A 262594-nucleotide genomic window follows, 5' to 3' on the forward strand; every position below is an offset into this window, starting at 1 on the left:
TGATTCATGCACTGTATATACATGTGTGTATGTAAGAACAATGTGTATAAATGTTATTTTTATGCATTTATTTATGTATTTATTAACTTTTATATTTGTTCATTCTTTTCTTTCCATATGTGCAATTTTATTTCCTCCCTCTTATGCTGAGGATTTCACCTCTGAAGTCATAAATCATGAATCCTGTTGTCCAGAAATCTTAATGTTGCTGATTGAATGAAAATATGCTGAGATATGGAGAGGCTGAGGGTTAACAAAAGTTCAGTCAGGACATGCCATCTGAGTCTCAAACATTTTTCCCACTATTTGCCCCACTGAGCCAATCACTCATATGCTGTCACTGTCTGCTGTCGCTCCAGCACTGTGATGTCTCATGATCTGCCTCTCCTTACAGTGCTACACTTACAGTGCTGCATCCTCTCTGCTGCTCAAAGCATGCTGGAGGATTTCAATCCAGCAGGTGAGCTCCAAGTACAAGCAGCTCAGGTTTCCAAGGGTCAGTGCAAAAACACCTGCATGGCTTCCATTAGTTTATCTCTAGCTCGGATAGAGTATGAATACATAGATTCCAGTTAAGGGTCCAAGGCATTTCTCCAGGCCCACGGCTCCAGCTGTCTCAGCTCCATGAGCTGGTGTTTCCACTTCCCCCTGAAGAGACCCATTGTGCTGTAAACGCACAAGGGGATCTGCCGTTCCTCAACTTGGGCAAAAGGCAGTCATATTCCTCAAGGCCTTCTACTTCTTCCACATGGGCTGCAGCTCCTCCAGTGCCTGCCACTCAAGCTGCTCTAGCTCCAGCTCCACTCCTGCTGTACCAGCCGTGCCTGCCACTCCAGCAAACACCTTCCAGACGCTTGTCAGTGCATCAGCTCCATCTCTGGTCTCTGCTATTCCCGTGCCTCTGCAAGGTAGGCCTTACAGTCCCTCGGCAGCAATGTCACTTTGGCTAAGATCCAGAATCCTGCAAGGCAAAGACATCAGTCTAGTCAGTCTCATTCTCCCATACCCGGAATGTGATAATGACAAATTTCCACCACTGAGAACATCACAGGCATCATTAAATCTGCTGACCCCTGTTGATCAAGGAACCTGTCAAGTTTCTGGTGGATCTACACAGGCGTGATCTGTTCTGTTTATCCAATAGAACAGTAGAATTAGATGCCTTCCTGCCACTGATTGGCTGTGTGAATCTTAGATACAGCAGGAACAGCTTCTCTCAGTACCACAGAGCTTTTCCAATATAGCAGCACTCTACATTTCTCAGACAAACAAATTGAAAATTGGTCAATTCTGGATACAGAAATTCTCGTTGGCGGTTCCCAAGCAGTCTCCTATTCAAACTGTCATAATCTCGGTCACTCTGTCTACCTCTGCCCTCAGTTGCCTGTCCAGTCTTTCAGCAAACGTTTAACTAGGAAGTAGCTCTGTATCATAAGTGATTTGGTCAGTTAGTCTAATGATTCAGTACACTGAGTCAAACTGAGTGTTCAGGGTTAGTGCTAGTTTTAGTTAGCATTAGTTAGAATTAGTAGAAGCAAACCTGTTAACAAGCATTTTGATCTTCACAAGTTAATGTCTAGACTTGATAAAAATTGATTGAATTGACTGCTGCTCAAAGGCTACCAATGTCTTCTTGCATGTTACTCAATATGTGTGTTGATGGCATTGAATCAGTCAACACACTTTAAGTATAAATAGGACAACTATTTGACAGCCAGTGATGATTGGATATTCAAGCACCTCCAAAAAGCAACTCAACTCTGAAGAGCTTCACAGAAGATTATAATTAAAAGTAGGAGTTGAAGACACCTCAGTCAGAGATAAATGTTTGAATGACATGTTGTGTCAAATGATCTGCCATCTCACATGAGAATATTATGTAATGTAATATTATGTATAACCTTATTACTGTGGAATCCCAGTATAATTCCTCTGATCTGACTAAAAAAAAAAAAAAAAAAAAAAAAAAAAAACAGTATATACAGTAAAATGTGTGTTGATAGGATTATGGATTCAGCTTTTGAGCGAATGAAAGCCAGATGGACAGAGGAGGGCCAGAGTGTAGAAAAATACAACGTAAACATCACACCAGGCAATCCTGTCGACTTTTCTGTCTTCACAAGTACTCTGCCATTTATTGTGGTAGCACAATACAAATCAACACAGCATGAAGACCTATTAATATGTGATATTTGTCTCTTTAAAATAAGCAGGGAAGAAAATTGCTTTGATTTTGGCTTTGTTACATTATGGTCTTTGAAAGTGCATACTGTATTGTGTGCTTTATACATCATATATGAAAAAGTGATGAAAACACTTGAGATTCTGAGAAGAATCTGAGTGGGTTGAAAGTCAGTTGACTGGAGGGTAATGGCATGATTTTATCAGTGTCTGAGTCATTTTACTCTGAATGTAAAAGGTGTCTTGGTGATGCTGGTACACGTGCAGATTAACAACTCATACACTGATACGCTGTTTAATATAGGCTGGCACACAGAGACCTTGTTCTGTGGAGACAGGAAGATAGCAAACTCTATTATAGTAATACTTCGCCTATAGAATATTAATGTTGCAGTCTACAACTTCTTACCTTGACTCAGAGCAGCATTAGTCTTACGACCGCCAGCCTCAGGTGGCATAAACTGATGGCATAAAGTTTTTTTTTTTCTTTCTTTTTTTTTTCTAGACAGCTTAGATAACACCTACATTTTTTAAAGATGATATCAGAGGAAAATCCTGGTAGGTATCACTGAAAGGGAAGAAACCAACAGTTACAATAAAATACTACACACTGGTAAAAATTAATGGAAACTATATTTTTTTAACTCATTAATGGTGGTATCAAGTTAAAATCAAATGCTTTACCAGAGACTATGGATGGTAAATCCCAATGATCACATATCCATTTTTCACAAAGACTGATGAAAGAAACACGCCATGAAAGACTGCAACGACTAACACAAGCTGGTGAAACAGTGACTAGACAGGAAGTGATGACTTCGGTTTACAATAGACAAAACACTTAAGGTTATTACAATATCTAAAATTTGCTAACATGAGAATTATCAGCCAGGTTAAACCAGACCAAATAAGGCTGTAGCAGTAAAACCTGTGAGTGTTCTGAATTGAACAAGGGTATATTTTATAGTTATATTAATTTTTTTCACTAAATGAGTATGTGAATAGTGTATAATTTGTTTTCCCTAAAGTTACACAGCCTCCTAGAAAGGACACTCGTCACACAGTCACACTCATGGCTGGAGATATGCTGTATGTTTTGGGGGTCAGAAATTATTTATCTAAGACTAGACAGTGTGTATGTTATCTCAGAATCCTCAAAGTTTAAACAAGTTGTCCTGTAAGTGGGTAAAGTGACATCCATTAAATCTCATAACACGTCTCCCCTTTCTGCACTGCACCTCTACAGTATAGCATAAATGATCTGGCAGGTCGATCAAATATAAGATACATACTGTTGCTTATCAACCATCCCTCAGAGGTTAATCATTCTTTTTCAGCCATGAAATAATTACACTGTATAGAGAGTGTACAAACACAGGTCTGAAATTTTTGTCTATATGCTATTGGAGAGAGGGACATCCTGCTCCTAGTGTCAAGTGACCCTGCAGGCCTGTAATCATTTTCAAGTTAAGATAACACAAGATTAACGTCATTGATTTCCAAGCTGAAATTGGGCTGTGTAGCAACAAATGATAAGACAAAAGTCCCAACACAATGAACAGCTGAAATGTTGAAGATTACAGGGTGTTTATAGCAACTTTTCTGAACAAGTCAGTGGTCAGTAGTAATATGACATTGTGGAGTCTCCAGGATCATCCCCTGGGAGCAGTGAAAATGCTGGAGTCTGGGAGACTAGTGAGACTGTCAGCAGAGCTGCCACTGACGCAGTGGTGGGCAGATTGCAGGCCTGGAGGTTGGAGGCTTATTGACAGTGTTGAGACGTTGACAGCAAACACTTACTGCAGGGCAGGTTCATGAGCCACTGGCCAGCAAGAGACAGTGTGCTGAGATGTCAGAGCAAATCAGGGGCAAGTGACGAGTCAGGACTGGTCACATGCAGCTACCAACTCTGGTCTGGTAGTGGTACTGAAAGATCTCAACAACTATTGGATGGAATGGCATTAAATTTGGTAAATGTACCCATGATGCCCACAGGATGTGTTGTAATGACTTTGGTGGTCCATCTGACTTTTCATCTTACAGGTATGTGTATGAACTTTGTCTGTCTATCTATGGCATGGCATCTCATTCTGTTTGATAGTACAAAATTTCATGGTTCAAGATTCAAGATTCAAGAAACTTTATTTATCCCGAGGGAAACTGCTGTGCACCAGTTGCAATACAGAGGTGGAAAAGCAATACAGTGTGAAGAGAGAGTAGGAATAAAGCTATTATAAGGAATATATAGGAATAAAGCTAATAAAATAAAGGCTAACATAAAATAAATAAACAAGTAGCTAAATGCAACAAATGCCACAAAGATTACAGTAACATAGGTATATACAATATACAACAATACGACCTGTAATTCAGTAGCATAGTTGGAATAAAATAAGTACAAGAATGAGAAGTAAAGTGATAAAGTGAAATGGCATATAAAGTGGTGAGTGGCATTATGGCCTCACGACACAGTGTCTCCACTGTCCCTCTCACGACCAGAGGTAGATGAATTAAATGGTCTGATGGCCACAGGAAGAAAGGACTTCCTCTGGCGTTCCGTGTTACACTGGGGGAGAATGAGTCTGTTGCTGAAGGTGCTTCTGTTCGAGGTTCCCAGAAAGGTATGTCCTCATGTTGGTGATCCCCTAACCTAACCCTCCATGAGGTTCAGGTGAAAATTTCTCCACAGCCATCAAAGTGCATTGTGGTGAATTCTGGTTCCAGTTCCCAGAGGATGAATCCCACTGACTTTGGTGATCCCCTGTCTTTTCCTGTAGTTTCACCATCAGGTCTGCTTTCACTTTTCATATGTAATATTTCAACATCCAAGAGACGGATTGCTGAAAATTTCAGACAAACATTCATGGTCCACCAGGGATCCCCTGGGTTTTCCTCTAACCACACCATGAGGTTAACATCTGTATTTTTTTTTTTGTGAACTGCCTTTAATACTGTTGGATGAATTGTTATGAAATTTGGTCCATAAATTCATATTCCCCTTTGGATGAATTCTTACAACTGTGGTGAACTTTTCATCTAGCACCACCATCTAGCACCACTGTTAATGACCAAATACCTTCAACTGTTAGCTTCAGTTGTACTTTGTGTTTAGCACTAGTTAGCTAATGTTACCCTGCTAACATGCTAGTGTATGGTGATTTATTTGTGTGTTCTTGCTTGTTTTCTTATTTTTCCAACTTTTTAGCTTTCCTCTTTTGTACTTGTTGAAGTGGTGCTACCCTGGTCACACTACCATTTAGGAGTGTTTCTGCAGCCCAGACATTGAACTGTTGAAGCTGAACTGGCTGGCTACATCCATACTACATACCCAGGGAGGGACTCAGATGTCATCTTGTTTTCATGTTTATTCTATATATTTAGCTGACACACTCAACCAAAACTATTTACATTAATGTGATCCGTGATCTACAATCTATCTCTTTCAAAAAGAGACTAAATAAAGTTTGTAGTTTGCTCATTGATAGAGAATTACAGCCAATTGCAGAAGTGATTTCTATGCATTTTCTGTGACTTACAGAAGTAATTATCCTACTTTATTATAATTATCATTATAGGCATAATAATAAGTTAAGGGGGTAGAGGTGGGGGCTGTACTCACACCAGTCCTGATTATAGTTACTGTATATGTATATATTCACGATCTTGAAAATACATCACTAACAAAGTGCCTAGATTTTTCTTCTTTTCTTTTAGAACAAGTAGCCCACACGTCCTTCCAGGCTTTAACATAATTACCAAATAACCCATGTAAACTGTACTTGTTGGGAAAATCAGTTTAATGTGAAGCATGTAAATACTTTATTCTCTTACATTAATCTGGTTAGGCAGGTTTAGCTTCTTGCCAAAGAACTCTTAAGACAAATTACTCTTAATGGACACTGCTCGGTGCAGCCTCGTATCTTTCATACAGAGGACTGTTGCACTAGCCAGCAGGCTTCCCTCATACCTGGGGAAGTATTACAAAACCATATACACACACATACTGTTAAACTTTGAAGCAGCAAAAGCTATTTAAAGTGAAATGCTAATCAGTAAATCAGTGATTCCCAATCTGTAAATGTTGCATTAGAATAGTAAACACGTTGATGTTTCAAACAGGTGTAACATGTGACATTATTAATTGCTGCACTGAACTACAATAATTGCTGGGTCAGATCCATCATCAATGTTGTTTTATTTAGTTTGCATTTGCACAGCAGAAAATAATGAAAAACATTCATGAAAAGAAATGTGCAGTTCATGGTCTGGATAATGACATTTAAATTGTTGGGGGGGGGGCGGCTGGTGGAGCAGCGGTTAGCACTGTCACCTCACAGCAAGAGGGTTTCAGGTTCAAGCCTGGGGCTTTTCTGTGTGGAGTTTGCATGTTCTCCCTGTGTCTGTGTGGGTTCTCTCTAGGTACTCCAGCTTCCTCCCACAGTCCAAAGACAAGCAGCTTCGGTTAATTGGTGACTCTAAATTGGCCATAGGTGTGAATGTGAGTGTGAATGGTTGTGACAGCTGGAATAGGCTCCAGCTCCCCGTGACCCCGTGGTATAGATAATGGATGGATGGAGGGATGTCACCAAAATCAATTAGTAGTCATAAACATTTGCATGTAATAATACGTGGATGGATGAATTAATGAATGATATTTATTGTTATACATAATGAATGATGAACAATTACCATATCTGACCATATACATACCATATACACCAAACTGCATTTAGCTATAGACTCTTGGTTGTCAGTGGGCAATTTTTTGTTTCACACACTGAAGCTGAACATTTCACACTGCCTGTAAACAAGAGAAAAAAGGAGTCTTTTCTTCACTATTGAAGGGGAACTCCAGTGATTTAATAGTCGACTTAATCAAGTTGGAGGTTGGATGGAGCAAAGGCCAAAAATGTCCATAGTATGGGTCAAGCTGGATCACTGCATCTCCCATAATGCAGCTCAACAGGATCTTTTCTTCATCTTCCATGTCTGGTAATTCTACTTTCACACTCCATATCTCTTGGCTTTCATGGGCTTTTTAAAAATCTGTAGCCTTCATGCCAAAACTCACAGGTGGAGTGGTACCCCACAGAACAAGTTAACCCACTTTGATGAGTAAAATTGGTAGACCAAATAAGGAACACATAAAGAATGAAAAACAATCCAGACAAACTCATAAGGGATTTCCACTGCTGTCTACCTCTAGTTTCAGCCTGCACCACATCACCAAAATATGATTAGAGAAGTGCCAGACACACACAGGGGATTAACAAATGAAGTTGAACTGATTTTCTTGAAAATTTGGATCAAAATACCAAAGCTTCTCTATCTCCTAACTGAAAAAAATAGATCAGGTAGTTTACTGATCAGTTGCACCTGAATCCATTGTGAACTATTTCCACTTGAATATCCGACTTACGTTTGTTGTATGGACACAAACACAACTCCAAATGTATGCTAACATTTACAAACAGCCAGCTGTTTGCTGTCATGTTAAATTCAATGAAACCACAAATGCTGTGTTCCTTTAAACAATGCTGATTATTGGGTTGTTATTATGGAGTTTAATTAAAATAAAGTATTTGTGTTCCCTTTAATTTTTTTTAAATTTGGTTAAATCTGCTTGTTTAATGATATATTTTTTTTTAAATAAAAAACATGATCAAGTTTTAATGCTACTGAGATAGTCAAGTCATGAGTAATTCTTTGTAGATGGGCGCTCTGACTTTTCTTATTGACAACTGTTAAACTTGATAATATAAACATTGTATTTCTTTCAGTACAGAGCAATATTCAAAATGCTCATCGTTACATACCAACTTTACATAAGCTCATTATGATGACATACAGTCTGTGAGGTATTATGACTTAAGTATACTGCATTAAAGTCTATGGAAGCCCATTCATCCCCATTGCACACTACAGACTGTGCTCAGATTTTACAGCAACATAGTGATCATTGCACTCATTATCATAACATGTACAGTCTATGGGTTACTTAAAGTAAAGTATTAAAGTCTAATGCTCAATTGTTTCAAAACTCCCATTCACTCATTCAATATTTATATGAATATTTTGATAACTTTTGGCAGCTATTAACTGATAAACCATTGCATGTACAGAATCCCGTACAGAGTGGAATCAATCTTTTCAACTAACTCTCAGAAACAAAGCAAATAAGAGTATTTCCACTGATAAAATTCCATTTGTCTTCACTTAACAAAATTTGTGACACTCATTTTCTCTCTCATTCTTATTTTCCACCACCTTGAGTGGATTGCTCAAGATTCAGGTGTACTCCAGGGTAACAATACAAGGACTGAGTGTGGTTAATGAAATATTTTCAGTGTAGTCCATTCTTGACTTAGTGCCTGCTCACTTTTTTTATCTTGTGGGTGGCCCATTCTTACCCAGGTCCAGCTGCCAACTTCATCTTACACCTCTGATGTGCAGTGCCAACATTTTCTGCATATGGACCTGGCCGGTTCTATTTATACAAGGTGTTTATCTTCGCCAGGCTCTTAGCTTTGTTCCTACATGAAATTAGTTGCCAGGTTTGAAATGGTTCACCTTCTAATTTTGCAACTGCTTCTGGCAAGAGGAAAGGGGAGAAAAAGAATCACAAGGTGATCCATTTTAACATGACCTCTGAGTGAATAATGGGGTCCTTCAAACTGGCATTCTCATACACCATACGATGCAGATTTAACATGGCTTAGCTCTCAGCAGGTCTTCTGGCAAACAGCAGTGTGATGCTTCTGGGCACCAAGCATTGGTTTAGCACACTGTAAATGTGGGTGGTATGTTCTCACTGAATATAAAAAGAGAATTTGAAGTATCTTCCAACAAGCACAGAAAATAGGAAATAACAATCTGTATGGTGTATCAATCTGTCATTTGTTCTTCTGACCATGGAAACTTGAGGGGGCTTTTATTCCTTATAAAATAATGAACAGACTGTATCTTCACTCATTCCAGCGTTCTTTGACAGAATGTCACCTTTAATTAAAAAATTGGAGGTTATAAAGATTGAAAACCTCCAGCAAAATAACAGTGCTGGTTTTTGTTCAAATACCTAAAATGATCATGATCATCTCATAATGACTGCTCTACCAATTGTCATTGAGAGTCTTGTATCCACATGAAAATCACAGTGGACCCTCTCTAGTCCAGGTTGTAGTGGCCCTAGCACTGTTTGGTTACTGTCAAAAAAAAACTGGAAAAATAAGATCCACTGCAGAAAAAAACTAGTTTAGTGTGTTAGAAAGCTAATGTGAAATATTTGCTAAAGAGCTGAGGCTGATGAGAATGTCATTAGTTCTGTGGGTATTTGGTCACAAACTAAAGTATTTCTTAGATTGAAAAAATGAATGGATGGTGCTGAAATGAAAGGTCAAAGCGGATCAACGTTTAAAACAGTTCATCCAGAGGAGGACATGAGTGTCTGAACTCATGACATTCGATCCGGTATTTACCTAGACATCTCAATATCAACCAAAATGTCACAAGAGCCAACCTGCTCTCACTGGAAGAAAAGCCAGAGGACGGCCAGTCAACAAAATTTATCCTCTAGGCACTATCAGTATCCCCAGTGAACCACAATGTCACCATGAGGATGGTGCCAGAGGAAAAGTTGAGTGTTTACCAGAATCAGAAAGATTCATTCTCTGCAGAGCGTCTTGGCCAAGACAGGCAGCAGCACAAGAAACAGAGCTTCAGACGTACATCTAACAATTTTCAATGAATATAAAGAATAAATCACTGAAGCATAAAACATCAAAACTATTCATCAAATATTTGTCACAAGTCATCACCATCAGTATGAATCAAACAAAACAACTACATCCAGATGTGGCTGTGGCTCCAAGGTGTTTAAGATGACTTCAAATGCATCCAGTGAGACCAGCTCTGTGGGGTTCATGGTAGTCATCGTCAGACCCTGCTCCTTGCGGGGGCAGAAACCGAATGAATAAAATGAAAAAATGTAACAAAAAGATTTTGTAGATATTTGTTAGCTTGTCAGCTGATGTCTCTTTGATCCACTGGAACAAAGAGACATCAGCTTATCGTTGAGTGGAAAAAGTTAAGCCGACCATTCATCTCCCATCAGTTAGCAGTTAGCTGTCTAGGTGGCAGGGCCGCTGGCACTCCACTCACCAGCCCACTGATCCTCTTGATTGACTTTGTGTTAGGACCTTAATTCTAGCCAACGCCACAGAGCTCCATTTCATGGAGATTAATTGTGCTTGGCATTCAAGGCAGTAGACTAAAGGCTCACAAGCCTGGAATATTCTGAGCAGGCTGCTTTAAATCCCTTTTGAGCGAGGCGCTGACTTTAATTCAATTTGAAAAACTGATAAAAGGCTGAGATTGATGAAGGCTGGATAGAATTCACTTTATTGCCATAAATTATAGGTATTACGATGGCTGAAGACCACATCTATCAGTCATGTATAGGCTTTTAATAATATTTTAGTGGCCGAGTCTTTGGAGACGTAGGATGAATACAGCAGTAGATATTGTTAAATTTAGTCAGAGGGGGGAGAAATCAGTGCCACAGATCTTTGGATCTTATCACTGCACCTGTTATGTGAACATCACTCTCAGAGGGGCTTTGGATAATAGAAGATTTAGCATTGTATAATTGATTTCAGCTTCTTCGCCTGAACCGTTTCATTTAAAGCTATGAAACGTTAAAACACTGTTTGACAGAAATAAACCCACCTTTGAGAAAAGTTCCAAGTCAATTCCCACATCACCCTTCCTTCTCTCACCCTCTCTTTTTTAAGATTTACATCCTATTTGTTTATTTCTCTCCCTTAAGTCTAAAGAGGGAAAAAAAAACTCATCTCTAAAGTGTGGAAAAGAGTAGAAAGGACAGTGTTGGCGACAGCCTCCCGTTGGGTTTGTGACAGGGGACTTTGTAGCACACCAGGGATGTGGAACAGTTTACAGCCACTGGCATCATCTCCTGACAAGCCTTGCATTTTAAAATAAAGAGCCAATCAGTTCTCATTGAGCTGCAGCTTATAGGTCATAAAGAGGTCTGACGCATTTCATTTCAGCCAAACATCACCGCTGCTGTTTGGGTTTTTACTCCTGCAAAACATAAGCATATATTCACATAAACAACAGTCATCATCACTCTCTATTTAAAGTTGAGTCTGACAGTTTATACATGTGGTGTTGCAGCTGTGGATTTGTTTAAAGGGGAAAGAGGTTTATTTGCTTTCTCTCCAAGAGTTACATGACATTTTGTAATCTGTTACTAACGTCTTATACCCCGATAAGAATCCATGCGTCAGCAGGTCAGAGCTGTTTGGTGGCACATACAGGACCAACACCATGTTAGGCAGAGGTAGCCATTTCTGTACTGCTAATTCTCTTCTTTTGCTCACTCAGGGTAAAACTCATCATGTCCTGCAGATGCGTCACATTAAACGTCTTACATGGAAAGGGTGGATTTACAGTATAGTTTGTCCTTGAAGCCTTGAGAATATCCATGTTAAATGTCTTTTCAGGAAGTGTTCAGTTTCATTTATGGTAGCTTACCATCGGGTGGAACAATGGCAGACTAGAACAGACTGTTAGTTATCATTGTTAGTTATGATCAGTTACTGTAATAAATAAATAAAAATATACTTTTTAAACAGCAACCCCCAGGTCAAGTATATTATCACACCACTAATTCTGTAAGTACAACAACAAAGCCAGGAAATTCACTACTACACATTTTAATAGACACACAGTTTACATTTACTTAGTACTTCTAATAGCTTCTACATTGTGCTTTTTCTTTTCAACACTCCATGCAGAAGTTTCAAATTAAATGTCAAATAAGAAAGGAACAGATCATGCCCTTCCCTTTGAGTCACTGGAAGTCTATTAAAGGATGAATGGCGATACATTCATATTTTTCTTCCCATGGAAAGAGCAAAATCAACAATTATGTATTAAAAGTAATACATGTGTATCCAAAGCCTGATATAGCTTATTCTTCACAGAGCTCAGCTGTTGTCCTGAAACTAATAAAAACACATCAGCGAGCAACATAGTTGCACTGGGTGACATATCATTTCTTTACTTGCACAGACACACACACACACACATGCACACACTTGCACACACACACAGACTGTAGTTTATTTTGACTCAGTCCCACATACACAGTCCTCCTGCTGGAGGTACTCAACTAGAACACTGAATGTGGATTAATCTACAGCTGAAAACACTCCCCAGCAGCAAACTACAGCGGCCAGCTGTTTTATGACACACACTGTATGTTAATGGCTATAGTTTTGAAAGATTCACATTTTCAATAGGAGCCAATGGGCTTTGGTTCATTTTTGGTTTTGGTCTTTTCATAATATGTGTTGACCACAGGAACATTTCACCCTAATGCCAGCCTCGTACTTTTTTGTGAAGGAAATGTTGGCTTTCATTTACAGTAGCTTAACAACAAACAAGCAACAGACCAGCTGGAATTATACATTATCTTGAGAAGTTTAGAATTTACATTAGTAGCAAACATCATCAACCATCTAATAAGACTGGAGCTGATCAGAAAATACACATATGATAGAATTAATAACCCAAATGGCCCTAATCTTCAAACTGTTTCCTTGAGATTACACAAGATTTGAGATTTGGCTAAACTCCCAGAGCCACAGATCAGACCAAAACAAATCTGGAAAAAGTATTGATTCAGCTGTCAAAAATGGACCTATACAGAATGTCTTCCTCTAAACTCCTGTGTTTATGGCTTGTGTGCATTGGTGTATCATGTATCCCAGACCTTGACATGGACCACACCACCCTGTGTTTTTGTGTTAGACACACTAATGGATGTTATTTTAGACAGTAAGAACAAAAGCTTTTATTTAAGAAGTAACTGTAATATTCTCTTATTTGGGAAAATGAGTGTTGCTGTGTGTAATATGCCAGTCATGCACAATCTCCCTATTTTGAAGCCAGGCTCTTCCTAAACTTTCACACATCGAAAACCTCGCAGTGAAGTGTGTTCATGTCAAGGACAGCCTATTTGCCTATTTTATTACTGTACTTTTGCCTTGGTGCTCTGAGCTCTTCTAGTCAGGCTTTCTGTGGAGAGCAGGCTGCCCTCTCTCCCTCTTGATCTGCCCTACGTGTTTGTCATGCTATTTAGAGGCTGATTCAACTTGGGGATTAAAAAGATTAGTCACTTTATACAAAGGTAACTCTGGATGAGATTCTGCTCTCTAACATGGGTCTCCTCATGAACTGCACATCTCAAGTAGCACTTAAGCATAAGTGAAGGAAATGATAAACTGCTGTTGTCTGGTATGCATCTGTGAAAAGGTGCAAAGCATCAGGCTGAGGTGTGCACCGCCTAGTTGCAAGTATGAGTGTTAGTAAAATGTTAAAGGGCTGTGCTTACTTTGCATAAACACACAAGCTTGAGAACAATACACAGATTTCAATACTTGCCAAACTTATTAAAGTTCAACTGAAAATTTATATTGCACTGTTTGTTTAGTTTTTTTTATGGTGTTCTTATGCTCCTCTTGTGTAAAGCATTTGAATTGCCTTTGTTTAAAATGTGTCATATAAATAAATCTACCTTGTTTTGCCTTGCCTATGAGCAGCTTGCTGAGCAGAGTTACCTGCTGCATGGTGCTCCCACAGCTTTTCTATAAACTGTCTTGCATGTGATAATTAATTAATTATTGTCAGTCATTAAGGAAACAAATATCACTGGTTGTAGGAGAACCCTGTGTCTGGGAGACCTGTTACCTTGACGTAGCAGTGGAGGCTAATGGACTGCATGCTTGCATTTGTGTGGTAAGACTTATTGAATTCCAACTAAATCACTGAATCATTCTTGTAGGGGTCATTAGGATTTTGGAAGTCATCAACAATGTTTTCCTGCCCATAGGACGTCATATCAGAAAACACTCAAGTGGGCCATTGTGGAAAACAATGACAACATATATTTTGTTGTTCAGTTTGGAGGACAGGGTAGTTTATAATGAGCTCATAAGTATTACCACACTGATTTAGAGTGACATGCCAGATGGTGTGGACCCAATACTTTCTGAAAACTAACTTAGATAGCTTTTTACATGCTGGCAGGTGTCATACTCCTGCTGGCTCAGCTGGTAATCAGAAAAAATACAAAGGCCATCCACTATCCATGCCACTTATTCGTAAGGGTCGCAGGGGGGGCTGCTGATATAGATATATAGATATATATATATATATATATATATGTGTGTGTGTGTGTGTGTGTGTACTGTATATGCCACCCCATTCAGAAACTTAGAGGCTGAATGAGAATTTACAGTGTCTCTATTAATTTCGTTAATACAAAGATAAACACAATATATCCTTAAGTTCTGTTTATTATGATCATTGACTGAACATTGAGATGACTTTTGTGACTTTAAATTATATGTAAGAGAAATAGAGCAGTGAAAAAAAGTGAATATATCTCAAAGAGGAGGTGTTGATGGTTTGTTTTCCTCAGACACTCATTTACACAGTTAGAGAAACCACAGGCATCCACTGACTTATTCACTCTCACTGCACTTGCACTGATGATATACAAGTATATAGGGTAGCAACACATGAACAGTGGTATCCATGACTGTCTGCAGTAGTTGCTAATTAGGGCAGCGCATCCAAAGGCTGTGTGTCACATTAGACATTTGCACCAAAGATTTGAAATTGATTACAAATAATGCTGAATAAATAATAAATGTGGCTAAATCTCACCATAAGATGTTTGAAAACTTAAGAACATTTCAGTAATTATGATATAAAGCCATTAATGCTATGAATAAAAGAGGATTTTTAAGATATTTGCTAAACACATGCAAACAGCTATGAATTAACATAAGCACTAAGCACTAAAAATCCAAGGCCAAGTGCTCACATTTGATGGTGTAATGTTGTGCTGCTTTTATTCACAGTGTCTGGTTGCATCTGTTGTGAGAATGACACAGCGTGAGATGGAAATGCTTTCAGATGTTTACAAATTGATATGTCTGGGAGAGAAATTCTGACAGCCTAATCAGGAGGGATGTCTGGACGCAAAAGGAAGGGAAAAAAAATTCGAAGTTTGGCACGAAGGACAGTCCTCAGAGGAACCATCATAATCTCTTTTTCTGCCTTCCCAACCCCTGAAAGAGATTCTATAAATATATGATGGGAGTGAGAGGCGGAAGGAGGGGAAAATCGAACATCTCCTCACTCTGAAAGTCAGAAGTTGAAAACGCTTGTAGCCGTAAAGGAGTGAGGGGTGTAATGCATATAAGTAAATTTATGTCCATTGCAACAGCAGTAATCTTCATTTCTTATCTCTTGATTATGGATTGAGACATGCAGCACCTGGAGATTCTGGCTGCTGCTGCTGGAAGCCTCAACCCACAGAGGAATCTGAAACCTTTCATTTCACTCGCAGATTCAGCCCCAGTCATTTTCGGGAATCAATTAGAACTGGTGCCGGCACTGTCCCATGTGTTAAGGGGATTAGTCGGTCACTCGTTCAGCTGTATTCAGCACCGCCTGTTCTTGCAGCTTTACATGCTGAAACAGGCTTACTTTACACAGAGGCAATATTAGGCACATACAACAGATGGTAAGTAGAGATGGCTAAAATTGAGCCCACTCATCTTCCCTCCACCATAAACTGAAATTCACAGAAATTATGTCTTTCTGAAATGGAGATTAGCTTGGCTGTCTTTGTAGCAGAAGCTGGAACGAGGCTGTACCTGTTTTTCAGCAGTGTGCATTTTTTATTATGATAAATTCTTGTTGAAAAAGGATTAGGGGATTACAGAGCAGTGACACTTGTCTCCAAGACATAAGGGGTCAGAAGTTCAGCACTACCCAGGAGTGTTGGGAGGTGAAGCTCTATCCAAAATGGAGGCTGTGATGCTGTGCCAGTGCAACTGGGCTGCCCAACAGCCAGCCACAGTGAAGAGCTCAGTGCATGGCAGGAGATAAAGACACCCTGCTGCTGGTCGATAATAAGAGAGGATTGCGGACCAGAATGACTGTCCAGATCACCAAACATACACACTGGTCAACCAAAACACACACCGCCCAAATGGTCAAGAGAGCAGTCAGGCTGTTTGATTCTCCTCGATAAGAGCAACAACTCAACAGCTGTTGTCCAACAGCAAGTTTGACAATGAAATTATCAAAGAGTGAGCAGAACTCACAAAGTTATTAGACAGACCAGCATACATAAATAATGAAGCTCCCTTAGCTTAAAGGAAATGTCCACTGAAAGTCTTCATGAAGGACAGCAGCTGTAGATAGCTTCATTTAATAGCAGTTACAATTGATTCCAAAGGTGACCTGGAGTCACAGCAAAAAAAAAAAAAAAAAAAAAAAAAAAAATCAAGGGAAACTTGTCAAGCCACATAATCCACTTTTCCAAAACTTATCTGTGTGCTTATAATATAGCTAGCACATGCACAAGCATGAAGTGTAAAGTGTAAGAGTACATGAGGTATTCATAAACAGCATAAGACAATAAACTAATATGGTTTTATATGGTGTTAGTCCTTGTATTAATAGATCTGTCCATCAGGGGTGTGGTGGTATTTGTTTAAGTTACAGAACCTACTGTAATAATGTAATGTTATGTTATCGTCATCAGTGGTAGTTTTAATTAGCATTAGTTAGCATCATTTGAAGCTAACTCGTACATTTTTATTGTTGTTTAACTACATCATCATATACTTGTTGTGAAAGGATGTTTTGAAGACTTTTCATCATAACTAGTTAAAGTATAGACTAGTAATAGTAGTAAGCAGTAATAATTGAATTGACGTTATGGTGTGTACATGAGGGTTTGAATCCCATTCTCATTGCCACCGAAGTGGAAAATAGCTGTGGGCTGTATATACTGTACTCATTCAGACTGTGACCCTGGTATTTGAAGGAGCAGGTGAAGATGAAGAGATGTTTGCCATTATGCTCCATGAGATGCTCAGAGATGTACCAAAAATGACTGGACTGACTTTCGTCCTGAGGGGTTAGGTGTTGGACATAACCCTTCTGCAGTAACTTCTCTATCTCAGGACTATAGATGACAGCCCGATTCCAGGTAACAGGGTAACTCCCCCTTACTGTGGCAGAGAGCGCTATCACTGCTGACTTGGGGGCTTGTAAGACAGGGGCTGTGCTGAGCTGAGGTAGAGGACTTGTGTATCTGTTGACACCAGCCACCTTGACATGTGTAGTCTTGGACTCGAGCTGAGCCAGAGAATCAAGGTCCTGTTTAAAGCCTCTCAGGTGTTTGAAGCTGTGGAAGATCTGGGCTGGATAATTCTGCTCAGCCAAGTCAAGATGGGTGGATGTGAATGCTTCATTGATGAGGAATTTCCTCAAAGGGTTAGAAAAGGATGAGATGTTAAGGTCACCTTTCTTACCTTCCAGGGTTTCAGTGCCTTGACAGACAGTTGGTAGTACAAGAGACTGCCACTCCATCAAAGCCCAGCAGCACTTATTGGTTTGAATCCAATTCTTAATATTATCAGGAGTTAGCTGATAGAATTCAGGGCATACAGGTGGTGGTCTTTGATGCCACAGCATGGACAGGTGAGTTTTTGTTATTTAACTGTGAAATGGCAGGATCAATCAGAGGGTGCTCATGCACTCCTTGCACCATGTAATATGTACCTGGATTGAGTTGATGGTGCTCTTTCCCTTGAATATTGCTGGCTCTGTTTCCATCCATTGATTTGGACTTGTGATGTCACCATCTGACACTCCAGCTTCCAGCCAGGTTGCAAAGTCAACAAGGTTGTAGGAGGTTCCAGGATTGCTAGAATGTGCACAGCAGGCATAGTTTGCTGCATGCTTAGGGGGCAGCTTAGCCAGAAGGGTTTGCTTATGGGAATCACAGCCTAACTCTGCTCATCCTGCTGCACAACCCCAAGACTACAGCATGCCTATCAATGCTTGAACCCTGCGGACAAAGTCACTGAAGCCTTTAGAGTCATCAGCACATAGTGATGTAAATGTTGAAACTTCTTACTTGGCATATGTCAATGTGCAGTATCCTGGTTTTTCTTGTGTATTTTGGCACTTTCACATCCATTCATTTATGATCTTTTGTTGTTTTGTTTTTTTACTGATCCCAACTGAAAGTTTTAATTTCCACAATGCGTCTGAGACCACATTTTCCCTGATATTCATTTCTCAAATTACACTTATGATTGCATAATCATAAATGAAATAATTTGTTAGTAATTAGCTTTCTTGCAAAAAGGATTAAAATAACATCCCATAATGAGTGTTTTTGGATATCTCATTTTGGGTTAGTGCCCTAAAGAGGCAAATAAAGTTCAGCTGAGCAGAATGCACCAAGAAAGATCTGATAAAGCAGCTCCCACTGCAGATGTCAGAGAGGTTTTATAGTGTGTAGTATTTGTAGTGAGGGTCCAACAGCTTTTCATTCTGTCTGTCAGTTTGTACCAGATGAATATAGGTTCCAGCTTGTTGAAGCTTACATTAGGGATTTATCCTCATTTTCAACCAAATGGATGATTGCTTTTCAATGAGTCAGAGGAGGACTGTGTTATGTAACAACTCAGCACTTCTGTTGAGGAAATACACTGAATTTTAATGGTCATTTTCAAAGCCATGGCCTGTTAAGGAGGTTCAGTGATGCCTGCTGAAGGACAGAGCGAGATTCTGTGAGCTGTGGACACCATTACCATGATACCAATAGGTTTTTCCATCTCAACTGATATTGACTGTTTTCCATTTGCTACCAGGGGAACAACAGCAGACGGGATGTGTACCATGCAACCAGCATGAGACTGACCTCCTGGAGAGAGATACGCTAACAAACAATGCCAGCTGAATCAAAATCTATGTCACACGCACACACACACACACACACACACACACACACTACCCATGACCTCCAGCAATACTATGTTCTGTGTGTCCTACATGATCTCATGAGACTGTGTTGTTGATGACTGTGTTCAGGGAGATTTTGTGTGTCATGGTGATGCATTTTAAGCTTTTTGTGTTTCATTGAACAACATGGTTAGGGTTAGGGGAGGTGTTAGGGGTTAGTCAGTACAGAAATGACATGGCATGAAATGACACACAAAAAGCAAAAAATCCATAATAATATCACAAAAAATGTTAGATGGACACCAGCATGCTATCACCTACCGGGATTCAGCTAGATGAGGATCTTCTTTATGATGGCCACAAACACAAAGTCAGTTTATTTTCTTCCTGTGCAGTTAGTGAAATATTCAATTTTAAACTCTCCCTCATTTTGCATGGAAATCTCTTATGGTCCCTGGACAATAGTAAGTGTAACAATAAGTGAGACAACACAACTATGAAAATGAACAGCCATTATAGACTTATTATCTGCATGATGTATTAACACTGTGTGCACATCATTGTTGATAACAAATGTAGTTTGCTCACTGATTGAATAGTTTACAAGCCTTGAGCTGTCATTGTGTGATTGGCAGTCATGTGCATGGTTGTAAAGAGTGTTCTGATCAAAATAACATTCCATTGTTTTCTGTCACTTTGTTGAGAAATATTCTCAACAGCTGGATATCAGCTTGGCATAATTGGATTTCACAGATTATTTTTTTGATTCATTTTGTTTGTTTGTTTGACAGTGCAGATTGAAAAGGAAATATTGTGTGGAGAGAAAGGGATGATATGCAGCAATTTCTCCAGGCAGGTTTGAGCCCAGGTACCAGTGTGACAAGGAATATGATTAAGGAAGTCCACCTGAGATAATCTGGTGGGGTTTACGTGTGTTGTCACAAAATAGGTCAAGTAACAAGCCTAGGGACACAGTTTTGCAGGGCTTCTTGGTAAATTGTCCCTACTAGCTCACTGCTAACACACTAGCCTGGAACTGTAGCAACTAGGTAGTCCTAGTCGGTCACAATGACTCTCCAAGCAAGCTGGATTGCACTCTGTTAATTAGCAAACACTGTAGTGGACAGCCTCAGTAAGAATCTATGGTAGCTTTCTCTACTCTCCAGCTCTCTGTTCTCCCAAAGGTCAGGGCTGTCAAGATCCTCTGCTACAAGTCAGTGACCCAAAGTGTGTTTGCCAAAGTTGAATTTTATTTTAACTCCATTAGTAAATTCAATTGCTACAAAATGTTGTTGTTTTTAAGACTGATATGGGCCAGGATTTTATGTATCCGTGAAATTTAAGGGGTTAATAGATGCCAAAACATTGCACTGAGATTTATAATACTGTGAGACTGTCTTGGTTATCTCAACAGTAATCGTGTCATTCTCTGTCACAAAAGTCAAGTTTCCATCTGAATGTAGAACAGATTTGAACTGAATTTTCAAAGAAATCAGCACAAGAATTCAATATTAGGAGATAGGTGCATTGTGATATAATTCTCCATTTGGGTAACATTAAACCACTACAGGAGAAGAGGACACAACAAGATGATGTAACTAACAGAGGCAAACTTAGTTAAACAAAAACCATGTGGAAAATATCATTTTTATAACATCATTTTTATGTTCCTCATCAGTCCACATAGATGACACAGATTCTGTCTGCCACCAGTTTTTAAGTCACATGCTTTTTGATATGTTTGCTTACGTTTTGTTTTTATTTGTACACCAGTTTTCCAGATGAACAAAGCATATAAACAATGTTGCAACATTATGCCTATTATTATTACTATTTCATTTTATTTATTTCTTTATTTCAGGATTTTCCACCTATGGATTTTTGTACACAAAGTGGAAGTAAAACAGATGGATTAGAGTCTGGGTCTTGCGCTACTTACCAGAAACCTGGAGATCCACTGATATTTAGAACTTAGAAGAACTGAGCCAGTTTTAATGCTTTTTGTCAGATTTTTTTCCTGCAGCATCAGGGGGTTATGTTTTTTCATGAAATGCTTATATGTAGTTACCCTGAGTAATCCTCAGCAGTTCTGAATTCTGTAATCACGTTAACTTTCGAAGTATTTGCGGACGACAGACTCAGTCCTCTTCTGGCTCTTGTGATTAATCCAGCAGAAGTCAGTGGATGTTAACTTGACAGTTTGACAGCTGGTGTCAAATGAGGAGGACACTTTCCCTCCCAGAGTCGTTAACTCATGTTAGGATTCAAACTGGCAACTTTCTGGTCACAAACCTAAATATCCAGACTCTGAGTCACTATCCTCTTTGGTCCTGACTGAAAGAGAACTGAAGAAGCACTTAATTACAAGGCAGCAAGTTGTTTCACCAAGTTGTTAAGAGGTGACATGGTCAATCCTGTCTCCCCTGACACCTACAACAAAGCACTGGAAAACCAGCAGCAGTTCAGTCTTTTTTCCCATTTGCATCAATCACAGTCTGCTTGAACGTACCGAATACTGTTTTCTGACATACTCTGTGTTTTTTGTTTTGTTTTATTTTTGGAGCCAGATAATATCATCTTAGTTAATTGCTAATTGCTTATAGCACCACAGCTCCTCTCACTCATCATTTCATCAAATGCTGCTTCCTCTCAACAGGAGAAGCTGCCACCTGCTAGCCATTATTACCCCCCAGGCAACCTTGACCGTTCGTTCAAAATCCAAGCTACCAGTGAGGAGGTGTCTGCACACAGCGAGTCTAAATACAATGCAGGGATCAGGCTTGTAACATTAGACCTACAAAGTAAATGCTAAGTGGTGCAGTATCTGATTATCTACCTGCTGCTGCTTCACACTGAGCAGTAGCACTGCCTTAATCCACTTACATCCATGGGGAAAAGTCTCAGATGCACAATGAGAGCAAATTAAAGTCTTTCCCATCATCCCACAGCAGGAGCGGTTGGTGCTCTGTCTGTATCCATAGAGACTGCTCTAACTGGAACTACAAACACATGCCTGCAGACTGCAGGGCTCTTTTCCACCTCCTCCACCTACGCTGCTTCACATGTCATATCACTGATCTTCATTTAGTCGACATTGGGCAGCCTGGTAAATTTCAACCACCTGTGACTGATGACATATGGAAAGCTGACTCCTCATCATCAATAGAGAAAAATAAAAACAACACTAGATTTCTGTTCAGCACTGTAGCCATACTGACAGAGTCACAGCTCTAGATCATTTCAGTGATTGTTTCAAAGCGCAAGAGGCATTAAACATACAGCATTTTTTGAAGTGGCAGGAAACTGGCATAAACACATTTAAAATAAATTGCACACTTAAAGGTTCAGGGCCAAGATTCAAACAAAGGGACCTTGCTGTGTTTCCCACTCAGACATTATTCTGCCTGTGGTAACAGCTAGCAAATGTTGGTTTTGTTCAGCATCAGCTTGTCAGCATCACCACAATTCAACCAACTGATGTTGGTTCTACTTAGTGATAGAGATAGTGGTGCTATTCACATACATTGGCATAGCTCTAGGGATGGCAATGTCTGTCAGTCAGTTTGTCCAATAATTTGGCCCAGACTTATTGAATCTCTGCCCTAGAACACTGAGGCTGTGCTGATGGCAAGTGGTAATCCAATAACAAGACTACTGAGACTCTTTATGTTTTCCTTTAATTTGTCCCCCATCTGTATCTACAGTAATTTACATCTGCTCCAAGGCTACCATCTAAAATCTGCTAACAGAGTTTAGCTGCACTCTTACCATAAATATCATTATAATAACTGTTAAACCAAAAAATGAACAACTGTACATGTTCTAGCGTGACTCTGATCCAAAATTTGGGAGAAATTAATCAAATCAGCAACCAAAATTAGAGGTTTCCCTTTAGTCTTCCACAGGTAAAAACTGCCATTTATATCCATTACATACTGTTTGGTTAGTATTTATGCATAAACTCTATAAAATGTACAGAGACCAGTTAAGTATTAGCTGTGAGAACATACAAAGGTAGCATGTTAGCAGTAGTGTTAGCATTCCCAAAACACAGTGTGTAATGTAAACACTGATGGTAATTGTTGGTATGTCGGTGGAAGATATATGTAATATGACAAGTAATTATCTCTGGTAAAAATACACCTGATAAATACACAAAAGTAGTCAAAGTAGTGTAGTAGGTCCTGCAGCCATTGTTCCCATGTATTATCCTGACTTAGTTACTATTGTAACTGTAATAACAGACAGTTGTTACTGATGTTTACACTTTAAAATGTTTGTCAATGCAGATTATACGTGTAAGCTATTTTTATTGACTTGCCTGTTAATGAAATGCTCTCTAGTAAGCAGTTACACAGTTTAAGGCTAGGGCTTTTGATTTGAAAGGTAATAATGTAAAGAGTGTTGTGTGAGTGTTGCATGTGCTCTCCCAATGATGACTGTGTGAGAAGCAGTAAAAGTGTTGGCCCTCTGATTGAAATTATGACCCTCTGTGTTATTATTTTATAAACTTCATAAGTATAGACGCAGCTCACAACCCTGGACTACATTTGCATGATTCAATTTCATACATACCATACCATACATAATAATTTTTACACAATACTTAATGTAGTTGACTCTCTACAGTCATTGTTTACAATGAGCACAGTCTGGATCATGTCCTATATTGGCATTAAGTTTTCAGCTCTCAGGGCAGAAAGTCAGAGTGGCCACCTTGACATGTTTTCCTGTGGATACTGTGAGACCCTCCTGATACTGCTGGCCGCTGTGTTGTCTTCAGAGGGTTTTTAAAACTGGGAATAAGGAGGACATGAAGAGGGTGCAGAAGGAGCTGAGGAAGGAGATAAGGACAAGGACAGCTACAGGAGGAAGCTGGAGGAGCGCCTTCAGGGGAACAACACCAGAGAGGTCTGGAGAGGCCTAAAAACCATCTCTGGACACAGCAAGGACAGTGGACGAGGCCCAGAGTCTGGTGACAGAGAATGGGCAAACGAACTGAAATTGTTTTTTTACCAGATTTGACTGTGTCCCTGTCTCCTCCCCCACCCACCCGATCCCAGACCTAATGGCACCTCTAGTTCATACCCCCCCCTCCTTCATCACCTTCAACACCCCACTCCACTCCCCTTCACTCTCCACCAGGGTGATCCACACACCTGCCTCTCCATCACATCTGACCAGGTAAGGAGGGAGTTGAGGATGATTAAGGCGAGGCATGATGATGGCATCAGTGCCAGGCTGCTCAAGGACTGTTCAGATCAGCTCTGTGGGGTTTTCCTGCACATCTTTAACTTGAGCCTCCGCTCCTGTGGAAAACATCCTGCGTGGTCCCAGTCCCAAAGTCTGCGCATCCCAGCGAGCCGAAACACTTCAGGCCAGTAGTCCTAACCTCTCACCTGATGAAGACAATGGAGAGGATCGTCCATTGATGCGATGGATCCCCTGCAGTTTGCCTAGAGACCTGGCATTGGTGTGGAAGACGCTGTCATTTACCAGCTGCACAGATGCCTTTCACACCTGAAGAACACTGCGAGCACTGTGAGGCTGCTTGGAGCACCAACTACCTCACCAACAGACCGCAGTATGTGAGGCTTCACAACTGTGTGTCTGATGTGGTGGTCTGCAGCACAGGGGCCGCACAGGATACAGTACTGTCCCCCTTCCTCTTCACCCTGTACACATCGGACTTCAGACACAACACTGGCAGTTGTCATCTTCAGAAGTTCTCAGACGACACAACCATTGTTGGGTGTGTCTCTCCCACCCCCTGTATGAGACTTTGGGAGACCTGAGTAGCTCCTTCAGCAACAGACTGCTGCATCCACAGTGCAAGAAGGAGCACTACAGGTCATTTATACCAGCAGCCATCAGACTGTACAACACCAGTCTGACCCAACAATAAACCTGCACTCTGGACTCCACTTTCTGGTCATTTTATTTGCACATACTTTTTCATCTACCTCACTGATTATCATTATTAGTATTTTCTATATTACAAACTGCACATTTATGTTTATTACAGAGTTTTTTTAATGCTGATTGCTGCACTTTAATTTTTTTACTCTTCTGTGTCTTTTTATATTATATTTTTATCTTTAATTTTTCTATTTTTGTCACTCTTGTTTCTTGCTGCTGTAACATGTAAATTCTACAAGTGGGATAAATACAGTCTATCTTATCTTATCTTATCTTATCTTATCTTATCTTATCTTATCTTCTGTCACTTGACTAAAGCACGATACCCACCCAGTGATAACCTACTCCTCTGATGTTCTCCCATACAGTCAGGAGAGTCTGGTGGGTCCAGAACACCTCCTCTAACACAAGGTTCATTAGGTCACTCAGATAACTTAAAAAAAAACATGGCAGATTTGGTGTTATTTGGAAATAACAGTGTAATAAGGGCCATTTAGGTACAAGTGCAGAACAAAATGGTCTTGAATAAGAAGAAATCAAAATGACAGGATCATTTTTTTATGAAAACTGAAACAATCTGCCTGATACAGGTGATTAAAAAGTTGAAGAGGTTTTTGTAGTATGTTTATTTTAGTATTTGTCGTAATTCTGGTGTTAGCATTATTAGCATTATTTTGAGCACTGAAAATACTTTCATTATATAATCCATCTTTCAGAAAACATAAACTGTACCTTTTGTAGATCACATATTTGCATATTAACTGATATTTCACAACACACTATCAGACATTATTAACAAATGTATACCACTCACATGTTACTCCTGTGTTTCCATGGACAACCATGTAACTACAGATGCTGTTGGTGGAAGGTCTGTCTTACATCTTACATGCACAGGGATCCTACATTCACCTCCTTGCATCTTCCTTTGGCAGATGCTTTTATCCAAAGTGACTTAAAAGTGAGGAACAACATTAAAGCTTCAGTGAAGCAGGAAACCTTAAAGTAAGTACCATGTACTTACTCTGTTGAATAAGGCAAAGTGCAAGGAGATCAGTTAAAGAAGTGCATTGCAAGTGCTACTTTGGCATGTTAGGATGCTATGTGTTAGCAGAGGAGGAGAAATTAGTTTTCAAAAGATTCTTGAAGATAGAGAGGGATGCTGTTGCTCTGCTGGCAGTTAGGAGCTGGTTCCACCATTAGGGAACCACAGACAAGAACAGTCTGGACTGTGAATGCCTTGAGTGCAGGGATGGTGCTTGATTTGGGCAGCCACGGGCGGAAGTAAATATGCAGCGGAGTGACACGGCCTTTTAGGCTGATCATTTCTTATCCAATTTTGGATGGACCATTTACAAGTGTTTCACTGTACGTGAATGGAGGTCTGTCAGAAGGGCATTGCAGTGATCAAAGTGCGGGACAACCATGGCCTGTACCATGAGTTGAATGGTGTACTGAATCAGGAAAGGCCTGATATTTCTTATCTCAGATGCAGCACAGTCAGAGAAGGATAGCTGATCATCACACATGACACAAAGGTTTCTCACGGACTTGGTTTGGCTGAGAGGTAAAGAGGCCACTTTGATGTTGATAGGTTTAGGAAATAGAAACCTGACTAGTTTCACAAGCTGTGGCATCATCTCAAAAAAAAAAAGGTCTTGCCAACATAACAATCACATCATTTAAACACACATCCATAAGTTTTGCAACTTTTGCATCCAACATCAGAATAGAGAAATTCACAAAATAAAATTGTTCACTTTTTAAACTCAACATTTATAATGTGTGTGTGTGTGTGTGTGTGTGTTTGTGTGTGTGTGTGCGTGCATGTACGCATGTGAGTGTGTGTGTGTGCGTGTGTGTGTGTGTGTGTAAAATTGCGTGCATGTGTATTTAAATGAATGAATGCATGTGCAAGTCTGAGCATTTTATCTGTGTAAATAAATTGAATGGCCTTGTGAGTTATTAAAAGGCTGGCTGCCCACATCAGTCTGGGAGTGTCTGTAATCTCCTGACACCACGCACAGCAAACAGATTCATGCTCTGACAAATCAGCTTCCGGAAATGGTTGTGTCGCTACAATCTGATTGCTCCAAATTCAGCAGCCAAACAGCTTCTCGAGTGGCTGATATCAGCTAATGGAAGTGAGTTGCTGTTACTGTTCATATGCTGTCACATGCATCTCAGATTCTGCTCACATTATAGGGATATTTGTGACTGTGTGCCTGGATAACAATCCTCAACTGACATGCTGCCACACCATGGAGCAGTACCAGAGATCACTCTGGGTCAGCTACTGGCTGCAGGTACAGTGCTTCTTTAAAGGTTTTAACCAAGTGGCCACCGTCATGGTTGACAGCTCAGCTGAAACATGACTGCCCTAAGATGCAGTGTCCCTGTCGTCTGGCACTTAACTCCATGTGAAGTCAAACTCCCAGCTGTGGAGGGCACTCTGCATTAAGGTAGAAGGTATAAATAAGCATGTAAACTCTGGGACACACTCAACCTTGAGGAGAAAACAGACTTCATGGATACTGATAAGTGACTTGCACAGTCATCATTCTGGATTTATGTGATGGCTTCTCTGTGCAATGTGATTATAATCCTACCATAAAAACTCAGTGTTTGGAAATTGTTGCTAAAGCTTTGTGTGTATGACCACAATAACAGTGACAAGACATTGTACCATGCTGCGTGTTGTCCTACTACCATGAGCACAACACACAATCCAAAAAGTGTTCCAGAAAAGAGCAATGGTTTGCAGACTCTTACAAGACAAGAGTTGATGGTGCAGTACATCTTTGAAAAAATGAATAATTTTAAACTTATTGTTAGCAACCTAGCTAAGCTAACAAGTCAGTATAATGGTTCACTGTTCAGTGTCTATAGCTCTTGTGTTTCAGGCTGCATCTCGCTCAATGTGACTGGTCTTCCCATAGCAGAATGCTGAGGTTGCAAAGTGATCTGATGGGATGATGTGTAAATTATGTGCCACTTTTATGGACATTTTTTGTGTAATGTCTACACATTTTAAGCTTTTCTTGTGTCATTTAATGCTGTTTAGCCCCCACTGTTGAGAAATCATGTGTCATTTACTGACAACGCCACCTGTTGAAACGAAAATCACCATCAGGTACGGAGTAAGCCAAAGAAGGAGGTAGAGCAGCCGCCCACCAATCAGAAGGTCGGTGGTTCGATTCCCAGCTCCTCCAGTCCACATGCCGAAGTATCCTTGGGCAAGATACTGAACCCCAAATTGCCTCTGATGCATGTCATCTGTGTACGTGTATGTGTGTGTCTGTGCTAGAAAGCACTATTGTATAGAACAAGTGCTGTATGAATGTGTGTGTGAATGGGGTGAATGTGATCTGTAGTGTGAAGCGCTTTGAGTGGTTGAAAAAGGCAACATATTTCTGCCTTCATGGGATTCTAGAGAATTGGCTAACTGCTGCCACTCTTGTCTTCCCACCTACAGTGCCAATCAAAGGTTTGTTTTTTTATTATATTTGAAATGCAGCACTGTAACATAATTTCCTGTGAGGGATTGAAATATTTCTCATTCAGATTCAGATTCAGAAAATCACAAATTGATGATGTTGAAAGGGAGAGATTAGAATCACTCATTGGGGATTTTTTTTTTTTTTTTATTTATTTTTTTTATTTTTTTTAATTTTAGAATGAATATCATTTAACAGCAATGCTGGTCTCTGCTGCTTCCAAGGATATTGAACCAAGGAAAACTTTCCAGAGGAGAGAGTTGCTGGAGCTTAAACAACCAGAGGCTTCTCAGAGGGAGTAAATTAATAAAATTACAGGACCAGTCAAAAGTTGGACACATTATCTCATTCAATATTTTATTTTGTCTTTGTTTTCATTATTTTCTACATTGTAGATGAATATTGAAGAAGGTGACTACCTCATCAATCAAAGCTGTCAGAAAAGCAAAAGTTGCTTCTTTGAAGATTCTAAAACATAAAACATATTTTGGTTTATTTATCACTTTTTTGTTCACTACATGATTCTATATCTATGATGGATATGATGGATGCTGTTGATGGGCTGGAGACACAGGTGAGAGATGCACAGATTTCAAGGCATTGAACTGCAGTGCGCTAATCCTGCTGACAGGATGACATCTGTGGTGAGGTGCGATCTATATTGGAAGGAAGCCTCTACAGAACAAATTATGAAGTCTATGATCAAGCATGGAAGGCTTTGAATGCTCCATATGAATAGCCCTTTCATAATACAGTGTGCATTTAGAGAAAAATTTAATAACTGCCAAACATTGGCTCGAGAGAGTCAGTCAAACTGAGATAGTTCAGTAATTTATCACAAATGTGAAGCGTCAGAAAAATCAAGCACCTTCTCGTTGCCCTGGATGAGAAATCAGCAAAGCGGAGGGGAATCCTCTTGCTTGTTTGACCCACTAGGTTTCCTGGCTCCCCTCCTCCTACTTGGAGAGAAAGTACTACAGGAAATGTGCCAAAAGGACATCAAATGAGGTGAACCATTGCAGAAAGAAAGACACAATGGGAGAGCTGGCTGAATGATCTAAGGAATCTGCAAAAGCTTCAGATTCCAAGATGCTTTGTTCATGAGAACCCAGGGAAGGTCCAGAGAATCAAACTGCATCACTTCTTTACAGCTACCCATGGGTATAGTCAGCACTCATATGTTCGAGTGCTCAGTCAAGACAATGTGCATGACTCCTTAGCCATGGATAAGTCAAGGGGTGCACCCACAATGGTTGCTAAAGGAGGAGTTGGAGCTCAAAACTGATCAAGAGTATTTTTACACAGATTCCCAGGGAGTCTGATGTGGCAAACCACACGTGTTACGAGCAGTAAAGCTTGCAGGCTAACAGAAATGCGAAGATGGCAGATCTACCTGCTAACCATGTTGATGCCTCACCACCATTCTCTTAGTGTGGGATGGATTGTTTTGGACCATTTCACGCAATGCAAGGTCAAAAAGGGTACAGGAGACGTGGTCTTAGATTCACCTGTCTATCCTCAAGGGCAATCTACATTGAAATAGTGGAAAATCTATCAACTGATGCCTTCATAAATGCTTTAAAGTGTTTTATAGCTATCTGTGTTTGGGAACAGTAGATCAGCATCCTAAGCTGGGTGCTCTCACAGTGCAGTTTAAAATTAGAGGATGCTTCTTTGAGAACATTTTTCTGTGAGGCTATGTCAATTGTAAATAGCTGTCCACTCACCACTGACAGCATCAGTGATCCGACCAGTCTGGAGCCACTTCCCCAAACCAATTTCTTACCATGAAAACATCTGTCTGGCTGTCTCCACAAGGAAAAATTTGCGGCAGAAGATCAGTATACCAGGAAAAGATGACACTGAGTGCAATATCTGACAGAGCAATTATCTAACAAACATCACCATAGACAATGCTGGCACTAGTCACGGCAAAATGTGAAGATTGGAGATATCATCCTAAAAGAGGAAGGGATTCCTTAAACCTTGGAAGAGTGTTAGATGTTTGTGAGGATAGACTGGTTCAAAGAGCCACAATACAATTAGGAAATAGAAAGCTAGGGAAAGAAGGTCAGTGACTTATTAATCCATCCGTTCTTGAACGTCCTACTCATGAATTATTTGTCTGTGTAGCAAACAACTATAGTGTGTTTCAGTGAAACTAATACGTAAACACCTGTGTGGAGAGTTTAAAGTGACAGTCTTGACCTCAAGAGTTTGTTACAGATACCCACTGTTTGGATGTGGAAATTACAAGATTTATTCTAGTAATTTGTATAGACGTGTAACTTTCTAAAAAAGACAGTTTCATTGAGATGTTATATGTTTATATGATGGTTAAAACTGCAATCTGTGTGTAACCGGGTCACATGACCAGAGCTTAGTGAGAGACTGACTGTGGCATTATGGGTCAGAACCAGAGCAAAGACGATACAGCCCAAAATAACCCTATTCTGCATGTGGTCCAAGAGGTGCACATGGTAATCGAAATTTTAGTACATATTGTGTGTAATGATGTTGATGGACTTCACATGGACAGTGAGGTACATGATTTTATTTGATTTCAGAACATTGTGTTCTGTTGTGTTTGGGCCTGTTATTGATTGAGAGATGTATGTTTTAAAACTTCTAAATGTCTTTATTTTCTCATAGTTTTCACTGTGTCAACCAAAAATAATTCTTCAAAGACATTTGTATGATGTATGGCCAATATTTAATTGGACCGGTATAGCTGCAGTAGTTCTGGGAGTTATTCTTCCATTGCTTCCATTGCACCCAGACGATATGGATGTCTTTACAAAGTGTTAACAAAACCAACAAAAACAAAACTGTAAACATTTGTGTACTCACTCTGGCTGCTTTTATTGCCTCCTGCAGCATCTTCTCTTGTCTTGCAGTTGTCAAATTAAAGAAATTTGAAAATTGCCTTGAAATTTCTGTTTTTATACTCCCCTAGAAAAAATTTAAAAATAAAAAATAAAGACATGTCATATTGTCAGCTACTTGATCACAGCACAGACTCACTCTCCCCCCACTGCCACTTTGCTTCAAGTACAGCCCAGCTATAAAAACAAAAGAATTGATTTTTTCCACCAGCTTTCCTCAAAATGACCACGAGCAAAGACACCCAGACAGGATCCCCAGCACACTAAAGTGAATATTAAGTCAAATAATTGGATTTGCTTCCTAAGCTGTCTCCAACGAAGAACTGACAATAAGGGAGAGTAATGGAGGATCTCTGTATCTCTGGCCTCAGTGGGATTAAAAAAGGAGAAATTAATTGAATTCAAATTATATGTGTGTTAATCTTACTCCAAGAAAGGCTGCAACCTTGAATGCAAAAATCATCTGTGAGTACTTCACAATGAAGTGTGAATTGCACTAAATGATAATCTGCCAAGTCTAATATGGATCTAGTGATAGAAGTAGGGTTCCCTATTGATGGAATGAGTGGAGTGAGTGTCTGAAATGTCAATCTGATCGTCAGTATGATTATCTCATTAGAGCAAAGCTCCCTGGGATAGTCTCGGGTAAGTGAGCAGCAGGGCTTGCATAATGCTGAGAGAGATTACTGCAGAAATTGAAACCAAAGATAGTTCAGTGTGGGTGTGTGTTACTTGCAGGGATGTGAAACTGACTGGGAATATTAGCCGTATGGTGTCACAGCAGGTATAGCTTCATCGACATAGAGATTATTCTAAGTCTATGCATGCTAACATGATAGCCATAGAGACCAGAGATGTTGAGATGACCCTCAGAACAGGTCAGCTATGAACAGGTCCTCAATTTGTTTCTACACAAGTATACATTTGTGTATTTGTGACACCTTAATTATTCATATCATGCTTACAATTTTTATTATTATATGGAGTTGCACACAGGTCCTTTGCTTAGCTCTTTTACAGTTGTGAGGCAAAAAAATGTCACGTTTGTCCTAAGGTTGGCACCATGGGGTCATTTAAATCAAAGGGTTCTTCCCCTTGTGAGAACAAATGTACTCTGCAAAGATCCATGGCAATCTGTCTGTTAGACTGTACTACTCTCACTGAGGAACACCATACTACTGTTTCATCCATTTGCTCTCAAAACAGCTTCAGTTCCTTGTGGCATGGCCTCAGATTTCTGTTCTTGGTTGACAGGAGTGGAACCTGACATGGTCTTTTGCTGTTATACCTCATCCACCTCAAGGTTCAAAATGTTCATTCTGAGATATTTTTCTTCTCAACACGCATTCTGATGTTTGCTGTGAACATTAGCTGAACCTCCTGACCTTGCAGGATTTTATTGATTGCATTGTAGACACATAATTGGCTGATGATAATTACATGAATGAGTTGGTGTGCTCAGTGAGTGTATACTACTCCAAGAATACATTTTGAATACAAAGTTGTCTTCTTTTTACAGTGTTTAATGAGAGCGACAGTTCTGGATGACATGTGAATGTGTTTGGTCATTTTCATGATGTTAGAGATGAATGGTTAGACGTCACAAAAAACACAGTGGAATTCCTGGCAACCATAAATACCCATAGCAAGGTTCAAGATAATCTGTAAATGTACTTACCTTTTGAGATACCTTGGCAGTCGCCAAAGTGTTTATCTATTGGTGGTTCAATAAAAAAGATGTGAGGGTCACCATATTTAGAAATCTTCCTCCAAGGATAACAAATATTCATACCATATTTCAGGGTGATCTGGCCACTAGCTGTTTAAAGATACAGTATTTATCTCTGAACCAAAGTGCCAGACACACTGAACAACACTGCCATCTTTTGACCACGTTATAAGCTATTGCGTCAGGTTGACAGCATTGTGATTTCAAAAGTTGATTTTTCTAAGCCAGCACAGTCAGTGTGGAGCTGCATCCTGGAAGAAGGAGGAAAATTGAGAAGCACCATCTTCCTCCCCTACCTCAATTCTCATTAATGTCAATTTCATAGTGCTGGTCCCGGGGCGACGCTCTCCTAAAATGTGTGTCAAGAATATAGTCTGAATTCTGAATACACTTCCAGACATCAAAAGACTTCTTAGATAAGGCTGTTTTTATAAACTTTTCACCGTGTTGATTTGATGAACTTCTACCCTCATGCCCTTTTGACCTTAACCATGTGCCAATCTCAAGATGGCAGAGCTTGAATGTTTGTTAAATAGGAATGAGGGATTCCTGTCGTATCTGACAGATATGTCAGGAATTTTCTAGGAAAACAACACGATGAATGGAAATTTTGCAGATGAGGAAAAAGTTGCTTTGTAACTTTTTAAACCACTGCTATGAGTCACTTCAGTAGGCATGTATGGATTTGTCACAGAAGGAATAATTCAGCAATAGGAATAATTCAACGAGGGGTGAAATTCAGGTCACCGGTAGTGTGTTTGTGTGCATAAGTGTGTAAGTGTGTTCATCACCCCCCACACACTTTGGCTGTGGAATGAAAGAAGTCCTCAGCTGCATTATCCCAAGACTTTTCCCACTCAGTGTTGTTCTCTCTCTGCCTGTCCTCTTCCAGTCCACATTTTGACAGCAAACCCTGCAGTGCTCTCTCTAACTTGGTTGCCATGGTCACACTGAAGTTGTGGTTTTTGCTTGTTGCTTTTTGGAGCTGCCATTTATCCTGTCAAAAAGGGATATGACTAACTTGTGGTGGGCTTTTTCTCTGGTATAGCAGCTTGGCGAGGGATGAGCTTTGTTGATGGGCGAGCCCCCTCAGAGTAGCACCCATCCAGCAGACAAAACAGATTTACACCCAGCAGAATCCAGAATCAAGCAGATTGCAGCTTTAAGGGCTTTTTAGACAAGACACGACAGCCGCCTGGTAATCATTCATTTTCAATGAGAGGCGGGCAGGGAGGCACAGCACGCAGGAGCCGGCAATCTGGCAGACGAAGCAGCAAGTAGGCTCAATCCCTGTCGGCCTGCCTGCACAGCCAGAGCTGAATCATATTGAACTTTGTGACACTGTGACATGGAGATTAACTATACCATTAACCATTTAGTTGAAGACAGCTTGACTGAACAAGGAAATTGGTGTTCTGTCAACACAGAGTTTGAAAAATAGAGGAAGAGTTAATTATGGTCTTTAAACTCTATATCAGTGAGGGCAGGGCTGAAGTAACTCTTTTTGAGGCCATGGGGCTAAAATTAGATGTGGGCACCTAGTCACCCCCAAATTTTCTCATTCTCTGAGTGATGTGTATGTATAAGTAGGTAATTATAACAGATTTTGTCTGGGAACATGCACCATGTAAACAAAACAACAATTAGTAACTTTGGAGTATATTTTTTGGTTGAAATATACTTCAAATCGTCACATGGAGATGTGCTGTCAAAGGCCTCTGACCAGACTCATTGAACAGCTTAGTAGCAGTGCAGATATACTTCACTTTAATGTTTTTATGTCAGCCACAAACCTTCTAACCAATGGAAGGTGGCACTAGACAGGGGTAGGAGGGGCAGAGTGGTTTGTATTGATTTCTAGAACTTACATATTTCAACTTTAAAGCCTTAATGAATAGAAGCTGCAACCTGACCCACAGTATTTTCCCTATCTGAGAGATGTAGCTGGATATGGATCATAATTCAGCCTGTCAGCAGCCACTCTTCTTCACTGGTGGACTTGACAAAGTAGCTCTATGGACAGAAGGTGCACTGACATATTTCCAAGATGAACTGGACCTTGTCACTCTACATGACAGCACAGGGCAGTGATATCACTCTTTTCAACTGTCATCATTCTTCCCCTGTAATTGAACTGATTTAATTGGACTATAGTGAAATCATTTCAGGGCTAACAGTGTGATCATCACAGGTCAGCTATTCACATTCTTTGTCCCCATTCTTTGTGCTGTCTGTTTTAGTTTATTGTGTGTGTGCACTCCTGTGGTTATAATGTTGTGTCTCACTGATGTCCTTTACTGCACACATGATCTAATGTTGCTGTGCTCTTCAAGCAGGTGTTGTGATGTTTCACTCAGTTTCTTTGCTGTCATGCCTGAAACACAACAGTTTCTGGCTGTGCTGCTGCTGTGAGCCCATCTCCCATGCTTTCACTTCTTATCTATAAACTACAGTTAGACTAAAATGTAAAAATCTGTTAGTGGACCAAGATGCTGCAGGTTAATCAGATAGGCTCAGCTACAGGTTAGAACTCTTCAAGGCTAGTGTGCTTTGCTGTAACTGATTTGAAGTGTAGTATATCAACAGGCAGGATTATATGATATCAAAACTTGCATGTTGGTGATGATAGTTGGGACTGATGCATGATGTTGCTAAAATGCTGTTCATGGCTATGTATTTACACCTATGGTGGAGCATGGCAAGTATTTTATCACCCACCTCCCAATGTCATGCAGTTATAATATTCAGATCACTATTAATGACTACATGAATATATTATATATCATATAATATTAATAAATACAGTGATATTACAAAGTGGAACAGTGGAACTGAATCTGTAGCTCTGTATTTTACTGAGAACTGAATTGAGCCTGAGTGGGCCCCTTACACAAACAGCTGGCACAATGGTCAACAGATCACACTGTGGTTGGAATGGACCGCAGGTAATTAACTGTGTGTAGCTGCTTTTAAGAAGAGTTTGAAGATGTTGCCTTAAATATTTTCATGTCTATATGAAAGCTCTACTGTTCATACTATGTGGACATTTAGAGTTCTACTGTGACATACACTGATGTGTGAAGCAAAAAATATTAAATCAGTCTTTAATTTGAAGTAAACTAAAAACTAAAAAAAAAGGAAAGTAGTATTTCTCAGTAATTGGACCTTTGTGTACAGATTATTTTGTTGCATATTATATCTCATGTGGAAATACAAATTTCACAAACTGAGTAGTGCCAATTTATTTATTTGATGTAACAAGAGAAATCACACAGCTGTGTCCTTGATTGTAAAGGTGTCACATCTTGATGAAAAGCTGTTAACCAGGGCCAAGTAGGGCCTCCTACTTGTAAATGTTCACATTTTCATTTTCAACAGTGTTGTGGTGTTGTGTGATTCATAATGAAGCACTGTGTCAGTCAGTATTAAACTGATCACAGTGCTTCAGGTTACCTCAGCATTTGACAGTTTATTATGCTCGGATACTTTCCTCTATTACGCTGAAATATGACCATAAAACTCTCTGATTCTTACATATTTACCCAGGCTGTGTCTTGTGACAGTGCAGTGTGAAAGGAGCTGATGCAGTGTTGTAATGCTCAGCATAATTTCACATTTGATTTATTTCTTACAAGGTGAAAAACTCATTCCAACAGGATGTGTGGAATATTGTAGCCCATTTCCAAGGTTTTCAAGTGTTGTTTTTTTTTTTTTTTTTTTTTTTTTTACTTTTTCTTTTCTTTTTTTTCTTCTTTTTTTCCATCATGACATATTGGAAGGGAAGTTCTTTAGAACAGGTTCCAAGGCATGTAATGATAATTATTGCTGTCTGCATGTTGCACAGGATAAATAATGGAACAGAGAACATAGACGTATGCTGATTGTGGGCTTGAACAAACATATATTTCTGTCTGTAGCTCCGCTTTATGTCTGTTAAGCCACAGTTTCACTGCTTGTGCTACAACACAAATACATGTCTCTGTTAAGTACAGACAGACACTGATGAAGCTAACGAGGTAAACTAGGCTGCAGACACAGATACAGACAGGCTCGAAGGGAAAGCATTGCCTCTGTATGTTGTAAGATTGAACTGACTGAATAGTGACAAGCTGCTCATTTCTCTTCCAGTCAGTGAGTGATTTATTTTGGGGATTCACGGTCTGGTGCAACTCACGCACCACCGATCAGAACTGGAGAAATGTTCTGCAGGGCTTAATGTAAAGAAGCTGGACTTGGCAGGTAACAGTAAAAAATAACAACATAGTAATACATTTTGAACATGAAGTTTGTTTGATAAATACGTAGACTAAACACCATGTGACCCCACTTCACTAAATGTTATCTGTTTCATTTAAGAGGTTTCATCCCCCCATCTAGGACCATCATACTTCATATGTCTAAGATACATGGCATTCATCCTCCCAGTCAGGGGTGGAGCGGGGATACATATCAGCCTGGGCCACCATCTGGGGGTATCCAGGACCATGATTGGCAATATGACTGTCCTGGATCAATACCAGGATTGGAGGAGATTCTTCTACCTTGTAATCTCCAAATGATATGCCAAAGTGTCATATATATATTTGTTTTTCTTCTCTTGATGGTTGAAAGTTGTCTGAAAGTCTGTATCCTAGAGTTGGATGTCCTCTATACTGTATCCAGTCTTTGCTTTGCTGAATCTCAACCATAAAGACGATCAGAGGAGTAAAACCAGAATCTCTGATTTGCCAAATCAGAAACTGGTGGAATTCAAAATGTACATGGCTAACATATGCAGGGTAAATATAAGTAACCCTTTACATAAACTACCTGATGGACTTCCTCACTTAATGCAACATTACTGGCATAAGACAGTCTTATGGCTTCAACACAAAATGACATGTAAGACAGGGATTTGTTTTATACTAACAAGTTTTCATCTAGAAATATCATGTTTTTCTTTGTGGTACCTGTTACACTGTACACTGTTAACTATCTCTGGTATTCCTCAGAGAGGGGCCTTTGAAAAGCATCTTGGATTGAGAGATCTCCAGAATTTATACTTCAGCGCCTCCTCTGTGAGCCCCCTTCGGAATTCTTGACATTTCCTGACCCTGATTTCTGAGTTTGTAGCTATGATTAGGGTTCCCAGTGGAATAGCTTCAGATGCGGAGGGCTGCAGTTGGCCAACAAGGCTCTCTGGTTTTCAGTGCTCCTCAGAGCCAGCCGATCTCCTTTGGATGTGGAAATAGAAATCTCAATCTGCTTCTAATTGTAGCTGCTCAAAGGCCTGCCCATGCCATGAGCATGCAGGCAGAGAATCAGCGGAGCTATCCAAAGCTCTGGCAAACCTTACTGATTAAAAAATAATTACTGTGTGACTGCAATATTTTTACATTATCCCATAAATAGGATGACTGTCAGACTTACTAGCTTCTGTAATTCAAAAACCATTACTTTCAAATCCAGTTTCTAACACTACACACACAAGTGTGTGTTAAGCTGTATGATCACTGAGCAGAGATGGCTGTATTGTGCATGAGAATGACAATTAAAGATTTGCATACATTATTATCATACATTATTAGCATCTTACCTTCACAATGAAAGATAACATCACCACTCACAGCTTGTAACAATACAGTAGCTAGTTTACTTTAATTAAAAGTAAAAAATACTGTCAAATGTGTGGGATCTTCCAAAAGACCCACTATGCACTCTCTGCCTAGCACCACATAGCAAACAAAGTTAGCTGCTAGCTAATGAACTTGTTGGACCATCCAGGAGCTGCCTACCAAAGACAGAATTATGTTTCTCAGGTTTGTCAAGTTGAATTTAGAGATAAAGGAGCTTGAATATTACACCTAAATTTATGAGGTGATCAGAAACACAACTCAAAATGTATGCTAATGTTCCTTTGTTTCTGCAGACAACATGTTAGCCATATCAACTTCATACCATAATATCACATCGATCATATCATATCATATCATATCATATCATAATCAATAACAACATTTCAGTGTTTTACTTTCTACTCCATATTTCACACTTACTGCAAACTAATATTTTAAATACAAAACTTGAGATAACTAAGAGACTAAGATATGATTAGCTCCAGCCCCCCCGTGACCCTTACAGGTAAGTGGTATAATGGATGGATTGATGGAAGAACTTAAGATAACTATAAATATGACCAAAGATTGTTATCATATGCCAGCTATGACACATTATTAACCTGTAAAATCTATTATAATGAATGTATTATTTTACATTTATGTCAAAATAATCTCATTGTAGTTGGAGAGCAGTAGGATTCACAAGTGAAATGTGTAACTATGCTGCATTCATGTGCTGGTTCTGAAATCTGAGAATCATGAACATTGGCTGCAAAATAGAGTTCTACTGATAAGCTGTGTTGTGGGAGAATCAAACCCAGCAGACACACACCACACATGTGGACATGATGAAGATGAGAATGTGATTTTGAATGTTTTTAATATAACAGAGATCAGAGTATTTTCAACAGTCCATCAAACTGCACAAACATCTTATTTGGAGTCCATCTTGTACCAACAGATACTGTATCCATCCAAGTATAGACATTGCTTTCAGAAAGTATTAAGGCCCTTTCACTTTTTTCACATTGTTATATGTACATATGTTAGCATATGTATATATATCATCAGTCTACACTCAATAAACCACAATTACGACACAAAAATTGAATTTTGCCATGTCCCATAAATGTAATTTTATCACAATTACTAAAGTTCCATTTTTGTTGTTGTTCACTTTGTGAATGCACTGCGTGGCTAGTAGAAAAGTGAAAAGTTCATTCATCAGCTCACCATAGTCGTGTGGCATGGTCTAACCTGTGGTTCATTTTGTGATGAAATGTGGAACATATATAGCTTAATATATTTAGGGGACTTGTGGATTGTATGGATCACCAGAGCTCTCTGCCAACCCTCAATGAAAAATATGTTTTATAACAATGTAAGGCAGCAATAGCGAGTACAATTACATTTAAGTTGAAGGACCTGCCAGCCAAACAGCTCCTTGTTGTATTCAAAGCACTGGTGGCTAAGCACAAGGCAAGGCTTAAACTTGCTAAGGAATTGGTGAAAACTATCCACTTTCTCCTGATGACATACAATGAATTCAAAGACGTTCAGTTTCTCATGTGACCTGATCACAGCCTGGTCCAATTTCACCGCAGAGTCAGTGCTGCATCATCCCTGCTAAAAGAGAGTCTGGTCTTGATTGGAGGTGACCAGATCTCCAAAGGACCTCTGTTGCCACATTTCAGCAGAGAGCTCTGGTTTGGGAATTCCCTGAGGAACCATATAGGGATAAAATGGCTGCAGCGACCCGATGGCCAAATAACATAAACATATACCACATGGGCACATGTTCAACTCCCAGCCTACTCTCTCCCCCATATTTCCTGTCTACCTCTTCATTGTTAACTGTCTAATCAAGGCAAAAATGCGAGAGAGCCAGTGAGGTTCGGTTCATGAGGTGGCAGTACTCAAGGACACCACTACATCAATAGGTATGACCCTTGCTAAAGCAGCTGGAGGAGAGCCTGGTTGAAATGTGGTTGGTTATGCTAAATGGAAAGATACATGCCATCAGTGGATGTTGTGACCCTGAGTATATTGATAGTCCAGAATGATATTGATTTATTTTTCAAATCAAAATATGTTATATATTTGTTAAGATCAGACACAGTGGCAAAATTGAATTTATCGAGAAATCCATTGTTGTCAATGAGAAGAGAAGAAAGGGAAGGATACTTAATGCCAACTTAATAAGTTACAGAACCCTGGCCTGAAAAAGATGTTTATAACCTACATATATTCTTACAGTGATCTTTTATTTGCTTTTAAACTCATTATGTCCAGCCATAATTTTCACAGAGAGTATTTATACTCTGTTAAACACCACAGGAAGCGGACAATTAAACCACAGACCCCCCCAACTAAAAGAGACTTGGGGGAAAATGTCCTTCACTTGGATTTGATGAATGGCTACCCAGCATTTCTCATTTCACACTGAAGGTCAATTATTTTCTGTGATATTATAGGCATAAATTAAAGCCTTGTTCATTTCCACACACATAAAAGACAGAAAGCAACTATCCTCTGGATATTAAAACTTATAACAGGTTGATCTAAATCCACTGAACAAAGACAGTGTTATTATCTGCTGTAAATATGATAAGAGGAAAGTTTTTGGGGGAGATAGTCTGCCTTCTTAACACCTTGAGATATCAATAGCAGGCTAAGCCAGTGTCCATTCTGTACAAGACTAGAAAAATGACTAGAAAATGTTTATCATGCAGTAATTAGTTAAGTCATTAGCAGTGACACACAGCTCTTGGTGCATCAATGCCTGTGTTACTGGCCGGGCACTTGACTGCCTGTAGCCGAAGCAGCTGTGAGGGGGAAAAAAGCCAACAGAAATCAATACTATATTACCTCAATTAAACTCACATAACCACTGCCCCATGCTCAAGGGGCACACCCCATAGTGCTGCACACTGAGCCCAAGGTGAACACAGTTCAGAACAGGATAGAGAAAAAAAAAAATCTGTACAGCCTGAGAGATGAGAAAGCTTTTTTTATCCTGGGACCCAGATTAAAATTCATTGTGCTCTCATAAATATAGGATTGAAGACTGTTGTAACTAAATTAGGAAACTATCAATTCAAAAACAATAAGAATTTTATAGAGCTTAAGTGAATCCATTATCTGTGTGAGACTCTGAGTAAAAATGCATTCTGCTCTGTGGACATTAAAATACCTCTGGGGGGAAAACAGCGATGCCAGCAGAACACACTGACATTAATATAAGTCAATAAGTTGTCGGCAACATAAAACAAACTTCATGCATTAAACAGGACATCAAGACTACAACTGCACACATTCAACGACTGCATGGCAGCTTCAGGCATGACTGTCGGATCAGAGGTACTAATCCAAGTGTTCTTAGGTCAAGCAGCTGCAGTGTGAACACACAGCTTTATTCCAGAATTTTGACAGGATAGTGTTGTCTCAAATCAAACGCTACCGTTTTTCAATTAAACTTCATGATATTTAAAATCAAACACAGAATCACAGAAAAAATGCAGAAACAATTAACGAGTAATTTCCTCTAACGTTTCTAGCAATAAGGAAAATGAGTTAGCATCACACAGAAAAATACAGCTCTCTCTTTAAAGTTAATTGCAGCTGATTAATCAGTGTGATTAATGACCAAACAGCCATTGGGAGTGTAATAATATTCATCTAAACCCCATGCATTTTTCTAAATATATGTTCATTAGTAATGGCTTCAGTCTAACTTCACTCCTTACCTGATTTTTTTTGTCGATTTGACAATACTGTTCAACCTACAACAGTGCATGATGAATGGGCAATCTGCAGTAATGATACATGCTAGAGATTGCTTTGCCCAGAAACACAGCAGAAGTATTACTTTTTAATTTGATTTATTGCGCTTTACTCTGAGCATATGTGTGGACTAAAAGAATCCACACCCACACAGTGGAACACCTGCTACACACCATTTTTTCTCTTATAATTACACACACACACATACCACAAAGATGTACAAATAAATTGGTAAACAAAACAAGCAGGATTATGCCCCCTGTGGTAGTCAAACAGTGTCAGTCATTTTACTGAATGTGTTCTAAATGACTCGCTAGCTGCTGTTGTGCGTGGTACAAGACACCAGCGAGCTGGTTGGTCTGTCCCGCCTGCCTCCTCATACAGGCAGAAGTGCCATGACAGCAGTTTTTCCTCCATAGTGTAGACTGAGCAGCTCCTCCTTTATGGGGAAACATCTTCCTCAACACGTCCACTGTCATGCTCACTTCAGCTATTGCTTGTCAGCATGATATCCTCCTGGGAGATAAGGGAGGGATGCCCTATAGAATGACAGTCTGTCAGGCCTGCAGGCAGGAGAACAGTCAGGCTGACCAGTGGAAAAAAAAGAGAGAAAGAGAGATAGAGAGCTCTCCGGTTCTCTCCTTGCCTCCATCTGCCTTTGATAGAGGCAGTGATGGAGCTTGTAACAAGCCGCATTTGAATATTTTAAAGAGGGCATCCATGACTTTTGATGTACAGACCTTCATGCAAATGAAGTAGAAGATACAGGTCCCAGCAGGGACTGCATCCCTTTATTCTTCACACTGGATTTTTTTTTCTTTTTAATAAATCGAAATGAACTCTTCACACTCCCTTTGAGATCCAACCCCCACCCCACTCCCAACCCCAAACTGCAGTGAACTGAGTGTGGAGTCAAACTCCTCTACCTCCCACATATGAGTGAGTGTGTGGGCCTGGGCATGTGTGCAGATTGATTTATCTGAGTGTGTATGTGGTCCAAATATACCCACAAGAAAAAAACAAGAGAAATCACAGAGTTAATTGTGCACGTTGTCTGAGGGTTAACAATGAAGAGCGGCAGAATTAGGCTCAGGTTACAGGTAATTTCAGGGTTTGGTAGTGAGTAAAACAGTCGCAGTTAGAGGTGAATAAAGAGCAACAAGCATTTTTCGGAGGCGAAGCTGCTCGAGGGGGCAGAATTCATCTCTGCTGCATAAGAATCGGAAATCAAAATTCTGCTCTTGGTCATGATAACACTCCGTGGAGTTTTACACTGTTACTCACACATTGACTTGTTAAATAACATTAGCTTTTCATGCAATAACTCAAGCTAGCAAATATATTGTAACGTTAGCAAACTAAGTCATAAAAATATTCAAAGCAATATCCAAAGCTATTCATTTGAACTAAAAAACAGAACAATCACTCTCACACATTTGCACTCTACACTTTATATTCATGTTAATTGTAAATATAGTACTTGCTTTTTGCTTTTTACTTTTTTATCTCTCTTAGTTTATTATCACTGTTTTGGGCATCAATATTCCAAGACAAATTTCCTGTATGTGTAAATTTACTTTGTAATAACGTCTGATTCTGATTCTGCTAAGAATTGGCATTCAATTGTTTGAATGCCCCATGAAAAAAAAGCAAGCTGGTTGCCATGAACCCAGTGCAGATCTAGATGGAAAATTGACATATAAAGTATTGACATGAGTTGTAAAGATTTCTTCAGAGTGAGAGAACTTGAAGCAAATTTTAGACAATTCATGACGTCATACCAAGATGTGATTGGGCACAATTAGACACAAGTTCACCTTCAGTGGACGTGAACGTATTTTATTAACCTACTTACCCTTGGTGCTTCGACTCCTTTCACATTACACATCATCTGATACATTATTAACACAAAAGAAATATTGATTAATGCAGCTTAAAAGTGGGTCATGGTAAGCTTCTCCAAAGCCTTAGGAAGAGCTATTTTTGTCCAGTGTTTATGAAGACTGTGTTAACAAACATCTAGCAGACACGGCTGAACATTAGCATTCATTTTCATGTTTGCATTTTTAGCCATGTTTCTGTCCACCACTGGAAATGTGACAAATGACTCTACTTTTAGCTGCTTTACATCCATCAACCTCTAAATGTTGTGAGAATGTGTGTGTATATATGGCGAGAGGATTAGCCATATATGATCTGTATGTGCCAGAGAAGCTCTTTACAAACTTTCTACTGAGCATGAAACATAGATTAAGCAGCTGGTTACATTCTGCTACTCAGAAAATGAATGCATAACTCTCCAGATACTATCCACTTCATTTCCATAATCGTCCACCTCGCATAATCCTAACACTGAAGACACTGACTATGAATAAGCCAGTATTCAGTATTTCACAATAAATGGCAGATCCAGGCCCCTGATGTAACAAGTATAAAAAATAGATTCAGGCTGAGTGGATGACCAAAAATAATGGGTTTAATGTGAATCAGGTGTACTGGCAAGACATTTAGCTCGACATTCTTTTTGGGTTCACCGATTTCCACCAGTACTCCACACAGGACGACCAAGAGTCTATTTACAGACACTTGAACCGCAAGCTTTTCTCGCCATGCAAAAAAGATCTTAGCTAAGGCCCAGTCATGCATAAACATGAAGCCTGAAAGTATTGCCACATTTTTATGTATTGATATAAGGATTGTGGAGAGACAAAGTGCTTCTGAGAGCTCACCCTTCCATTTCTGATAGTTAGCCTGCAGCTCCACATGTCAAATATATCATAAGGCAGCCTGCGGAGCCAGCTTGATGTCAGGGTGTTGTTTTTCCCAGATCTTGAGGGGCAAGGGTCTAATCACTCATTCTGAACTTGACTCTATATTCACATTTACATATTGTGTGTATAAGTTCACATGTCACAACTTCACAGGGGAAATAATATTACGGCTGTTTCAAAATAATACTGAAATTAGGAATTTGACTCTAGTTTATTGAAGGTTCTGAAATGCTGCACATTCCTGTCTGTATTTCATTACCAATCCCACATGGTGCAAAACAAAAGCTTGAAAGGACTCAGAAATGGTTCCCTCTGAGTGCAGGGCTAAAAGTCAAAAGCAGCAGAGCCAGCCTAATTACAGGTATTGATTCACGGCTCCAATTATATTAGGGAAAATTTGACCTACGCAGACTATGCTAGTTTTGTATTCCCTCTCACTGTTTTCTTTTCCTGAATGCAAATGATTCATGAAGTAATTATGTAGTGTGAGCACCTTATTTTTATCCTCTATTTTTACTGGATATTAGAAGAGAGTCTGGTTTTCAAAATGAGAACTCTAAGACACGGGTAAGATTATGAGACAATGGGAGCAAGACACCCAGACTGAAAGAGACAAGTCATTTGTTGTCATTTTCATCTCTTTATGGGTTTTCCGTGTGTCTGTGGTGGTTTTGCATCTCTTTGTAGTCGTATTGTGCCTCTTCGTGGTTGTGTTGCGTCTCTCTGTTGTTGTTTCACATCTCTTTGTATTTGATTTGTGTCTCCCTAAGGTCACCGTGGCTCCGAAGGTGAATCCATCTATGCTCTCACACCAGGGATCCATATGACTGATGCACTGTGAGGCTCACTCTGGTTTAACCCGAGTGTGTGCGCTGCCGCTTTAACAGGGGGATGGGATGTGGGTAGAGTCTTTCTAGCCATCCACATGGTCAGAGAAGACAATCCTTCAGCAGGTAGCTAAGGAACAGCAGTGACATGCTGAGACAGAGGCAGCAGTGGCATCGTCAGGGATGCCAGTAGAAAATCTGAAAGGTCTTGTTCTCAGTAAATTGCCAGGAAAACTGGAATCCTGTTGCTGTGGTTCATGGTGCATATCTGTTCAGACAGTATGCTACACAAAAGCTGGGGAAGCTTTTCCTAAAAGCTTCAGGCTCTAAAACCATTAGTTAAATGCTGTATCTTGTAAGAAACTCACACTGGTCTTGATCAGGTTAGACTGCTCATGGAATTCTGAATTTGATGGAGCTTTCAAGACAATTTCTTTGGGTCTACCTAGTTCTATAAAGGTTGAACAAACTGAAAAATGTAAACAATCTGGGGACTTTAAAAGAGGTTGGGAGCAGCCTGCTCAGGCATGTGACTGATGAGCCTCTCAAACTCATTCCCAGTCACACAGTTATCTGTGCACCTAAAAAAAAAAAAAGTGTGTGCCTATAGCCAACTATCAGACCAGCTGTCCTCCAGAGCCTTAGGAGTTTGTGAGGGATGAAACCTCAGAGTGTGGGTGTTTTTCTCTGCTGTCAGTCTATGAAAGGATAACCAGCATCTCAGAGTCTCTGCTATGTGGTTAATACAACCTTAGTTTAAGTTAATGATCCGCTTTCCCCAAAGACAGAGTGACAGCTCACTCACCTAGAGGTGGTGAACAAATTAATTAGTGTGTGCTGGACTGGTGAAAAATCACGTATTTTTATTGTAAGATAAAACATGGCATGTTATTACAGAGCCACAGAAATACTGGGAAGCCTGTCACTAAGTGATTTAAGGGGATAGTTAATAGATGAATTAATAGTTTGAAATATATTCAGGTTTTCAGCTTTTGAGGAGGAAAAAAACAATTTAGAATCATTTATATCTCAAATGGCTTTTAATTTTTCAGTTAATTCATGGAAGTGTGTCATGCTATTGCTATTTGTTAAATTCTATGATGTTATTACATATTAAAAACTTATTCAGCTGTGGATATGATCCATTAAGCCCCTCTTAATGTATTATTAACTGAAAAACCAAGGTCAATTTAAGGCACAAATTAGGGTTAAGGGTTATTTTATACATTTTTATGGTATCTCACACCCATTCAGTATCAGTTATATGATAATTACAAATTTCTCCATAAATTCCCTCCACACCATGGGTAAACCTATAAATACCTAAATAATAAATGAATCTCTCTACCTTTCTTGATAGTAAATATAACTTATCTAGATTCAATCCCAAACTATCATCAGCAGTCAGATACAGACGTGTTCAAATCAACAGCTTAGCTTTAGTGTGCTGAATCACAGTACAGGATGGCTGTCAAACCTCTTGATGAATCTGTATGGGGCTTCTTCTACCCATCACTAATATAAAACAGATTTGAGTCCTTGGGAAGGTAAAATGTCAGTTTTGAATTTTTCAGTAAATATAGCACATTTCTTAAGGATTTAATGATCATCTCCCACTCAGCTCAGACATGGTTATGGTTTTGAATGTGATCTAATATAACAGCTTGGTGGTCAGTAGAGGATGTCCCTTAATTTTGGGGCTGGTTTGTCACCACTGATTTTTATGTAGATCATTTAGATATTCAGTTTGCTGTTATCCAGGCTGTCTTTGAATAGCTGTGTCACTGTGATCTTGGCTTGCTTTCCAGCGGGCCTTATGTGCAACAGAATAATATGTACATCCAAGGTCCCTTACCCACAACAGTACCATGACATCTGCTGATGGAATTTGTCTCTTGCCCAGTATGACAGATCCAAGCAATCTGGAGCCCAAGGACACGGGACACAGACCTTGCCAAAGGAGGATGACAGACTCATCCTCTCATGAACTAGGACTGAACCGGCAAATCACAGTCAAAACATTTTCTTTTTTCTTTTCTTTTCTTTTCTTTTTTTCTGTTTCCCCTATATTTCCTATATATATTTCTTTCAATTATCTTGCTTTTCTTTCTCTTTCCATACCTTCCCTTTCCTTTATTTCCCTTTATTGTCCTTTCCTTTTTCATCTCTTTACTGTCTTTTCCATGCCTTCTTTTTCATTTCCTCTCATTCCCTTTGTTTTTCTTTGCCCTTCTCTTTTCCTTTTATTTTTTCTTTTCATTTCCCTTCCATTCCTTCCCTTTGAGTAGTGATGAGAGGAAAGAAAGACTCTACAAAAAGCTACAGATACAAGAATCAGTCTTCAAGAGGGTAAAAACACATCGTATCTCTGCAATGAAGGGAAATGGAAGAAAGCAAAAAAAAATTCCAACCTATAATAATCTATGTGTGTGTTCAGTGTCTTATGTCTAGGTAGAGGACCACAAAAATGCAGTGTGAAGCTCCAAACTCTCCCACAGAAATGTTCTCCTCACTCTTCCCCAAAACTTGTTCACATAGGTCAGGTTTCTGAGCTGAGATGACATCAGCAGCTTGTTGGCGAGATAACCGACAGCTGTTTCTTTAGAGGTTTCTTCGGATGAACTGGTATTTTTAGTCAGTTGTGCTAAATGACCTTGTACGAAGCATTTGAGTTTTGTGTTATGAGGTCGCAGAGCTTTCCCAAAGAGGAGAAAGTTTAGTGAAAATATTGGAGGCTGTGTGTGTGCGTGTGTGTGTGTGTGTGTGTGTGGCTAGGCACTTGGCAGCAGTGTGTACAGCCATAACCTCTCCAGCTATAGCAGGGACTTGGACGGCAGATGCATTCTCCCTATTCCTCTCTCTCTCAGATTGTCTGCCTCATTCCCACTTGCTGCTTCTCTTGCCAGCTACCGCCGCCACTCTGTCTGATTCGGCAGATACGACACAGACTGAAATACTGTTAAATTAGTTAAGTATACAGTAAAACTTCTTCACTAGAAGAGTTCTGTTTGTACATCCTGCGACTTCAACGCACTTTTTTACATTACAATCAGTAAAACTGGCCTTAGGCTAAAGGCACTCTGATGCTTTTTCTTTTTTCTTTTTTTTAAACTCTGACCTAGCTTAGCCGTGGGGTAGCAAACATTTTACACTGCTGTCTTTTGAAGTGGGTATGAAAGGGCCTAAATTTAACTTGGGTAAGAGCTCAGTCTTTCATGAAAACCTACTTTGAAAGGAACTCTCCAGAATGTGTTTTTTACTTGTTTGTTTCTGCACAGTTTTTGGAAACATTTTATTTTATTTTTTCAGCAAGAGGCTGAATAAAAATGGCCTGAATAAATAAGTTCCACCTACATGTAGCCACTACCACCAAGCACTATAATCACTGTCAGAGATCTACCACCACCTACTTCCACCTCGAGGACTCAGAGAGAGATGAGAACTGGTATGTCAACACTGGTGGAAGGCAGGGAAAGTCAGAGAATCCACCTGGTGTCAGTATCAGGCCTCATGCTAACTCTGCTTCTGTATTTTTAGCCTGTAAACACTGGATGCAACATCCAATCAGATTTGGATTGCCTGAACATTCACGATAAACAAGAGGACATCATGAAATCAGTGTTTATCCTGCACTTAAAGGAAAAGAAAAACTTTATTACAACTTAGGGTTTTATTTTTCTGGACTCCATTGGATCAGACTGAAAAACTGATCCAACAGGGCAAGAAACATGAGCAGTCAAATGAAGGAGCACAGTGAAAGTTATAGTGGAGCATGTCAACAGTTTCATGTTGATGCATCTAGGAGACACAGAGCAACAGTGATTACATTCATTCTCTTTTAGCTCTGTGTGCTGACCTGGCCTCCAACCTCCCCAGATCCCAATCTGATTCAGAACCAGTGGGACCTTCCTAATATTGCATAGGTTCACTAAATACTGGGGGACCTATTGAAAACAGTTCAGACCTGTTGGAGCTTGAACATGGGAACTCTGAAGATCTCCTGTAGTGTCTGGCACTGGGACATTGGCAGCAGATCCACAAACAGAGCATTACAGAAAACTAAAGTCAACTCAACTATATTTCTCCTGGAAAATGTTCAGTTCTTGTGTATGCATCATGTTTCTAATCACTTTTTTTTTCATGTGCACATGAACCACAAAGACCTCAGACAGGGGATCTGTCTCTGTGACAGCAGTGTGGCAGGATGAAAAGAAAGATCATTAGCAATGCATCCTTCAAACTTAGACCAAAACGTCGAAATCGTCTGGGATCCCCTCCCACTACACCAATCTAATGTGGAATTGATGTGGCAGAAGCAAACACCACACACACTTCACACAGTCATCGGTCCAAGGTGCAGAGGTGAGAAAGGAAGCAGGATTTGATCTTGAGAGACCAAGCTCTTTTTTTTTCTTTTTTTTTTTCCCAAAATGTACTTCTTTACAAGTGCAATACTATGCCTGCAAGATCTGATCACAGAGCTGTTGCATATATACATGGATTGCATAGTAATCATGTTATTATACTGAATATAAATGTGTATTTCCTGCATATCCTGAATTTTCCAAGCAGCCTGATTTCTTGTGTGTATGTAAACCAATGTACCACTTTTCACATGCATTTAAGAAAACAAAAAGGATTAATATTAACAAGCATCTGGCGTTTTGTTCAGTGACATCTTCAAAGCAAATTTCCTACACAATCAGCAGTGCAGAATCTTAAGTTCAGCTGTTTGAAGTCGCAGGAGGGAAGTGTTCGCCGCTGCTCAGACAAACGTGTTTACTAACGGACCTCAACTTGATTACAATTCAAAGAGGCAGTCCCACAATGCTTATTCACTGTGGAAATATGACCCTAAATTTTTGTCAGGGAAGCCATGCTTTGAAGTTTGAAATTAGACTGGGGAACTTTTATTCTTCCTTTTAGAGGAAGAAGGCTTATCAAACAAATTTTAATTCTTAATATCAAAGCTTTTGAGGACTCAATTAGCCACATCACCACATCACGGCCTTGTCATAAAGCTACTTTAGACTTAGATTTAATATAGGGTCATGGAGAGCAGAATGGTCGATGGGCCTGTCACATAAACAGGCTGTTAGAGTTGTTTCAGGGCGTCTCTCTCGCAGGATACACAGCAGCATATTTCAGAAATAGAGCATGTTGTAAAGCATTACGGCTCTGCAAATGACATCATTCAGGATTCCCGGGCCACATAACAAGCAACATAAAACACGGAGCATCTGGTTGTTGGGTGTGTGCATGAATCCAATCTGACCCCAATCTAGTGAAGAGAACACTGTGGTTACAGTGCTGCAAACCAGCATGACAGAGACAGATACAGGGTTTATGTGGCACATAAGAAAGAAATCCAGGGGAAAAAAGCCTTTGTTAAAGTAGTCAGACATATTATCTGTGCAAATAATGAATTTAGCAATCTGTAGATCTCTTTACAAAATCTAAGAATAATAGAGATTAAATGAAATGTGATGGCTAGGACTAAAAATATATCCTATAATCATGAGTATGAGGCCTCACCATGAGCAAACTCAGTTTCTGCCAAGGCCTCTGTTCAGTTTGTATTTGTTTAAGTCAGTGATCTCAACACAGTAATGTTAAAGACTCATTGTGGTCCTCACTGGGAGGGAAGAATGGCATAATAGCACTTAAAGTCAGGCAAGATGAGGTACAAGTACATTAACTCAGTGATGTATTTAAGTACCACTTAGGAACTTGTGCTTAACGATTTCCATGTTAGGCTGATTATTATACTTTTATACTAATTATAGTACTTCCAGTTCTACTAGACTTATTTGATAGGAATAGTTACTAAGATTTTACAAAGCATTTGATCAGCTTGTATGTGATTTCTTCTTGTAGTAAAATGCTCACACATAATGCATCATAATGATAATAACCAAATGACATAATATATGATACTGGAACATTTACAGGAGCTATTTTTCTGTATGTATGTTAATTTTGACACTGTAATATCTTGTACTGAATGAAATTTTAAACACAACAGACATTTTGTATTTCTGCTTTTACTAAAGGACTTGTACATTCTTCACCATTCTTACAGTCATTTCAATTCTTTTTAATTTAATTTTTCTGCACATTTGTTATATTTTTATTATTATATTATATTATTATCTCAGAGAACTGTTCCAGAGAGCTGCAGTGACTGAGTATAAACTGTATTGGTACTCAAACTATGTCTGGATGCACAATTACAGGAATATTAATTCACAGTTTCCTCAAAATTTAATGGGGGCCCCCAAAAAGCTTGACTTGTTTTAGGTAGTAGTTTTCATTTTTGCCTTTACATTACTATAAAACTTCTATTCTACATTCACCCTGAACAACCTGATACAAACCTGAGAGAATTTACTAGCAGAACCAACCACTCAGCCACAAACATATGATGATGGTATACACCAGAGCAAACCTCTATACACACCAGCACTATGATGATTATTAACTGAATTCTGTCATCCTTCCTCAGTTAGGTGAAGAAAAGACCAGGTTTATATGTGTTGGCTGCACTGAGGCTCTGGAAGGAGATGTTTCATTAGTACTGTCCGCACTGGGCCCAACACATTCAAACCAGTTTGGCAAATTCCATTAAAAAGCCCTTACAGAAAGGAATTTTATAGTGGCTCTCCTTTTTGCTTTTTACGAATGATCTAATATTCAAATGGGTTGGAGTAGAACATTCCCGTGATCCATTTTCTCCATTCCCAGCGAAGGTGTATCCCACCCACACACTCCATTAGAACCAGCCAAAACCTCATCCATAACACACTTTAATCTCATAATTTTCCTTTACCTTGAGTGGTCATTTAAATCAGAGCTTGAAGGCAGATATTATGTGGAGAGAGAATCATGTAATACATCCTAAAGTTTGAACAAATCTACTTACAACTTTTCTCCTGATTCTAAAACTTAGCTTGAGGCTACTGATTAGTTTTTTCTTTACTCTCACAGAAAGTGTGTATTTCATCAAACTGGCAGACGAGGCTATAGCAGCGCTGTATACTGATACAGAAGCTGGTTATGGAGAGGTTATTTCAAGACGTTCCTAATCACAGCAGGCTATTAGAGCATACATGGCTGTGAGACATAGTTCACAGAGGGACAGTTTTCTCATTGAGATTGTGCTTTTTAAAAAATTAACTTGCAATTAATTACATATAAGCCTGCAGTGAATATGCATCTGACATATAATTACAGTATTTCACTCCTACCAGGTCTTTGCTGGCATGATGGAGTACTTCATACAATACAGCACCATCTGTTAACCTCCTTGGAAAGAATTTAATGGCTTGTAGTATACTGCTCCCTAGAGTTTAAAGATTTGCACTGCAACTTGTGTTTGTTCCAAACTTTATTATTTTATTTTCATTCATCAGTTTTGTTTATAAGCTCTGATTAGTGCAGAATATAGGTGGTACAGTGGGTTAATGTTAGGGTCAACTCACTCAAAATACAAAAGAAAAAAAAAAAACAAAAAACAAACAAACTAGATAGATAGATAGATAGATAGATAGATAGATAGATAGATAGATAGATAGAGTATAATTTTCATCAAATAATACGCAGTTAGGGTTATAATGTATTTTTTCTTTGTTTAAACATGGTCTCCAGCTCCAGTCTGCCTGTACTGTCCTATTGTGGATTCTGGTACTGAGTTTAATGAGTCAGTTCGAATCAGCCCGTGAAACGTTGGGAGGAGATTTGGTACTTGAGGCTCGCCGTTCTACGTCACTGTATGTTGACGTGTGGCTAAGCAGAGGGCTACAGTTCACATAGCCAGCTATCACTAGCTAATACTTTTTGATAGTGAATGTGCTACGAAAAATATTGACAACTGACTGTTACAAACGTATAAAGTTTTAATTATGGCGGCTGACTGGGAGGAAATTCGTCGGCTTGCCGCTGACTTCCAGAGAGCACAGTTTGCTGACACTGTGCAAAGGTAACTGTACTGACGCTACAGGCAGCTGTTAGCAGCAAAGCTAATGTTGGCTAACATTAAACGTTAATTTTAAAGCAATTCTAACCCTGTAAGTTGTAAATGGTCTCTTTGCTGTTGACAGCTGCCGTTAGCAATAACAAGGAAAAAACATATGCCTATATCTAGCACGGTAACGCCTCTAATGACACTTCTGTGAACCTTCCCACAGACTATCGGAGAGGAATTGCATTGAAATCATTGCAAAACTAGTACAAGACAAGAAGCTGGATGTGGTGCACACACTTGATGGAAAGGAGTACATCACCCCAGCACAGATCAGCAGGGAGATTCGAGATGAGCTCTACGTCCATGGAGGTCAGTGTAACAGCCAAACACGTCAAACGCAGGATCCGGAAATGTAACTGTCATCTACTAAATAGGTTGATAAGGATCTTTTACATTACCGTTAGAACAATGTATACCTGACATATACCTTCTATGCTTCTTTGCTATGCACTGGTGTCAGCCTTATTTAACATGTGTAGTAATAACTAATGTCAGCTTGAGCATGGTCAACCATTGTATATTCAAAAGTCAACATGAAAACAGTGAATCAGTCCTGTCATTTTCTTTCTCAGGGCGAATCAACATTGTGGACCTACAGCAGGTGTGTATTAACAAGTTTAAATATTGATTTGAAACCTGTGTGTTACTGGCTTTGTCCTGTGCCATATGACAATAGCAAACTGAATACAGAATTCATGTGATCAATAATCCATTATTACCACATCCAAGTAATGTTGTTATGATTTTCTTCCTTTCAGATTATCAATGTGGACTGGGTCCATGTTGAAAATAGAGCAAGTGATATTGCAAAGTCTGATAAAGGGGTTCAGCTCGTGTTGGGACAACTTATTGATGAGTGAGTATGACACTATTACCACAGTAATGCTGGACTTCATGTGTTTGACCACAGAACAGGGTCCAGGCTGCCCTAAAGTATTCTGTATGATTACACTGATATTTGCCATATCAATGTTCAGTCTTGCTATTAAAAGACATTTGGTCTGTTTCTTGCCTAAACAAAAAATTAGGGCTATCCATCAAAAACCATTATTAATTATATTAGTCATACCTCCATCAGACAACTAATATTTACTGGTCTTAGCCAATTAAAATGCACAGATTCAAGTTTGACTTTGTTTTAGTAATAAAATAGACTCTAAATAACAGACTAAGGCTCGACACAGGACCAGTATAGCAGACAGACAGAACAGCAAGTGTTATGGGCACAGTTAGTTCAATTCATCATATTAACCCTTTTTCTAAATTCAATGTCCAACCTAGTGGCCATCAGATCTGTAGTGACATAAAAAGGCATGAAAATAATGAACTCATGGTTCTTGGCATTGACAAAAGTAATTTCAGTCGTCAACAAAAATAACAAATTAAAATGTAAGTATTTGAAATTAATTCCATATTATTATACTCTCCTATATTCTTTTGGAGTATACAACTGAAGAGATTAGCAATATTATCATAAGCCATTAGTAACCGTATGCACTACCCCGGAAGTGCCTCCAGATGAACCTCTGAACCCATATGGGTGTTACATTATGAGATGTTTGACATGATTAACAAACAGCACGTGTGCCTTGGGTTTCAACAAAGACTCTTTGGAGAATATCAGCCCTAATTGACCCTAAATTCACTGTAAAATAAATACTAACATAGACTACTAACTGCTATTATGGCTGCTGGGAGAAGCAAAATCCATTATCATGTCATTAATATTTTGCATAGGTTAAATTTAAACTGAAGTGGGAATTTTGATGATGTTGTTTTGTCTGCAGTACGTACCTGGACCGGCTAGCTGAGGAGGTGAATGACAAACTGCAGGAAGCTGGTCTGATCAGTATTGCAGAGCTGTGCAAAAGCTATGACCTCCCAGGAGATTTTTTAACTGAGGTGAGACACACTGCAGCCAGTCATTATCTGCATGTGTTTCTAAGCATAAACAGAAACATATGACAAGTGTGTGCTTTCTATTATATTTCAGGAGTTGTCGAAGCGTCTTGGGAAACTCATCCAAGGTGAGATGGACCAGTACAACAGGGGAGTCATATTTACTCCAGCTTTTGTTGCTCGACACAAAGCCAGAATACAAGGACTTTTCAGTGCCATCACAAGGTAAACATTGCTAAGATACTTCATACATTTGCCCCCATGCAAGAACTACGTCTATAATTTAAACTTGTGGCATGCATAAGTAATATAAAGCCACTTGTCACAGTCTCCAATTTTGTTCTTATTTCATGTAGGAACAAAATGAATAATTGGTCCAAGCCTGTCATACCAGCCATGTAATGGACTTGGTAAATGGACTTGTACTTATATAGCGCTTTTGTAATGTAGGGGTGTCAGTTCTGCTAATCACCACATCTAACAAATGAGCAATTAGTCAGGAACAGGTGGCATTTATCCAGTTGAAACAAGCAACATTATGACACATTTGTGCAGTTTGGTGAATTTGACTTTGAAAACTAAGATATAAAATGTGAAATATAAAGTGCTTATGCTTGAGACCCACTGTCTTTCTTAATTGCTGTTTTTCTTCATTCTGTAGGCCAACACCTGTCAGCAGCATGATTGGAGCATTTGGATTTCAAGAACATCTTCTGTATTGTAAGGAGAGACTTCTCTGATGTTTGATAGTTATTTACTTGGCTGCTTATTCCACAGTGTGTTTCAATCAGATGGGTTTTGTTGTTGCCAGCTGTCTTGGAAGAGTTGGTGAATACTGGGCGCCTGAAAGGAAGCGTGGTCGGGGGGCGACAGGACAAAGCTGTGTATATCCCTGATATCTATGCTAAAACACAGAATGCCTGGGTGGACTCTTTCCTCCAGCAGAATGGATATTTAGGTATGTTTTGTTGTTGTTGATTTATGCTGTGTCCAGTTTCTTTCTCTCAGTTCAGTCCCCCTTTGGCTGTAGTAATCACTAAAACCCTGTACTGCTTCACTGCTACAGCATACACAGGCACAGATTATTAGTTTGACTGGAGATAGCCTCTTATCAGTGGTTATTTTCTCCGACTGTCACTACAATGATGCACAACAAAGTCACTTATTTTATAGATGATCAGTGTCTTTCCACACATCATTTCGATGTCCCAATACCTTGTCAAAGTGAACTCATTTTCTTAGCTACAGGCAGAATTTCAAGTCTAAAATCAGGAGAGGAGGTGCCAGGTGTTACAGAGGTGCCATTCACAGTGAATGGCAGCTTGGTGCACCGGTGCCATTTGAGTTTTTATGTGTCAGTGAGTGGGTAGATACAGCAGCTGGTGGTACTCTAGTAGACTCCAAGAACTGCGATTGGTCACCGTGGGTTACTTGTGTCTCCCCCTCCTGATGGTGGCTCAGAATGTTAAGAATGAGGATGAGATGGATCAAGTTGAAAAAAGGCTCAGTTATCTTCTCCTTTTGAGTGACACATCTAACACACCACTTTTCCTCCTGTATTTACTAACATTTATTTTATTTTTATACTTCACTATAGAAGTAGTCTAATTGTAGTCTGGTTATTTATTGTATATCTGTCTAACAAAGCCAAATCCAAGCAAACTGTTGCTCACTTTGATCACTGCTCTCTACCACAGTGAATGTCATCAATCACTGCAAGGAATACACTGATCAGCCGCAACATTAAAACCACTTGACAGGTGCAGTGAATAACACTGATCATTTTGTTACAATACAGTGTTCTGCTAGGAAACCTTGGGTCCTGACATTGATCTGGATGTCAGTTTGACATGTACTACAAACTTAAACATTGCTGCAGACCAACATCCAGCATTTGTGTTATGATCCAGAACAAATCAGATCCATGGAGGCCCCACCCCACAACCAACAGGACCCAAACGACCCTCTGCAAATGTCCTGGTGCCAGACACCCCTCAGACATCTTGTGTCCATGCCCCAATGGGTCAGAGCTGTTTTGGTGGCACAAGGGGGACCTACACAATATTAGGCAGGTCCCACATATTCTGGATCAGATTGGGATCTGGGGAGATTGGAAGCCCAGTCAACACCTTGGGCTCTTTGTTGTGTTCCTCCAGATATTTCTGAGCATTTTTTGCAGTGTGGTGTGATGCACCGTCCTGCTGGGGGAGGCCCCTGCCACTGGAGAGTGTTGTTGCCAGGGCGGGGGGGGCTGCTTGGTCTACAACAATGTTTAGGTGTGTGGTATGTGTATGTATGTGTAACATCCAGATGAATGTCAGGACCAACAGTTTCCCAGCAGAACATTGTATTGTGACAAAATGATCAGTGTTATTCACTGCACCTGTCAGTGGTTTTAATGTACTGTCAGTGTACATACATACAGTAATGAAACAAGTTGCTCATATCACAAAGTTTACACCCAGTGTAGCAGTGGTGTGTTCAATGAGTGAGATCAGACTCTAAATCAAAGCCTTGGCTAACAGTATCTGTGAATCCAGTTATACAGTAGCAGTATGAGGTGTGTGCAGTAATGTAAGTGTAGCTGATGAAGTCCTCCTCCTGCAGAGTTTGATGCCTTGGTCAGATTGGGGATCCCTGACCCCTCCAGTTACATCAAGAAACGCTACAAGTCCAACAAGCTGCTGTTCCTCAGAGCAGCCTGCGTGGGTAAGGCTCTGGTCGATCAGGTGGAGGCCTCTGTGGAGGAAGCTGTCAACTCTGCCACATGGACTGATATACAGGTGACCACGCAGTGCTGGAGTTTACATTATGATGTTATTATTGAAAAAAAAAAAAACTAGTTTCTTAAATTTCTCGCTCTCATTCTGACTCTGGTTTAGCCGATTCTGCCCAGTTGCCTGTCCATGGAGGACATTGGGAATGTTGATCAACCAGGCTATGAGGAACGCTGATGTGCACTCCTCTGCCAGAGTGCTGGGAGGCACAGTTGTCGTCAGTGAGAAGTTCATCAGCAACTGTCTCTCTTTATTTGATGAGGCCATGCAGCAGAAAGCTCAGAAGGTCTGTCACTGTTTCACATCTTTCTAACAATCCAGAAGTGCGTAGCAGAAAAAAAAAACACTTTTTACAGCTCTGAAAGTACAGTGTCTTTGCTTTTTTGTGATGTGATCTCAGGAAGTCAAGAACAATCCAGTATTTCTGATAACTGAAGATGATCTGAAGCAAGCATCCATTCTGACTGAGAGCTCAGCACCTTCTAAAAAGGAAAAGAGAGAAGCTGAGCGCAGGAAGAAGGCTACAGGTTTGTTAAAACAACCCCCTCCCCACACACACACACACATACACAGAATGTGTGTGTATCTATCTTGGATCATTAACATCATCTGTTAACTGTCTTGTCTCTCAGAGGGCAGTGGCAGTGTGAAAGCAGGCGGAGGAGGCAATGCCAGAGAAATCCGGATTCGTAAAACCAAGAAGAAAGGCAGGAGGGACGAGGACAGTGATGAGGAAACTGGACCTTCACAGCAAAGTACACTAAAGGCTGCAAAGCTGCTTTATCTTCACAGGGACATAATGTCTTTATATGCACATTCACCCTATTCAATGAGGCATTTTACTGTAACAAGTGCGTAATGGCTGGTTGGCTAGAAACCTCTCTCCTGGGTTGTTAGGTTTTTTCTTTTCAACATGGAAGACAGAGTTAAATGTAGTATTCTTCTGAGACTAATTAGCTCGTGTATCACCTTTGCCAAGATCGCAGCAAACAGACCGAAACCCCCTTTATGGCCCAGGAGGAGATTGTAGCTGTTTTGGAGGAGAGAGTCAGTGACTGCCCTGAAGAAATCCTCTCTGAACTGGCAGAGCATTTAGTGAGGTAATGCACAGGTTTCTGTCTGAAGTTAGTTTTCTCTGATAGAACTTCTCTAAAGGGAACGTTAAGTCCATCCTCTTACTGTTAACGTCTCTGCAGGCCTCTGACTAAAGCTTACCAGGAGGTGCTGCGGACAGTGTTCATGTCCTCCACCAGCTCTCCATCAGGGGCCTGACAAGAAGAAGAGCATGAAGGATCTACAGGAGGAGATCACCAACCTGTACAACAACATCCGACTCTTTGAAAAAGGGACCAAGTTCTTCTCTGGTAAATCACTGAAGTGACATACCCAAATGACACCATTATCAAACAAGTCAATCATCAAAAGTCACAAGAAAACAAAGAATCCAGCACACAGTTCTTCACTTGTACTCACCTATTAAACATTTTAGCCATCACACTTTTTAATCCTCAATTCAGTCAAATCAGAACATGTGTTGTATATATAATGAGGAAATAATCAGTAGGAGTAATGTTATCTCCACTGTCCACCAAGAATAAACATTGATACTGTTCCACTCAGAAATCATACATGGCTATGAAGTAATGATAATAATCTAATAATAATGATGATAATAATATCCTTGATTTCTGTACTACTCTTCAAAAACAAGTTTACAAAGTGCTTTATTGACATAAATAGAAAATACAATGCAGTTACAGAGAATAAGCATGGAATAAATACACTGCAATCAAGAACTGGAATGAAAAGTATTTTTAAAAAAGCAGAACAAGCAGAAAAAAAAGTTCTGTCTCAAATAAGTTTAAATAAGGAAAACTCTCAAATCCTGAGAAGTCTCAGGAAAGGAAAAAATCACAGTGGATCTAACTCCCCTCTGTCCCTTATACATATAAAAACATATACATGTACAGGTATTTATTCTGACTGTGGACATACCAGAAAAACTCTAATTTCAAACTGCGAAAATGGCACAGTCCAGTAGAACCACTTTCATGCCATTTGATGGTATTTCTGACTAACCTATAGATACACTGTGCAACGACAGTGCTCTTACAGATCCTTGATAAAATCTTGGTTGCAGATGGTGTCAGACTGTGAGATGATAGTGTGTTGTTTGGATGTGTGCTACCATCATTTTTGAAAAACAGTTTTTGACCGTGAGGCTGGCTCTACATGATCCTGGAGATAACAACACACTGCAGAAACAGCCCAGGGTTCAATGCGTAACTGACATATTTTGTTCATGCAGATGAGACCCAGATCAACGTTGCCAAGCATGTCCTGAAGACTGTGTGCACAGACGTCACCAACATCCTGGTTAACTTCCTGGCTGCTGACCTGATGATGTCTGTGGAGAACCCCAGCTCCATCACCAACGAGGTCAGAAAAAGCTCCTGATGGTTCTTATAATGGTTTCTTTGGATGCTCCCGTGTTTGATATTAAGAAGGCTTAATGTACTGTATTCCACAAAGAGATCAGTCAGAGAGCCTGAGATCAGATCTGTTGGGTCTCTCTCTGTAAATACCTATTTTAAAGAGTATGGTCTAGACCTGCTCTATATGAAAAGTACCATGAGATGACTTTTGTTGTGATATGGCGCTATATAAATAAATTGAATTGAATTGAATAGATCAGATCTGTGTGTCCAGTACTTACCCTGCTATTGTACAGGCTGACAGGCCAGCATTTTTTTTTTATGCCAAATATCCATTAATCAATCAATAATCATTTGTTTGGGAGCTGCTGGGCACTGCTGTTCTGAAACGGGAGTCAACCTTGGTGTCGTTGCCTGGGAAACTGACATGATGCCGGTACCACTGCTCTCAGACTTCCTTTTAATTACTGTGGAGCATGAGGATGCAGAGCAGCTTGAGCATTACGCTGCCTGACAGACAACCAGATATGTCAGCGTTTTTTCAGACGTCCAGAGTAATGGACAGATACAGATGAGGGGCAGGTGAGAGAGAAGTGAGAGGGGAAGTTAGGGAAAGTTAGTTCAAGCATGAACATCACTGGTGCTAGTCCAACTGAAGGTAGGTGCGTTCAACTTTATGCAGCGCTGTGCAGCGCTGACTTGACGTGATGCATGCTGGGTTTAAAACAATGCGTGACAGACATTTTGACTTTCGCCTGTGCTGCACAATGTCTGCAGTTTTCCGCTCAGTTTTCTGCCGCTGCTTTTCTCCGGCTGCACCGCCTTGGAGCCACCTCTGTGACGACCTCTCTTTGTCCTGATTGGCTCAAACCTTCACTGACTTAATTTCCAGATAAAAGCTGTTCATCAGTTTAGATCAGTTTGTTGTTGTAAAAGAAGTAAAGCCCTTATAGGTCAGATTCTCCTTGGTGATTAACTTTTTATTTTTCTGCTTCATACTTTTCTGGCCTTAAATGTTTAGAACAACATATCGTTGGTTGAGTAACAGTGTGTATGTAGCTTTACAAAACAGTCTGACATCATATTTCTGTCATGTCATATTTCTAAATCAAAAAAGCACAGAACAGCTGAGCAGGTTTTCTACAATGAGGTCGATTTTTGATGAATGAAAAGAAATGTAAAAGTCAAACGCCGTCTCGCTGCAGGAAGTGTGTCTGCATTGACTGCAGTCATTTCCCAGCAGTCAGTGGCAGTTCACATTTGACCATCTAGTGAGGCGCAGCCAGCCGCAGTTGATCTCGAACGCACCTACTATTTGAAATGCACTGTGGGACCTGTTAGTTTGTACTGATTCATCTTGACTTGTCTGATGTGCTGCCTCAGGTCAGAGTGAAGATTTTGGGCAAACTGTCAGAGGAGACCAAAGGGCCACTCATGAAGCTGCACAACTGCCTGAATGGCAAAGTAAGTATGTCTCCTGTCAGGTACACATCAGGTGCAGGATAAATGTAAATACAGTGTTGAGAAACTAACTTCACCCTGTGTTCATCACAGACCATTGAAGACTTTCTGACCAACTTAGAGATCTGTGCTGAAGTGTGTGGATTCATGCTGAAGAAAGGAGACAAGAAAAAGGAGAGGTAGTCAAAACTTGGATTTGTCATTTTGGTTTTTGACCTCTTTCTTACCGACTTGTGAAAGTACGTGTTTATGTGTCATTTGCAGACAAGCCCTCTTCCTGCACCGTCAAGCTCTCACTGAGCAACTCAAGGAGACGGAGGACCCGGCTCTGGTTCTCCACCTGACCAGTGTACTGCTGTTTCAGGCCAGCACCCACTGCATGCTGCACGCCCCGGGACGCTGTGTGCCTCAGATCATCGGCACACTCACTGGCCGAATACCTACAGTATGTCTGACACTCACTGACCGCTCACTGTGACTAAAGACGCTACCAGTAATGTCAGAGTTTCTGACTGCACCAATAAAACTGACTAAACTAAAACTAACAAACTCAAGAAGGTAATAAATAATAACCGACTCCCCCAGAGTCATTTATCGAGCACACAACAAGTAAAAGATAAAAATAAATAAATAAATAAAAAAAATAATCTACATAGTCTAAATAACATATTGTAAAATGTGTGTGTGTAGGATGATTGTGGTGTGTGATTAACAGTAAAAACAGCAAATAAAGATAAAAAAAGAAATTAGAATAAAACAGAAAAAAAAAAAAAATGTAGTAAAAAAAGTATAAGGTATCATGAGGTGTGTGGTGTGTGTGTGTGTGTGTGTGTGTGTGTGTGAGTGAGTGTTTTCAGAGACTCATATCATGCATAACCAACAGGGTCAGCTGAATCATTGGTATTGATCATTGATCACCAACATTCAACCCATCAAAGGAGAATTTATACATGTTTTGTTTTTCAGGCTTTGTGCTTCAGCACATTCAATTTGAAATAGAACAATGGATACTACATTAAAACTGACATAGTTTATATCAGTACAGAAAGACCTGTGTGGGAGACATGGCCTTTTAAAGACACAGTTTAGGGGTTCAGAAGTAACTGAACAGATGTACATGAAGTCAAACATTCATCCTGTTTAATGTTTAGTGGAGGATCTCTTGCAGTGAACGACTGCCCGAAGTCTTTGACCCAGATACTTTGTAAGTACCCTGATGAAGCTCTCCCAGGTCATCACTGCCGCCATCTTAAGATATCACTTGAGAGAGTGAGAGAGACCTGCCTGGGTAGAAAAAATCACTCAGCTGAATCTCACAGTAGAACACTGTGTTTCATTCTTTTCAGTCTACTTCCTGGCCACACACCTGCCTGAGTTGTGTGCGTTGCAGTAACTGAGAGGAGACTTAAAACTTGTCTGTGTACAGCTGCTGAGACATCAACCATCATAAAACTCGTGCTCCCAGTTTATCAGGTCATTTGCCATTTTCTACTTTTCCTCTGCACAACTACTTCAGTAAAATGCCCAACTGATTTTGGCAAACCAACTGTTCTTGATATCTTCCTTGATAGATTTTAGTTTTGTTTGAGCCTCAGGATTATCTTAACTTGCATGGTCAGCTGTTTAGTGCTCACGTTAACAGACAACTGAATGGCAACTGTCAATCAACTCTGAGCGCAGTATGAGCTCTTTTGTGCCTGACATAACTCTGAAATGACAAACAGCTGCCTAAGAAACGTTTAGTAGCAAAGTATCCAGTTACTTTTGAACCTTTGTAACATGGGAACTATGTGTTTAAAAGGCTATATCTACACTTGAATGTAGTAGAATGTGCTGAAGCACAGAGCCTGAAGAACAGAAGATACTGATGGCCTGGACTGCATGGTCAAAGAGTTGTTGGTTGCTGTAATTATTCCTCCATCCATATTGACTGTGAATACTTCACTTTTCTGATGCAACTCCACTGAGTCCTTGTTCTCTGTGAAAATACATTCTGAAGTTCAGCTGAAGCTTGTATGAGACTTGACCAGTCTGAACTAGACAGATCAAGCAAGTATCTTTACCCTGGTTGTTGTATGTCATTTTATCACCATTTTTTCTCCAACAACAAGTCTATGCAATTATCCAGGGTGTATTCCTTTGCTGTAGCTCAGTAAGGAAACACTGTCTGAAACACAAAGAGGAGTTTGTACTGAAAAACAATTCAAACACACTGCTGAAGTTTCATGTTGGCTTTGGCTAAATTCTGGAATGTATTTTTCCACAGAACAGGGACTGTTTATTTGTGATGTAGAGCTAGGTGTTTCAGTGTGGTCTAAATGTGTCGGCAAATGTTGGCAACACACCTGTTTCATCTTCAGATTGTTTTCAGACGCAGCAGCTGTCGGTAATGTCCTTCTGTTGCAGCATCAGTGTAATAGAGCTTCTGTTTGGTGCGTTAAAGCGTTGAAATGTTCGCTCGTGTCCATGTGTTGCTGCAGGAGCAGCAGCAGCTGCTGTCTGCCTACCAGAGCCTGGTGGTGAAGCAGCTGGTGAGCCAGAGCCAGGGCAGGAAGCAGGAGGAGGCTGAGGGCGAGGCTGGCAAGACAGAGGAGCAGGATGAGGAGGCCAGGAGCGTCCGCACACAGCTCATGGCCCTGACACCTCAGGTGAAGGAGCTGGTGCTGTCCCAGAAGAAGACATCTGTCACTGAAGACTGAAAACTTCAAAGGTTAGAGAAGTGAATGTTGGGACTGATTTAAATATGAGTCTTTTAATGGTCTAACATGTTCAGATAAATACTTTAAAGACTGCTACATCAGCTGTTAATATTGTATTTTTGTGATTTATCCATGTGGACATAATTCTGGATTATTAAAGTAAATTCCTGTGTGGGATTTCTCATTGTAAACCCAATTAACATGAACATCCTCAATGAGGTCCTGATTTTCATGCATTCATTAAAGGCCCACCTCTTCACATGGTCCTGCAAGTTATTCACTGACAAAGGATGTAGAGATATTCAGTTCTCTAGCAGCACTCATGTTTCTACACAGACCTGGAGAACTGAGATGGACAGTTCATTCTTAAACTTTGGAAACACTCCAATTTGAATAAGTGGTCCTTGAATTGAGATTAAATTGTCAAATGCAACTTTTAAGTAGATCTTTAAGTCTGAGAGGATACTGTAGAGTTCAACGGCTACAGTCCTTTAATGTACATATTCAGCTGATGGGGCTTAAAGTTCAAAAATAAGGGACTGTTTTACTGAAGGGGGAAAAGTACTTTGACCTCTCATAGGAAAAACTTAATTATCAAAATCAATACGTATTTAATGTTAGGAACATGCTGCAGTTTCAGACGCGGTCACAGTTGTGAGGAATAACTGGAATTCATGTCTCATGACCACAGTGTTTCTGTGAGAGCAAAGAACAGGACTGTTAATAGTTTGTCTCCCTCTTGTGGCAGCTCATGTGCCTTCATAGACTAAAAGCTAAAGGTTTGAATTTCTATATGTAAGTTCTCCTTTGAAACACTGGGGGGCAACAACAACTAAAGTATCAGAGCAGCACACTGAGACATGTTTATCCAGTTGTGGAAGACTGGAAAAGAAGCTGAGCCTGACATTTGTTTACATCAGAACTCCAGACCAGGAAGAGTGCTTGTTTCAAATTTGATCAAGTTCTCTCCTCCATTTCCTTCCAGCAATTACAGAGGCTGCTCTGCCTCGACACAATCGAATCTCTGAGCTCTGCAGACAGTTCCTTCTTCTTCATGGCCTCATGGCTTGGCTTTTGCTCTGATATACACTGCCAGCTGTCTTTGCCAAATCATATCCAATCAGCTGAATTTACCACAGGTGTACAGCACTCAAACATCTTAGAGATTCATTCAATTCAATTCAGTTTTATTCAATTTTATTTATATCAGCGCCATATCACAACAAAAGTCATCTCAAGGCACTTTTCACATAGAGCAGGTCTAGACTGTACTCTTTAAAATACATATAGGATGAAGAGAAGAGAGAAATTGCTGCTTCCTTTTTGAAGAAACGTGTATCTTCATCAATGGAAAAGCAGCCATCTCCCATGAGTTAGGGTTTGTTCCAGTGCTTTAACTCTCTGTTAACACAGAAATGTACTGTAAATACACCACAAAGCCCAATACTATCATGATGATAATAATAAAGTACATCAGCTAGCTTCTTAACTGGCAAGTGTAGCACAGAGAGCTAACATCATAGCCACTGATCTCTGAACTAGCTAGCATGCTAGCGTTACGTACTTCTCCTCCTTTGGTTTCACTGGTCTGACAGACTACCAACATGAAAGGTGCATGCCACCGCCTGCTGTATCACTAACAACATGACTTTATAAAGAATACTATAAAAGAATACTAGATATGAAACTCACCCACTTTCACTCACTGTTTAACTTTGCGAGACATGATGTAATGTTATATTTCAATTGTGTACGTTTAATTAGATAAATATTCCAAGGTACATTTAATCAATTTCTTAGTTAATGTTATGCAAATTTATTTGATTGTGCTGTAATTTACTTCATGTAAATGTTTGAGTTTAATTTTTCTCACTGGAAGTAAAACCTTTGTTTTTATTTGCATGCTGAGATCAATATTAATATCATGTATCAATATCCTCAGTAACTGGTAAAGTTGAGCCGGTGACACATTATGAAGACAAAGTCCTTAAAAGCAGATCCTGACATGTGACTGCACCATGTGCTGTGTGGAGGCAGACACACTGTCTGCATCCTGGCAGAAGAAGAGGCTGGCGAGGAGGATGTGCATGCTTGAGGTCACCATACACACAAGCACATGCTCCAGATCGCCATGGAAACAGGCATCTCCTCACGGAGGCCAGATTCTTTTTCTTTCTTTTTGCTTTCTGTTTTCCACAGAGCCCTCCTGGGTTTGGCAAGTGAGAGATGTCAAATAAGGAATTTCATTCTAAAATGAGAGATTTGAAAACAGAGCCTCCTACTCTTAGAACATGATTCATACCAATACAAAGCTAAAATTAAAGCCACACTAATCTCTTCAGACTACAGGAAGGCAGATTTATGGATAACACACATCTCTAGCAATCAGTAATTTCAGATAGAAAATCACTCCAGATGATCAGTAAATGAATAGTGTTACTCCAATTCCAATTGCATTTCATATCCACTAAAGTTCTGCTGTGTATCACCTGCACCGGCTGTAATGTTGGTTTCATGGACAGACACAAGACGGCCAAAGACTGCTATGAAGTTTCATCACATCACATGAAACTTCCTGATGACCTTCAGTCAGCTGTGTGGTCATTTTGGAGGTTGTCATTTGTTGTGCTGTTGAACTGTGTTGTATAATACAAAGAGGTTTGTCTGTTATTTAGCCTTCATTGATATGAATGAATGAAGTGGACACATCTGCCAACATAACACAGTTCAACGCCACGTGTTCCTAATAAACTGACCACTGAGTGGCCTGTGATGTCATCAGCCTAATGCAAATGAGCAACCAGCGGTTACTCAGCAACTCCTTCATGGACCCCTGGTACAATGGAAGTGAATTGAGATTTGTTCATGAGGTGTACATTTAGATGACATTTAGAGAATGACCAGTGTCCTCATTACTGTAATCCACAGAGCAACTATCAGATATCAACTAATCAGTTCTGCCGTTCTTCAGTTCTGTTGTCTCTGTTTATCATAACATATAAAGTACCAGTCGCTCACAACTGTTCTGTAGTGCACTATTTTACTTTTTAGTGAAAACATGTTAGAAAACCATGAACAGATCCATATTTAGCACATTTGGCCTCAGTGAGAATAAAGCATTAATGGCAGCAGGCAGTCCTATACACACTGAAATTATACAGGGCTGTGTAAGTGGCTCATACAGTCAACATAATCCATGTTTATTCAGTCACTGATTGATGTTGTTTATGTAAAACCCTAAAAGCCCCTTATAAATTCACCTTTGCGCACCACGTACTGATGATCATAGGGACACTGTGTTACTCGTTCCCTTGGCAACGCTATGTATAAAAGTATTTCTAAAAATCCGGTGTTAACCTGAGCAATCACAGAGTTTCTATTGATCCAGGGGCTAATAGACCATTGTTCAGTCCAATCCTACATTTTCTCGACCTTTTAATTCTGCCTTCACAATAATTAGATAACGTGAGTACTACATGACTGTCACTACGGGCAACAAGATGATGATCCTCTCTCAACTGAAAATATATTCCAGCGCGTCCTGGACAAACGCTCACAGAGGATTTAAGATTCTCAGAAGATATGCTCAGGGTTACCCAGAAATCCCAGCACTTGTTCCTGTTAGGATTCTTAGAACATCAGTTTCACAACATGGCAGGTGTGAATGCAAAAATCTGCTCTTTTTAGTGAAACATCACAGCCTCAGGAGAGTGCAGCTCTGTCTCATGTTAAAGGCTGTGAGATGAGAGGAAAAAGAAACTAAATTTCTAATGCAGTGCAGTGTGCTGTGTGCCAACATCAGTTACCCACTCGGTTTAATTTCAATGTCATGAATTCACTTTGAATCTGCTGTCATTTATCGCTAAAAAAAACCCCTAACACCTAATGTTCTGAAGGGTGATCAATATGCGAACAATACTGATCAATATGCGAACAATACTGACAGCATTTTATTCCATTTTCAAAGTCATCATGTTAAAGAAAACGCACCAAAATACAGATCCTACATTCTCCATAAGTGAACTCAGTTGTTTTTTTTTTTTTCTGTAACACACAAACATTCCACCTGAATTTATAGCTTCCAAATAAAAATATCTAGTTTCAAAAACAACCTCACGACAACATCAGTTCCTTTCAAATTCCTCAGATGTCTACATCCCTGTCTCTCAAAGTCTCACCACTTTTTATTGAGCTACTGTTTTCTCCAACCAGGGAGCAAAGAATTACTTCATGAACCTGTGATGGTGAAAATCAAACGGCACATCAATAGTTCAACAGTTTGGGGGGGGGAACTATATCTTTATTTTGTGTCAGAACACAGAACTGGCATCTGTAACATCTATCACTAACATCCTGTCTGCGCTGCAGCTCCATGACTGATGATGGACCATGACCAAACTAAAATGATACAGTTACAGTGATAGAGTGGAGAGCACAGTAATGGAACCACAGGAGCCTCTTTGACTTTATCTTATCTCGTTATTTGAACATCACTTCATCCACCATCACCATGCATCCTCCTGAGACATCTGCAAGTTCCTGTTGCTTGGTAATAGTCTTCAGTGCAATGATTAAAGTGAGCTTCAAAGCTCTGAGCACACTCATTACTCACTGCCGGCTGCATAATGAATCCCAGGGAGGAGCCTGATTAAGAACACCATCTTTTATAACCAGTGTGGATAAAATCAAACTCGACTTGAGTCAGTGCTCACTTGAAGTACCTGCATCTAACCCACCTGCCGCAGGTTGCTGAGGTCACTGGAGGTGTAGCCGGTCTGATATCTCACTTAGAAAAACAACCTGCTGACCTTTACTGGACGGCCAGTATTTTCCAAATGATGCTACGAGCTGCCAGCAACCTCATTTACTCTGCTTTCATGTCTCACAGTCCACACAGATTAACTTCTCTTTGATGTGTCTTTGGGGCTGACATAAAGGTGGACAGCTTTAAAAGGCACGCTATTTCAAATTAAATACTGACTTACAATCATATTCATTGCACATGCAACATAACATGGGAGGGTAGTTGTGCCAGCAGCTGTCATTTTAGACTAAATGTAATTCAATTCAATTCAGTTCAATTTTATTTATATAGCGCCATATCACAACAAAAGTCATCTGAGGCACTTTTCATATAGAGCAGGTCTAGACCGTACTCTTTAAAATAGGTATTTACAGAGAGAGACCAACAAATCCACCATGAGCAGCACTAGGCGACAGTGGCCAGACTGGGAAAAGGTTCCACAGTAGAGGAGAGTATTTATACTATGGATGCACTGAGCTTCTCTCTCTCTCTCTCTCTCATCAGTCTCTCAGCATGGATTCATATCCCATGTTACATGTTACTAACTCAGTATCTCCCCTTTCCTGTAGTATTGTGCTCTTCCATCTCTCTCTCCTCTTCTGTCTCTTTCTGCAGGTATTTCTGCCTCTGGAGCTGTAGAGTCTGATCCTACAACCTCACTTGCTGCTATACTTCCATTACTATTATTACCTCTTTTGTATTGTATTATTTTGTATTATTGATACCACTTTACATTTTTACATACATCTGTTGTGATTCGGCACTATATAAATGAATATAAACTGAATTGAACTGAATACTATAAATGAAGTATTGAAATGTAATTTCTTTTTTTTTTTTTGGAAATAATAAGCATGTGTCACTTGCCACTGATTGCCTAGGTTAAAAGATAACAACCTGACAACCTGACAAGCAGTGGAAGAACATGAACGCAGTGTACAGTTAACGACGTGAAATTATGAGGCAATTCAGTTAATCAGACTATCTTTGTTTTGGTGAATAGCCATGCTTCTTTTGTTGTTTTCTGGACACGAAAGAATGTGTATCGCATCGCCACACACACATACTGTGTGTATAGGTTTAGGCTCAGGTTTCTTAATATTTCCACACATGCATGACATGCAGACCTCTGTGCAACACAGAACGGACATTAAGTGTGAGTGCAAAGCAAACATATGTCCAAAAAAAACTAAATAATTGTAGGCTAAAGCTAAAGCATGCGTTATGTGCTAATGATGCAGATTTTTTTCTCATTTATTCCAATTAGACTGTGGTTTAATTTCCACAAAGAGACTCTGGTGGTGGCAGTTACTCCAGAGGCTTTTTTTTTTTTAAATGTCCAAGGTTAACCACATGTTCCAGAGTCAGACTAGATGTACTGAACAGTCACCAGTGCAGGGTGTGGAGCTGAAATGGACCGAGTCTGTGGATCATGCCCACAGCTGATCCACACACAGTCGCATTGTTTCTGGAAATACGTGTTTATTGAATTTCAAACACCATTTGCAGTGAGTCCCATTCACCTCCATTGTACTGAGGGTGTAACTTTCTTTGGATTTTCCAAAGAAAATTACATTACATGGTCCCACGCTTCTTTCACATTAGTCTGTTTAACACAAAATAAACAGTATTAACTATGTAGGCACAATATCCACAAACTACCAGAAATGAATTGCCACAAAGCAGTTGAGCTTGGGGCTTTTGGAGGTCTGGGGCCTGTGGGCAGGTGCCAACTTTATCCAGCTGGTAATCCAGCAGAGATCTGAGCTAACACTCCCTGCACAAAAAACAAAACTGCGAGACTGCAAACAGACATGAGGCTGGTTCTCGGGCACGGCAGCTAACACAGCTCCCTGCATTTCCATTATCAGCTGCATTGCACAACGTGCTGTTGACTCAGCTGAAGAGTATGACTGGCAAGCCTGGTCAAAGTAAAAGCAGACACTGGGGAAAATTGGCGTAGGGGGGGGAGAGTAATGCATAAATGCACAGCAGGCGTATGTCGCTGTTGCAAAAGCATTCAGCAGAGACGATGACAGGAAGTGGAGTCCCTGAGTGGAAAGAGGAGACACAGGTGACGCACTGGGAGCACGATAATTAACGCAGAGCTTGCACAGAGGCATCGCATAAACACTGGGCTCCCAAACGTGACGCCTCACGATGTTTTTACATTCGCAGAGTGTTCCATATGCTGTTATATAGCCAAAAACCTAAAGAAATCAAACATTAGATTTGCAGGTGATGATTTACGTTGGGTACATGTGAATTTAGTCTCAAACATGGGAACTCATCATAATGAGAAATATAAGAGTATGCGATTCCAACAGGAAATATTCTGTGGTGTTGTGTCATACTGCAATAACACCTTTCTGCTTCTAATTAAAGTTGAAAACAGACTTATACATCACCAACAGCATGAAGAGTTTCCATGCCTCCATCACCCACCTTCCAGAGGTACATATTCAGCTCCAGATTACACTGACATTAATGTTCACATAAACATTCAGTGTTGTCTGGAGGATACAACGGAGGACACACAAGAGAATAAACACTTGCCTTTAACATGGGACTACATTTCACACATTATATTAGCTGTAAGTCAACAGTCTTTGTCCTACCTGTATTATTCACCTGAGAATCCAACACTTCATTTAAAAGAAGGTACAAAATATCTCTTTAGAAACAAGGGGTGAGAATCCTTCTATCAGAACTGTATAAAAAATATCTGTCGTGAAAACAATGAACATGTAATAGTAAAGCCCTGAAACATTAAGATGGAACCAACAGGAAAGGTTTTTTTCAGAGGCAGATGAAAGAACCTCAGTGAGAGCTTGCACTGAATGACAGAAGATAGAAGGGACTGATGGATCCACAACAAATCCAAACAAAAACCCCACTGAAGACAGGTTACCAAGGTAAGAAATGTCTATTTCTTTATTACATTCAACAGTACAGTACACTGAAATTGCACATTTTCACCAGATATAGCAGCATTCTGACTGGCAAATGGACTAATCAATAGGCACATCCAAAACATTTAAATTGAAACACACACACGTTCAAATGTGTCATGACCGCTGTCTGACCACATTCAAATTCCATTTAAGCCATTAATTTACATGCCCTATAAAACAACTTCTACGCAGCTAAAACAAACTGTCCTTTCCCCACAACCTGACTCCAGTGGCATGAAAAGACATATGGGTCAGGTCAAACCCAACAGCGCCTGGCTTCTTAGCACAATATTAAAGGAAAAAATTCACCCCTGGATACTCTCACAAGGCATGTGCCAATGCCATTCAGTGCATTCTAGCAGGTATAAAGTGTTTAAATGGATTTCTATGATTTCCTTCAGCTGACAACTTCACTTAAAGGTTTCTTTTATGACCAAGAATGGCACTGTGTCACCCTCAGAGAACAAGTGTGTACTGTGGGTTGAGTAGGTGGAATAAGAACCATAGCTGAGAGCATAAGAGCAAGAGAGCACGTTTATCCATGATTGTATTCTTGGCATTAAATGTGGAGTTGCTGCACTGCATTCTGGTCTACTGAGCAGGGCTGGGTGTCCACTTTAAATACCCTCTGTACCAAAACAAATATGCTGGTTGAATCAAGTATTAAAAACAGTCAAGTACTCAATAATCTATAATATAATTATCTTGACTCACTCCATGACCAGATAGTTCCTCATGTCAGTAATAATTTTGGTAATTCTAGACTTCATTGCAGCAAACATCTTGTATGGCTGCTATTTAACATTTGAGAACTTACAACTGAAAAATTCTGCTATTGGTACCAAGACTCAAATACCCAGCCCTGTTACTAAAGATTAGTTGAAGATTCCTGATGCTGTTGGTGGAAATAAGTGTCTCTGCCTCTTCTGCACTGCATTTTCCCTGCACAGTTGTATCTACAAGTACTAAATCAAAGACAAATGTACTTGTTGTTTGGTCTGCTATTTCAGACCAAAACTAAACAGCCAGCACAGTTGCTTTTGAGTTGCTACCTCTTCATATACAATGACCTGACTGAGAATCTTCACAGACTTTGAAGGCAACTGGACTTTCAGTGTGGTCTAGTAGACAAGTTCAATATTTGCAACGACAATCTGTTGGATCCAGTCCAGGGCACCTTCTGAATATTATGGAAAATGTAGCTTGATTCTGCAACTACTTTCAGTACAGCCAACATGTACTAAACCTCACTAGACCACAATGAGAGAAATAAAAATTGTAGGTTTGGTGATTTGATTGGATGCAAAAAATTATCTTCCATGCAGTGAGTCCAGTTGCCGTTTACCTGTTGGATATTTCATGTGCGCCCTGACAGTTTCTGAACCTCAGTGCAAAATGTAAAGTCAGACTAAGCTTAGCACTGCATTCAACACTGTGGGGGTTTCTCTGCTGAAGGTTCCAGAAAAAAATGAGGGTCCAGAAAAAAAGGTTGACCCTGACTCAACTTCTGCCACAATACCACGTCATCTGGCAGTGCTGTCGACCGTACTCCAAAGCCTGAGTGGAGACAGGGTCACCCCCGCCATACACAACTATTACAACCATCTATCACATGATATTGAGTGGTTATCATGTGAAGTTCCATCCTTAGGTCAAATTACTGCACCTGAGTAGTCCATTCACTGAAGATGGCCATGAGATACACCAAAAGCCCCCAGAAAATGCAACTAAGCCTTGAGTTTAGAATATTTTATCGCAGACAGACAGTTCCTCATTTAGATTTAACATTTGCTGATATTTTGGCTTCTTTAGTTAAATTCAAAAAAGGCTTTTGTAGAAAAATTTGTATTCTCTCCAAATATAGTATCAGAAAGTTCAGTTTGAGTCAAACATCCATGAAATTTAAGACTTATCAGATGCCACAACAGTGGTTTGAAGCTCCCCATCTACAAGCCAGGATTCTACAACTTTGAAATAGGGCTGGACACTAGTTCTGTTATAATACCTGAGTTTCTCTTCCAATACCAAAACATTACTTTTTTTGGATTGTATTTCATCTTCTCCTGGTCCCTGTAGCAACACACCCACATCAACACCTCCCCTTGCCTTTTCTAATGCAGTGCTACTTTCAGTCTGAACACCTGCTAAGAGAAGTATACCACCAAACAGCGAAACAGGCCCACAACTGCAAAGTACATTAAGTGAAGAAGTGTGTGTTTTTTTTTTTTTAAACCAGTGTTTAAGTGTTTGAAGGATGGATTTTTCCTTTAAACCACAGAACGATGCTCTCCACACACATAAACTGCGCTCGGCTGTATGCGTCTCTTCGTGTTTCCTGGCAGCTGAGGAAGAAACTTGAAGTACTTGGGCATCAGGTCAAGGCAGGCATCGCGGAACTTCTTGATCCGCCAGTAGTAAATGAGAGGGTTGAGGGCTGACTTGAGGTAGCACAACCACAGGACCCATGTGCTGATTTGAAAAAAGCTGTCTTTATGGTAGAACCCATCACTAAAGGTAGTTACCAGACTGTAGGCAGTGAAAGGTGCCCAGCACACTGTAAACACAGAGAAGAGGATGAGGATGGTGGTGAAGGCACGGGTCTTGAAGCTCATGTCTATGTTCATTTGGAAGGGCCTCTGGAGGCTCAGCAGACCCAGTTTGCTGGCCTGGCTTAGACAGATGCTGTCTGGGTGGCTATGGATGCGGATGGCGTTGTGGCGGATGGTGTTCAGGATCCCCATGAATGTATACAGCATGACCATGAAAGGCATGAAGAAGAAGACTAGCATTAGGATCAATACGTAGGCATGGTAGCCAGGCTCAATGCTGTAGCCAAATACACACTGAGGGGCTCTTGGAGGGACAGGTAGAGGAGGGGACCCAACGGCCAGGGGGAAAGAGAAAATGAAAGACAGCCCCCATGTGACCACTATAAGCACTTTAGCTCTCTGTGGGCTCAGCTTATCTTGCTTCTGGACAATAATAAGAAAACGATCTATGCTTATTATGAGGAGTACAGCCACGCCTTCCATCACAAAGAACCAAAAGAGCATGGCTGACACTCGACAGAAAAGGTCTCCGAAAATCCAGTTGGTGGTCACCACAGTAACCAGAGCAAAGGGCATGTTCAGGATGGCCAGCATCATGTCTGCGAATGCCAGGCTTGCCAGAAGGATGTTGATGGCTGAGCGCATGGCAGATCTCTGGTACACCATCAGGCACACCACCACGTTCCCCAACAGGGCCACCAGCAGGATGGCAGCCATGACGAAGCAGAAGAAGACCTGCAGAGGTAGGCCGACACCCTGCAGACTCTGCGAGGCCTCTGCAGTTGGTGTGACGGGCTCCGGAGGCGAATAGGAGCCCAGGGAAATGTTCGCCATGGAGATGTCCTCCATCGCGGGGCTCTCAGAAAGCTTCAGCAGCCCCGTAAAGGAGGCAGCAGAGACTAGCGTTAGTGTCCCTTGTCTCTTGAAGGGGAACAGTAGTGGAGTGAACGGTTCTTCCCCAGGGTGAGCAGGCATTGTTGCTGGTGAGCTCACTCTCGACATGATGCCGTGCACACAGGTATTACCAGTTGAATGCAACGTGGTGGCTTCTTCATGGCGTCAAAACCCTACGACATACACAAAAATGCAGTGAATGCAGAGAAAATAAAGAAAGGTATGTAAAAGGGCTCTGAGAAAACAGATTAAACCAGCATTATTTCCATCAAAATTCCCCTTAGGAGTTGTAATGACAGTCAGCTGTATTCCACTGAAGGTTATGTGCCTTCATCTCCCCAAATAATTCACAGCACCATGATCTCTCTCAAACCTGCAGTCTGCCAGAATGAGATGCTAAAGGTTGTTTCAGTGTTTTAACTTGCATTACAGCAGTTTCCAATAGATTTACACGCCCTACCTTAAACAGAAGCTAATAATAATTTGTTCAATTTACAGTGAAAATTTAGTATTCAAAAACATAATAACTTCAAAGAACAGTGTTATGATTGGAGATCAAATGAAGTGTGGAACCTGCACAACAACAGACATCTCTACACCGCAATCCCTAAGAAAACCCTGATCATCTAAAACTCAAAATAAACTTGAATCGCTACACAAATTCAGTCAGTTGGGCTAAAGGAATAGTTCAGCATTTACTTCACTTTCTTTCTGAGAGAGAGATGAAAATATCAATACCAGTCTTGTTTGTAATGCATTAAAGGCCTATTCCTGGTTTCTGTTTCCGCGGGGCCCCCCTGTGCAAGAGTCTGTGTGGACCCTGGGCAGACATCTGCATGCAGCCCAAACTCTGAGTGTGTGCAGACTGTCCGCAATGTAAGCATGCCGACATGTACATCTGCCAGACGAGTAAACTGGACGCTCGTTTTGTGCATACGTGTACTGTTTATTTCTTATACACGGTCCTGTTCTCTTTGAGCGGTCTTACACACAAACACACACTTTTTTGCGGCACTTTTTCATTTGTTCAGGAGGTCAGCATTATGTTTTCTAGCATGTATTTGTGTACTCATTTACACCTACCCCCAACTGTACTATGAACAGATGTGGATGTCCGCAAACCAAAAACTACAAACAGGAGGAGACAATTTGCCTGACAGTTCACAGATACACAGATACAGCTACCCACTTCTATAAAGCTGATTCATAAACACTTCATCACTCATTTCTTTAATCCATAAACAAACAGAAAGGTAAAAACCCACTATCTGTAATTTAGAAGGAGCTGCACACTGGTACTACTGCTCTTTTCTACAGGACACACAGATATGACACTGCTATTTATCTTTTCATTTTCACTCAAAAAGAAAGAGAATAAGTGCTGCTTTCCTAAAATGTTTCAAGAGAATATAAACCAAAGTCGAATATTAAACCAAAAAATTAATCCTGAAATGTTTAAGTGTTTTTTTCCCTTGCTGCCAGTAACCAACAGCTAGTGTTCAACTGGGGACAAGTCAAATACTGCAATAAAACCCCTTATCAGCTGTATAAACATGGGACACTGTTTATTTCAGACTACCTGGTATCATTTACAATGGACAGTAAATGCCAAATAATAAATGTGCTGTAGAAAAGAGTCTCTTTGCAAGGCCTTAAAAAATGAAATTCCACATAAATTAAATGGTTTCATTAATTCATTAAAAAAAACAAGCAAATACAACACAGGCTGGCTGTTGCTCTGATACCTGGATATGCAGCTATTCTACAGATAGTGTTATCACATGTCACCAAGACAGTGGAGAGAGAAAAGCTGTAGTAAGGAGATAAACAGGCTGGCAGCAACCAAGCTTATTCATATGGTCATGAAAAATGTTTTATCTGCTGCATTTAGCCACTGCTTCATCACAATGAAGACCTGCTGAATGAGAGCAAATAAGAAGCTGTTTTAATTTTGGCCTACTTCCTGCTCCATTTACTTCACACATACGCAGCTCATTTTCTAAGGACATGGGCTATGAACATATTGTGCAGCACTCTGCCATGGAAGGGGAAGTAATGCTGCATCTCTTTCCTCTCCTTTAAGGGTGACATGACCTAAAAAGTTAAAATAGCCACTTAAGCCTCCAAGCAATCAAGTAAACCTGCAATAAAAAACAGATGATCAGGGACTTGGCGCTCTGAAAGACTGGGAATTGCTCAAATAGTCTATATGGCAACGCAATTATGCACCTGAGAATTGCAGTGAGAATGGGTTGAGAGCATTTCAGCCACATCTGGTAACCTTGAATTGCTAGGAAGAATATTTAGGGGACAATAAGTTCCTGCCCAGCATGTCACTGATGGTGTATACTGACAGAATGACTAGTTTATGGCAAATACAACCTGTCTGAGTGTCATTTGTTTATTTGAGGTGGCACTGATAAACACTGTTGATGTGTCTGTGAGAAAAATAAATACCTGTCTCTCTAATTTCTACATATTAAACACTGTAAGATTTGATGAAGGTGAATAATTGCATCATATTCTATAACATAGTATCTGTGGGGGGGGAAAAATGCATTTGTAACATTTAATACAGTGCTGATTAAACCTGCTGTAGCACATTTACAGGCATGGGTTGAGTTTAATCCGGGGATTGGGGCCATACAAATTAAGACTCATGATTTTCAAAGTAAAACATGCACAACTCCAGTGGTATTTTAATATCAACATTTAATATTCAGTGGTGATTATTCCATAGTTAGATATCCAGCTGCTAACAGCATGACTTTGTATGTGTAACGCATTTCTTTCTCTGTGTAGGATGTCTTACTTTGTGTTGCCTGGCTGGCCTAGATACTGCTCAGTTTTTCTATTATGTTTGGTACGTGTTGTTACACATAGAAATCAGTGCAGTTTTCCTGATCATACTCTGTATGGTTTAATAAGCTGGGGGCCATATGTTAGACACATGATGATGGTGTCGAAAGAGAGTTTCAGACTTCATTCTATTCAGAAGGTAAATAACATCCGAGCATTTCAACGGCTGACTAATAAATCTGTGGGGTAAGTTGTGGAAATTGACCCAGATGTTTGGAAAAAATCAATGGCAAATAGAATTACACCTCATTCAGACAAGGCCCTCACTTCATCAACCCCCAACTAAGAACAGCTGGAGTCAACCCTGGCAGCTCACTGTTATATCTAACTGGAACGATTCACTAAACTGTTCAGCCTCGACTGCTCCGTTGTCTCACCACCAAAATGGTTGAGACGACAAACGGTGTTCATGGAGAGTTTACATCTCCGCGGACGACGAGGGCAGCGGGTGTTTTACAACCAAGAGCCCGTTATCGTGGTTTCATGTTAGGATTTAGCATTGATTTATGCAGAGCTAACATTTGACTGGTGTTGTCGGTCGCTCCTGTTTGTGTTCAGACGGTTTCCAGTGATGTTACCTGTCTCATTCTCCCATGTTTGAGGCTCAGGAGCGGGCGGTGTGCTGAGGCTCAGTCCTCCAAGCGGAACATCTCGACAACAGTCTTCTCCTCCCCGGTGTGGTCAACACATGAAGAAGTCGCTCCCACCACAGAAGAAGGCCAGTAATGTTTTTTTTTTTTCAAAATGTGGGCCTGTGACTGTCTTTTACCAACAGTGCGACAGTCGGTGATGCCACCTACACAAATGAAGCCGTAGAAAGAGTGAAATCCGCATTTGGTCAGTCTCGCTTTGTCTCCAAAGGAGCCCGGGAAAGACGGCTCTGACTGTCCTCGTTTTTATGGGGTGAATGAATATTTAGCTCATGTTTTCCGCTTTTCTTTTCCCTCTGCTTCATTCAGATGTTAGATGTGAGCGGCACATCCTCCAACACCAGATGTATCGACCTATGTACTGCAAGTGGCCCGAATAATCACTACACTGTTGCAAACTGCTCTCACTGTCGGCTACCTGCGGATACTAACAAATACCACTTCCTATCTGGACTTTCAAAATAATTGTACTAAAATGTTTTTGTGGTTGTTCGAAAAACGCACACGAGACTGCTGCCTAAACGGGCATTGTAGAATATAAAAAATTGGCCAGCCGTGTCCCTTCTGTTCAGGGTAAACTCAAGATGAATCAACAAATTGCTTAATTTGGATGAAACTGGGCTGCTCAGTAAATACACTCAAACATCTATAATTGTGAATAGCATAAGAGCACCATTACGCGCCAGTGCACTAAGATTGTAACAAACAGCATGCGCAGGCTACTTGCTTTAATAAAGGCTGAAGGCTGCATCACGCTTCGGTTTACTTATATAAAACATTACTTTATTCTGAAAGCGAAACAGTGCAGTTTCCGGTGACATCCGTGTTCTCTCTTGCTAGTTTGACGCAGGTTTGCATTGAGTGATAACTGACACCCAGGGTCCGCCCCGTTTCAGCGTCGACCAATTGACGGAGTGGGCAAAATAGGCGTGGCTTGGTTGGAGGAAGTACTTTTTTGGGCACGTGTCTCTGTTGTAGGTGGTAAAAATGGCAATATTTTTGCTGTGTGGCTGAGATATGACAATAATTTAAATATGATTTTCAACAAATCACTGTTGACGCTGGATTCAGAGCGTAGATGTTCATCTATGGGACTCTTGATTGACTCAACAAAACATGAAATAATAAGTAAAATCATTTTATTTTCAAAAGGTGTGCGTATATGCAGCGTACTGGTTCAAGTGTCACAAGGTCATGCTTATCATTTATACCTTTACTTCATGTTGTTTAGAGACACTGCTTCCTTTTTAAGTTTACTTTAAAAACTCCAGCTATGCCAACACTGTCAAAATTCACCGGCTGCTTCCTAAACCATATTAATAAATGCATTTCCCAACTTCCACATTAATGGCATTAAAACATTAACTGGGCTTCTTTTCTATCTGTCAGCTGTTTGAAAACAGTTTCCCAATATAAAGAAAAATAAAGAAAACAATATTTAAATTCAAACCTAAAAGATCATAAGCTGTGTGATCACAGGTTCCTGTATTCTTGTTTTGTAAAGTTGGAGGTCTACTGTATGAGCTATGGGCTATATAAGATTCAATGTTCATTGATTAACATCTCAATTGTCTTGTTTTTTCCCAGACGACCTTTAGACTAATCAGACTCATCATGTAAAGGTTTTGGTGTAATCTATGAGAGTGAAAACTTTGATCAGGGGGCTGGGGGTATGAATTTGGCCCATTATTTGCTAACCACTGTAATATGTACTCATTACTTAGAAATCAGTCTGTGTTTACTGCAGCATGTAACAGTCTTCTACACAGTAAAGGAACAGTTTAACAATTGAGGGGGATTAATCATATTAACATCTGATTTGACTTAATGGATGGATGGATGATCAGACTTCCATATACACTCAAACTCTTAATGTGCAAAGTTAAATACAGAGGACTAGAAATACTGAGTAGCATAAAATGGACATACATGGACTCAGTTACTTTGAATCAATGAGTGTAGTTAGCTGAAATGAGGGAAAGAGATGTTATGTGTTGGAACTATTTCTTGGCCATCAACAGTGTGTCCATCCACACAAATCACTTTGTGTTCTGTTTTAATCATCATACAGGAGTCTCCAGGCTTTATAAAGAAACAAAGCTATATTTTAACATAGTCATTTCTTCATTTTATTATTTTCATTTTTCTACTTTATTTCACAGTTATAAATAAATAAACCTTGGAAATCTCCCATGTTCCCATCTACATATCAAGAAACCTTAGACCTGGTCCAAACCCCCAGCTTCCAATCACGTCACTCTCCCAATACCAATATACCGAGGTACAAATCTGGTTATATTTTGTTTCTTATTCACCAACAATCCAGTCCTAAGAAGCCTTTATTTGCTTGGCCATTTTCAGTCTTGGGCGGTATGATCTGAACCTGGAAGGGAATGAAGAACTCCAGAAGAGCCTTTGTGTCTTTTAAGTCAAGCGAATATTCCTGGGCGATCTTTTCAGGCGTCCACGTCTGAGGCTGACGCTGGTGGCTGCTGAGGGCCTTCAGAGCTTCAGTGATGGTCAGTTTGCCTTTAGGAACGTCGGTGAGCTCCACCAGGCCGTATGGGTCCCCTGGTAAACTGAACTTGAGCGGCCGGCGCTCTGCTTCCTTGCTCTGTGCCAGTTCCTGTGATGTCTGTGGGAGGATGAGGAAACGAGTGTAGAAAGAAGAGATTTCACTGTGACTTAGTTTTGTTTTTATCTCAACAATTAACAGCTGGGCATCCATACTATTTGCTGTGGATGTTTGTGGATCTCAGTGACTCACATTCTTTCTTCTTTTAGCAACACCTGACCTGACCATGTATTATGGTGAAAGCTGTCGCCTGTACTGAGAGAATTATCACCCAACTCTACAGTTGCCCTCAGCTCTAAGAAGGGTTTTAGCCTCTTTCAGGTCATCAGTTTGATGTGGCCCACAGCTTCACTCTCACCACTTTGCTTTTCAGCAGAAGCAGGCAGACACTTACCCACCCAGTTCCACAGACATAGTGAGTTTAGTGGTGCATTTAGCAGCTAAATTTCCAGATATTTTTTCTGAGGAGAAGGTGCAGACCAAAATATAGCTACAAAAAAAAGGTTGGGTCAGGTGGACTGAAACATGACTCCAAGTGTGGCTGGTAACGGTTACTACCTATTGTCAGTTCAAATGTGTTTGACATCTTTGCTTTTTGTGTGGATCTGCTCTCAAGTGTCCAAATGGTTCCTGGTTATTGCTTTCAGTAACACTGTACAATACTGGTCACTGTGTTTTGAAGTGACCATCTAGAGTTTAGCATATAAGTGAACTGGGAATGTAGCTTCTCAACATGAGGTATAGAGAATCTCCCGTACCACACTGCTCATGTTGTAGCTTTGGAAAGGAATGAGTCAAGACACTGGAGATGACTGGAAATGTTCACACAGTCTTTGTAGCCCAATACTAGTCATATCATCACTATCAAAGCCATGACTTCAAACGGACACAGTCAGTGTCCCGGTCTGACCTCTGCTGCCGCTGCTGCTGCTGGATCTGTCGACTCCACATACACGGACCTGAGGTGGTTCAGCAGAGGGTGGTTCTTCTGGTTGACCGAATCCACAGCTGAAACACACACAACATACGCTCGTCAAAAGTCAAACTCGGGTTTCATTGGAAAACAAATTTAAATGCGTCTCAAGAATGAACCCGGCATGACCCCTGAGGAGACAGTTACACAAGTTAGCGAAGGTTTTCACACACTCACCTTTAGAGGCGTCGGCGGAGGGCGGGACACTAACCGCGTGTCGCGGAGCTGCCCGCGGCTTCTCCTTGGAGATTTCACGGAATACCCGGTTTTCTAGGTTGAAATTTCGGAACATACGCACAACGCGTGCCCCCATGTTAGACCTGAAACCGAGGACCACTGACAATAAAGCTTATTCAAACTGTCGACGGCGAGCGAGAAGGTTCATCTAACACAAAAGGCGAACACAGAACTCAGCAGCGACACCACGCGGTTAGACTGGATGTCGTTTAAAACACCGCGTGCTATTTAATACACACAGAGAAAACCCTCTCCTGTGGGCTGCTACTACTAGCACCTAGAGGATAATACAATTCTAAAACAGACAAGGAACAGAAAAAAAATGGTCCAGTGTTTTATGGCACATACTGTAACCTACCATATAACTGCAACAGTGCTGGGTAAACTCCAGACAGAGACCTTTGTTGCATGTCATACCCCTCTTTGTCCCACTAAATTTAAGATGGAAATGTCTCTTTGGTGGAGCTGCAAACAAAGGGTTTAATGCATTATAGTTTTTAGAAGCTTCTAATACTTTTAATGTAAAATCTTAATTTGAACGTCAGAAAAATGTAGAGCAGTAAAGAGCACATCTTCCCTCTGAAATGTGGTGTAGAAGTAAAAAGCAGCAGAAAATGAAGACACTCAAGTAAAGTAAAAACACCTTAAAATAGTTTTTGGGTAAATCTACATAGTTATTTTCTTCCACTGTAAATACACCAGGGATAAATAGGCAAATAAAACAGCATGTTTGCGTATTAAATTCTTGCCAGTGATCAAAAATCAAACTCTCATTTGATTTTTCTGTCCTGCAATGATAATCTACTTAAATCATCTGGAATTTTACTTTGATTCACTTTACATTTACTTTGAGTAGGTAATGGGAAATAGAGAAGAAATGCTTCAAAATAGTATAACATGGTCACAGGAAAGTTCTGTTCCACCACAAGCTGCCAGCACAGCTCCAGTGCACCTTGACATTGAATCATGTCTCTGATCTCTGCTGAAGGGATGGAACACTGTTCCTCTGAGAGCTATTTCCTCAGTTGGTATTTTGATGGTGATGGAGATCTGGGTTGAAATCTGGTGACTGCAAAGGTCATAGCATATGATTCACATCATCTTCATGCTTGTACTACTAGTTGTTGATCTTTGTAATAACAGATCATTCTTCTTTTCAGTGTAAAACATGTAGTCTTACTACAGTCTTTAGTATCCCTAAGGTTGTATTCATACGAATAAAACAAGCTGAGCAGTTCCATGTCCAGCAGATGGCAGTGTTTCATAACTGAACACATTCAAAGAGGCAAAAAAAAAAAAAAAAAAAATGTCTGGCCTCTTTCTTTCTGGGGTTCATGTTTTATCTGTGCAGGTTTCAAACACAAACTGGGCCTCTGCCTGTTTCTCACAGTGAAGTTTCATTTCTTTGTGAAACACAGTAAATAAATCAGCAATCCCTTCCACCATCAACTGTTTAGACCAGGCCAGAGCTAACATTTCATCATAAAGGAAGCAGTATAGAGCACATCTGGAAGTGATTATCTGCTCAATCATAACAAAACAACCCACAGCATTTTTTGTGAGGAGAGGAATGGAAAGATATTCTTTTCATTTCACTCTAGAGTTAGACACTGATGAAAGTCACAGAGTCAAATAAAGGCCAGAGGTTCTCAACCACTGATGCTTTGTTACATCAGAGCTCTGCACACAGCCTGTTCTCTCACTCAGGAAGCTGATGAATAACACAGACTCTTTGTTTCAGATCAAAAATGATAATGACTATAATAATTATTAAAAACTAAACTGAATGTATTCTGTTGGTGAAAATACAGTACTGATCTCTGACTGTCTCTTTGCATGGGAACAGTTTTGATTACTGTTTATTATTTCTATCCAGTGTTTTTATTCACTGTGTGGAGCCTGTGGAATCAGCAACACTCAACTACGATGGCTCTGAGGAACGCTGATGGATGTGAGGCCAGGAGGGTGAGGAGTCAGCTGTCTACACTGTGTTGACTTGACTCTCAACATTGTCAATTAAAGTTAAACCTTCCATTTCAGAAATTTGTCACTCGTGACAACTCAAACTCTCTCACTCTTACTCTTAAAATCTGTGCCTCTGCTGCAGAGTTTACTCACATAGACAACAGATTTTATGATTTTCAATACAACAAATACTTCAGAACCACCATGACTGTGCTGAGCTTACAACCATTTTATTTTACTGTAGCGTAGCTTTACACATTATATGGTGTGCAAGAGAGCTCAAAGCACTACATATTACAACATATGCAATGCTAGCCAACAATACACAACACTGAAAGCATAGTGGGTGGATCCATAGTCGAAGATATATCTTACTCCCTGGTTGTCCCACACACAACACTGGGCTGCAGTAAATACAGTAAATGTAATAATCCCAAACAAATGTAATATTTTCTCCTCCTAATTTTGGCAAAATTCTAATGAAATAGTATACTATGTACTATATACTATGTATAATAGTATATTTTTATGGATCTATGTCTCCAGTTGGAACCTATGGGCTTGGGGCTGAGAGCCACAAATCAGAAAACACTGAAAGAGACACTAACACATTGTTGGTTTTGGTGAGTTCATCAGATTTCTTGGCACACAGTGAAAGTAAAGTCATCACTTGGACAGCACATGTAGCATTCAGAAATAAATGCTGCAGACACACAACTCATAATCACAACTGTTAAACTTGGACTTTCCAGTAGGCTCTGATTTTTACTTCATAATACAGAAGTACCCTAGCAGCCATACAACAGCCTTGTGTTTTCTGCATTCAAAGTGGTACACATCTTCATTTGTCATTTTAGCTACAGCTGGAGTGCTCTCTCAGCCACTGTATTATCCCTATATTTTACCTCCAGTTTTTAGTTCACACATTCACCAGACACAACACACAATGAATGCACATCTATGCATGTGGTAATTTTATTCACAAATGGTAAAAAAGAGACCATAAAAATATATCTTGTTTTCACATATATACATTTAAATGTATTTCTATGAACTATGAAGACAGGACAAATCTCAAGTACAGCTGTGTCGACTGCATTATAGTGGCTAACCTTGAGATCTTTGGGTACACGACAGGACCTCTGAACACTACAAAGAACAAACTTCACACGCACTTAATTCTAAAGCTCCACAGAAGCTTATTACATCAGAGGTGATCTGGTTTCATCTCGGCAATTCATCAATTCCTATTTGGAATCAGTTGTTTTTTCCTGAACACCCATTAGGTAGATCTTACAAGCATTAGGACCAGTGTTTGAAAAAGAAAGGCTGAGATTTCAAGAATAAAATCGTAACATTTTGGATGATGCTATGGATTGTAAGTTCTAGAAAAAAGTCATGATATTATGACAATAGAAGTCATAATGCTATGAGAAGTCACAAGTTGTCATTTTTAGATTACTATCCCTAAGCCCCCCTGAGGCAAATTTGTGATTTTGGGCAACATAAATAAAACTGACTTGACTGAAAAGCGTCATAATATCATAGTATTACAAGATTATATACTGAGAATGAAAGTTATTATAATTATTATGAGTGTAAAGTCATAATGTTACACACAAAAAGTCAAAATGAAGAATTAAAAGGCAATAAAATTACAATGCAAAAGTCATAAAATTAAGAGAAAAAATCATAATATTGTGAGAATAAGTTGATATGAAAATAAAATTTATAATAATATAAGTCACTATTCTGGGGGGAAAGTCATAATATGATTAGGGATTAAGATTGTAATTTTATGAGAAAAACATCCTGTCACCTGACATAACTGCTTTTTATAGATGAAACCTATGACTTTAGGTCCTTTACATCCCTCATTTGACATGAAAAAGCTGAGAAGCATGGACTTCACTGACATAAAATTACATCTTTATTCCTTTAACATTACAACTTGTTCTGCCAAAATCTTTCAATGTTTCTTTTTCTTTGAAATCTCAGCTTTTTTTTCTAGTACTGACCCAAATATTCTGTCATAAGATCTGGCTCAGACTGAGGTGTGGGGGTGCTTTTAGTTCACCATCAACAACAGGTCATTTGATCTGTAGCTGGACGACCCCCACACCCACTCATGATGTTAACACTGTGTGTGAGAGCAGGAGGAATAGAGGTACAGTAAGATGATGCAGTCGATCAGAAGGATGGTGTAGAAACACCTCTGTGTGTGCAAGCTTCGACCCCTCTGAAAGCGAGTCAGTAACACAGCCAGCAGTAAAAAGAAGGTAGCAGTGTTCAGAAGGAGGAAGAGTCTTATATAGGAGGCTGTGCTGGGGAGACCCTCACTCCCTGCTGTGGCCACCATGTGAACCTCTTTGAATTTGCGGCCCTTGACAAAGCCGCCCTTTCTGTTTTTGCGAGTGTCTGTATAATCTATAAAGGCCCGTGATTCTGCATCTCCCTCCTCTGGACTGTCCTCATATGTACGCTTTGAAGTTTTCTGTCTCTCCCTCTTCTCATTCACTTCAATCTGTGCAAAAATGTCAGGTAGACTCTCAGAAAGTTTCTCCCCAAGGTTCACTTTCTTCCCCCCTTTACCCTTGCCCTGCTTCTTGGACATGGCGAACATCTTCTCAATGACCTCCTCCGTCTTCTTTTTGTCAGAGAACTGGAGGAGGCGCTCTGCAGTCTTACGGAAGCTGGCAGTGTTGAGAACCCGTCCTAGGATGTGTCTCTCCATCTGCTGGAAGACGGGTTTGACGTGCTGGAGGTTGTCCTCCATCACATTGACATACTCCTCTACTTCCTCCAGAGAGGTGTCCGCTGGAACTGCTGCCTTCTCGAATACGATCTTCTTGTGGTCCAGCAGAACCATGGAGAACAGAGGCTTGCTGGTGACCTCTCCCGTCAGCAGGTAGATGGTGTAGGTGTGATCCTTGGTGGCCAGGTAAATATCCACTCTCTGGTCGTCACCACGCAGGCTGAAGCTCTGTACATCCACCCCTGGTCCAAAAAAAATGTAGGCCACCCTTGTGTGAGGATACCTCAGTGGCATTGTGACGTTCACATAGTTAGAGCCATTGTACGGGTACCCTCGAGGGTAGTTCCAGTAACCTATCACTCCTTTGTTACTGTAGCCAGTGTCATCCATCCAGAACATTTTATACTTGTCCTCACCATGTGATATAAATGCTCCATGTACGCCATCTATTTTGGTGCCCTGGAATGGCAGCTCTGTGTTGTGAAAGAAGGCACTCATGGCCCTGGTTGGGCTGTCAGGATCCAGGTGGAGGTGGTCCACCAGGAGTAAGAGCTGTGGGTGAAGGAGGAGCAGGTTCCGCTGAAAATTCCTGATCTTCAGCTCTGGATTATACGCAGAACGTCCCTCACCGCGGATGAAGACCACTCCCTGTCTCTCCATAGCAGCTTCTACTCTGCCCTGGGCATCAGCCGCAAGACCCACTTTGTACTTCAACCACTTCGAGTCGCAGGCTTCCGTAACCTGTCCAGCCCATGGCTTAAAGCAACTCCCTGAGACAGCTGAGCCAAACAACACGGCATTGTTCAACAAAGTGTACTTGGGTCCATACAGTGCCTCTGTGATGAATGGGACACCGTTGGGTGCAAAGGTGAAGGTGTTCTGATCTGGGTGCTCGTGGCCAGCGTTAAAGTTCCTCCACCCTTTGATCCACTCTTTGTACTTGTTCCTATGAACAATGTCAAAGATTGCACGTCCTCCCAGCTTCCCTGACTTAAAGGAGACAAAGGTGTGGTTGGTGTCTGCAGGTAAAGCACTGCCGTACGTGACCACACCCCAGTCCTCAAAGTAGTGGAGTTGGGATGTTCCAAAATCTGACGGTGGCTTGGGGATTAGGTTTGGGTCATACCTGCAGAATACAATGAGAAGATCTGCATCAGATGAATAAAATACTTGTATGTGCTTATTATTCAAAGGCAAAAACCACTGACAGATATTCTCATAATTCTGAAAGTATTCTAGATGCTAGGTTGTGATAACATGTTGCTGCTTCCTGTTTTTGTGTACCCACGTATCATCAGTCTCATCCACCAATGCCCTCAATACCCACAACCGTCAGCTGTGAAGCTGTTCCCCTCAGGGAGTGGATAAAGTGGGAATTCAAGCATGAATGAAACAAGTAGTCAATTAATGGACTATCTGGGTTAAGGCAAGAATTTTAATTAACCATTCACTTATCAAGGACAAATGACGAGCATTCAAATGATTTACAGTGTTTTACAGGATTGTAAGTTGAACTGAGACATTTGAACAGTTGGTCAGAGACATTTGAAAACATCATTTTGGGAAATACAGATGGCTATAAGGTGTGAGTATTCTCTAAACATATCATTCATATCCCTATGTTACATGTTACTAACTCAGTATCTCCCCTTTCCTGTAGTATTGTGCTCTTCCTGTCTCTCTCTCCTCTTCTGTCTCTTTCTGCAGGGTATTTCTGCCTCTGGAGCTGTAGAGTCTGATCTGTGATGACAAGTCTCCTGCTGCTCCTACAACTCCACTCAACACCTGCTGCTAGAATTACAAATTACTTGTACTGCTATTAGTTTTAGTGCTATGTTGGCAGCTAATACTTTAATTATTATTATCATTACTACTGCTGTATTACTGGCATCACCTTACATTTTTACATGGAACCTGTGTTATGCTATGTTCTTCTCTCGCAAAAAATCTAAACATCCACACACAAAGCCTGCTGTCACAGAGACGAGTAGAGTAGAGCCGATCAGCAGTCTAAATGGGGATAACGCTGCGCGCTTTAGGGCAATCGTTCTGTCAAAACATTGAGAGTGTTTCACACTTTTGAACATATGAAAATTGATGAGTCAAAGGAACTGGTACATATGGGTTAGTATGAAAGCTGTCTATCACTGTACACCAAATAACCTATTATAGTAAAATTGGGATCATAAATATATGATTTTAGCATGAATTTCTAAGCATAACGTTGTTTCAAATCCATCTGGTGATCTGGGGAATTGTTCAAGGAAGCGATCACCATAATGGGGCTTCTGAATATGAATAAAATGCATTTAAGAGGTGAGTAGCTTGTTGTTCATGTCAGAGGTTTAATCTTCCCTTGTGCATCCATGCAGTGTTGATGACACCAAAATCGCTCAAGTTTTACCTCATCGTGGTGAGTTAGCATTGAGTCACTGTAAACACTGAATGCACCAGAACTAAAAGGATAACAATGTATCATTTTTTCCTCTGTCTGGAGCAACTGAACAAATCCCTGGATTAAAATATTTGGATCTTGCATTTAAGACATGTTTATCCTGGGCAATAAATACAGACATGCATGGTACATCATAAATAGATGAATTATGTTTTTTTGGTTGGATTTCCCTTTAAATAATAATTCAATGTAGAAAACTGAGAGAGACAGAGAGATTTCCAATTATTAAGCTAAATTTAGCATCTTACCAGATGAACTCTGTGTGGAGAGTACACCATCGCTGGCCCTTTCCAGCCTGCCCTGGCCCTTCAATCACCCTGTTTTGATGAATCAGATCTGCCAGCCAGTTTCCACTGCCATTACGCAACACATAGCGATCCAAGAAGACCAGCTGGCTTTCCTGGCCCATAGAACCAGTTGTAGTTGGAATCTGCAATGGCTACAGTCCGCTGAAATCCTGGGGGGATAGAGAAAACACAGAGCAGACAACTTCACTGGAGGCTGGTCACAGTGTTGTCAGGCAAATATGATATTATATCATAAATAACTGATGTACTGAACGATTTTGAGGTAGTTCTCCAAAAATGCACAAAAATATAACTTATACAATATGTGGATTCCAACGCAGTACCATGCAGCGCTCAGTACCAAATATTTGGCCTGTGGACACCTTCCACCCCCTGTTGTTGTTGCCTGTAATTATGTAAGGAAAACCTTGCACTCTGGTGGTGAGAGGGTTCTTAGAAACAATAGTAGTAAAGAAAAACCACAACAGACACACTCTAAGTTAAGTCTCTGAACCATTCCTGTGAACTTGGCTGAAGAATGAATAAATTCTTCATGATATTTATTGCAGGATTTGATGAAATGCTACTACAGGTTAAGCGAGTCAGAGCTAGCAGTGTTGCTTACATTCAATACTGGTTTGGAGCTATGGTGTTAGCTGCACATGTAGCATTTGCTTCTGGTGAACTGTACATAAACACACAATCATCCACCTGACACCTGACACTTAAGCAGTTGAACTCGAACTTCCATTTCAAACTCCCTCTACTGACAGATGCTTCCAGCACTTGCACTTCCTCTAACACTTCCAACTCCTTTTCATCACTTGTACATCGACTAACATTTCGGCTCCTTTCAGTGCTCTTCGATTATGATGCCACCACTGTTATTACCATTTACTTTCTGTCATATGTTTGGCAAAACACAAACACATTCACACAGACATCTTTCAGTTTGCTTTTTTTCCCCTCTTTGTGCTTACACCTTGCACTTGGCTTTGACACTCTTTCAGCTCTGTCATTTCATCACACATCACAGTCAGTGAGGGGACAGCAATCATCCAGGCTGCTGAGGGGGCAGTTGAGGATAATCTGGCCTTGTCTTCCAGTCTGCTGGAGGGAGAAGGCTGCTATTGTGGCTCTGGCTCTGAGGCTCTCCTGGCTGGTGTAATTAGAGGAGCTGTCTGACAGTGCCGTTCAGACATAATACAGAAACTGTTGGCAGGGGGGGGCTGCGAAATGTCCGAGCCTGACCTAGGGGCCCCTCCTTTGCTGCTGCCCTCCTCCTGACCTTCAGATGAAACTTCCAGGACGCCACAGATCTCTGCAGGTCTCTGCTCAGATTTGAAAGGCGTCCAGGAAGGTAATAACTACACACATGCATACCCCATATCAGCTGAGAGGAGAAGCTACTCTCCAATGTGCCAGTCATTTTCATGCCTAATCTAATATATCCAACTTTTGGCATAGAACATGTAGTTATGCTAGTAGGGACAAGCTGGATGTGTTTGCCATTCATAGCTAAGTAACCATTTACTCTGACTCTTACTCTGATTGACTTGTTCTTTGGCAGTGTCAACCTATCCATTTATGTATCACATACATTTCTTCAGCTTTTTCAAAAGTAAACAAATGTGCTGGTGACAGCAGGTGATGTGCCAGTTACCAGGCAGGATGGTCCTGTAGAGGAAGGCAAAGTGCTTGAGGAGCCAGGGGTGGTCGAAGTGGCTGATGGCAAAGTGGCGCTGTACCAGGAACATGTACTGGAACAGAGAGCGGGTGGTGTAGGTCCCATAGGCCACTCCTTCATACAGGGAGCCGTCCGTCACGTCCTGCAGAAGGACCATGGACTTCTCCATAATGGACAGGACCTGCTTGGTCCACAGGTAGGCCTCCTGAAGGTAACCTGGAACACAGGAAGTTGGGATGGTGTCACAGGTTCTACAGTCAGAGATACCTAGTCCTTCCAGTGTTTTAGCCCATTTGTATTGTGTTTTAGTTGGAATTAGTTTGTTTTGAAAGTCAGAGAGTGGAAACCTACTTGAAATAAATAGTCTATATCAGTGAACATCAGGTCTACTTTTATTTTTTTGTCAGTTTTTTGACAATTTCACAACAGAAAAACACTCCTATCAGGTCTTTGTAAGTTGGTTCACACTGATTTACACAGGCAAATGTCTCTCTGGAAGGTGAAAGATAACCAAGAGGAGCTATTCTTGTGTGATAACTGCCTTCAGCTTCTGCTCAAAGCATCAATGTTGACCTCAAGATCACTGGCATCTGCAAAGTATGAACAGATGAATATGGTCAAATAGAAGAGTTAACATCTGTAAACTGTCACTAGACATCCAATTTTTTCCAAAAATATGCTTCAATTGCAACTGCAGTAACCATCAAATCTTTTATTTATTATTATTTCCTTCCATCAGATTTGGTGGGAACTGCAGGAGAAGAGATGATAAGCCTCTATGAGTGAGAGGCTAACATAGCTAGTTATCTCACTTGTGAATGTGAGAAGCAGATATGACTCCTGTGGCATGTACAATCACTGAGATACTGTCAGACCTTTCTGCTAATCCCCATTAAAAAGCTGCAGACATGTATTAAATAACATATATGGCCAATAATACATTTCTACTCTTTTGGAGAACAGGAGTAATCCTCTTTGCACGCAGGGACCTTGAAAGTGCTTAGATTATTGAGAATATGTTCACAGCCAGACTTGAAGTGAGAGGCCATGCATTACAAAATGAGCAGGGCCTCATGTTACAGAGTTTACTGTGTGAGTGTATGTTGTATAACAACCAACAGCATTACAGCAGACAACGTCTTCTTAGTCTGTTACCTAAAGACACCTTCCACACACAACATTTAGCTGTGGACATGGAAAGCATGACACCACTATGGCACAATACACCATGTATACCCTCTCTCAAACACACCGGATCACACACATAGAGTTTACTATGAGAACAAGCGACCACATAAACACTCCAACCACAGCTCTTTGAGGAATGCCGGGGCCATCGGCAGTAACTGGTTGGGTGGGTGCGGGCCCGGGTCCACCCACTGGAGCCGTGCCCGACAGTGTTTGGTTTGGGCTTGGGGACCGCTGGCCTACACAGAGCAGGTATTTACCATCAAACAGAACTCTTTGGTGCACACAAAGACCACATTTACACAAACAGGGCTTTACTGGTGCTCACACAGTCCAGGGCCACACTTCAGAGCAGCTAGAGCGAGACGCTTTTTTTCACTTTTCTCAAAAGTAAGAACATAATATGAACATTTAAACAGATTTAGTCCAGTTTTTATGACAATTTAAAGCTCCACTAATTATGTTTTTTGGCCACTTAGGAGCAGAAGAGCAAGTTTAAGCAAGTGTATTGTTTGCCTCCACATTACACGGCCTAGTGCTCATGTACATTAGTGTTGCCCCCATGGCAATGCCCACATGTTCCTGCTCGGCCCACAGACCTTACATTTTCATGACATCACAGAAATAAAACTCACTTTTCTTGGCTTTAGGAAGACTTATCACACATAATACCTTTGGATTAAAAATGTATAGAAGAGAGAACGGCAGTTGGAGGTGTCCTGTCTACAGTGGTGTAGCTGTACACTCAGTTTACCTATGTCCAACATTTTTATCTAAGCAGCACCTCCAGCATAAGATAAACATCCTATGTTATAACAGTGACATATAAGACTAGTCTTGCATATGTAGTTCACCCACAAAATTGACAAGTAGTTTTTGCACTTCAGGAAGTAATCATAAGATAGAGATAATCATAAAGCTAACATTAGCCACAGAAGAAATGCAGATTCTGCATCACCGCTTTTTCCTTACTTCTTCTTCTTTCACATGAAAATTGGACAGCTATTCTCTCACCTTGCAGGTAGCCTATGGGTCAGCAGTCTCTCTTGTAAACTGTCTCTTAGAACAGCTGATTAGTAACAGATAGGATGGGCCAGATTATGTCACCATAATAAAACTAACATGAGTGTTAAAAGTGTTGAACGCTCTATCCTCATAGGATCAGTGGTGAGTTGTTCCAGCTGGTGATATTATTCTTCCCAGGATGACAAAGTGGGGACATGCTAATATTCTTACCCTAACCAATCATCACTCCTCAAGCCTAAACCTAACCAACCCAAACAACAAAAGCAGTGAGCACCAATCAGAAGCAGAAGAGGGCGGGTCGTACCTCCACCATCCAAGGAAATAGTATTTGGCTTGCAGCACACAGTACTGAGTGATGTGCATCAGAGGGGATTTAGAAGTGGGTACACGCAATGCCAACTGATGAATGAAGTATTACTCCACTGCCTGTCCACAGTTTTACAATCATCTTTATTATGGTAGTCTATGAGGAAAATGCTTTTTTTTGCTTCCATAACATGAGTGGCTCAGCAAGACTGAGTGATGTGTGAATACATCTGTAAGTACAGTGCAGTGATTCTGGTCTCAGCTCTGATTTCCTCTGTTTTGCTAGAGTCTAATAATGTGGCCAGTTTCTCTAATGACTACCAGAGGGGATAATGCTGCTGTCAAGCTAAGGGGTTTAGGTATGACTGTCTCCCATGCTGGTTCTGGACACACAGATCCCTCCTTCAGCCTCTGAGCTTAAAGCGCTGGGAACCAAGACTATCAGTTACGTCTTCAATAATAATTCTCTTTAACTCGAACTTCAGAACTTTTTTAATATTGGTTTAACTCTGAAAGCAAGTTTATTTAACTTCATTTTAACAGCAGCAATTATGGGAGGATGGTTAATTCTAAAATGTAATGAGGAGTCATAGTTTGTGAGCTGACTCAGCAGGATCTGTCTAAAGTTTGCTAACCTCAGCCACCATGAGCTACTTGGTCACACCAGACCATATAAAGGCAGCTGTTCAGTGACAGCCTCACCTCTGTGTAACTTTGACTTTTCAAATAAAAATAATGAATATGACTACAATTACCATGTTGTGCTTGTACATCCCCACCAACCAATCTCCACCTCTGCTCCTGATGTATGGATAATGGATAATGGTCAAAAAACAACATAATGATGTCACAGTGAAGCTGATCTCTGACTGGTTGGATATAAATTGTCATCACTTCATTTTATCCTATTATTATACATCTGTGTTAAATGTTAGAGTATGAATTCATCAGTTATGGCCAATGAGTTTTGTGAGGTCACAATGACCTTTGACCTTTGACCACCAAAATCTAAGAAGTTCATGTTTGACTGAGGTGAATATTTGTGCCAGATTTGAAGAAATTCCCTCGAGGTGTTACTGACATATCACGTTCATGAGAATGGTACAGATGGACAGATGGACAGATGGGTGGACAATACAGACACATAATGGCTGTCGTGTGATGTGTGTTGTGTGTTGTGCAGAGACATAAAACTGGGAAGAATCTCTTGAGTAAGGTAAAATATATCTGGTATCTCTTATAATTACCATCTTACGATTAGTTACAGAACCACTGGTACCAATATCACAGGCACAGTTTCAGAGCTTCTTTATTACAAACACAAACTCTTTGTTGTGCTGAAGAAAACACTGAATCTTATTCAAATATGCGGTGAAAAAAAAAAGCAACATAATATTTTTTTCAACCCTTCTGAGCTTTTGCATCAGGAATAAAGGCATCAACCAATCACACAGAGGCTGTTCTTGGTCAAAGGATCCCAGTGGGAGGTCCTCCGCCTCCTCAGATGTGGTGCTAGCCTCCCCATCAGGACCTCAAACTGTCCCACCACATCTCAACACATGTCCAGAGGAGGCCCTGGCAAAGCTTTAGCTGCTGTGTGTTCACAGCATAGTATTTCAAGTTGTTTATTTGTCATGGCTGTGGCGTGTAAAGGCAGCTTATGCATTACTTTGGAGGACATTACAGTGTGGGGGGTCAGTATGAAGAATGTGACATTACAGATGAACTGTATTTAAACTGCGCACTGGTGCTTCAAGGCATCAACAAGCAGTCACTTGAATGTGGAATGCACGTCTCCTCTAAGCTATAGCTGCATTCTTATCTGGTTATCTAAACGACACAAGTCCATCAGAGCTTTAGAAGAGACTGTTCAATGAAGCAGCTGAAAGAAGAGTTCTTTTTTATCATTGCAAATACATCATGAGTTAGCAATCTATTAAGAAGCTATTTTCTCACCCCTGCTAAGTATGAAACTATCATCTCTGCATGAGGCCTCCATGTAAAGTACACATTAAGAAATAAACAAAGCACCCAAGCAGCGGCTTAACAGAATCCTTCCTCCAGGTAACAGAACTGGAGCAGATTCACTTTTTTTTGGGCTCAACACAAAAGCAAAAAGAGGTCAGGCTATAAATCTCCAGAGTGCAGTGTTTGCCTTTTGTTGCCCTACACAGAAAAGCCTCAGATAAAACCACTGTGACCACAGTGGTTCTCAGTAAGAGAGCTGTCATTTGGTTCACATCAGGACCGGATTTTCTGTACCAGAAATCAAATCCCTGTATGCAAAACAAGCTGCACTGAATGAGTTCACCTTCTGATGGCCTATCTCTGCAGCTACATAAAGCATTTAGTGCAGGACACTGAGGCAAAAAGAATGAATAAACACAGGCTCAGCTCCCACAAAGGAAATGCTGGAGAGAATGAGGACCAAATCTTGAGAATGAAACAGATGTGTGGAGAACCTCATCTGGAGAACAATTACTAAGGATTAAGAGCAGCTATAGCAGATAACATCTGACTAACAGCTGAAGTTCTGGTCAGTTTCTCTCATAAGTGAACTGAAGCTGACAATAACTAAAAAAAGTCGGTCATTATGAGACAAAACTTCACTAAAATAAAGGAACAAAATGAACAAATATTCAGTGGGATTAAAAAAACTGAACTAGATGTCTAGAGTCAACACAATTTCTAACTTGTAAAAATATTCCTTCTACCACTGAATGGCACACCCAGCAAATAATGTACCAACCCTAACCTGGAAATCAGTCTCACACTTAGCAGTAGGATTTTTTTTGTTTTTGTTATCGTGCCAGGTCCCAGTCTGAGTGGTTCAACATCAGGTACCTACATGTGTCTGAGACAAGCTGAAGATACTTAATCTGACACAGGCTACTTGATCCAAATATTAAATAATCAGAGTCAGAAATGATATGTTCAGAAGCTTAAATTATTGATTTGATCACTCGGTTGATCACTCAGTCACAGTCGTCTCGAGGTTGTACAGTGGTGTCACAGAGCGATGCTTCTTTCCTCACAAATGATCTTTGATGACACACGGTTTCATTTTCATAGTTTCGAGTTACTCACAGAATTAGCTTGAATTAGTGACAGCTGCTATGACCCAGTGACGTTTGTCATTTAAACCACTGAAAGTGACCGTCAGTAACAGATGTCTGAACATCAGAGCTCAGACATTACTAGCTGCTTTGCAATTCCTTGAACTGAGTATAATATCCATGGGTACTACTTACAAAAGAAAACTGAGCAAACTCCATGATAGATGCGGAAACATGGTTAACTGGTTGAAATGATGTTTTAAAAACAGTTTAAGTGAACCCACATTAACTCTTCAACTGGCTTCATTCTTCAAACTGATATCCATCTAAATCCACCTGTAATTTCACAAACCTTTTATGTTTCTGTGTAGGCTGTTGTTTTGACTGTGGACTTACCTATATCTTATTATCTAACTATTTGAAATTATTAAAAAATATTTTGCACTGCAATTAACCATGTGATAAGAAAACTCTTCCATGTAAGATAGTAAATCCAAGGGAACACAATAAAATCAAGTTAAATCATCAAACTAAGTGGTTAAGAATTGAGCCAATTCTCAGAGCAGTTCTGCCAACTCTCTGTCAGCGTGGTCCAAACAGCTGCTCCATCTGTCACCAGACCTTTTTAAAAAGCTGCTGAAGGAGTCTGCTGAAGGATTTGTGAAATCTGGATTTGTGAAATCTGTAAAATCTTTCTTAAAATCTGGCATTCACTGAAAACATCATCCCCTGGAACCAAGATTACCATGATTACCATGATCTACCTAATCTCTTGGAACTCAACTGATTGTTTGCTAAACATCCTTCGGCCCTGCAGTGAGAGCAAACACAAGACCGCATGATACAAACATGAATCACCAACCTTGGGTCATGTAAACCAGGCTTCCTGTTAGCAGAGCCACGCAGTTGGTGGGCTGGTGGTTGTGCAGGTACTGGAACCCCCAGCCTCGGACGTAGGACTTCTCGATACATCAGGCGTGACGCATTTCCGATCACCTGGAGGAAACGCTCCTGCTGGCCTTTGTTCAAGTACTCATACAGGAAGTCGTAAGCGGTGGCGAACCCAACCAAAGAGTGCGCCAAAGGAACTTCATCCCAGGGAGCGTCTTTGACCAGCCTGCAACACACACCATAACACACGACTGAAGGTGAGGCAGACACATGTGGATCTTTAAAAAAAAAAAAAAAGTGCAATAGTAAGCAGGTGTGAAATTTTCACTCTTAAAACCTAATGCTATGTCACGAACAAGAGACCTTTCCTGTACAAAGCCTTTTAATTAGCCTTAACACAGCTGTAAAACGTCTATTCACTTTGAAAGCAAAAATAAAAATGCTAAGTACGCCACAAATACAGCTGCACCAATAAACAGATGTATAAAGAGACATAAAAAGGGTAGAATGTGCAAATTCTCTCCTGGTTAACAGACACTAGGATTTAAGAATGCTGACTTCTGTCAGTTTTAAAAGTGCAAAGTGTTAGTGTTAGTTAAAAGCAGAAGGTATTCTCTAATCATTGTGGTTGCTTTAATTAAAAAGAAATTAACATCAGCTGTGGTGAAACTGAGCACTGTATTTTAAACGGCCAGGATTTCATGCTGACATATGCACATTCTGTTACAATCCAACAGAACAACAGTCATCATGTCATCGCTCTCCCTGCTGTTCAATGAGGCTTTCTGTCAGAGGAGTTTATGAAAAAGTGAAACACGATCTTGTGGTTTACTCTCTGTGCTGTCAGTTGAATTAGTATCTGTTAGAGCACTTGATATTGGCGGAAGCTGAAATCTTCTTGATGGTGACAAAGTTAAGCAATGATTAATTAATCAACAACTCCCAAGACAATTATGGTGTATTTCAACTGTGCCACTGTGGCTCTATGGGTCGTGCTAACTTTGCACTCAGCAGCTCTGTTGTAGTGATGAAACAAAGAGCCACTGTCAACAACAGCAGCATCCGACAGCTTCACAAATAAATGTGATTTATACATGAATAATTTCAAAGATCGTCTCTGAATCTGACCTAATATGAGCACAGATCCTGGAACAGTCATTGCTGGCTGACCTAACCACCACGCCATTCTCATCCGCGTACACCAGTTTTTCATGTGTGAGACTGACTTTGGTTTTACTGTCCTTGTAAGGAAACTTACAACACTCTCTCTTAATATCATCTTTCCAGCTGTTGAGCTATGATCTCTGCTGCCTAAAAAAACTGCCTGTATAGCTGCTGACTTTACTCTAGACCCACAATGCCATGGGGCTTGTGGTAAATGGTATTTGTTAAAGGCCACTACAAAGATAAATAATATATCATCTAAAATATATATCTAATATATTACATTGTTTTACCTTCCCTCTCTAGATTACTGAATAGAACATATGTTTAATGTACTGTATATTTAAGGGATATCAGTAATAATACAAATTGTATAACATGTAAAGAGGTCAAATCTGAGGCTCATCAACTTATTTGTCCATGACTTGACAACAGGACAGAATTCAGCATCTATAGCAGACCTTAGTAATTTAAAAGCTCATGTGATGGAGCTAAGAGACATCCCTTTCACTCAACAGGCACACCACACATTACTACTACTGTCATTATCAGTATTATCACTATTGCTACACACTTATCTTATATTTCTTTGAGCCTGTGAAAAAATTCTTCAGTCATCGCTATAAAGACAGTATCTAACTTAGCTGATTATAATTAGCAGAACATAGTTTATCTTGTTGTACTCTTGTTTTGAGTTCTTGTAGAGTATTTGCATATTTCTATCCACAGTAGTAGTGGTATGTTTTCACACAGTGTGCACATGACAATGTGCCATGGATGTATTATAGAATGTGCCATGAGACATTTGCTCTATTGGACTGTACCAGGAGGACTGACCTGCTTTGAACTTGGTTTGATTTAGTTCCTTTAGTGCTTAGTTTACACTTGTTGTTGTTGTATTATTGATTATTGAGTAATATTGATATTACTTATTGATATTTACATCTAGCAGAACACTATAACAGCCATCCTAGGGGAAACCCTGGATACTGATACTGCTCTTTCTCCACACTGTTTGAGGTGTGATCAATAAGCTCAGAGACTCCACCTACACCAAGCAAAAACTCTGATCGAACCCTAATCCTGATTTAAATTTGGTCACCTTCACCTTCAGAGTGGTCCCCTTGTGCAGTGATACACTGCTCCCAGCACTCCTGCCACACTTGGAACACTGGAAGTGATAGTGGGTGGGGAGGTGGGGGGGTTAGTGGCAGGCACCAGTATGCCACAAAGTGTAAGTTCCCCATTGGAACATGGTTCGCGGAGTTGTTGTGGACATAATTGAAGGTCATGAATACCACAGCTGACTGGTTCCTGGAGCCTCTCTGCAGAAGCCCTCAGAGGTTCAGTGACCATAATACAAGTACAGCCAAGGAGAAAAAACTCAGTGTGTTCTAAAGATGTGAAAACACATGCTCAGCGGCTTCTAGTTTCTGCACTGTGGCACACATACGGATACTGTGAAAAATGTATAATACTGCACCGTCTAAAACCCCCAGAAAATCCCCTTCCCTCTGTTCAATGGCTGGAGGGAACACGGCAGCCATGCAGCAAAATGAGAGGGATTAAGCTGCTAGACTCCCCTCCCACTCCACATGAAGGAGGAGGGGGGTGTACCTGTGAGGGGGGGGCTGTCCCATAGTTCAGACAAAAACAGAGTTCACTTGGTAACTGACACTAAGGTCAAAATGAACACATTTATCTGTCCTACTCTTTCACATAATATAACACAGAATCTGACTCAGGGGTTGATTAGAGAAAAGGAAAACTGTGTTGTCATACTGTAAGCAACACAACAGCTTAGTCTATGCAGACTAAGGTGCAGCAAATTACTTTTCATATTTTCTTTTTTTAGTAGTGAAATGAAAAATAAACTGAATCAACAAACCAAAAAGTCTCGTAATCAGGACTATGGAGAAAGAATACTACAGACTGATAAATTCATGATGGTGTAAATTAAAATATGTTTTGACAGATCACTGGTTATTAATAAAGATATCAAAAGCCACAAGTGACAATTACAGGAAAATGCTAAAATGTAGCAAAACAGCACAAAGAGCTATGATTCATCATAATGGATGTAATTAGAGTTAAAGGTGGTCTTTGAAGTTTTCTTGTTATCAGAATTTCTCATCAAAACTGGTGTATCTGTGAGGCCTGACGTGTTGAGCGCACTTCCTTCCTGATGAAACGTGTAAATCTGTCACCCTCCCTGCCTTCGTTGGCGATTTGCCACATTTCTTAATGCGCTGCTGCCAACAGCTGTTAATCAGCGGAGTAAAGGGAAACTGTGGAGAAAACTGTACTACATCAGCCACAATCTGCTATCAAAATAACAATCCTTTCTTTACTTTACGGTTTTATTCACCTCAACCTGCTGGCGCTGCACTGCTGCTCTGCTCTCTGACAGGTTCTACAGTGCAGACTCTGAGTTCTAGAGTATCTCTGACCCTAGCCCTCTCTTTCTCAGTAGTAAACAGCAGGGCCCAAACTGTTCAGCTAGCCTCTTCTGATCATGTCCTCTCATTTTCAGGTTTCTCACACTCACAGTTTTACTTTTATTCATATTGAATCTAGAATTTCAGCTGATCAACTTAATGGTTTTGACCCAGGACTCAAGTAGATCCTGAATAAGGTGTGTGTAGTGTTATTGTTATGTGTCAGATATATATGTCATGGTATCAGGAGCAGAACTTAGTCAGACTGTTAAGGAAATACATAAGCTCTGTTAACGGCTGATGCTAGCCTAAGTTCAGCCATGATTCTGAAAAGGCTAATGTTTGTCCTAATGCTTGCTGAATGCACAGGGTCAGGTGACTTGTTGATTGTGTTTCTCATGGTGGAAAAGTAGAGTTAAGGCTCTTTTTGTAGAGAGAGCGAGCAAGAATCACGCAGCTACATGCTCTCAGCCCACATGAAGGGATGGAGCCACAAACAAATGACGGTGACAACAACATATTTTCTCACTTACTGGTAGTGCTGTCTAGCCATGCCAAGCTATCGGTCTGTGAGATTTAAGTCCCCAACTCAATCAAGAGCAATGTTTTTTTTTTTGAGAAATGGGGTTAAGTAGTGTTACTGTGCCTCAGTGTGAGCAGTCTGCTTTGGAACTTCTCTCTACCAAAGGAGAAATTACTGAATTGGAGTGGCAATTACAAAATGCAGGTATACATAACATTAAAATCACAAACTTGCACGGGATGATTTGGTCGTGTATGTTGATAATGACGACATAATGGAAACACATTCCTCCAGATGAGAGTAGAGATCATACTTGATTACTGGCTGTCCCTGGTCCCAAAACCCCTGGACCCCCAAAGGTCTCATGTTCACCGCAGGGCAGTTGGTTCGTGGTAAAAATGATTAGCTGTAAAGTTGTTTGAAAATATACAAAGCTAAAGTATAATACTAACTGACATGAGTGTAAAAAGGGAAATCTCTTTGCTTTTCTTTTAAATCACTGATCATTTCAGCTCTGTGTGCCTCTAAAACTATTCAAATAACTAAGATTCAGCCTGAGAGGGAAAACATTTCTTTGGCTCACTGTTCCCAACCTGCAAACATCTGAAACCTGTGAGCAGGGGGAGCAAATAGGTTTGGAGAGGGGGTCCAACATTTTAGCCCCAGGGCTCCATAACAGCTTAATATGGCTCTATACATTGCTACCTAATGACCGAAGCATACACCATTTAGTGTATTAAGGGATATAATATTGTCAAAAACAACTATCAGTTCTAATCTCCATTTAAACTCTGCAATTTACAGATGCTTCCAGATGAATAATTATGAAAAGTAAGACTGTTGAGTGAACTGAAGGAACATTGGCTGAGGTAATTCTAACAATTAGAGAAAAGTGGATTCATTCCTGTCTGGTATTCAGATCACATCTGAACTTTTCATTTCCTTTCGTCGGGGGTGCATGTTCAGCAGACAGCTGCTAAACATATTTCCTTGACCACAGACTTAACGGACCACAATGCATCTTTACCAGAGCTCTGCCCGCAGAGAGAAATGAGAACACTCTGGGAATGGGAATGTTTAGAAAGCCTGTGAGGGGGAGGCTTTAGGATTAATACCCAGCTGATGTACACACAGGGATGGAAAGAGATATCAGGTACCATCTGTAAACTCCACTCACTGGATATCTATTTTTCTTTGTATAAAGAAAAACAGAGGTTCAGCTTTCTTTTGTTGAACTTCCCCTAACAAGCAGCCAGTTGAACATGGCCTCACGTCTCATTGTTAGAATGAAATAGATGAAATAATAAAAAGACAGAAAATCTACCAACTAGGCTGAGCCGCCATCCTCTCCATGTAGTCCTTGGCCAGGTCGAGGGCCCCGGCCCTGTGAGGGTACAGCAGGCAGAACATGGACAGCACACCCAGGTTGTTTCCGTACACCTCGTTCCAGCGGGCGCTGAACTCGGCTGGGCTCCAGGGGGGCAGGTACTCCTCCGGGTGCTCCAGCATGGTTTCCCCGGCCTCACGGATCCTCCTCGCCATCTCCCGATGAGTCCCTGCAGCCGCATACTGCAGCGCCTCCACGTCCCCCCGACTGAAGTACAGCATGGGATGCCCATCGTAGTTGCCTCCCATGAAGGGGATTCCTGCGCTGGGGTCCACTTCCGTTGCCGGCGCTGCCACCACCACTGGGGTGAGCAGGGGCCACAGCAGACTTAAGAAGAAGACTGTGGGGGCCCCACGGGTGTAGGTTCTCATCGTCTCATCAGAGAGGAGACTGTGGCATTGCCGAAGGAGCTCAGCTGAGAGGGAACAGTGGGGGAAGAAAAGGATTTGAGAAAGCCTGCCCATATTCTGCTCAGCCTTCTTACAAAAGCCCTGCATTCCTAGAATAATTAGATACAGCTGTAGTTCTGATGATGCAGGCTTTCCATACTGATGTAGGCCATTACTGAGCAGCACAGTTAAAAAGTAATCACAGTCCTGTCAGATAAAGTAAGAGTCATTCATGCTAAAACATAGACAAGTTTACATTTCCTTAAAATTAGAATTCCTTTATTATTTCCAGGAATTCAGTGGTGACCATTCGCATGTTACAAATCTGGAGCTTGTGTTACACCTCTGCACACTTTGTCACCTAATATGCACTTCCCGAGATTTATTTCTGAGTTGCTGTTGCGAGACAAGTCCCTGGCACACACGCCCAGATGTCCAGACGAGGCCTGGAGGTCATAAACGGCCCATTACTGCAGCAACATTACTCTGCTCGTCTGAAACGAGCTCGAAACCAAACTGCTGTGCTTCACAGAAACACAAGAGTTGCTCTGAACATGAGGGTAAATTCCATGACCTTAGTGGAGCTTTTGGCAAAAGCCTGGTGGAAAACCATTTGGTAGTGATCTAAACGACGTCTAGACTGGAGTCCATTCTAATAGGTGTGCGCTGTCCCGGGCTGTGCATTTAACTTGTGTTGCGTCTGATAAACGTGGTGCGTAAACATGGTTCCTCTCCTGAAGTTAATCTTGACATATGATCTCACATTCCTCTGTGGTGAACATGAGGACGGTCGACTTGTAGCCAAGACAAAACTGTCAAGACAATTGTGGACTAAATTATCACAGGGAAGCTGTAACTGTGTCTATTTTTCCAGTAATTAGACTGATCTAAAATTAACTTGCTTTATGGTATTTGACCAAATTAATGGATAATATTTAGGTGGGGACTCATAGTAGGTATGAGCTGAGTTCATATTGTCTTTATTCAATCAACCTTTATATATCAAGTCATTTCATTAATAAACAAAATTATAAAATAGGTGAATTTGCAGGTTAAAGCCTCTCATATGTGAGGATTAGCTGATTATTGATTATCATTATAAATGTCTAAAATACCACCTTGAGCTCTGGGAAGTTGTGATGGTATTCTTCCATATTTTGTGACAATTCATGGACTAAGCAATTAGTTAATTTATCTGAAACATAGTAAATAATTTAGTGGATAATGGAAATAACTGCTGGTTGGTGGCCCTAAAATCACATGTCTCAAAATAAACATCTCAATGTTTTCTCAAAGCCATCTCCATAATGAAGGAAGCTCTTCTTTATAGGCTGATGAGTACTGATGAGTACTGAACCTGTCCTGTATCAGATGGTATTGTATGTTTGGTCAGAGTCATAGTCTTGGCTACTAAATTTATGATCAGAGGTTTCCTGACATATTTGGTGGAAAAGCAAACTATGTTTACATAAGTATATTGAGTACATGGAAATATAGATGAATCATCCTGTAAAATAATAAGCTGCTGTTAATTCTGGTTCCCAGAAAAAACACAGAACCACCTCAGAGTCCTTAATGTTAGCTATGGTCCTGTTTAAAATGTGTCTGTGCTTCTCACTCACAGACTCTATCACCTTAATGCCCTGCAGTCATAGCGTGTCAGACTTATAATGCTGCTGTAGGGCCCTCTGATTTTCTCCTTCTAATTTTGATTGGGGATTTTTATAGTAAAACAGCAAAGAGACAATGAATTAAACTGTGTTGTCTTTGTAAAAAAAAATAATGAGTCAAAGGCAAATCTGAAACTAGATTTGCACCTTCCCCCTGGGCCTCAACTGTTTCCATGTCTAACTTCCTGTGCTTCAGAGAAGTGAAATTCAGTTATGAGTGATGGCTGTGACTGATTTAAGAAGGTTCAGCAGCACAGGTCTCACTGTCAACCAACAGATATCGTTATGGTTATTCCCATAAAAGATCCTACATTTACTGTTTCTAACTTTAAGCTGAGTTTTCCTTCATATCACTCTCTCAGTTTCATTAAGAAGCCTCTTTTACTTTCATGAATCGCTCTACGCCAAAGGTTTTTTTTTAAAGCAGTGATATGAGTTTATCGATGGTATTGATCCAAATCTGCGCACAAAAGTGCCCTTGTTCCTGCCGAGCACGAAAAGACGTGAGAGCAGTGAAGAGAAAAGGCGTTTAGTTACCTGTCAGAAGCGCTGCTCACAAACCCGTGTCCCCGTCCCTATCACAGTCATGTCCTCCCGTCACAGCAGAGCCTTCAGAAAGTTTATCAATACGGTTGAAAAGTTTTTTTTCTTGTTTTTTTTTTTTTTTTTTAGAGACGAAGTAAAGTTAGAGAGCGGAGGGAAAGAATGTGTGAGTGAGGAGGGAGCGTCATGCTGGCGAATGAGGAGGGGCAGCAGGGGGAGAGAGGCTTAAAGGAGACCTAATGAATTAAGTGGGCGCCCTCCTCCCACTCTGCTGGGTGAACAGATACAGAGGGGAAAAAAACAAGCTAATACTGACAGGAAATACAGAGTGAGTCTGCTTTTTACACAAGTTAAATGTCTCCAGACTTGTGTTGGTTATTTCTGTCAGACTGCATCATAAATCTCCAGCATCAACATCAGACTACAGAGGCTGTGGAGGTTGAGTCTGTTAAGCTTGTACTTCGGGGCTAATCAGTGTTTTTCATATCTGAATGCGTTGCATTGATGATTGCAGTGACGGGCCGTGCATTTCACCTGAACTAACCCACCTCTGAGTAGCGCTATAGGCTATAGAAACCATCAACAACATACAGAAACACAGTGTAACAGAACTTTACATCACAGACAGACATGTCATGTAGCCAGAATAAATGTCATTACTGAAGCAATGCTATAAAAACCCAATGAACACAATTCAATAGGTCTCCAAACACTGCAGCTACAGCTGCTCCACACACATCACATCCAGCAGAAGCATCAGTATTAACTCATAAAATGACAAAAACATAAACAATAAAATATAGGTAAAATACATTTTACTCACTGAAACTGCTGATTATTTGTAGACGAAGAAAAAAACTGCTGTCGAGCGGACGTTCTCAGCTCTGAAGTGAATTAAAACTTATGCAAGAGATAAGACTGAGCAGACTCGACTTTGGTGATAGAAAAGAATCAGACACAGATAAGCTCTCAGACAGCGTCATTGAACTCTTCCTTCTTCAGCTGCTGTGGGTTGAAAAAACAGCTGTCAAATCTACAACTAACATGTTTTAGCTTGTGCTAGTAGCTATAGATGAGGTTTGCTAGCTCTGACCAGTACGCTCTCTGACCATCCAATCAAATGGCATGAAAATGTTAGCGAAGGCCTGTTAGATGGCCCTGGCATTACCAAATCGAAATCTGATTGGTTAAAAGATCCGCGAGGCGACAGTTTCATTGCCATTCATTTTAAATTACAGTGGCCTGCACTGTTAACTTGGCAACACAGGGTTGAAATCTGATTAGATAAAAGCTCTGATATAAACAGACTGTACTGGAAGCAGCGTAACCAAGAGGAAAGCTATGAGATGAAGAGAATAGACTACTGGGAACAATTGAATACATATAGTATTAATGGAAAATACATATCTAAAAATATCATTCAGTGACTGACAGCCTTGCTGGCCCTGACAGCCCACCAATGGATGATTGTAGTAACACGGAATAAGAAGAAATTAAAGTTGATGACAGTTGATAACACTTCTGTTTTCTACAGATTTCTAAAATCCTAGAACCAAGACTGTGAACACATACTTCCTCTTTCAGATGGAAACATGTATTCATAGGAAATAAAACACACCCTTTCCCAACTCAGTACACTCAGAGGTTTTGCTGCTACAGCCTGTGCCTTATATTATGGCAACTTAGTGTGCTTCTGGAGAGAAAATACCTTTTGGAACAAGCCTCTGAGAACTAAACATAGCATATGTGGTGTCAACCTTGTAGTCATTAAGAAGGCTCTCAGTGGAGACACACTGATAAAACATGAGGCGGTCATGAATCAGTGTGCTCAATCCTGAGAACAAGCAAACAGACCTCAGTGGTGGAACACTCCAATTTCATGATTAATTCACGCAGATATTTCAGTTTCATGTCCTCACTCAGTGGCAATAGTATTTCCATCAAACACACTGTTGGTGTTTTTTTTTTTATTGTTTTCCAATGAAAATGAGCAGTTTGTGATGGAAGGCTGGCTGGATTTAGGAAACGTCTTCCACAAACCACCTGCCCTTTTTGCAGTGGATCTGAGTTGTTGTTTTTCTTCAGCAAACTACAATTACAAAAGAGGCTCTGACAGGTGTGAAAGGTCAATGGGAAGACATTCATGATTGTTCATATTCAGACAGCAAATAGGTCTGCTCTACAACCCTCAAAAGCAATAAATACATCTCCGGTCAACTAGATAGCCAAAAGACGAATGATATATTAAGTGAAAGCCAGCTGGAGAGAAGCCACTGCTAGCCCTAGCTAATGCTAAATTCATTTTCTCCTGAACTGATGTTGTAGTTGACAGACATCAAAGTTGATGAACAAGCATCTCAGTTATCAGTTTGTAAACCTACATAACTAATGGGGCAGTAGCTAAAGCTAAATATCTGTTGACAAACCTGAAAACTCTAAAGCCTCTTTTCTCATGTTGGCTGTTTGTATAGTTACTGCTCTCTGTCTTTGTAGGGCAGCAGCTGAACCCTAATGGAGGACTGGACTGAGACAGGGCTTTGACTCTGCATGGTCTGCTCTCCCCTACAGCAAAACTGTTCAGTGGTGTTATGTGTTACAAAAAAAGGAGACAGGACGGGAAGGTCTTTGTTTGCTGAAGTTTGCAAGGAAAACTCAGAAACACAAAGTGTTTAGAAAATTGTAGAACATTTTATTTCATTGACAGTACTTCAACACTTGAACACACAGAATTGAACTTTCCCTGTGTTTTTACTTATTAAGACCACAAATTAATCCAACCTAAGGCAAATGTGCATGTCAAATTTTCCAGGTCAGATGAGAAAAGAAGAGTACAATCACTACAGCTATATGCATAAAACACTTGCACACACACAAGTAATAATCCACTTTGGATGACAAATCTCACATACATGCTGACAGCTGTATGCTGCTAATGACAAAATATTCTCTCTTCATTTGTGAGACGATGGTCATCTTAAACGAACACTTTGACATTTGGGAAATCCTCTCATTTATTTATTTACTCAGAGCCACATGAAAAGACTGAACTCAGTATCACCTCTGCACTTAACATAGAGCAAGGTCATGGATGTTCAGCCCAGCTCAGCACAAAGACTGGCTAGCTAGCAGCTAGCCAAAAACCTGCTCTGGCCGTGTCAAAAATACCAATCCAGTTTTATTAACATGTTGAAATAATTGTGGTTTTGTTAGTTAAGAATCAGCTCATTTGTGACCTACAGCAGTTAGGTGCAGTGACTGTGTGCAGCAGGGATGAAATTCATGCAACAACTCAAAAATAAGTATTCAGTTGTAACCATCTCTCTGAAGCTAAAATTCACAGTGTGTAAGTACAACAGTAATCTTATGCTTTGGAGGGGTTTTAGTGTAACACATGGTCACTCTGTTCTGTTGCCTGCCCCTGAGCAAACTAAGCTGTTGTAGTTTCCTTTGCTAATGCAAAAACAGGCTAACTGTGCTGCACAGATGACACCAAACCATCTGAGATGGAACGGGGGAAGAATTCTGGATGTGACACTTTAGTTTCAAACGTCATGGGCGGTGGTAAAACAGTGGCTTTGATAAAATAATTCAAAATAATTATTTGTTGGTTACCATTTGTTGTGCATTCCAGGTTTACAAAGATTTTGGATCCAAATCAAAACAGAACTAAAGAAAATCTAACCTTTAAATCTGAACTTGACTCGTGTATAAATTAGACCCAAACTGAACTGTCAGATTTTTTTTAGACTTGATCTGAGTAGATGTAGGGATCGGCCTAACAACAGCTACAATAGCTAATACACTTGGATCAATTCAGGTATTAGCAATGTGGACATGCAGACCTATGACTGGAATGGGACCAAGGGACCAAGTGGATCAATGAAGACCTCTAGCCTGCACACAGTCCTAACTCTGTTGTCACATAAATCCCAGGTAACTTGTGGAAGTGACTCTTGAATTAGTGAAAAAACTTGCTAGCTATCAAGACAAAATATTATGGTATCTTCTGCCACAAACTGTATTTTTGTACTTTGGGATGAGGTTGACAGCTTAGCCCTGCTTCCAGTCTTCTTGCTTATGTTATGCTAAACACTTCCTGCACGCACAGAGACAACATGTCAATCTCCTGTGACAGAAACAAGTGAACTTCCACAGATTTGTCCCAAAGTGGGTGTTCCTTAAATATTATGGCACAACTTGTCAATGCACACCGACATAATAACCATTCAGAAGTCGGTTAAAGCATATCTCAATCTGGTACTGCATATAAATGAAGCACAAGTAGTCCACATTTTTATACAATCACTCAAAGACCACATGTCACTGTTGCACCAAAAATAATACAGAGAACATCTAGCATAGTCTTTATCATCCATTGTTATTATTGTTTCCCAAAGTTGTGTTTTTTGAAACAGCCAACACAAAGGACAGCATTGTGCCAGGTCTTTAGCAACAATGACCTGAAGATTAACACCTTCCACAAAACTGACACGAGGGGGAAACATTAAACCTTAAACCTCATTGTAAGGTTACTAAAATGCATACAGTGAAACTATATTTCCAAAAAGAAGACTTCACAATAACAGTGTTATACAGAAATACTGTCACAATGATTGCAAAGGATTTTTTTTTTAGGGACAAACACGCTGTGACCATCTGGGTTCTGCTTACAGTAGATAACATTCTTGAGGTAATCACGTTAGGGATTCAATTTATTTCGGAAAAGTTTGAAGAATTCGGATGTTAATACAATCTACCATAGAAAATAATATAGGGCTTCACACGTTAAACGATAAAAACACTACATCCCTTATTATTACTGTATGCAGACACACACGCACACTTATTTTGTCATATTTCCGTGTATACGGTACACTAAACCACGAAACGACGTTCAAATGTAGGCGTCATTACAGAGAGATACTGTGGCTTACATTCACATGGTTTCTCTGAATGGGTGAGGAGTGTATGCTTCCTGTGCTCCACAGATGGCGGTGGGGGTCAGGTGGGAAACTACAGGCAAAAATGGAGGCACATTCCTCTCCTGAGGCAGAGGGGTGAGGAAGGATTTTTTTTTTTTCCTTTTTTTTTTTTTTTTTTTTCCCTTTTTCCTTTTTTTTATGACAGACTCTCGCACCTCTTCAGCAAAGAATCTGGAGGCCTGGGGTAGTAGCCAGTGGTGCAGGGCTTGTCAGGAGAAAACCTGGGGAACTTGTAATCCAGAGGGAGATCTAGAAAGTATGAGATCAAACAGGAAAGTCAGCTGCAACTTATGCGGTACAAGTGCAGGCTGTCTGTATGTTTACTGCACTATTGCTGATGAACAGCAAATGCTCAAGAGTAATGATTTATTATCAGGTGGAAAAGCACTCTTTGTTCTTAACAGCAGGTAGCAAACACTCAGTCCAGAGAATGTTGGACTCGTTGGACTCCAGGCCTGCAAACTCAAGTAGGTTGAAAAAGTTGCAACACATTCCTTGTAAATCCAAGACATCACAACTGAGAGTCCCTGGCTACTGATGAAAACACTTCCACTTTCATGAAAGAAGGACTAGTAAACAGATTGCAACAACAGCAGACAAATGCAAAAGCAGACCAAACAAAGTTAGATGGAACTGGGGCAATTTCACTAAGTGTGATCCAAGTGTGAAAACAGCCATAAGCTCAGCATAATATGGGAGACTGGCACCATTTTCCCAGGAACTGCTCAGCAACAGCGGTGGTTGGAGCTAATTCTAACTTTGGTTCCACATCTGTGTCTGGTTCAGACCCTGTTTTGACTCTTGTGAGTGTGTCTGTGTTGAAATGGAAAGATGAAGAGAATGTTTGATGTGGGATTAGAGATTTTTTTAACCACTGAAAGTTTAACATCAGATTGTTTTTTTTCCTGTTTTTACACCATGAATTTGATTCTCATGCATGCTCTGTGTACCATATGGGTGTATTTCAAAGAATACACTGCCAAACATTTCGTCTGTGCCTTATTGGAGAAATGTGACTTTTTGTTTTCTGCCACATTGCTAATAAGCAAGGAGCAGTAAGTGTGTCATAAAATATACTTTATTTATCTGAACTGCCTAACAAAGTGGCCATTTATTAGAAACAGGCCAGTGTTAGACTGTTTTCTTTTTTGTGTGTGTTTGATAACCCTGATCTATCAAAATGTTGAAATTAAAACTTTATGATTCCTGACACAAACTCAAAATGTTCTAAATTATTTACCTATTAAGTTATTTACTTACTTAGTTATTTTGATTAATTCAATACAATGTACATTTCTATGACATTATTTCAATCAACAGAATCATGCCGTACTCATCTCTCTGTTCTAGTTTCTCTCGTTAGCAAAAGTACTGTTTCACCTGGTTGACCGTTCTTTTATATTATGAGTATAAAAGGCTCTCCCTGCTGGATAAATGACTGAAGAGAAAAGCAAGAGTGAAGTGATTTCACTGGGAAAAAATTCCAGTGCAGCATTTTACGTAAGCCTCAGCTGGTTCTCTGTCTAGAAAAACAGAATGTTTCTGTAAACAGTTATGTCTCTAGATTGGCCAAAACCAGTTAGGAGAACCTGAGGGTACATTTTGAGCCATCAAACATATATTTTATTTTCCCTATATGCTACCTGTGGACCTTATTATTGTCATGTCATCTCATGTCATTTTTTCGTGGATGACACACAGCTTTACCTTCTTATAAAGTTGTGACGAGACAGATCTTATCATTGATCATCAGTATATTTCTGCAAAGGAACAACCTAATGTAGGATTTAGGGATCTTGCAACATTAAACCTGTAACTAAGAGTCTGTTGAAGTCAACTGCAGCCTCAGTTTTAAACGTGTCACTATGCTCAGTCCTATTTGATCAACTTAAGAACACTGTAGATTTGAAGATTTGACAGGTGCTTCATTTTAAAGGCAGTGAAACTACATGTATACGCTTTCATTACTGCAAATACTCTTTTTATAGGCGTCAATCAAAAAGCCTTAGACAGGCTACAGACTGCACAAAACATATTTAACTAGGACAAAGAGATGGGATGTCTTGGCTGTGGCTTCTTTACACACATTGCTGGACTGTTTGGTCCATATGAGCCTTTAAATAACCTGAGATCAATAAGCAGTGGCCTCCAAGAGTCGAGGAGACCACACGTTTCTGTCTGGGCTGTGAACCTCAGGAATAATCTGCCTGGGGAAGATCCACATAGTCGAGTTGGTGTCTTCTTTTAAATCACTTCTAAAATCATATTTTTATCATTTCACTTATGCTGATTTGAGCTTCCTGTTTCCTGTTCCTATTTTGGCACATTTCTTACCCTGTCATTTCTAAGTGCCATATTTTAAGCCTGTCTTGTTTGTAATGTGTGTTTTATTGCATGTTTGTTCTGCTCTGTTTTTAGTTTTAGTTAGTTATCAGTGTTTTTAGACTGTAAAGGGCTTTTATTGTTATTATCAAAATGTGAATCTTCTTTTTTGCTTTCTGATCTCCATATCCACACAGGATGTGCAGTTTTGTCCTGCATCCTTTCTGCTTCCACTTACCTGCTATGTGCTCAACACTAGGGATGGCCATGGTGCTGTATTTGTGAATGCAGTGGCAGCACCAGGTCAGTTTCTGGCTCTCCTCATCCCCTCCTCCACTTCTGTGTACGTCCACAAAGTAAGAGCCCCACTGGTTGGACACGGCGGAGGGTGACTTCATACCCTGCTCCTGTTGAGACAGTCGACACAAAGACCAAGCTATGTAACTATCGAGTTTCATTTCCAGGCAAGTAGAGACCTGATAAACGGAAGTGGGAATGAGCACAGGGAATATAGGGAGACTTCAAACTGCCTTTAATCCAGGCAGCTTTGAGGGTTAGTTTCAGAACTGAAGTGAATCATTATTTCTGAGAAATCCCCTGCTTGCTTATTCATAATCACTCATTCAACATCAGAACATTTTATGGGCAGAAAGAGCCGATGAGCTGCAGTTGTCCTGACAACAGGATGTGGAAGGAAGGGTGTGATAAGATACAAACCTCGCAAGCCTCAAAGATAAATTAGTGCTCATTCAGCCAGTTTCATCAGAATCTGTTGCATAATACAGACACCTGCAATAGACAGGGAGTTAGAGATCATGTTGTTATTGAGATATGTACCAAATATTTCTAAACGTAATATTTGAAAAGGAACCAAGAATGGAAGAATGTAGGACTGCCTGGGATATTTTTAAAGATGAGGAAATGGGGAAAATGCAATCCAAATCATCAGAAAGGACACTCAAAAACCCTAAACTGAAGCTTTTTGGTCTGCCTTCTTACAGCACATTCACTGCAGTGTTAGACCACTGCGGTGTTGTTGCCATGCAGCATGAGATTGAGTACTTTACGATAATACTGAGAATGAAAAGAGGGTAAGCCACAGGAAGCAGAAGTCAGTACATACTTTCATCTTTCTCATCACCTCAACATTTCATGTGTGTCAGTAATACAGGCTCCATTTACTGATTAACATACACTAATCAGCCGTAACAACATCTCATAAAGTACAATGTTCTGCTGGGAGATCTTGGGTCCTGACTTTCACCTGGATGTTACTTGACCTGTACCACCCACCTAAACATTGTTGCGGACTAAGCACACACCTCCATGGCAGGGACAAGAGGACAGTGCTCCCACCACACCATAAAAACTGCTCAGAAATGTCTCAAGGAACATGACCAAGAGCCTAAGGTGTTGACCTGGCCTCCAAACTCCCCAGATCCCAATCTGATCCAGCATCTGTGGAATGATCCAGAACAAGCCAGATCCATGGCACCCAGATCCATGGCCAGTGCCTGGGTGCCAGACACTACAGAACACCCTCAGAGGCCTCGTGTCCATGTCTAGCTGAAATAAGCATATTTTGGTTCTGCTCTGTTTCTATTGACCAACAACAAATATATTAAGCTTGATAAAAATTCCTATCAGTCTTTTTGATTTGTGAAATGTTTCGTTACATGGCAAGTGTTTGTCATGGTCTGACCATGAAGAGAAGTTTATTAACCGGCTGGTGTCATCAACTTTCACTCAGGATAATACCATTTTTGGCCATTTTGCCCAGCCCTAGACTGTCCAAGCATTTATAAGTGGTCGACTGCACATCCACCAAACTGCAGTGAGATAGCTGCTGGATAGAGAAGTGAAAACTTTGGACTTATCCAGCTGGCTGAGCGACAATGATGTGTCTCTGTCATCTGTGTAAAGTGGAGTTTCTGTTTATGAAATAAAACTCTAGGAAAGCACTAAAGAATGCAGGCTACTGTATATTTATTTCAAGAACAATTTCATTGTTGTCACATTGTTAATACAAAGTTAACAGACCATTTGTTAAACCCCTCCCCCAAACAGTGTCTATCCAATCATGGCTTAGTAAATGTAAATAGGCGCAGTAGGCCAATCAGTCTTTGGATTTCTCCACATGGAGCTGTGGTCAGTTTATTAAGAGGTTGGGGGCTGTCTTCTTTTTTTCTTGCTTTTCCAAAACTAATACACAAGAGCAAAGGCTAAGTAATGAATTAGGCAGTGTGGTTTATCTGCCCTAAAAGCTGCAGTGGTTAGCATGTCTGGCTAAGTGCCTTGCTACCTACAGTGATAAATGCTTCTTAAAAGGCCAAAGAGCACATGGTATTTCCACTCTGTGAAATTAGTCCCTGCTGTCAGAACTGCACATATTCTTTCTAGTGTCAAATCTGCCATAATAAATGTCCAGATCACTTGCAAAAAGTTATTTTCTGCTCTTCTTAGCCATCAGAACCCATTCCTATTTGACATTACCCATACAACGCTGATTTTCTAATTGATTTTGATCTAATTTACCTCTTTGTGTTTTGCCTTTTCCCTTCTTCTTGCTCCAAAACAACCTCACCGTTAAAAAGTGTTTTTTTTTTCTTTTTCACTCACCAGTGTCTATCAATCTGGAATATTTTGGCCAGTTTTGGTTGAACACAGTTACAGTTAGTTCATGAACCTCAAGAATTAAAAATCACATCCCAACTGGTATAAATCCCTAGAATGTGTTGCTTTATTAGAAGAGCGAGTGTGTGCATTAATGTATCTGTTCATTATGTTGTTTGCTGCTCTAACATTGATTCCAGATGAGCTAAGTTATGTCCATTAAATATTCAACTTTGACTTACTGTGCAGTTGGGGATATTGGTGGGATTATAAGCAGTATTTCTTGTGTCAGCTCTAAGACCTTTCTGACTGTCTGACTAGTCAGTTGTTATGACTTTATTTTATGACCCTGTGCCTGTGTCAAAATCTCTTAGTAAAAGCTCTGTTATTTTTAATACATGCACATCTTTGACTTGACATGTTTCACCATCATATGTGACTATCACAACTTGCCCATCATACTTTCTGGGAGCTAATATACACATACAAAAACACACCTGATGACGCAGAAGAAGCTTATAGGCATGTATTGACTCACACAAAGGGGATGTGATGGCAGCAGGCCAGAGGAAGAGGCTGACAGAGGTGGGGGCTGGGGGCTGGGGAGTGAGGGTTGAGCTGGGTGGGGAACGGCTGCTTACCTCAAACTTTCCCTTCTTCTCCAGCGGCTCCACTTGGGCCTCATTAGACATTGCTGCGTCGCTCTTCGGGATCCCCTCCCCCTCCATTTCCTCCACTATCATCACTGTTTCCCACTTCCCAAAGCTGCTGGCAGGGAACATGTCTGACCTCATGCTGTCTCCAAAATACACTACCTGCAGGGTGAAGAAAAGAGGATGACAGAGGGGACAGTTTGTCTATTGTCGTCTGCGACACAATGTTTCAATGCTGTGGTCAAACTGCACAGATTTTCCTCTCTCAGCAGTCAAAGTCAGTAAAGCTGGCACATGTCTTATGGCCCCCCCCCAGGGCGAACCAGACACGAGGGGTCTGCAAAACTCATTACAACCTTTTTGACCATCACATCTCTTTTGTCCTCTACGTCTGGAAAGAAAAGCAAGTTGAGGCAGGCTTCACTGAGACACATTCCAAAACGTAAGTGCAGGCACACACCGCTCAAAGCTTTAAATCCCATTTCAACAACCACTTCTTTCTATTCCCTTCAAATGGGAAAGGAAATGGGGTGAGTAGTGGAGATTGCTGGAGATTAAAATGAAAAGACACAGAAGTCTGCTAACTCTCTGAACACAAGAAAAAGGTTTTGTAGTCATAACAAGAACCAAAAGTGAAGAAGAACAGAAAAAAAAAAACTTTTGGGGGTTTTTGTTAGCTTTTCACACCACTGACACACAACTGAAAACAAACAGAGAGGAATACTGACATGCTGTTTACACAAGCTTCTGATTTTGTGCCTGCCTGTCTTAATACAGTCCTTACATGCCATTTGTGGACTGAACGATTTGCTCAGTGTAATAATGTTTCCTCTTCAACTACAATGTCAAAAAATAGGGGACAAAATCCATAATGCTTGATCTCTGCAAAATGCTTACTGAAGTTCAGCTGAAATTCATATTCAGGAGTCTGACTTTGACAGATCAGGTGGGTTTCTTTGTCCATGCTGTCCTGTGCAGACTGTATGAATATGCAGCCACCAATGTGGCAGCAAGGAAACACAACCATGGAACACAAAGATGGTGTTTTGGACTCAAGAGACTGTAACTTTGGCAGATACCCATTTGATTTGACTAACTCAACCAGTGAAAGCCACTGATTAACTTTACAATGCAGCTGTGCACAAAATGAGGACTGTGCTGTAGGCCTAGACTGCCAGAGGACTTCCCATGATGCACTGAACTCCTCTCTCCGTCTCTACCTCTCCATCTGTACGTATTAATATCTCATACAGACATGTTACCAACTTGACATTTTCCCTCTCCCATATTTTTGTGTTGTTGTCTCTCCCTGTGCCTTTAAAAAGGGAGTTTTTCCTCTCCACTGTCGCCTAGTGCTGCTCATGGTGGGAAATGTCAGGTCAGAGAGTTCAGTCTAGACCTGCTCTATATGAAAAGTGCCCTGAGATTACTATATAAATAAAATGGACTTGAATTGACTTGACTTTGTCCACCATCTTTTACAGTGAGGGTTGTCTATAGTTTAAGTTTTGCTAACCACTTCTGAAAACATACAGCTTTAGGTAACAGTATTTGTTCTACCGTTCCATTGGATTCCATTCATTTTTGTTCAGGAGAAACATTAGCAGAGTCTTGAAATGTCTTGTTGCATAATCCAAGTTTAAATAGATTTGTACATCATCACTGCAGATTAATTAATTACAGCTTAATTTGAACAGGCTGGAACAAAACACTGACACAAACTGCAGTCTTGAACATTGTAATTGCTACCTAACTGCAATAATGCAGTCACAGAATTTCGAACAGAATGGAAATTAGAAATCAATAGATTCATGTAATAGTAGAAAAAAAGTCTAATTCTAAAACAACACAGCAGTTTGCTACATAACTGCCTGTGATATATAAAAAAATATTTTTGGAGTAAACTGGCTAAAAGCTGCAAAGCTCAAGGTTTGTTGAGAAGTTTTGACCTTGCACACACAGGTACGCACAGGTAAATTATTCAGAAATATAACTGTTTGACTTGATCCATCATGTCTTTCACTACACTTGAGTAAAATACAAGTTTCTGAAGTTAGCAAAATTCAAATAAATGAAATGAATCTTGATGATGTCAGTGATTAAAGTGGTATTTGTGATATCACATTTAGGTTGTGTCAATGATATCTGAAGACCTGAGCCTTCCATCTAGGCTCACTGTGTGTGTGTGTGTGTGTGTGTGTGTGTGTGTGTGTGTGTGACTAAGTTGTGGGGAGAGTGATCCAATCTTAATCATCATAATCAGAAATGGAAAAAAGGGTGAAGTGTTATGGAAGTTGCATCATGTAAACCCGTTCTGGACATCACATACAAGGATGACTCATGTTTCATACGTGTGTGTGCGTGTGAGGTGTAACTAAATCAAATCTCTCTTCAGGAGGTAGGGGGCCATAAAGAGGACGTGAGGCATTCCAGTAGCTGCCTGAAAGTCCCTCCCCCTCACAGAGCTGAGCTGTGTCTCAGGCCGACTGTACCACATGTAAACAGTCAGGCTATCTGGGGCTGCTGTGGAAAAGGAGAGTGGGGGGTGGGGTGGGGTGGGGGCTGTAGGAATCACATTTCTACCAGACTTTCCCACAACTGGCCACAGCTGGCCCTTGTACCCCAAAAAGCCTGCACCTCTCATTGCTCAGCAGTGCTGCTGCCAGAGTCATGGGATTACTATAATAAATATTTACAGAGGCCAAGGATTCCAGCACAGAGGCAATGCATCATAAAGGAGACTCACAGTTACATTAGCCTGAACCAGGCTGAGCTCTGCGTGGGTCAGCTGGGTCGGCCCTTCACATGACACTCCTCACTGCTTCTAAATTCACCCTTTCATTGTTGGGTTTTGTCCTTAACCCTGAACAAGACTTACTGTGACAGTGTTGCTTATACTGGCATTAGCTAAGAAAAGTCATCAGGGTTATTAAAGACCAACGCCAGCACTGCTCAACACAAAGAAAAAGTCCAAGTTCTGACTGCTGGTCATTTACTGAACGTGTTCAAATGAATTCAAAGGTCATATAAAGCGTAGTGCTAATGTCCTGAACACGGCCTTAGTGAAATGACACTGATGAGACGATGTAAACCAGAGGATGGTGAAGACAGTCTGATCTTAAAAAGCCAAAGCAGGGAATATTACACAGTGGACAGGTCAGAGACAAGGACTCCTGTATGCCTCAGTGCTGATATAGCACATCAAGGCTTAATGTTGAGTTGTTCAGTCAGAAATCGCTTACTGAAGCTTTAAGCTGACATGTAACATGGGCCTGTGGACCTCACTTATCAACTCAGGTGGACCCAGGCATACTGAGCCCATGAACCCTGAGCAATGTAGCATCAGTACTGAAAATTAATAGATTTTTAAAAGATAATGATAATGGTAACCTCTATTCAGCCCACTTACATTAAGTCTTATCAGGTGAAAGTAGAGAAAACTGAAAACACAGAGCGCCTCAGGTCACCCTGAGAGGAGCGTTTAAAGCCGTTTTAAATGCAGGTTGATATTGAATTCCGTGAGAGCTTTCTCCACGTGGCTGCAGAACTGAGGGGGCATTGAGCAGAGGGGAGAGAGGGAGGGGGAGAGGAGCTGTGGATGTGGATGATGACGAGTATTGTTGAGATTGCTTGTCAGGTTTCTTTAACAGTCATCAATGGCAATATGCTAGCTGGATGTAGCCTGCAAATTGCCCACCAAGCTAGCTGGCTTGCTAACTGCCATCTTAACAAGGTGACTAGCATGATGACTGGCCACTGAGCCAGAAAAATCTGAATTCTTATTCAAGGATGTATTTGTAGCATTCTTTCTTAGCAAAGAACCATACTGGCGTAACAGAGATGCTCAGATTTACTTCATCCCAATGACATGAACAGATTTCAGACAAAGTGTTGCTGAATGAGGGTACTACATGACAGGTGCTGGGGACATATCCTTGATATCCTGTCATCTCACTACTACCACTGAACAGTGAAAAAATAAGTGGTGTAATAAAGTGCTTTAACCATGCCCTAACTCAGTTTTCATTTTTTAATGTGTTAATAAAGGCATTGTCCCAATAAAGTAATTAACTGTAGTATTAGTGACTGATTACGTCAGACATGATGCCATTCTCTGAGGTAAAGACTGAAAAGTATACACCAATCAGAACTCACTTTGATGCTGAGGACTGTCACCTGGAATTTTAACATTAGCATGAACTGACTGGCACAATTGATCATTTTCACTTCAAAGTTAATGGTTTCTATCAGTGATTTCCAAACTCCAGAGTGACTTTTTCACACACATATCCACAACCCTTCCAGGTTTACTCAGGACCACGGCACCATTTTCCCTTCAGATGGGACATTCCTGTGTGGGACGGCTACAGCAGCTCCTGCTCTCCAGATAGAGCCACATACCTTGCAGCTTTCAGTGGACTGTCTGATGTAGGTTTTTGTAGTTGGCTCAGGTTTAGACTGCTGAGGGCTCAGATGAATCAGCATTTTCTTCACGTCTCCTGTGACAGTTTTTGTCCTTCTATTTGTGCTTCACAGTACTGTCCTGTGCCCTGTCCTTAGCTCAGTGTTTTTTACAATTGTGTTAAATACAAAAAAATGTAGTACAGTGCATCAAACTCCTAAATTCAAAATAAAAAAGTATTTAATATGCACAAGGATTGTCCCTAAGAATGGGCTGCATTGTGCATGAGAGGCTGGTATGAGGGGAGTGTGGTGCAGTACTTGTCCTGTTTCATCAGTGAGCTCCCAGCACGCTGGCACACAGAAACCCTGTCGACAGTCGTGCCAAGGGCCACGTTCCTCGTCTCCATCACACCAGTGTGAATCTCCCTGAGCTGATTTATCATGAGGCCCTAATCTCTTTCAGCCTCTGCCAAAACCAAAGTTGGGATCAACCTCAAAGTGAGCCGGCGATGTCACTCAGCCAGAGCTCGGACTGATCGCTCCTGTAATATACAAGCTGGCCTGGCCTACCTTGGGCTCCGGTTTCCCAGTCATGGTCTTGAGCAGCTCGTGGAGGTGGGGCCAGTTACCCTGGGAGTACCAGCCAGGTTTGTCCAGCGAAGGCAGTCCCTCTTTCTCTTCCACATCGTTCACTAGAGGAAAGAAAATAAAATCAGACGACACGGTCGACAGCCAGCTGCTACATGACCACACAGTCTCCAGTTGTCCAGCACCAAACCTCAGCGGGCTCGCAGGGAGACAGGACAGCAGAGGCTGAGTGTGAACAATATGGACAATGACACTGCTCCCAATATTCCCACTAACCTAGCTGTTCCTGAGCTTTAGGTCATGACCCCTGTAGGGAAACAACAGGTTAAATCTCATGTGTTGTGAGATGATTAACACAGCAGACACAGAAAAAAAAATTCTGCAATACATTTTTCTTTTTTTCCAGATTTTTCTTTTCCTCTTTATCTTTACTCAGTGATTTTCCCTCTGCAGGGATCCAAAAGTTACACAGTCTTCAAGTACTGTATACATGATGGAAATGTTGTGGATCACTGCACAGGAACAGTTACTTACAGCAATAAACCTGCTCAAACTAGGCTTTCTATTACATAATGTGATGTGATCACAAACTTTAGCCTCTGCTTTTCTTCTTTGTGTTTTTATTTCTCAATCTTAATTAGTTTAATGACAACTATGACCAAAAAATATTTGTTGACTGAACTTATTTCCACAATGAAAATGAGACAAAAATGACATGAGAACTAAATAAAAAGTAACTTTTTAAAACAAAAGCTGTAGCAGAAGGTATTACAATTTTCATTTATAAATATAAATGAAATGGTTGTTTGTCTATATGTGTTGGCCCTGTGATCTGTACAGAAGGTACCCTGCCTCTCACCCAATGACAGCTGGGATAGGCTCCAGACCCCCCACGACCCTTGATGAGTGAATAAGCACAGCTAAATGATGCTGGAGTAACTTAGCTAATTCTTCTAGAGAAATACATAGATAAATATACAACTAGAAAAAAAAAAAAAAAAAAAAAAAAAAAAAAACAATAAAATAAAATCAAATAACTATATAAATAAATAATAAATAAGTTGGAGTAAGTGGGAGTAAGCACAGGAAAGCTGTAATTCTTCACCTAGAGATACAGTATATCACTGCATTCATTTTAACTGATGTTTTACTTGCCCAGGCTAAACAAGTTGCTTTGTACAATATAAGTGTGTGAGCTGTATGTTAGCAGAGCTGCAGCAGCCTCAATGATCCACTGGGTCTACACAGGATGTGTTCAGGCACAGTACTGAGTGTGGGTCACCTGCATTTTGGCAGAGCTCACACAATCACGTTGTTTATACACATAGACTATAAGAGTTAAAGTACACTGTTGTTGTGTTTACTCTTGCATAATGCTGGATCATTTGTTGCTCATTTGATCAAATTACAACCTTCTCTGTTCCTTTAAATGAATGAGCAACTGAAACAAAATGCAGCCTGTCATTAGCCCTGAAACGCTCCAAAAATATTTCTATTTCAAGAAACTGTAGCTGTTTAATGTATACATAACTAAATTCATATATTACAAAATATAATTAAACAGGAAAAAATCAGGGAAAAGGTGTAATTGAAGATTGTTTAATTAAATGTGTTAACATGATTTGGGGTGTTAACTCTGTATGATGACATCTCAGTTGTCATTGCAGCTCAGCAGTGGAGGGGAAAACCAGTGAAAGCAGAGCAGTGGTGACCGGCCTGTTCAGACCCAGCCATGTCCCTCTCATCTCTGTCCAACCCCACTACACACCACGTGTGAGGCAGGAGCGTTTCCAAAACCTCACGTTTACCCTCCAAAAACGCCGGAGCCATGGGTTCAGCCATGCAAAACAACATGCTGAGCTCACCGAGCTTCTGAATAATGACTGAGGATTTTCCACTCATTAGCTACATGTTTTATGTCTGCATTGAAGAAATAGTGATTCAGTGCAAAGAGGCCAGAAACATCCAGCTGAGTGTAAGAGTGCAGCTTTTTCTGGTTTTACTGTTTATGTGCATTTAACAGGCGAACAATAATTTAACTATCTGTGACTGTTGTACAGTAGTCCAACAGTAATGTAGCATAATGAAACTCAGCACCTGATTCACGTGATTTATTTAAGTGAATCATTTACATGAATAATTACAAGTGTAACTGTGTATTTAGTATCACAATTCGTACTGTGTCAATGTATCCACTATATTGTGCCCTAGAAATATAACAAAACACAGTGTCTATGGCATATTCACCTACAATGCAAAGTACCACATTTTACAGATGTGAAATGACCAACTCAACACATGACAGTGACATTACAGACTTCTCATAGTAAGTTAGTTGTAAAATAATAAGTGTCCGAGTGTCTGTTATTTAGGAGGTGGTGAATGAGTGAATGTGGGAGTCTACAGCCATGCCAGTGGCTCTGTGAGGCTGTGCTTGAGCTAGTGCTAACATCAGTACGTGAACAGGCTCACAGACAGGATGTAAACAGTAAGGTAAAATGCTGATTTCAGCAAATATTGTTTTACCATGGCTGTCATCTTAGGTTAGCATGTTAGCATGCTAACATGGCAAAACACATAAGTGGTCAAATTAAGTATAACGTCATGGTGCAATGTTATTACTTTTTTTGGTTACTTGGGAGCAGCAGAACAAGCTGTAAATACAACACTGACACATTATCACCAAGAAGTAGATATAATGTGATAGTATACAATTATACTATTAAATATAACAGATCAAGTTAAGACACTGTATGTGATGAATGTAAGCCCAATATCCACTTGGTCTCTATCAAGCCCTGAGAAAAAGATCTGGCTCTTTGGCTGCTAAACACTCCACTATTTTGCCAGCTCCTCTCTACCTGTGCACATCTGTTGCAACTTTTAAATGTGTGGTGACGCTGTCCTTGACTGTTAGGACTCAACAGACTACCTTCTTTGAAGTAGGAAATTGCTCCTGTGGACAGGCAGAGGTCTCAGAGTTGACTGACTGGTATTTAAGACCACCAACAGCAGCAGCAGACAAAACCATGGTGTTCTACACAGTACAGGGCACTGCAGGTTCAAACTGAGGTTAAATATGCTACAAATATTGTGACAGAGAAGAGTGAAAGACCAGTGATGAGCACCTGCACATGTGGGAGAGTACACACACACACACACACACACACACACACACACACACTGGCAGTAACAGCTGTGAGGACACTGGACTCTGAGAGAAAGAGGAATGAGTGGTATGTGGTCTGGAGCTCACAGAAGTGCAAACTGTGCAGCTGAGATGAGCAGCAGCTTTGAAGATGTCCTCTGGTACTTTCACAGAAATAAAAAAAATTGACTCTGATACAACACCTCTCCTGGAGCAAAGTCATGAAGTGATTTAAATAAAACCTTTACCTGAACATGTTACTTACTGGTTTTTCACAATTCTATTTCTTAGCCCAGGTCTAAATCTAAACCATAAACCGAGGAAAGCAAGACGTTCCCGGCACATGACATTTGACAACAATTAGTTGAAATACCATTTTCCATTTGGCAAGGGGAATTGCCCCTTTACACCCCATCTGCATGCACACTGGAATGTTAAAAACACTGTGTCTTTTCAACGCCTTTCCAGGCCCAGTTCTCAGTGTAGTTTGAGACACAGATCGAGGTTAAGTACTGTTACAACACCAAGAAGCCTTTAGAATGAGAACTAGCAGCTTTACAGAAGCTCACAGACAACAATTAAAAAGAGAGAGGGTTGAAGCTGTGGCTGTGGATGTGGTCATTTGTGGTGGAATCAACAGTGTTATGGATATGGCTGTGTAGCCGTACTGTGGCTCTTTACTGCTCCTACTGACATTAGCCAAGAGAGCTTTGTCATGCCACGTGGAATCTGAACCCACAGATATCTTACCAACACACCACAGTAGCACAACAGTACAGAAACTTCATTACAACGCTCAGTCAGTGTCAATTCACTGCACACATGCAACCCTACGTGTTTGATATAGAGGGGCTCGCTACAGATGCCAAGGTGCTGCCAGATGAGTGTTCTGACTATAACCTTATCCGTGACTAACATGGACAAGTTGTGTCTGTAAATGTACAGACTAATTGTACCATCCATCCATTATCATATACTGCTAATCTTTGAGCGTCACAGTGGGCTGGAGCCTATCCCAGCTGACACTGGGTGAGAAGCGGGGTATACCCTGTACAGATCACCAGTCTATCACCATACAACAACACATACAGACAAACAACCATTCACACTCACATTCACACCTACAGCCAGTTTAGAGTCACCAGTTAACCTGCATGTGTTTGGACTGTGGGAGGAAGCTGGAGAACCTGGAGAGAACCACACAGGAACAGGGAGAACATGCAACAGGAGAACTGGGGTTCGAAGCCAGAACCTGTGTGAAAATATCTACTTTGTACAATTCCTGTTCTCACAGGAAAAGCCCACAGTCATACTACTTAAGTAACTCAGTTTACTTTCCTGATTTTTTTGTCATATAAATGAAAAACCTGGTTTCCAATACCAGGGCAGCAGATTAGAGAAACCTGATTTATGCAGGTAGATCTCTGCAGGGAAACACTGATGTCTCTGCCACATATACACACATAACTGGGTTAAACAAACACTTACACAGGACAAAGACTTAAGCTGAGGAAAGTAACAGCAGGGTGGTGGGTTGAACAGGCAGAGTATTAAATGCAGTGCTGCAGCTTTGTGTTTAAAATAATTCTATCTCATCTATAAGTCTAAATACATCTGTTTTTGCTGCTGAACTTTTGTTAAATTCATTTTTAAATTCTTTGATTCAGACATTTTCAACACTGGAAAAACTCTGCTCTCTCTGTCACTGTCTGTCCTGTCACAGTACCATCAGTCTGCTGCCTAGACAGACAGGCAGAGGACGTGTGTGGACATGTCCTGCATGTGTACAAGGATTCACACAAGACATGTTACGACTGTTCTCATACACGTCTCTGATCATCTGCGAAACCTCATTTGTCTGAGTAGCCTGGTTTCTTAAGTGCATGTAAAAGCAGTAAATAAAAGCTGCCCACCCTATGGTCTCCTACCAGTTGGACATGCTGGGAAACCTCCCCAGGGGGCCCCAAACCACAGCCTGTCTCCTTCCACTGTGAAGCTCACTGAGCTCCCTCTGGATGTCTCTGCTCAGATGAACTCATTTCAGGCGCCTGTAACTGCAATGTCATTCTTTAGGTCACTACCCCAAAGACTGACTGGTAAATCAACAACAGTGCAGTGCAACGCCTGCATTACTGTTTCCAATGTATTATGAAAAGCCCAAGTTTTAGTCCAAGAGTTTCAGTTTCCCACTTGACAAGTCAATCCCTACATTCACTTGCTATAGGTACCTTTCTTGTTCTATCCCAGCATGCACTGAGCATGAGGCTGGGCACACTTGGTAGAATCCCATACGAGCACGGACAGAGCATGAAAAGCTCCAGATACTTAACAAAGTGGACATCCCCCTAAATAATTTATGAGCTGATGATTAGCTGTATACACTCCCTACAACACTTATCTGATCGTGCTTGGAAAGTATCGAATCATCAGTCCTAAAGAAATAAACTTTCACCATCAAATTCTCCTAAACACATTTTATTGGCTAATAAATGAGAAGCATTTGAAGCATGCAGAATAAACAAGTGATGTTTCAAGCTAAAAAAAAAGGAGTGACCAGGCTGTGTGGAGGTCAGGGGAAGAGCAGATGCTGATGCTTTTTTTCTGCCAGCGTGGCAAAACTCAGGAAGAGTGAGGGAGGAGAGAGAGGAGAATATTTTAGTAAGTAGATCATCCTGTCTTCACACATAATGCATCCCCTGTGTTATTGCTGGCAGGAAGACAATCCAGCTGAGGGGAGCATTCCAGCAGGCTGCCCCTCTGTCAGTGCACACCTTCAACGTGAGCATCCAGGATCAGATGCCTGGGCTAATGAGAGGGGAGAGGCAGCCCACCGAGGTAACTGGAGTTATGCGCACTGCCGATGGCTCAGGATCTGAGCCAAAGAAATGCTGACAGATGATATTAATCTCACTAACACAGCTAACAGCTGCTGGAAATCTTCATATTTAATATAACATTTGAGATTACATCTTGACTGACCTCAGATTCCTGACGACATATGAAAATAATACAAGGGATACTGCAGACGACAACAACACATTTCGAGGTATGGCTATTAAATAATGAGACTGCGGATAAAACCACGTGGTTCACAGTCACACTGAGTGTTGTATATTAAAGGTTGAGTATTCACATACAACGTCCAGTGACGTCTTTAGTTCACTGCAGCTACTGATTGAAGTGCATGTGTTTTTGCTAAGGTGTCAGAAAATGATTCGTTTAAAAGTTGAGCAATGCATTACTTTAAATTTTTGGTGAAACTGAGCAAAACAGCAGCTGAATCTTTTTGTACATTGTATGAGGAACACTGCATGTCACGTGCACGTGTGTTTGAATGGCACAAAAGATTTAATGAAGGCAGAGAGGACGTCCAAGACGATGAACGTTCTGGGCGTCCATGCACGTCAAAAACTTGTGAAAAGATTGAACAAACTGTTTGAAATGATCAACGACTCAGTATCAGATTGATAGCAGAAATGGTCTCCATTGATAAAGAAAAAAAAACTGCGAGAAAAAGTCTGAGGAAAGTGACCACAACTGTGGACAAATGGTTTCCTTCTTCATCAAGACGACGTGCCAGCTCACACTGCGCTCTCTCTCTCTCTTGGTAAAGCAGTTTCAGGCCCAAAAACAAATCCCAGTGCTTGATCACCCTCCCTGTTCACCTGATCTAGCACCAATCTGTGCTCAAAGGAACACGTTTTGAATCTGTGTCAGAAGTTAAGAAAAGAACGACAGAGGTTCTGAGACAACTGTCCCAAGAAGACCTGCTTTGATCAGTGGAAGACCTGAATGCAGCGGTGTGTTGATGCAGAAGGGGAGGATGTTGAAGGAGAAAGACACTGAAAAATGCTTATGTTCAATAAAATTGTATCACAGCAATAGTCTGGTTATTTAAAAACAATACCATGTATATCACACTTAACTGCTATCTAGCCATGCAGATTTCTTCTTCCATGCAGTACAGTGGAATTAGTTTGCATTCTTCCAATGTCTAAAAACAGACACATTTCTGACACAAACTGTCTGATTATTAAAAAAAGAGAGAAAAAAAGAAAAGATCCCACTAATGCAGGGGGTTGTATATACACACACACTGTGGCTGATCAGTGTATGTTTAATAGTGGAAGTTACTCATCATTTAAAATGGGCTCTTGAAAGTCATGATGGGTGTTTTTGATTATTTCTTGATGTTTTACAAATACTCACCCAGGGTCCTGAAGGGCCTCTGCTGGGGCACCAAGGAGAAGAAACCGGGCTTGAGGGCGTTTGTGATGATGACGTCAAATAGCTCCTCAAAATCCTTCCTGTAAAAGCCAGAGAAACAACATTAACCTCTGTGATAGGCGCCTGGCTGCAGTGTGAAGGACAATGCCTGGACAGCATCCAAATACACTGAGTTACGCAAGCACAAATAGCTCAGTGAAGCTAAACAGTGTGTACAGATGATGGAAAGCATAGTGCATAAACAGTGTACACATACAGAACTGCAGAGGGAATACTTAGAATGATAAAGTAAACACTTTGAGAGGGCAGTATACACTCCCAAAGGGCGACAGTCGGGAAGAGAAGTTGAGAAGTGAGCTGGATGGTGCCTCCAAGGAGACCCACAGTTCAGTATGTGTATAGCATATGTCTATACAATTTTCTATAGGAGACTTAAACCTCAGGGACATTACTTTTATATGGCCACTGCCTTAACAACCAGGGCACTACTTTATGACAGAATAATACCAAGTTAAACAAATCAATATATGTACTGTATCTTAGGTATTATTTATTAGGAGTTTTCCACTCATCAATTGATCCAGTCTGCATTTGCAGGACTGTGTGTGTGTGTGTGTGTGTGTGTGTTCTGATCAGATTTGATTGACAGTACAAACACAAGCACACAGCTCCACAGCTTTCAGCATATTTGGATTCAAATGTTGCTAAACCCTGAGTGGGTGCACAGAAATGCATGACATCAAGTTTGTCCAAAGAAGCACCGCCCCCTTAGAATCTGTGAAAATAGGAATGGTGAAGAGACAAATATGGAAATCTCTCTTCTGAAATAACCAGAAGTGTCAAAAACTTTGAGAGAATGCAGTGTGTTTATTTTAAGCCTCATCACTGCAGTCAGAGGCTGACTGAGAAAATGGGTTCAGGGCTTTTTATTGAAACACATTGACAACAGCTGTTTATAGTTTGGAGTTTTGATATTATCAGTTCAAGAATGCACACGTGTATTCTTCACTCCACATGTGAGCTGAACTTCACTGTATGTTTTTAACTTGTCATATTTAAAGGGTAACTAAAACTAAATCCACATGTTTGAGTTTGTAAATTACATGTACAGTCAATTTATTCCACCTATTCCCCATCTGGTGATCCTGGTGTCATTGTACAGTGTTTACTACAACAGAAGTTATTCTCTTTTTCCAGAGACTGTCCACAATTCCCTCCTCTAGACCTCAGAGAAATCTGTGAAAAATCTATGCTGTGCCCTCAAACACTCCACCTCCAAATTTAGGTGTGTTGAAGCTATAAGGTGAACAACAGATACCAAACTTTTTAAATCCAATATGATACTGATACTTTTTGTTGACCAAACGGATATGTACATCTTAAATGGGTATGTGATTTTTCAAAATAATGGTAAAAAAAAAAAAAAGACTATGATTGTGCATTACATTTATTACAAAAGCAAATATGGGTTAAATGTTTGTGCTAATAAATATAAAAAATAGTCTAGTATTTTAGAGAAATACTATGATTAAATAATAATCAGAATCAAAACATAAATAAGAATAAAATAAATAAAAAATGCCAGCAACATAAAATGTGCACATTCTTAAAGATTCTTAATCCTCTTGACGATGACGATGATGATGATGATGATGATGATGATGATGAGCCCCTTTGGCTCCATCTGAACTGTCATCACTTCATTTAAGTGAGAAAAGAAGCACGACACATCAACAACTAACACATCAATAAGCCGTGCAAGGGCTGCACATTTAATTGTATAAAAGACGCATTCTCAATTCACACCTATGTACAATCTCATTTCTCATTCCCTCAACAAATGATGATCAACACCAGGTCCCAGCAGCTGATGCAGATCAGCAGAAACCAGCAGCGAGGAAAATAAACCCAGCGAGTGAGAGACACTGACGTATGGTGGTGTCTCATCATCTTACACAGATTGTGTGAGTAAGAGAAGACGAGAGACTGAAATGGGTGGTGTTTATGTTCAGTGTCAGATTCAAAGTTGCTGACTCTACATCAGACACCATCATATTTTTTGTTGCATCTCCGCCTCTATCAGGTCAATGAGTGCATATTGAAAAAAATCATAAAAGAGAAATGTGATCACAGTTCATCCTGCCCTGCTGTGCACCACCTTTATCAGGTCAGGCCAAATAACAGCAGCTTCTCTGGACAGGTTTGTGGATGTTGGTCAGTAGTCTCGTGTCTGACAGCTCTGGCCTTGTTGTGCTACTTCTGACAGCTGACTGTCGCTGGCCTGCAGCCGGCTCACCACGCTGAGGCAGCTGTGAGGGAAGAGGAGGTACCAGGAGAGGCTGAGCAACAAAGTGCTTTCTCAACAGTGAAGTGCCGGTATGACACACAAACAGAGAGAGGAGATCATGGTGCTGTGTTGTCTTAATGTAATAAGTACTTCCTTAAAGAAGAAGTAGGTTGACTTTGAGTGCAGATAAAACAGGAAGGATCTTAAAGCAGATCAAAGCACTCTGAGACCAGCACAGCATTTCCTCTTGTACTTATCACACTGTAAATCGGAATCACCTTGTAAAGCAATGATTTGAATATGATTTTGAGCACACACATCTGGGGCTCTAGCTGCTCTCCCTGAACGGCAACGCACGCTGCGGTGTTGGAGGTCATGGACACAAGAGGGGAGGGGGCAGTTACACATCAGGGGAGCAGGGGGAAAGGGGTGAGGAACAACAGGAATGACCAGGCCGCTCACTGCTTCGCAGGAAACAGAGAGGGGGGGCGAGAGTCCACGTGAGACAAACTGGCATCTAGAGTAAAATGGCCTCAACTCGACCTGCATTCTGGCCCCTGCAGAGAACAGTCAGCTCACGGCATGAAAAGCGAAAAAGCAGAGCGCCTCACTGAGTGAGTGCAGTTTAAGATAACACCTCACAAAGAATGAGAGAGGCTTATGTTTGCTCAACATGGACATTGTGTTTATTCAAGGGCCTCTTGCTGCTTGATCGAGTGTATAACAGGGCTCAGGCTACAAAAATAAGCCTAAACTACACAGTGTGCCCTGCAAACAGAGGCAGGGCAATGATGCACAAAGCCACAGTCAACTACAAAAATCCCACTAAGAGAGTAAGCCATGGAACGGCACACCTCCAGATATAAAAGCAGACATGAGGCAACATTAGTGTTCGTTTGGAGTCGTGCCCCTGGTCACTTGACTTGAATTCAAGTCCAATATTTACTCATCTTTTATGCTGCTATGCTCCATTATAATCACTAGGTAGTCTATGAATCTGTCTGTCATCTGGTTCTGTACAGCTAGTGTACACTGGTTACAGAAGTAACAGGATGCACCTGACCACAGTTTGGAGTGCCACAGCAAAAGAATGTCAATGACAGATTTCAATTTTTGATTTTTAATATACTTCTAAAGATCCTGAAAATGAAATCTACAATACAATCAAGTGTGCAAAAAGTTAAGGGGTCTGAATACTTTCTAAAGCCACTGTATATCTGTATAGCCTCTGTCTGATGATGATGAACTCAAGTCTGACACGTGGACTGGCATTGACTTAAGGAATGACTGATGGCATGTGAGAGCTGTTAGGAATGTTGTGAGTTGAGGAAAAAGCCAAAATTCCCAGCGTGGGCTGAGCAGACTTTCAGGTTATAAATCCTGTGGGAGCCATTATGGTGAGCACTGCAGGCCCTGGTCTTATTAAGGAAGGGGGCCGCTCTGAGGTCTCAGTGCGGGCAGTCTTACCCCAGGATGTGTTCACAGATGAGCCTGCAGTAGTCGCTGTGAGAGCTGGTGATGAGGAGGAGGACCTTCCCTGCGTTCTTCATGCTGTGCAGCCAGGACTTGACGGAGTCAGAGCAGGGCTGCAGGTACCGACCCGGGTCCCTCTTCACACTGGGGAAGTAAGTCCCTGTGTCCTCTGTATGGAGACATAAACACAGTTAGATGCCAGGCTTTAAACCTGCACAGAAGGGACTATCATGTTCTATGACATGTATACAAATGATGGCGCTGTGGTGTTCACAGTCACAAGCTGTCAACCCAGCTCAACACCAATGGAATAATGTACTAGACTGTTCTCTCCACCTGCAAAATCAAAACACCAAGTGGGAGAATATCTCTGGAGAGAATGCTGTTTACCCCTCCAGTAGACTTCACACACTTGGACAATCTATGACAAAGAACATTGTTGCTGTCTGTATTTGGCTACATTATATTTACAAAGACAGATGCAACTTCATTTTGCACTCAAACTTGCAGATCTGGAAAAAAAAAAAAATAAATAAATAAATAAATAAATAAATAAATAAATAAATATATATATATATATATATATATATATATATATATATATATATATATATATATATATAAATAGTAAATATTGTGTTATACAGGAATGAGTGACTGAGTGAACAAGGGAGTGATTTAGGACACACAACATCATTTGAATAAACCCTGTTAGCATATAGCTTGTTAGTGACCATACTAGATAACTTTCCAGCTATGTTGATGGCCTGTTGTGGAAGGCTAGTGCTAGAATGGAACTGGCTAGCTCAATATATAGCTTAGATAATATAACACATGAAACTACAGTATTTTCAACACAGAGGGCAACCAGCTTGTTACGGCCTGACATGACAGAACACTTACAGACTGGTGAACAGTAGCTCAGGCTCACTAAACTAATAAGTTTATATGCTGACTTGGCCTGAGAGGATGGATGTATCTGATCAAATATAGAGAATAACAAACAGTTGTATGCTTAGTTTCTTTATCTTTATGTTGTGTTCTGCTTAACTCCTGGCATATGTATTCACAGAAGTAAAGGGACCTCAGGGTCACGCTCCTCGCGTCAGTTGGCTTTCTTCACTTTGAAACCCCCCAGCCGCCCTGCGGTACATCCTGTCAGCATTTCTTCACTAAGCTAAATATGGCAGCGTTCTGATTCTCCACGCTCTGTTACACAACCCCAGCCCATCACAGAAAATAACTCTTGACCTTATGTTCTCAGCTGAATGTAATAACTCATGAATAAAACATAACCTGTAAGGAAATAATGGCACTTGATGCTGATTGGCAGTCTGCTGTTTAACACTAAGTTATAAAATGGTTCAATTTTCCTCAGTACTGTGAAGAAATGTGACTACAGGAAACAAGTCTTTACTCCTTATGAGTTACACAGAAAAGCACTACCCTCTGTGATTACATTTAAATGGCATGATCTAATGATGGATGCAACATGGAACAACATTTGGATTCAACCCTGAGACTAGTGCAACCTTATTAAAACAGAAAAATGAAGCAACCTACAGCTGGTATCTGCTCCCGAACCAGCAAGTGAGAAGTGGCGTTGCTTCTTTCACAAGCAAGAGAAAAGAGGGCAGAGGACAACCAGGAAGGATGTGGATGAGCAGTGTGTATTCATGAGCTTAGATGTTGGCAGAAAGTACCAGCCTCTCAGGACCATCACTAAGTCCTCAGGATGACACAGTCACACACTTTACTTACACTGTGGCCCAAACTATTCTAATTCTGCTCTGCAATCTACCAGTGTGCTCTTGAATGTATCTGAATGGCCATCACAGCGCCTTAGCAGATTACATTACATCACATCGCTCCTCTTTGCAATCCAGCAGAGTGAGCAGGAATCATCTTTTATACTGGCCAAAACTGTATTTCTTTGACAGAGCTGTCTGTTTTGGCACAACCTCTGCAGCAATGGACTGGGTGACATTTTTCCATGCAGGCTAAAGTTGGGTCTGACATGGGCTCAGGCCCCTGTCTCAGCAGAGAAAAACAGTATGGTCTTTGGTACATGAACTAATACAGTGTTCATGTTATAGCTGAAAGCTATAAACTGGAAACTGATTCGAATCAGCCAAGAACTTCTGTTGGATGTCACCCCCCCTGGCCCAAAACAACACAAATCAACACAACCTGTCTATGTGACATCTAGTTAGTGTGTGTGAACCTTAACTGTGGATCAAGGATCATGGATTCAAGCAGCTGATGAAAAACCTGCAGCAAGAGTGTGAATAGTGTGGACATGCTGCCCTCCTGTGGTGGAACACAGGACTAACCTGAGGAAGGAAAAAGCTCCTGTAGGCTCTCAGGAGGCAGTTCAGGGTTCTAACCACAAGATGTCGACAAATACAAACAACAAAGGCTTAGATCCCAATCAGCAGCTTGAACTTTACACATTTAAAAATGCCTCAGATGTAAACATCTACGCCTGATGTTAAACAAATGTCTTTTTAATTGCTTTAATTGTGACTACAGACCATTTCACCTTCATTTAAACAGAGAAAGCAGGTCGTCCTAACCAATGTTTGGGTTCAGTTTGAGGGGGTTCCTCCTTTGGGACTCTGCAGTGGAGAGCTCATCCTGCCTCATTACCCACAGCCAGGGAGGTAACTGAGGGAGGCAAAGAGAGCTCCCTGCAAAATCCCATGTCGGAGTTACTGTATGTATGTGAGAGGATAAACAACTGACCTCGCCATCATCCTTACGATTACATACCATGCTGCAGAGATACAGAGAGGAAGCTATTTTACTCCACCACGACCTGAAATTTACCATGCAAGTACACAGCTGACACAAGGCCAGGGAATGATGCAATTTCTTTTTACTTTATCCATTGTTTATTTTGACAAGACTTCTTCAGTTTTGTCTCTTGGATAAGTGACGAAACATCTTAAAAAAATCAATCTCCTTTCAGAATTTCTGAGCAAAAAACAGGTCTGGCAGGACAGTGGGACAAACTGTACATTTAAAGCAACACTGTGCAATTTTAGTTGAACAGTGGCAACAGCAGAGTGCAAGCAGTTACAGGCACTGGAAGCAGTGTACCACTAGAGGCTAAGTACAAAGCTGATGTACCAAAACAAAAAACAAAGCAAAACAAAAAATCATGTAACTGACCCTTAACGGATATGCAGTATAGAAGATGGATGGATGGATGGAAAAAAATCACATAGGCAACAAATACAAAATTCACCAAAGGGGTTGAGAAGTAAGATAAAGAATTACAGAGCTAGCTTTTCCTGTGTGCTAGCCTTTCCTGTGTGCGTTAATAAAAAAAAAGAAAAAACAATTAATGCAAATATTATGCACTTCTCACTGGAAACTGTACCTGCTTGACCCAAGTCACATAGAGAAAGAGGAGGCATCTGGGTCACAGAGTGGGAATGACAGAGGTGGCATTCTCCCTATTACCACTAAATGATTTTGAAGCTAATATTTTATGGTAAAATAATTGTATAATCTTGCTCCAAGTCCTTTTAAAGCATAACTCTTAAAGGGTAAACAACTACAATAATGTGCAACATGCTGCTGCCATGCTAGACAAACTTCACTGAAGCTGTAGTGTTGTCAATACCAACAAATTAATCATTGTTAAATTCGGGTTTTCTGGATCCAGTGACCACTTGCATGGCAGCAGGTGGTGAACCCTGACCTGTTAATGACAGAGAACAGCACCTTCGGGATTCATTTTTCTCTGCATAACTGCCCAACATTGATGAAAAATTGGTCTACCAATGACACCATAGCAGAACTTAACCATTTTTGACTTCTTGGGAACAGCTTCAGTTTGTCAGGTGGGTGACTCCAGCGTTGGCATGACCTCAATGTAATCTCGCAAAGAAAACTTCCTATTTGCATAGCTGTCCCATAACCTACTATCTCTTTAGCCCTCTGCTATTAGGCTGAGAGTACAGAGGCCACATTAATATTGTGGTGCACTTTGGGACAGAGCAACATGTGATCGATCCACAAGTACCAAAGAGAAGAGCATATTTAAAATGCTGCTTGGACCATCACCAGTGCCAGCTTACTACAGTGTGTGTGTGCATGGTGGGGTAAATGTGCCTCTGCAGGATCTGGCTGTGAATGTAGGACTGAAGTGCCCCGAGGGCCCACAGGCCTGTGGCTGGGCACCATGCCACGCAGGCTGGGCGCCGAGCCTGGATGGCTGGAGAGCTGCCTAGCGTCAGAGAGAGAGAACCACGACCAGCAGCAGCTCAATCTCTCACACATCAAAGCGGCCTGACAGGAAACACAAATCAACAGTTGCAGTGCAAATTACGGCCGAGCATGGAACCATTTCACAAACAGCCACACCAAAAGTGATGAGGGGGCAGAATCTAAAGGCACATTCGTTTTCTTTATTGCCTAGTTAATCAACAGGGGGGAGACAGAGGCTATCACAACAAATATGAAAAAAGATGCATTTATCCATTTCCTCATTGTACTTACTGAGCATCAAGCTCATATGCATGCATATATAAGACACAATTTCTAACGGAAAGCTATAATCTCAAGTGTTTTCTCTTAAAAAGGCATCCAGACAAACAATGTCTTCCAGCACCTGTTGGAACCACGTGGAAAACACTGGCTGGGCCATTTTGTCTGTGGACTTTCCATTTTTAGCAGACTGACCGCAAATTGCTGCATCATGTCCCTCATGGTGCACTCAGGTTTATTTTAATGTCTTGAAATGTTACTTGTGATGACTAAAGTGCAAAAACACTCAATAAAACCCTGTCAAAAGGGGACATTCTAAGTCTGACACCTATATAGATTGTCCTAAGTTTAAAGTTCATATGAAGTATTTAATGTAGTATATAGTACGCAAACTTTTCTGCTTTCTTTGACAGTACATAGGTACCTGAAAAACGTTTGGAAGCATATTCAAACAAATGTTCCAAGGAAACAACATATGAGACTGAATTCTGTTCATTCATTCATTCATTCATTATACAGCAGTAGGAGGAGCTACATTGGGCGCCGTGGTTCAGAAAGTAAAAGTCCCATTCATTTTTCCCACAGACGTTGGCATGAAACTACCGGTTAACTTGTCGGTTCATGTATCTCATTCCTTGACGTAAAGTCAAAGGTGCGGGCCTTTGTACATGCAATTTTCAGGGAGAGGTTAACTACTCCCCATGTGGAAGATGTTTCAGTAAGATTAGCAACTGTGAAGACAAAGGCTTTTTTCCAGAATATCCAAAGGCAGGGTTTGCCCAGGTGGTTCCTGACTGAAAGTGTACCGGAGAGGCTAGCTACCTAGACAAGATTCAAGTAATGAGCCAACTTAGTCACAAGTAGCCATAGTCCTACTCTTTTATTTGAGGCTAGTCACCTCCCCCACCATCAGGCCTAACACCAAGGTAATATACATCATATTACCTCGGTGTTTGGACACCACATAAGTACACTGGGTAAGTGCAAGCATAAGAACAAAGTGCAAAAAGACAAACCACTGAGTACATGACTCCACACATAAAACTAGTCCACCTTTCGTGTATTTAGCAGGTGTATGGCTTTGAGGTAGAAGCTTCGGTTAAGGCGCTCTGTCCTGCCTCTTTGTGACCTACTGCCAGAAGGGAGACACTGAAAAAGATGGTGAGCTGGGAGGAGACCATCATCTGTGATCTTCATTGCTAATGAGGTGGTGTGCTGTGTGTATACGGAGTTCAGTGTGGGGAGTGCTGCTTTATGTTGATAGTTCTGTCCATTTTCTTTCGTGTTTGCTATATATCCAAAAGTAATGAAAATGATTAGTCGCTCTGGATAATGGCTGTGTAAAATAAGACCAGCAGACTCTGCCTGACTGTGTTTTTTGAGTTTCTGTTGAATTTTTGCATCAAAAGGTTGGTGTTGCGGTCCTATTTCAGGTTATTGCTAATGTATGTGCCATAGCATTTAAAGGTCACTTATCGTAACTGGTTGATAAGGAATAGGTACTATTATAGATTGTTCTGTTAAGAAGTTGATGTCTAATCAATGCACAGAGATAAAACTGATATCTACCTCTAGTCTAACCTCTGGTAATACAGCTTACAAGCCACCCCCTCAAAATGGTGAAGTAACAGATCATTACTGGGATTAGTAACTACGATTTAAGTGAATTCTAATCATCGATCTCAGTTTGGAGCGTTAGCTGTGGAGAGATATTCACACAAATTCATCACAGTCTGCATTACACTGCAGTAGACAATTTCTAGGAGCAGTTACCAGTCTTTTAACACTGAATGGGGACATGAGCAAATTCAAGAGTTCATATGTCATGAAGTTTTCCTGTAAGACTTAAAGCAACCTGTACAGCTGGGTAGATCTCATCTACAATATCCAACAGTTATGTGGCAGTTTTCTGAGGCTGTTTTTTGGCTCTGGTACAAGAATACAACAACCCCGTTTTTAATCCCACATACATACAGTAGCTCTAATAGGCTCAGTTGTCTCTATAACTGGGGGAAACAGCTGTCAATGAGCACTGCATCAGGCCTACTTGAATTAAAAAAAGCAAGTATCAGAGGTTTGTAAACAGGCTAAAATGCAATATCCCCTGAAATAGTCCCATGTGGTGCTACTTCCCAACTTGATTAACATGATATGAAGATACACTTAGAAGTGGCAGGGTCCCTGTTACAGGTTCACCAGGCAGGTAGATTTTGTCTAAAGGATCCATATCTTAATGATTCAGTAAAGAAATTGCTGAAGAAGTTACTGAAGCGAAGAGAGGAGGTGACACAAAGAACAATGGCAGCTAAAAAAAAAGATATGGTGGTTTTTTGACACCCATGTGCAGATCACTGTGGGGGACAGTGACGCCAGTTGCACAGTCACTCATCCCCCAGAGCAAATGTAAGGGACGCTGCAATATGTCATTACACCAAACCAGGGCTATATTTAGCCGGAGCTATCTTAAGAAAACTGTGAGGATTCATACTTCAAGGTTTGGTCTCAGGAGGATCATATCTTAAATTCTCCATAAAGTTCAAAATAACACATTACATTCTACATTCAGTTCTGCATCTTAATGGGTGCCTTAATCGGCACAGAAGCATCCAAAATACACAGGCAAAAAATGCTGACTCAAAACATATTCCTGCACATTTTTAAACTAAAGTTGAACACACAAGTTAAATTGCCCTTCAACTTAAATATATTTAAGTCTATCCATCTTGGCTGAAACCTCCAGACTCTCAGAAGAACAATAAAGAAAAGCACAGAAAGCAAAATGTGTAAACCCCTGAGCATGTCAAGTCAGGTTTGTTTTAATCATAGGGGATTTATGGCACTCGCAGAGATGAATGATCCTCCCATCTCAAGGTGCAATCTCCATAAACAATAGCTTTCCATCACGCCACCAGAAGCATGCTGGGAGTCATCTTTATACAGGACTCTTAAGAGACAATACATGTGGAAAGCAAGGAATTTGAAATCTCTACTTCCGGAAAGTCCTGTTTTACTGGCTTTACTGATGTCATATCAGCTAATTCATAATTATATAATCTATGTATATAGTCACCATGTGTAGTTTTATCATTTGGATTTTTAATGTAAACTGTTAAACTGTCTTATTTTCAGTTGCATCAAACATATTTTGGAGTGGTTTTCTGATCTCCTATGAAAAATAACCAGACAAATGCATCCAGTCTAAATGTACAGTATATAGCGCTCTCACAGTGACCACGTCTCTCAGTGTGACGTAGCATATTGCTGCTGACTGAGGTTACTGTAGGACATGTGATGAAGTGCAGGGAGTGCTCTCACATGTTGCACATGGAGTTACTTATAGAAAATCTGGAAGGTTTTATTGTTTTTTTTTTTTTAAAGAAAACTTTACAGCAAGACTGAAAACCATTTCTTTTGTGGAGCAGTCAACACTATGGCAAAGCACAGATAAATCAGACTGGATGGTAGGCCACAGCTAATATGAAAGCTTCCTCTGTTTTGGACTCTACAGGTCACTGATCCCTCAGAGATCAAGACAAATTACAAGTGGTCAACAACACAAGCTGTCAAAGTCGAAGTTGATCCCTCTTTGCAAGGTTTCTTGGTCTGAAATTTCACCCCTAGAAATGCTGCTGTGACTGAGCCTTTAGTAGGCCTGGGTGGAGATGGTAAAAAACACAAGGAGAATACTGCCATGTTCTCCAGGGCCAGATTATTCACTTGCCTTCATCTTGGTCTTTATATAGACAAGACTGTTGGTCTGAATCCAACATTGTAAGGCATCTATTGCCTTATAATGCAATACAATGCTTTTGTATTGTATTGTAAGGATGCCACACTGTAGCTCAACATGGCAGCCACCTCACAAATTCATTGTGTTGTCCACAATCACAGTAACAGTGAGGTGGGATATTAAAGTCTTATTAAGTTGACTGCAACTATTCTCAAAATATAAGCACATTAAAGGTCTTTGGTGTTACCAGCTTTCATCAAACTCCAAGTAACACTGCTCAGTTCCTGATCCAAGCCAACCTACCAGGTCATTAGAAGTGTGTTGTTTATTGGATACATATACAGAATGGGTCTCAACTGTTATTACTGCATGCAAAACAATTTAGCTTATCTGAAAGTGAACAGGCCAGATCAAATCAAAGGCATCGCTAAACATCATTTAGCAAGTCAGACATAACAGTGTACATCCCCACCCTGATATGTGACGTCTTACCATGGAACACATATACATTTGTTACAAAGCTGCAAGAGAATGACAGAGATAGAGAATAACAAACTAATCATTTTATACATGAAAATAGGTTGACCCTGATTGGAACAGAGAAGAACTGGCATTTAAATCTCCATTGTGGATTTGTGCTGAAACTTTTCCACAACAGTGTTTACATGTAGTCATGTCTTCAGAGACAGAGCTAGAGACAGGAGGGGTTAGGGTAAATTTTGTTTATCCTGAACACACTTATTGAGCACACTCGCTGCAACATGCAAACAGAAAAACATCTAACTGTATCAAGTCTCACCATTCATAAAACTGATTGATGCTGTGCAAAGCTGGCCTGATATTAAGTTCACTACTTTTGTTTGACATGTCTCTTGTCTCTCACTGGTGGTGACGACAGCACTGAAAAAAAAATCAATTTCAAAATTCAACAACTGCTTCTTCTTCCACTAGGTAATTGGGCTCTAAGCTGTAAGCAACTTTTGTGGAACAACTTTCTACTATAGAAACAATCCCTTTGAAAATCGTTAACCATGAGTTCTGTGGATTATCCAGGGTACTGGGAGACAGTTCTGCATTAAAACGTTACAGTGTAGACACTAAGCCCAAACGCATGCTTGTCTTCTACGTTCTAACTGATTAAATATAGCAACTGTAGAGCCTTCTGCTAAGTAAGGTTACAACAGACATCCTGTAGTTGCACAGATTGTGGTCAGATTATTTTGTCTACCGTTCTCAGGGTCAAGTAATGAAAAAGTCTCAATAAGGACTGAAGTGAATGGTTGATGACTCAGTTAAAATAAGATTGATGAATAAAGAACCATCTGTCAAAAGACTCGGCCTGGTTTGTCATTTTGTTAAGATTTTGTGTTTTTCTTAGAGGACTAGATGTTTACATCAAATATTAGAATAGGAAAAAATATGACTTTGACAGTGGCATGATTGTTGGTGCCAGACAGGCTGGTTCGAGTATTTCTGAAATTGCCAAACTGCTGGGTTTTTCACACAGAACACTGTCATGAAATCAGTGTCTCTGTTCTGCAGATGGAAACACCTTGCTGATGACAGATCAGATTCAGAGGAAACTGGCCTGACTGGTTCAAAGAGATGGAAATGCTATGGTAACTCAGATAAGCACTTTTTACAAATGTGGTGAGCAGAAAAGCATCTCACGCAGAACCTTGAGGTGGATGAGCTACAACAGCATCAGACCACTTTAGGCTCCACCCCTGTCAGTCAAGAACAGAAATCCTAGGCTACAGTGGATACAGGCTCACCAGAACTGTCCAGCTGAAGACTGATTTCTGCTGAGGCAGCAGATGGTAGGGTCAGAACTTGGTGTCAATAGCATGACCCAATGGACCCAACTTGGCTTGTATCAACATCAATACATCAACAAACTGGTGGTCTACTGGTGTTGTTTTTTATTGTTGCTGACCATGTTCATCCCTTTATGGCCACAGTTTACCATCTTCTAATGGCTACTTCCAGCAGGATAATGCTGCATGTCATGCATGTCAATTCATTATGAACATGACACTGAGTTCAGTGAACTTCAGTAACTTCTCCAGTCACCAGATCTGAATCCAGAGATGTGGTAGAACAGGAGATTTTCACCGTGAATATGCAGCTGAAAAATCAGCAGAAATGATGAAGCGATGTGGTCATGTCAACATGGACATTGTATCTTACATCTTGTAAAATCCATACTATGAAGAACTGGGGCTGTTTTGAGAGCAAATGGAGCCCTTACAGTGTAAGGTATGTTGTTCTTAAGTGCTCGGTGAGTCTTGAACCGGTAATTAAGTGTCCTTTTTTATAGTTTGTGTGAATCTACCCTTTAATAGTCCTTAAATCTAACTGGTCTCATCCCTCTATACATGTACCTCATAAAGAAAAAGGTTCATTTTCAAAACTAGTGGTGTGGGTCTGTTTTAAATGCAAACAAAGACATTAAATTAACTCAACTTGCCACTTTCCAGGCTATTATAGGCCAAAGACGTGTGGCATGGATGACTTCATCACCTAACTTAAACGTTTATGAAGCTGTAAAAACATGGATACAGTTGCTATGTCAACATATAAGTAGCACATGTATTTGCTCACTTCTTCACAAAGTCATTTAACCCAACAGTGTGTGTCTGATGTGTAGAAAAACATCAGCTCTGACAAAACTAGTATCACCATGGAGATCCAAGTTTCAAAGTCAGTTAAAAATACTGCGTCCAATGACAATAATAGATTGTAAGCATAGAGCAGACTGCTGGTTGTTATGTTGTCACAGTTAGTAACCTCTGAGACAGGAACTTAGTGAAAATGTTACAAAATTACAAAGGGATTTTACTGTGCAAGAGGAGAATCAAACAACAAATCACAGCTTTATGGCTAAAGTAAGTTCCACTGCATCCAGAAAGCAGACAGGCCACCCTATCAGGCATAAGAAGCTCAAAACAATTACTTTGAGTGGAGCTAAACGAATTCAGTAGTCAATTTAGCAGTGGACACTGAGGTGAACGAGTGGTTGGAGACGTGGTAGATTTGATGAGAGCATTTTGGTATTTTTGCAGCTTAATACCACGTTTGAAATGAAACTACTGACTTTAAAGCTGTCTTATTTTGGATTTGCTGGATTACCATAAAACCAGTGCACATGTCCCTTCACCATGGCTGCCCCCTATTTTGCTGAGAAAATTAGGCATTACTTTTCCTCAGTTGCTCCACCTCTCTTCTAAGATATTCACTGACTTCAAACCATGACAGCTGAGTAACACATGTGCATATTGCCAATAAAATGCTCTTATAGATTTGTTTACTACAAAATGAAATGTAGTGGTTTTTAAAAAAAAAAGTTAAATATGAAAACTACTCCCTATCAGTCTCAGCAGCAGCTACGTCTTTTATTTCAAAGGTGCATCACAACTAGAGCTGGAGGAAATGGCAAAAAATATGATCATGTTTTTTTTTCCCCCATATTGATTGATATCAATATTTATCATGATGTCTAATCTACAACTCTGAAGAGCATACTGATAAAAACTGAAGTCTAAAGGAACCAGTGGGCTCATTGGTTAAACTTTAAGAATATAATTCATTAACAAAAACAGAGCAACAATTCACTATGCAAACACATTTTATCTGCCTTAACTAAACATTAAATTTAGTTAACTTGTGGGGTAACTTACCAAAAAATATTACGTAAACAAAAACTTGTGATGGCTACGATCACAGATTTCTTTGATTGGGCCCCTTCTGGGGTGCTAGCGGCGGGTGGCTATGTATTACAGAGAGCAGGATACCAAGTTCAAAGGTTACACCCTTTCATTCCATTAAAGTTGTTCTCTTTGAAATTACATTTCTGTACAGCAAATATGTTTTGTAGGATGTAAGTGCTGGCTGGATTATGTTTAGAGGCAACATCATTTTTGAACAAATAAAGTTCTAATTGTATTAACAGCAGCAGAATTACTAAGAGGTGGTCGGGGTTGATAGTGGGCATGCAAAGCATCATATGGAGCTTACGTCTCTTTTTTGGACCAGTGTGCATCATGCAATAAACTGTAGTAACCTAGTTTGGCTACTATGACAAAATTGTAGTTGATTGGTTTTGTATGCGCTTTTATGACATCAACATCCTCTGTAGTCTCATGAAGACACTTGTTATCAACTGCCTTTTTTCAGACGCACAAAAGCTTTAAAAAATCACAAGTGAGGTATTTACTAATATATTTTATGTCAGAGAATAAAATATTAAAAATGTCTTAACCACTGACCTTATTTCAAGCATTTAACCAAAAAGTTATTCAAAAAAACCCACTGACTTTGGGACGAAGGAACTGGTAGCACTAAAATGCTAACTTCTGTGTTCTTGACTTATTCCTGCACCACTCTATTATATGTTCAGCTTAAAGGTGGGGTAGTGTTGTCACAGTTTTCATCAGAACTGTGTAATGCCAGCTTACACTGCGACAGTAGGGGTGGTGTTTTCAAAAGATTACGCTATAGAACCCAGTTTCAAAAGTTTGCATTTTCAGGCCCCCAAGACGCCATTGTTGTGTGAACAGAAGGCCAAACCACAACAAAGGTTTACAGTTTTTATGCAGAAACCGTTGTCCTGTAAACAGGGCCTCAGACTCTCTTTTTTTCTTCCTTCTCACAGCTACTCCCATCACCATCCAACTAACCAATAACCAAGTGCAAAACCATGAATGCTTTTGAAAAGAGCAAGAAAGTGAAAGAAAAAGAAAAGTGTTCCCTTATCAACATCTGTAAAAATCATCAACACTACAAAGACAGGCTTAAGAGGGGGAGAGATATAAGGCAGGAAGTGTGATGGAGCAAGGAGGAGGCAATGAAGGCAGGCTTTCTGGCCCGCCTTGAAATGTGTCAGATGATGTATAATCTGCCTTGGTTCAGATGTGGTCACAAAACACCTCACACAACCTAATTCATCTGAGGCATAGGAAACCTTCTAGTCTTCACCTCTTTGAGACTGTACAGCTTGAAAAGTGTCTTAGTTACTATCTACTGTTTTTCAGTATTGTATTTCTTAATCCATCTATTCTTGTCAGTTTGTGGATTTAGACACAATACCCCGTAAATTATACCACTTGGTGTCAACACCATAAGATTCAAGGCTGTAAAACTGTCCAGCAGTAACTTTTGGGAACATGAAGCCCCCATTTTGGGAAGAGCAGGAAACTTCAGACTATATTTACATATCTTAGCAAAGTTGAAAGATTGCAGTGCCTGAGCTTTGTGTCATTCTTGCACAGCCTCACTGTGTTCTTTCTCATGTACTCCTGTAAACACATACTTTAATTTTTCTTCCCCTTTTTTATTTTTTCACAGTTTAACTGACTGCAGCCAAAAGCTGCAGAAGGAGTATGAAACTATTTGAAATATTTCACGACAATGCTCATTAAATAGATAGAAATCTGATGCTTAACTACTAAACCCAGATGTTGCCTTTTCTGTGATGCAGAATTTTAAATAAAAACACTATTTAGCCAAATGTTCTCTATTCATATTTACTCAGGGAGTGCATATTAAGCTTTATTTAAAACACTCTAATGGGTATAATAGCTTTTACTAAATCCAAATCCATGTCCATTTGCACTATCTATTCATCAGCTGTGGAAGGAATCAAAACAAAGATATTTATACTGCTCGTGAGATAAATACTATTCGTGACTTGCTCCTTATTCATTTCCACTGAGTGATGCCGGGGTTCTTTGGATTGAAGGGGAAAAAAAGATCCAAGGGCCTCTTAACTTCCTTACACATTCTTCCCACCGTACTAAGAATGGTTCTCAGGGATCTTTCCCAGCCCAACACCTAAAATAAAATGGAAACCGACAAAAACAACAACAGACCTGAGCCAGGAGAGCAGCCCGGCGAGGGAAATCCACACAGATTCTGGTATATTTAGGACACAGGCCACCAGGGCTGATAAGCACTGGGTTCAAAATACCATAAAGACCTCTTAAAGGTCATATGCCAGGATCTGAGTTCATTCATAGTATGTTAATTAACAATAAAGGTTTAAACGTTTGAGAGAGTCTATTTATGAGAAGGTTCAGTCCTATACTAAAAGAATTACTTGTTGCCACAATAAATCCAAAATCAAGTCATTTTTATTTATACAGTAAAAAAAAGTCATGAATTAGTCTCAGAAGGTTTTACAAACTGAAATATATGTGACAATGTCTTCCCTTGGACACTCTATCTGAATGAGAAAGAACTCCACAAAAAAAAAATCCTGTAACACCCCGATTCCATCTGGTCCACTCCTCTATCACATGATCCCTCTGGAAGAGACACATGTGAGCACTATCCTCTGAAATCTTGATGCTTCTCCACAATAGTTATGTAAGAAACACAACACATCAGAATAACAACAGCAGCTGCAGTTCTCTGTGCACTAAGAGATGTAGTCAGTACTTGCAGCTCATGAACCTAATTTTGATTAGTCTTGGTCTTTGATTAAAAAAAAAAAAAAAAAAAAAAAAAAATATATATATATATATATATATATATAGTTTAGTTATTCATTTAGTCTAGTTAAAGACAAACTAAAAAAATTTAAGTCTGGTTTTTGTCAACACAATTCACTCATTTTGTACATGCATTTTTACTGTTCATGTCTTTTACACACTTTGTGGCTACAGCTGCCAACCTTTATTGTGTATGACGGTGCAATCAAAAAGTTCTGGGACTGTTCCTATGGCAAACGAAACTGTACTTGATTTAAAGTTTGCTGCCATCCCTTTAGAAGTAATCACCTTGTGCAGCAATTCACTGCTTCCAACGATCCTGCCCTGCTTGGAACACTCACTGGAAGTCCTGTTCTGTAAGTGTGTCAAGCACCATCTGCGACTCGTGCTCAATCCACTGTGTCAAAATGGCAACCCTTCAGCTTGAATTTCATTTTGGGAAGGAGGAAAAAATTGCAGGGAGCCAAATCCAACAAGTACGGACCGACAATTGTGTTGAAACAGTAAGCGCAGGTGCCATGATGAAGCATCCAATTGCCAGCGTGCCACAATTCAGGTTGTTTGTGCCAAATGTCCTCACTCAGTTGCCTCAGAACGGAGCAGCAGAACTTGGCATTGACAGTCTGACCCTGGGGGACGAATTAACATAGCACAACCCCAGAACTGTCAAAGAAAATGTTGAGCATGCTCTTGATCGCACACCTGACCTGATGCACCTGCTTTGGTCTTGGGAGTTTGTGGACTCTTCCTTTGTGTAGAATGTGGTTTGGTCTCTGGGTCGTAGCCATACACTCAACCCTCATGACCGGTAATATCCTCAACATGAAGGTTGGGTCATCCTGGGCCTGTTGACAGAGATCCTTGCAGACTTGCTCCATGGTGAAATTGCAAATGCACACCTGCAAGTGGTCACAAAAATGCATGTTATACAGGTCCTGATGTTGATCGCGTGACACAACACAATCAACATCAGGACCTGTGCAACACACATTTTGAGTTAAAGTTATTCATCGCACCTGCTGCATTACCATGCTACACTGTTCGTTCCCAACAGGAACAGTCTCTGAACTTTTTGATTGCACCTCATAAAGTTACCATGGTTACAAGTGTTGTCTATCGCGAGACTGTTGGGAAATGCTGTGTTTACTTCTACACATATAGCATCCATATCACTTGGCTCCACAGTAATATGATGGTAAATCAAGTTATAATTCTCAAACTCAGTCTATTTGAAAAGAACCACTCTGCTGTAGAGTAGTAGCAGTAGTAGTATTATCATCCATAAGCTGGATTTACTCACTTTCTCATGACAATCACTGTTTAGGTTTAGCCTGAAAGGAAAAGCTAAAACATAAAGTAGCAATAGCATAGTGATATTCCTTTAGCAAACACCTAGAGAAATATTTAGATGCTTAGCTGATGACATTAATCCTGGGACCGCATTTGCATTTGTATTTGCTCAGACAGCAACACAAAAGATAACTGAATGAAAAACGATAATGTTACATCCAGGGCACTTGACACAATTATGTGAGCTTACCTTTGTATCAGCGTACTGTATGCATGCTTTTTTTTTTTAGTTTGTCCAAGCTGTTTTTGTAGGTGATAAGAAGTCAGTCTCTCAGTGGATTGTAGGTGAATATAGTCCATGAATCGGTTTCTTTCAGGAACTGGTGACATTAGATAACATTACAGACAGAGATAGAACATTATTGGATGCAATATGCTTCTTAGTAATGGTAGCGCAAAAGGTCAAGCTGCTAAAATTTTAGTTTGTGGAGAATACTCTATCGATTAGATTTTATTCATTGATGAAAAACATAATATGTTTCATCATAATTCTATGTTATCAAAAATATTTCAAAAGGTTACTTTTTGTTAAGTTTTAGTCTCAAATTAACCACGAAAAAAGGCTGTGGATTAATATTTTTTTGTCATAGTTTTTGTTGACAAAATTAACACTGAAACATAGCCGATATGGGAATGACTGTAATAGTACATTTGGGTTTGCAATTACAAAGTCACAGTAATCCAAATTAAAGTGGATGAGTTCCATAAGATGCATATGAAATGGTCAACTAAAAAACATGACTGAAACACATCTGTATAGGATGTTAAGTTGGAAGTCGGCAGAAGCGTCACCTTTAGCAAACCACAATGTAAGAAAAAACTATTTGACCCCAGTAACAGTGTGAGCAAACCACCACATCTATGCTTGGTTCCTATCTCACTATGTGCACCTAATTAAAAAGATTCTGTGCTGCCTACTGCCACGCCTGCTTTCAAGTTTTAAAAGTACAGTTAATCTACAAGAGAGTTTAGTTGTGCGAGATGAATGGATAAAATGGGGTTAACATTCACAGCCTATGTTTTAATTGCAGTTACATGACGTGTTACCTTCACAAATTCAACAAAAAAGATGTTTCTTGTGAAAATCAAATTCAGTTAAATTACTTTTTTTTAATCACAATTTATTACTTAAGTGTACATTTGTGGTAGAGGACTGATGATTTATCACCACTTTTGTGTTCCTTTCAATTCAGACAAAGTTTTGGAGACAGTGAACATTTTAGAGAAAACAATCATTAAGTTGTTACCTTAGATTCAATCAACAGAATCGAGGAGTTTTTCAGAACACAACCACACTGTCACATGTCACATAACAGGTCAGTATGGCTCCACCCCTCAACCCCTCAAGATATTAAGCCCCATCACATTATTCCTCTGCAGTGCCAAACCTTAAGTTTCCATAATGTCTCACAATCAATAAAAACTGTACAAATTACTCTTAAACATGTTTGCCTAGGATGTCTGCAGAAGCTGCCAGTGGTGTTCATTCCATTTTTGTCTTTGTGCACCATAATTATTTTGAGCTCTGCGTAATTTGGTAAACACCGGCACTCCTTCCAGAAAAACATAAACATAATAGAGCTGGAACTGTTGAAGATGTTGGGTTTGGCCTCCAACACCTTTTCTCACCACTAACACCACCTCCACAGTCAGTCAGCAACAGTCCTGGGTCTGCTGTGCTTCCCTGTAACACTGACAAGGGAACCAGGGGAATGAATCTGAGGGACATGTACAGTGACGGGGACAATGAAATCCTGTACACTGGACAAGTTCTCAGCGTAGAAACCATAGGAGCAGAAAAGCTTTATGGGGACCATTTACAAACGATACAGGATCTGAAGCAAACATGAACATGAACATGAAGCACGTAGAACACACATTGTAACGCAGATTGTTTCCAATCGTTGAATGTGTCAACAGAATTCAGCGGTCAGCAAGCCTTCAGTTTACAAACATGTCACTTCCTGTAAAACTGCAAGAATATCATAGAAATAATCATAGCTTTGTTGTCACTGTAGAGCCCAAAATACTTCCACACACTGCGTTCTCCTATGTTTCAGTGTTGTGGTTAGCACACCATTACTACTATGACTACTATGACTGCCCTCCCCCAATTGTATTAATTAGTTCAGTTTACTGATAGGTCAATGAGTCTTATTTAAAACAGTCTTATTTAAAATGTAGTCATTTATTTTTGACTCTTTTAATAATAATTTACTGCCTTTTGTCAGTATTAGGCCTCCATAATTTCTATCCCAGTCAGGCTGAAAAGTATGTGCAATGTATCGTACCATATTATAGACCACAATGTGTGATTGTGCAAAGGTATTATGGATCTTCTTAAGCTGCTGGGATAGACAGATTGCAATGCCACCTCTGTAAAAGCTGTTGATTATGAGCTGGTGTGGGACATACAGAAAAAATGAAAAGTACTGGTAGTTATAGCACTTGCTCTGCTTTGATTCAGATAATTGGCTTTAAAGTAACCCATTACCGGCTCCTAAAATAAATCCTAAAATAAGATTTGGTAACAAAAAATTGAGAGTCTCTGGCTTTAATTCTTTTTCTCATGAGACCAACCTTTCCATAATTTTATAATGACTTGGGCGAGATCTTGTCAGGCTGAAAAAAAGAAAAGAAAATCCAGAGGGATGCAGTGAAGGCTTTTGGTTGCTATTCTGAATTATAGTTGGCCTCAGGTTGGTCAAACTTCCAACCATGATTTTTGTCTTTGGGTCTCTGTAATTGCAGCCAACACTCAGCCAGGAGGTCCAGCTTCAGTCCTTCCATTCATAAAGCTCTAACTGCCTCTTAGTGGCATATTTGGTTTATTAAAACGTTAAATCTGAGCCACCGTCACTTCCCAGCTTAAACACTCTATCTTTAGCTCCTGCTTTCCACTCATCCCTGCAGGCTTAGGTACATCAACCTGCAATCATTTTTTCCTTTCTCTCAGACACCATGGCATCCTCAAACATCTGGGGCCAAATCAGGGCAAGTCAGTCCAAAAAGAGAGAAAAAAAAAACAAAAACAAGGCTTTCAAAATTCCATACATGAAAAGATTTATATTATATATTCCGGCCTGAAACAAACCAGCAACAAGTAAAATTAAAAGTCTCTATTTTCAGGTTGTGAGGGCCCATTGGTCAGGGAGGGACTACATAGCCAGATTGAGTCATTCCAGTAAAGTGAAAATAAAGAAATTGCTTCAGAAAACTTCAGAAAGACACTACATGAATACATATCACAAATACAATAACACTGTAAAACAGAGGATGACAAGGGTGCAAAATACATTTTAGCAGCCAGTGAGACCAAAATGTATTGAAAACTGTCAAATGCCAAAAGCTGACATGAAGTATGTGGTCAGGTCTGTAGTCTTGCTTATTTATTCTTTAAATATTCACGTACCAATTTAAAGGAGCTATTTGGAAGTTTTGGTATTGCTACATAGCCAATGTTAGCATTAACAGCTGTTGTTTACTAGTCTAGAGGAACCTTAAAGTTCAGCATCAAACTTTCATTCCTTTCCTATTATATAAATTAGCTAAAGAATATAAACAAAATATTTCGTTTTCTTAATTTTTGTGTATTTTGTGTATGTAGGATGTCTGCAGAAGCTGCCAGTGGTGTTCATTCCATTTTTGTCTTTGTGCGCCATAATTATTTTGAGCTCTGCGTAATTTGGTAAACACCGGCACTCCTTCCAGAAAAACATAAACATAATATAGTATATTCATAGTACTTTTTTTCTTTGGTTTCTTGGGGGGAGGGCAGGCCACCCTCCAATAATGGTAGGGGAAACACTGCATATTATCTGTGGATATGTCTGCCAGTGAGTAGCAACAAGACACCTCAGTACAGAAATGCCAAAGAGTATATTCATCATTTAGAAACAGTGCGGCTATTACATACTTTATCCACCAGAGAGCTTTTTCTTTTTAACTGCAAAATATGCAACTCATCATGTATTTTAGTTCTTTAATATCTAAATTTAAGAGATTCTCATCAAAAATGTTTCAGATTTTTAACCCAGATATCAAAACCAATACAGACTTCCAAAATTCTGTATCTGTTCAGTATCAAATTTGACCTCTTTTGTTTAAGCTACAATAACAATATCTTTACATTAACAATGGCTCAAATGACTCATGTGTAAAGGGTCACTTGTAGTGAAGAACTACTCCCTCACTCTGTAGTTCCCCTAAGCTTTACTGTGCATTTTAGCAGGTTTTACAGCCAACAACTTTATTTTTCTACTTCATTCTTGCAGCTGTTGTTTTCAGCATCAGTTGGCAGCTCTTGACAGGGAAAAAGCTCTAAAAATCCATGGTACATTACCAGCCTGTCACCAAACAGCAGACAGACAAGGTAGGGGACTAGGTGGTGAACACAGTGGAGAATTGAGCAGTTAAAAAAGTAGATGTGTTTCTCATTAATTGGTCAAAATATAAAACATAACTAAAAGAAAGATTATCATTGGATGAGGTGTCCAAACACCTGACTCCAAATAAATGCTAATGTAGCTCTTTATCTGCTGGATGTCAACTGGACTCTTTGCTAACACGAAAACACCCATGAATAAAAATGCCATAACAACTTTATAAGGTAACGTGTCAATGTTGTATTTACGGATTATTCTGCCACCTCCCAGTGACCAAACACATTGGTGTATGTGTATCAGGTCATCCATTCATATTCAATAAATAAATATCAGCTTTTTTTTTTTTTTTTTCAAATATCAGTACCTCAAAAATCCAGTATCAGTTGGGCTCTGGATTTAGCATCAGAGAGGGTTGGCTTCTTTTCTTAAACGAATATGAGTGTTTGGAAGAAAAACATGGTTATATTCTTAAAGTAAGAAAGGCAGATAAGTTTAGAGAAACACCATAGGACTATAACTTACAAAAACAATATGTTAACCTGAAAAAGAATTAACAACTGGTCATATTCAATTTTTTCTCCATAGACGACCAGGTTGCAAAATATATTTCTTCAGAAACATTTAGACCCACAGATGTGGCTTCACATATATGCTTGTATCAAGATAATGTAGGAAAACAGAAGCTGGGCATGTTGGGGGACAACCCCTGTCATCACCAGAGTTAATTAAAGCCACTGAAGGAGCATTAAGTCACGTCTGGAGTGCAGCAATAGCATGTAAAGATGTTTGGAGGGGCAAAACAATAGTTACAGCAGACCCTCTCCAGAAATACCAGCCACCCTGCCATCAGGAGGTGTGTGAAAAGAGAATGAAGATGACTCCATATGATATGCTCTCAGTATTGCTTTCCATACAGTTCATCTCCCCTCCTAATTACATGTTTATGCACCGTGACTCCCTCTTGCCATACATAGCACAAGCTTACCCAGAGCCAGCATGTGAATCTAAGTAGCTGTTTACATTAAACCTCACAGTGGCCGGATTTAGATAGAGAGGCATTAATCCTGACACACCAAAAAAAGAATAAAAAAAAGAGTTCCAAATGAAATAAAAGGCAGTCATTGCCTCACTGCGGTCACAGCCACTTTCATGGTGAGGTGCAGTGGCATATCTGCCGATTAGAAAGTTGTTAAATGTCGACTCCACCCCCACACTACTCTGTCATTTAATTCAGAGAGTTTACCAAAGATGCCCACGGCTCAATGAACACTCATCTGCGGCTGCTGAGACGTGGGCAGTTTATATGACATGGGCAAAGGGAAAGAAAGGCATTTCCAAAACCAGAGATCTACTGCACAGTGGCTGGACCAATCGGAACTGTTATTCACTGCCAATGTAAGCTTGATGAAGATCACTGTGCTAAATCCTTTTGCGATGCAAACAACATTTGACCTGACATTGAACAAGACATTAACAGCTTTCAAGCATTGTTTTAATTTCTTACTTTATTTTCTTATCATTTATTTCATATGAACAGTGATTTTATCTGTTTCTTTCTGCTTGTTACCAGTGGACAGAGAAGACAGGCAAGGCACACCCTCATTTTGCAAGTCTTTCTTCAAAGCAAAGTTTCCTGACTGGTGGCTATGGGTTTATTGTTAGTGTACTGGTATCAGTATTCTCATCTAAATCACATCATGAAAGTGAATAAGCATATTTCCCAAAATGTTAAAGTATACCTTTAAGCTACCTTCCAGGGGACACCGCTACTGGCACGACCTATTTTTCATGACAAAAAACAGTCTAAAATTACATTTAAAAGTAACCTTTGGAAACAAAAACTATGACAAAATATATTAAACTTTTCATCAGCGAATAAAAATTCAACAATGATGTGGAAGACTGACGAATGGACTTTTTAATACAAGTATAATTAATAATAATATAAGTCTTATTCACCAATCTGCATCTCTGGAATCACATGCTGTGGTTCCTATATTAATATTTCTTGTTCAGAAAATGATTTAGCTGGTTGACCTGTTGACCCTCTAAAGTTATGCCTCTGTCAGTATCTGATGTTACCAGTTCTTGGAGGAAAAGGAGTTATGAATTAAATTCACCTACAGTCTATTGAGAATCAGAGAGCAAAAAAAAAAAGAAAAAAATGCTGCAAACTACAAAAACATGACAGTTATAAAGAGGTAAGCCAATGCAACTATCAAGTGCAGTGGATAGAGATGTAATGTTACTGTTTAAAGAAGCTATCTTTCATGTTGCTATCAAAAGGAAGGTTAACAGGAACAAATACTCTAGATTAAACTAGAGAGAGCACTTCTGTACACACAGAGAGTTTGGAGATCCTAACTGGATTGACAGAGATGATTCACAGACACCATGGCTTCATGTTATTTCTCTGATCAACAGTTGGTTGTGATAACGCTCAGGACAGCAGTAATTCACAAACCGAGACAGACTGCTGGCAGAGAACCATAAATGGTCATAAATAGTTTCAAATTCTTCCAAAATCAGCTCTAGCCAATGTTTTATCAGGAGGCACATTTGTCAGGTCTCAAGCATATACAAATTGTGATCTGGTGAAAGACATCGACTGAAAGAGAATTTTGTTGTTTACAAAATGCTACACAGGATACCTTTAAAGTCACAGTGAAAAAGAGTGAAAGTGAAACAGAATATAACAGAATAAGATTCACTTCCTACTATGATACTGTTACCAACACTAGCCAACTGTCCAGTGCAGTTTTATATGATGGTTGCGGTTAGCTAGCACTGCCAAATCACATTTGATTGGATAAATTTATGTGACCGCCCCAACGTTCAAGACGAGTCATCAAGTAGATTCTGGCATTAGGTGTTTGGGAAACAAAGTTTGTTTAAAAAACAGTGTCAATCAGAATTATGAGCAACTTAAAACCATTACTTTATTATATTCTATTAAAAATCAATTCATTCTGATATTGATCTCTGAATAAATGAGCATTGTTTTAGTCCCATGTCAACACAGTGCTACTTTTACATTACATTACAAAATGTACATTACGTTACATTTTAATGTATAAAAACACAGTCATTCACACTTGTGAATTAACATTAAAGTAGCACTATATCTGAGTTTTGAGTTCCCTTACTGCTTCTATTCTGTGAATCTGAACTGCACACCAAAAGCTCCTCACAGAAGCACTTAGCAATTTAGAACAAAACCTCACTTCTGCCTCCTGGTGTCTTAAAGCTGCATGATAGATATATGGCCACATGCCAGTATACAAAGAATATATGTGTATATATATATATGTGTGTGTGTGTGTGTGTGTGTGTATATATATATATATATATATATTATATATATATATATATATATATATATATAGATAGATAGATACACACATACATATATATATATATATATATTACACAGACATTAACCTGCTGTCATCAAAATTTAATTGAAATGCATCGGCATTACAGAACACTGCCTATTGTCTTTCAAACCCAGAGTTTACGAATAAGAAAGAGATTCTACAACTTTCCAGCAGCTATTAAAAGTTGTGGATAATTTCAGATTTAACCACAATTGAGTGAAAATAGCCATTTGATGCATGAAGCCCACTACAGCCTCATTGGTACAGTTTTCAGACTGGAGAAAAATACTCTCAGACTCACAGTCTTTACTTTTCCAGTAAACACCCTTTCACCAAGCCACTTAGTCAATTACTTAATGTCTTTAGACTAAAAAAAAAAGCATATGTTTGAGCAACTAAAAATGCTAAAAGAGGACACTAAGACAGGCAGTTTAACAATCCTGACTCATCTGTCAAAAACTGCAAACGGTGGTTACGGTGTCAGATGTAAGACTGAATAAATAGAAACTTTAAGGTCTGCAAACTGCTTGCTACAAATTCAACTACAGATCACCTAAATGAGCTAAATCAAGAAATTAACTTCTGAAAATATCACCCAAAGGCAATGTGACAGGAATCTCCTCACTGCTGCTCTGTACACACAGAGAGAACCAGATGAAGAGAGGTGACAGGGTGGGGAGGGAAGGACCAGCACCCTGAAGTGACATGCCTCCTGAGGACATGGCATCCATCATTAAAGATGACATCAGAGCAGGGAGGGCCTTCCACACGAGGTAGATCCTTCACGATGCTGGAGAGCAGATCAGTATAAATACCTTGAGCCCAATGCCCTGGGAAGCAGCAGCTGCCACTCAGACAGACAGACTCCACAACTAAGGATATAACAGCAACGCACCGGGATAGGACCCTCCGGACCCCCACACTGTTTCTTTGGAGCGTAAACCTTCCCGGTAAGGTGGCTTTTTTCTGAATTCAGGTTAATGTAATGGGGGACTCTGAACTGTAGCCTGGCTCTCAGGGGAGGGGAGGGTCAGTGGTGGAGTGGTGCTGTTTGCTGGTATTACAACTGTAATGAGCCATGTGGAATGGCTGGGTTTACACTGGGTATGAATGTTTCATTGTGTGAGAACTTTGGACAACTAAGGCACCAATGGTTTTGTTGTAACCCCCCCCCCCCCAAAAAAAAAATCTTTTGACTGAGATGTCATGGATATTTTTTTCTGTAGCTGCTCACCTCATGACTGATGAGTATGACCTGGTTGCTTCAGAAACTGAAGAGTTTGGCATTTGCCGCTATCTCCTCATTCTGACTGTTAAAGTGCAGCAACACACGTGCTATGCTGCTCTGAGATTATCATGCATGGTCTTTTGACTGCTGACTGTTACAAAGAGGAAAACTATGTCTTTTCATAAATGGGTACTGTCTTTGCAGGTTTAGCTTCACAAGATGGACCTGAGGGTAACAAGCCTTCTCCTCGTCCTCCTAGCTTTGGCTGAGGCAACCCCTGATAGGTACTACCATGTGCCAAAAGTAAGCAAGACTCCCTACCCTGTCAAGAGTCACGGTGAGTCATGTTCTTTCACACAAGAATTGTTCATTTAAAAACAAGCCATAAGAATCCCAATACTCTGGGTTCACTTTCAACTGGGGTAAATAAGCAAGAACAGAGATCAATCATCATCGGTTTATTTTTTGTATAAATAGGCCATTGTTTGTTTCAAATCACTGCAGGGTGCACAGCAAAACAGCTTTCAGAATATATCAGCTCCCATCATTTTTTTGTTTAAAATTTTAAAAGGTCCAGACAAATGAAACTGCAAAATAGCACCTGATAACACTTCTCTAGTGGAATTTATAGGACACATGCTTACATACTTTTAATTATATCTCATGAAGCTGGAAAGCAAGATAGCAGGCACCCACCAAAGATGTTTTAAAACAGTCTCTAAATTAAATTTAAGTTTTTAAAAAAATGTAATAAATAAATAAGAATACTGGTTTTAATGTTGCAGTTGATCAGTGTATACTCTCCATGTAATGACTAAACAAGTCACTGCAACTCAAAATCAAGTCAAACTGCCTCCGTGATTTGAATCACTTTTTCATCAACAAAAACAATAAGGCAAATTCATCCTCATCACTATCACCACTCCTCCTCTTTTTTGCTAAATTTCACTCTTATGCAACATGGCAGACCCTTTCATTAACTGTCATCAAGGTGCAGCAGCGCAGTGTCTCATTGGCTGAGAGTAGAAGGCTGTGGTTGAGAGGTTGCACTGCTGTGCATGTGTAGACCAGCATATAACTGTGAGGGGGGATATAGCTGTAAAAGAGCACCTGTGCTTCAAATAAATAATAGTTCAAGAAAGAATTAAAAAAACCCAAAGCAGTGGTCATGGCCTAACAACCAGGGTGATGTACACTGTATTTCATCAGCCAGCTAAACAATGATTCAAATTTTGCTCTCAACAGAGAATTTATCTCTCTAGTTTTGTTTTTGAAGAGGTTCTAATGAAGTTTGACTGTGTGGCTCGACATAAGAATACAACAGTCGACAATAAGAGCTCAAATTTGACAAATCTCCAAAACAGATGTTACCACGTTGCAGGCACGCCCTAACAAACTGCTTTGTGGTATTAAAATCACACCACACAATAAGAATGGAGGGAAAAAAAGCACAGACTGTGGAGAAATACTCTCCCAAGTTCAAACAGTAAAACTAACAAAGAAGCCACAGAAAATTTACTGTAAGTTCACTGCAGCTGAGATAATAAGCCAAAATTAAGCAACAAAAGAATTACAGAAAATGACTCACAAACAACAAAACTGCACATGGATATTGGTAGTTCACTGAATATAAGTGTAATAGGTATTTGAAGGTCACACATGGTTCAGATCTTGGGTCAGCTACTGAGGCCAGTATCATCACCTCCAGTTTATGGTATTTCTGGCAGCCAAAAGGTCCAGTTCTGGCACAGAGATCGCCTGTGAGGTTTCAGGCACAGCCTTATGTGGTTTGAAAATGACAGCCCTGTCAATGCATTTTCCTCTCAAAACACCATTTCAAAAGAGAGGCCAACAGTAGTGGATTTGTTTTTTTGACAGGTCATTTTTTGGCAGAGACGCATCCAGAATTATGGCATATAAAGGAATGCAGTGTGATAGCAATTTCATCGCAGATGCTGTTTGTGCACAGCTGAAAAATTAGGATGGTTCCAAGACTCTATTGTATATAATAACAAAATAAAATAAAACAATTTAGAACTGGCCAACTTGTTAAGGTACTGATAATGAAATGGCCTGACCAGGGAACTTGTTGCATGCCATCACTTTTTGCATGTTTCCTTCAATTTCTCAAATAAATATCAATAAAAGCATAACATTTTGAAGAAAACAATGTCCCCACTGGCAAATGTTAATTTATAAGGTAGGGTTATCCTTATAATGATTTCTATGATACATATCCCAGATTACTGAGAAATAACCTCCAGTAAAATAACATCAACATTTAAATTATATGACAGATTATATGCCATTTGTTTGACCTTACCCATGAACTCTATGATATGTGGCAGGAAATGTGTCAAAGTGATGCTGACAATTTGCAGACCACTAACTATACATTCATGGTCATGGGCAGTGTAGGCAATGAAAGGGTGAAGTATAGTGCAGAAAATGTACAGAAGCTGGTGTTCTGGGTCCCACGCAAGCAGACATAAGTTTGGTGAGAACATCACCTCAGACTAATGGTCTGTGAAGACTATCTTAGGAAAAAAAGGATTCCCACAACACACCTCACAATCACAGAGAGTAGTGCTTTGAGTCAGTTTGTTGTCTTATGGAGTAGAGTACCAAACTATTGGTTATTTAAGGACAATGGAAGCATCCTATGTAATCTGCTGAAAGGGCACAAGGGGTCTCCGAGGAGAATGCGAAGAGAAATGGCTCAAACTGAAGCCATTTCTTGATCATACACACTCAGTTTATCATTTCCTTGTTGAGAATAAAGCATAATTTTATGTCTTTCTCAGTGTTTTTCATGCTTGTACTAGGTATGGCTATTAAAAAACTAGACTAATGCTGAAATACAATTTTATTGAACATAAACATTTTTCTAACCCTAACCCTAACCCCTAACCCTTTCTCCTTCAATATATTCCCCTTCTGCATCATCACACCACTTTCTATATCAATCTACAGCATCATGTGGAATACTGTGCAGAACCCTTTTTACATAATACACACACTTGATTCTGTAAAAGTGACATACAACTGAACCAAACTGATTTAACAAAGATACCAGTGACATCATAACCTGTGTTATACTATATTTCTGTGTTCCCTAGCCGTTGCAGGTGAGCCAGGTCCCCCAGGTGCTCCAGGTGAACCAGGACCAATGGGACCACCTGGACCTCCAGGAAAGAGTGGTATGGGACATACTGGACCACAGGGCCCACCAGGACCTCCTGGACCCCCTGGTTTCTCTCAAGCAGGTAAACCTGGAACCCCAGGTGGCCCTGGAAAACCAGGTACCCCTGGCATCCCTGGTGACAGAGGTGCACCTGGCGCAACTGGAGCAATGGGTCCCAGAGGTGCACCTGGTGCACCTGGAACACCTGGACCTGCTGGACTTTCTTCTGTTGGAAAACCTGGACCATCTGGCATTCCTGGAGCAATGGGGCCAAGAGGAGAGCCTGGCCTAAAGGGTCATCCTGGTATTCCTGGCCTTCCTGGGGCCAAAGGAGAGAGAGGTATTGGAGTTCCTGGGGTTCAAGGACCATCAGGTCCAGTTGGACCAATGGGTCCAGCTGGTATGCCTGGCAAGCCTGGAGTTGGTAAACCTGGTACCCCTGGCTACCCTGGAGAGCCTGGCAAGGCTGGCATGCCAGGAAGAGATGGTGCTCCTGGGGCAATGGGTATCCCAGGGCAAAAGGGTCACACTGGTCCTCCAGGCACAGGAGCACCAGGAAAACCAGGCCAGAATGGTACCCCAGGTATGCCTGGACCTATGGGACCTAAAGGTCCACAGGGTCCAGCTGGTCAGCCAGGCTCTCCTGGCATGCCAGGTGTTGGCAAAACCGGTGAACCTGGAACACCAGGCAGCAGAGGAGCCCCTGGTACTCCAGGAACCACTGGTCAAAAAGGAGAACCAGGTCCAACTGGTTTTACAGGTCAGCCAGGTGCTCCTGGTCCTATAGGCCCAGCTGGTCCACAGGGTGCAAGAGGATTCCAGGGTGAGGGAGGCCCACCAGGACCCAAAGGTGACACTGGTATGGTGGGTGCACCGGGCCCAAGGGGAACCAAAGGTGAAATGGGAGCTCAGGGTTTCACTGGAAAACCAGGTGTCCCTGGGGCAGTAGGTCCTCCAGGAATGCCAGGGCATAATGGTGCTCAGGGTCCAAAGGGTTCACAGGGCCATGCTGGTGCCCCAGGACTCCCAGGTGCAAATGGCGCCCCAGGACTAAAAGGACACACAGGTCCCCCAGGAGCACCAGGAAAAAGTGGTGAGAATGGAAGGCCAGGACCCATGGGACCAGGTGGGCCCCCTGGTCCAGCAGGTCCCAGCGGACTTAAGGGCCATCCAGGTCTTCCAGGCCCACCTGGGCCAGCTGGCTTAACAGCTAAAGGCATTAGTGGCCCACAGGGTCCACCTGGAATTCCAGGTGCAAGAGGTCATGATGGTCTCCCAGGCCCTGTCGGTCCTCCTGGTCCACCTGGCCCACCTGGTGCACCAGGTGAGATGATCTATCACCATGAGAAGAGCATGCCAATCAAGTCCCATGAGGTTGTGATGTCTCATGAGATGATGAAGGCCCCCATGTCTGCCTTCAGTGCTGTGCTGACCACTGCGTACCCCCCAGCTGCAACTCCTATTCAGTTCAACCAGGTTCTGTACAATGGGGAGCACCATTATGACTCCCATAGTGGTGTGTTTACTTGCCAGATCCCAGGCCTCTACTATTTTAGCTATCACATTCATGTCAATGGTGCCAATGCATTGGTGGCCCTCTACAAAAATGAGGAGCCAATTCTTTTCACCTATGATGAGTATAACAAGGGCTTCCTGGATCAGATGTCAGGCAGTGCTGTTCTTATGCTGCATGCCGGTGACAGAGTCTATGTCCAGGTTCCTGATGAGGAGAGTAATGGTATATTTGCAGCAGATAATGTTCATTGTGCTTTCTCTGGGTTCTTGATTGCCTCAACGTGATTTCACAAATCCAAATAAACCTCAAAACCTTGCAAACCTTGAACTACTCAGAGAACTAGATCCGTTTACAAAACTCAATTAAAAAACAAATTGAGATTATAGAAAAATATGGTTGTAATTTTTTTACAAGTCTAACTGCCTCATTCAAATCTTGACAATAATGAAAAAGTCTTCAAATTTCTAACAAATTTTTGGACTAACAGAGGTATTAATCCTGACCAAAATGTTAAAAATATATGGTTCAAATTTATCCTGTTCCCCAGCTTATCTTGTGTGTGCCTTGGCAATTTTAAGAAACATAAACAATATTGGAAGATGTCTTAAGTGGTGCTCTACAACTGCCTGTAACATTTACAGCACGTCTTTTATTTGTGTTCATTTTTATTAATGTCTGTTGTTTAAGAATTTTCCTGTAATATAAATACAAAAGACACAAAAAACTGTTGTACTATATATTATTAGAGATCAGCACACTCTCACAAGCACTGTGACCAGCAAAAAAACATAGAATGAGAAATTCAAACTGCTTTTTTTTTTTCAAAACAACTATGTCCCATTGGATGTGTTAAGTTATGTACCACTTACTGACCAAAACACAGAATAAAAGTTCTAGTCTGAAAAAGAAAAACTGTATGTGTTGTTCTTCCATGCATATTGGTCCTTGACAAGAAGACATCAGAAATGAGCAATAAATTAAAAGGTGTGTGGCTTTGGAATGAGAATCATACCTTTGAATGCAGATGTGTTGTAATTGTGGTCAATGGCAGCAACCATGTCTTTCCAAAAGTCAGAATTCACCTCATTTCCTCGCTGTTAACACAAACAGAACATTACATTACATTTTAACATGTATTTCCATGTGAAAATATCAACCATTAAGTTACACATTCTCTCATCAAATAGTACCTTATGCAACATATCCACAACTCTTCCACAGAGAAGAGCCCCAGGTAGATCAAAGTAGTTGTCGTAGAAATAGTAATTTGCTGCAAAGAGCAAAACAAAAGATCACTATTTCAATTAAATCTAATGAAAGATAAAGTTTTAAAAAATCCAAGATAATGCACATTAACTGATGTAAGAGCTAACAGCATACAGTTACAGGTATTTAAGATGGATGAACATTATACCAGATCTTGTGAAGGAGGTATTAAGGCTGTTGAAGTGCTTCCACTCCCTTTTAGGACCATAATGTTTGATGATCTCTTCTGTGCTGAGGTCATTGGTTCCATGTGTCGCTCTAATAAAGTAAGAAATAAAATTTTGCTATTAAACCAATTTTGTGGTCCGTGAAAACAATGACAACCTTTACAAAGAGACTGGAGATTTTTGGGAGGCAGATCAAATGCATCTCATGTAGAAAGAGCATACCGCAAGACAGTTCCATCTTCAGCCAGCTTCACAAGGTTTCCATCCTCCAGATCTACCACTAGTCCTTTAAAACTAGACACAAAATATGGCATGTCATAAATACAATAGAAAGACAGGAATCCTGATTATCACTGCTGTCTTGTTCAAAGCCTGGACAATTCAGTGACAACCATTCCAGAGGACAAAAGCATGTGTTTGCTAAGCCACTACAGCTATATTTTAGCTCACATAAAATGTTAAAGGAGTCTGGTGACACAAAGCTATTATTCAAATTTTGCTTTTTACTGTAAATACTAGATTCTTCACCTCTTTGCCTATAAAAATTAAATAACCTGAGAATTTCAAAATATTCTTTAGTTGAATTTTAAAGAGTCATAAAGCAAAAAGGTCAGGAACCACCAAACCATATAGTAGGTTATATGTGCATGTTTTATGTAGTCAAGCTGAGCACAAAACTGAAAGCATGGGGAAACTGCTAGTCAACAGGTAGCTCAGTTACTCCTTGTATCATTATCAAATCTTTAAAACCCCCAAATAGGCTTTGTTGGCTGGGCTATGATAACACTACATCTTAATAATTTTATACAAACCTCGAGGAATAATGATTCACCTTTTTATACTGTATGCACTTTAAGTAATAAGAGGCAGATTGAATCATGACCAATTTTTAAATTTTACTTGTTTGACAATTCATCCTTGTTCCTTCATTATTTCTATATTCTAATGTCCTTATCCCTACAAAAAGGGTGACTCATCCAGTTTGCTCAGTAATAACAGTCTCTGTGCACAAAAAGGTTTTAAGCCAAAAAAGTATCGAAAACATAAGTATTGAAAAAGTTTCAGGAACGCTTTTCAGGTCTGGCAGATTGACACACACCTGTGAATACTGATTTTACTTGGATTTAAGTTGAGTAATGGCCTATGAACACAAAAGAAACTAGGAGAAAGGCCCTTTTGCCAGTGATGCTATATGATCAAAAGATAAACTGTTGTAGCCACTGACACTAAATGAACATGGTCTTAATATCATTAAACAAACAAGAAGTATTTATTAAACATATATTATGTCAGAGTTCCCCTCTAGGCTGTGGAAACTGCTGCTGCTGCTCACCAGAAATCCCAGGTAGCAGGGGTTAGGTTCAGCAGGTCCATGTCATAGCCTTTATGTTCCACCAGATATCTGGCAAAACTCTCATAGATGAGCTGCAAAAACAAAGAGGACAATGAGCAGCACAGTCATAATGCAAATGGTCCAACTCATCAGATGTAGACTGTTGGTATAAGCCTGCCACTGGCTGCGTTTCTCACATGGTACTCTCCTCCCCTTGTTACCATTTTCAAAATCCCCTTCACTACTGGAAATAACAACAACCTTCAAGCTAGCAACCTACGTGCTGAAAATTCCGCGTTTTGACGAAGATTTGGACTGTGCAATTACACAGTCAACATGCAACATTTACTGTTCTTTGGCACCTTTTCCTTACAGGGAATTACCCATTTTAATGACAATGATTGCCTCCCCACGTGCAAATTTTTTAACCAAAACAAGTACCCCACGACTTGCTGCATCCTGACTTGCTGCACCGCCTAAGCCAATTGTGATTGATTTAAAAAATACAAAAAAGCCAGAGCATTTTCTCCCCTAGAGCACAATGAAAATGGGTGCTGAAAATAGGTGCTGACGCAGCACTGTGGAGAATGGTCTGGCTACACAAGACTATAATGCAAATGACATCAATGAATGCAACCATGTATCATTGAATGAATATGCAGGTTTTTCAAATCAAAGACTATACTGGCTGATTTTCAAATAATCAAAAAATCAAAAATCAAAAAATGACTCAGTTTTTGACATGATTTGAAAATGGTTTCTTTATCTTGTTACACTGAACTAATGAACTGCAAATGTGGGGAAAAATGACCCCTGGTTATTTCAAGTATTCCAGGTGAACAACAAGACATTGTCTTTTTAATACAACACTGCAAACATTAATCTCAAACATTCTAAGAGAACAAATATACTCTCTTACTTGGTATTTCATATATTTATGATGTAACAGTACAATCAAAGTGCAGACCATTACACTGAATGATAACTTTGCAGTTTGGAACATTACAACACCCATATTTTCACATTTTATTTTCCCCAAAGTTATCTGAAATATTTACATAGATAATGCAGTTTTATTTAATATGTTTTTTCTGTATATAAAATCAGTTTTGTAAATTTGATTTGATGTAGACACAAACAGTAACTACACAGTTGGGTGATTTTTTCAATTGCTTAATCACATTATTCTGAATTCACCTATTCAAAACTCTAAACACAGTCAGCACAACAGCGGTCAATGTAGACTAAACTGATGGCTTGCTTTGACACAAAATGAATTCAGTGACCATATCTTTCAAATTTCATGAACATTTCTCTCACTCAAACTCAATCACCACCAAAACTCTGTATTTACACACTTTTATACATTGCACATTTTGCCTGATGCAGTTGAAAATTATATCATTTGGTTGTAAGAGCAGTTATATTTACTCCTTAAACCTAACATCTAACTGTAAATGGAGGTATCTGTCTGTCTGTATTTCAGTTTTCTGGATGACCGCTCATCCTGTCAACTTCAAACTTGGCAGATGTGTTACTGAGGATGCAATGAAGTGTAGTGCCAACTGTGAAATTCTTTGGATGAGTGTTTACTGAAAAACCACTGATTTTTCTACCCGTTACTTGACATGAAGAAAGGACTGGAACTATACTACGAAAGCAGTGCAGCACATGTACAGTTTAGAGTGTACACCAGGGTCTGCCACTGGGATCAGCTGAGAACAAAAAAGATCTATGCCTTCATTGTGGAACACTGTATTTTCACAAACAAACAAGTCATTTGAGTACAACATTTTGGAGTAAAGTAAATTCTATCTTGTGTTGTTCTCTGGACGTTCACCACTGTCACTGTGTCACGTTGTGTTTACTGTGCTTTTCATTTACAAACAGTCACAAAAGTCATTTGAGTGCATGGATCTGAAGGCAGAGTTAACAAATCTGAGGGCACAGAATATAGCCCACACATTTACATATGGATCTTTTTTCTGTGCAACACCGAGCGCCTCCTTTCACACCATGATGAGTTCTATGTACGACCTCTGCCAGGTGAGGAGAAGGAGCAGGTGAAGCAAAATCTTAAACATACTGTAAGACTGTAAGGCACAATGTGGTGTTTCACTGTTCTCTGCCAGTCAAAGAGTGGTTTACAATCCATCCCAGGATGGTGGCACCTTTCCTGTCACTTTACCCTCCATTCCTCAGCGCTATGCAGAAATTATTCTCCTCATGGAGGTGGACAGTTTATGGCTACTGTCCACATGATCAGATGTCTTTCCTGAATACAATGAATACTGGATGCCTGGGCATATCTGCAGAAGATTGCCAAGGATGGAACAGGCTGCAAAAAGCATGGAAAAATTCTCTCAGGTGTATTGAAGAGAGGACACATGGTGTGACAGGAAGGGAACTTGAGCTAGAATGCAGAATAGTGGGTTAACTAACACTTGTATTTCCATATCTGTAAGAATGTGTATGTGTAGTGAATATGTATGGCTTTATATTGATTTACTGGAATTACTGAGGCATAGTGCCACATTGCTGAAACTGTAATTTGAATTACATTTATGAAAAGACATGCTATCCTTTTTGTTGTCGTAGAATCTTGCTTTGTGCCACACAGTAGCACATATTGCAATGTCTTTGTAATAACTGTAATGTCATCTTGAAATATGTTGTTGCATTAGTGCATGTTGGATGTGAGATGAACTGTTACTAACCTCCATGTAGGTGTGTGCTCAGTATAGAGACGTGTGAGTTAGCAATTGTTAAAAAAACAAAAAAAAAACAAAACCTGTGGGTTTGTTACTGTCAGTAACACATCTGACATCACACACAGGCATCAGGTCACCTGCATATGAAAAATATTGGTTTGAATTTTTCAGTCTTTTAATGGGCAACAAACAACTAATTATTACTGAATACTGAAAAATTAGCATCACAATAATTTTGCAATATCCACTGGCTCTTTAGTATTACTGCATGAGCACAGTAACTGGCTTCTCAATGAAATCAGTCCATTAGTAGTTAACCTTTTGGGGCTCTCTGTCCTACACTTCAAACACAGGATTATATGTGACACGCATGGGACAAGACAGAGCATAACTGAACTCCAGAGCTGGTAAAACAGACCATAATGATCAGTTGGGATTCAGTCATTTCAGTCACTTAGTGTGACAGAATCCATATTATACCCTGCGAATCTGCGGTGACTAGCTCCGGATAATCGTAAATACATGACGATATGGAGAAAGCGCTGACTGCCAACAGGCCTCAGAGGGGCATTTAAAGACATGTATGAGCATCACCGCCGACGTTCAACCTGTGAGTCACGCAGAGTGACTGCAGCATCAGGGGCATCATCTTGCATAAATCTACATTCAACCAACCACACCGACCACACTCATGTTCGTTTTTCACCAGTTTTTACTCATGTGGGCGAAACTGAACTGACAAGTGACAGTCTGAACGTGTTGACCGCTCCAAGCTATTTTTAATCCAGATGTGTTGCGGATCGAAGCGTCACGGCCACCGTATGATTATGTATCGGCGCTAGCTGCCCGCGTTACACACACTCACCCTGGAGGTCTCCTTCAGATGGTAGCGGCAGAGCGTATGGTCCAGGTCGAAGCCGATAACATCACAGTCCGACAGGCTGAAGTATTCGCTCATTGTAGCTGAAGCTAAGGGAACTGCGGGGAAGCGGAGCCCAGCGTTAGTGTACACACATGAACTCGTGCACGGCAGCACAACGCTACCGATGTGTCAATGTCACTGACAAACGGCGGGGATGTGACTGGGCTCTGTAGACGCTTTACTCGGTCCCTGCGTACAGTAGCTACCGCTAAAAGAATTCTCCGACGCAGTTTTCTTCTACCCGAGTCGATTATCGCTGAACGGTTAACGACATTAACTTGGCCAAATGGAGGCAGAAGCTAAACTCCTGTGTGCCAAAAGAAGGCGGTAGAGAGGCGACAGGCGAGTGCGGGAGCGTGCAGTGCTTCCGTGTGTGAAACGAAAACCGTAAAGCTTCGTAAATGCGCGCAGAATGAATTTGGAGAGTGCATTACATTTTGCAGGGCTGAATAAAACTTTTGGATGACAATCACGAGCTGCTTGGCCCCTATTAATCCCCTGTACCTTAGCTTATGTGTACAAGGTGAAAAGTGACTGTGACTTATTATCCCATAAGTTATGACACAACTGTAACCAAACTCTTGTTAGCATTATTATTTTAATTTTTGTCAATGTTATATTTCGTGTATTTTATCCTTGGCTTCCATGATGATCTCATAGTCACGAAAAAATATATATAAATAATAACGAAATAACAAAAAATGATGACACGTTTTTTCCAAACCCAATCCATGCTAGATGTGAAATAAGCAGCTGTTCTTCCTACTGTTGGCTGTTGGCTGTAGCTCGCAGGTGCTGTACTCCAATGTGGCCGCCAGAGGGCACATGACGTCATCCCGGTGAAGATGACGTGAGCCGCTCCCCATTCCTCAGCAGGTGCAGGTGATTGGCACATTGGAAAAATGAACCGTGAACTTCCCCGCTCAGTTCTTTCACCTGCCCGACACTGAAGTTGTCGTCGTTTCCCGCAGTCTGTGTTGTTAGCTGGGTGTGTGCTGAGGTCAAAGACCACTGCTTACTGTGTCACTCCGCGATTGTTAAAATGACTCTTTATTTTATGGAAAGTGGATCATGAGCGAGGAGAAGGAATTTCCCAAACTGTTTCCTTCATTCCTGACGAAGAATGACTTGCTGTGATTGACGGCCGTACCATGGAGATCCAGAAGAGGTTTTCTACGTGTTGGCAGAGTTTTTTGGCGTGTTTTAAAAAACCGAGTCAGTCTGGAGGTGAGAATGGGCGTGAGGGCAAATCTGACACAGTTTTTGAAAACCGCGGCGCTGATAAAAACACAGATTCGGACTTTCGTTCTAAAAGATCTTTACCGCCGCTACCAGCGGACAAAGCAGGAGATTATTACATCGCCCTGTATGATTACTCCGCTCGCACTGAGGAGGACCTGAGCTTCAACACTGGGGACACTTTAGAGGCTCTGGATAAAAGTGCAGGTGAATGGTGGTTTGCCAAAGCCCTCACCGGAGTTTCAGCCTCCAAACAGGGATACATTCCTGCAAATTATGTGGCACCTGTGGAGAGTATTGATGCAGAACCGTAAGTTTTGTTGTTTATGATCACTCGTATGTAGTGTCTTCTGACTTTCATAATACAGCTTCCATATTAAATCCACAATCCCACTCTGTGATTTTGTTTTCCAACCGTACTATTGATTGAAGATTAGATCCTGATACTAAAAAGTGTAACATCATTTAACAAACACCAATATGTCATTTTTATGTGATGTCTCAGAGGTAAGACAGTGTGTCAGCAGGCCGTGTTTTTCTGTATGAAGTGGTGAAGAATGTCTTCACTCTCGGGATAAACTAGTTAATAATTCTGTGACCAGGAAGTCTGAAGTAGAGGTTAATGATTACCAGCAAGGCAGGCTTCAAAACCACAGGATCATAAACAGTGTGTTTAAATGCCTTTGCTGGTATTTCTTGGAGAATTGAGTGTACAGTTTAATGACTGCATCTTTGTGAACAGAGACAGAAACTGGTTTTGCAGTTCAGTTAAGCTACAAGTTGCCAATTCAGTATTCTAGGAAAGGCCGTAACATGTTCAGATGTTATAGAAGGCTGTAACTGGAAAGGTTCCTCTCCAGGCATTATTTTGATAGATAATAAAGGAGGGCTGTTTCGTGTCTGGCAGGTGTTGTGTGTAGCTGAAACTAATAGGAGAAAAGTTCAACCTGTGTTTCTCATTCTCAGCTTACTTGCCATCTCAATGAAACCTGTTTCTGCTCAGCTGTAGTCTGGTTTTTCCTGTTCTGTTTACAAGGATAAATAGTGTTTATCCCCTTGATCCATCTAGGCACCATCTGTGACATAGTTTCACTGAGTCACAAATGTGATGAACATGATATGAGACTATTTACAGAGACTTTGTTTCACAACATGCTGACTCATGCTGCTTATGACATACATATTTGTGGACAAACCTTTAGTGATCAGACTAATGTAATGCCAAAGAGCAGGCCGTAGACCTCAGTGTTTTAGTAAGGGTTAAGACCTGACCTTTTCATATTACTGCTAATGATGAATGTAACAATGGCCATTTCCTAATACATAAATGTGTAATATTTCCATTCATGTGTTTACTCATTTCTTATAGGAGGCTAGACCTAAGTCATTACCAGGTAAAGATTCTGGTCTAAACTTCTAGTGGGATGTCACAGGTTTCTTCAGCCCCTTCTTTTATATGTGTTGTTAGTTTGTGGTAATTGTCCATCTCCAAATACTGGAGCCTGTCTCTGGCTCTCAGCCCCAAGCACCCCTGCTCCTACAGGAGATGTAAATCTTTAAAAATGTGTCATGAATATAGACTCTCACTTTAAAAAATGCTAAATCATCAAACTTAAACAGCTCCCAAAACAATAGTTTAGAATAAATGTTACAGAAAGATGAGGGAGTCATTACTTTGTGTGGGACTATTTTCAGCAGTGGATGAATCCACAGATGAGGCTCTAGTGAGTATTTCCAGCAACAGGACATTGCATATGGGTCAAGATAAACTACAGTGTGTGCGTTTCTGGTAATGAAACAACATGTCGCCCGGTGCAACAGTGTGGCTCATTGATGTCTTTTTGTAACTTTTTGGACAACAATCAAGCTCCATAGCACAGAGGAACGAGATATATCAGGCTTTAGAGACACGCAATACTTGTTAGTAACATACATTCATAGTTGCTTTGGGTTTTTAGGGGATTTTCTGACAAAAGAAAAATGTTGCATATCATCAGACTCTTCATTACATAGATTTTAAAGATGTTTAGTAAAATTTAAGTATACAGTGTTAGTAAGACAATTTACAATCAATCAAATCACCAGTGAATACAATTACTGATTTTGGATTCTGGATTGTGACCAGCTCTGCTTTTTTGTTGATTTATAGATGGTATTTTCCTGAAACCAAAAGACTGGATGCAGAGAAGATGTTGCTGGCTGGAGGGAACCAGCATGGCGCCTTTCTTATCAGAAACTGTGAAAGTCAGAAAGGAGAGCTCTCCCTCTCAGGTGAGCAACAATAAGAACTTAAATTAGCAACATCAGCTTTAAATAAATTCGCCATTGAAACCAAACACTCATTCAAGTGAATCTTCCTCCTTTTGTTCATTTTTAAAATTGAAGACTGTGTACATTAATTTGAACATTAAAACAGGATTATGCCGCTTTTGAAATACAGTAAAGAAAAAAAAAATCATAAGCAATGAAGACACACACTTGTTTAATTTGGCAGCACAATGTACAGGTTTTGATTGACGGTGGTTTATGTCAGCTAATGTGAGTAAGCATTGTAATAGATATAATCTGAATCTGACCTGATATAATGAGATATGTCATAACAGAAAAAAATAATACACACCTTTGCTCATTCAGTACACTCAGGGGTTTTGGTGCTACAGTCTGGGAGCATATCTATATTATGAGGGTCCTAAATTCCCCAGTTCAATATTCTGTTAATACTGTTTGTTCAGGTCAGATTTAATCTGTCTTGAGTTCAAATATTTAATAAATATATATATATATTTTTTAACCCTATAATACAATAACCCTAACCCATTTGATAAGTTCCTTCTAGTGTAGTTGTAGTGTATTGAGAGCCACAATAGTCCATGTCATATCTGGCAAATGTAGAGTTGGGGAGCATTTTTTTAGGGTTCCCAAAAAAAAGTGTAGAGCACACCCATCCAAAAAACTTTAGAGGCAAAAATTAGACAGAAGAACCACACAGTGTGCTAATAGTTCCCATTAATTTTACTAAAGCAGTGTTTCGATCTATAAAAGAGATCTGACAAGAGCTCTTCGTCACGCATTATCAATCGACAACGCCTGAAAGGCTCTCTCTTGTAGATCAAAACATTGCTTTATTAAAGTTACCGGGAACTATTAGCACAGTGAACTCTGGACCCTGGGAACATATGATCCTGGGAGAGCATATATAACTGGGGAACATGGGGCCCTGGGATAGGACTCTTTATGTTCCCATTATGTGCCATATAAATCAGGGGAACATAGAACACTATGAACATAGGAATGACTTCCTACAGCCTCGCTTGTTCTTGTGTGACCACCACTTTAGTGGCTGATGTTTGCTTGTTTGAGCAAACCTAATATAGATATTGATGTTTAACTGGCACTGAATCACTTCTCTAACTTGACTGTGCTTTCCTACTTGTGACACTGTTAGATTACATTTATCGTAGCAACTGGCCACTGTTTGGCAAAAGTTAGTTATATAAACTCCATTTAAAAATCAAAAAATCAAATTTTAGTTGTAAAAGTATCCTTTATGCAAAATCCCTTTGTACAACCTAAAGCACAAAGCTGACTAACATCTTATTACATGAAGTCACGCTGGTTAGTATTCTGCTGCCTGTGTGCTTCTGTGCAACAAAACACACATTTCATCTGTAAGCATTGTTCAGTGATTCATTTGCTCCTTCAACTCACTGAAATGATTGATGGTTTGAAGGTCATCAAGTTAAACAAATAGAGCTCTGTGCTCCCATAAAAGCAGTGAGATAGCTTTATCTCTCTCTCTTCTAATCTGTCTTTTCACTGACCTTGCTCTTTTCATTACCGCTGAATTCTTTCCATGCTCATTCATTAGTTAGTTGATAATCTAGTTCATTTCACAGCCACTAACCTCAGGTTAAGCCTGATCTGAAAGGTACTGAAAAAGACTGATGAAAACAGCTGCTCTTTCATAACACTAAGTTGAATATTCTAATACTATTTAGCAAAAATGTAGTAGATTTTAGTGATAATATTCCTCATGTCCTCATGGCCTGTCCATCACCACATATAAATCAAAATGCAGAAAGTTGTCAAAGTTAAGCAACTTAACTGTGGCTCAGGAGGTAGAGCGGGTCGCCCACTAATCGGAAGGTCAGCGGTTTGATTCCCGGCTCCTCCAGTCCAACATCAGGGCAACGTGCCCAAGGATACTTCGGCACGTTGCCCCTGATGTTTGTAACATCGGTGTGTGAATGTGCTAGAGCGCTTAATAGTAGTGCAAGCGCTGTGTGAATGTGTGTGTGAATAGGTGAATGTGACACGTAGTGTAAAGCGCTTTGAGTGGTCGATACGACTAGAAAAGTGCTATATAAGTACAGTCCATTTACTTTACCAGTCATATTTCTGAATGGACTTTTGTATAGAAACTGAACAAGAAGATTGCACCCTCTGAATTTTCCCACACAGTGATGGGTCAGTTAAAGGTGGGGTAGGCGATTATGGAGAAAGACTGTTGATATTTGAACTCAACTGCAAAACAAATACATACCTCCCTTCAGTGCTCCTTCAGAAGCTCCGCGCCCCAAATTAATTAAACTACAGTGACAAAACAGGACTGTAAGCCTTGTACCTAAGCTAATGAGGAAGGTAATATTAACTGGCATAGTGTTTTGAGTGCAACCAAATGATCTACTATGCTAGCAAACTCGTGTTTCTAGGTTTTTGTGACTGTAGAACCCTTTGCACATGATTCGGACAAATATTGTGATATAATGCAATTAATGAGAACACAAACTGTTGCTACAATTGCTACTGAAAAGCTAACATGCTAAGAGAGGATGCACCAATTTCCCAGAGCCAGCACACCAGCTGCAGACGGTGATACTCACGACCCTCCTGCTACTGTAGTCAAAATCACATCGACAACGTGTCTTGGCAAATTAGAAAGTGAGCTGAATGTCCGTGGGACTAGTAATTAAATGTTAACAGACACTTAAATGTGACACCAGTAGCTGCTTGCTAACTAACCAGTTGGGATAAGCTATCACAACCAATGGCAAATGGGTCAAAACATTACAGACTAACTAGCTCTGTGAAACATAGTAAAACCAGTCTTATCCACCTGTCAAGCAGAAACAGAGCAAGCTCTGCATCTGTCCTCATCACTAATATTAATGTGGCTATTTTATCATGGCTTCAGTCTTGGTCTCTGAATTGTTACACACCTAGTTGTGGAGCATACACCATCATTATGCAGCTGCTGGTAGACATTCCTTCCATGCGCTTGCCTTGACTTCACAGCTGGTCTCTTGTCTGCAGTTCCAGTCAATTCCATGTAAAACTCCACACAGCCTGGCAGTGACAGGAGTAGATTGCTCCTTCTCCTTACCCTGCTAATCCGTAATGGGCACTATCCCTTAGCATGTGCCAGATTTACTGTGTCTTTCTCCCACTGCCCCCTTTCCCCCATCTTCCCTCTTCTCTTCTTTACCCTGCTCTGTGCACACAAGTACCCCCCATTGCTGGTTGGCTTTAATTGACCACAATAAACTTCCACAGTCAACTCCTTTAAACAGCATTCATCAATTTCATAAAAATAACTGATCAAATGACTGTAATGTGAAAGCTGATGCTCATCATGATGAATCCGCAGAGAATCATCAGTGTTTCTACAAAGAATTCAAGCATCATTCAACTCCTTGTTTTGGCCCCACAGCTTTACTGTTTAGGTTCAATCTCACAAATCTCTTCAGCCTCAATTAGTTTGCTTTGATTTGAAACTTAAGGATCAGTGTACCATGAAGAAATCCTACCTACACAGTTCTTGACTCTTGAGTATACACTGCATCTGGAAAGTTTTCAAAACACTTCACTTTTTGTCACATTTTGTTAATTTTTTAAAAATTACTGGAATTTTTTTTTTTTTTTTCATAAGGCTGCAACGTAACAAGTATAAATTTCAAATGCACTATATTACTTAATTCTGACTTGTCTTTCAGTGCTGGACAGTGGGAGGGTGAAGCATTACAAGCTGAAAAAACAGGACAACGGTCACTACTTTGTGTCCAGGACAAAATCCTTTGCAACACTGAAGGAGTTAGTGGAACATTACTCCAAACAGGCTGATGGCCTCTGTGTACGTTTGGGTGAACCATGCAAAAAGGTAAAACACATGATATCGTACATGAACTAAACACAACCTGTTTTTTAAAATTCCATTACTGCCTTGTTAGCATTTATTTATTTTGCTTATTTATGCAGTATAAAGACAAACTGTCATCTCAGTAAACAATGATTCTTCCTGTCCTTGTAGATGGAGGCCCCACAAACTCATGGTCTGTCCTACAACACAGTGGACCAATGGGAGATTGACCGTAACTCCATCAAGCTGTTGAGGAAGCTGGGAGCTGGTCAATTTGGTGAAGTCTTCGAGGGCCTGTGGAATGAAACCACAGCAGTTGCAGTGAAGACTCTCAAACCTGGTACAGAAAATAATCACTGTTATTTGAAAAGCACCAATCCAAAAACACATTAGTATGAAAGCTCATTCTTTAGTTTGAAAACTGTAATTTTGACAAAATAATCTCAACTTAAGTTCCACTTAACTAACTTTTGATAAGATTCTCCCCAAATTTTCTACCACATGTTACAGTCTTCATCTGCAAATAGAGTTTGATCAGTTGAGGAGTTAGTTCAGGTGTCATCACATGTCCTGAGGATGGAGCTTCAGTCATGTGATTGTTGTGGCTGTGCAAGGTGCAATCAAAAAGTTCAGAGGCTACATCTAAAACAAACAAGAACTGTGCCCTGATTTAAATTTGGCTACTAACCCCTTCAAAGTAGTCACTTTGTGCAGTGATAAACCACTATATATATATATATATATATATATATATATATATATATATATATATCAAAGGAAAACAGAATTGGACCTTAAGGTGTTTACAATAGATAGACCATAACACTGGGTGGTCTATCTATTGTAAACATCATCTACTGGAATCTTTGGTTTTTATTCCTTCTGGCTGTGTCATCGGTGCTTTAATTTAAAGTTAAGTAAAATTCTGTCTTGCAGTGGAGTTGCAATTGTAAGGAGGCACAGTTCCTTGTTTGGAAAATGAACTGGCATGGACAGACTAAAACAAAACAAAACAACTAGAATTTTAACACCTGTGAAAGAATTTGTGTTACAGTGAGTGTACAAACACTACACCACATAATATTGTCAAAGCTGTCACTAATCTTCCAATACAATTAGATCTCAAAATCACCGATCAACTTTCCCAGGTACCATGGATCCTGAGGACTTCCTGAGAGAGGCTCAGATCATGAAGAGGCTGCGGCACCCCAAACTGATTCAGCTGTATGCTGTTTGCACCATGGAGGACCCCATCTACATTATCACAGAGCTGATGAAGCACGGCAGCCTGCTGGAGTACCTCCAGAGTAAGACGGCTTTCTTTTCATCTACACGATGGGATTATTAGCTACTGCTACTTTATGACAGGATCACAGTCCAGTGCTACCACTGCTGCAGTTCTTTGCAAACAAGCTCCCCACCTGAGGCAGGACATGGTAAAAAGGAAAGACAACCAGTTTAATTTCATCCCCACCCACACTTATTTCACACTGTAAACTGTATTTGTGTGTAGTCTTATCCAGCAGCTGTTAGAAAACTGATTTTATTTTTAACTTCTGTAAGATATTAATACTTTAGGTCAGATTGGATAGTGTTTAAAAGAAAGATTATGCAGAAGTTAGATCATAAAATGGCTGCAGGAGTCCAGAATTGGTTCATTCTGCTCTGATGTGAAAAGATAAGGACATGTACTAATGTTCACCTAGTTTTATCCTTTGGCATCAAGCCAGCACATAATGACATGCTGAGATCATATTGAGGAAGAGAATGGTTTCACTTGCTTTCATTTACAGCCGATTAGCATGAGTCATCCACTAGTGTGTGTGTGTGTGCGTGCTTGCACCAGTAAAATTCTGATGTGATGTGTTCAAGCTTCTGATCGATACAGTGGCTTCAGGAAGTCTTTAGTCCCCTTTACTTTTTGCTTGCTTGTTTTAACACACAATACACAATAAAGTGTGCAAAAAGTGAAGGGGTCTGAAGCCACTCTACATTACATGTTTAATTTAATTCACAAGTTCCAGTATAAAAACCAGCCGTGGCCCTTCACTACATAGTAAAGCCCCCGAAAGAACAAACTTCTTCATTTTTAAGAGTTATTATCCAGTGATAGTTTTCTGTATACCCATGGGTACATTGTAAAAAAGCTACTGCTAATAGCTAATTCAGCATACTTTGCTAAAATGAAGAGAAAGAGGCAGAGAGGTTAAATACTACTAAGTAATATCTGATCTAAGTTACTGTGCAGTTCCTCCAGGTTAGCCTGGTCCTGGTCAGCTTAGTTTTGAGGATCAACTTCATCTCAACTTAATCAGTGTCATAATCAATGTTGTGGACTGAAAGAAAGTGTTGTTTCCATAGATTTCCTCAGCAGTTCTTCAGTACTGATTAACTCTGAACAGAAGTCAAACTGCAGCATGTGTCATATTGAAGACATTATGACAGACCGTAGGCTGCAATTACTGGCAACTTAAAATGTAGAACCCATATCTGCACAGTATACTTACAGTATGCTTTTCAGTGCTTCAAGGCAAAGATAAATATGTTGGTGTAGCCTTGTAGTGAAAGAAGTATTTTCACCATGGCATGTAGATAAAAGTAATGAAATGCTGCTAAAAGCTCACTTTTGATTTGTTAATGATGAAAGATTTGTTCATTTTGTAACTTTCTATTATATGTAGATTAATTAGATCAATTAATCAAATAGTTCATTGACAGAAAATTAACTAGCACTCTCTTGATGATGTACTCTCTTGATGATGTACTAATCACCATCATCATCATCAGCAAATCTGTCCATAATAAAAATAAGCATCAGCTACAGCAGTACAGAATTTTTTGTTGCCAATTAAGCCTACCTTTCATAAGACACTAAACTAGAGGTATGCTAAAAAGTACAAACTGATTTTCATAGATAAATGCGGCTTTTAAGTGGTGTTACATTATCAAGATTAGCTTCACATGAGTTTGTCATTACTGCCTTAACTATACAGTGTTTTAGTACAGCTCTGCACTGTAGTGGCTTCTGCTAATTTTAAATCCGCAGACAAACAAGATGAGCTTCATCTCAACCCCAAATCCTGGAGGTCCCAGTTTTTACATTTTTGAAAAACAATCTGGCCTGTTTATTCTACTCTAACGTTTAACTATGAAAGATTGTATTTTATGTTATACATTAGCATATGAAAACTTCTTCACCCAAGATCTGGGCAAAACTTTTTACTCATGACAGACTTCTCCCACCCTTTGTCCCAAGATACAAATTTGACAACTAAGACTAGGCTGAACAATTCATTGTTTTAATGATAAGAAAATAATGATATAATTTGCTTAAAACATTGGGTGGAAGATTTTGACTAACCTGTCTGAAAATAATATAATACACGATTTTCTAATCTTAAATCGTTTATCTAGACATGATGCTTGTGAGAGGCAGTCCATTCACAATCACAGCTGTAACTAATAACGTCACAACCATGACGGCTGCATTCCATTTAGCTGTGTTAATTTCAGGGTCATGGTTCTGTGCATGCTCACTCACTGGCTTCCTGGAGTATTTAAAGCTGACACGCACTTCCAGCACTCCATATTAGCTCTTTCATAACTTAGTGTTATGAAAGAGCTAATACCATCATTGATGGTATTAGCTCCACCTGTGCTGTTCCTGCTATGACATGTCATAATGTCTGCTTTGTACGAATCTTTTCAAACCTCAAAATAATACACAGAATACATCTCTATGTAAATGCAGCATGCAACAGCCAAGAGTTACATTTTACAGTTTTGCCAACTCATGCCTTTGACATCCAGAGTTTTCATTCAAATCCGGATCCTCAAATCAGGAGGATGCCAGGTTTCACCACCAGTAGAAAAGTAAATCAATCTTAGGTGTGTAAATGTATGATGCAAACATTTCTTTTGTAGTTTAATGTATCTAGAGTATTGGTTGGATTATAGGTTGGATAATTTCATGCTTTGCTGCATGTCATTCTTGAATCATTGTAGGACCGTGACTCATTATGTGGTTCTACCTTGATTACAGAGGATAAGGGCACCACGCTGCGTATCTCTGATCAGATTGAGATGGCTGCACAGGTGGCATCAGGCATGGCTTTCCTGGAGTTACAGAACTACATCCACCGAGACCTGGCAGCCAGGAACGTCCTGGTGGGGGAGAACAACATCTGCAAAGTCGCCGACTTTGGCCTTGCCAGGGTCTTCATGGTGGGTTTGACTTATATTGACTACTGTATTTTCTATGTAGCAAGTGTCATAGTTTTTTTTTTTTTTTTTTTTGCCTAATCACAAAAATTCAAAATGTGCAGTTTACAAAGGAGGTTCTTTGGTAAATGAACATTTTGATCAACTTGTACAATGAATGCCCTCAATTAAGAGCATGCATTATACAGCCTAATAAAACCTCATTCACATCAGGTGTTTGGTGATGATGAACAGGTATATCAGATATTCCTCTAAAACCCAGCTTGGTCCTGCCTGTCAAGGTGCGTGTCAGCTGAAAGCAGAAAACTGTATTGTGTGTCTTGTTTTGTTACCAGAAAGAGAATGAGAATGTGTATGAAGCCAAAGAAGGCACCAAGTTTCCTGTGAAATGGACCGCGCCGGAGGCCATCCATGACAACAAATTCACTATAAAATCTGATGTTTGGTCCTTTGGAATTTTGCTGTATGAGATCATGACATTTGGCCAGATGCCTTACCCAGGTAACACCTCTATCAACCTTGTCACCTTGTAAATGATCCTCCGAGCATAGATTAAAAAAAAGTAATATAATTAATGTAGCTATCAAAGTCTCAGAACACCTCCATTCTAACAGTTGAATGCAGAAGTCTCTGGTTAGACCTGTGATCATGTCCCTCTGTGGTTGTTCCAGCCATGACGAACTACCAGGTGGTGCAGAAGATTCCCCAGGGCTACAGGATGCCATGCCCTCCCAACTGCCCCAAAGTCATGTATGACATCATGATGGAGTGCTGGAAGGAGAACGAACAGGACCGGCCCACATTTGAGACCCTGCAGTGGAAGCTGGAGGACTTCTTCGACCTGGATGTGACCTCATATGACGATGCGGGCCGTTATTAGCATTAGCACGCTGATCGGGCTGCAAAATGTCGGAGGAAAGGAACAAACTGACATGAATACAAACATGAACGTACACTGACATTTTTTATGATGTAACAGACTAAAATGGAATTCAAAATCCTGCTCACTGCAAATGAAAGAGCTCAAATGTTTGATATGCATGTGATAGAATACTGTGACTTTTATTACAGCAACAGTTGGTTGCGACACTCCTGGTCTTGCTTTGAGTGACAACTGAATGCACTTTGAGACAGGCTGTATGACGGTGTAGCCTAACTCTTAAAGCACACTTGACTGGAAGAGGCTTCTCTCAGCACAGATGGAAAGCTGCCGTCTGTCCATCTCGACAAACCAGTTCTTCTTGCACTCAGCATAGCACGCATTGTTTCCACTGGCTACCTGCTGAGCTATTACCGGAAGGTACCTGAGAGAGGATCTGAGTAATGTTCACTTACTAGCTCAGTCAGTTTTGCTTGGTGTCTTAAAGAGTGAGACTGAGACTGGCAGGTGCTGTTATCTCAGCCCATTCCTGACTGCATACGTACTGTAACTATCAGAGATGATCTTAACAGGCAGCTGTCTTTGGCCCTAGCAGCCAGACAGGCCCACTAAATGTTTATCTCCTCGTTATCAAACTCCTACCACTTTTCTTACATTAAAATGACTTCACTCTAGAATCAAGTCCACGCTCTAATCGAAACTTTTAAACATGTTCTATTCAGGCTATTCACACTATAACGTGCTACAAGAGAGCTAAAAGCAGAAGATGGTGAGGGTCAGGTTTGTATGGAGCCCTGTGGGTGTCATGGGGGGAGAATCACAAAGTCATGCACACAAATGCCTGGAACATAACATTAATGCTGGTAATCACAGTGGACTTAATCTTAATTCTTTTTTATTCACTGGATCTGTTAGAACTGTAGAGCTGCTCTCAGACCTGTGGCAGCAGAGAGCTGACCTAATCAGATGCTTGACATATTTACTTAAGTTGGTAACCAGGTAAATTATCTGATGCTCTGATGATTCTGTATAATATTTTTAGTGTCATGAAGAAAATCCTGTTAATTGTGCATTATAACCATGCCAGTGTTTATATATAATCATACTGTATTTTTAACATAATGATACTTTTATTCGTAACCAAATTAAATGAATTATATTTAGTATGATCTTGGTTGTACTTTTCCATTTGAACTGTTGTTCTTGTATTTTGCCAATATCAAGACCAATCAGAAGAGAGACAACATGGGGATAATGGACAGTATGGATAAATTAGATGTGATGAAGAGTGATTCTAATTCTCAATACAAAAACAAGCAAATAAGTTTGAGTAAGTTTAACAGAAGTCAGCAGGCTGCAGAGCTGTTTCCTCTCATGTCCTCTATCTGTAGAACAATCACCCTGCTGACATCAGTCTGGTGAATCATTTCAACTTATTTACACTTTCAATAAGCTGCCTGTTCCTTGTTACCCTGGTGCCTCCATACCTACCATTGTATTCCCAGTGGACTGGTCCGTTACAATTAACATTTGAACTTAATTAAAATTGACTAGAGGGTCATGAACGACAATCAGACAATATGAGACCACCAACATCAAAAAAAAAAAAAAAAAAAAACAAAAAAACAAAAATGAAAGAAGAAAAAACAGAAAAAATGAAGAGTCAACAAAAAAAAAAAAAAAAAAACCCAGCCCAAAGGTCCTGTCTGATGGTAGGAGAGAGAGAGAGAGACAGAGAGAGAGAACTGATTTCTCCAGTCCTCTGTTATAGCAATCAGGACATGAGTGAATTCAGGTGCGACTCCCAGTCTCCTGACACAACAGCACTGCCTCCTGAAGAGGAAGAGGTGGGAACAACAAAACAGAGAGAAACAGGTCATGGGGTCATCACAGTGGCCAAGCTATGCACCCGCCTCTCCTTCTCTCTGTCTTTCTTGTCATTGGGTCTTTCTGTTTTTCCCAGGACTTTATGTTGATTCAGGTCCTATCAGTGGTCCTATCAGCTGGTGTTTGCTCTGACTTTGTCCATATCTGTTTTCTGTTTAATTCTCTTTTTCACTTCCTCTGCCTTCTTTCTCTTAGAAATTCCTGAATTTGATCCTTTGTGTGTTGCATGTGTAGTCCATTTATTTTATTAGTCTAGAGCATAAAATGAACAAGTAACATTTGATGTCATGATTTGAACATCTACATAAGTTGATGTAACTTCCCCATTTGGCCACACGGTGGTGCTGACACTCCTGTAAACACACGTCCTCCACCTGACAGCCAGAGAAACACAGGGAGCTGTGCCCATGTCTCCCATCTCTCTGTCAGAGAAATGTGAGCCAAATGAAAGCAGAGTTTAGTGGCAGGAAGCTGTAACCAAATAACCAGGAATATTTCTCATGAATGTCTTGGTTGATAACTTGCAGTTGGACATTTGTTAACTGACAATGTGTCACAGATTCATTATTTTCTTCAGAATCAACCAATCTTGGATTTTCATCTAATTTGAGGTGAAACTGCTCTTAGATTACAACCCTGTAATCACACAGATGACATAAAGAGACAGAAGTGAATGTGTCTGCTTGTATAAAGGCTTATATGAATGAGATGTGCTTAATGTCAGATTTACTGAGGGTACCTTTGGACAGTTTCTTTGGGTAAACTGAGACTGTGTGTGTCATATTACTGTTAATGTACAAAATTGTACAGAACTGCTTGAATTCCAGCAGGAAGTGTCCATATGGGCCATCAGAGCTGAAAAAGATGTGTGTCAATGAAAAATGATCTGTTGCTGGTTCTTCTGCAATGCATCCACTAGTGCCTCTTTAGTGATTGTCCAGGAGTGTTTATAGTTGCAGCTGATATGGGAAGGAAAAGGTTTTTAATGAGAAAATTCAGGAAGTTGTATCTGGACGTTTTTTCGTCCTCTTGACACAAAGTAACACAAGTTGGATGTAGAAATGGAACCTTCATTCAGTTTTTGCTTTTTGGTCATTCTGTCACAAATTGTTGGATGGATGAAAACCAAACTGACAAGCTGAGTTGATGACAACTATGTTTATTACTTTAAGTGTCATAAAAAGTAAAAGGCCAGTAAGAACTTTATCAAACCACCTCTTCAACAAGCCTTTAGAAAAGTGATATTTTCAGCTATTCTGTTGTCAGTCTCCTGACATGTTAAACACAACCACAGTGCCCTGGTGACGCTGATAACAAATTATGGCCTTCGTGACGGGGGGATTTATTGCAAGACAGTTGCATTAGACTGCATTCACTGCATTTCATTATGCATTATGCTGATTATACATACAGGATGAAATATCAGTCCGGCCTCTGTCCAGGAAATGTGATTTCAGTGCTCTGCCACTCCCCAGACAGACTTCAGAGCCCTCACCTCTTCCTGCACTCAGACACCTCAGGTGATGGAATGACAGTCTTTTCCTGATGTCAGGTATCTGTTTGTCTTGTTTTCAGCCACTTCTGTATTATCAAGTACAGAGTTGGATATATTCAAGCTTTTGGAAAAATATCTCAATCAGTATCCATAGTTAGAATTATAACTTGGACTTTGACTTGAACACCAGCTTGGAAATTTGAAATTACAAAAAGTCCAACATGACGTGCAAGCTAAATTACAGTTTCTAGTCTGATAGTGTGACAATATAATAAATATGGTGAAGAAACAGGCTAGAATTGTAACATCTCCATCTGGCATTGAATTTTAAAATAGAACAAAGGTGAGACTGCATATGTTGTGCTGGATCAGCAGAAGTGAAAGGGAAATGAAGTGAATAATCATTCAAGCGTCATGTGACCGTACCTCTGGGGAGACGCTGAAACTGGGCTGATCACTGGCTCATTCATGACCTGCTTAGCCACCAGCTGACTAGTTAATCCAGATGAACAGTGTGCAGACATTACAACTTGACATGTCTCACTGTTAATCAGTTAAGTTTTATTTATACACAAAACTAAGAACAAATTGCACACAGAGCATCACAGCATCACAGTTCAGTTACAAATGATTAAAAACATCAGCAGATAGAACCGCTCAAATCTATCTTTGTGCTACTCAATTGATTTGAAGAGGATTTAATGTCCATGTACAGTGTGTGTTTGTTGAGAGAGAATCCTTGTTACTGCACCATTGTTGTAAATGTTGAATTCCTCTACAGAGAATAAAATGCAAACAAAGCTGTGCGAAAATGTTCCTTTCAAGATAAAACACACTCTTTTTCTACATTTGAGTTAAAGTGACCTGCTCTCTCCATTAATGATGGAAGACACTACAGTGTGCTCAACAATAATTCAGGCCCGGCACATACTCAAGCAGCTAACCACGTACAGTACTGTTAGCTCACAAGTTGCTAATCAAGTTGTTCAGAAAGCCACAGTATGAAAAACATAAGTCTTGATGCATCTTAATTCAGTGGAGAGGCTGCACTAGGATGTTCAAAAGCTTTTTAAAAACATTTCACAGAGATAAACTATTTGCATAATTTGGATAATGAATAAGTAGCAGTGCAAAATAATCCATCTTCCTTTTAGTGTCTCAGATACACATAAGGCTGAGGATCCACCTTGGAAAACACCTGTCTTTTTCCATTAAAAAGTGCATTTTTCCCCATTTACCATAATGCTTCACAATAACAAGAGTGTGTTCTAATGCAACCCTGTAAAACCACAGCAGATTTACCCATGGTCATAAATTACAAGCAGACAATGGGTGATTGCCTCTCAAAGGGAAAACAAGTGGATGAGACAGGTTTAGTGAGAATTATTCAAATGAATTACTCTTGTTTGCATAGAAAAAAGGGGATTTTGAAAAGACAGGCTGCCTAGACCGGGATTTATGAGCACAGAGTTAATTCCCTTATTCACAGAGACATGTCAAGACTCTGGATGTGCTTCTCCTCATGTCTGCAGACATCGATGTACGATAGACTGTGACTAAATCCCAGCATATAGAATGCAGAGCATGTTGGGAGCAAGGCTGAATATATTGTTTCATTCTGTGTGATTTACATGCTGTACCTTAACACCTGTATATCTTTAAAGCTTCATTGTGTACTGAAGTCATGATACCTTTTCCAAGGTGTTTTGGGTTATCAGCATGACAAACCTCTTGTTTTTTGTTTGTCATTTTAAAAGAGCTGCAGATATTTGAAGCCTCTGCTACGCCATTTAGAGTTCTGCACAAGCCTAAAAGTCAGACCTGAGTCTGTCTCACACATGTGTCTCAACTGGTACTGTCAAACAGTGGTAGTATCTTAAGTAACTGTTAAGTTTTGAGGTACTTGCACTTTGCCTCAAGTAATTTACACTTATCTGACAGCTGAAGTTACTGGTTACTTAGCATATTAATCTTCATACAGAACATACAGTATATGATGCGTCATTCTGTTAAAAGAAATTTCCCTCTTATCAGGACTGAAATTGACACCTCAAAGTTCAAGTACATTTTCTCATAAAAGTGAGAAAAACACAGTGTGTATCACTGAGATGTAAAAATATATCAAACCAGTTTCCTTCCTATCAGATTTCTTTCAGCATGGTGGAGCAGTGGTTAGCACCGTTGCCTCCGAGCAAGAAGGTTCCAGCTTTTCTGTGTGGAGTTTGCATGTTCCCTCTGTGCCTGTGTGGGTACTCCAGCTTCCTCCAACAGTCCAAAGACATGCAGGTTCATTGGTGACTCTAAACAGTCTGTAAGTGTTAATGTGATTGTGAATGGCTGTTTGGTCTCTTCATGTCAGCCCTGTGATAGACTGGCGATGTGTCTGAGCTTGGTTCCAGCCCTCTGTGACCCTAAAGAATGAGCGGTATAGATAATGGATGGATTTCAAAGCCAGTTTTTGAGATATTTTAAATCCTGTGTTGTCTACATTCATGTTTACTTGCTGGCTGTCTCTGTAGCATCCATTCAAAATAACACATTTGGAAAAAATGACATGTTGTGTTACATTGTGTTACGTTGTGTGCGCTGTGGGGGTATCAGATAAAACCACTGCTGGGAAACACTATATAAAGGAGCTTTTTCATTCCTGAAGATTAATGATCTGTTGTTTGCAAATCATTTTAAATGTTTAGCTCTCCTTTATTTGCCCATTTGACAGCAACCTGTGAACATACTCCCACATAGCCCCAGCTGGCATAGAGATGAGGATGTCTGTGGGGTTGGTTTAGTATACGGAGGCTGGAGGGGTTGGGTGAGGTTCAGGAAGCCAGCTCTGTTGGGGTTGGAGCACGCTGCTGTGTGGGCTGACATGATGGATGGACTCCTCCCTGCCCACTCACATTGATCTCTCAAACTCTAATGGCCCAGAGAGAGGGGCAGTGTGGGAGCATCTTCTCACAGATGAATGACCTGTACCTGGAGTCCTGAGCCCCTTCTTTCCAAGAGTGAACCATCACATCTTCATCATGCATCGATTGGCAGCGGCGATAAATGCCTCGCTGCGGTTGCTGTAAGATGAGTGTTGAAAAAGCAGTGGGCTCCTCTCTGGCAGAAGCTTGATATTCATTAGCGAAGCCACAGTAGCCCTGACCTGACATCAGTACCTCCATATCTAATTATCTGTGCTCTGTAGGGGAGCCGCACAAGCTAAAAAATGTGCTGGATTTTGTTAAAACAAATCCAGGAACAGAAGGACAGGACTGGGTCTGGTATGATCAAAAGGTGAAGATGAAGACTGCTTAGCATCTGTTTTTTGATGTCCGGTACTGGGGTTTATCTGGAACCTTACAGGGGACGTGAGTTCTTCAGTGTTATTGTACTGTTATTGCATTTAAAATTTAACTAAAAGCTGCACTGAATGTTCATCAGTGTAAATCATTATATACATGTAATAATGTATCATTATTATTGGTGCATTTTAGCATCAAGAGCAGCATTTAATATTGTAGCTGGCCTCTACAATCTTATGTTTTAAAATGTCAAACAAGAATAAAATGAGCTCAAATGAAATGAAATAGAATAAAATAAAGTAAAATAAATAAATACTTAGAGACATTCTTAGGGAAGAAGCAACATAAATATTGCTGATAAATGAAAACTGAATGGGAATGAGTATTCACATATTCCAGCAGTTGGAAATGGTTATCAATGCTTTTGTATCCTCCCATTTAGACTGCTGCATGCTCTTTACCCCTGCCTGAGTCAAGATGCTGTTATGTGGATACATTTAGTCCGAAAGCAAGATCACTCCCTAAGACTTCACATCATTCTCATATCACCCTTTTTCAAGGTGTCCCTACAATGGCTTCACATTAAATTTAGGATTCAATTCAAGATCCTCCTCCTCATCTGTAAGACCTTAAATAATCTTGGTCCAGAGTATATCGTTGTACCGTTTGCAGTCCTGGGTCCCAGGCTGTGGAACAGTCTCACCCTGGCAGCTGAGGACCGATCTTTTTAGTTAAGTATGTATCTTAATGCTCAGTTGGTTCCTGCCACAGTCACCTGAGCTTCAGTCGCCCGCACACTTGCCCCTCGTTCACACTAATCAGCCTCTCTGTATATACACCTGTCCACCAACACTTGCTCTCTACCACACAGTCTATTGTGCCATGGTGACATAGCATTCCCACCTCTGTTCTCCTTTGCCTGCCTTTGTTTGGTTTTTACCTGCTTCTTTTTGGATTTATTCACCTCTGTCTGTTTGCTGACCTCTGCCTTGAAACAAGACCAATTATGTTTCAGTCCTCTCTGCCGTGTTATAAAAATGATCATATTTTATGAGTTGGTGTCCTGGAAATCTTAACTTGCAAAGTAACTAATAACTACAGAGAGATAAATGTAGTGGAATTTAGATGAAATTATACCTCTGCAGACAACTTGAGTAAATATACTCATTTTTTGTTGTGCCGCCACATTTTGTAATTTCAAGTATAGCTTTAAAGATTTATGCTCTGATGGATGAATGTAGATACAGAGGTAATAAGCCTAAAGAATTCCTCCCTGGTGCAGAATCCCTGTCTCTTTAAACATTTAGAGCATCCGTTCTTTTCACGCACGTCCTCAATTAAAGATCAAAATCTATGCATTTTAATTGGAATTATATTAGCCCATTTAATGCCTTGTGTCATTAAAGTTTTATCCATAATTTGAAAATAGGATTCGTCTCGGTGAGAATGTCTCTACATGACGCTCCGGTTAAAGGGGGCTGGTGACATTGGGGAAGTGTTTTTGTCCAAGTCTGGTGACACTTCCCTGGTACTGAGAACTGAGTCAAGCTGTTACCTCAGTGTGTGACAGTGCCCACCTGCTCCATTCACAGGCCACTGAACATCCACAGGCTGGGTGTGTAGAGAATCACCATCTCTCAGGAGATCATGATTCTTGGCTCTGCGTAGTGTTTTTGTTTGTCATCACTGTTAGAACACTAATGAGGAGAAGTGAATTGTAATTTCCAAAACTGTCACTTTTTATTTAAAACACAAACTACTGTTTTAATACGGGAAATCTAATCATCTCTACAAATTCAAAATTCTGTGCATAAACACAGGCATGGGGAGGACCCATTCCACACTGTACTGCATTATCAGGAAGCTGGGCTACAAATGCTGCCTTTGCTAACACAGAATGAAGAAAACTAACTAGCTGTGCTAAAAACACCAAAGAGTCTACATCCATGGCTGCAGCTCCATCAGGCTGAGCACAGTGCTGTTTGGACCTTAATCCTAATGTCAGCTTGCTAACAGGCTCTCAATGGCAATATAGCAAGCCAACACATAATACTAATACTAATACTAATACTAATAATAAATATTATAAGGGTCATAAATAAAAAGTTAAGGGATCACTTAAATGAATGCAGTTCATTCTGAGGGGTGTGTACCAAATGTCATCCACTTTAAACAACAAATGTGAACCTCATGATGATGCTGGAGGATGACCAGACTCATCAGGATTTATCCTCTGGGCACCCTGAATGTCTAATCAAAACTTATTTAAAGTATATTATAAAGATATTTCAGTATCGACCAAATGTTAACTTAGCTTGTCTTCAGTGAGGCAGTGGAGCCACTGTGAATGAACAGAACAACATTAATTCTGCAACATAGTCTAGGATTAGATGTGATTTCTAACTGATCCATCTAACTAATGGATTTATCAATGGTTAATGAATCCTTTGGCAGTTGCATGCTTCTAATGAGTAGCCTACCACCTCTGACTGGTACTGAGTAAGAACCACTTACTTTTTGAAGAAGTGCTTCAGACAACCTATTTATTCAGTTTGAGTGTTTATTAAGAGATTCCCAAAATTTTGCACTGCAATAACACCAAATATAAAGAGTAAACTCTAGCCATTTGTAGCAGTTTACAGCCTTACAGAGCCTGTCCGTTTATTAACAACTTATTAAGCAATTAAATATAGATTATTTAAAAATACATTTTTGGCTAATAACTGTATGGCAACCAAAAAATAAAAATAACAACTTTTCATAACAACTTTTCATAGGCATATATTAATAGATTACCAACATTTATAAATTAATTATTATCAAAAGACATATTAACAGCTTCTAACCAAAATCTATTTATTAACACAGGAATTGGCAACCCAAGAAATATCTTACAGATTATCTGGGACATTGACTGATTGGGCTGCAAGACCATTTATTACATAACAGCTTAATAAGCATTTATTACCAAACTAAGGCGATAAATATCAGTCAAAGGGATTTTTCACAACACCAAACCTGTTGTACTGCCTGACTGAAACATACAGTACGACCATTCATTTACCAACTTACTAAGCAGTTCTAAATGGGTTCTGAACATTTAGAACTGCATCTTTATTTTATAGAGACTACCCAGTAGGATTTCTCACTACCTGGCAATCTAAAATCTGTTCTTATTAATGGCTTACTGATCTGATCTATATATAATAGAGTGTGTTTTAGTAGACAGTGGTACCCGCATGGGATAATATTGAGTGTAATAGCACAGGGTAATCAGTGACACATTCTGTATTTACGCATTTCCACAGTGTTGTAGGAGTCAAGCTGACTGTGTTGGAGGCCACAGTGTTCATCAGTGACGGCCATGTTTGAGTAACAGTTTGAGTTCAGCCCTGTTCCCTCCCCTTTTCTGTCAAGGCTTCATTCTCATGCAGAGCAATCGTTATGAAGGGGGCTAAATTACCCAGAATCCCACGGTTATACCATATGCTTCATCCATTTTGTCAGGGGCTCACGTTGAGGAGCAGTCTGCTGCTAACTGTCTGAGATCAAAGGCAAAGGTCCCGCAGATAAAAGTCGATTAGTGCAGGGAAGGAGTCAAGAGACAGACGATAGCTGAGCTTTATTTTGTCAGAAACGCGCATTGTGCATTAAGTAGAGAAAGACTGTGAAATAGTTCTTACCCACCTTCTACTTCAAAGTCAGATTTCTGTCTCCTTTCTTATTAGCATCAAAGTAATTATTAACATTACTGAAACAAATCTTGGACAGAATCTCAAAGCCTGAGTATCCCTGCATCCCTGCAGAGCTTTGACTGCACCAGCTCTCTGCAGAGTGCTAATCAGCTTCTACCAGTTTGAAAAATGAACTTGACAACAGATGTTTGTGTTTCTCCTCGAAATTAAATGCCTGAACAACGGCCAGATATGTCCCTTTTCACCTCTGGACGATAAACTATCTGCTTGGCCAAGTGCTCTTTGACATTGGTCCAGATGTCCAAGTCTATCAAATGGTGCTCAAGGACTGCCATGACCACTGACAGAGCTGGCCAAGAAAGCACTTGGATTTTCTAATGTGCCATGGCTCTTTTGAGATAAAAAGAACTCGCTCTTCGATGTGAATGTCCTCTCCTTTTTCTTCTGCTTGAATGAGCAGGACGTGTCACTGTCAGAAGAAGGGATGGATATCTATAGATAGCTTTTAACAGACCTGCTAAGTAACTTGATTTTTGTATCATGCATCATGTGCTGTAGGGACATGAGCTGACCTGATCAAAGATTAAAATCAAATCAAAATCAGATTAAGTATTGTTGCTATGTTACTTGTTTGGAAATATAACTCAGTATTGCCAAGATGAAAGCTTGTTTATGACGACATCCCATCCAGTATTTCTTTGTCCATATACGAAGAGATTGAACAAATCAGTTCAAGTAATCTTCACCCTGAGCATGATTTAAAAAAAGAAACCAATCTGTATTCACACACTCCATCTTGCCCTGAAAGCACAGAGGAAAAATGATCGATTATGTTATGCAACAGACCTTTGTCTGTCTAGCTCCTAGAAATGAAGATAGGCAATCATCCATCAGAGCAGCACCAGTGACTGCTTCCAAGGGCCTGAATATATGATTACATTGCTTTGACTCCATTTATCTGCATACCTCCTATTCAGCAGTGTGGGCTGGAGTGTGCCACTCTACTCCAAAAAACTGCAGCCCAGAAAATTCCTCACAAGCTGTCCCAAATCCTCCTAATGCTATCAATCCTGCTTTCGCTCATTCCACTTCATTGTCTCTTTATTTCAGCACTTTCCTGCATGGAGAAGCTTGATTGATTCGGCTTTCAAGGATAGGAGACGGGGAAGTTGGGGGGCTGGGCAAAGTGTTTGGAAGCATCGCATAAACTCTGACACAGACAAATGACTCAGGCTGGATCGGATGAATCATTTGACTTTTGGAATATTGCAGTGGCTTCCTTTCAGATGAGTGGCCTCATCATGGCTTTCCCCCCTGCTTGATAATATGATGACAAGCACATCTGTTCTCCTCTGGCCCATAGCACTGAGCTGGAGCAAATGATGAGCAAACCAACAGGCTGATTTTAAACTTGATGTTTTTGATTTTGACTTGGTAGCTCTCAGCTTCAAAGAAATTAATAAATGAATTATATTATAGATTTATTGTCTGATATTGAGGAATATGGAAATTTCTCAGCCACAAGCAGATGGAGAACAGAACTTTGTGTCCACTACTGAGATAATTTGTTGTCTTAGTGTTGTTCCTCCAGAAGTCAAACAGTCCTTCAACAGCTTTAATGTTCCCGTACCTAAACCTTACACCTAGTTTCTTACTTACACATATCTGAACACATATGGTTGTGGACCAGGAGAGGGGCAAGGTGCACAGCAGTCTACAAATAAGCTGCATATCTTTAGCATTCTACTGCCCAGGACACACTTCCTGAGATTCGACTGTATATAAATATATATAGACGTTCCTATAATCTGTATATTTATACACAGTCATGGTTTTCATTTCAGTGCCCATGTTACCAGGTTAGGACAGCCACAGCTGAGCGACACACCAGCTCAGGCCTGGCTACAGTTCGGGGTCTCAGCTATTTTTCACTCATGACATGTGCTGTTTCCAGCAATAGCCCAGGAAAAGATGTGTTGATGATCATATTACCATCGCACCAGCAACATTACTTAAAACTGACACCTTTCAAAGGTGGTTATCAGGTGTAACATGTCTCTCTTTCTGTGTGTGTGTCAGATCGCACACTCCATTGCTGCTACTGCTATAACAGTGACAGAAAGTTTACACTGAAAACCACTGACATTGAAAAAAATGTTACAAAGACAGTTACATGAAAAAACATAAAGCCACTGTAAAAAGCCAACAGCAAACACCTGCCATCATCCAGTACTGTTCTTTATTCGTATTGGGAGCATCACCAATATCCAACCCCAGTGCAACCCAGTCTGCACTGACATGGTTAACTCCTGCGTCACTAGTAAGCGACCTTCAGACAGAGTTTAGTTCTATGGAACCACATTAAAAATGGAGATGCTCTGGACGTTACACATGGTCGCTTAACATCAGTTATAACAAAATCAACACACACACACACATTACTGTTGCATACACACTGTACCTTTAAGAGTCGGCTTAAAACTTTCCTCTTTGATAAAGCTTATAGTTAGGGTTGGCTCAGGCTTGAACCATCCCTTAGTTATGCTGCTATAGGCCTAGACTGCTGGGAGATCTCCCATGATGCACTGAGCTTCTCTCTCTCTCTCTCTCCATCAGTATGGATTCATATCCCATAAACACATGTCACTAACTTGATATCTCCCCTTTCCTGTAGTATTGTGCTCTTCTGTCTCTCTCTCCTCTTCTGTCTCTTTCTGCAGGTATTTCTGCCTCTGGAGCTGTAGAGTCTGATCTGTGATGACAAGTCTCCTGCTGCTCCTACAACTCCACTCAACACCTGCTGCTAGAATTACAAATTACTAGTACTGCTATTAGTTTTAGTGCTATTTTGGCAGCTAATACTTTAATTATTATTATTATCATTACTACTGCTGTATTACTGGCATCACCTTACATTTTTTACATGCAACCCGTGTTATGCTATGTTCTTCTCCTGCTATTCTTTAGACCCCCCACCCCCCCTCCTCCACCCTGAGTCTGGTTCTGCTTGAGGTTTCTGCCTCTTAAAGGAAGTTTTTCCTTGCCACTGTCTCCTAGTGCTGCTCATGGTGGCAACTGGGTCTCTCTCTGTAAATACCTATGTAGAGTATGCTCTAGACCAGCTCTATATGAAAAGTGCCTTGAGATGACTTTTGTTGTGATATAATGCTATATAAATAAAACTGAATTGAAAAAATTCACAGACAGAAAAAAATCACAGTTCAGCTGCAAAAGCCGCAAAAGCTGCAAAAAATTCAACTCAAACTCATTGCTGGTAAGACCATAACATTGGTAGAAGTAACAATCACATGGCACCAAACAAATCACCCCCAAAAAACTTCACAGATAAATCTGAGTTCTGCAGTACACAGGGCTTAAATAGAGTGGATAATGATACAGACAAATCAAATAAGAATCATTCATGTTTCCTGTGTCTGAAGTACAACTTTTAAGATGTACTAACATCTGTTAACCTCCAGCAGTGTTTACGGCTCAGAGTGTTTCTGGTAAGCCTGTAGTGCACTGCAATATTTATTGAGCCTTATGTTTCCCCTGTCTCGCCTTGCTCAAGGACAGAGGCAGAGATGTTTTGATGTGCATGCAGGAAGGCAGGAGTCTCCCACTAATGATCTGGCCAGCTGAAAGGGGCCTGGGGGAGCTCTCTGCTTATAGACTGTAGCAGCCAATCACAAATTAGGAGGGTCACCAGTTAACTAATGAGGCCATATGATCCAGGGACAGTGGAAGGAGAACAAAAGGAAAGAATTGGCTGTTAGGTGAAAGTTAGAAGAATAAATAACCAAGGTATCTAATCAATCATATTAGTCCTTATGTTTTTAAACGTTCCAGCTGAAACCATGGATGTAATGTAAAGGCAGGAAAGATATTTTAAATTGGGTTTACGTCTGGTGTCCATGGTGCTGTTTTTCTATGAGTGGGTCATCATTTTGTCATCTTATACATGTGGAAGAGCATGCACATACACACACACAAATGTAGACGACACTCTACACTCTACACTCTATCAACTGTTCCACTGATTCACCATCTTGACTTGGGACATGATTCAAGTCAAGTATTCCACTGCTGATGCTGTCTGAATAGTGCTGAAATGAGATAATCAAGCAGAGGAAATTTCTCGTGTCTGAGAAAAGAACCCTGGTGATGTCAATAACTGTCTCAGTTTAGCTTTGAAACTTTAATATCTTTAGGGAGGACGGCTGCGTTACATAGTGGTGGCAGAAAGTTTAAAAGATGTGGCCATTCACCAGCCAGGGAAAGTGCAACAAAAAATGTAACTAAGTTGCATGTTGGGAATTGTAGGATACAGCATTTTTGGAAATGTACCCATGCTGGAAGTCAGTATATCTCAGCCTTTGCTGTTTCAATTCTGAAAATGTTTTTGTGAATCTGTCTCAATGTCCCTTAAGTCAATTTACAACATTTGCTCCAGCTTGATAAATGTCAGGTTTTTTCTGTGCCTTAAATCACCACAATTAATCAAAATCTAAATAAAAATCTAAAACTTTAGGATTGACAAAACAAGCTATGCATTTTATAGGGAAGTAGCAGTAGTACTTAAAACAGTGTAGAAATATCTTAATTAAATGAGAAAGGCCAGCATTCAAACTCCTACTTCAGTAAAACTACATAAGGATTAGCAAGGATACTAAAAGTACTCATCTGCAAAAATAGCCCCTGTAAATAATATTTTGGGTGAATTAAGACTTTAAAAATGTATATGATTATTTGGATTTTTCTCTAATCTTTGGTTTGTGAAATGCTGGATAAGTCAATGTCTTTAGACACTGAGTTGTAATTTAAATGAAACCATGGAAGGAATATAGCAGCAAAGTCTCTCGGGCCCCATGTAAATTCTGTAAGGTGATTTGAATTGCATTTTAAATGCTTATCACACGTCTTTAATGTAAAAACTTAATTTGAAAAATAACTAGTAATTACTCTTGTCAGATAGAAAGCAGTCTGAACAGGAATGACAGGAAGTACTTAAGTAAAGTACTTGGGTAAATGTAATTAGATACTCTTTACCACTGACCATTATTTACAGCCCTACACCAGAAATGTGTTGTAATGTTGTTCGTTTGCAGCAGCTCTCCCACAGCAGATGAGTGATGACGGCTGAATGACTTTAGGAGGCTCGACAATAGGAAACAATTCTTTTTGGTGCAGCCATTTGTATTCTTAGGCAGAACAGAGAAAACCCTCTGGAAAAGATGAATCCCTACAAATGTTTTTGTTGCTTACATTTGTCCAACATCATGACACTGAAACTTGTCCAGTCCTAAACCTGCTGCAGCTGGGACAGTGCTGCATCACTGTCAGTCATAAAGGAGAGCAAAAGTAATTGCACTTGATTAACCTGGCCCTTTGCCACATCATTAGATTGATAGATGGAAGTGGCAGATCAGACAGGAGAAGGTGGGGAGCACTTAAGTCATAAAGCAAGGTCGTTCTTACCATGTGACTGACTCATTTGCAGTATTTGTTTCCACTTGCCTTGGCGCTGTGCTCGCAATGTCAATTACATGAACGAGGGGCAGATATTTCACTTTCCTGTGTGACCATCTACTTGACGGCTGCATTGTAAATGCAAATTGAAAACAGGAGACCATGATTCAGTATGCATATATATTCACGCTGTATGGACAACTGCAGGCGCTATATGTTTCCGTGCCAAGAAAGCTGCTATGTCAATCCTTTTATCACATTTATTCTGTGCTACCTGATGAGTCAACCATTCAAAGGAAGCCAAATTTATCTTGGAAGAGTTTTTAAAGAGAACAAACTGTGCATGCTGATAAAAATAAGACGTCTAAGTGAAAGGGAGTTGCCCCTGAGAAGCCAGTGTGGACTATGTCATTGTCACCTTTATCCATACATCCATCCATCAAAACAGGAACTCATGTTTACCATCTGAGAGAATTTAACAAGCAGTAGTATGAAGTACATTTACCAAAGCACTGCACTGCACAAATTCAAGGCACTTTATTTTAAGAGACTTTAACTGAGTATTTATAATTTACTTCACTGGACAGCTACAGTTTAGTTACAAATTAAGAGTTTAGATGAGGAGCTTATAAAATGTGATGTATTGGTAAAGATTCAGCCGCTCAACAGTGAAATGAAAATGTTAACATTTTCTTTGCCTCGATCATATACAACCCAAAATGCCACCTGCACTTTAATGCATCAGTAATAATCATCCAATAATACATGTAATAGAATAATAGTCAAAAGAGCACTTGAATGTGAATAGCTCCTTCACCACTGTATTTACTAAGTGGTATTTGCATGGGCAGTTATGTCTGCATTGCCATGGCACTTTTAAAAATGATTTTGTTTCAAAGTAGAAGATAATAATGTGTGGAATTATCCTGTCAGTGGCATCCAATCATATTCCTTTACACTGCATAGTGTAGTTCTGCGCGTCTTAGATATTGTCTTACACAAAGCGATGATGTTTCAAACCTTCTGCCCCCCACTTATTACCCATCAGTCACTTCCCCTTTCATGTACACTGTTAAATGTCATAAGAGGAGAATCACTTTTTTGGTTTGTGCAACCATAGGTGTTGGTAACTGGTTCTGATGGATAATGTAATGTAAGCATAGTTTTTAAAAAAAGACAGCAATTAGTGTGAATGTGCAAAAATTGAAGTGGAGATGAACAAAACAATGAATGACAAACAAACATAAAACATTTCAAGTCATTTTCTTGTTTGTCTTAACATATGACCAAATATGTGTCACTGATTTCATACTGTGAGACACTCTATTCATCTTACACTCCTTCCTACCTGTCATCTAAACCTTGTTTTTATCTGCAGATCTCCAGAAACTCAACAGCTGGTTCCTTGTTTCCTATTATATAGAGGGTGCTGGCAGTTAGCAATACACAACATGCAGTTACAGTTAAAACTCAATGAGACTTAATTTTAATGTGGATCTTTGTGTAATTCTCAAACTCAAGAGGTGCTTTGGGATGCACTAAGCAGGCTGAGTCTGGAGCAGAGAATTGGAATTAAAATGCATATCTAGACATCGGGTAATTGGCCTGTGAACATCTCCAGCAGTTGAGAGTCTGGTGAGGTATTCTGCCTCCGCGGCTGCTCTGCCTTCATTTAGGGAGAGAGGTTCATCCAGGGAGTATGCCATTACTGCTGTTTATGATGTGCTGGAGGGCAGCGGGATGCTGTTCAGTGCTTATGGTTTCCGTGTGGGAAGATTTTTGGGAGAAGGAGATTACACTGATCTAATTAATTACCGTTGTAAAAACAGCAAACATCATTAAAGTGTAGTTCCATTAGAGCTCCTCATTCCACTAGTATTCATTAGTAGACAAGAATGGGGCACGGGAAACGCTTAGGGAGAAAACGTGCACACGTCCACATCCACACCCACACACTCATGCACGCTCATACATGCACTCTAAAATGAGTCTGAGAGTGTTGTGCAGAATTTAAATTCTAGCACTCTGTGCTATATCATGGGTGATCAAAAAGCTGAGAGTCTCCTATTTCAAACAAATGGTGCATGGTCATGTGCACGCAGCAGGCGCGATCAACATCTAGACCTGTGTGATATACGTTTTTGTGACTGCTTGCAGGTGTAAAGCTGCGATTTCACCATGGATTAGAAGCAGCAGAGTGTTGAAGTGTATGAGTATGTCCATCAACCATCATCAGTGATGAGAGTTGTGGCTCCAAACGGCAGTTTTCATAGTGGAAGAGCCCACAGACAGAAGGCAGAAGAAGGAGTATCATTCTTGTTGTTTTCTTTGACATTCATGCGTTATGCACCATGAATTTTTCCCCCAGGGTCAGACTCTTAACATTGGGTTCTACTTAGGCCATGCACACACCAGCAGGTTAGAGTAGAAAAGTCGCAGCAGATAGGCAAAATGTCTGGAGCAGAGGGTGAAGAACTAGTCCAATCAATGCACCCTCATTCATTGTTTTTGAGTATTTTGGATTAAGGGCAATTGATGTTGGGCAAGAACAAATCATATGCATGTCTGAGACAAAACCAATGTTCCTAGGTTCTCAGATCCCAGCAGTCAATTTGGTGAGTACAATGATATTGCTGATTGTCGTTGGTCTGTCTGGAAGTTGGTTTGATTGTCTGACCCCAAAACTATTGGTTAGGCAACTCATCATTTGTTAAGTAGACCTGCATTCAAACCTGGATATTATTAAGCTGTTAAAACTTTAAGCACACTGTTAACAGAGAGAGCTTTTAACAAGCTCTTGATCTCAGCGGTGAGAGGCAGGATCTCCAGAGCACCTTACCTGCAGCCTCACACCATCCTTCATTAAAGAGACTGTGAAGGAGATTTTTATTCGTAGATACGTCTCGCAGAACCAGAGTCTTATCAGCTGACCTATGAGATTATTTAGTTTGCCACTGATAAGCTCAGAGTAGCAGAATACTTTGGTTAAGGTCAAACTGGATGGCGCTCATTTGGGTGCCTGTCTGGAGGGGCTCTGAAAAGGTCGCAAAGAGACAGGGCCTCCACCCCAGGTATATTGCTTCCATGCAGTTGACTTCTATCTCATCAGACTTTTATCACTTAATCCATCTACTTGACCTTTGGCGGAGTCTCCAAAACTATTTCTTTTAACAGACTTTGCATTGAGCCCAGTCGGATCCCCGAGGACAGCACAAGCTGTTTCTGAATGATTAATGCCCCGCTTTGTTCTGCCTGAAAAAGCTTTTCTTACAAGCCCCATTCAGCTGGAGATCGGTGGAGGGGAGAGACACTGACAATACCACAGGAATAAATAACATTCTCACACCCTATAGTCATATCTCATAGGCTATTGACAATAAAAAAGAGAATCTTTTGGGGTATGATTCATTACTCGAAGAGTGGAATGCAAATTGCCTGCATGGTACTCTTCACTTCAGTACAGTGAATTGCAAAGAAAGTGCAGAGAAGCTGTATTCTCTCCACCTTTGTCTTTCTTTACACATCAGTAAGACTACTGATCATAGGCAGTACAAGATGTCACAGAGCTGTATTTCTCACAGGAAGCAAAGTCAGAAATGTATATAAAAAAGCAGCTATGGCATTTGAAAACAAATAATAATCTCATACACAGATACTGTGGCAGAGAAAATGGATCCAAATGTAAAGATTTCAGTGCTTTAGAAGTGTTGCTAATAAAGCACTTTAGCTAAGAGAGAGGAGAGAATATCCTTGTGGAGAAATCAGGCCATTGCTTGGATATGTGAAAATTTGCTCCTACCAATGCACAGCAAGAGTTTTCTGTCACAGTTAGGGTCAGGGACACAGGAGTCCAGAAACAAAGACATCCTACCAAGGGCAAGCAAAAGTCTTAATCAGTAGAAATCCAAAAAAATATCGAGTTATACACATGAGGATCTATGGAGAGCAGAGGAAGGAACATAATACATAATAGAAGGAGAAGACAGAAGGACTAATTAACCACTGAAACACAGGTGAAAACGAAGACAAGTGGGAAAAGAACAGAGACAGGAAGTTAAAGTAAGAGACACACAAACGCAAATTAGTACAAAATAAAACAGGAAGTAACAAAAAACCCCAAGAGACACAAGGGGAAGCTGAATACCCAAATAAAACCAAGACACACAAGTCACTCTGGAGACGGGCCATGACTTAAGGCACTTTGAGCTGCATAAAGCTATAATGTACATTATTACTGTCATTGTTATTATTAAAGCTTTTTACTTTTTACCTTTGGCCACATGTAGCTTTACAGAACAATAGCTTGCACAGTGCTGGAAACATGCAGAGAAACATAGCATTTATTTGATGTCATTTTCTCGTTATCTGACAAATCTAAATCCAGTTTCTCTGCTTTCAGCTCCGTCTCAGTCTTTACCAACACCTAAGAATATCTGGCTCCTGATATCTGGCTCCTTAGCTGCAAAATCCTCCACTGTGTTCATAAGAAAGTCACTAATTATATCAGCTGTTTGTGCTGCACAGGTAGCTTACAGTGGGGTTTTCAGGGCTTTTTAGCTGAAAACAGGTGCTTGGTGTGGAAGAAAATAAGGTTGATGAGAGCAATGAGATTGAATCAAAACAATAGAGTTGAAGACTAACTGACTCTCTGTGGATTTGTCATGATGAGCTACACCACTGAAATATATGAAAATATTTATAAATGTAGCTTTAAATAAAGAAGAGTGTTTCTGATGATGTGGTGAAAGGAAGATGTGTTGTACATAACTAGTACCACAGGTCTTGATTTGACAGTGAATGCAACATGCTTTCTTAATTGACTTCCCCACTTAAGAGCGAATCTGTTTATTGTCTCTGGCTAGAAAAACTATCTCAAAACCCTCAAACATCAGACCTCCTGTCTCACACTCTGCACATCTCTGCTGGCCAAGCCAGTCAAAGTGCTCTCTCATTAGTCAGCCAACTGAAGTGTGCGATATCTTTAGCAGGAAGAGTGTGTGTGTAGACAGTGAACAACAGGCTGGAGTGTCCGAGAGCACTGGGCTGCTGCCACTGCAACTGATGGTCCATTTGGCACAGGCCTCAAGAGTCTATAAGGCGAGCTGACTTCACTTCCTCGTATTCTGATGGAAATGCCAGCAGAATATTTTATCCGTTCAACAATGCTGGCAGTGTACATGCATAGAGGTGTTAATTCAATTTTTTGAAAGACATTATCTAAATTGACAGTGTGGAAAGTGAAGTGTCCCATTGAATATGACACTGAGATGTGAAAAAACTGGTACATCTGTCATCAAGCTGTCTGAAAATCTAAAGATGAAAAATGCAGCCTTCTGTCCCTGAATCTGAATTTGTGTACTTGTTTATTCCTTTGTTGTTTTTCATCTTAATCCTGCTTTTCACTCACTCTTTGTTTTACTGTTGCAATGTTCAGTGCTCTTGACATGAAATATTGAATTTATTCCTACCCAAACTGAGGACAATGGTCTAATCAAAGGCACTTTATCAGTGTGATTCAGTTTAGCCTCTGGTAACAAGAATATTACCAGAGCTTTCTTTGTTAATTTTGGCACCTGGTTTTGGTTCAGTCATAAAATGTGAAGACAATTAATTTTTATATCATCTAATCATTTTGAGACTGAAAGTGAGATAATTAAATAAAAAGAGAGACGCACAAGGCAGTCAGGGTGAGGACAAATAAAGAAACAGTTTTTTTTAAATCTGGGTTTAACATGCAACCAGTGACTTGGAGCACCACTTCTAAATCACACACCCAAAATTACATTTCTGGTGTTTCATGGCAAAAGGCTCTGCTATTGTCTGTGTCCTGCCAATGTGACTCTCGTGAAAAAAAAAAAAAATGAAGACCAGAACTCCAGACTGAAAGATCTTAAAATCCATGAGAGAGATTACCACAGACCTTTGTGCAGTATATTGTTTACATTCATGTTAATTAGCTTGCAGTGTTCTTTATTGTGTCTCATGGCACATTGTTACATTTACCATCCCCAACTGTTTACTGTCACATGGATCCTTGTTAAAACCCACTTGTTAAAACGTTACATCCAAAATGTATTTGGTACAGCAAAATGGCAGAAGAACATAAATCGTAGAAGACTTGCTACGGAACAGAGTGCTACTAACAAATGAACTACATCTTGTATGTGTTGGCTTCTGAACAACTGACCTTGCTGACTTTACTTTCACCTTACGGTGCTGAGATTTGGCTGAGAGAAAGTTTCCATGAAAAAAGTCTTTCTTCTCCTCAGTGTAGGGAAAAATCTGGTTTAAACCTGGGTAAAGATGCAGTGTGGGTCTCTGATCTGGCAGAGGAATACTGTTCTCCACTAACACATGTGGAGAACAGACATGAGGAAAATCCATCCTGACAGAGCCATATGTTAATGGAAACTGCTGTAATTAGGCATCTGGGGGGCAGGGTGGGTTTGTAAGTATATGAAAAGCAAGATTCTCTGCCTTCATATTTGGGTATGATTGACACACTGGAACCAGTGGGGAGGTACTGCTGGGCCGGGGCAAGTGGCAGTGGCAGATGGGTGGAGGGTATATTCACCAGTATGTTCCCATTTGGTTCATTGTCACCAGATTATGAAACAGTCCAGACATGACTAAACAGCCTTATTATATGCTTAGACAACAATGAGGATTTTTCATGCACAATTCATTCCATGGACAGATGAGGCAGTGTCCCCCCCCCCCCCCCCCCCCAACCCTCCTACATTAACTTTCTAATAATAAACGTTAACAGTCACTTCAAAGAGATGCTCTGATCCAGGAGCCTCCTGACCTCCTGGGTTTCAGGGCCTGTGGCAGGTATACCAGGAATCCATCCATGATTAATCTGCCTCCATTTAGTCTATATGTCCTAAATGTCATGGAGGAATTAGCATATGACAAGTAGTGTTACTGTAGTTACACTAAACAGCAACCTATTAGTCCTCCTCCTGCTCTTATGTGAGTCTTTGAGCTTACCATGCAAGAAGGACACTACGCCATTCCAGACCTATTAGGGTAGAAAAAAATAGTACGCCTGAAGTCTGCCAGACAAGATGGAAGAGTGTTTGACCTTGACAGTGCTCTCTGTCTCCTCCAGTGACACTGCCCTCCCTCCTCTTTGGAGAGTTTATGCAGGGGGTCATTTGCCTGTCTATCTTTGAAATGACACATAAGTCATGGGAAAGAAATAAATTCAGCTCATTTACACAGAAAGGCAGAGATTGGTTGCACTCTGAATCATAGTAGTTGGCAGGACCATGCATCTTAGTGACATTTCAGAAACCTGTGAAAAAACTTCTGCCCCCTCCAGTGGAGTCATGTCTGTCAGCTCCATCTTCTCATGTCCAACCTTGGGGTAGGCCTTGACCTGCTGTCCCGGAGGACAGACGCAGCCTGACAGACACAGAGGAGACAGACAGAAAGGCAGACCCAGAGAGGAACCTGTCGCTATGCTAATGCGGCGGTGGCTATCAGACGCCACAGTTACACTACCCTCCCTGCCTGGCTCAGCACACTCAGGGGACAGCCAGCAGATTTCTCTCACTTCCACAGGCAGCCTTCATTTTCCACACTAGTGGAAACTGGACACTGTCATCTGTTACTGACTGTCTGGGCTGTACAGCCTATCACTGTATGGGAAATTGAATGCTTTTCTGTTATGAGCAGGATTTCAGTGGTCTCTGATTGGCCACTGAGTCACACCTGAAGATGTGCTATTTGTAAATTGAATCTCTCATTCACCCATTTTTATTCCATGCTTTGTTTCAATGGAAATGGCTTAAAACAGACACCTTCAGTGCCTATGAAAACTAATTCAACCCAGTCTGAAAGCTCTTAAGGATCAATGGAAAAATAAGCAAAGTGAAAACAGATCTCTGATCTTGGTGTGTTACTAAATAATGTAGACATCGCCAAGACAGTCTGCTGAGGTTCAAACCGAGCATCAGAATGGTGAAGACAGGTTTTCAAAGTGCCCATAACAGAGCATTAAAAAAAGAAATCCTGACAGTTTGAGATCCAGTGGATGAATCAACATAATAATCCACCTATTACCTTTCAGGCCAAATTAGGGTGTCAGAAAAAAAAAAAAAGCTCAAGGTTGCTAGACTGCTTGTGTTCGTTCTCACTAAATGGAGCAGGACACTCACCTGTTTTTGATGCTTTGTTTCCTCGAGCTTTTGCCTCAGTGATGGGGATTTTCACATGTTCAGCACTGTCAGTGGTTAGGAGCCTAGGACACCTTTAAATCACAACCTAAATAAACCCACCTGTGACAGGCTTCACAACCTGTGAGGGAATAAATATGCCATGCTATCCAGGGCCAATTTAATAATACTCAAGGGACTGCTTCTTGGCAGGGAATGACTGTGTTCTGCATAAACAGTAAATGTCAAACTATGTACAGGTGTGATAAATCAGCAGTAAACCTTTGCTTGCCAGAAGTGTAATCCTAACCTACTGGTATTAAAAGTTTTAGCTTCATGATTGTATTACCGGTGCATTATCAAGGTAGTTTTGTGTAATATTAAGCATAATCCCTGTTTTTCAATTTAAATTTAGGTCCTAAATCAGTATTTGAGCTGACAGACTTTATTATTATTATTATTATTCTGTTATGACAATATCTTTGCTTTTATCAGTGCTACCTACTACTACTTATTAGTAGTTAGTTTACTGATTCAAGTATCACAATACAAAAAAAAACAAGTCATCCAACTTAAAAGACATCATAGGTCACAATCCCCACCCTCCAACAACTCATAGGAGAGTACATGCAGCAGACAGGACCTTTGTTGTCATGGTAACAATAATAAAAATGCAGCCAAGGTTATGGAATGTTCACGGTTTTGTTAGATTAATGCACGATAACTACTTGATCAGGTCTAAGGAAACATTATGGTTTGGGTTAAGTACAGTAAGTATATTTATCACAGCGCCTTACTGTAAAAGAACTGAGGTAAATGTGCTGCTGATCTTCATCAGTGCCTACAATTACCATTAACTTAGTCCTGTTCTCATTTACAACCATGCCACATTTACCACGATAAGTTTCAAGGCATCTAAGTGTTTCAGTTTTTTGTCCTGATATTACTGGAACATAAAACACTGACATATTGTGCCACTATAGATATTAAGTCTTGATATTAAGTCGATTATAATGAAATGGTCAAAAGTGAGTGAATCTATTGAAACACTGGGGTCTATCTCGTCTATCTCGCAGTAAGCATGCCTCCTGCCTGGCTTACTGCCAGAGAAGATTACATTTTTATTTCATGTCCCACAGACTTGAGACCAGACAAAAAGCAAGATTTTCCAGTCTGATGCTTGGTATTGAAGTTAAAAAAGCACAATGGCCACTTGTTTTCATGTCCAGTTGCAAGTAATAAATCAAAGCACCTGTATATCAAATAGTTCAATGAGAACACTCAAAACAAAGGTGCAGCTATGCAAAAAGCCACATGATGAGTTTCTGTCTGTTTAGATAGATAGATATTGTTCCTATACATCAGTGCTCCTGGGTTTGATCATAACATATCTCTGATGGGATACATTACAACCAGGATCAATGCTGATGCTGAACATTTCAGCAAAAACTTTTATGTAACAACTTTACTGTGTAGTACTGACAACATGACTGACCATCTCCTGTTTCTCTGGGACTCGGATGTATAGACACAGGAGTCTATGCATTATGTACAAGAACTAGCACCTATTTGAAAGATGTGTGACTTAATACAATGTGTGAATGAAAGTATTACCTCAGCGAGCATCACCACAGATCTCATTCACTCAATTGTATAGAAGAAATTTGATGCTGATTAAGCTGTGTAAACTTGTGTACATGTGTATGAGTTAACATAGCTTGTTCCACCCAATTATGGGCATCACACTTTCTGGCTTCCCTACTGCTGGATGTCGCAGTGATCGTAAATCTCTGCAAGTACTTTGAGGAGTAGGCTATACTTTTCATGCCCAATGGAAAAACTGAACTCAATTGTAATAAAACATAAGTTTGTACTGGTACTGTTTGTACTTGGTTTTTACAGCTTTTTAAAAAATGTTTCTAACAACTCTTTTAATCATTTATTGACAATTTGCATACTTATTTATTAATTGCTGCTCACTCAGTTTTTATATAATTTCTGCTGATCTGTATGTTGATCTGCGTGTGCATGTTTTTTTGCACTTGGAGTTGCACTTTGACTTTGGTTGCACAACAGTGCAATGACAACAAAGAATTGAATTGAATCGAATTGAAATAATGTATTTTAATGTAAGATATTCAGATATCTTGGTTAACATGCAAGAATTTACAGGTGGACAGTTACATATAAATAACAGAATTCTAATGGCTGTATTTCAGTGTCAAGCAGGTTCTGACTTCAAAATAAAAATCGATCACTGGAATTCTAATTTATCATCCATCATATCCAAAGTTGGTGGAAAAACTCAAACTGCTCAGATGTATTATTGAAAGTATTTAGAGTAATTATTAAAAAGTCAAGAACAATAAAAACCAAACCCCACCAGCAATTCTTCAGGAAGAATGTACTACATTTTTCTTCTTTTGAGCTTGTGTGCTTCCTCTTCATTAATAAACTATGTACTGTGTACAGAGAATACAAACTCTTGAGCTCCCTGCTCTTTGCTTGTTGTGAGCAATTCAAAGGTCTGGAAGAGCAGAGGGCTGATAACCAGGTAGAGGAGTCACGTCGAGAAGGCTGGCCAGGAGCAAAGCAGACAGATGGCAAAAAGTCAGGAAAGGATCAGACGAGGGACATGTGGAAACAAAAAGGGGAAGATGGTAATTTGGAGAATCTCAGCTGGGTGGAATCATGCTTAGAGACAAAAGAAGCTGGCTACCATGGCTTTCTTCTCCTCAGCATTTCTTTCTTACACTCCAGGATTGAAAAGGAAGCTTAGTGGAAAATCAACCAGCTCTCATTCTGTTTTTATGAAAGCTACTGAAAGCAGGGAGCACTTTAAAACTACAATGGAATTACTAATAATGGTTTGTTTCTTATAGAAAGAAACCTGGTCATAAGAAAAGGAAAATGGCATAGAGCAGAATATGATTCTGGAAGGCCTCTACATCTGCAGCTGATCTGATTAATAAATCAATATACATACAATGTTAGAAATAATCACAAATAGTCATAATGTACATCTGTGTAAAACATGGCTGCATTTCACCTGAAGCATAGGAATTTATTTACATCCCTCTGCCAACGCTTATTGAGAGCAATGTCCATCAGATTAGCGCTTGGAGTCTCTTTGCATCCATTCCCTTCCAGGTCTTTCGTCAAGGTGCTCATGTTGGCAGACCAGGTGTGAATGCCACAAACATGATGAAGGATGCCAACACACAGTGTGTGTGAAAAATAAAAACATATATATAAATGATCATGAATTAACCTACCAAGAGAAAATATGTACTGCCCTTGCAGCGCGTTCTCTCTCACTTGCTTTTTAACTTATTTAACTACTAACTTATTTAATTTGTTAACTTAACTTTAAAGACAGCACAAAAAAAACATTTATAAATTCTGCCTTACATTAAACTTGATTGTGTCAGCTGTCTTGCAGCACCACCATCGTAAAATGGTTTACGACGTCTTTCAGCCAGTTGAGGAGAATAGACTGCCCTTTTATCTTTGCCGCTGTGAGGAGGGAAACAAAACATAGGGTACATGGATATTCAACCATACTCAATGGAGGGTACAGAGTATGCAGATTTTGAACACTACGCTGGGTGATTTAACTGATGGACACACCTTCAGACAGAGGGAAGGAGCTAAGTAGAGAACTCCATGCATGTTGTCTTGTTTGGAATGAAAACTTGTGTACTCTCAGCAATCAATAACACATGGTTAACTACCCCATCATGTGAGATATAGTAACTTTATGCTGACTGTAAAGGCAAGAATGTGAGCCACTTGTTGAACTTGCAGCAACAGATTTTTTTTATTGTTCCAGATGGTGATGAATCACAAGGGCCTTGAATCTGACTTTGTCTGGATCTGTTAAGTGGGGAATCATTTAATATTACTACAATATTTCATTCATGTTATGACCACATCTATTCATACATTATATCAGATGATTACTTCGATCTGGGCATGAGCATCAGTGCAGATCTCCACTCGCTTTATCTCTGAAGTAAGTTTATCCACCGTCTGGATAAATCCTCCTTCTCCATGATGACAGAGTTCCAGGATGTCTGCAGACAAATCACATTCCCAAATATTAATAATAACTTAACTGCATACAATCACACTGCCATTGGCTATTATATTCAATGCTTATATAACATTGTATAGTATAAGATACACACCTAGGACCACATGTTGTGTCCATTGCGAGAGATCTAAAAGTCAAATAAGTAAGTAAAGTAAGTAAGTGAGTAAAAATTGCATTTGGCATGTACAGCACTGGCTTTCACTAGAGAGCTCCCTCTCACAGTGATGATATGCTGTGACAGCCACTGCTTACCCATTCAGTACTTGTTGCTGTGCCCTTGGAAGTGATGTTAATCTCAAAGGGGCGACTGCAGTCACACATCATACCAGTCTGCAAAACGCCTGTACGTTAATCCACAGGCAGGATGAGAAATGCAGCCAGCTGTCTCAAGCAGTCCTCATATACTATTGAAGCTCTGGAACCTATGATGTCGCCTTCACAGAGAACATGCCATGGTTCTTGGAAAACAGGTGCCTGACACCGGGATGGGACTCATCAAGAGGGTCATCATGTAACCCTCTTGGTCATGAACAGCTTCGTCAGTCCCAATAACTGGAGGATGATCAATAGATGGTGCTTTCTTTAGTGGTCCACCCATTCTGTTGAGGCACAACATGGCGGCATATGTTTAAAGATTTGTTTAAAACACCATACACCAGACAACAATGGGAGAGCAATGACAGATAATGTGCCGTATAGAAACTGGTGGAAAATACTCTTCATCAGAGCTGTCATCATTCTCTCCATCATCTGTTTGATGAAAGTAGGGGTAACCCTCATCTGCCCAATCAATTCTGTAATGAATGACATGTTCAGAAAACAACCGTTTCTAGAAAGAGAATAGTAATAAATATCATTAGGAAGAACTACTTAGACACTATATAAGAGGTTATGGAGAACATTTTCCTCCATGTCGTCAACAATGCTGATGTCATGTAAGCTGGAGAAATAAAAACATTATAGATACACAAATTATGAATATAGAAAAGACACAGGACATGCTTTGCAGAGAAGTTATGAGACTTTAAGGCTTACCATTTGTTCAAGGTGATGTAGCATGTTCTATACATCACACATGGAGATACAACAGTAACAGTAACTTTGAACTTTATTAACCTGAAAAAACGCTTTTTATCTCAACCAGACTCCATGGATGAAAACAGTAATTTAACCAAGCTGAACACTAGAGCTGCTGAGGCCTTGGTCTGTTAGTTTGTTAGTTATTGTGAGGTACTTTTACTCAGGTGAATTATATGAATGCTTCTTCTGCCACTGAAAGTTTATACAGACAACTAACCAATCGAGGCCGTGGTATTCCAGCAGCTCCTGTGTTCTCCTTGGTAAGGTATTTTGTGACATGGTTATGGGAAGCCAATTGAGAGGTGTAAATTTTCTGAAGTCATTTCCTTGCTCGTTGAGGTAAATATACATTTTGGTATAGCCAAGGGATAGAGGATATTATTTGTTTATTTGAAAGGGGTCTAATTTGTGTTATTTGTGAAATATTTTCTGTGTGTTTAAATTTTAAAGGGCTAAATATTTGTATGGCTGCAGAACTTTAATTAAAGTACATTTGTTTTCCTTTATAAACTGGGTTCGAGGTATAACAGGTGTATAGGCCTGAACATTTTTTTTGTTGTCAATAAAAGTAGTATCAGCTCTCTCATAATAGGTAAACCTTCAAGTAGCTACCTTAACACCAAACAACCCAAAATCACCCTATTACTCTGGTGTGTGGTGGGGTGCTAAACAGTAGTCAGCAAGGTGAACAGGAGTGAGCTGAATACACATCCATGGGGAGAGCCGGTGATCAGTGTGATGGTGCTTGAGGTTCTGAGATACTGACTGTGATCGTCTGATGAGAAAGTAAAAGACCTAAGATGTTCTGAAGCCCAGTGTGCTGTTGAATTCTGAGCTCAAGTCAGTCTTCTAACTTGAATGTCCCCGTTTCCCAGGTGGGTTCGGGCAGGTGCAGAGCAGAGGATACTGCATCATCAGTCTGATATGCAAATTGGTGGCGGCCTATGCTGACTTCTAGCTGACTGTTTCGGTTTTACAACCCATTGTTCAGTTCAGTCTTAGTGCTCTTATTAACCTTGTTTTCAATACACTGTCACCAAACAGCAGACAAAGTTAGCTGCTAGCTGGTGACCACAATGGAAGATTAAGCAGCAGGAACCAGGTGTATTTTCCTCAGGACTTAGCTGAGCCCAAAACAGAGCTACATGTAGTGTGAATATTGAATTTGAACACAAATCCAAACGAAACGTTGCTCTGTGTGTACTTTTACGTTACAGCAATTCCTTCTTTGGCTTTGGCTTTAGGTTATGGCCGGAACAGCAGCCCCATCTCCTATCCATTACCTTACCAACTAACTAACAAAAAGGTCATTTGCTTTACCTGATATATGTCTTGACTATATTCCCCGGTAATGTTTTGTTCAGACGCAGGAAGTGTGATACCACAGTGGAAGTAGGGGTAGGTGGTGAGGTGGAGAATCCTCAGAGAAATGTTTGTTTTCCTCTGGTGGATATAATCTTATGCAGAGAATAAAACTGTATTGTCTTTCATGTAAAACAAAGGCAGTCAGTGTTGTCAGCAGGGAGAGTGAGGGGAAAGAAGAAATGGCGTGTCAGGCATAGGAGATGGAGATTACTGGCTGTTTAAATGTTCCTGAAGAATGTGCATGGAGTGAGAGAGGAGGACATCTGGGCTATGATGTGATCATGGCACCTACCCCTGAGAGTGCATTCCCATGTCCAACACCTTGGATTACAGCCTGCCAGGTCATTAGCAGAGCTACTGTGGGAGTGTTTGAACTGGAAATCTATTCATCTGCTTTTCTTATATTGATTTGTGGTGGCTGTCTCGCCCCCTCCTCCCTCTCTACTCTTCTATTCTTTCAGCATCACAATACTGTTACAGATCATCAACAGTACAGGAAACAACCTGGCAAGCCTCAGCTTTGCTTTGTAAGCCCCTTTAGCACTCATAAACTCTCTCTCTTTCTTTAGGTGTGTCGCAACAAAACCTCACACATGGAGCAAACAAAGCCTTTCCATTCGTCTGCGTCAACACATACTGGTGCTGGCAGTCGGCCGCTCCGCTGTGCTTCAGTGCACAGTGAGTGTAGAGAGGTTGGGAGCCATTTCCAGTCATCTCTGAGAGTGTAAGAGACTCACTTCTGATAATGAGACTGTAAATGGAGCTGCCTGGCTCCTCGTCCCTCCTGCATTCACCTCCTCTTAAACAGTTCTCTAATATCTCAGGATCATGATAGTAACACTGTCTGCCTTCTGCTACCTATGCAGCTTAAGCGGCTTTATCAGGGGCTGATACAGTGACTGACATCAAATGTTTTTATATTTTAGGAAAAGGTTGGTATTTACAACGTTCACTGCAAAGTAGATCTAGCTTGTTTTTTAAATTTGTTATAGTGAAGTTTATTTAGAAGAGCTTCAGGAATCTCATGGTTTCGTGCCATGATATGGGATTTTCTTGGAGTTTCCCAAATTTATACCACAAACGCTGTAGAGACAAAGTAAGTATTGCCCATAGTCAAAATTGTTGTTAGAATATGACCCAGGTTGAAAAATACCAGAATTTTCATTTAATGCATAATACGTATTTTCCCTAGCAAATTCCACTCAAAACAAGCAGCCCCCTGTATAACAGCCTCATAATGTCCTTGTCCTGATTTTTATTATATTACTGTCTCCAGATGTTTCTTCCCACGTCTTTATGTTTGTGTGTTGCATATCAGCTGTTGAAGACTTGGTCCTCTAAAAACTATTGCCTCCAAATGTAGGAAAAGTGAATGCCCCAATTTCCAAGAAACAGCAATTATTATATTATAACTCTTAATGTAACTTAATTTAACAAAGGTTAGCAATTACCATTTCTTAAACCTGTTTTAAATTTGATGCTGTTCTGTAAAGTGTAAGTGTATTATTTTTTTCCTTTAAAATGTTCATTTACAGCAAAATTTAAAGTATCATTCATGCTTCCTTGTTTTTGACCTGAAGTTTGACAGAATATGTGTATAACATTCAGCCCTGCAGATAGAATGTTGAAATGCAACAAAACCTCTCTGGGCAAACAGTATCAGGAGCCACTGATCACTGGTGTACCAAAGCTAAATAATCTCCCTCTCTATCATTTTGTTGTTTTTTCTTGATGTACATGTCTCAGTATTATGAAACGATTACTGCTATTATTGCTCATAACAATTGCTGGTGCCATTATAGTACAATAAACCTCCCTTGTCCCTGCCGATTAAAAACCGTTCTATAAATCATGGCATGTCAGCATTGAGAGGAAAAATGAATAGCATTTTTATTCAGCATTATTTCGTTGTTAATTGGCTGGTCTTTGCCCCTCATTTCACAAATAAAGTGGATGCATATATGATGATGTTTATGGTATATTTATTAGTGAAATAAAATTAGGTCTGGAGGGAACCAGAAGGTGAAATGATTGGCAGTTGCTCCACTGCTCATGGCAGATGAAACTCAATTCTCTCAATTCAGAGTGTTATCCTGCAGACATCCTACCACGACGCATCCCCCTGCTGCTGATAATACTGGGACATCAGGCCCTTATAGGCCTGTCAGCTGTTATAGATGTGCTAATCCCCCCCCTGTAGTTCAACTCTAGCTCTCATTGCTCCTTACCCACCATTACCCCATCCTCCTGTGATGTGGCGGCGAACGCGGGCCAGGCGAGCTCTGACTCAGGGTAGATGATGGGTGCTTATTTACAATGGTCACACATCATAGGAAAGCATTTCCGCCACAGAGTGTTTGCTAATCAAAATCCCATGACTATTTTTTGCCTTTGATTTCCCCAAAGTCTCTCATAGACTAGAGGTTTTCAGTAGCTAAGACTGACAGGGTGCGGCAGGAAGGTGCCGGCAGCAGGTAATGAATCAAAGGGATGTACTTGACAGTGCGAGCTGTAATTTTATTAACTGCCGCCAAAGATGGATCATCTCTACATAACTCTGCCCCCCGAATAATGTCTGTTGCATAAACAGGCTTAAAATACACACAAGAGCAAGGTGATTGTGCTGAATTCCCCTCTGTCTAATGAGCAAACAGTGTGATCCATTTCCATGAGCTTTGGCCTTGATTTCCAAGGGAATTACAGGCCATGGTACACAATAGGAAGAGTGTGAAGTGATGCTTGAGCTTCAGCTAGCTTCTTCTGTATTCCACCTTCACTCTCCTGTAATGTGCCTCTTCATACATTCTACTTGTCAGCATATGCAGACCTGTCCATTCCTTATTCCCCCTCCAGAATATACTGCATTATTCCATCACCTCGGCTTGCCAGCAAGATTACCAATATAAGTATTCCACAAAGGTGCGGGGCTCATTCATCCACTGCAGGGAAGTTTCAACTGTCATTTTTTTCTTTATTTTACAAGAGGTAACTTCTTTTTCATGCATTTAAATGTCTGTATATGTTGTTCTCCTGTGTATCAGTCTTCCTGGCAGGTGCAAATGTGACAAACACATCCAAATATTTCTGGCTTTTTGCTACAAATCACAGGTGTCATTATAATGCTCAAAAGTATTTCTCTAAAATCCCACTTAAATGAAACTGAAACACACAGCGATTCACAGCACAATAGTCCTGGTCAAGTCATATTTTAAAATGAATAGAATGACTGACCAGTCACTACACTGCACTTTAACATCTGAGCTTTTGGGCTCCCTCTGCTTTCACAGCAAGTATGCAAGTGCAACACTGTACAGAGCAAGGCCATAACTTTGAATGGACAGTGGGGTGATACTCTCCTGAGTAGGTGCTACTGTCAGAGCTGCACACAGTGCCCTGATTTTCCACTAGGTTTTAGCTCCTCAGATCTGCTGACCGGACATTCTGTACTGACAAAAGAGAGAAGTAATGACAAGGAAAGTGTTACTGTAGAGAAGAATGGAGGACGAATTCATTTCAGGGTAGAATCAGGTTAGAATATGTATTTACACTGATCTGATCTTTTTTTGGTAAACATAAACATAACAAATTTTACTAAACTAAATAATACAATCTATATTTATAACCTGCACCAGAGTTGGTTAATATACAGAATCCCATCTGTGGTTAGGATTGGACAAAAAAAAAACACTTTGTTTAAGGTTAATAAACATGTTGCATCTGAAATCATTGTGACCTTATCTGTATTAAACAGGTAAAGATTGTGCCTAAATACAACCATAAAAAGTTTACTATAATGCTCGAGTCACAACAAGGACATGTTGCAAAATCTGACATTTTGGTGCAAAACATATATGTTGATATTGAACTCATCAGTAAAATTTTTGAGACTTGGCAGATTTTAGTTACTTGCTGTTGGAAATTGACAGACTCAGTTAGCAACTAGCTGGTGAACATAGTGTAACATTTAGCAGCCAAAGAGCAAGATATTTCCCTCAGGAGTTGGTAGAGACCAAAATCAGAGCTGTTCAGCTTGTTGTGGAATTCTGCCCCTCAGTGGTCATGATAAAAACTGATTGATGTAGCATGGCTGATGCTGTGGCTGTGTCGTTTCAGTACGTTGCCTCACTCAGTTACTACCTTTAAGCTCCCGTTAGCCTTCACATTCCCCAGCTCTACAACATAATGTTTGTTCAAGGAATCATAAACTATTTAAAGCAAGTTTTATTGAGGAATGCAATCCAAATTAGTAGTAGGTAGTAATAACTAATAAAATTCTAATATTCTATATATGTGTATATTGCTGTTTTTATTTCTCTAAAAACAAAATGCCTCAATGACTTTCCCAGTCATATCATATCTCAAATGATTTTACATATCTTCTATCTTGCAGCATCACTTGAAGTCATAAACTATATGAAATCATACACATACTGTATTGACTAAAGAGAGTCAGCTCCAGCGTCCTAACAGTAATGACAGGTGAGGAGGATCAGATGATGAATTATTATTACTTATGGCCTCCCTGAGACAACGGCCATTTGTGTTGATCAGCATTTACTGTGCAATTAATTTCCTGTACTAGGTGCATATTAAGCCCAGATATGCAGGTTTGAGAGCGTAAACCTTTTGCAGTTCCAAGTCTAACAAATGATACTAAATCATCCACCGAGCAGAGTACATTTTTTTTATTCATTTGTCATATCACCTCTGTTAGGATCTGGCCTGTGGAGATCTTTGTATCTACATTTTCTTCACTATCTGCTGAAATCAATGAAAAATCTGCTTCTTTTGTTTCTCTTCTCTCTTCATATTGCATGCTGTGCACCTCTTCAGCCCTGTGAGTGATGTAGTTAGAATGGGGTGCAGAGGCTATGGGGAAGTTGTTAAAAGGTTTCACCAGAGGCTGGTGAATTACAGCCTCAGCCGAGGACGTGACAAAGAGGAAGAAGGCGAGCCATCACTTTATCTCTCGTGGGCTGAGGTCTCAGGAGTCACGGGGCTATCATGCATGTCAGGAGCTCTGGTCTTTAATCACAGCAGAGACACTCTCCTACTTTTTCCTCAGTCGCATCATCCCTTACCACTGGATCAACCGACTAATCTGCCAGCATCCTGTCCGACTGGCTGCTGAGTCAGCAAATGAATGGGTGTCTGAAGCCAGCCCACTGGATTGTGATTACCCCTGCCAGGACTGTTGCCACCACACTCAAGAGGTATCAGCCCAAATTTACTGTAAGTGGGTGACAGAGATCAGTGTAAGGTTCATGGGCTGAATTCTAAATGTTTGTTTTTTGAAGGGCTTAGTTTATGAAAATAAGAAACAAATCTCAAAATAAGTTGCATTGATTTAGTTTGACACTGTCGACTACGCCGATCAGGCACATCAGTAAAATCACTGACAGGTGAAGGGACTAACATTAATCATCTCTTTACAGTACAATCTTCTGCTGGGAAACCTTAGGGCCTGATATTCATCTGGATGTTACTTTGACACATGCCACCCAATTTAACATTGTTGTAGACCAAGCACACCTCCCCCATGGCAAACACACTCCCCAATGGCAGGGGCCTCCCCCAGCAGGACGGTGCATCACACCACGAAAACTGCTCAGAAATGGTTCAAAGAACACAACAAAGAGCCCAAGGAGTTGACCTGGCCTCCAAATCCCCCAGATCCAAATCTGATTGTCACACTGTTGCCCATAAAGTTGGAATAATTTTTTTCAGACACATTCCTCTTTTTATTCCTATTTATACACATCAATCATCATCATCATCACTTTTGACCAGGTGCAATGATCACATACTAATTCCCAGTTACTAATTTTGTTTTGCAGACTTTATCTATCAAGAATAAATCAAATTATCATTTCATGAGAAGAGGTAAAAAATATTTTATTCCAACTTTATGGGCAACAGTGTATGTGGGATGCACCAGAACAAGCCAGATGTTGGAGGCCCCGCCCTGCAACCTACAGGACCAAAAGGATCCACTGCCAATATCCCAGTGCCAGACACCACCAGGACACCCTCAGAGGTCCCATTTCCATGCCCTGATGGGTCAGAGCTGTTCTAGTGGCACAAGGGGAACCTATGCAATATTATGCAAGTGGCTTTGATGTTGTGGCTTTAAAGTCACATCAACTTTGCAGGTTTTTGTGACCAGAAAGTTGAGATTCAGACCCTTAAGATGGCAGTAGGCATCTTTATCTCTGGAAATCTACCTCAACACCTGTCTAACACTGGACTGACAGGACTGTGTACAACCTTACAGTCTAAATATAACACACACATTTACACCAGTTGTTACTCTGCCCATGTAGACAGTATATAGTTTGCAGTGTATACAGCACAGTAATACCATATGTGTTGCAGCTCATTGGTCAGGTGGTTAATTTTGTGAATAATGTTGTCTAGTCTCCATCACTGTAGAATTTTCATCATCTTCTCCCTGTGTTTTCCTTCTCAAAACAACAACAACAAAAAAAAAAAACAAAACAAAAACATGAACACAGGCAGAAGTAGCAGTCTGGCTTCCCTCCAGGTGGCAGCCTTCTGTGATTTATTAATCATGTTTCATAAGACCCAAAAGTAGCAAAATAAAATAGAAAATTAATAATAAAAAAGATTGCTCCAGGGCCCCCCACCTTACCACAGATATCACTATCACTATGCTCTGAATCTTGGCTGTAATTGTTTTCAGGTGTTGCTATACATGGCTCATTTATTTCTTGAATAAATCACATGCAGATTATTAAAGTATTTTAATTGTACACCACAGCCTGGGGGCAACAGATTTGATGGATTTTCCTCATGCCAGGTATTGTGAACAATGAGACAGCAGTGCCTCTGAGAGATAACACCTTCTCACTCTTTAAGGATCCTGATTAGGAGCATTTAAATGTACAATGCAGGATATTTGAAAACCAGAGGCAGCATTTAACAATGAGCTTCTCCTTGACCAGGACTGATCCGACCATGCCTGCCTGCTGTTAAGACTAATCTCTGTCATCAACCCTCTCCGAGCCATTGCACCTCTGGGTCTCATTCAGCACCAAAATACCAATTCATGCATTAGTCAAAGATGAGCACTCAGAGCAAAGGTGTTTAATTTCATATCACTGCATTAATTGTGTAAAAGTCCTTCTCATTGAGCAGCAGCAGACATGAAGGCTGATGTGAGGGACAAATACAGAGGGATTTTTCTGCACTCTGTTTTTTTGGACCAGGCTATGTCTTGATTTATTCATTCTCACACAGTGTAATATTGTGAGTGTGAGTCACTGTCCTGATGACTAGAGTACCATTTCACTTGTTTTCTCTCACTCAGGGACATGTGCTCCCTCTTTCTCTCTGTTTCAATCCCTATTTCTCTCCTCTCTAGTCTGTAGTCTATGGGCAATTATAGATTGCATTAAATCAGTTGCAATGCTAAGTAGTAAAAGGTGGGGGCAAGAAAAAATGAAAACCTCTCACAGCTGGCAAACATGTTTCAAATGAACTCAAATGAAATGAATCAGCACACAGTGGTGAAATGTTTCTGATGTTTTCGCAAAGACAAACTGCACAGAATCTATAAATGAAAAGCCATATATTGTTAGCATACATATTCATATCATGTATCAACACAAGTAATGTAATAAGCTAGGTAAATATGTAGATGGCACCATTATATAAAGCTGCCCTAATCTATATTTTTTATTAACACTGGATAAAATGGCTACACAAAACCTGACAGACAAATAGACACAGCCAGAGATTAACTGGTGAACACGGTGGAGCATTTAGCAGCAACAGAGCCAGAGATTTTACAGACCAAAATAGAGCTATAAAAGAATGAATATTGGACTTTGTCATATGGCCAGAAACATAAATTAAAATTAATGCTAGTTGTTACTTTGTGTCTGCTGGATGTATAAATACATAACTCTTCACTAACATTTGTGCAATGACGTTTAGGATTGGCTGGTTTCTGGTTTCTGATTTCTTGTTTGAGTAACAGCCCCTCAAAATATCTATGCTCTTCAGCCGTCTGAGTTAGCCAAATCTTTGTCCATGTAGTCATGTTGGTGTTGTATCTGATTAACAAACACACATGAGACTACTTCAATTCACCCCTCCAACAGAGATCAGTGAGGAAACAATTTTAGTACTATAAACACTCTACCAAGCACTGTATTAAAGTTAGTGTTTTGAAGATACCCACTTGATTCTTTTGTACTGCACTGGAGCTGTGATTTTTTTTTTAATCAATGCCTATCATTTTAACATGAGTATAGTATAAAGTATTGCATGGGTCCAATTTAGCAAATTTGCACGGTTGCAAGGTTTGGTGTGTTACCCGCATCCATCCAATAACTATACCATGTACTCCTTAATGGCTGCAGTTGGGCTGGAGCTGGTCACATCCTGGACCTATTCACTCTTGCATTCACACCTATGTGCAATTTAGACTCACCAGTTCACCTGCATGCCTTTGGACTGTGGGAAGATGCTGAAGTACCTGGAGAGAACCCACACAGGCACAAGGAGAACATGCAAACTCTAATCCTTTCAACCTGAAAGACAGAAAGAAAGAAATTTAGCAAAGACAAACTATAGAAACATATTTCTATATGGTCTGTTAAATGGTCTCATACCAGAGCTTTGGAGACAAAGTGAAAACAGACAAAGTGAAAACAGAATATAAAACTCTTTGGTGTGACAGCAACCATAGCCACAAGCACTGTTTTATCCTCACATTATCTGACAACAGATGAGCGCCGAGCTAAGTTTAGAACAAAAACAGTTTCATTTTAGACGTCTCAATCAGCGGCGCTCCTGTGTTCTGTTTGAGTGTTACACAAGCGAGTCAAGTCAATTGTCTTGCTGTTATCTGGATTTCTAGCTTTTTTAAATTAATATCTTTGCCATGCCAAGTTGTCTTTTCATGCAGGTGAACTGGGACATATTCACACATGGTGCTTAATCTGTTTTGGCAAGATTAGTTTCACAGCACTCATATTTTCTAAGGTGGGTCTGACAACATTTTTTTTTAGTTTTTACTCGAGCTTTCATTACCGCAGCCTCATTTGAAGGTTATGTGGATTACTGCTAAATTGTCTCCTCAAAAAAACTGGCTGCACACGAGGAAAGGAGATAGCACACGTACTCCTTAAGCACTCTGACCTAATTTAATCATTCAGTGCCCATGATTCAAAGTGCATCTCTTGCACTTAAGCTATTGCAGTCGGTGCAGGGCAACAGCCTGTTTGGAGGTAAGTACTAGCTCCTCAGATTGCATTGTCTGCACTGTAAAGGTCTGGGAAGCAGAGGCTGCTCAATCTCATTTCTGTACTTGTAATGAAATGGCCATGCATGGCTTGCTGGAGAAGGTCCATGGTTCACTTATACCACATTTGGACTCGCTGAGCACTACAAATATTTGAAATGTCAATCCATTTGATAATGTCAGTGGGCTTCAAAAAGCAGACTCCACACTACAGGCAAGTCACACTGTTGAATATTAGCAGGTCTCTCCTTCCTCTTCCCCCGTTTTCTCTCCTTTACCTGTTGGTTAATCCCCCTCTCTGTAGCCGCTTCTGTCCAGATTAGCAGCAGAGGCAGGGAGCAGACCAGGCAGGCCACAGACGGCTGCTCAGTCCTCTGTAGCGGAGTGAAGCAGCTAACAGGTTCTAATAATCCAAAGCACATTTACCTCTAAATACCATCATAATATATTACTAGGCCCATGCAGAGAAGATAATTGTCAGACTAAAGAAATCTCATTCGTATTAGTACAAGTGTCACAAGAGAAAATTCAATATTACGTTCAACTGGTGATGTCTCGATGCATCTCATGGTTACCTTTAGTGTGTGTGGTCTTCGTTCATGTGCACATATATGTATAAAATGAGAGAGAAAGCCAACATAAATTGTTATTCCATCACAAGCCTCCAGAACAGCTTCAGTGGTCCTTTTCATGGATTCTTCAAATCCGTGGAATTCTACTGGAGGAACAAATAGCATTCTTCAGCTGTGAAGGCCGTAGCACATAATTCACATCACAGTCATACTCAAACCATTCACTCCTAGTTCTGTGTGGAGGCATCTGCATTCTCTGCATTCAACTAACTTATTCAGGCTTCTCCTCAGATTTGTATCAGAAGAAAAGAGAAAACTAGGTTTAGAAAAGCATTTTTGGAAGGTTACTAATGGAAAGGCAAGGTATCATAATGAGTAGATAATAATAGTACAATTTTGATTTAAATCAAATTATATTTTAATTCCCCACTTTTTAAAAGAGGAAATTAAAACTACAGAAATATAGTTTAGCTACTGTTCATATTTTACAATTTTCCGAAGGAAAATGCAACAGTTTCTGGACTAATTTGTGGAAACAGCCTTGAGCCTCTGTGTAGGCGCTTCCCTCGGCATCACTTGAGTGACAACTGAGTGACAAATGAGACACGGTTGCTAGGAGGCACTCTGTCAGCTTGCATGGTGTGCGACTGATTGCATTTCCTAACATTTAAACAAATCAATGTTTTCCCCTTTGTCCAACAAGTGCACAAAGCATAAATTATCTACAATTAGTGATTTAATCTATCTATCCCTTTACAACAGAAGCCCTCCTCCAGCCCAAAATGTGGTTTGCTTCTTGTTCCTTCACTGTGATGAGTGAGCTTCTCTGTATGAATGATGTATGTGCATGTATGTGTCTGTTTCCATTTTCTTCTGCTAAGGGGAGAATGTTTCTCTGTGCGTACCTTTTACATAAGGCAGAAGGAGTAGAATGAATTTTCAAGCACTTCCAACTCATTGAACTTGCATTTCACACAAATTATTATTCTAAACATAGAATTTTCTTATGTCTTAAACATGTGTGGAAGGTTTGTATTCCACTCACAATGTGGAAGCTAGAATTGAATCTCATTAGACATTACTTGCACGTGTGACATGTCAACACTTACAGAGTGGCAATTACAAGCATCTCAGTTCTGTGTTTGTCTTGCATCATACATAGGGTCTAGCTAGTGTTAGCTATTTTTTTCATGGGTCCTGACATGGGGATAACAAATAACTAGACCATTAAAACCATGTAATAATAATTTACCTCCAAATCTAGCATCACATTTTTGCCCTTTTTTATGACAAATGTAATGATGAATTTAAAGCAACACAGATGAGGGACTTGATTAGCATATTGCTAAAATACTGTGGGAATAATATCTGTATTTACAAAAAACAGATATAAGCCTTATCACTGATGTTTTCTCCACTAAGACAGTGGCTAGCGCTATCTTTGCTGATGTAAAAACACCATCATATATCACAGATTTTCCTCAAGATAGACTGTGAAAGGCACCAGAATGCGACATGGTGCTGAAACGGCTCAGTGCAAGACCGGCAGACATGCTGACTCCAGCAACCTGGACACTGAGCAGAGCGTCTGTGGTTTGTGGTGTGATTGCATTTATGGAAATATCACTGCATGTTTTTAGAAACAGAACAAATGTTAATATGTGCCACCTTGCATTCACACAGAAGAGCAATCCATCACTCCGTCTGCCTGGCTCAAGACAAACAGGATTCAGAAAGATGATTTTTTTTTTTTCTTCCCGCAATTCAGTATGAGCCGGCAGGAAGCTGATTGCTGCATTAATCATCCTGAACCACTTACATATTTCAGTGTGCACAGAAACAGACACAGTACTATATAATGTTCAGGTTTCTTCATATTTGCAGTTTAAAATAAATCTTTGTGATGTTTGGGTTGAAAAATGGTGTAGTGCAAAGCGTTTATGTGCGAGTGGTTTGTGTGCCCTGCTGAGCCTCGTCGCCTCTTAGCTGAGCTTCATTTTTTTTTTACCTGCAGCAATGAAGATGAATGGTATTTATTGTCATCTTCGCAAACTTTGTCATCACTGTTTATAATTCCCTGCTGTTCACATGAAGTCAGGCTCACACTCAGTTTGTTTTATCATCTTGCATAAAAAAAGAAAGAAAGAAAAAAAAAAAGATGAACCAAAACCTACAGCCAGCCATTTCAATCCCTGTGACACAGTTAATGATAATGGCAACAAACATATTAATCTCTCCTGAGGCATTCACAGATCAAAAGAGAAATATTGGGCTCCATTTTCATTTGGTGCATCTCATCTGGCCTCTGACAGAGGTATGAACAACTGAGGCCCAATAAGTTTTCCTCAGGCCTTTTTCCCTTCATCATTCATTTCCTTAATAGAGGCAATAACAGCATATTCAAAGTGACGACACATCGCACAGTGAGATTAAAAAGCCCTGCCATCTCTATGCACAAATGACTAAAATGCCATACACAGACCCGGATATAACGTACAACTTAATAAACAGCAGCAGGGGAAAATGACGCTTGTAATGTTGTGACTAGGAACCACTGTCCAGGTCACTGGGGCCAAGATCTGAATCTTTAGCCTTGTTCTAATGGTTCAAAAAATCATCAAGAGGAGTCAGAGATCAAAGCAGCTGAGTTTAATGCTAGCAAAAAACAATGAGAGCCATTCACAGTGCAACCAAGCTACACCAGAAGTGTTCTGGTCAACAATGGCTTGCGTTCTCTTTATATACCATTTTGGCTGTGGTTTTTACACCATTAAAACACCGGTTAGGTCTATTTTATCAATTATTTTATATCAAATTAGGCTTTTTATAACATGCTACTGTTGTTGGAAAGTCCCTGAGAATACCTGGTCCAAACCTTCAGGGTCATGCCAGGGCATGCCCTGTTCTCTTTTAACACAATCTCTCTGCATTTTACACCATTATATTATTTTTTTTAAAAACTAAACTACACCTTGCTTTTACACCATTATTTCTCAGTTCTTCCTTGTAACATTTTCAAAATAATATATGCTATGCTCATTTCCATACATGATTATACATTGCATGTAGTGAACTCTAACAACTACTTCATACTGTGATCTTTAACATACATCCTTAGTGTTTCATTCAAATCATGTGATGAGTAATAATAAATCATTCTTACACAACATATTCATGATTCTACTCATTTTACAGCATTGCTCAGTTGGCAGAGGTTAAAACAATATATCTCCTCATCATTCTTTCAGCACATCACATGTCTGTTGAGAAATTATACCACAGTAGTCCATTCATTCATTATCTATACCGCTTATCCTTAAGGGTCACAGGGGTAGCTGGAGCCTAACCCAGCTGACAGTGGGTGAGAGGTGGGGTACACCCTGGACAAAAACTCAAACATATCAACAACAAATTTAAGGAAAAGTACAAGAATAGCATGGTATGAACCATCTACTAACTTGCAGGCTACTAAAATAACATTCTGAGGCTTATTCTGAGAAACTTCAAATATTGTCATTTGCAGCACTTGCAGCAATACGCTTTACAGCTTTGGGTTAAATAAATAATTGAATCTATATTTTCAGTTACAGTGAACGTGAACATCACCCAAAGATAATCATAAAGGACAACTACATTTTAGTAAAGCTAACAATATCTGTCACAAAATATCAGGCCTGAAACAACATTTTTAACCATTTTAGTTAATTGATAATAAAATAACTAATATATGTGTAAAACTTCTTTTTCATTAACACTATTATGAAAAACACAAACAACTTGTCCATAAGTAAGCACCTGGTAGGCCTCAAAAAAAAAAAAAAAGAAAAAAGGCTGCAGTTGACAGAAACATACAAAAAGAAGCCTCAATGGACTGATGAGACAGAAGTTAACAATGGATTATGGATTATGATGGAAATATGAATAGCTGGTGTTTGGCGCTGAGTGTCTGTTGCTGTGTTTGCTGCTGAGGTGCACGCCTTCTCTTCAGTGCACAGTGTGGCAGACTGCTGGTGCTGTGGGGCTGGGTTGGCTCACTGGAAGCCCGTTTTGGTGTGGATGCCTCTGTGTGTGTTGTTCAGCAGCAGTTGTAGACAGCCCTGTGTGACGCTGCGCCGGTGAGGTCTACCTTAATTGATTCCTACACCACCTCTCCCTGGATGGCGCTGCTGTTTTGGCTTACTCTCCTTATCTGCATGCAGCTCAGTTTGGCCATTCCCTGTTTTGCTTCTGGCATGAAGCTGCTGATTTAGCCCTGGATTTCTTTTTTTGCTTAATATCATGTTTAATTCAACTTTGCTTCTTTTGTTTCTTATTATTACATTATTATTGTTTTTGTGTGCACGTGTGTGTGTGCGTATGCTTCTATGTATGTATGTGTGTGTGTGTGTGTGTGTGAAAGTCAGCTGTATTGACCATCTAGGCCTGTTTTAATTAAAACACCCAATCCCTGGTGGTGGGTTTTCTTCACAACCCAGTGTGTGAGTGTGCGGTGCCATGGGTGTTTAAGTTTAGTTTCTCCTCCTCCCTTGATTTTGGTTCCGGGCTGCCGTGGTCAGCCTCAGCCCTGTCCAGTCTCCCCTTTGGGCCAAGTGTATTTCCTGGATGTACAGCTGATGCTTTTTCAGTTTTATACATTTATATATGTTATTGTTATTTGTTAAATAAATCCAATTTGAGTATTTTCTTTCTAACCGTCTCTTGGTCCTTATTAAGGTATTTAACTATTTCCTGGGGTGTAACTCTGCAGCTGGCGTTGTCGAGCAACACATCCCCTTTTTCCACCCTCCACTTGCCACAATATGGCCAAAGTTTTGAGAGAGTTTTTCAGAGTAAAGAGGTTGAATGCCCGGACTGATCACCTGAGCTCAATCTGATTGAGCATGCCACTTGGTGAAGACCAGACCAAAGGCAGAGAGACCTGCCAACAAGCAAAGCTGGGAGAGCTTCATCAGTGTACTTACAAAGCATCTGGATCAAAGACTTCGGGCAGTCGTTCACTGCAAGAGATCCTCCACTAAACATTAAACAAGATGAATGTTTGACTTCATGTACATCTGTTCAGTTACTTCTGAACCCCTAAACTGTGTCTTTAAAAGGCCATGTCTCCCACACAGGTCTTTCTGTACTGATATAAACTAAGTCAGTTTTAATGTAGTATCCATTATTCTATTTCAAATTGAATGTGCTGAAGCACAAAGCCCAAAAAACAAAAAAATCTATAACTGCCCAAATATCTACAGTCTGGAGAAACATCATGAAGATGCATCTTTGCTTCACTTTGTGCTGCTAGAGCAAATTTGCATCTGGGTGGGTCAAGTGAGATTGTAGGCAGTCTGAACACACCTTTGCCTTGCCTTCCAGCTCAGTGTTGGATGAGAAGATTAACACTTTCATGTCTGCATGGTATCATGAAGCTACAGCCAGTAGAAGAAGCAGAAGGCTTGTAATTACTGTGAGACCGCCGGGCGAACAACAGAGATTCCAAGAAGTGATTATGCTCTGCCAAGAAATTTGAGGCACCAACATGTCATTTATATACTTTAGTGTTTGTACAGATTAAACAAATATAATGTGCCAATTAGTGAACTGTAGAGGTGCTCTTAGGTTGGATTTAGTTACCTTTGGACAGAGCTATAGGGTAGCTATCCCAGCAGCATTGCTCCTAGGTAAAGGCCCTACTCTAACTGCTGTTGTAATATACCTCTTGTGTCATTCAGCTGTGGGAGAAGGCTGGCAGCAGAAGGCTGAGATGGATCTGCATTAGATACATGTTGACAGAGAGACCAACGGCAGCTGGTCTCCTGGGTGGCTGGTGTTCGCAGAGAGCACACACAGACGGCTGCCGTGATTGGATTCAGATCAGGTGTCTCAGAGAGGCTGAGCTCCATGGCAATGAGGGCTTCCTCAGAGACCACAGCCGTGTGGATCCATCTCCTCCTGCAGCCACTGGAGTTTACACAGCAGCAGAGCAGACAGAGAGGCTGGCTCTGTGGTGAGCCACTGACCCGCAAGGTTTATTTCCTGCCACCACAGTCACCTCTTTGTTTAATGCTGACATTTTAAGGAGCTAAGCAATTTTTCATCTTTACATCAAACCTGAAGGCCAGTAATAATACACTGACTGTATGTGAATAATGACAAGAAACTACATTGTAATTCTTCAGATTCCTCTTATTCTGAAGCACTTGCTTTGTCTTTTCTGCACTGCATGTTCCTAGATTAGTTGGCTGTCAAACAGTGGTAAAACACACCACTGATGAAATGTGTCCTACATCCTACAATTAAAGTGTTGTAAGTGTTGTTTGTTGTAAGTCTTCATCAGCGACTATAGAGAATTGACCAGAAATGTCTCCGGTTCATCTCTGACTTGAACTGTTTATGGTCAGTGTCTTAACCCTTAAGTCACACAGACGCCCCACACAAGATGCAGTGAAGCCCATGACAGTGAGGGCAGTATATCAAAGTGTGTCAGAAGGTCAGCACCAGCACAACAATATAGTTTAGAAGAGAAACATATAATCTGTGATAGCACCACTGCTGCATTTTATGCTATGATCTCAACATAACAATACTGTAACATCCCAAGTGCAAAACTGGACATTCTCAAGAAAGTTACTGTGGTGTCAGCTGAGGATGATTTGGACCAGGGCTGTATTCACAAAGGATCTTATCTTACCTCCAGGAGTCCTCCTAAATGGTACTAAAAGCTCCTAAAAGAGTCTCCTCTTAAGACCTATTCACAAAGCTACTGACAGCAACTTTAAGTAAGGAACAAAGACAACTTCTAAGATAAGAGATGGAGCAGGGTTTAGCCTGTTGCTATGGATGGCATGTTTCATTAGTGAACTCACAATGTCTACAGTGATTGGTTTACAGGTAACTGGTCTGTGTCAGTGATTGTGCAGTAAAATATTCATCATATCACACAGGAATGTGAGAACAGATTAACTCAAATTTAGATCATCAGCCTTTGATGTGATGATTTTACATAATGCAGCGATTTTACTGAATAATCTGGTGATGGCTGTGAAATTACCCTTATTTATGTTTTAGTTGGTAATTATTTAATGTGCAGCAAATGAACTGTCAAACAAATTGGGGTCTGAAGAACATATTTAAAAAATAAAATGAAATGAATATGTCTGTCAGACTGCTGAGGTTAAGTTAATTGGTGCCATGTGCCCTAGTTACCCAACAAACTTTCATCCCAGGTGTTGTTGGATCATTGAATCCGTATTACATGGGCACCACAAACATATGGATTAAAACTTTATTAACATTGTATTTTTCCAAATTATTGAGGTGATGAGGCTCATTACCTGCAGCAGTTGACTGATTGTGAACATGTCTCAGTGACTCAAGATCCCCTGGACTGCCTCTGACTTGCCTCAAACTTAGGAGCTTCTTCTAGTCTTAAAATACTTTGTGAATTACTGCACTTCAGTCAGTCCTACAGTTAGGACTTCACCTTGTGGATATACTTTTTATCCTCCAGGTACACATACAGGCAAGAACAATGCAGCTCAAGTTGCAGCTAATTAAAACTGAGTATATTGTTAGCCCTATATTGTTTTAAGCTTTAAGACGCTAACTAGACACAGGAACTTGGATGCATAAAACTTATTCTTATTCTTCAAATGTCTAAAATCTAAGTTTAAAATACTCAAAGCATGTATTTATGTAAATGTGTGATACTTCTTCATTGTATTTGTTTCACAGGTTATATCCCTGCCTTGTTTGCTGCCATGCATGGTTCCTTTTGTCATACATTTAATACACATTTTAACATATACAGTAACACATTTGCCATTTGAATTTGAATGTTGAACTTTATATGGCACCTCTGTTAACAAGCTGAATCCTTGTCTTTCCCTTAGTCATGATACAGTGTGTTATATGGAAATTTGACATAGATTAAAAGACAGAAAATCTACACCAACCAACCATCAAGGAGAACATGTTAACTCCACCCAGAAAGAAGAATCAAGAAATCGAGAATACGTCAGCATCTTTTTTCTGTGGGCCCACAGTGCTAACCACCATGCTGCCCATGAAGGGTGGGGGTGTGTGTGTGTGTTTGTGTGTGTGGCTACAATGAAAAGGAAGGGTAGGAAGTATGTAAATATGTAAAGAAGATGAACAGGAGAGGTGGAAGAAGGAGAAGGAATGGTGAAGGGAGTGGATGGTTAAAGGAAGATAAGATAAGATAATCCTTTATTAGTCCCACAATGGGGAAATTTACAAGGAAGATGAAGATGGATAGGAAACAGCCACGAAGGATAGAAGGAAGGAACATTAAGGAAATGGAGGAGAGTGGATGGGGAGGAGATGGTGCAACTACTGTGGTAACTTTGGTTTTAGCTACTTTTCCAAGTTGCTGAACTGAGTCCGTTGCTAGTAGCCTTGCAACCACATTGGTTGGAGTTGTGGAACACTCGACCTCTGAGAGCTCTAAGCCTGAGAAGTTCATTTTCAGTCTGATTGAGTGACACACTGGCTGTGTTTGCTACCATTGATGCCAAAAATGTAAGTGGCTGAGCTAATGGTAGCATGTTCATGAGGATTTGTTGGTGAGGGCTGTGTTTGTGAGCCCATGGCATGTGCGAGTTGTTGCCAGCTCCTGCGCTCGACACTGGAAAGGTGGATAGTGTTTCTTTTAAAGTGGTGGGAATGTCGGCTGCTGCCCAACACGATCCCCTCCTCTCCGCATGCTGCTGAAAAGCTGGAGGTGGAATGGCCTTCTCCTCCACCTGCTCAGAAACCATCACAGTTCAAGGGTTTTTTTCCTTCCCCCTGAATCAACAACGGTAAAGAGCAAGCTGCTGAACAAGTCAGCAATATGAGTGGTCCTCCCCAAAGGTTGGTACAGCTGTTATTTTGTTGTCCCAAAGAAAGGCAGGGTTCTTTGTCCTATTTTGGATCTCTGAGATTTAAACAAGCAACTAAGAATGTACGAATTCAAAATGCTAACACTCAGACAACCATGGGATTGGTTTACAATAATAGATCTCACTGACGTTTCTTTTCATGTAGTGATACACCCGGACCACAGGCAATTTCTCAGGTATGCATTCGAGGGTATAGCCTACGAATACCCGGTGCGTCCATGTCAGCCTGTCACTCACCACCCACACCTTCACCAAATGTGTCGAGGTAGCTCTGGCTTCTCTCTGGGAGAAGGGCATCTGCATTCTGGCCTATCTGGATGATTGGGCTCTGGTAGCAAGCTCCAGGGAGAAGGCGGCAGAGCAGCTGATGCTAGTTCTGTCTCATATTCAAGCACTGGGGTTTTAGGTGACTTATCAGAAGAGCTTGCTAATCCCGAGCCATCAGTTTTCTTTTCTTGGGCTGGAAATATGCTCCATTTCCAGCCGAGCACATCTGTCAGAATACAGGGTGGTCGCGTTTCATTGCTGCTTCGCTGAATTTCAGTTACTGGGCATGATGATAGCTTGTTTGATCGCTGTAGTACTGCTTTTGCAGATGCAAGCCTTTCAACGCTCAACTCAATCTCAATGGCTGTGTGCATCACGTCATCTCCAGAGGAGGTTAATTATAACACCCACTTATATGGCACTCCTCTTCTGTGGAGGGTGCCCAGTTTGCTATAGGAAGGTGTACTGTCGCAAAGTGGTGTCCATAGATGCCTCCCTGAGGGGGTGGGAGGGCTTTGGGTCTAGACAGTGGCATAACTCCAATGTCACATCAGCCACCTGGAGCTGCTAGCAGTTTTCTTACCTCTGGAGCACTTTTGACTGGTTCTAATGGACCAGCATGTTCTGATCAGGACAAACAACATCATGGTGAATTCATACATTAACAGGCTGTTGAAACTGTCTTGCTCTGTGTTACTGTGGTGCAGTGTTCATTTTCTGTCTGTCAGAGCCAGATTTCTCTCTGGGGGGGTCCTCTTGTGAGGGAGTGGAGGCTGCATCCACTGGTGGTGGCTCAACTATGGGATCGTTTCAATTGTCTCCTCCAGGGCAAATACACACTGCCCTCTGTTCTTTTCCATAACAGACCACAGCACAGCCCTGGGAATTAATATACTAGCACACCCGTTGCCCAACAAGCTCCTGCTTATGCCTATAAATGGTGAGCGTTTGAGCTGTGGTATCGAAACTGAAATCAAATCCACAAATTAGGCTTATGTGGCAGCTATTTCTGCTCTTCGTGTTGCCTTTGACAGGGTGATGCTCACTCTCTCGTCATGCACCGGCTGCAGCCTGTGGTTATATCCAGTGTTCCCTCTTTGGTGCTGGTGCTTGAAGCTCCATGTGACCCCCTGTTTGAGCCTATTGAATCTGTAGATATTAATTTTCTGTTGTACAAGACTCCACTGCTCATCGCTTTGTCCTTTGACCAAGGTTATTCTTGCTGCTTATAGCTCTATGGCTTTTGAGCTATTGTGCTTTTGTCCACCTCCTTTTGCATCAGAGGAACAGAGGAGGTTGCATTTCTTGTGTCCTGTCTTGTGTCCTACACTCAAGAGTGTGTGTCTAAGAAAGTTGTTTGTCTGTTTTGCCAACCCAGTCAGGGGCAAAACCCTGTCTAAACAGCTGTTTTCTCATTTGATTGTGGAGACTATCTCTTGGACTTACAACAGCAGGGGCCTGTCATTGCCTCAACGTGTGGTATCTGTGAATAAGATCTGTGCTGCAGCTAGCTGGTCATCCCCACAAGAACCACTTGTTTGGATGTGAGTGCTGCTTTGGTTGCACATGCTGTACTTTCTGCTGGGTCTCTGGAGGTTTGACCCAAGTTTGGTGGCTGCTGTGCAGGGCATGTATATATGTCCCATACTTCATATGTTGTATCAAGTGAATCGACTGAAAGAACACTTGGTTGCCCTGTTATGCAGCTGGGCTTGGTTAAGAGTGGCTGTTGAACTGAGAGTTGACCGTGCTGACAGGTGTTTTTGTGTGTGGGAGGGGCCTCACATGCACTGTCACAGGTCATCTGCCTTGAAGGCATGAATAGAGGTGTCTTCAGTCTGGCCACGCAGGGGCGTGATATCCCATACTTCATATGTTGTACCTCGTTCCTCTCCTTCAAGTTGTGAGGTGTTACAACATTCCTTTTTGGTGAAGGTGGTGGTTTTCGCCCCATGCTCCTAGCACATGTAATATTACTGTTTTCTGCTTTGTGCCTACACTTCCGAACAGAGTCACTGTTCAGGCTGACTTGGTGGTTGGCTTTTTAATTTAGTGACAGTGCTTTTGCCCAAACTAATATTATTGACTGCATTGTTGGGGGAATACTCCTCAGATGCTGTCACTATGTTGACTCCTCACTGTTGTAGCACTTGTATGGCTCCACTTCAGCCAGATGATGGCCATGATCTGTGCCCCTCTTGTCTTGGTCTCAAGCACCTGATGGAGGTGGACCTCTGGGCCAACTTACCTGTCCCAAGAATCAGGTTGGGAATGCTGCAGTGGCCCCCTGCAGGAAGAGGGCAAAATCTGAGAGGTAAGTTCTCCTCTCAGGTGGAGCACTTATCTGCAGAGCTGGCTCAGATGAAGTGTCTACTTTTAACTTTAATGTTTTCCAGCTGAAGCTGAAGATGAAGAGACGCACATCCAGAGCCATTCCCAAACAAGAATGTTGTCTCAATAGCAGCTATCAGCCACCCTCTTTCATGATGTTGAGGAAGAGGAGGCCTCCCACACTTCAGAGCTGGGCTCCCATTCCTCAGACCAGGGCTCCGTGGACAAATCAGGGGCCAGCTCTCTGAAGGCCATTGTCCACATTGCCATGGCTCGTTTGAAGCTGAATGTGCCACCGAATCTGACACTGGTTGCACCTTTTTCAGGTGCAGGCCGGTCTCTGTTGCCTTTACAGTTCACCCTCAGAGGAGTATCTGAGGGAGCTACATGCACATTGGGAGGACACCAGGAGTTGATCCCATCTTACCTCAATCGGCCAATCCCTGGTTTGGCCTGGGTCGCAATTGCATCCCTCATAGTTCCTCTGGATGAGGCTTTGACTAGACTAGATGCTAGGTGTCCTCAACCCCAGTGATGGGCCTCCTGTGCAGGGGTTATGACACAGGAGTACAAATATGTTCGATTGGTAACTCGCTCTCCCTCTCTCATGCTTGCCCTCTCAGTCGTGGATGCCCCTATCACCAGTCTCGGTTATGCTTCACTTCTGCTCATGTCCCAGGAGCTTGGATGCCTAATCTCGCTGTAAGGTTTGGCTGGTGCAATTGCATCTCACAGAGACATGCAGGAGAACCCCCCATGTGTCAAAGTGAAACCAGGGAAGCTAGCAGCTACTTTGGGCCTCAGCGCCTTGCTGCTCAGGGACCACTCTGTGACTTTTGTGGCCCTGCATTCTTGCCCTCCAGGCCACCTCAGGCCAGAGAATGACCTTCGTAGCTGCCCTCCTGGCCAAGAGTGCAAGTGAACCGGAAGATCCCCTGTCACACCTCAGGGGATTTCACTCAACTTATTTTCTTGTAAAGACAAAGGCAGGTGGAATCATCCTGTTCACGACTTAAAGGGAATCAGCAGCTTCCTCAAGGTGTTGCTGTTCCATATGGTGAGCACAGTAGATGTTCTTTGAAACGGTTGCTCAAGGGGAATGGTTCACATCTGTAGATCAGAAGGATGCCTACTTTCATGCCCCCATTGTAACTCACCACAGGCAATTTTTACATTTTGCCTTCCAAGGTAGTTGTTTTCAGTTCAGGGTGCTTTCATCTGGTCTCTCCCTCTCCCCACTGCAGCAGCCCTCTTGCCCCCACAATCTCAGGGCATGAAAATCTTGCCTTACCTGGATGACTGGCTGACCTGTGTGGTGTCCTCCTTTCTCACATGGTCCAGTTGGGCCTTACCGAGAATCTCGAGAAGAGCTCCCTGACTCCCTCTCAGAGCACAACCTCCATTAGTGTGGCTCAGCATGAGGATGATATTCTCTACTTCCTTTCCTGCTTCCAGAGGGGCAGGTCATTGCTGTACATGCTCTGGCTCTTCTGAGTTTGTGGAAGAAGTAGAGACGCTGCCAAGCTTTCTTGGACAGTGATGCTGTGTTGATTGTCCAGGAGAGATCCTCTATGATGTGTACACCCAGGAACAGTGGCACCGTTGATGGTCAGAGTGGCATGCTGGGTGTGCACTCTCCTGAAGTCCACAACAATGTCCTTCATCTTCTCCATGTTCAGAGAGATTGTTGTCTTTGTACCACACAGCCAGGCGGCTCACCTCGCTCCTGTAGTTGTGTCTCATTTTCGTTGCTGATGAGACCCACCACAGTTGTGTCGTCTGCAAACTTGATGAAGAGGTTGGAGCTGAGTGTCGGTGTGCAGTCGTGGGTCAACGGAGTGAAGAGGAGGGGGCTCAGCACACATCCTTGAGGGGCCCCTGTGTTCAGAGTGATGGGGCTGGATGTGTTACTGCCGACCCGTGCTGCCTGTGGTCTCCCTGTCAGGAAGTGTGCCTCAAAGCGAGCAAAGAAGTCGTTCAGCTCATTCAGCAGAGAGGTGGAGCTGTCGCAGGTCTGCGGTGTGGTAGTAGTGTTAGTAGTAGTAGTAGTGGTCTGTATCCCCTGCCAAAGACTCAGAGTGTCTCTGCTGTTGCTGAAGCGATGGGCTATCCTCCTGGAGTACTGCCTCTTGGCCTCTCTGATGCCTCGGGAGAGATTGGCCCTAGCTGTTCTCAGGCCCATCTTGTCCCCAGCTCTGAAGGCAGCATTCTTAGCCTTCAGGAGCCTGTAGACCTCCCCTGTCATCCATGGCTTCTGTTTGGCCCAAACAGTGATGGTCTTGGTGTCTGTGACATCATCAATGCACTTCGTGATGTAGGTGTTGCAGTGAATGTGGCCAACTCACATCCACTGAACATTGTCTTTCTCTCAAGTTCAGCTTCACCATGAGTTATGTACTGGGGATTCCTCATGACATTGTTGATATTAGCCATCCAGTGCTTAAAGTACTGCCTCTGGCGGTCAGGAGGGATGAAGTAGAATGAAAGTTATGAACTAGGGTTCTATGAATCCCAGATGACCGCCAGAGCATTCAGTCACTCAGAATCCTTGTAAACTTGCAACAGTATTCTGTAGGGGCCAAATCTCTGATGACACAGGATGATATTACTTGTATATAAAACATATAACTGGTATAGGAAAGAAGATGAAAGACAGGTATGCTGTGTAAAAAGGTGGAGCAGTAAAGGAAAAAGATGAAGGATAGAAAGATGGAGATATCAGAAGGAAGATAGAATGAGAAGAAGTTGAAAAGAAAAGACAGTTAGGATGGAGAGATAAAGAATAAATATAAAGGTTGGGAAAATAAAAGATGGAAAGAATAGGAGGGTAAAGGAAGGAGAGGAAAGTTTAAGGGAGATAAAGTGAGGTTAGGTCACAGGAGGAAAATGAAGGAGAGGGTGGATGGGAGAAGGAAAGAAAGTATAAATAATTTCCTACTTTCCTGGAGTCAAATATTAGCATCGCTGTCCCTGCTGCCAGTGTCTGATTTAACCATCTCTCTGATAATCCAGAACCTCTTGTTTCTTTGTTTCTTCGTTGGGACGTGCTTGTGATGGATATTTTGTACCGTCATGCATCTGGTTTCCCGTCCACCTTCCCAGGATACTAAGAGAAAGTAAATGTTTTAGGTATAAAGAAAAAACCTAATTACTGTCGTAAAATCAATCCTGTACCTATTGTATGTTTAATCCAACTCTCAGTTGAAAGCAGGCACTTACACAGAAGACTGACCGGTTGGATGTGAAATAATATTTGTAGTATGTTGAAAATTAATATAGTTTCTAGAAAGAGGAAGGACTTTGTTGATTTGAAAATATATATAGTTTAATAAAATATCAATAAATGAAAGAAGTTAGTTGGTCTATTTACATGTGAAACTTAACATGCTTTGGTCAGATTAGGAAATCTTACCTAGCTGCTTCTTCTGTGTCAGCTCTCCAATTCAACTAAACAAGTACACTATAGAGAATGAAGAAACACATGGCTAGACAATAAACGGATGTAAATTTCCACTGAAGACAAGTGTTACTCAGTCCAGATTCTTCTTGAGTGACTATTCTGTGTAGGGGCAGTTAGTTCTAGAACGAATGCATCATAGCAGATGAATGGAAGGCTCATTATAATATAATAGAACCTTTCCCTTCTCTGTGAAACATACACACACACATACATATATACAGTTGTACACCTATCTTTGTGGGGACCTGCCATTGACCTAATGCATGATGCTATCACACCCAACAAGTACAGGGAGCTCTTGGTTTTCATGCTTCCTAACCTTAACCATTACAACTGAATCCCCAACATCCAGTCTCACTGCCTTGTTACTTTTATATTTAAAAAAACATATAAATAAAAAAAGGAATCAATAACAAAGGTATGCAATTTCAATAAACACTGTATACTTTGTAATAATTTCTTATAGTTTAAATCTACACAGTATATGCTCATTGATACAGCATCATGTAATGTATGTATTTAAAAAAAAATCTCAGTTGAATTAGATATGGAGTAAAACAGTTGGTAAAGATGGCATGGTGCATTACCTTCATGACATTACACCACAAGAGATATGAAATGTTAGCTAGCTAGCTGTAACATAACTAACAAACAAGCAATGTCAAGCTAAAATGTGCAGCAGGATATTTTAAGATCTCACTTTGTATTTTGTACAGAAGGCTGTTACCAAAACTTAGACTATTGATTATTAACCTTATAAGTAACAGTAACTGTGACAGTAATATGTTTCCTATTCTAAAGTGACCTCTTGATCATCAGTTTCATGTTATGTAAGAAAATACCATATTTATTGATCACTACCTCCATACTGATCTAAAAATGTATGTAATGTGTTACCAAAGCTGTCCATACAGCTAGCTCTGATTTATAAATCTCAATCATTGTGGAGCTTGGTGCACATGAGCAAACCCCTATTACAATCCCACCATTTGCCAGTAATTAATGCATGTTTGCCTTGTTTTTTTTGCCTACAGACACTTATATTGGTATATGTTAATTAGAAGAGAAAGAATGTGTTATTATGTAACATCCTGAAAGAAATTCCACATTTTACACTGATTTCAGTGGGCACATGTCGTGAAGGTATCAGTTAAAGTTTTCATTTATAAGTTCCACCTAACTAAAAACTAGCCAAACATTTATGAAAATGTCTCTAGGCATTGGTCCTGTTTTCATTTATTTCTGTAAAGGGATACCAACATGGGGCACAATATACAGATCATTAGCAATCTTGTTGTCCAGTTAGAAAGATCTTTAGGAGCTGAATCAATAGGTGCTCTCCCCTGCCCCTTAATTAATCCAGCCTGCTGTAGATTGGACTCAATTAGCCTCTGCTGTTCTATCGTTATCACTGATTCTCATTTGCTGGCAAATCCATTCTATCATTCTCTCATTCTCTGTTAACTGTCATGCAATGGAATAGAAAAGCAGAGAGGTTGTTGAAATAGGAAGACTTCCAGCTGTGTATTGTTCTATATTTCTCTTTTCTTTTTGTATTTTGGGTATGAATTTTCAGGGAGATAATTCCCCTAATCCTTACACCCTGCTGAGGTTTACTTCCTCTGATGTGTCCTACAATTTGCATGACTCTTATTTCTTGGCTTCTTTAACTAGGATGCCAATTTGCTGCCTGTTTTTGGTTACCTTGTTTCCTTTTTTTAAACCCTGTCCAGTTTCATAGCTTGACCTGAGCTTTTCCATCAGTCAGGGTTGGTCTGCTTCAGCAGCATTGTGCCAAGGCAAGCTGTGACAACATGCGTTTCGACTTCAGCAGGGGATAGCTGCTCTGCTGTGGTCCTGCTCTGCAGTAAGTCCAGCCACTGCCAACCTGTGATGGTCTCCCCTCAGCTCGAGGAGTCTGTGCTGAAAACTAGAGAGAAAACTCTGTTTTTAAAACTCTCTGTGTTTAACTCTCAAGACCTTTCACATGTCAGCCTAACTTTATTGTTTAATTACGCATTCAACCATATTGGAGCTGTATTAAGTTACTCCTGACACAAAACAAACTTTCTTTGCTGTTGCTGCTTCACATTAAAAGCCTATCAGTGCTGAACTGATGAGAGGCTTTTGTTGTGAAGAAGTTATAGGAACTACAGTATGTTTGCCACCAACTTAACAGGTGCTGTTCTGAATATGGTCATATTTCATGCATATTTCAAATGTTGCAGGTGAGGGACAGTACAAACAGAAACACCCACAGTGATAATGGCTGCAGGTTTGTATCAGCATAAACTACTTTACCATTCGGTGTGATGCAGTAGGAAAACACACACACCATGTTTGTGGCAAATCAATCAGCATGACAATGGAAACACATTATTAACTTGACAATGTTTTGTTACTTGCTTAGTTAAGCTGAACACTTCTCAGCCTGTTGAAGTCTGGTCTGGGTAAAGAGTTAGCATCTTCCTTAGCAGCTAGCTTGTGGGTATGGGGTGCTTTGTGCCCAAACATTCTATTCCTGGAACCCTGTTGCTTTGCCTTTTTTCTTAGGTTCTTATTCACTCAACTATAGACCCTAATCCCAACCACCACAAGTCAGGTGCATTAACACAACCCATTTTACCTTGGGCCTATTATTCCTTCTTCCTTGCTTAGAAGAGGACTCAATCCACCCTGCACACAAGTTGCTTCTGTTAACCCTAAATCTCTATGTTTCTCTCTCACCTTTTGTTGTCTTGCCCTCATTTTGTCTCTTTGTTTCCTTTTGCTTTCTTCTGTGTTACTATCCTATTCTTCCTGGTTTGTAATTCTTCATATCTTCCATTCTTTGCCTTGCCTCTCTCCAGCCACAGGACTTGGGGGAAGTCTTCAAAAATCTTTTAACGCTGAGTATAACATTAATCCTAACACTTTTCAAGAAGATAAAAATCTTTTCACACAGTGATTCTTTGACTCTTAGCTATCTCTGGCAATCCTTCCTGCCAATCACTTTGATGTGATGTCTGATCAAAACATGACATTCTCTATTTTGTTAAAAAAAACAAATAAATAAATAATTTTTTTTAAAAAAGCTAACAATTTGCACTTTGGTTGATTGCCGGTGGCACACACACACACACACACAAATCCACGCCAAGTCATAATATTTAGACCCAAGTTGGAGAACTCATCAGCATGTTTCTGGAGAGAGTGGTGCTTGTTACAATTTATGGTCCATTTCATGCTCCCATTTCCTTTAGTAGGCAATATGTGTCACTTTTATAACACTGTGAAGTTGAAGTGTTGAGGTGAAATGTTAAGTGATGTTTCAGCGATATGTAAAAAGAAGAGATTGGCTTAGCCTTAAGTGGATATTCCAGCACTCATCCAGCCATCGGAGGTTCACAGCCATTTTCTGACTCAGACATAACAAGGCCGAATGGAGCGTCTGTGTCCTTGATGAGCCCTCACAGTGCTTTACGGCCTGTGAGAGAAGGACATCCCACTGTACTGTCACATTCACTAACACTGCAGTATCTAATCTCTATCTCTAGCAGTGTCAGACTAGGAATCATCATTCATTAGTACATATGTACTATGTGATAGTACTAATAAACAACGTAATTCTTACAAGAGGGTCATTGGATTAGAAAATATGAATATTATAATATATAAAGTTGTTTGACTCCAAACCAAAGGTCCTTAAAATGTTTTATTGCTTGACAGCTCAATCGGCTGTTTGATAACAATGGCTGGCAGAACCAGACCTAGCCAAACCTTTTGCTAACTTGCTACCTTACCTCCCATTACAGGGAGTCTCAATTCTTTTTCTATCTATATAACTCTGCTGAATGCAAGGTCATGGTAATGGACTGGCTTCTGAAGGTTCATAAAGTTCTAGGATCATCAACATGTTTCAAGCAATTTTTTTTACATGTTTTGTTACACAGTTTGTATGCCAGGCAGGTATGTTTGAACTCCTGCTGGTCTAACCAAATACACTGAAGCGATTCATAGGAAATGTAGGACCCAGGTTTTTGGGAGATTTCTCCATAGTAGGGACTGAGAGATAAGATAACTCAAATATCTCAGGTTTCTTCATAAGTCATTTTTGGTTAACAGAACTGAGCACTGAGTAGCACAAAACAGTACTTACTCATGTATTGCTGATTACTTAAACATTATAAAACATTATTTTTGTGCACTCTAAAGAGATACATCTCACTGAGTAATTACCAAGTATGCCCTGAATACTTTATTACCTCACCATTACCTAGCATTTCCAGACCAAAGTAAAATGATACATTAATAATAATAATAATAATAATGATACATTACACAGAGTTGGTATTGAGAGGTTCCTTGTTACTTCATCACCATATCAGAATAAGTTCCTTAACAACAAATCAGAGACACCAGGTTTCCAAACAAGTATTTCAATCATAATATTCATCTCGACTGCTTTACAAACTTTACAAGCAGTTGAGATAAATTTCCTCAACAGAGTGTCTGGGCTCAGCTTTACAGACAGGGTGAGGAGCTCGATGATCAGGAAGAAGAAGCTGCTCCTTCACGTTGAGAGGAGTCAGTTGAGGTAGGCATCTGATCAGGAATCTCCAAAGTGCCTTTCATCGTAGGTTGTCCGGACATGTCCAACTGAGAGGAGAAACTGGGGTAGACCCAGAGCTCGCTGGATGGAATATATATCCCATCTGGAACATGTCGGGATCCCCCAGGAGGAGATGGAAAATGTTGCTGGCGACGGGTTCGCCTGGAATACCCTGCTTAGCCTGCTTTCACCTCCACTTGACCCTTGATAAGTAGAAGAAACTGAATGGATAGACAAGCTGCTTTTCCAAAACTTGCTGACATACATATTTGGAAAATACTCCAACTTCCAACAAAAATAATAAATACTTTAAAAAATAATGTGATTCATAAAGAAACATCATACTGGCCATATAATGAATGTCACGCTGAAATTTAGTTCTTCATATTTCTCTATTTTCCGAGCTCAGAGTGGATGAAGCTTCATTCCAGCACAGCATCACATTATAGGCTGCTTCAGGTCCACCACTCACAAGTACTGACTTACTATAACAGTGAAGAAGTAAATAATATATTTTAGGGCTCTTGGTGTGTTTTCTTACAGAATGTGTGTGTGAACTCAGTAGGATGTATCACTAGATTACACATAAAGAGTAATGTTTAAGTGAGCAGTCACTGTTTTGTGTTGCTTAACTTTGTTCAGAGTTAATCAGGACAGACTCAAGAAGAAAGTGGTTAGCATGTCAATTCATAGATATTTATGAACTAATTATTTCCTGATGATTCATTAATGTAGTCTGTTCTCTAATAACTTATCATTATCCACTTCATAGTCATTAGGGAACTACTAATGAACTATTAACAACTCATTAAACTATAAGGTAGTTCAGGAATTGTTCCTCAGTTGTCCCTTAGTAACTACACACAGTTTTGTGAACTGTATTGTAAAGTGTTACCAACTAAAAAAAAGAGGATCATTGGAATACATTCACCATTCACACTTCTATCATTCATCATTCAAAGCAAACAAAATGTGGTTCATTTTTACCTTTATGCAGTGCTTCTCTGCTCACTCTTGTTGAAAGGTTTCTCTAGATGACAGAAGCTGAGAGCACAGTCATTCTTTCAAACACCCTGTCTTTGCTTGCTGGATGTCACATATCGTCTTAACCTCTTGACTGAACTGACCTTTCAGTCCCATTAACAATTAAAGCCTAACAAATCTCAGTCTATTTGCTAATTAACATGCAAATAAAGTCATGAATTATGGAATGGGTTAACTGGACTAAACTTGAAGGAAATATTTAGCAGATACAGAGCTGCTCAGAAAGTGACTGCTGACATACAACAGTGCCACAGAAATGAATTATACAGCCAACTATACAACCAAATTCTGAGAATTCTGTTCTCGGTTTTGCATGTGACATATTACATGTTACTGAAACTATGTAAATAGCCAGCACTGTATCTCTCATTCTGTATCTAAACTGTAGAGTATCTTGTACCATTGTCAAGCTTTGGACTGATTACCTGTGGAAAAGGTCAACATGGCTCGTATTTAGAAAAAACTGTTTATTGGGTTATTTTACTGAGCATTTCAGTTGAAGAGATTTAGGAAACATTGAGTGATGACATTTCTGAGAGCAAGTAGTGTGAGCCTTGTACAGCTTTCCAGAATATATTCCACTTAAAACCAATGATAAAGAGCCAGTGATATTCTGTATTTTTTACAGTCCTATAACAAAACCAAAGCAAACAATGTTGTTAGTGCGTCTCTCAATACGCTTTTATTTATATAGCACTGAATCACCACAGAAGTCATGTCAAGGCACTTTTCATATAGAGCAGGTCTAGACCGTACACCGTACAGAGAGAGACCCAACAGTTCCCACCATGAGCAAGCACAAGGCGACAGTGGCAAGGAAAAACTTCCTTTTAAGAGGCAGAAACCTCGAGCAGAACCAGACTCAGGGTGGGCGGCCATCTGCCTCGACCGGTTGGGTTAAGAAAGAGAGAGAGAGGGGAAGGGGGAGAGAGTGAGCTAGAAAATAGCGACAGGAGAACATAGCGTAATGCAGAGTCCATGTAAAAATGTAAAGTGGTATCAGTAATACAAAAGAGGTAATAATAGTAATGACAAAGTCGTAAATGCAATAGTAGCAATAATACAAGAAGCAGTGGTAGTAATTTCTAATTCTAGCAGCAGGTGTTGAGTGGGGCTGTAGGAAGCAGCAGGAGGCTTGTCATCACAGATCAGACCCAGCCCATTTTTTATTGTTTTTATAACAATTAAAGCAGCTGGGTTTTGCAGTTTATTACAAGTGTTTCTTATACATAGATAAATGCATTTATCTATTTGATAGAGTCTATTTTCAGCAGCAGTTTGATACATATCTGGTGCTCTAGTGAGTACTTCTGGCAGTGATGCATATGCAACTGAGTGTTTTCATGAGTCGTTTTCACACATGAACTCTGGGCAATGTCTGTAGTATCAGGTCTGGAAATTCTCTGCAGTTGCTCTTTCACACATGCTGCACACAGTCAGAGAATGTTTGTGTGAGATGCGTTCTCACCTGGAAATATTCCATTTAGGTTTAGGCGAAGGGTGGAGCCTGCATGTAGCGTGTGCAGGAGACCAGCGCTGCAGGAGAGAATGTCATCAACACAAGCACTCACTCCCTGTGAATTCTTGCTCTATTCACACATCAGCACAACTGGACATTACACAGACTTTATACCAGGAAGCTGCAGGATAAAGTCCAGTTAATGTCTAGTCTGACTGATTTGGACATTTATGTTCACATATACAGCTCTGCTAGGTAATTCAGCTATGGTAATGAAGGATCATGTCATCCAGTGTAACAGTAAGGCTCACTGATGTGTCTTAAATAGTTTTTGAATGACAATGGAGCTCTATGTCACAGAGGAATAATTATATCTGACTCAGTATACACACACAGTATTTGTTAGTAGAATATGTCCTTTGATCTTCTTTTTAATGTCTTTTTGTGATATTTGTGGACAAGAACATAATACATAAATAGAAATACAGAAAGAAGACCCCTGAAAATCCCTGTGGTAATACCTAGTAACATAGTGAACCCAACTGAGGCCCACCGTTGATTGTGTGCATTTCAGAGAAGTAGTTGCAAACATGAAGAAAGATGTTCCCTCAAACCAAGACCATGTAAGTTCTGAAGAAGAAATAAAACCATCTTCATCTTCATAAGCAATAAAACACAATCTTGCTTTAGTCTGCTGCTACAGTTTTACTTGGTCTGGTCATAGCTTATGATGACTAATGTTTGCTAAACGTAAGACTGATATTGGCAGAGGGTAGGAGGTCACACAGTGCTAACTACTTAGCCACTGCACCACTGGACCACCCTGCCACCCTCAGAGTGGAGATTTTACTTTTAAAAGATTTTAATATTCCAACCAGCACTGTGTGTTTTTTTGTTTTTGTTTTGTATTTTTTTTAAATAAATGTGCCTGTTAATTTCACTGGTGCATTTTTTCATCATTCAGTTACATTTTACAATCATTTATCTGGAGCTACTTTTTACTGTTTGTCCTCATCCCATCACAAGACAACAGTTGGCACGAACCTGAAGCATTCCTCCAAATATCATCTGTTATGAATCAGTTTTATGCTTCTTTGAACTGTCTTGCTCAGAATGGAAAAGTATAAATCAGGCAGGTTTCAGTGTTGGGGTGACAGAGCAACGGACCACGCAAGGCTCAAGTTATCATTTTTCATGAGGTCATGACTGGGCTCACACGGCAGCACTGTGGCTACTTGGTATACAAGGTTACAGTAAAGGGCAATGGATTTGATTGTCACACTCTTTTGCCCCACTACCAATTTCCAGAGTCTCTGATACTGTTAAATGCCAATAACTCTTGAGAGGTAAGTGACAGGGTCTGCTGGGGTAGAATGTGATGCACCAAATATAACAGCACTCAAGCAACTCATACCTATAATTATATATAATAATTTCTATCCTTAATCTCCCTGTACATAATTATCTGATGAATTACATTCTTAGTATTGCTCTGAACTCTTAGCAACAGACTGAGATACTCTTAGGACAAAAATGTCTACAATGTCTACATATACAGTGTGTCCAGGGTCACCTTGTGTACAGTATCCTGAGTTCACTTTTCACAACTGAAATTCTGTTCTGGTAGCTTTGATGGTATTTCTCTTTAATTTTATTCATTAATTACTGTTGGTATTGATATCACTCTACTCACCAAATTAATTCCTGACATCTTGGAATCGGATCACAAACTGTCTGCAGCAGACATCAGTGTTTACAGACCAACACTCTACTTAAACTCTGATCTATTGTCTTTGACAGTTCAAAGTTGTCAGTGACTTTGAATCTTCATTGCATGTCATTCCCCCTCTCTATCACCACATTTCCTGTCCCTTCTGAATAAAGCCAAAAATGCCACAAAGATATGGAAAAGCATGTTCCTGCCACATTATTTGTCATAAAATAACACTATGCGTCAGTGTATTTTAGTTCAACTGATAATCAAGTCAAATCAGCACAAGCAGGCCACAAACCCACAGCATGATAAAAGTATCATCACAAAGCTACAGTATCTAAAATTAAACTGATGTGTGAAAGATTGCTTCCTCTCCACCAGAGGCGAGAATCCACTGGCCAACAGACTCCCTCTGTTTTATGACCATTTGAACTTTGTTGTAGTGATATTGCTGTGTTCCAGGATCTCAGAAATGATTTTGGTGATTATATTGTCAGATGCACATTCCAAAGGTGGAAGACACTGACACTGACAAAAAGTACCAATTCCAACTATGTAAAAATACTCCACAACAAGTAAAAGTCCTGAAGGTCCGTCCAAAAAGTCACATGATAAATCTAAGGGTCATGAGATGAATAATGGGAGAGAAAGGAGGAAAAACATTCTGTACTGATAAATTTTGAGTTTTTCTTTTTCTGAAATGTTGAATTGTTTAAAGTGAAATGACATCAAGTGTGAAGTTTTAATGGAAAATATTTCTTTGGTGGAATTGCTACAACCCACAGACATCTGAAATATGACAAGGGGCCCCACCTAGAAATAGAACTACTAGAACTAACACTAGAACCAGATCCAGGCCATAAACCAAAAAGGTTGGGATGGTTAAATCTTTAACTGTGGTATTTTTTAGAGGTTCATTCTGATTTTTGAATGTAAAATCTTAATCTGTAACTGTAACACAGATAAACATGGTGTAAGTAATGTTGTGTAGTTAAAAGTACATTTTCCTATGAAATGTAAAGTAGTGGAGTAAAGGTAAAAAGTAGTAGGTAGTAGAATAAACTAGACATACTCAAGTAAAGTACAAGGCAAAATTGAACTTAAAGGTTCTGTATGCAACAATATGAACAATCTGTGAACTGAATCCTGTGGCTTGCAGTCGCATATGTGCTCGCACTCTGTAAGTAGATGAGTGCGAGCATCTATAAAGTCCTTACTGATCCTGTCAGTCTCTTTACTAACCCTTCAGTCACTGTTTGTTGGAGGTGCTCAAGTCGAAGTCCAGCCCATATTGACCCCAGTTTTCCCCCGATGTTGTTGTGTTGGAGTGTTTCATGTGATGGGGGCCAGTCATTTCATAATGGTGGCGGACTCCCTTCTGAAGCTAATGATAGTACACTGCTGGTGCAGTAGTGGTGGAGAAGAGAGACTTTTATTGTGACAGGGCTCTTGGAGCAAGCATAAATGTCTCATCCTGAAAACTCAACCTGAGTCCTTTATGTAAAAATCAGTATACAGCGTGTTACAGGCAACAGAGAACGTCAGGGAATAGCTAATGCTTTATCTCACATTACAATGTTTTCACACATTGGCAATAAAAAAGCAGTTATTACATGTAAATGCTTCAAATTATTCCATACAGTACAGTAAGTACAGTATTTGAATAAATGTACAGAATCACTTTCTATACTATATTTTCTCACATTGAAAGGCTAATTCATGGTCAGACAGTCCTTCCATTGACTTCATGTGCAAACATCTTCACAATTTGCATTGGCATTTCAGCAACCAAGGTATTAATGGGCAAAAGAAGGAAGAATGAAATGTAACAGCCCAGATACAATCATTTCACACTAGTGCGTACTTGTAACTCACTGGCCCTGCCACAGTTATCACTCTGCCTTCTGGTAAAGACAAAAACAAGAGCAGATAGACAAAAGGATGTAAACCTAAAAATGATTGAGTTGCTATCTGTGTGTATTATCACTGTACATGTTCTGATCTTTACAGAATCTTTCCCTAGTCTCAGAATCTATAAAGTTAATTGTTCCTCACACTTAACACCACAGACGGAGGATGAGCTGGCACTGAGTCAGCTAACTTGCAAGATGACTAAAAATACATAATCTCACTGACTGCTATGTGCACATCACTTGGCCCTTTGAACGCTGATCCACAGTAATAAAATCAAATGAAACCCCATCAATCCCACTAAATGTGTTTCAGCTCTATGAATCCATGTTATGACACCCTTGTCGAACACTAACAGTGCCCAATATGCTACTAAATGAACATGACAGATATGTTTCTTTTAATCTATTTGATTTAGTAAGGCCTTTCATGACATTCCAGTGAAAATGATAAAAGTCAGCAAGTTTAAATGGCTCGTTGATCCCCCGAGCTGCGCTGTTTTCACTCTGCCTGAGTCAAGGTTCAGGTGTGTTCTGCCAGGTTAGCAGATCCTTATCAAGCAGTGAATGAGCAATCAGATAGAAACACTGCCCCAGCAGACATGATGACCGGCTGAACACTGTCCCTCTGCTCCTATTGGTCATAGTGGAGTTACTGTCCACTGACAGTCATGGGGGAAAATGTGAGTCCATTCAATTAATTTTGAGTTTTATGGTTGAATACTTAAGTGTGATATAATGATGTCTGCATGCACAATACACTACTGACACACATACTCAAATACAAACATTTAGCAAAAAAAACCCAACAATAGTTAGTAAGTTATTATTAACTACAGTAGAATACTTTTTTAGAAAAGACATGACATTTTAGATTGACGTTAGACCTGGCTGCAACACATGCACTTGTCCTGGTTGCAGATGGAGTCTTTTGTTGCCTATGGACATACCTTAGCTTTTACACAATACTCATTTGACAATAACAGACACTACTTACAGACAAAAATTGAGTAAGATGTTTACACTTTACATATTATATAGTATCTAATTTAATCTAATTCAGCCACAAACACTCAACAAAGACCCCACGCTGTTGACCTTTGGCTCTTTGTCAGTTAGTATTACAAATAAATAATAAAATACTCACAGGGCTCATTTTTATGCATATTTGATATTTCTACTGTGACATTTCAAGTCCTTTTTGCCAAGAATTCTTAAGTACTGTGATGTTGATATATATGTGTGTGTGTGTGTGTGTGTGTGTGTATATATATATATATATATATATATATACACACACACACACATACCTAGTGATTGAGAGCACAGAACAACACTCAAAACTAGAATTTCTAAGAACAACCTGAATGAGCTGAGAACAACACAGAAGACTTAGAAAGAGAGAGGGACTGCTCTCAAGTGTTTTCACATTCTGCAGAAAGTAGCTCAGTCCACTGAGAGATGACCAGTTTCAGAGGCTGCTCTGTAGTGTTCCACATGTAATCACAGCCTCAGTCAGTCCCCCAGTGTCTGAGGGCCTGGGAGAAAGACCCACCATCATTCTTAGTCTGACGCTTGTCGTTCACAAGATCCTTCCCTAGCTCTGCCAGCTCTCACACTATTGATCCACCACACCAAGTGTTAGAGGAAAGCTCTCGTCATACATCATTGCTCTGTCTCAGACCAAGTGATGAAAAACACTGGCAGCGCATCTCACCCCTCCCCTTCTAATCAGTCAGCGGCCCATCCCTGAAGACACAGAGGTTGAGTTGCTCCAGTGGTCAAGGACACCGGCCTGCCTGATGGTCGTCCGTTCAAAGTGGCACAAAGTGTCTCCAAAATCAGCCCACATTAGTGCTCATCTGTCTTCATTGGTCTTGCAGTAGAGATCCTTAGCATGCCAAGATAAGACAAGAATTTCAGCCATCCATCTTGATCTGTCAAGTGTGATGACTTTCAGTGTCTGGCTGTAACAGCTGGTAATCAAGGACATAGCCCCCTCTGTGGGCTTCACGCCTCTCAGAGCGAGGGTAAGGGATGATGATGCTGGATTCAGTTCAATCTCTCAGATCAGCCTTGATGTCCAGTCTCTGGACTCCAATTTGGCCATGAGGATTAGGATTGAGATTTAATAATTTAATTCATACTTGATTTAATATAATAGTCTGGTAGACTTATGAAATTAAAGCTGCTGGTATACTGCAGATCTGACTTGTACAGCTCACTAATGATAGGTGAATAACTATGAAAGATTGCTGAGTAAAACACATTAAACTCAGGTAAACCCTTGCGGGAGTGCACGTGGGTCTGTGCGATGTAAATTTCGCCATCTGCCCAAGTCTGTGAGGGTCTGTGCAGACATCCATGTGCAGCCCAAAATATACTACTGTGAGGACTGTCGCATTACAAATGCACCACTGCACATTCTTTAGAAAGTCAAACTGGGCAGTTGTTTCATGCGTGGTATGTACAGTATGTACTGTACTCCTCGTCCTTGGTCCTATTGTCATCATGCGGTCACCTACACTTTTCTTTCTCTGAACAAATCAGCGAGGTGTTGAACCAGGTAATGTGTGTTGCTCTGTAACATACTGTATGGACAAAAGTACATTCCCATACTTATTATGTGTCTGGTTCTTTCCTGTTTCAAAATGACAATGCCCCCATGAACAAACCCAGTTCCTTAAACAAATGGCTTTCCTAGTTTGGTGTAGAAGAATTTAACTGGGCTGCACAGAGCCCTTACTTTGACCCAGCGTGGGATCCGTAGAAATTACTTATATATTGGATAACATTCAGGCCTAAAGGAGAAAGTAATTATTTAGCCAATATGAATGTTGTGCCTGGAAACTGAGTTACCACAGCACCTTTGGGATCAACCAGAACACTGACTGTGAGCCAGACCTTATCACCCAACATCAGTGTTGGACCTCACTGATGCTCTTGTGAATGAATGGGAGCAAATCCCAGCAGCCAGGTTCAACATCTGGTGGAGACACTGAAGAGTGGAGGCTCCTAGAGCAGCACATTAACAAACAAGGTTCCATCACATACTGTACAGGTTGCCATCACTTTTGGGCAGAACCTGGTCCTTATGATAAGTTCACATGAGGTCAGTAGCACTATGGAAGACCAGCACATGTTTCATTTTGAGAACCATCTTTCTAAATGTATGTGGTCAGACTGTGACATTCTCAATAGTCAGTTATAAGATGTGCAGTTTCAGACACAGGAAGTGACTTGTCCTGGCCAGTTGGAGTCTTGGATGTGCATCTCTCAGCTATCTCAACCACAGAGGGATTCTGGTGTAAATGCTCTGTGGGCCAAAAAAAAAACAGGCAAGTGGAAACCAGCAGAAAAATGGTGGACACTTTTAGACATATGCATCTAGTCCAGGAGTGAATGGGTCATCTTTGGTCGTGGTATCCAGTATCCAATTATCCTTAATACACACATGCTTGCTAGAGGTTGGATCAATTTCACTGTTTTTCCTTTGTGTGCCGGGTGTCATGATTGGTGGTAGGGGCAAGGACAGGGAGGACCCAAGCTTTTATACAACTACGATTCTACTTTAATAGAATAAATGATGAGGACAGCAAGCAACAAAATACTGTTAACAGGCAAGGTAGTAAACACAACAGTCCACAGAATAGTCTGTTCGCAGTACAAAAGGAGACACACTGAGATGTGAAACGATCTGGTGATTGACAGAGTAAAAGGGCTGGTATACTACTTGACATCTGTTTGTCTGGTGAGCAGGGGGATCTGGAAACAGGAAGATCAGGAACATCTGGTGGGCAGGAGGAATATGACCCATCAACAAAACCACATTTTCAGATCTTTATTTCACCTGAATTTTAGCAAGTATATTTGAGCAACCAACCAGGGTTTTGGTGGGACTTGAATTTTTGGATTGGAAGCATATTGAATTAAAACACCTTGAATGCAGTTTTTGACAGTTAGGCACTATCTGAATTTGAGAACCCTAAAATATTTACTGGAATTATTTTTATTCTTTTAATTTAACAACTTTTAATTGAACATTGTGAATTTCACAATATTAAATACAATCCAAATATATTCAGAATGATGGTCAGTCCAGTAAATTCAGTGGTATTTAAATGAAGCATTCAGTGGTGATTTAGTAGTGATTAACTTTCAGAATGTGGTATTCAGTTTCTGGCCCTGTGATGGACTGGCAATCTGTACAGGATGTACCCGCCCCTCACCCAATCTCAGCTATATTAGGCTCCAGCCCCCCATGATGCCTTAATGGATAAGCGGTATAGATAATGAATGAATGTATTCAGTTGCTGATATAATTAGAATTATTTAGCAAAATTTGCTTCCATAAAACCAAACCAGTTGCCAGCCACACAAATGGTGTGTGTGATATTGAAATAATGGCCAAAAGATAGAGAGCATTTCATTTTCAAGTTATTGTCATTCCAATGAAGGCCAAAGAGGGTCACATTTCCAGCACAAAAGGGCCCTGCCAAGTGATGCTTTCTTCCTATTAGAGGAGAAGACAGAGAGGGTAATTTCATACTTGTTTATACCCCACATTCCCCAGCTCTTCCCACATCAGAGCAAATTGATTTCACTCCTCATATTGCAGTAGTCCTCCAGTTTCCACCATGCCATGCTGAAATTAATCATGGTAATGTCCCCTCTTAGTGAAAAGAAAATTAATTTTCACTGCCATACTGATCTAACTAATAACAGGGTACAAGTAAGGAGAAAATGGGAAATCATTACTCAGCGAACATTATCTTTATTATTTGTACCAACTGCTGAGCAGAAATGAAGGGGCCGCCGTGGAGGAAGTTAAGGCGGATACCTTGAAGTGTGTCTGACTTTCAACAAGATCCTGGAGAAGGCATTAAAAAGGCAATTGGCCATTGATTGCTTGCTAATAGCAGGAAGAGGAAGGGAAGGAAAAAAAAAAATACTGCAACAAATTTCTTTCTTTAAAAAAATGCCTGTCCATTCATGCATGTTATTAAATCCATTGAGCTGAAATCGTTGAAAGACATGGGATGTGGAAGATGGGATTTTGGCAAACTGAATTCACCAAAGCTATAACTTATTAATGTGTATTTGACATACATAAATCAAAATGACACCCACTAAAATCCTTATTTGTGATCTCAAGCAAATATCCTATGTCACACACCAAGCTTCCCCATTTCACAGTTATTTCATTATTAAGTCAGTATTTTCCTGTCTAGGTGATTGCCTCAGTAGCATTTTAGCACTTTACAGCTTGTCTACATTTACAAATTCCCAGGATGTAATAAGATGAAACTTTAATGATCTTCGATGAGGACATCAAGGTTTGCAGCAACAGTAACAAGAACAGCAGAAACTGAAGCAACACAGGGTCATATCAACTGTGGGACTCAACATGAGATCATCCATCCATCCATCTATTATCCAGGGCTGGAGCCAATCCCATCTTACATTGGGTGAGAAGCAGGGTACACCCTGGACGGATCGCCTGTCCATCCCTGGGCCAACACATATAGACAAACAACCAATTACACTCACATTCACACCTATGGGCAATTTAGAGTCAGCAGTTAACCTGCATGTCTTTGGACTGTGGGAGAAAATCACGAGAACATGGTAAGCAGAAATGAAAGAAGCAAACTATGAAAAGGTTTGAAAAGTACTTTGCAATAAATGTGTGTGTCAGGCTTGCTGCCAGTCACTGCAGAATGTAATAATGTATTATGTATTAACACATGATCTGTCTCTAGATATCCTGAATATGACATGTTATAATGCTAGGTTTAATGCACAGAATGTGTTGTGATCAGATCGTAGCTATATGTAAATTCATTTTATTCAGCAGTAGCACATTCGGAAAGACAAACTCCACTGATGTTACACATCAAAGTCTGTTTCCACGTTTCCACCGTCTTTAGTGTCTCCATAGGGAGCTGAGCGATAAATAAAATTGCCACCAGTGGAGTCACAGTGTCTGAGGACAAGTTTGAAAATGATAAAAATCTGGGTTTGTGTAGTTAGAAATAGGTGAGCTTAGCAGACTTGTATAGCCCACTCTTCATCTCTGCATGAGTCTAGTGGCTCCAGACTACATTAGCCATTACTAGCCTAAAGGTCAGTTACACTTGTGCATTGAATTGACACCATAGGTATGGCCCCGCGGTATGACTACCCTACGGCGTAGCCTATGATGTAGCCTGATGTGCACCTCCCTAAAAATGTACCTGCATTTAGCCACAGACCACAGCTCGCACTGACTCGTACATGTTTCTCACTGACAGGATAAGCACAGAAAACTCACTCAGTTCAGTGATCCTACACACCATCTTCTCCAGGGTCTTCTCTCTTTAATGCCTTGCAGTAATTTCAGTTAAAGTAACTATTCGTTTATTAACTCCAACATGAACTACATGAAGAAACTCAACACAGTGGTACAGAAACACCGCTGTCCACTAGCATTTGCTACCTCTGGTTCTGCTGCATCGATTTTAATTTTCCGAAGTTATAGTGCAAAGGTGAAAGGTGATCTAAGCTCTGCCTGCTAGCTTAATCAAGCCTAGCAGTGAGGACTATAGTACTATATGTTTTTCCTCACAATATGTGATTTAAAAATGAATGACATTCCATGGCATCACTTCCCTTCACCTGGCACATGGCAAGTCCCACCAGATAAATCATTTGCATATAAAGATGTGATTACAATGTGGGCAGAATGGAGATAATGTTTATTGATATATAAATGACAGTGGATAATTTAGAGTCTCCCTGTCACCTAACCTGCATGTCTCTGAATTGTAGGAGAACTGTAGGAGAAATGTACCTAGCAAGGCCCCAGCTAATAGGTGGAGGAAAAAGTGCTAATCAATTACGCCCCCTCCTAATGATAGTATTTGCATTGTGAAAACGTTTCAGAAAGTAAGACAAATGAGGATCATGAAATAAAAGCAAACTGCAAAGTGTGTGCTTAAACAACACTGTTTCTTAGAAATTTCATACACTACTTAACTTTAAACACATAATATATTTAGAAATACATGTAATGCTGCTTTAGATGTTTTTAAATGATTGTTCCTTGCTTGACTCTTACTTACTTGAAACTGATGTTGGGACAAACCCAGCAGCCAATTTTCAAACCCTCAGCTCTGCTGCTCCACCTCAGCATTTTCCTTACATATTGTCTGTACTGTATGTTGAAGTTCTACACAATCCCCAGAGTTTTAAGTGGCCTTACGCTGCAGTATCCTGCAGGATTATCAGGTGTGTTCTTCAGTCTACTGCAGACTCTGCTCTGCATTGCTCTTCTAAAATATGCTGCCTTAAAATGTTTCCCTTACTCCTTTCTCCTGCAGGGAGAAACCAGCTGATGGGTTTCACTTTGTGTCTGTTGATAAATTGACTTGTTTAACTGAGTGTTAGCTTGTACAGTAGCTACTTCAGCAGTTGGTGATGTTGCCAGGTGTACTGATGTACTCTATTGCTCTTAGGGCAGAGTCTAAAGGATGATTGCAGCATACATGCAGTGAACAGTGTTGGGCAAGTTACTGAAAAATGTGTTATTAGTCACAGTTACAAGTTATTTCAAAAGTAACTAGAATCTTAAATGGTTACTAAACACCAGGGAAAGTTACTTTTAGTTACTTTTAAAGCATCAGTTCTCTTATTTCATTAATTAACAATAGCAGTGGAACAATAAAACACAACTGACAGGTTTCATTAATTAACAATAGCAGTGGAACAATAAAACACAACTGACAGGTTTTTTTATTTATTGTAGCCTTATTTGTCACCAGTATTTTGCTAATCAGTTGTCTGAAGGCAAATGTACCTACATAGGTTGCAGGTCTACAACAACATACTGTACCTGGCAGTCTGTTTAGTCATTTAAAATCAAGCTTTGGCCATTTGGATGGAGTGGCTTGTTGGTCAGTGCTGCTACCACTGGAGTATTTTGTGGCTTTGTGTGTGGTTTTAACAGCTGTTTCAGCAATTTACTATTCTATACATAGATTACTCACCAGTATATTATTATCCTTGCATTACTCATACTGTCAGCTACTGTGTCGGCTGATTGATTGCATTTTTTGCTATAGTCTACAGTTGTCCATTTCACAGACAAGACAAAAGTAACGTGTAATGAGCCCATGTAAATTTCAATTATTATTATTATTTAAAAAGTAATTAGTTACATTAATTACTTTTAACTACTAACTTGTAATGCATTACTCCCAACACTGACAGTAAATGGAGCAACTTCCTTTATGTTAGACACAGACAGGGTCCTATCCACCTGCTGAGTTCTTATCAAATGGATGTACAGATTAACATTTAAAGGATCAAATTCAATTTGCCTGTCTTCCATTTAAGTGTATTTGTACAACCATGAAGCTCAATTAAATTCACAGACTTCACCGTTGCCACAATATGTCAGAGTAAATGAAAATGACATCTTCAACCTCATACCCTCAGATTGAGTAAAAACCCCTTAAAAATCTGCACTCTAAATTCCCTCAGGCTAAGTTTCTTCCCCTCTACAGTCTCCTCCTCATCCTGTGACCTGGTTTGACTCAGGGACGGCCTTGGTGCTCTTTATTGTTTCCTCCTGCCGATGGACTTGCTGCACAGCCATCTTTCTTTTCCCTGATGGAGCTGCCCTACCCATTAAGTTTCTTTGTGCTCAGCTCTGTGCCCTGCTGACTTTGTTGCACCTGCCCTGAAATCACCTTTTTTGGCATGCTGCCTCTGACTACTGAACAATTTGTCCATATATATATATATATATATATATATATATATATATATATGTGTGTGTGTGTGTGTGAGTGCTAATTTATCATCTGTATTTCAAATGTACCTTATTCCATTTTATCTCCTATTATAAAAAAAATACTGAACAGATTTTTGATTTTCATTCTGCACCATGAAGTCACTGCTGTTTGTAAGTGGTCATTATGCTGTATGATCAACTAACTTAATTTGTTTCAATTAATTAGAAAATCTAATCTTATCCACAATGTTTCAATCTATGGCATCAAATCTGAAATGCTTCCACTCATTACTTCTCACACGATTAAGTGTCATGATTCATCTGTTTCTCCATTAAACGTTAATGAATAGAACAATAACCTAATTTGCTGAGGGCAGCTGGGCATGCACAGGGTCAGAGTGACAGTGCATATTATTAGGCCAGGCCTGTTGCACTCATAAGTTTAAAATTTACAGATCAAATATTAAAAATTTTCCCCTGTTTGAATTGTAGTTCATTAAATAAATATAAACTTTTTTTAAAACTCCACTAGTGCTCTTTAGTTTACTTAGAAGAACACAGAGTAACATTCAATCATGGAAAAAGGCTACCATTGAGTTACAACATGCCTGTATAAGATTTTTACAAATAACATAAGCTGTAGACTACAACTGGATAGTGCAGGATAGATGAATAGAATTATTGCATGGTCACAGTTGCCATCTTCTCTAAAACAACAACAGCCAGTGAGACATTTTGCTTTAATACTTGTTTCATAGAAAAAAGAAGATTCTTTGTAAGGCTCTTTAAAGCTGATTGATTCCTGGCCCCATCTGTGTGGTTTCTTCCCAGTGTGTTCTGTTTGGTCAAATTCTTGAGGCAATTAACAGTCAACTCCCCAGCAGCATGACAGGAATGGTTCGCAGAGGATAATGACAGATTTTGTCATCCTCTTCAGCAAACAGACCATGACCCTGTCTGCCCAGGCCCGCGTCTCTGAGATCCACCTGTACATCAGCCGGGGTTCATGAAGAATGACCAGAACAGGGGCCAGAGGGGATAGAGGAGGAACATCAGGATGAATGAAGTGTCTCAGGCTCTGCTGCTGCATACTGCATGTAAAAAAGTACAACTATGTGTATATATTTTTTAATCTTTGCAGGGCAACAGTAAATACAGATTCTCTTCTATCAATGTATTGATTGTTCTACTGAAGACACACAGAAAGAGAGTGTATAAAGGTCTTATGAAAGTAATTACATGGGTCTAGTGCCTTTTAAATTGGTTAGGTAATTATGAACTGAGAAAAGCTGCATTGTGCACAGGAAATCAATGATCATAAGCACTGAAATGTAGTTACATACAGTATAGATATTATAACCTAAGCTCTGTCTTATTGAGGCAGAAATCAGCAAGAATTCTATGCATATATGACTCATATCAATCACTGTGGATCTGCTCCTTACAGCAACAGGGAGAGTGAAAATAATGTTCAAGTCTGTGAGACATGAAGCAGTGATGACCTGATGAGGTTTTAGTTCTCCATCTTAATCTGATTCTCCTGTTTTCCCCTCAGGAACAGCACAGCTTGTTTGTCTATTTACAGTGTAAGATTGAACAGATAATATAAACTGTGTGTGAAAAACTAGAACTACATCATAAGAAGTCACTTTGTCGACTTTGTCTATATGTACTGTCAGATGATATCATGTATTAGATAAAGGTATGATTGTTAAAAAACATGAGGAACAGTCCAAATTGATCAGCAAAACCATCATGGCACAGCATACACCTTTTATGTTTAGCATTTTAAGCTGAAAACCTGTATTACTAGTATCTGTGGCCGTTAAGTAAACTGCATCCTGCATCCTGTTTCACATGCTCATATGCATATTCACATATTCACCGAAAACTGACGCTTAATGTAATGCCTCATATTTTTCAGACTTGAATGTTGCTTGGGTTTCAATTTTGGTGTCAGTTCCTCAGAATCAAACAGGATTGTTCCAGACTTGTTTTACCCTTATCTAGATGGGGCAGAGTGTCTCCGGCAATGTAGCCTCAATGGACCATTATGCATAATGTGAAACATAGGAAATAAACATAAGAAGATTGTTCCAGGCAGCTTCAGGGAAACAAGGACATCAAACACTTAGAATTTGACATTTAAGTACAAGGTAACAGATTGAAAATATGTAAGACGTGAGAGATCTTTTGCAAGCTGTTTTAGATTCTCCAACGTGCATACTATAATGACAAGGGGGATGTAGGAGCCCAGGATGTAGGAGGTGATCAGCATGCTCCTGTCTCCTGGAGGAGCTGACATCAAGCAGGTGGGAGAAAGGGCACGTCTTCCCACATGATTGAGGTGAGGCAGGGCGGTCATTGGACGTGAAAGTCATGTATGAGAGATCAATGAAGTGACAGGAGCCAGTGGAGAGGCACCGCACGCTGTCAGCTCCGCCATGAATATTTACAGCCTCGCCGTTCTCTGTGTCTGTGGGAGCCTGGCGCACCCTCTCCTCCTTGAGTTTGACACATGCAGCCTGTTATGTATGCTGGTGTCAATATATGTCCTGAGCGAGAGACTGGTAGTTGTTTGAAGTTCATGAGGCGTTTGGTTACACTCAATAAACAGAAATCTGTTTGGGAAGGGCTTTTTTTTTTTTTTTTTACCCAGAGCAACAAATTTGCCTCCAAAAACTGATGTTCAACATTTTTCAGTTTAATTTTAAAAACCTTCTTTAATTAATTTTCATGAAAACATATTGACAGTTATTGTATAAAAAGGAGAGGAATGTGTCAACTACTAAAGAAAAGGCTTTGAACTAGACTTTCCCTGGCTGCACTGTTTTAGTTCCCCAAATCTCCAAATGTTTGAATTTGAATTACATAATAATAGTAAGCTGGGATGCCTTTTTGAAACTTGGGGGCACTGTGGAGTACCAAACCAAAATCAGGGATTGAACCTTGAAAGCAGAACTATGCAATCTTTGTTGACCAGCAGCCACTGTGGCCAAAAGAGGCACTTACAGAATAATGGTATTTCAAATTTTGCTTAATTTCCGAAGATTCTCATCACACAGTTGCTTTGAAGACATCATCATCACATGACCTGCCTGAGATCAAGTGGAATGGGACCACAAACATGTCTCCTGGTGGGACACAGCACAGTCACTTCTTATTTTATTTTTGTCATTAAACAGTTGAAAAGTTTGCCTGTGACATGCTTGAATATGGTATAATGAGAAGCTTGAGTAAACTGGAAATTTTCTGTCTGCAGTTTGCTAACATTTGCGAATATTTGTTACTGTTAGCTACTGGTCATAACAGAGTAAACCTGTGTTTTGTCTTTCAGTCTTACTTCGTGTAAAATGATTAAAATGAACAAAATCCTGAAGGCTGTTCATAATGTTACTGTAACAATGGATCAAATGTTATAGGTGTTGTTCATAATGATGAACCAACACAGAATTACTATATCACCAACTCTGCATTTGCCCTCAGCTCTATTTTTGGTGTCTCACAGAAATACTTGTTTTCCCAGTGACATTGTCATGATGAACATAAACTCTGCCTGTATCAAGTCTTTTTAAATGAATAGGCACTGAATAGCCACTGTCCAAAACACTGGACAGTGACTCAAGAAACCATGCTCTTATTCTTGAATTAGTTTTGTTTAAGTAACAAAAGCACTTGAGCTAAGTTCATAAAAAGCTGTGCTTTTGATTAAATGTTAATGAACACATAATGTCTTGTGTTTCAAGTCACTGTGGACTTTTTCTGAATTAATCAAGATGAACAATTTAACGTTAATCAAGTGCTGGCAGTGTTCAAACATAGCCATAAAAAAGTTTAGCAATGCAGTAATCACAAAGTATCTTGTTGTATTTTGGATGAAGATGTCTCGGTATCAACACTTGTGTATTATAATTATTATTATAAATATTTTAATAGAAGACGTAATCAGTCCACATTATGATTCCTCCAAAACATAAAAATGCTTTTATGCTTTTAAATGCTAAATGCTTTTAACTTATTCTTTTGGTTTTGGGGACTATAGGTTTTCATCAGCAGCTGTTTTCAGAGAAAAAGCACCACCTGCCACCAGGTTACCAACTATCTGGTGAATAAATTGGTAAACTGAGCTGGTGAGGACAAAAACATAGCTGAAGCAAAAGTAAATATTGGACTTACATTTGTCTGATGGACAGAAGCATGACACCAACTGTATGCCCTGTGCCTGCTGCATGTGTAATAACCACACCATTTTGTAATGATAATATCTCTGTGTTGTTTAACTGATTTTCAATTCCTCCAAGTGGCTAAAATGAAAAACATGTTTTCATAATAATTAAGTAAAAGTACAGATTTGTTGTAATGTTATCAAAACTTTAAACTCACTCCTCCAGCATGAGAAACGTCTGTCTGTACTGTAGTCTGTACTAACATACAGCAGGTGTTACAGTAGATTTAATGCCTTGAATCAATGCTCACTGTGTATGTGCACATATACATTAATCAGATGCAATTATCAGACACTTGCAGTAAGGACCTAATGTAATTACAGTGTAAGGATCTCAGATTGGTTAAATGTTCTTCACAGAGGTTGTTTTGTAGAGCACATAACTACCTTTTCCCCCCATTGCAAAGAGGCCCTCATCTGAAATTGGACCACTTACTCAAAATGAGCCTCACATCTAAGCTGTGTGTGTATGATTGAGGCAGGCCTCTTGACTGAAGAAGCAGTATTAACCCATTTCACATAAGAAGTCTCCTTTCTAATTTTCAGTGATTCTTAGCGGAGGAGGTGAGCTCGACAGCTACACTGTGCAGCCACTCAACCAGAGATCAAAGCGCCAACCCCCAACTGGATTAATGGGCCACTCTCA

The 262594-nt window shown here is 40.2% G+C and overlaps 7 protein-coding genes across 7 annotated transcripts; 3 read left to right on the forward strand and 4 right to left on the reverse strand.

Annotated features, from left to right (window-relative positions):
- The first annotated feature begins 53807 nt into the window (after window positions 1-53807).
- ufl1 (UFM1-specific ligase 1) lies at window positions 53808-65605 on the forward strand. Its single transcript, XM_018699675.2, is given in 21 exon segments — window positions 53808-54030; window positions 54239-54384; window positions 54648-54676; window positions 54834-54931; window positions 55863-55977; window positions 56069-56199; window positions 56636-56694; window positions 56786-56932; window positions 58582-58757; window positions 58857-58889; window positions 58891-59037; window positions 59152-59278; window positions 59384-59506; window positions 59731-59851; window positions 59948-60020; window positions 60022-60115; window positions 61060-61190; window positions 62570-62650; window positions 62741-62826; window positions 62912-63092; window positions 65128-65605. Coding segments are annotated over 21 exon segments (2394 nt in total). The 5' UTR covers window positions 53808-53953; the 3' UTR covers window positions 65347-65605.
- A 7452-nt stretch (window positions 65606-73057) lies between these two features.
- Window positions 73058-80474, reverse strand: gpr63 (G protein-coupled receptor 63). Its single transcript, XM_018699676.2, has 2 exons — window positions 79985-80474; window positions 73058-76720 (listed from the first exon to the last, which is right to left on the reverse strand). The coding sequence occupies exon 2, from the start codon at window positions 76653-76655 to the stop codon at window positions 75372-75374; it is 1284 nt and encodes a 427-aa protein (XP_018555192.1). The 5' UTR covers window positions 76656-76720; window positions 79985-80474; the 3' UTR covers window positions 73058-75371.
- A 704-nt stretch (window positions 80475-81178) lies between these two features.
- On the reverse strand, window positions 81179-83973 carry ndufaf4 (NADH:ubiquinone oxidoreductase complex assembly factor 4). The gene is made up of 3 exons (XM_018699677.2): window positions 83782-83973; window positions 83542-83639; window positions 81179-82691 (listed from the first exon to the last, which is right to left on the reverse strand). Exons 1-3 carry the CDS (start codon window positions 83915-83917, stop codon window positions 82368-82370), a joined length of 558 nt encoding a protein of 185 aa, XP_018555193.1. The 5' UTR covers window positions 83918-83973; the 3' UTR covers window positions 81179-82367.
- A 2792-nt stretch (window positions 83974-86765) lies between these two features.
- On the reverse strand, window positions 86766-107798 carry dse (dermatan sulfate epimerase). Its single transcript, XM_018699672.2, is given in 8 exon segments — window positions 86766-89687; window positions 91265-91416; window positions 91418-91473; window positions 92967-93206; window positions 99429-99531; window positions 99533-99683; window positions 104907-105384; window positions 107566-107798. Coding segments are annotated over 7 exon segments (2883 nt in total). The 5' UTR covers window positions 105341-105384; window positions 107566-107798; the 3' UTR covers window positions 86766-87940.
- A 2441-nt stretch (window positions 107799-110239) lies between these two features.
- nt5dc1 (5'-nucleotidase domain containing 1) lies at window positions 110240-171011 on the reverse strand. Its single transcript, XM_018699661.2, has 12 exons — window positions 170369-171011; window positions 166793-166884; window positions 165682-165753; window positions 165441-165550; window positions 165217-165296; window positions 165039-165120; window positions 134263-134437; window positions 130491-130588; window positions 123116-123237; window positions 118130-118303; window positions 115114-115282; window positions 110240-112802 (listed from the first exon to the last, which is right to left on the reverse strand). The coding sequence occupies exons 1-12, from the start codon at window positions 170459-170461 to the stop codon at window positions 112690-112692; spliced, it is 1380 nt and encodes a 459-aa protein (XP_018555177.1). The 5' UTR covers window positions 170462-171011; the 3' UTR covers window positions 110240-112689.
- Window positions 158895-164938, forward strand: col10a1b (collagen, type X, alpha 1b). Its single transcript, XM_018699659.2, has 3 exons — window positions 158895-159048; window positions 159531-159663; window positions 162446-164938. Exons 2-3 carry the CDS (start codon window positions 159546-159548, stop codon window positions 164308-164310), a joined length of 1983 nt encoding a protein of 660 aa, XP_018555175.1. The 5' UTR covers window positions 158895-159048; window positions 159531-159545; the 3' UTR covers window positions 164311-164938.
- A 278-nt stretch (window positions 171012-171289) lies between the features above and the next one.
- frk (fyn-related Src family tyrosine kinase) lies at window positions 171290-184070 on the forward strand. The gene is made up of 8 exons (XM_018699660.2): window positions 171290-171974; window positions 173814-173935; window positions 177658-177821; window positions 177972-178140; window positions 178949-179107; window positions 181843-182024; window positions 182357-182522; window positions 182693-184070. Exons 1-8 carry the CDS (start codon window positions 171577-171579, stop codon window positions 182899-182901), a joined length of 1569 nt encoding a protein of 522 aa, XP_018555176.1. The 5' UTR covers window positions 171290-171576; the 3' UTR covers window positions 182902-184070.
- Window positions 184071-262594: the final 78524 nt, after the last annotated feature.

Source organism: Lates calcarifer, linkage group LG7_1 (assembly GCF_001640805.2).
Source record: "Lates calcarifer isolate ASB-BC8 linkage group LG7_1, TLL_Latcal_v3, whole genome shotgun sequence".
In the NCBI taxonomy this organism is placed as follows: domain Eukaryota; kingdom Metazoa; phylum Chordata; class Actinopteri; family Centropomidae; genus Lates; species Lates calcarifer.

Excerpts from the sequence above, each read along its gene's own strand:
- nt5dc1 (XM_018699661.2), bottom strand. The coding sequence starts at position 170,461 with ATGAGCGAATACTTCAGCCTGTCGGACTGTGATGTTATCGGCTTCGAC. Across the intron at positions 165,297-165,440 it reads TACCTCCTTCACAAGATCTG|CAAATTACTATTTCTACGAC; the intron begins GTATAATGTTCA and ends TGCTCTTTGCAG. Across the intron at positions 112,803-115,113 it reads TAGTGTTGAGCACATAGCAG|ATCTCCCTCTGGATTACAAG; the intron begins GTAAGTGGAAGC and ends CATACTTTCTAG.
- frk (XM_018699660.2), top strand. The coding sequence starts at position 171,577 with ATGGAGATCCAGAAGAGGTTTTCTACGTGTTGGCAGAGTTTTTTGGCG. Across the intron at positions 178,141-178,948 it reads AGTGAAGACTCTCAAACCTG|GTACCATGGATCCTGAGGAC; the intron begins GTACAGAAAATA and ends CAACTTTCCCAG. Across the intron at positions 182,523-182,692 it reads TGGCCAGATGCCTTACCCAG|CCATGACGAACTACCAGGTG; the intron begins GTAACACCTCTA and ends TGGTTGTTCCAG.
- col10a1b (XM_018699659.2), top strand. The coding sequence starts at position 159,546 with ATGGACCTGAGGGTAACAAGCCTTCTCCTCGTCCTCCTAGCTTTGGCT. Across the intron at positions 159,664-162,445 it reads CTACCCTGTCAAGAGTCACG|CCGTTGCAGGTGAGCCAGGT; the intron begins GTGAGTCATGTT and ends TGTGTTCCCTAG.
- gpr63 (XM_018699676.2), bottom strand. The coding sequence starts at position 76,655 with ATGTCGAGAGTGAGCTCACCAGCAACAATGCCTGCTCACCCTGGGGAA.
- ndufaf4 (XM_018699677.2), bottom strand. The coding sequence starts at position 83,917 with ATGGGGGCACGCGTTGTGCGTATGTTCCGAAATTTCAACCTAGAAAAC. Across the intron at positions 83,640-83,781 it reads CTCCGCCGACGCCTCTAAAG|CTGTGGATTCGGTCAACCAG; the intron begins GTGAGTGTGTGA and ends TGTGTGTTTCAG. Across the intron at positions 82,692-83,541 it reads CAGCAGCAGCGGCAGCAGAG|ACATCACAGGAACTGGCACA; the intron begins GTCAGACCGGGA and ends ATCCTCCCACAG.